The 286998-nt window shown below is 39.0% G+C and overlaps 20 protein-coding genes and 1 pseudogene across 34 annotated transcripts in view; 12 read left to right on the top strand and 9 right to left on the bottom strand.

Annotated features, from left to right (window-relative positions):
- The window catches only part of LOC115815305 (elastase-1-like), a 2168-nt pseudogene extending 1224 nt beyond the window's left edge, over nucleotides 1-944 (top strand).
- A 3371-nt stretch (nucleotides 945-4315) lies between these two features.
- On the top strand, nucleotides 4316-6777 carry LOC115815304 (elastase-1-like). Its single transcript, XM_030778262.1, has 7 exons — nucleotides 4316-4355; nucleotides 4578-4678; nucleotides 4857-4957; nucleotides 5251-5376; nucleotides 5613-5749; nucleotides 5835-5977; nucleotides 6541-6777. Exons 1-7 carry the CDS (start codon nucleotides 4316-4318, stop codon nucleotides 6775-6777), a joined length of 885 nt encoding a protein of 294 aa, XP_030634122.1.
- A 40034-nt stretch (nucleotides 6778-46811) lies between these two features.
- On the top strand, nucleotides 46812-49046 carry LOC115813783 (elastase-1). Its single transcript, XM_030776397.1, has 8 exons — nucleotides 46812-46858; nucleotides 47015-47115; nucleotides 47485-47585; nucleotides 47743-47868; nucleotides 48056-48192; nucleotides 48367-48509; nucleotides 48647-48796; nucleotides 48945-49046. Exons 1-8 carry the CDS (start codon nucleotides 46819-46821, stop codon nucleotides 48954-48956), a joined length of 810 nt encoding a protein of 269 aa, XP_030632257.1. The 5' UTR covers nucleotides 46812-46818; the 3' UTR covers nucleotides 48957-49046.
- A 1984-nt stretch (nucleotides 49047-51030) lies between these two features.
- On the top strand, nucleotides 51031-58352 carry LOC115815302 (elastase-1-like). Its single transcript, XM_030778261.1, has 9 exons — nucleotides 51031-51086; nucleotides 51752-51801; nucleotides 53302-53366; nucleotides 53532-53632; nucleotides 53926-54051; nucleotides 54288-54428; nucleotides 54510-54651; nucleotides 57786-58034; nucleotides 58254-58352. Exons 1-9 carry the CDS (start codon nucleotides 51031-51033, stop codon nucleotides 58350-58352), a joined length of 1029 nt encoding a protein of 342 aa, XP_030634121.1.
- A 7227-nt stretch (nucleotides 58353-65579) lies between these two features.
- On the bottom strand, nucleotides 65580-75986 carry gls2b (glutaminase 2b (liver, mitochondrial)). Its single transcript, XM_030776186.1, has 18 exons — nucleotides 75649-75986; nucleotides 75411-75519; nucleotides 74749-74870; nucleotides 73388-73517; nucleotides 73018-73097; nucleotides 72769-72932; nucleotides 71936-71994; nucleotides 70234-70266; nucleotides 70017-70075; nucleotides 69849-69915; nucleotides 69651-69701; nucleotides 67940-68116; nucleotides 67550-67681; nucleotides 67240-67332; nucleotides 67050-67111; nucleotides 66840-66916; nucleotides 66679-66742; nucleotides 65580-66572 (listed from the first exon to the last, which is right to left on the bottom strand). The coding sequence occupies exons 1-18, from the start codon at nucleotides 75858-75860 to the stop codon at nucleotides 66419-66421; spliced, it is 1845 nt and encodes a 614-aa protein (XP_030632046.1). The 5' UTR covers nucleotides 75861-75986; the 3' UTR covers nucleotides 65580-66418.
- Nucleotides 75987-77509: 1523 nt separating this feature from the next.
- rdh5 (retinol dehydrogenase 5 (11-cis/9-cis)) lies at nucleotides 77510-80322 on the bottom strand. Its single transcript, XM_030777644.1, has 5 exons — nucleotides 80291-80322; nucleotides 79687-80012; nucleotides 79067-79325; nucleotides 78704-78867; nucleotides 77510-77730 (listed from the first exon to the last, which is right to left on the bottom strand). Exons 1-5 carry the CDS (start codon nucleotides 80320-80322, stop codon nucleotides 77510-77512), a joined length of 1002 nt encoding a protein of 333 aa, XP_030633504.1.
- A 3305-nt stretch (nucleotides 80323-83627) lies between these two features.
- Nucleotides 83628-87332, bottom strand: bloc1s1 (biogenesis of lysosomal organelles complex-1, subunit 1). The gene is made up of 4 exons (XM_030777629.1): nucleotides 87211-87332; nucleotides 86537-86609; nucleotides 85756-85888; nucleotides 83628-84276 (listed from the first exon to the last, which is right to left on the bottom strand). Exons 1-4 carry the CDS (start codon nucleotides 87269-87271, stop codon nucleotides 84166-84168), a joined length of 378 nt encoding a protein of 125 aa, XP_030633489.1. The 5' UTR covers nucleotides 87272-87332; the 3' UTR covers nucleotides 83628-84165.
- Nucleotides 87333-87677: 345 nt separating this feature from the next.
- tbc1d20 (TBC1 domain family, member 20) lies at nucleotides 87678-92881 on the top strand. Of its 2 annotated transcripts, none has more exons than XM_030777319.1 (8): nucleotides 87678-88078; nucleotides 88918-89103; nucleotides 89305-89385; nucleotides 89732-89918; nucleotides 90091-90192; nucleotides 90506-90647; nucleotides 90915-91099; nucleotides 91368-92881. In XM_030777319.1, exons 1-8 carry the CDS (start codon nucleotides 88015-88017, stop codon nucleotides 91624-91626), a joined length of 1206 nt encoding a protein of 401 aa, XP_030633179.1. In that variant the 5' UTR covers nucleotides 87678-88014; the 3' UTR covers nucleotides 91627-92881. The 2 variants fall into 2 exon arrangements, with proteins under 2 accessions (XP_030633179.1, XP_030633180.1); XM_030777320.1 differs by having other exon boundaries at nucleotides 87678-88087.
- A 1091-nt stretch (nucleotides 92882-93972) lies between these two features.
- On the bottom strand, nucleotides 93973-97522 carry rbck1 (RanBP-type and C3HC4-type zinc finger containing 1). Its single transcript, XM_030777838.1, has 12 exons — nucleotides 97499-97522; nucleotides 97205-97349; nucleotides 96998-97094; nucleotides 96660-96858; nucleotides 96353-96477; nucleotides 95962-96132; nucleotides 95307-95467; nucleotides 95104-95215; nucleotides 94706-94885; nucleotides 94415-94513; nucleotides 94150-94293; nucleotides 93973-94053 (listed from the first exon to the last, which is right to left on the bottom strand). Exons 2-12 carry the CDS (start codon nucleotides 97330-97332, stop codon nucleotides 93973-93975), a joined length of 1497 nt encoding a protein of 498 aa, XP_030633698.1. The 5' UTR covers nucleotides 97333-97349; nucleotides 97499-97522.
- Nucleotides 97523-98848: 1326 nt separating this feature from the next.
- Nucleotides 98849-100967, top strand: rpp14 (ribonuclease P/MRP 14 subunit). Its single transcript, XM_030777248.1, has 6 exons — nucleotides 98849-98918; nucleotides 99385-99490; nucleotides 99706-99790; nucleotides 99999-100075; nucleotides 100408-100486; nucleotides 100898-100967. Exons 2-6 carry the CDS (start codon nucleotides 99417-99419, stop codon nucleotides 100952-100954), a joined length of 372 nt encoding a protein of 123 aa, XP_030633108.1. The 5' UTR covers nucleotides 98849-98918; nucleotides 99385-99416; the 3' UTR covers nucleotides 100955-100967.
- On the top strand, nucleotides 100675-101670 carry LOC115814411 (hydroxyacyl-thioester dehydratase type 2, mitochondrial-like). Its single transcript, XM_030777247.1, has one exon. It carries the CDS (start codon nucleotides 101009-101011, stop codon nucleotides 101519-101521), a length of 513 nt encoding a protein of 170 aa, XP_030633107.1. The 5' UTR covers nucleotides 100675-101008; the 3' UTR covers nucleotides 101522-101670.
- Nucleotides 101671-102554: 884 nt separating this feature from the next.
- On the top strand, nucleotides 102555-115741 carry pxk (PX domain containing serine/threonine kinase). 12 transcript variants are annotated; one of them, XM_030778664.1, is made up of 18 exons: nucleotides 102555-102816; nucleotides 104236-104286; nucleotides 104446-104493; nucleotides 104756-104942; nucleotides 105116-105193; nucleotides 105483-105556; nucleotides 105903-105977; nucleotides 107532-107636; nucleotides 108059-108160; nucleotides 108566-108727; nucleotides 108939-109056; nucleotides 109251-109329; nucleotides 109419-109467; nucleotides 109658-109735; nucleotides 110022-110108; nucleotides 110249-110312; nucleotides 110759-110818; nucleotides 113685-115741. In XM_030778664.1, the coding sequence occupies exons 1-18, from the start codon at nucleotides 102715-102717 to the stop codon at nucleotides 113882-113884; spliced, it is 1719 nt and encodes a 572-aa protein (XP_030634524.1). In that variant the 5' UTR covers nucleotides 102555-102714; the 3' UTR covers nucleotides 113885-115741. The 12 variants fall into 12 exon arrangements, with proteins under 12 accessions (XP_030634524.1, XP_030634532.1, XP_030634526.1 ...); XM_030778672.1 differs by having other exon boundaries at nucleotides 111355-113768; XM_030778666.1 differs by lacking the exon at nucleotides 104236-104286.
- Nucleotides 115742-117279: 1538 nt separating this feature from the next.
- pdhb (pyruvate dehydrogenase E1 subunit beta) lies at nucleotides 117280-122029 on the top strand. 2 transcript variants are annotated; one of them, XM_030777235.1, is made up of 12 exons: nucleotides 117280-117522; nucleotides 117782-117933; nucleotides 118029-118088; nucleotides 118613-118720; nucleotides 118849-118911; nucleotides 119012-119047; nucleotides 119710-119812; nucleotides 119864-119995; nucleotides 120481-120591; nucleotides 120978-121069; nucleotides 121243-121384; nucleotides 121520-122029. In XM_030777235.1, exons 2-12 carry the CDS (start codon nucleotides 117898-117900, stop codon nucleotides 121663-121665), a joined length of 1029 nt encoding a protein of 342 aa, XP_030633095.1. In that variant the 5' UTR covers nucleotides 117280-117522; nucleotides 117782-117897; the 3' UTR covers nucleotides 121666-122029. The 2 variants fall into 2 exon arrangements, with proteins under 2 accessions (XP_030633095.1, XP_030633094.1); XM_030777234.1 differs by having other exon boundaries at nucleotides 119710-119995.
- Nucleotides 122030-124095: 2066 nt separating this feature from the next.
- Nucleotides 124096-126535, top strand: kctd6a (potassium channel tetramerization domain containing 6a). 2 transcript variants are annotated; one of them, XM_030778500.1, is made up of 2 exons: nucleotides 124096-124148; nucleotides 125843-126535. In XM_030778500.1, the coding sequence occupies exons 1-2, from the start codon at nucleotides 124122-124124 to the stop codon at nucleotides 126533-126535; spliced, it is 720 nt and encodes a 239-aa protein (XP_030634360.1). In that variant the 5' UTR covers nucleotides 124096-124121. The 2 variants fall into 2 exon arrangements, with proteins under 2 accessions (XP_030634360.1, XP_030634359.1); XM_030778499.1 differs by having other exon boundaries at nucleotides 124125-124191.
- A 21543-nt stretch (nucleotides 126536-148078) lies between these two features.
- On the top strand, nucleotides 148079-174408 carry ccdc71 (coiled-coil domain containing 71). Its single transcript, XM_030778632.1, has 2 exons — nucleotides 148079-148131; nucleotides 173295-174408. Exon 2 carries the CDS (start codon nucleotides 173343-173345, stop codon nucleotides 174381-174383), a length of 1041 nt encoding a protein of 346 aa, XP_030634492.1. The 5' UTR covers nucleotides 148079-148131; nucleotides 173295-173342; the 3' UTR covers nucleotides 174384-174408.
- A 6418-nt stretch (nucleotides 174409-180826) lies between these two features.
- Nucleotides 180827-213166, bottom strand: stab1 (stabilin 1). Its single transcript, XM_030777005.1, has 69 exons — nucleotides 213076-213166; nucleotides 212528-212664; nucleotides 212325-212440; nucleotides 212162-212247; nucleotides 211649-211718; nucleotides 211315-211410; nucleotides 210955-211065; nucleotides 208491-208681; nucleotides 206540-206670; nucleotides 206278-206405; nucleotides 205610-205707; nucleotides 205293-205415; nucleotides 205060-205194; nucleotides 204828-204899; nucleotides 204444-204557; nucleotides 204106-204159; nucleotides 203026-203106; nucleotides 202773-202931; nucleotides 202510-202572; nucleotides 202248-202346; nucleotides 201343-201429; nucleotides 201091-201202; nucleotides 200653-200839; nucleotides 199756-199849; nucleotides 199422-199580; nucleotides 199143-199238; nucleotides 198772-198867; nucleotides 198234-198281; nucleotides 198002-198129; nucleotides 197708-197816; nucleotides 197502-197579; nucleotides 197010-197111; nucleotides 196580-196684; nucleotides 196353-196487; nucleotides 196089-196217; nucleotides 195910-195963; nucleotides 195504-195617; nucleotides 195223-195418; nucleotides 194992-195087; nucleotides 194811-194856; nucleotides 193735-193814; nucleotides 193364-193489; nucleotides 193044-193117; nucleotides 192873-192944; nucleotides 192636-192755; nucleotides 192474-192521; nucleotides 192253-192333; nucleotides 191657-191806; nucleotides 191351-191485; nucleotides 191205-191264; nucleotides 189972-190148; nucleotides 189445-189531; nucleotides 189077-189223; nucleotides 188921-188977; nucleotides 188547-188748; nucleotides 186600-186749; nucleotides 186399-186503; nucleotides 186203-186310; nucleotides 185424-185617; nucleotides 185188-185332; nucleotides 184788-184921; nucleotides 183916-184081; nucleotides 183716-183822; nucleotides 183495-183614; nucleotides 183206-183355; nucleotides 182580-182693; nucleotides 182182-182328; nucleotides 181603-181707; nucleotides 180827-181502 (listed from the first exon to the last, which is right to left on the bottom strand). Exons 1-69 carry the CDS (start codon nucleotides 213127-213129, stop codon nucleotides 181455-181457), a joined length of 7698 nt encoding a protein of 2565 aa, XP_030632865.1. The 5' UTR covers nucleotides 213130-213166; the 3' UTR covers nucleotides 180827-181454.
- A 4560-nt stretch (nucleotides 213167-217726) lies between these two features.
- Nucleotides 217727-230803, bottom strand: nisch (nischarin). Its single transcript, XM_030778260.1, has 21 exons — nucleotides 230694-230803; nucleotides 229667-229750; nucleotides 229319-229501; nucleotides 228912-228960; nucleotides 228565-228728; nucleotides 227926-228021; nucleotides 227749-227844; nucleotides 227201-227353; nucleotides 227019-227087; nucleotides 226655-226840; nucleotides 226417-226545; nucleotides 225779-225892; nucleotides 224467-224581; nucleotides 223168-223283; nucleotides 223004-223074; nucleotides 220615-221940; nucleotides 220285-220471; nucleotides 219656-219803; nucleotides 219353-219481; nucleotides 218634-218795; nucleotides 217727-218454 (listed from the first exon to the last, which is right to left on the bottom strand). Exons 1-21 carry the CDS (start codon nucleotides 230772-230774, stop codon nucleotides 217826-217828), a joined length of 4287 nt encoding a protein of 1428 aa, XP_030634120.1. The 5' UTR covers nucleotides 230775-230803; the 3' UTR covers nucleotides 217727-217825.
- A 1402-nt stretch (nucleotides 230804-232205) lies between these two features.
- Nucleotides 232206-233578, top strand: wu:fb55g09 (uncharacterized). The gene has a single exon (XM_030778598.1). The coding sequence runs from the start codon at nucleotides 232608-232610 to the stop codon at nucleotides 233238-233240; it is 633 nt and encodes a 210-aa protein (XP_030634458.1). The 5' UTR covers nucleotides 232206-232607; the 3' UTR covers nucleotides 233241-233578.
- Nucleotides 233579-238811: 5233 nt separating this feature from the next.
- On the bottom strand, nucleotides 238812-247626 carry nol8 (nucleolar protein 8). Its single transcript, XM_030776391.1, has 16 exons — nucleotides 247506-247626; nucleotides 247353-247415; nucleotides 247179-247257; nucleotides 246899-247049; nucleotides 246710-246778; nucleotides 244330-246342; nucleotides 243853-244032; nucleotides 243595-243708; nucleotides 243379-243469; nucleotides 242923-243064; nucleotides 241306-241389; nucleotides 240425-240729; nucleotides 240055-240211; nucleotides 239770-239831; nucleotides 239590-239672; nucleotides 238812-239058 (listed from the first exon to the last, which is right to left on the bottom strand). Exons 1-16 carry the CDS (start codon nucleotides 247624-247626, stop codon nucleotides 238999-239001), a joined length of 3774 nt encoding a protein of 1257 aa, XP_030632251.1. The 3' UTR covers nucleotides 238812-238998.
- Nucleotides 247627-263550: 15924 nt separating this feature from the next.
- On the bottom strand, nucleotides 263551-267075 carry ogna (osteoglycin, paralog a). The gene is made up of 6 exons (XM_030776395.1): nucleotides 266932-267075; nucleotides 265628-265724; nucleotides 265011-265175; nucleotides 264211-264413; nucleotides 263835-263927; nucleotides 263551-263721 (listed from the first exon to the last, which is right to left on the bottom strand). Exons 1-6 carry the CDS (start codon nucleotides 267073-267075, stop codon nucleotides 263551-263553), a joined length of 873 nt encoding a protein of 290 aa, XP_030632255.1.
- Nucleotides 267076-285087: 18012 nt separating this feature from the next.
- The window catches only part of aspn (asporin (LRR class 1)), a 3786-nt gene continuing 1875 nt past the window's right edge, over nucleotides 285088-286998 (bottom strand). The window contains exons 6-7 of the mRNA XM_030776394.1: nucleotides 286951-286998; nucleotides 285088-285288 (exon numbers count right to left, since the gene is read on the bottom strand). The exon at nucleotides 286951-286998 is cut by the window's right edge and continues 91 nt beyond it. Of these exons, the coding sequence (XP_030632254.1) occupies nucleotides 285088-285288; nucleotides 286951-286998 (249 nt within the window). The remainder of the gene's footprint in view (nucleotides 285289-286950) is intronic.

Genomic DNA, 286998 nt, shown 5'->3' with positions numbered 1-286998 from the left:
ACTGAGGTGAAGATGGTTTAATGGGCAGGAAAGGTTTCAGAAAGAGACTGTATTAAAGGCTCCAATGGGGTCCACTCCTCTGTCCACAGATATGACATTGCCCTGCTCCGTCTGTCCACTGATGCTGTTCTTAACTCCAATGTACAGCTGGCTACTCTGCCTCCATCTGGTCAGGTCCTGCCCAACAATAACGCCTGCTACATCACCGGCTGGGGCCATACCTCTAGTGAGTAGCACTTTTCATGCTGATGTGCAAATGTGATTTTTTTTTACATCTCACACCGATGAATTACATCTAACGTTATATTTGTATATTTTCCTTCAACACCCTTTCATGGGTAAAGCTCAAGCTCAGTGTCCTGTTTATATTACAGCTGGAGGTCCCCTGTCTGCCAAGCTGAAGCAGGCTTACCTGCCTGTGATGGACCACCAGACCTGCTCCAGCAGACCACCATGGTCTGCGCTGGTGGCAGCAGCGATTCTGGCTGCAATGTGAGGCACCTTTTGCATCCTTATAATTCTTATACATACATACATACATACAATGAGGACTTCACGTTTTGAAGAGTAGATATTGGTATCATGATAATAGTACTGTCGATCTGTATTTTAACTGTTGTCACTCTCATCATGAAAGGGTGACTCCAGTGGCCCCTTGACCTGTTTGGTGAGCGGCCGTTACGTTGTCCATGGAGTGACCAGTTTTGTGTCCTCTCTTGGCTGTAACACCTTGAGGAAGCCCACTGTCTTCACCCGTGTGTCTCCCTACATCAGCTGGTTGCAGGGAGTAAGTAGATATATGTTTAAAGCACTTGTTTTGTTTTTTCTTTTTCTTTTTCTTTTTCACTGTCAAAACCTCACTCAAGTTTAACATTGAGATATTTACAGATTTGTTAAATATATCTGAGCATTTACAGTATTTTCTTCTGCAGATCATGGGATAAACTGAATGGAGCACAAAGTGAAATCCAGACCATCCATTCTAGTTCCACATCCATACTAACTGAATAAAGAGAGCCCATTCAGCAAACACAGTACTTGTCTTAGAGTCAAAGCCTCAGTTAATGCATTCTGTGCTGAAGCAGCAGTTACATTACTATGACTTTTCAGCTTTTATTATGTATCCTGAGAACTGTGTCTTCAAGTGGGCGTTTTAAGAGTACTGATATCAGTTTTGAAAGGTAGTCCATAAAGGAAGATCTATTTTCTCTGCAGTTCACTCAGCTTCCAAATATTCTTTCCAAGAAAAAAACCAAGATTTGTGTGTTAGAGAGGTAACTTCAGGTTAACCCTGGGTTTTCAGTGTTACGAAGGTGGTTCACTTTTTACCAAGGTCCATTGCCATGGTAACTTAAGGCCAATTTATACTTCTGCATCGAATCGACGCCGTAGGCTCTGCGTAGCTGTATACCCGATGCCAACGCGCATCTCCCCAAAAATGTAACTACACATCACTGCAAAGCACAGACCGCAACAACTGTGATTGGTCGCATCGCCCTCCTTTTGCCTCAGTCGGTTCAGTGGTCATACACATCATCTCCTCCGACGTCTTCTGTCTTTTCTGCATTGCAGTAATTTCAGTAAAAGTAACTGTTGTTCAACATTTATTAGCTTCAGTGCCAACATGATCCGCTCAGTTTCAGTCGCCACTGAAAAATTTCCAGCAAAATGGTGAACTGAGCACACGTTATTTTGAGAGCTCTATTTGTTTAGAAGTTAGTCCTTCTTTTCAATGCAAAACTTGTCTCATAGACATTGCTGTGCAAAGACTGAATTAACCTGCTCCGGAGCAGGTTATGTTTGAGATAAGAGATCAAAACATATAAAAGCACCACCTACTGACCAATCAGTTCTCTTAGAAAATGGTGTCACCATTCCTGGAAGGACCTCGTGCGCAGATTACATGATCTTATCATTGCAATGGCCAAATTTCATATCTGTTAATGTAAATTTACAGGTAAGAGACCATACTTTATTGCATTTAGCAAAGCGTTCAAATAATACATTTATTCAATTCAACACTCTCCAAAATAAACAGCAATTAAAATGGTAACAGCTTGTACTACACTGAAATTTTTTTATAGATACTTACTCCCCTAGCATTTAACTATAAAAAAAATCTATAAATCAAATAAATAATGGATATAAATCTATAAATAATGTAGACCCTATGACGTGAACTGTTGTATCTTGAGTAAAATACGTGGCTCTAGATCTCTCCATGTTTGCAATTGGTAATCTGGTGCAAACACCGCCCCTTTTATGTGAACGCGTTCAAAGCAAGATTGAGAAAACCTGGGTTGACTTAACGACTTTATAACCACCGTCGTGACATCGCTTATCCAAGACTGCAGTTATTAGGCTTTGTCAAGCCAGCTAACAAAAACATACCCTGGATATGTTGCACTTGCTTCGTAGTACAGGCTCAGTTAAACATTTCATCCGGCTTAGGGTCACATGTAAAAATGGTGGGTATGGCCAGTTTCCATTTATTATGGTTACGAGACCTCAGTGATTTAGGGGTGATTATTAGGGAACATTTGGCTTCTTTTAGTGAGCATTATTCTGATGTTTTATGTGGAGCAGTGGCTAAGGAGGCGTTGACATGGATGTCTGATGAAAAAGATACCATGTCCTAGCCCAGCTATGGTTGAAACTCAGACAAACACAAACTCTAAATAAATGAATAAACAGGCAGAAATCTACTGAGTAATGGAAAAATCTGGTCAGATCAGTTGTCTTTGTGTTCTTAGCAAGCAGACCAGTATCCCGCTTGAGTTCCACATACTTGTAGAATCTGTGTTACTACAGCTGCTTTGGTCACTTATAGTTTGTCAGTGCCTTTTTATGGCTAACAGAGCACTGTTTGCTTGATTCTACTCATAACAACATGGGTACCTGGCTGCCCCCCCCCCCCCCACACTAACACACACACACACACACACACAAACACACTGAGCAAAACAGAGAGTGACCCTGGATAATTCAGAGCCTCAAGGGAAAATAACCACCTGTGTTCCCATGTACTCACAGCCATAATCAACTGTGAACCCCAGATGTAGAGTGCATGTCCACACTGTTAGACAGAGTATGTCACTCATGGGCCCTAGAACCCACAGGAGCTGTTGTTAATCTGAGATCGTCTTTTCTATGGAACTGATAGTTGGCTGGGAGAGGTTTGAAAAAACAAACCTTTTTCATAATCCCGGTCCAAAAAATGTGAAACATCAAATTTCTTTTTGCTCCAAAAAATAACTCGAGATTTAATAAGGTAAAATTTACAGATAGTGATTCAAGACTGCCATATGAATTTAGCTTTTGACCAAAATTGGACATTATGTTTTAACATTATTGTACATATATTGAGGCCTGAAGTCAAGAATATTATATAGTTGCCTGCTTTTCTGTGGAGCTTCCAGGTGTTCAAAGGACTGTACTCTGCAAGACGATAATAACACTGGTAATTGTGTCAAGCTCTTTGAAAGCCAAGTAAATGTAATTTTGTTTTGAAGTTCATAAATACAGTGTTACTAATTTGATCTCTTGTGGCATGCACACAGGTTGATTAAGCTTTGACTTGCCACACTAAAGCTTGTGGTTTCCAAAACACATCTACAATCATTAATAAGCTAGTGCAGACAAACACTATGCTCAAGAATTGACACTGTAGTCATATTTCCTTGTGTTGCAGTGTTGACTACATTACCTTAAGAGAGGCAAGGAGCAGCACATCCAGATTTGTGGAACAGGTCAAACTCAGCAGAAACGCTGAATAAAAATGCTTCTCTCAAGATTCAAGTCATGACCGGAGGACCAAATGTGTGGCAGACAAAATGTAAAAAGCCAAAAAAGAGAGAGAATGAACATCAGAGCAGTTATGTCATTCCTCACCTCCTTGATTCTGACTTTTAATTACAATAATTCACTATCAAACAATTATATAACAAATCATTCATCATTTATGATAACTTGTTAAGTGAAGCATTAAAACAATCTTCATCTTGACTATGATTCCTGAAAGGTTACCCTTGCTCAGTTGGATTATTTCTATCAGCGTTTAACCACCATTTCATACTTTTTCTATGTATTATTCCACATCCCCACAGAGTATTGCGTATGTTGGCTCAGTGCACTGCATATGTTAGCATATGTTAGTTCATACCTAATCTAATTGTTAGAGTACGGCCTTGGTCATATTCGATAACTGTGTGACAGAACACAGCTGCACTGAGGAAAGGTATACTGTATACGTCTAGTCAGACTGTATATAAACCCAGAACAGCTCCCAGCTACAGAATCCTGACACACTGTAGACATGTTACGACTCCTTCTGCTGACCGCTCTCACCGCTCTGGGTAAGATCAGGACTACATCTGTTAGGCCGTAATCAGCATGGACACTCACTCTGCCCTGTTCTAATTGCCTTTTAAGAGAGATGGATTAGGTTCAAAGGGAATATTCACATTTAATTATTATAATCACAGTTGACATCAGAATCTTCACAGCTTAATGAGTCTCTCTCTTTCTCTCTCTTGCTCTCTCCTTCCTTCTCTTTCTCTGTCTCTGTACCTCTGCAGTGCTTGCTGAGGAGGAAGAGCTTCAGCTTCGCTATGTGGAGACTGTGGAGGAGAGAGTAGTGGGTGGTGAAATAGCAAGACCAAATTCCTGGCCCTGGCAGGTAGGTATTACTGCCATTGCAGCTGACATCTCAAAGGACCTTAATACTGCTCTGCTACATTAACCCTGCCCTACATACAGAAATGGGGAAGTCACAGAATGAGGCGGAAAGAAGTGACAGCTCCTCTGATTTCTTCTTCTTCTCTCTCTCTCTCTCTCTCTCTCTCTCTCTCTCACAGATCTCCCTCCAGTATAAATCTGGCAGCAACTATTACCATACCTGTGGAGGCAGTCTGATTCGGAAACAATGGGTGATGACTGCTGCTCACTGTGTTGACAGGTAAAAAGAAGAGAATGAAGTAAAATGTAATATTCATTATGGGTTGTCTCAGGGCTTTTTCTCTCAGTTGATTACAGCAATTAGTACAACTCGTTCATGTGCTATGTACAGTAGGTGATTTGTAGAGAGATGAGGGAGGATGCCATCCCCCTTGTTAACAAAATGACCAAAATGCATCTCCCGTGTTAACCTGCCATCCTCCTATATACTCTATAGAGTAGTGTAAGTGACCATTGGGCCATCCCCCCTTTAAAAAATAACAAATCACCTACTGGTTACACGTATGCATGCAGTCGTAGGACATGGCGCGTTGTCCTTGGAGATCATAACATCTCTGCCCATGAGGGCAAGGAGCAGTACATTGGAGTGAGTCATGTCTACATCCACCCAAACTGGAACTCCAACAGGATCTCAAATGGGTAAGCACTAAAACAATAGAATCTTTCCCAGTATAACAGAACTGCCCGGCAAATGTGCTTAGATCTATGTTCAAACTACAATGAAAATTAATTGGCATGACTATGTTGGTTAATTTGCATAGCAATGTCAGAACGACAGTGCTAATTAACGTTACCTTAGCATATGTATGTTTGGATGTTTGGATTTCTCCATTTGTCATTTTTGTTTGTTGACAAGATCTTTTTGTCATCTATAGATATGACATTGCTCTGCTCCGTCTGTCCAACGAGGCCGTTCTGAACTCCAACGTACAGCTGGCTCTTCTGCCTCCGTCTGGTCAGGTCCTGCCCCACAATAACCCCTGTTACATCACTGGCTGGGGCCGTACCTCTAGTGAGTAATGTCCATTACGTTGATTCATGGAGATGTCTTAGTGGGCACCAGACTCACTCCCAAATTCTGTTGTCATTAATCATAGCTGGAGGTCAGCTCTCCTCTCAGCTGAAGCAGGCCTACCTGCCTGTGGTGGACCACAAGACCTGCTCCAGCGGTAGCTGGTGGGGAGGTTCTGTTAAAACTACCATGGTTTGTGCTGGAGGTGGAAGTCTCTCTGGTTGCCAGGTAAGGATGTTTACACCCTCCACGGCAAAATTACTTCTCAGTCTTTAAAATTTTAAAACCATTTCAGCTTGCATTGAGAAGAGACAAGGTAAGATTCTAGTGGGGACAAATGACTGAATATGTTACGTTAACTGAACAGCCTTGAAAAGAAGGCACTGAGGTTTTTTTTTTTAAATGTTTTGATTATCTTTTCAAAACTAAACTTTATGTAACCGATGACTATAGATTAGCCCACCCATGATCTATTGACAGCAAGAATAAGAAAAAGAATAAGAATAAGATTAAGAATAAGAATGAGAAGTTCAACTTATAAAAATAATCAACTCATCTCAATACTACCAGCAGTCATGATGAGCCAAGTTTTAGAAGATACAGGTATATGTAGAGATTTTAGTTTCTGCCTTGTTTCTTCTACGCCAAACAAGTCTAGAAGAGATTCAGTTTATATTGGCAGTTACTTTTTTTCAGTAAGCTGCAGTGGAGGCATTCGTAGAGGGTATAAGCTGAAGGTTTTGACTGTGCTTGCTTACAGGTGAACTCACGTTTTGTCTGCTCTCCTTTAGGGTGACTCTGGAGGCCCTCTGAACTGTCAGGTCAGTGGAAGATACTATGTCCATGGAGTTACCAGCTTTGTCTCTGCCCAAGGCTGCAACCAGCAAAGGAAACCAACCGTCTTCACTCGAGTGTCTGCCTACATCAGCTGGTTGGAAAATGTAAGCAACTCTATATTTTATCTATCAAATAATTACAATATGAACTTTCATTTATCAGTTGCACACAAATATCATTCTGAAAAATAACTGTTTCTTCCCACAGACCATGTGGTAAAAAAAAACAAACCACAGAAAATGAGGGATATCTTCTGATTGGAAGTTATCTGTCAGTCAATCCTGCCTCCAACACAATAATTCAGCTGTTTCCCGGAGTAATAAAGTTTATTCAAACAAAGCATCTGTCATTTAGCTCATTCAGAAAGTCAATGGTGTCTGAGTTCGATCTCATGCTTTCGATCTCGAGCTGTCCGAGCTTGAACTCGTGATTTCGAACTTGAGCTGTCTGAATTCGAACTCGAGCTTTCAAAGTCAGGCTTTCGAACTCAACCAGACCGAATTCAAACTCGTACTTTCAAAATGGAGCTTCCTGGCTAAGGAGCTGCAGAAGGCTGATGGTCAAGACACCAGAGCAGTTTAATTCAATTAACATCCTTTTGTTTGTAATACAAAGATTAAACATAATTGCTTCACTAGGGTAAATGTAAACACTTATCAGTTTAGTAAGATAATTAGTCTATTTTCTTAAGAGATGGATGTTACTGTGACCTACTTCTTTAGGCGCATTAGTCCACACTTTCTTGGCCTTTGTTGATTGGTATTAGCCCATTACTGTGCGCACTGTGTAGTGATACCAAAGGTTTCCGACTGATTGCATGCAGTTGACTGGGAGCAGCTGAATTGGAATAAAAAAGAACGACTTAGTTGTGCTGGTTAACTGGTGCGAACGGTCATTTGCAAACTGCACACCACTACTCTGCTCAGAACACATCCGTCAGCTCACGCTGTGAATTGTTAAGCCTCATTTTAGTTAGCATAAATTATAGGCCTGTCTCACCAGATTCACAAATGTAATTTCAATTTCTCAGAATGATGTTACAGACCTTTTTGTTGGTTTCTAGAAAGGAGGATGAATGATGATGGAAAGTCAGTTGTTGCATATGGCTCACTCCTCTCCCAGCGCAAAAAATAAATACTGCATTGTACCATCAAATTTTACAGTAGCCTGCTGTCAGCAGTCAATCTTGTTTTTGGCTCCAAGAAAGCATCAGGTTTTACAGTGTTTCATGGTATTTTGGAAAAGCAGTACATTACTGTTAGAATTTGACTATGTTTTTACTGCAACTTCTTAGAGTGTAGGTAAAACATCTCTCAGATCTGTGTCTATTTTTGTATGAAGGAAAAACAAAAGGACATTGGCACTTTGTACCCTTAATAACCATACATCAAGCAATTTCCATGTACATTTTTATGGTCCTACTAGCTACCCCACAAACCATTTTGGTCCTATGAAAATGACCAAAATATGCCACCAGGTCTTGTTTTATTCTTATTATCTTCATGACCATTGGTCATATTGGTGCAAAAATGTGGGTTTGTAGTACCCTCAGTGTCACTCTCATTTAGGAATTTTGCACTTTTTTCCAAGTCTAGGGCCTTATAAAAATAAAATGGCATGCAGTACAGGCCACAAAGTTTGGTGAGGCTAGGAACAATACATTTCAAGATATTAATGCCCAAACATGAAGTTTTGATGCTATAAAAATGAATAATATCAAGGGCTGAAAAAATATGTAAACATAGAATTTGAACAGAAATATTTTACAGGCCTTGGTTTTGGAACCCATTCATGATATAGACAAGGTTTGAACAAAATCTGTGAAGGTGCTGCAACAAGCTTATCTGATTTGATGTGGAATGACCCATATATATGTGTGTGTGTGTGTGTGTGTGTGCATATGAGGGTTTCCATTAGCCAGTAATTACTGGTTTTTGCCCAGTAAAATTTATTCAAAAAGATAAATTAAACACTTGCCGGTCAAAATGTCCGGTAATAATTCTCATACAAAACGTAGCTATAATGGAGGCTATCCCTAAACAGGACATTTGTGTTTTGACAGCGAAACAGCTTAACAGCCTACATTAACAGAAACGAGCACTCTCCTCCTCCTCGACTTCGCAGCAACGTCTTTTATGCGCTTATGCACATTGCAAGCTGCAAAGACACATTGGCCACGATTGATTCCAAGTCGGCAGCAGAGGACTTTGCCGCAGTGAGAAAAAGGAGAAAATAAAATGTTACCTGGTAGCCTATAAGCAACATTTGATGCTATGTAGGCCTAGCTTTTTTACAAAAAAAAAAAAAACAGGCTACAGATGTTACAGTTTACAGATGTTTTGTCATAGCCTACATTTCTGCAGCTAATGTTGAGGTTTTGTTGTGGGTCCAAAAGCTCCACAAAAAAGATGGCAAAAACCTGAGGCGCGTTCAATTAGCGAAGAAAGGCAAACATTCGCGAACATTTTTCCTTTGCTTTGAGTTCACTGTGAACATTTGTGAACACACAGTCTATGGAGACAGCTCTCGGCGAATAAACATGGACGCTGGACTAATGGAGATGTGTACCCAGATGGGAGTTATACCAGAAAATATACGTGTTCGATTTTATTTAATCTTTTAACAATAATCCAAGTGGTCTGTCTTCGTTCGTTTAGGCTAACTCGCATACATATACAGCTAAAGCGTTCGGTGTTTCAATTTTGGTTGTTGTTAGTACAGCCTTGGGGATTAATGTTGCTGAAGTATGCTGACCTAAAAAACATTCTAATTTAAAAGTGAAAAGAAAACCCATTCTCCTGGAACGTTCACCTCAGTGTGCCGAATTTGAAAGCACCTCTGTAACCGCTACCACAGCGATGGGCTAGTCATCCAAAGCGATTGATCCAATTACCCTCTCTTTCGGCCTGCGAGCACCCTTTGCTTGTGTTACCTGAGTGAACTCACTGTATTCCGTTGAGTGTTTATTTTTCAGGTGCCGTATCAAAGCGGTTGTAGCCTATTGGACGCAGCTCCTGCCGCCTCACGAAATGCTCGCATTACAAACAGTACAAATGGCTGCTGGACTGCTTTCGTTTCCCAATTTAAAATATTTCCACACTGCAGACAGTTTAGCCACCTCCTGCCACAAATTATGCTCTCCGTTTAGGACACCTGTCTGACAGCTGACGTAAAACAAAGGATTGGGCTTAGGGTTGTGCTCAATAAAGCTGATACCAATCAGTTAAAAAATGCCTCGATCGGCACCGATACCGATCTTTGATATATATAAACACACACACACACACGCACACACACACACACATATATATATATATATATGTAAACACCAAAGAGAAACATTTCTGCTATATTGAGAAATAACTGAAAACTGAACTAAAAGGCCTCGTAGCAGCAGAGTTTGCAGACGCTTTGAAGATGCTTTTATCCAAAGTGACTTCCAATACAGGTAGAGTACAAATCCAAGAAATCAGCCAGGAGGAGCTGATTGTTGCCTAAGTGCCACTGCTAAGACAAATCAGCAAAAATGTGTGACAGTAAATACTGTTCATACAAACATATATAAACATCAGAAATGACTGAAGATTAGCCATGCGCTAAATGAGGTTTGAGTAATCACAAACAAAAGCTGGAATAATATTCCTTTCAAATGATATTCAGCTCTACCAACTACAACAGATGTTCTTAGCAGTGTACATTGTACATATGCATTAAACAGTGTGCGATAAAAATGGGTGATAGCATTAAATTAACTTTATAATGAGCAGATATGTAAATGAATACATACGAGGATATGAAGTATGCAAAATACAAAATGCAAGGTAACAACAGACTGACAACAGCTAGAACAATCATGTAAAATTCAATTACATATACAAGAACATTATTTACATAAACACTACATTTACAAAAATGTCACATGAAACACATCAAAATTCCTGTCCTCAAAGTGTTTTACCATTTTAAAAGGTCATTTTTAACTGTACATCATCAAAGCTACATGTATGCTTCAGACATGATTACTTTAAAACTTGTTGCTTTTCAAGGAGTCAAAAGGCCTTCAGCTCAAAACAATTATGTAAGAGCTGGTCACATGCTACTCCTGAAAATGCATCCTAACAACACCATATTCTTGAATTTTCTACTCGCATTCTTACCAACAACGCAGTTAAAAAGAGGTTGATGTCTTCCTCAAACACAGTTTTAATCTGTTGTCTATTAGATTTGAGATACAAAGAGAAGAACAGTTTGAAGTAGGCACCTCTCTCAGGTCTAATTTAAGCATGTATGTATGCACACCATTGTTAAAGGACACTTGTTTAATACAGGGAAAAGAATTGCTTATCAGTTGTCACACAAGAAGTACAATGTTTCTGCCCATTTAACCAGCAACGTAACTTCAAGAAACTAACTGGATTTGGAGCGGGCAAATTGGTGCAGGCTCATGGCTATTACAGTATACTGAAGAGCATTAAAAATGCATCTACCCTCTGCTGAGGCTACATGGAGGGCTGTGCGGGAATCATAGTCCTTCACCTCCATGTCCATTGACGAGAGAGCAAACCTGAGAGAAAACAAGCATGTGTATCTCAGAGATGTCTACAGAAAACAATAAGTGAGTGTCCCACCAGTACAGCATGAAATACTAAACCAATGCTAGAACAAAACATATTTATAAAACATGATGACCGACCTGGAAGTAGAAGTCTAGTGCATCTATCATATCTGCACCTTCAGGAAAACACTGGAAAAGAAAATCAGACACAAGACAAAGGTGGACTTCTTATGCAATGCTTTCTTCAACACATCAGCATAGCTTGACTATTTATGTGGATCAGTTTGACTTAATTGCAAAAGACCATTTCGAAACTTACCTTTTTCTCTTTAAGATAGTAGCCTATAGCAAAATTTCTGTCCCCAGTTTTCTTCTCCAACTGAAACCTATGAATACGGCAGTTACCAAACACAGAATTGAAAGGTGACCAATCAGTGAGCAAAACAGCATTTCTCACTGGTGTGAATGAGCACAATGTCTGATTCACGTTGCATTGTTGAAATCCACATACTCTCTCGCTGACATTTCCTTCTCAAAGTCCATCATCCCGGAAATCAATAAAATCATTTTAGTTAGCAGAAAACCCATTACCTAATCATTTAATCATTGCACGATCAAGAATATAAAGTTTATTGGATGGAAAAAAATATATGGAGAGAAGAATGAGAGTATCTGTTCAAATGGCAATATCTGTTTTAATACTTACGTAGTGAAACCTCTCAGCTTTTCTTTGCTCCTGGCTAAGGGGAGAAAGGTAAGACAAACCATGCATGTTAAATAAATGAATAAATAATGATATAAAGACAAAACAATGAAAGGTATCATAAGAATGAAGCAAACAAAATGGGATGATAAGCCAAATTATCTAATACAGCATTAAAACATGTAATTAATTCAAAAGAGGACTCTAGATCTGTTGATTTCCACACGGCACTAATGTGGAAAAATAGCAGATGTAGATAAGCAATCAACTAGAAACACAGGGGCCCCTCCTGCCCAGATAGTACTAGAGCACTGTAATAAATATCACTGCCAATTTCATTAATGAAGATCACAGTTGTCTTATTAAGTCTCAGTAAAATTATGAGCTCTAACAAGACCAGCCAAAGAACATCATCCCTGTGACTGAACTCAAAGGTCACATAATGCATTTTAATCTTCCTCGAAGCCATAACCCATGCTGTTTCATGTATAGCCTAGCTTAGAGGGTCTGACATTATAGTTATATTATGCCTTCATTAGAGAGGCATATTAAGCTACAGCTGACTACTAATGCATGCAATCAGAAAAGGTTGGAAATTGCGACAAAAAGTTTACGAAGAGTTTTTGCAATTCCATGTCTTTGAGGACATACCTTTCTGTGTAAGCATGTGGCAGAACAGAGACACTTGTGTCAGATGCCATCAGACCATTTGTCCTTCTACAAGCACACAAAATATTAACACAGTGTTCTTAACTCCCATGATGAGGAGCCCTTGAGAGAGTATTTTTAATTGGAGTCCAGTACAGCATATCTGATTTGGCCACTGATCAACAGGCTGGTAATTGGTTACCATGTCCTGGATAATCAATAACCAGTAATTTGTGCATAAAATAAAGTGAGAATTTTTTAGCAAATCTCTCAGTCTTCACAGTAACAACACATTTTACTGTATATCACAGTGGTTGATTAATCAGCATCGACAGCTGTATGTCCACTGGTGACAGTGGTAACAGGAACTCACAGGCCAAATGGGTAAATGTAAATTTACATATAATATGCTTATAGTATATCTCAAACAAGTAGTATTAACAATACTAATTACTAATACTAATACTAAAATTCTTTGAAGAAAGCTTGTATTTTATTTAGCTGAGTAAGTGCAGTGTAAAGTAGATATACTGATGGATCACTCACTCACCATCCTCACTGAGAGACAGCTTGTTGAACTTAAGTCCACTGGGCTCCTTTCCCACATATTGGTGTACATGTTCTGACCCAGCCTCATGCACAGCAATGGCATATTCCATTGGCTTCACACATGACTGCAGGCAGAATGGCACCTTAGTGTCTCCCACTGAGTGCCTATTAAGAGATTTCTTTTTTCACTTAATGACTGATTTTTAAAGAGTTAACTGAATACATAACCCTTCATTTTATCTTCCCTTTACCTTTGTCCATCTACTGTGCAGAGTGAAACACCCCATAAATCAGGTCTAAACTTGGCAAGATGTGGAATGTAGTCTGCCACCTGAAACAAGATATGCATATATAGTCTATACGTGACCTCATTTCCGTATAAGTCAAAGGTGTTTGAGCTAAGAGTGACATAGCACGACAGGCACCAAAGCAGACAAGCCAAATTTCAATGAAGATTGTTTTTCTTCATCTGTCAGCATTAAAAAAAGAAATGCAGTTAAGGCCAGTGAACCTTTTCCAGTACCCACAGCATTGTGATTTTGATTCTTGATTATAATGGCTCTCTACCACTGTGCCTTCAAAAGTTGCAAAAACATCACAGTAAATGAGAAAAACTTATACCTGTCCATCATTCTGTTCTTTAGCATTGTTGTAGATTTGGTTGATGATGTTCACAAAGCTCCCAAATTCAGGTATGATAAATTTCTTTCGAAAGGCCTGGGTCAGTAAGACAATGTTTCCACCAGCACACCTATGACATAGGCAACACTATATATTAAAAACTGAATCGTGAAAAACACTGACTCAATTTTAATGAATCCCAATATTTTGCATTATATCAATTTAAATACTAGTAGACAAATAAAATATTCATTTTTTGAGTCGTTTGACATAATAGACACAGCTTTAGCACTACGTCTTAAATGTAAAGAAACTTCTTGTAAAACAGTCATCATATTCAGATCTGCTATCCATACATAGAGTGCTACAGAACTTGTGAAAAGTGCCTGATAACCAAACAGTGGATAATGCTATTGTGGCAGCTTTATCTTATTATTTTATAATCCATGTTTGGTACAGCTGCTAATGACACAGCTGTGTCCATGTGCTGTTTAGGAATTGGAGAGAAAGTATAATTAGAGGTGTTAGCATTCTCTCATAGCTGAAATATTTCTATGGTTATTACAGCCAATGGCCTGCATGATAAACGCACAGTTCTATGCCTGCATATTTGTCTTAAGTATTCTAAAATCATGTTAAATTGATTAGTTAAGTACTTAAAGTAGTTGCAATGTTTATTTGCAGAGGGTATTAAAGACATTAAAGTACTTCTTAATTCAGAACAAAAGTGATAAGATATTAAACTCAACCAGACTAAAGATATTTTAACATTGTTGTATACTAAGCTTTCCCTGGTGATAAAAACCTGGCAAAACTTCAACTTTCCAATAACAATCTCTGTTTGCCATTTCGAAACTCTGCACATGTCCTTCGGCGTGGCTCAAATTCCTTCAGTGATGTCCACAGTAGGCTAAGGCTTTGCTAGAAAGCCATTGGCCTTGGCTCTGCATACGTGTGTGTGTGTGTGTGTGAGTGAGAGTGAGAGAGAGAGAGAGCAAAACTGTGTATGTCTGAGAGAACCAAAGTAGCTGTCAGTGATCACTCTTTCCAGCATATCTGTGACAGTCTGTTCAGATGCACAAGAAATAGGAGCACAGCCACAGATACAAAGCCTCTTACACATGGTCACATTCACTATCACTTCCCACTAAAATAATTTACTGAGGCGAGCATTTTCAGCTAAGAAAAAAGAGACTGTGTAAGTTGTAAAGCTGAACTGATGTTTGCTGTCTGTGAAGTCCTCAAAAGGTCATGGCAAAAATAGCTCCTCTCTGTCAAGACTTGCTGTGTATGAAGAAAGACTGAGATACACTGAGTATGAGTGAACAAGAGGCACATCAATTTTATAGGTATAGGACTCACTTTCTGAAAAGTTCTCGGTCCATCATAACTTCGCCGACAGATTCCTGCACTGCCTGACGCAGTTTCCTCATGCAGTCCCGCAATCGTGGATCAGAAGTCAACAGACCGGTGCTTTTCAGGGCCTGAAAAGCAAAGAGTCAGTGCTCCTTCCACATCCTTAATTCTGCATACATGTGCATATCACAATGTCTTACAAGAGCAGAAATACTACAAGTTTGCATTCCTTTGAAATTCATCACAAGGATATACTGTGTCCACCCGCAGCTGAGTTGTGTTGCAGGCATCTATTTTGACAGGCTGAATTTAAACTTTGTGAGAAATGGAAATTATCATGATACATACCAACAGACCAAAGTGTCGAATGTCTGAAACAATATGAGTGTTTCAAGAAGCAAACAGAATTTGGACTGAATAGATTTGAAATTGCAGACACATAATCAAACGAATCCATTTCCTCAGTTTAAGAAACCAAACCCACCTACAACGCTGGTACTCTTGTGGGGCATATTGACCTATTTTGTCTTGTTGAACACAACAGCAACACTGGTCAACCGATAGCCTGTTAGATAGCATTGATGCACTGTTTGCTGATGTAATCTCTGCATGGTTTACAAGAGTCTGTGTGTGTTAAAATGGGAATATTTCGATGTGTTATCACTCACAGAAATAAAATAGGAGACTGGAACTTTCTCCTCTCCCTCAGTGATGGTGTAGAAAAGAACATCTTCCAATCCTGTGAATCCTTCAGCTCTTTTCAGTTCCTTCCTACATCTGTGAAATCATACTTTTATGTCGAGTGTAGCATAAAACCACTGTGGATTAAACTTTCTAATATTATGTACAGGTATGTAACAAGGTGCAAAATTATTGCTACTGTTGTGGGAGAACAATTGAACTCACAATTTTGATGAATGGTCAGCAACAGAAGATACCAACTCCTTATTGTGCCGTTCCGGGGTGGGTAAGCCTGTACTATACAACCTTCTGGGTTTTGATCGGTTCGATACGTCTATCTGATACCTTCCCAATACAGATTTTTTTGCCACGTCTTTTACAAGATATTCTGCTATCCAAAAGTTGGCGGTGGTTAAAGGTAGAGTTTTTAAACAGTGCATTATTGCACTATATACATGTGGATACAGAGGGTAAAAACAAGAACGCGATTTAGTTGTCGGAAATGGTCTCTCTTCTCTGATTCGAATCAACAGGCAGATGCCCGCCTCGTGCGAATAGTGATCAAGACTACTCGCCCGCAGCTGTTCCACCTAGGGCAGAGGGGACTTTAAAACTGTGATGTAGACTTGTGTTCTACAGTGATGAGTCACGGCATAGACACCATTGACCCGCGACAACTACAGGATAGAAGTTCAGTTACGCAAATTAATATAGGATACAAGTATTTAGCTGTAAGTACCCTGTCTAGTTTATGCACACCTTGGTCAGCTGAATCCAGGGAAATATAAAAATGGAATGCACATTTAAATATAGGTTAATTTTATTTAGTCGTTAATATACAGTGATTTGAATTTCACCTCAGAGAATGTCGGTAGAGGGTGCACAGTGGCACAGCAGGTAGCACTGTCACCTCACAGCAAAAAGATCCTGGGTTTGATTCCCACCTGGGTGGCTGTGTTGAGTTTGCATATTTGCTCTGTGTTGTTGTTGTGGGTTTTCTCCAGGAGCTCCAGTTTCCTCCCACAGTCCAAAGACATGCAGGTTAGGCTAACTGGAGTTACTAAATTGTCTGTTTGTCTGCCCTGTGATGGACTGGTGACATGTCCAGGGTGTTTCTTCACCTTTTGCTCAATGAGCGTTGAGATAGGCATGCTTAGAGAATGAATGAATGTCAGTAGAACCAATGAGAGTTTCAAAGCAAATTGAAAACAAGTATTTTGATACAGCTGTGATTTCTGCTTTGAGTAAATTTATTTCCCATTATGTTTTAAGTCATGTAAATAATCCCATTCATCCATTCAACTATTCACCCATTATTACCCTGGCTAGGGGAAGAGAGCTCTATGACTAAGGTCAACTGAGGTCAAAAGCTCATCATACTCATTGACCAATGAGGGCCATTCTCAATCAGTTCACAGAAAGCATCAATCAAGAGCAATGATTCTCAACTCCAGACCTGACTGCCCCCGTCCTGCATGTCTTTGTTCTAACTCCGGACTGACACACCTGATTCCACTGATCAGTTAATCATCAAGCCCTTGATTAGCTCAATTAACTGTGATAATGAGGGGTTAAAAGAAAGACATGCGGGACAGGGGGCCCTCAGGACTGGAGCTGAGAATCTCTGATCTAGAGTGTGATCATCAGACAGTTGCATCAAGAGAAATTCACCAAGAACTTCACAAAAAGGAATGATTTAATCAGGTTGCTGTCCAAAAAAACCCCCAACTTATTACACCAATAATGCACATTTGCAAATAAACTGATGAAAATAACACACATCATGGAATGCTCAGAATTTGGGGGGGGGGGGTGTTTGGTCTGATGACTCATCCTTCACTCTCTTCTCAACAGAGAAGTGCATTTGTTGCCTGGGTGCTTGTTTACCACTGTGAAGGGTTCTGGCAGCCTTCTTATAAGGCGCTTTCGCACCGAACAGTTCTAGGGTCTAATTCGATAGGAACTACCCCCTGTGGAGCTTCCCCTAGAACTACATTCGTTCTAGGGCCTTTTTTCTGTTTGCTTTCGCACCACCAGTAGGAACGCTGAAGTGACGTAAGCCGGCCGACGGTATAGCAGCTAAGAGCTGTTGTTTACGACTAACCAGGATAGCTGCACATTTTGAAGTACAAATTTAATGACTTTTAAGACCTTTTAAATACCTCCAAAAGGAAAAAAAGAACCATTTCTGCGGCAAAAGAAATCGACAAACTAGACTACAGTATACACAATGAGTTTTATTGAATTTGAATGACAGAAATATTGATTGCACTTTAGATAATAACTGCCTTCTCATTAACGAAAATAAAACTGTATGGCGATAGACCCAGTCCAATGGAAAAAATAATTTCCCAATGCATTTATGCATTTACCACCGCAGTAGCAGTGAATGACTTGATGGGCATAGTACTTTTCGCGCTTGTGCCTGACCCTTGCTCACGGCATCGTGGTTTTTTTTTTTTTTTTTTTCCTTTTCCCCGCCGCAGCCCTAAAATCGTAAGCTGGATAAACACATTCTTATTTTAGGTTAAAATGTGGATCACAGCCACACAAGCGGACACACAAGCACCTACCGAAGCGGAGTGTACGCTACCTCTTCAATGTACAAATATACATTGGACGTTGCAAAATGGTCATTGTTGGGGGATATAAAATACCGGTAAAATAAAACATAAAAACTATGTGCCCCCTCCTACAATTCCAGACATTTTTAGACATGAATATCAAAAGCTAAATGAAATACGTTCTAAGACTTTATATTTTGCACGGATCTTTAAAAATGGCGGTTGCAATCATCGTATACCTGCGTCTGGACCAATGGTTGTACACCTACGTCACAAGGTTCCTATTGCGCTGCGAAAGTACCTACCCTGAAGTAGGAGCTAAAAAAAGCCCCTCAAAACAGCGTTCTAAGAACTATGATCGTTCTAAGTTCCTGTGGTGCGAACACGCGAAAAAGGGGGTACTTTCTCCAACAGTTCTAAGAACTATGGAAAAGTTCTTCCGGTGCGAAAGCGCCTATAGTGTGGATTGTATTATTTGGTCATCTTTTACGTCCCCTGAACCACTGTAGAGGGTCATGTGAACACTGCTAAATGCAAAGTAATTCTGAGCGATCAACTCCATCTTTTGATAAAGCATTTCTATCCTGATGGGAGCAAGCTCTTCCAGGATGACAGTGTCCCCATGATCATGGCTGAGTGACCACTGAATGGACTGACAAGTGTGAAAAAATGTAAATGAACACTTACAGGAGATTCTGAAGTGGTGCCTGAAATAATGCTTATGAAGCAACAAACAAAGGTTTCAAAGTCAAAGTCAAAGCGTTCATTGTCATATGCACAGTTAGAAACAAGTTTCCCCGTACATTGAAATTCTTACTTTGCTTTCCACTCTCTGAACTCCGTTTATCAAATAACACAAGATATAAATAAAGATAAAGGAAGATAATAAAAATGTATAAAAAATATCTAAGGAAGCAGCAGTAAAGGAAAATAGTAAAAATATAGAATATATTTAAGGAACACTACGTACAATATACAGAGAAGTATTTGGTGACAGATGTCTGTGCAAGAGTCCAGTGCAAATGTCAGTGCAAAAATTCCTGTGCAAATTTCTGTGTGCGTATATTAAGAACCAAAGAACATTACGTACAGTCTACAGAGTAGTATTTGGTGATAGATGTCTGTGTGCAAGTCTAGTGCAAATGTCTGTGCAAAGTGCCTGTGTAAAAAAACAAATTCTGTGTGCAGACAGTGGGTAAATGTCTGTGAGTGTGCAGTATGGAGTGTTTGTGTGTGTGTGTGTGTGTTTGTTTGTGTGGCCCTGTTTACACCTTGCCTTGAGATCCAATTTTGGTGATCGGATCACAAGTGGACACCTCTAAAGTACCTAAAGTGACGTATTGAGGTCGCATCGAGATCCGATCGCTCAGACCACATTCGGAGGTGGTCTGGACCGCATATGACCACATTCTTTTAGCAGTGTAAATGCGAATGCGCTCTCGACCACATTGAACGACCGCCTGCTCAACTGACGTTGAGGTAAATAAATCATGTTACGAGTCTACAGGTGAAACGAAACACTTCTGAAATGAATATTTGACCCCTGAACAACACATGATACCAAATCGCTAGTACACCACACAACAAATTTACAACAATAATTCTGTTATTATAGAAATACAGAAATTTAATATACATCTCATATGATTGTGTCATCTACAATCAGCTTATTGAGCCGAGGTGTATGGGCAAGGCATTGTTTATCTCTTTTAGCAGGCTCGGTTAGCCAAACATATTGTAAAGGGACTAGATACACCACAAAACAGGAATTTCATTCTTTCATACCTTACTTTTTAAAAGTATGTTCTATCTTTAACAGTCGTTTCACAGTTTGGAGGCTTCGAACGTGATAGTTTACATTAGTAGCTTTGACATAATTTGACCCGTTTCCTTTGAAAATGTTTCAGATTTCACGCCGTTACATGTTTCATACGAAACCTGTCAAAAAAACCCTCATGTTTTTTAGCATATAGTGCAGGGAAGTGAGATCCGATCGCAAGGGGTCACTCAAGACGTGAAATTGGACACTAAAGCCAGGTGTAAACGGACATACATTAGAGCTGTCCACTTGTGATCGGATCACCAAAATCGGATGTAATACAAGGTGTAAATAGGGCCTGTGTGTGTGGTGTGGATGTGTTTGTGTGCATGTGTGTGGCCCTGTTTACACCTTGCATTAAGATCCGATTTTGGTGATCCGATCCCAAGTGGACAGCTCTAAGTACGTCCGTTTACACATGGCTTTAGAATACATGTCTCGAGTGACAACTTGAGATTAGATCTCACTTCCCCGCTCTATATGCAAACAAACACATAAATCATTTCCAACACGTCACCCCTTTCACTGAATTTCAGTTTTGCTTTTTTGACTGGAGATAGTGCTTATGACATGTGAGATGTCGGACTAATTTGGTGATCACAGATCACTGTTTTGGGACATTAAGGCACGTTAAGCTGTTTCGTTAAAATTGGCGTCCATGGAGAGGAAAACGCTTAACTTGAGGTAACAACCATACTCCTAGGATTTGTGCAGACCTGCAGAGATAGTGTCCTCAGCCGATCTGTTGGGGCGGTATGCATACCGCAGGGAGTCCAATGACTCGGGTGTTTTACTCTGGATGTGGGCCAGAACCACTTTCAACAAAGCACTTCATTATGATTGGAGTGAGTGCTACTGGCCTGTAGTCATTCAGACAAGTGACTGGGCTCCTTTTGGGGACTGGAATGATGGTGGTGGTTTTAAAGCATGTTGGGACTGTGGCTTGTCCAAGGGACAGGTTAAAGATGGAGGTGAAAACATCAGCCAGTTCTGTACCATATGTCTTGAGGGCCCGCCTAGGGATTTTATCTGGGCCTGCTGCCTTGCGGGGGTTAATTCTCCTCAGGACTTTGTGTACATCAGAGGATGAGACAGTCAGTGGGGGTCTTGCATGTTCTGAGTGTGTGAGAACCTCCTCTGTGCTCCACCTTCAGGGTTCTCAAAGCAGGAATAGAATTTGTTAAGCTGTTCAGGTAGTGAGATGGTGGTGATGGTTATTCCGTGGTGGTGCCCTTATAGTCCGTGATCTGTTGTAGGCCTTGCCACTTGTGCCTGCCATCAGCAGTAAACTAGTGGCCTTCCAGCTTCTGTTTGCATTGCCGTTTTGCTCCTGATTGTTTTCTGCAGTCTGTATTGTGTTGTTTTGTACTCCACCTCATTGCTTGATCTAAATGCAAGATAGCGAGCACGTAGCATGTGTTGTACTTGATTGTTCATCCAGGGATTTTGGTTTGGATATTTTCTGACCTGTATGGTGGGTACTATGGTGTCAGTGCAGGTACTGATGTAACCAGTCACACAATCGTCATATTCCTCTATGTTTATAGAAGAATCCTATTGTGTGGCGGCAGCTTTAAACACATCCCAGTCTGTATGTGCAAAGCAGTCCTGCATAATGCTCTCAGTGTCTGAGGATCAAAGTTTGACTTCTTTACACATGAAGGTAGTCTGCTTCAGTCTTTGTCTGTAGGCTGGGTACAGGAACAAAGAGATCTGGTCTGAGAGTCCAAAGTGGGGGTGGGGGCAGCTTTGTAGGCATCCTGGATGTTACTGTACACATGATCCAGGGTATTCCAGTCTCTTGTGGGGATATTCACATGCTGGTGATATTTTGGCTGCACAGCCCGTAGATTGCAGCGGTTGAAATCTCATGAAAACAGCATCAGGGTGTGCAGTTTCATGAGCGCTGATGACATCATGGAGTGAACTGAGTGCTGCTGATGAGTTAGTGCATGGTGGGATATAAAGAGCGGCTCAAAACACAGCATTAACTTCCCTTGGTAGGTAGAAGGGTTGGCATTTCAACAATAGCAGTTTCATGTCTGATGAACAATGATTATGTACAACTTGTACGTCTCCACACCACGCATTGTTCACGAAAATGCACACACCTCCCCCTTTAGCCTTAAGGCCAATTTATACTTCTGCATCGAATCGACGCTATAGGTACGGTGTAGGCTCTGCATAACTGCATACCTTACACCATAGCCTGACGCGCGCCTCCCTAGAAATGTAACTACATGTCACAGCGACACGCGTCGAAGCAGACCACAACAACTGTGATTGGTCCACTTGGTAGCCTCATCCTCCTTCTGCCTCAATCGGTTCAATGGTCATACACACCATCTCCCCCGATGTCTTCTCTCTTTTCTGCATTGCAGTAATTTCAGTAAAAGTAACCGTTGTTCAACATTTATTAGCTCCAACTCCAACATGATCCACTCAGTTTCAGTCGCCCTTGAAATTTTTCGGCAAAATGGCGAACTGAGCACTTGTTATTTTGAGTGCTCCGTTTGTTTGTCCCACTAAGTTTAGAAACTAGTCCCTCTTTTGAATGCAAAACTTGTTTTACACATATTGACGTGCAAAGACTAAATTCCGACTTTTTATTTAACATTACTCTTGCCATCGTTTGTAATGCATGAAAAAACTCAATACAGTGGCACAGAAACCCCACCGCAAACTAGCGTTTTAGCGATGTAATTACAGAGTGACGCAGTCATACCAACACACAAGTATAAATGCTCAGAATGCCCTAGGCCACTCGCGTTGACTACGCCGAAGGCCCCGCGTAGAGCCTACACTGAAGTTTAAATCAGCCTTTACAGTTGGCAGCAGTGCGGTCTCCGCAGTGAACAGAGTGGGTCTATGGTTGCACCGCTGAGTCCAACACACTGGCTGATAGCCATATCTCTGTGAATATTAGGGTGCAGCAGTCTCTAATTTCATGTTGTGTTGCTATCCTGGCTCTCAGCTTGTTAAGCTTATTGTCCAGTGACCACACATTAGCTAGCAGGAGGCTTGGTAGCGGTGGTCGACTAGCCTGGGCTTTTAGCCTAGCATGAAGGCCTCCTCTCTTGCCTCACTTGCACCTCAGAGGGGGTCTCTTCTGGTCACCCTCCTCGCTTGAGCGTGATGCTGGAGGGCCTCCTCAGAAGCTGCGGTGGCTTGGTGTGGAGAAGACAACGTATTCCAGGTCCAAAGGTATAAAACCAGTGAATGCTGTGTCATTTTTGGAGTTTAGCGATATCCAGCAGTGCCTGTCTGTCCCTGAGTCAGCATTGCGTGAGTCCTAAAAAATAAAAAAAATAAAAAATAAAAATGCAAGAAGAAAAACACAGTGTTCAAGAGCTGTGGGTGTCAAGAGCTCAATTCATCCTCTGTGGGAATTATTCTTGGAGGGAAATGTTGTGATGGACAATCTTGATAACCTGCCCCTGGCCATGTGCCTTTTGTTTGGATTGACATATGCACTGTACCTAAACTACACCAAGTGCATGGACAACACTTTCCATTTCATTCAGCAGGTCCTGTTGAGCTTGGGTAAGAAGGAGATAAAACGCAAGGTTCTAACTCTGACAAATCAGCTGGCCATGTAAGATGGAGGGGATGTTCTCATGTCAAGCAAAAAGGGGATATTTTATGGTCACACTACAGCAATCTCACATTGTTTGTTTTATTCATTTGATTTATTTTTGTTTTATGTGAAACAGAGGAACGGACAGTACATTCATTTATTCATTTACATGAATATTCATTTCCTTTGCAAAGTGCATTTTGAGCTCTGTTTAACTGATAGTTGTGTTGATTGTTCGGTGTGTTAGCAAAGTATTTTTCACAAAGCTTTTAATGCCAATGTTGTATAATATGCAGGCAATAACAATAGCTAAAATAATTTTATTGTTGGTCAGTTGGTCTGTATCTTGATACCCTGAAAAAAGGGAACATTTTATGGTCACATTACAGTGATCTAGTATTGTTTGTTTTATTTATTTGATTTATTTTAGTTTTATGTGAAACAGAGGAATAGAAAGCACATTCATGTATTAATTTACAGGATATGAAGGATGTTCTCAAGTCAAGCTGTGTAAATGGGGCATTTTATGGTCACATTACAGTGATTTGAAAGATTTAAAAGAAGAAATGGATAATACATTCATGTTAATATTCATTTGCTTTGCAAGGTGTATTTTAGTATAGCTTTCTAAGCTCTGTTTAATAAATAGCTTCTTGGTTGTTGTTGAGTAGTTTTGTTGCTTGTCAGGTGGTATGTCTGACAATTGTGGCATATTGTTCTAAAATTGAATAAGCGCTCAAAGAGACTGATGCTTTCTGTTTCTTTTACATTTATAGCTTAAGCACATTTAGCTATTAAAAATGTATGTAAAGTGCATTTGTAAAGTAATTTGATCAAAAACAGCTTCTAGGTTTGGCTAACTCAAAAAGTTCAGTTAAAACATCAAGAATTTGAGTTACATAAACATACATTTAAGTTATTCTAAGTTATTCTAACATGCAGAATTAGGTTATTGTATTTAAGTACACTCAACTTAAACTTGTTTGTTTGTTCAACAATGCTTAACTTATTTTTATTTATTTATTTATTTATTTTGGAGGGGGGGGGGGGGGTTATCTCAAACTTTTTTAAGTTCATTTGAACTTATCTGGGTGTATAGTGTACACTGAAAACACTGTTTAAATGAGAGAATGTACTGTGCTGCAGCACTTTACAGACATTTTTCATATTCAAAATAACATGGAATCACAATCACTCACTTAACTGCAAACGTGCTGATTTGATCTCGTGGGCAAAGCGGGTGACGTTGTGTAGTTCTCACTCTTGAACGCTTAATGTTTTGGTCTACGTTGAAGGGAACTTCTGAGTTGGTCAGTTGACCAAGTGATTCATGACGCGGTCGTAAGGAGGGGGTTGGGATCACACCTAGGCTGCTTGAACAGGCTGGGTAACAGCACCCCGACTCATAGGATACTCAATAGCTCGAAAAGTACTTTGTTATCTATTTATTTACTAAGTACATTTTTCACTGTATACACTATCTCGTGTATCTATCTTGTATAATGTAGGCCTATAATTCATTCCTTCTTAAGTATTTACTGTAAATAAACTACATAGCTGTCGATTTACCAAAAGAAGGGTTTTTTGGTGCTGTAATTTAGTTTCAATAAATGGTAAAAATTCGGCCATCTTGTGCTACGCTATTTACTCTAAAAGCCTACACACCCGACACAGCTTTGTTTGCGAAAATCCATTGCGAAATACATGTTTTGTAAAAACAACATACATGCATATTTATTCATTTCCAAGCTGTGCCTACATTTTCTATTACATGTGTGGAATTAGATTTAGTTGAGACTCATGATAGACGGTGGTAGGCTACTCGTGGTATGAACTAGTTTTGGCCAAATTATTCTAATGCGGGAGACTAACACTATGGCACTCTATTGGGAGGTGTTACTCGTAGGTAGGTTACTTGGCAGGTTAGGTGTTAGGTTACTCATAGCCCACTGAATGCCTTGAAAAGTCGTAGTGTTTGCTTCTATCATGGCATAGAATGATCTGTTAGTTGTGGTAGATAATTAATTTATTAAAATGCAAGTGTAAAGCTTGATATGCTCGGCTGGGCATATTATGTGGTATAAACGATAATTTCACGGAGACAGACGAGTTCGGAACTGAAACGCTTTAGTCTACTTCTCCAACGCCACCCAAAGCAGTCTCACACTCTAAACTTCCATAAGTTTTGATTTACACGCATTGTAATTCTCAACCAATTACTGCCTGTCTTGTCATTCCGATAGGTTGTTTTACTGAGTAAGCATAAAGTCCAGTTTATAGCTTATTCCTTCACCCGACATGTCGCCCAACAATTAGAATGTCCAAATCTGTAATCGTTCCCTACAATAGCCTAGTTAATTTACAGTTCACTGTTGTCTCTACAATCACAGTTGTCTCTAATTTTTGCACTACCTGGACCATGCCCTTACAATAAATTAATTACTAGGGACAACGACGTGATCATTGTCAGTCGACAATTGAATGTTGATAAAGTCGGGCTACGCATTTTACAGACCAACAGCAGTCTAACTCGCAACGTGTGTGACATCCCTTATAATAAACTAATTCTCCAAGGTGAAAGATTAAATATTAAAAAACATACTATGAAAAAGTTGTAGCCTACATCTGTTTTCGTTGCCAGGGACGTAGCCTAAATGTGTCAGCTGCGTAAGGAGCCGCTGAACTCATCTGCCATTTAAAAGCGCCAGGAGCTCTCCAGCATGATACAAGTCGTTACGAGTCACGCGGCTAAAACGGAATGAGTTGAGGTTGCAGAATGCGATGGCAGGGAAGGTCATTGGAGCCGAGATCTCATCAAGTTTGGGGGGTACTGACAGTAATACCTAACGCGGTCCACACACACACAAAGACGAGGAAAGTGAGCGAGCCCATGAACAATATAAACCATAGGCATCGCTTGAGATACATTTGCTCGTATGTGAACATGTGGGAGATGCCACGAAGAGTTGATCTGCTGGCAAAAACTTCGACTGGTACTGGCAGTCCAAGTTGTCTTCGGATTCAGATTTAAGGAGCGTTGGGTGGCGCAGTGGATAGCACCGTCGCCTCACAACAAGAAGGTCTCGGGTTCGATTAGGATAAGCGGCTTAGACAGACAGACAGTGAGTGAGTGGGTTGCAAGTGTTTTTTCCCCTCTAAAATCGGTAAACACAAGCGTGTTGCTGATTGATAGGCTTCGTTGAGACAACCAAATATTTTTAAAATCACATTCAAGACTCTGGTCCTGAAGTCTGTTCGGCTCTCTTCAGAATCAGTTGCAGGCTTCTGTAAGCTACAAGTCTTAAAAATGCGTAGTGCCTCCGTATATTTCCGCACTCTCTCATAGGTGTGTTTTGATCCAGCTGATTGAGATGCCAGTTCAGTGTAAATCGATAATCAATTAAGGAGTTATCAAACTAAGGTCTAAACAATGTCAAGACAAGTCCAAAACTACGAATGTCCACGCTAATGCCTCCACCTGAATCGCACAGTCCAGTGACGCTTCGCACACACACTCACTTGCTCTCAGCTGGTTCTGACTGCCGCTCGTCAAGAGCGCATCAAAACAGATGTTGTAATAACAGTACAGACACCGCAACTTGCAACTTCTTCAATAAGAAAAGAAATTACAGGTTACATTACAGGAAAGAGATGCGGGTTTCATCGATAAGAAAATAACAACGTGACTTCGTGGGTACATTCACATCCCAGATATTCCCTCTCCTGACGCAATGAAGATGCTCTGTGATTTGTTCAAAGCGTCACACAAAAAAGATGTGGCGGTGAATGACTCCGCACGGTGTGTTTCCCAAGTTCAACACTGCAGACGAAAAAAGCACGTTGTGTATCTGTGGCTGTCGACACGTCTGATGTCTCCTCCTTTTAATTAATTCTGTCAGAAGCCTACGAGTTGGGATTGGACGGCACGTGTTTTATTTGGACTTGGACGTACCATCCACTCCAAAAAAGAATCTCATGGAATTTCTCTACGAACGACTCTTTACGACTGCTGTCATATTTTACACAAAAAGATTGAAGGAGAATGCATAATGCGGCGGAGTTTATATCCATTCAAGCGCACCACTCGATTGATCTCTCTTGCTGTGAATTTTACCGAGCCCGTCCATTTTAAAAGAAATTTTCCACAGGGCTACAGATGAATGTTCCTCAGAGTGGGAGACAGGGAGAGGAATGGGGAGGTAGGATGCAGAGACAAGAGAGGAGAGAGGGGGAGACACTGGTCCTGAGAAAGATGCCGATTATATTTTGTGCTGACATGGCTCGAAATGACCGAAATGTGTGAGCATCAGAAACATGGCATATGCAGTCCTACCCTGGTTAAAAAGCCACGGTAGGACACACAAAAAAGAGACTTTTTTAATACATTTTACAGCTCATAATAACTGACTCACTTAATCACAGAGAGATAAGGCATAAATGCAGAAAGATGTCAGAGTGTAATTTGGCTGTGGTGCTGAGCAGAGAGGGAGGAAAAGCAGGCAGAGAGAGGGGCCATGAGTGAAAAATGGCTTGGTGCTGTAAGGCTGTTGGAGAAAACTACAGCCAGAGGGCGAGGGTAACCCACACATGAAATTGCACATAATACATCTTTAATCCCCATTTGTTACAGTATTGACCAAGGCCTGGTATTGCAGTCATTGATATAATCAATAGAAGATGCAATATTTTTAGAAGTTGAACTCAAGAAATGGCTGACTGAAGCTATTCCAAATAAAAATTATGTGCCAGGTCCAGGAAGACGAGCCTACCACAGGTGATCTGTCAGAATCACAAATTCAAGGGTCAGGTTTAATCCTTTAATTGGAAAACGGCCACTACCGCACAATTGAGTTTCTGTATTCCTACGCACAGGAGTGACTATAGGGGTAATTTCCTATAAAGCAAATAAACAAGAGAAAACTTTAGTAAACTAATCTGGGTTGAGTGACTATACAAAGGAGCTATATGATTATAAAGAAATGTAAATAGTCAAATTGACCACAGGGTGGATCTCTAACATCACAATATATGCAGCGTCATACTATTATGAGGGATGGAAGCAACAAAAATTAACTGATTAAAAATGGAGATGATGAAAATGCATGTGAATTGAAAAATACTGTGGTAAAAATGGATGTGAGTTGAAAAATGGAGTGATAAATTATCAAGTGATTTGATTAATTTAAAGCTGATTTGATGAAAACAGTCATGATATGATGAAAACAGAGCCATGTTTCACCATTTTCATTCATCATTCATCATTCACAACACAAAATTGCCATTTATCATTTAAGGAAAGTAGCCTCAAGGGTGGAAGTGACAAAACTTAAGTGATAAAAATGGAGGTGATGAAAATGCATGTTAATTGAAAAATAGACGGGTAAAAAAGTATATTAAAAATAGAGTGATAAAGAGTTAACTGATTGGATAAACTTGACTGATATTTATCGCGTGGGCATAGAATTTGGTTGGGACGGTAGGGACATGTCCATACCAATATCCAGCGACTACTGAATTGTCCCTAGCAATAATTTTAATCAAAAAATTAAAATATAACCACTCTTGTCCATCAGTGTCTATCTAGTCAGTGTATTTGGTACACACACGGTTAACAGATCTTGTTCTCTACCACAAATCCCGCCTCCCTAACCCAATATCGTTAATAGGAATGGCTTTGCTGTTTCTTGCTAACGTATGGAGGCTGTAGCTACATCTGCTTGTAAAAAGCGCCAAGCTCCGTCAACTAGTTGTGCATGTAGGCTAAGTGAGGAGGACACCATCCTTACACTAACAGTTCTGTGCACGAAAATACGGGGCAAATCGCATCTCGTATTGATTCAGAAAGGTAAGGGACAGTGCATTTTATTTTTCAATATGGGGCGATCCCGTATTATACGGAAAGGGTGGCTGCCCTAAACATTAGTGTTTTACATTAAAAAGTAATGTCCTAAAGTTTACTTTCTTTTACTTTTTGACCTGTTACTGTGTATAGAGTTTATTTAAATGCAAATATAGATCTTACATGTTAATAAACCATTTGGCTGTTTGCATTAAACAGTGCTTTTTTTCCCTTTGCAGTGACACCCTCCCTAATCAACCATGGGACAACCAAAGACACCTTGGTTACGGGGAAATGCTGCACATGCCAGGATGTCACTGACTCAGGTTGTCTTCTTAAATTAGAGAGGAACCATTTAGGGGTGTCCCCGATCAAGAATTTCCATAGTCGAATCAGATTCATCAAGTCTTGTCTATAGTCGACTAATCTTCGAATCATGGCTTTTTTTTTTTTTTTGCTTTTTTTTTTGGTCAATGATCCATATTCTCATTTGCGACACTGGCTTCCATTTTTTCCACACCTGAAAAAAGAGCTGAAACACCCAATTAAACAATTTGTCTTCTTGACTTGGCATATGAATCTATTTTAATAGGGTGTGTTCCATCCTTTTTCTCACTCATTATTTGAAACATCTGCATTATGGTGACCTTATAACAACAATAAATATACCCATTTAGAATTTAGAAGGTACATAGCTTACAGTAAAAAGAAGCCAGAGTAGGTAGGTACTGTCGGGCAGACACTGTGCGGCTTTCAGAAAGAAAAGGACATTTGTTAACCTTAAGTGTTCCTTGGTAATTAAAGTTGCAGTTGTGTAAACTCTCTCCCTCCTTTTCACCCTTCCTTATCTATTTCTATCACTCTCACTCTGCCTCTCTATCCCTATCCCCTTTGATCCCAGTTCTCTCTTTATGACCCCACTGCGATGCAGCCTTTCGAAGAAAGATCTGTGAGTCACCAAACATGGTCTTAAACAACTGTTTACTTGGCAATACACTATGAAAGCATCTGCTTGGAGTTGATGGAATCTCTGCCAGCCCTGGAGAAATGGACAGATGGACCATTAACTCTAATGAGGACCTGCTGGGTTCTTCAGGACAAGAAAGAGCAAGGAACAGAGGCAGGGAGGGACAACCAAGGACACCTTGGTTACAGGGAAATGCTGCACATGCCAGGATGTCACTGACTCAGGTTGTCTTCTTGACTTGGCATATGAATTTATTTTATAATAGGGTGTGTTCCATCCTTTTTCTCACTCATTATTTGAAACATCTGTATTATGGTTACCTTATAACAACAATAAATATACCCAGTTCTCTCTTTATGGCCCATGCCTCCCTGCGTTCAGGACCAATGCACACCAAAGCAGAAACCACTCGCTGTAACACCTAACAGACGCCAGGCTCGATGTTTTAGCGCAGCAACCCCCAGACCATTTGGTCAAATGCTGATAACATTTAATTGCGAGAGAAACTAGATCAGCTTGGGAGGTTAGTTTCCCTGTGAGAATGGAATTCAGACCATGTCATAGGCCCCATCTGCATTGCTCCACTCGGGCACAAACTATGTAGAACAAAAGAAAAATGAAACTAACCATACAATATTATCAATTAAATACGTATATCGAGTCATAACTGTTCGTAAAGTCATACATGCGCGGTAAAACTTAAAAATAGCCAGGAGCCAAGTCATGAGCAGCTAATTGTATGACCATCGGTGTAACTGTGCTGTTTTTAATGATAAAGAAACCATATTTGGTCTTGATCGGGAGCATAAAACGCGGCAGATACGAGTACGCGGATGTAATTTTACTATTCTTTAATGGGAAAAAGTTATGTAAAATTATTTCAACCGAGCTCAAATCAATACTTCCCAAATTCCCAGGTGTGTCTCCTCCTTTCAGGCAGAGACACCCCCAAAGGATAGCAGCACCCCCCCCCCCCCCCCATTAGATAAAATGCCTACAGTTCAGCTACGCTAAGGTTCAGCTCCGGTTGTATCAGCCGTTATGTAAGTCCGTCGGTTCTGACCTGCTCGTCCCCACAAAGAATCGGCCCAGGCTCACCGCTACGGAAGATCCGCGACGCTAAAAGACTTTCCCGGCACCGACACGAAGTATCGCTCACGGTCTCCAACTGCCAATCTCAATAACTCCGGTTTCTCCTACCTGAACGTGGCAGGGCCTGCTCTTTCTCATCCCCTTCCTCTCCCCTCCTCACAACGCCTCATTGTGTGTAAGTAACTCCACTAGAACATCAAGATAGTTCTTTTGGTTAAGCGTGCTTCTTCGTGAGTAATGCCTCATACTCGCGTAGTTGTTCATTCATACATACTTTAGGTAACGAGGATATTGTTATTGTCTACCGTCAGTTGTTTGTCTTCTTGTTAGTAGTTTAGATGTTGTGTTTTATATGTGTGTTTAGCGGATGTGCCTTAATTCCACCTGATTTCTAATTTATTCAACATTAGATTCATTCTGTACCATTTGAATTTGATCGTTGTAATAAACGTGTACGTTCGTATTCCTACTCTTTGAGTACGTGATAAATTATTTCCTAGTTACTGAATGTGGTGATCCAGGAACTTAGTTAGCTAGAAGTATTGAATTCGAATAGTATTATTGTACCTGCTACTTTAATGCTGTTGTTCATTATATGTACGGCTAACGAAGAGGTATTCGGAATCATTTCTAGGTTAAGTGTTCAGAGCGCTGAGCTATAAATAGAGCTTTTCAGAAGATCTGTCATTTCACTGGGTTCAGATTCCAAAATAAGGTTATGGTTACAGCTAAGTGATATTAATATCAAGTCTAATATTCACAGTGAACCATTAACCAGATTTTCCTCATACCATTGGCAGGACAGTACAAAACCTTTTTCTTCCACACACAGACACAACTTGATAATGAAACAACAAAAACTGAAACGAGGCCACTGTCAAGTGTCGGCATATCAAACACCAAACAAAGTGGCATATAAAAGTGACCATAACAAAATATAGGATTAAAAAACAAACGGGCTAACACATGCCTTGGATTTTTATTTCTTTAAATTGAATCCCTACACGCAATAAATTACAGGTAATATGGATTAAACATTTGTTAAACGATTCCTTAACATTAACATAAAACGAACATTTTAATGCCATGAAGTGCAGAACAAAGTCATGCAAAGTAGAATAAAATATACAACAACATTTACAACAACCTAATAAATAACAAATAAATAACTGCAGAGAGCTGAATATGCGAGCTTGCCGCCATGTCCAGGAGTTGGTTGGATGACTTCCACATCTGTCATTCGTTGCCACAGCTAACACTTGCCAATGTTCCTAAGGTATTTTAATAAGTTATCAGGAGTGCATGTTCTGGTCATTATTGTTAATTTCTGTTCATTTATTTATTTTTAATTAAATTAGAGTAGATTTCTTAGGCATAAAATGGAATTCTGCACTGTTCCCAGCCTGTATCTGACTTCCGATTTTATGTTCAAATAGTGCTTTTATGTTCAAATGTACCATGCTCCCTTGCAAGTCAGAAGAAAAACAAATGTAAGAAAGAGAGGGAGCCAGAGATGACAACATCAGCATTTCATCCCAGAGCATGTCATAATCCCGAGTCACCTTTATATTCAGCACCCCCATAAAGCTGAAATGGAATGATCCTTGTTTCATAATCACATTTTGCGATGATTCAACTATGAGATTGGAAGTCGAATCAGGCTCCTTAGATCGAATCGCTGAATATACGGGGTCACCCCTTGAACCATTTCAATGTCCAACAAAAGCACATCTTTGTAACCAACTGCAACAAAAACTTCTTTTCCCAAAAGGTGATTAATTATAAATTCTCCCTTTCATCATTCTGACCGTTGCCACAGTGGCCATGGCCAACCAAACTTTTCTCAGAACAGTCAACAGAGTGGATACAGTTCCAACTGAAAAGGAGCCCTTGAGCCTTTGTGCCGTGGTTTTCGCTTGTGTCACGGTTCATTCACACTAAAAACAGAGGTGGGCAGACTTTAGGACTCAAATTCTATATCTAAACAGGAGTACAGTTACCTTGTAAAATGCACACACGTAAGAAGTATCTGTCAAAAAATTATTTGAGTTCTTTTACAACAAGTTGCATAAAGTTACATAAATTTGATATTAGTCATGACAAACACTAAAATTTCATTACATGAGCCTATTAATACCACAGAGGGTGAACTTTTACAATTTACAATTTGACGTCTAGCAGATGCTTTTAAACCAAAGCGACTTACAATAAGTGTGCCAATCAGGTTTAACTACCTCATAAGGAAAAGATGTAAGGATGCAAATTAATTATACTCAGTACCATGCTCTTGTATATTCTGTGATGATAGAACAGAAAAACAATAAACGAGACCTGCGACATAGAGACAAGATTAGTACATAGGGTTTTTTAATATCATAATCCATAATATAGAAAAAGAGGGTATGCATTGGAGGACAGGTGGATTCTGAAAAGGTGGGCTTCAGTCTCCCGTGGAAGATTCCACAAGAGATTCCACAGTTCTGACTGACTGAGGAAGGTCATTCCACCACCGCGGAACAAGGGCAGAAAAAAGACGTGGCCCGAGAGGAACAGCTGCCAGTTTCCCGAAGTGAGGGGACCACCAGCTGACCAGAGGACGTTGAGCGGAGAGATCTGGCTGGGGTGTAAGGAGTGATCAGAGACTGAAGGTAGGATGGGGCAGAGCCTCTTGTGGCTTGGTAAGCCAGCACCAGTGTCTTGAACTGGATGCAGGCTGCTACGGGAAGCCAGTGAAGTGTAGTGAGTAGCGGAGTGACATGAGAGTGTTTTGAGAGGTTGAATACCAGGCATGCAGCAGCATTCAGAACTAGCTGAAGAGGCCTGATAGTGCAGGCCAGTAAGCCAGTTATTAAGGCATTGCAGTAGTTGAGGCGGGAGATGACGAGTCCTTGAACTAAGAGCTGGGTTGCTTGTTGCGTAAGGAAAGGGCGGGTCCTCCTGATGTTGAAGAGTGAGAATCTGCAGGACCGGGTGACCGCCTTGAGAAGTTCAGCTGGTCATCCAGGGTCACGCCGAGGTTATTGGCTGACCTGTAGGGGGACACTACGGAACCCTCAATGGTGATTGGAGCATCGATCGTTGGGGAGCTCTTTGATGGGAAAAAGAGAGGCTCAGTCTTCTCCAGAGCTCCTTAGCTTGAGACGGTTAGCAGACATCGAGCAAGCAATGTCGGCTATGCAGGCTGCAATGCATAACTGGACCAGAGAGTCGGAGGGGAAAAGAGAAGAACAGCTGTGTGTCATCAGCGTAGCAGTGGTAGGAAAGACCATGGGCAGAGATAAATTGTCCAAGTGATCTAGTGTAAAGGGAGAAAAGGAGTGGCCCAAGTATAGAACCTTGTGGGACCCTGGTCTGGAAAGGGCAGGGGGTAGAGACCGATTCCCTCCAAGAAACCTGGTAGGAATGGTCAGACAGGTAGGATTCGAACCATGTGAGTGCAGATCCTGGTAAGTCCATCCTAAAAAGGGATGAGAGAAGAATCTGGTGGTTCACAGTGTCGAATTCTGCGGAGAGGTCGAGAAGTATGATGACAGAGCTGAGTGACTTTGCTCTGGCCAAATGAAGCTCTTCTGCGACTGCGAGGAGGGTGTCTCAGTGGAGTAGCCAGCTTTGAATCCCAACTGGTTTGGGTCCAGGAGGTTATTCTGGAGAGGATAAGGAGAGAGCTAGTTATAGACTATGTTTTCGAGGGTTTTAGGGATACTGGATGGTAGCTTCTGACATCGGCTGGATTTAGAGTGGGTTTCTTTAGCAGTTGCATGACCCATTCCTTTATCAGAGCAGAGGGAACTGTACCAGTAGACAGAGAGCTGTGTTGATTAGGGAAGAAATGAGAGGAAAAGAAAGGGAGAATAGTGTCAGGGAAACTACCTATTCTACCAGAAAAGAGAAAAACAAAATAAAGACAAGCATTACACTGGCTCCCTATCTAACCACAAAACAGCAGAAAACCATAAAGCAAACAAAAATGGCAGCTCATCCCTACAGCTCCCAGGGTGGAAACAAAACAGATGTTAACAATGCACACACAACACTACAAACACTCTTATATACAAACTTTAGCAGAAACTAATACAACACTCACACAATCAACGACCGGTTTCTTTTGTAGACAGATTAGGAACACTTAACAAATACCATACAACACAACTAATCACTCATATACAACAAATCTCTCTCTCAGTCTGTTCCTCGTAGGTTAACTTTCATTTGTAATCTGTTGAAAACACCAGTGCTCTGTTGTATTATAGATGGTGCCATAGAACATACTTAAAGAATGTAAAAATTACGCATGATAATAATAATATTATATATTTTGCATATGAGTGAATCACTTCAGTCAAAACTAGGGTGACCCTGAATAGTCGACTATTCGACGATTTGATCTAAGGAGCCTGATTCGACTTCCGATCTCACAGTTGAATCATTGCAAAGTGTGGTTGTAAAACAAAGATCATTCCATTCTGGCTGTATGGGGGTGCTGAATGTCTGATTAAATCAATTCTTATGCCAAGTGTAGAATAAGGGACACGCTGTACAGAGAGAGTGGGGGGAGCTCATGGGAAGTGTGGACAAGTGTTAATATGGATGGGGGCGTCCATGTTGGGAAGGTCAAAGGGGAAGTAGCAGTTTAGTGGTGGGCAGTTCAATTCATTTAAGTGAACCAATCCTTTCGAACAGTTTGCGAAACTGAACCGGGTTTTTGAGGGTTTTCGAGTTTTGATACTTTTGCACTTCCTGTACCCTTCCTCACTCGTTTCTTCAGATTTGTACATGCAAAAGCCATGTATAAATCTAATGTTGATAAAATAATTACTCAAACTTCACCTAATTTCAATAAAGCTCTTTATTTCTTCTTTGCTAATTTTCCCTTTATATTTAAATTTCAAAATGGTAAAATAAGTCCATGTATCAGTAAACGTGCATAGCCTAAAACACTTCAGTTTAACATCATACAATTACATGCATGTCCTTTAAACTCTTTTTATTTACTTCTTTGAACAAACAATGCTATTGTGTTGGGGGGATAAAACAGTTTCTAATATCAAATTTTTAATCAGGTGACATAAACCAATATGTCGCATTCATTAGCTACACAAAAGTTTCTATTTTGGCACACAAAAGCGAGCCTGTGTGTCTTTCAGCCTCTTGCTTCCTTGTTTCTGAAGATCTGCTAGCTAGGCCTTATGGGATACTGGAATGGCGTATCCACTGAATCGACAGAATAACCCAGAACATGCGTTAAGTCCTTTGGTTGACTCTTCTACTGCATTGAACTGTCGAACTCAAGCTTTTGAACTGGGGCTTTTGAACTCGAGCTGTCCGAGTTTGAACTCGTGCTTTCCAACTTGAGCTGTCCAAGTTCGAACTGGAGCTTTCGAACTCAAGCTGTCCGAGTTCGAATGCAGGTTTTTGAACTCAAACTGTCCTAGTTCAAACTCGTGCTTTCGAACTCAGGTTTTCAAGTTGAGACACCCCAGCGGTTTAACGAAATGCAGATTTGTTTGTAATACAAAGATTAAAAATAATTACTTCACTGGGGTAAATGTAAACACGTGTCAATTTAGTAAGATAATTACTCTGTTTTCTTGAGGGAGACGTTACTATGACCTATTTTGTTGGGCGCATTAGTCCACACTTTCTTGTTCTTTGTTGATTGTTATAAGCCCATTTCTGTGTGCACTGTGTAGTGATAACAAAGATTTCCGACCGATTGCATGCAGTTGACTGGGAGCAGCTAAATTAGAAAAAAAAAGAACGACTACAAAAAACAACTAAACAAAAGTCTAGGATAGCGGAAACAACAACACTCATTTTCAAAATGTAGTGTAGCAGGGGAAGACTCATCAGTATTCATAAAAGAACCACTATCTGATTGGCCGATACAATGTTCCTGCTCTGACACGTCGCATGCACGCATAAAGCCTTTCAGAACCATGGCAACCCAAAACTGCTGTAATCACAGAACTTGCTCCTGAGGAGATTTACACTCCTTCTGCTCAATGACATGGGGATGTGCAAATTTAATGAAAATTGGCTATTCAACCACGGTCACACATGCACAATTCAAATTTAATTTTTATCCAGTAATGTTACCCCTACACCAGACTGATGACGTTATCAATGTCACCAGATAACAAAATCTAGCAAAATTTCATGTGCAAATAGTTTGTTTTGGTAATATTATGAACGCTTACTAGCTAAGGAAGGTGTGTCTCTGCTTCTCTCTCCCAGAAAGTTACACACACAGGTAACTTTACATGAGAAAGCTAAATTAATGTACAGCGGCAAAATAACAAGCTAAGTTACCTTGCTGAAGTCAGAGGCTGTAGAAAGTGTGGAATAGTGTGGAAGAAGTGTAGACATGTGGACAGATTATTGTTTCTCCTGCTGATGGAAAACAATCCCGCCCAAAATTACTGTATTGTAATTCACAGGAAAAATATATTTACTGTAGAATTCACCCAACAATGAATTTTGAACACGATGCTTTGCAGATCTACAGCAACATGCTGTATACAGGTTTTACAGTAGGAATTTGTTCATTATATAGAAATAATGCTGTGAAAACTACAGAAATTTGTTACAGTGTGGATTTAGCCACCAGCTCTGCAACTCAATAGCTAGTCTCTAAAACTTTTTCAGAAACGGTAGTACTTTTTATCATGAAACAATCTTGTTTGTCAGTTTGACTTCTCAAGCGAATGAAATAGTCAATGTTCTTGTTGGCTAGTAACACGTTTTCCCTGCAAACAAGGCACAATGGAGTCGGAGCAGAGGAATCTCCTGTGAACGTGAACCTGTATCTCAAGTATTGATCATTGTATTGTCTGTCACTCACTGCTTTAATTTTCTTTTTCTGTTCAGCACTACAAGAGGGGGATGGTCAGACATCAGGTTCATGGTCAGACATCCTTTTTAAGTATCTGTCCATTTTCTTTCTATGCCTTCCGGCTGTACAGCATGGCAGTTATTAGTGAACAACCGTAGGCTATATTTGCTACTTCTGAACGCAGCTATGTTGTTGTGCTGTGTGAGAGGTGTGATTGGTTGTTAGTTGTACGCAAGTGCAATATCCTAGGATTGTCCAGAGCCCATCCACGGAGAGCCTGTCCACTTCCTATTAATGCTATTGTACCGAAATTGGCTGCAATTCACCCAGAGGGCACTCGCAAGATAGTTCTCAATGAACAGGAGTGAATACAGCTAAATGGCTAAAATAATTATTTACACAAGCTTCTGACAAAAAGTCCAAATTTTATTTTAGTTTTTGCAAATATAGTATCGATTATGTGTCAGAACTGAAATGAAAAAATACTAATGTCCTTTCGTTTTTCTTCCAGGCAAGGCGATTTTGCCCATAAAACACTAGCATTTGGCTAATTTATGCTGATTGGTCGGACTGATTGCAACAGGACATCCTCCCTTCATGGCACCCGGAGTCTTCAGAAGTTTTTCAAATGAAGTGGAATGAAAATCTAAAGGAGGTCCAGGAGGATTTTCGTTTTTGACAGTTAAATATACATCTTGCTAATGTAACAGTATGCTAACCAGTCATGGTGGCGAATGCTGTAAAGTGGCTCATGGTGCGTGATATCACAAATACTTTCTGAAAGGTATTTTACTACAATTGAAAAACCATAAAAAATATAAAAATAGAACTATATCTCTTGTCTAGGCCCCTTTTTTTGAAAAAATTTTTTACCCCATGAACATTACATTTTTGGGGCCACAGTTCCATAGGCCCCCATTCATTCTGAACTATCTCACAAGAGCCCCCTATGAAACAGGAAGTTCTGAGAGTGGAAGTATTCTTCTATTCAGAAGTTCTCTGGAATGACCAATCAATTAATTACTTAATGAAATCTCAGTGATCGCTCACACACACACTGTAGGCAGTGAGCAGTGAATTTGACCTCTGCGTTTAACCCATCCCTACACGCCAGTAGTGAGCACACACACACACACACTAGACGCAGGAACAGTGGGCAGCACACCTGCGTCCAGGGAGCAGTTGGGGGTTAAGTGCCTTGCTCAAGGGCACTACAGCCATGGATGTTTCTCCTGCCGGTCCTGGGAATCAAACCGACAACCTTTCAGATGGATGAAAGTGCAAATGTGCAGTTTTTTAAAATTGGAATAGTCAGTTAAGTTTAGAAATAATGACATGAAATGTGATTCACATAGCCTACAATTTCAGCCATTTAAATTATTATTAAGCTTCACTCAAGCAGTTAGCAAGTGGTGGTCTGATGCTACATCTGCTCCCCTTTTTACTCTCACATCCTGTAGTGATCTTCTGAACTTCCTGCAATTACAGATGTGATCTATTGGGTTCTCCGTAATATGGTCTGGTGATATCCACGTTGCTTTGTGGATCTTCTTATGGGGGAAGATGCTGCCTCTGATGACAAGCTTGTTCAATGCACAAATATCTATGAACTTCTCTTCATTGTCACTCCTTTCTCGATGTCTGTGTGTTCCCATCACTTCTCATAGCCCATTTATCTTCTCCAATCTTTGCATAAAAGTCTCCCATAAGGATGGTGACATCTTTCTCTGAGTATTTGCCCAGAATGTTCTGATGTCTGTCATAGAACTCATCTTTCACTTCTTCTCCACTATCGTTTGTTGGTGCATAGCATTGGATCACGTTCATCTTGATCCTCTGCTTCTTTGCTCTGAATTATGCTGTGATGATTCTTGGTCCTTGGGTCTCCCATCCTATCAGTGCTCTCTGTACAGAGCTTGATAGCATAATTGCTACACCTTCTGTGTGTGGGGAATCATCCTCTTCATCACCCGAATAGAGCAACATTTCTCCACTCACCAGTGTTTTCTGTCCTGATTGTGTCCATCTTGCCTCGCTGATTCCCAGTAGCGTAACATTTGTAATATTTCATTTCTGCTGCTGCTTGGGTGGTTTTCCCCACTTTGTACATGCTCTTTACATTCCACATTCCGATGGTGATGTTGTTCCTAGTTGAAAGAAGTGTGGTCTGTCCTGAGGCTTCCATGAACTCCTGGCTTTCACCACAAGACATAATAAGTCTTCGAGCTGACAACTTTTCTCTCCCAGGACTAAGTTCTCTTGTTGTTCCCTTGTCTGCGTTTCTGTGGCAAGTGTATTTTTTTTTGCAGGGCAGGGTTGCTAACCCTATGCCCAACCCTCCTCCTTTCTCATCCAGGCTTGGGACTGGCCATGGCAGAGTTAGTGCTATCAGTACACGCCATTAACTTTGAAAACCCAATTTTCTGGCTCGTGTTAAACGCATTTATGGGAACCCAAATCCTGCCTTCATTAAGAGGCAACGCTCTATTGAGAACAAACATCTTTAATTAAAACATCCCCAATACTTTCTCTATTTGATCCACACTTTTGATTCATCCTGCTTCACAGAGCTGGGGGAGATACAGGGGAATCAGAGGGCCACCAAATCCACCAAATAATGTGAAAATAGGAACGCTGTTAGTCCTTCGACCTGCCGACCAGCCCTCTCTCTTTCCTCAACGCGGCACACTCAGTTACCAGTCAGGACATCTGTTGTTTTAATGAGGAAGATAAGAGTATAATCCAAAATGCAGACACTTTTAATGACTTTCTCTTTAATTACACGTGTGATATAAGGCTTTGTCACTGAAACCTTCCCACTGTTTTTGTGTCCATTGTTGGGATTATCATGAGCTATGCCTAACAAAAGTTTGGTGAATTAGCAGCAAGAGGACCTTTTTTGTGTCCTCGGATTGACTAAGTTTGGGAACAAACTAATTCATTTCAGTGCCAAAGTCAAATTCAAGTCATGCTTCTATTTTGTGACTAAAAATCAGGTCTGAATCTCAGGAAGCGAAAGTTCTCAAGCTGCTAAGTGGGCTTCCAGTAGTAATGAATCTGATTGTGGTGTTTTCCTTCCCTCATCTATTCAAGGTATACCAATTAATTTTCAAAAAATGACTCATATTAGACAAAGTATGGCACATGTACTGTATATACAGACGGACCTTACTCATGTTGTTGAATAAGGATTTTGTGCTTCTACAGACCACACAAAGGATGAATCATGTTTGATCCAGTTTCTTAATTCATATGTGCATAAATGTTGATAAAATTGTGAAATTAATTTTTATCCTTTTAAAGTACAGCATGCTAATAATTTATCAGTTAGCGTCAAGAGACCCATAACTAAACAACAGCCAACGTCATTCTACGTGCAGTGTGTGAATTTTTTGTGTCAGAGAATTATGTTCATAGTAGGCAATCCATAAAATCTGCAATATAAACAGTTCTTCAGAGTGTTAACCATTCTAAATCACCCTAAACTGGTCTAGACCGGTTTGACAGAGCACTGATTTGTCAAGCACATACAGTCTGAGGGCACTGTGTATTCAAAAGTCTAATAGAGTGTGCTTCCATCAAGCTTTACTATTCCATTTATCAAAAATGACCCGGCTTAGGTATGACCCAATCATCTCTCACAGTCAGGAAACTAGCCTCTTCCTGTGTGTTGTGGTTCCATTTAGTTCAGGGTATATTCAGCCCCTTACATAGCACAAATCAGGGAATGGGTCCCAAAGCTTGGCCAGGACTGTATCTAAAATAAAGTGTGCATGGTACCACCTGTGTAAATAAAGTTATCTCTACAAACCAGTTGACTCAGTAAGAAGTGAGATCATCAGAATGGCTGTGTTGTTAGTAAATATTAGTGGTTCTGGTTAGTATATGCAGTTCTGGTTTCTTAGTGGTGGCTGATCTTTTAGTTAGTTAGTTTAGTTAGTTAGTTAGAATTATTGTCCCTGGGGGGAAATTCTTTTCCACAGCACTGTACACAGGGAAAATCAACATCACACTGCCACCATCATAAAGTACATACATAGATAAACATGGACGCTTATACATACATTGTAACATAGACGCATAGATACAACATATAGCCAGGATTTCTTAGTTCCTTCTGGAAGTCATTCTGTTAAGGGCTGCTATGGTGTCGGGAAACAGGCTTTTTCCAAAGCAGGCCCTTTTGCACCTCAGGGACCTGTACCTGCGCCCAGAGGGCAGCAAGGTGAAGTGGCAGTTGAGTGGATGTGTTGTGTCCTGTGCTATTGTGATTGTGATGCGTGTGATGGCCTTACAGTTGAGCTTTGAGAGATTGGGTGTGGGGAGGCCTATTATCTTGGTAGCAGTATTGGTAATGCGTGTGAATTTGGCACAGTTTGTAACAGAGAGCATGTTAAAGAAACAGGTGGAACAGTAGAGCAGGATGGGTTAGACAATACTCTGGTACAGCAGTAGGAGGAGGCGAGGAGCGACGTAGAGTCCTTTGAGTTTACGAATAACTGATAGTCTTTGATGCCTCCTTTTTTGAATTTCCTTTGTGTGCTGTTCGAAACTGAGTTTATTGTCCAGAGTGAGTCTGAGATATTTGAAGCTGTCCACTATTTCAATCGTTTCTTTGTTGATTAGGATGGGGTCCTGGGGTGACGGAGTACCAATTACTATTTGTTTTGTTTTCTTGATGTTGAGATGTAGTTGGTTACATTCACACCACTGGGTGAAGTGTGCAACGGTGTTATGGTAGTTCAGAACAGAATGGTTATCTGTGAGTATAGCAAGAATGGTGTTGTCGTCAGACTATTTGAAGTAAGTGGTGGTGGGTGAGGGGCTGGTGCAGTCATTGGTGTATAGTGTGTAGAGAAATGGGCTCAGCACACAACCCTGTGGTGCTCCGGTGTTGGTGATGAGTGTAGGTGATGTTGTGCCTACCCGTACTGCTTGGCGTCTGTCACTGAGGAAGTTGTGGAGGAGGTGAATCAGATGTGAGGGAGTGTTGAGCTTGTGTAGCTTCTGGATCATCAGGATGGTATTAAAAGCAGAGCTGAAGTCCACGAAGAGGATCCTGGCAAAGGTGCCAGAAGTTAAGAGTGTTTTTCAAGTTTACTCTTAATAACGTTTGTTATTTTTCCCTCTAGTCTCTTGAGACGGCAAGAGATGCTCAGAATTTACCTGCAGTAACACTGTCTGTTTCAGAGATCCCGAAAAGTACTGAGAGCAGTGCAATGCCATTACCATATGCCAGGAGACTTTACACACAGTTATTTAACAACCAAAGGAAAATATTCAAGTTTTAATGTTTAACATCATCGAATGCTGTAACTCTAAAACAGTCTGACTGTGATGTTGAATATTTCACTCTTGGTGGTTTGGGTTTACAACGTAAAGACTTGATGTTTGATAGCGGAATCACAGCTTTGCCCAGACCTTATTAAAGGCCCAATTGGTCAGACTGATTGTAAGACCTGACTCATAGTTTAATACGTAAATTGCTTACTGAAATTTAATGAGGAAAGAAAAAAAATCAGATATTATTCAAGGACAGAAGAAATGTTACATGTCGCAAGTATGTGGGAATGAAGTAATGGCAAAAAGGATACAAACGTAATCTTGGGGACAAAAAATGAGAAAAATAAGAATAAAGCAGGTTTACAAGTTTAAGCAAATCAAAGTGATGTGTGGAATGCAAAGATGTGCTTTATTTCAGATTTCATTAAATGATCTGACATAAAAGATATAAAATATTAAATATGCCAGTAGCCTCAGTACTACTGTTTTAAAACTGTATGCCTAGATGTTTTAATTGCGTAACCCTCCTGTGAGATTCTATATCCGCTGACTGCAGAGTAGTATTAAGGCTGTATGAACAGCCAAACAACATTAGAATATACCTTTCTGGCTTCTGATCAGTCTTGCAAGTGTCTTGTGTGAAGTCTCCGCTCCTTATGGTCCACATAGCTTTCTAAGAGTAATTAATTCTATAATGATTTTCACCAGCTTCTTAAAGTTTTGGGAAACAACTCACAAGTGAATTTTTGTTTCTTAAAATTACTTTTGCAAATGTCTTAGGTTCAAGACACTTTTGCAAAATGAGGCCTGATCTGAATTACAAACAGAAGTCAGCACTTCTGAAAGTGTACCTCAAGTGTACCTCTGTGTGCATGTCTGTATGACTGTGTCTTTGTGTTTCATATTACTGACACCAAAATACAGAAAATACTCAGAACTGTGTAGATATTTAAAATGGTCTTTTGCAACTCCAGCCCCTGAGAAAAACACTGCTGCACATTTTTTTAGTGCAGGAGCAATATGTCAGAACCAGCTCTACAAATACAAGATCTACAGTAGATGATTTGAATCCATCCAAGTTTGTGCATAGCTGTACCAAAAATATGACGTTCAGTGTATTACTAGGACAGGAATCTAGAAAAACTATGTAAACCTCACCATCTAGTGTGAAAACATTAGAAATGTTTATAATTTGATCATCAGTGAGGTCTTTGAACTTCTTGTTAAGTGAGGTCTTTGTGTGTCTGTATGTGATATGCCAATAGCCTTAACACTGTGTGAGAGCCCTGGTTTGTTTCATTTCAACAATTCTCCTTGTGTGACCCCTTCATACTTTGTAATGTGGTAATGTAACCTTTGCTGCAGTGTTTTGAACCATTATTAAACGAAAATATTTCATTTCTTTTTGCTGCCTCTGAAAGGTCACATGAAAAGCATAGCCTTTTTGGCCAAAAAGATAGTTTTAGTTTTAAATGGTAAAGAAGAGTTTAGCTGCAAGCACTGCCACAGCTGCAAATTATTTTCTTAATTAAAATTAAAATAGTCTCCATCATTTTGTACAATTGTCTAGATCTTTTATTTCATTAATTGTAGAGGATGTGAAAATGAATGAGCACCAGGTTAGAAGGTGTGGTAAATCATACTCTTAGAAATTTCTAGAATAGAATGACCATTGACTGACTGTTAATGTGTCTTCTCTAGTTGTGTTATGTATTAGCTCCACCTAGTGTGTAGGAATAATTTTCTGCAAGCAACTCAAAATAATTTGTGACACTGAATGTTTTGAAACTTATTTACATTGTTTTGGAAATTCATTTTATGATTTCGAATTGTTTGTTTATGATAGAAGACCCATAAACAACAGTTAATAATGCATGTAAATACAAATGTTAAGACAGTGTTTAATACTGCTGATTGTTTGAATTAAATACAAAATACTGTCTACAAAAGACATTTATAAAGAGGTTTATACAGATTTGGGAAACATGTTCCATCTATTCTTATTTATTAAGAAAACCATTTCACTTCTTAATTTTCTTCTTATTTATTACAAAGTGATTACAGTGAAAAATATCACAACACAAAAACATGTTGGTATGTAACAAAATGATTATAATAGGAATGAGAAACAAAGATGACCCAACACTTCACATTTGTCTTAAAAACGTTGAATAAGCTATTACTGCAACTACTGTGTCAATGACAGAGCCTCAAACTCAGATTCAGTTAAAATGTGAATGATAGGAACCATTTACTTACCTCCAACGAAATGTCTCTGTTCACCCTACAGCAACCATTTTTACATACTGGCTTCACACGACATCTTGGAGCTAATACCACTCTAGGTCTATCTTACAAAATATACATGTACTCTCATTCAGACGCAAGATTTATGATATTTCTAAAAGGCGTTCAAGAATTATTTCTACACACCTGGTTTACTCGTATGTCTTTCTATTTAATTTCCTTGACCACAGATTCATTGAAATTATAGTGAAATTATATATTATAATTTTAGCATTGAATGACCTCAAATCACCCTGCACTCCACGACTAACTTCTTTTCCTTATCAGCTCTCCTGCGCCATACTAAATATTGCATTTCTAAACAAACCACTTGTTCAATTGTTTGGCTATATTTGTTTCCTATGTCAACCTCAGTTATTTGAATGTTTCTGTAAAATCATTTAAGTTTTAAGTTAACAGACTAACAGAAATGTGATTTAAAATGACAGACTTACAACATACACTCAAAAATTCACTTAAACAGTAGTTATAAGACTGTCTTGTCAAAACTGAGAAACTTGAATTTTTTAAGCTTATTTCACAATGCATCGTTTATCAAGAGAGTTCATCCCCTAGGTTAAATTTAAAAGTGCTGCAATGCACATGGTTATTGCTTGTGGACCATGTGCAAGGACAGATAAGGTGAGCTGTGGGCATTGAAAAATCATGAGGAAAATTCAATGGAATTTAGCAGGGCAAGCTTATCGCATGTCATATTTGCAGATAGTCCTTGGTAATGCTGATAACCGTGAGACCAAACACATCTGTGCACACCAAAAGAAGCCATAATGCATATACAGACTGTGTATAAAAGATGTGGGAGCTTCCTGGGTCACGTAGTCATTTCATACACTACAGACATGCTGAGATTCCTTTTGCTGACCAGCCTCGCCGCCCTGGGTAATAGCAAAATTACTTTTTTTAAATTTAAATACTTTTTCTTTTTGTTGACTTTTTGTCTTTCTGGTTTAATGGTCTTGACACTGTAATAAATTTCTCTTCTTTTGGCTGTTCAGATGTTGTATTAAACTTGAATGTGTTTTTGTCCGTCCTCAGTGCTGGCCGAGGATGCTGAGCCCATATACCTGGAGCACCAGACCATGGTGGAGAGAGTTGTTGGTGGTGAGATCGCAAGTGCTAATTCCTGGCCCTGGCAGGTAAGCCATGGAGCTAACAACAGACAGGCAGTTGGCAGCCTATGAATTCTTTGAGCTTGAAACAGTGACTCTGAGATTTTTCCAACAGTTTGACTTGGTGTTAGACAAAAAGGTTGCTTTTAGCTCTGCACTTCAAGCTGTTGTTCCGCCTCCCTATTGACTTTTCTCTCTCCTGTGGTTGTGACAACTGTTGTCTCCATCTCAGATCTTTCTCTAGGACCTATCACTATCGCAGCTCACTGTCATCTCAGAGGAACTAAATACTGCTGTGCTACATCGACCTTTCCTTGAATACAGACATGGAAAAGTCACAGAATGAGTTAAAACAAGTGACAGATCCTCTGATTTCTTTTCCTCCTTCTCTCTCAGATCTCTCTCCAGTATCTCTCTGGTGGCAGCTACTACCACACCTGTGGAGGCAGTCTGATCAGAACAGGATGGGTGATGACTGCAGCTCACTGTGTCGACACGTAAATGAAATTAATAAAATATTTCATATTACAGCAAGAGAAAGAAATTCAAGCATGGGTTACTGAGAAACCCATGTATTTGTGTAGTATTTCAACAAGCCCCAGCTTCACAGAAGATTCTACATTCTCATATGATTTGATTTCAACCTTTCTGCAGTTCAAGGACTTGGCGTGTTGTGGTTGGAGATCATGACATCTACACCCATGAGGGTACAGAGCAGTACCTTAGTGTTAGCGCAGTCTACGTTCACCCCAACTGGAACCGCAACAACGTGGCTGGAGGGTTTGTGCTTCACCATATTATTCATCAATCTACTCTTTATTCTTCTATTATTCTTTAACAAGAGTTTTTTTGCATCCCACATTTTGGATACTACAGATTTAGACAGGAACCCAGACACTGGTTTAATGGACAGGAAAGAAAGAGACTGTATTAAAGGCTCCAATGGGGTCCACTCCTCTGTCCACAGATATGACATTGCCCTGCTCCGTCTGTCCACTGCGGCTGTTCTTAACTCCAAAGTACAGCTGGCTACTCTGCCTCCATCTGGTCAGGTCCTGCCCAACAATAACGCCTGCTACATCACCGGCTGGGGCCGTACCTCTAGTGAGTAGCACTTTTCATGCTGATGTGCAAATGTGATGCATGAACGCTTGATTTTTTTTTTTTTTTTTTTTACATCTCACACTGATGAATTACACCTCACGTTATATTTGTATATTTTCCTTCAACACTCTTTCAAGGGTAGAGCTCAAGCTCAGTGTCCTGTTTATATTACAGCTGGAGGTCCCCTGTCTGCCAAGCTGAAGCAGGCTTACCTGCCTGTGGTGGACCACCAGACCTGCTCCAGCAGCAGCTGGTGGGGCAGCACCGTTAAGACCACCATGGTCTGCGCTGGTGGCGGCAGCGATTCTGGTTGCAATGTGAGGCACCTTTTGCATTCTTATAATTCTTATACATACATACACTGAGGACTTCACTTTTCGAAGAGTAGATATTGGTATTGTGATATTAGTATTGTTAATCTGTATTTTAACTGTTGTCACTCTCATCATGAAAGGGTGACTCCGGTGGCCCCTTGAACTGTTTGGTGAGCGGCCGTTACGTTGTCCATGGAGTGACCAGCTTTGTGTCCTCTCTTGGCTGTAACACCTTGAGGAAGCCCACTGTCTTCACCCGTGTGTCTGCCTACATCAGCTGGTTGCAGGGAGTAAGTAGATATATGTTTAAAGCACTTGTTTTGTTTTTTCTTTTTCTTTTTCACTGTCAAATGAAACTCTCACTCAAGTTTAACATTTGGGATATTTACAGATTTGTCAAATGTATCTGAGATCATTTACAGAATTTTTCTTCTGCAGATCATGGGATAAACTGAATGGAACACAAAATGGGATCCAGACCATCCACTCTAGTTCCACATCCATACTAACTGAATAAAGAGAACCCATTCAGCAAACACAGTCCTTGTCTTGGAGTTCATTTTGTGAGTCAAAGCCTCAGTTAATGCATTCTGTGCTGAAAGAGCAGTTACATTACTATAACTTTTCAGCTTTTATTATGTATCCTGAGAACTGTGTCTTCAAGTGGGCGTTTTAAGAGTACTGATATCAGTTTTGAAAGATAAAGGAAGTCCATACAGGAAGATGTGTATGGGATCTCTTTTCTCTGCAGTTCACTCAACCTCGAAATATTCTTTCCCAGAAAAAATTTTCACCTGGAAATTAAGCAATTAAACGTTACAACATGCTTAGGGTCGCATACAAATGCTGGGCATGCCCAGTTTCCCTTTATTATGGTTACTATGGTGAGGAGAGACCTCAGTGATTTAGGGGTGATTATTAGGGAACACCTGGCCGGTTTTAGTGACAAGCACTATTCTGATGTTTTATGTGGAGCAATGGCTAAGGAGGTGTTGAAGACACCATCTCCTAGCCCAGCTATGGTTGAAACTCAAACAAACACAAACTCTAAATAAACGAATAAACAGGCAGAGATCTACCGAGCAATGGAAAAATCTGGTCAGATCAGTTGTCTTTGTGTTCTCAGCAAGCAGACCAGTGCATGTGTGGTGCTTACCAGAAGAAACCTACTGATTTGAACGCTTGCGTGCTACAGTGAAGGGTCCTGGCTGCTCTGTTATGGCTAAGGCTTTTTCAGGGCATTTTCCTGGCATGGTTTTAGTTTACTCAGCTCCCCAGAGAGCAAGATAACACTTGCAAATACAAAGAAGTGTTGTGTGAGCACAATAGGCGCTTTCGCACCGGAGGAACTTTTCATAGTTCTTAGAACTGTTGGAGAAAGTACCCCCTTTTTGGCGTGTTCGCACCGCAGGAACTTAGAACGATTTTAGTTCTAAGAACGCCGTTTTGAGGGGCTTTTTTAGCCCCTACTCCAGGGTAGGTACTTTTGCAGCACAATAGGAACCTTGTGACGTAGGTGTACAGCCATTGGTCCAGACGCAGGTATACGATGATTGCAACCGCCATTTTTAAAGATCCGTGCAAAATATAAAGTCTTAGAATGTATTTCATTTAGCTTTTGATATTCATGTCTCAAAATGTCTGGAATTGTAGGAGGGGGCACATAGTTTTTATGTTTTATTTTACCGGTATTTTATATCCCCCAACAATGACCATTTTGCAACGTCCAATGTATATTTGTACATTGAAGAGGTAGCGTACACTCCGCTTCGGTAGGTGCTTGTATGTCCGCTTGTGTGGCTGTGATCCGCATTTTAACCTAAAATAAGAATGTGTTTATCCAGCTTACGATTTTAGGGCTGCGGCGGGGGAAAAGGGGGGGAAAAAAACACGATGCCGCGAGCAAGGGTCAGGCACAAGCGCTATGCTAGCACCCGAAAAGTACTATGCCCATCAAGTCATTCACTGCTACTGTGGTGGTAAATGCATAAATGCATTGGGAAATTATTTTCTCCATTGGACTGGGTCTATCGTCATACAGTTTTATTTTCGTTAATGAGAAGGCAGTTATAGGTTATCTAATGTGCAATCAATATTTCTGTCATTCAAATTCAATAAAACTCATTGCGTATACTGTAATCTAGTCTGTCGATTTCTTTTGCCGCAGTAATGGTTCTTTTTTTCCTTTTGGAAGTATTTGAAAGGTCTTAAAAGTCATTGTAATTTGTACTTCAAAATGGGCAGCTATCCTGGTTAGTCGTAAACAACAGCTCTTAGCTGCTATACCGTCGGCCGGCTTACGTCACTTCAGCGTTCCTACTGGCGGTGCGAAAGCAAACAGAAAAAAGGCCCTAGAACGAATGTAGTTCTAGGGGAAGCTCCACAGGGGGTAGTTCCTATCGAATTAGACCCTAGAACTGTTCGGTGCGAAAGCGCCTATTCATCCAATGGGGAACCATTTCTATCTTGGTGGAAGTGGTCTCTTCCATGATGAAAAAAACACTGCCACCCCCACAGGGTCCACATGGTCACCAAAAAACATGATGCCACAGTTGTCTCAGTCGCCAGATCTAAGCCAAGGTAAACGGTTATGGCAAGTTCTGGAGTAGTACCAAAGACAACAACGCTAAACCGCAATCAACTAACACCAGATCATGAAATTTTGCACTAAGGAAAGGTGTCGCATCCCACTTGAGTTCCATATACTTGTAAAATCTAAGTTACTACAGCTGCTGTGGTGGCTTATGGTGTGCCAGTGCCCGTTTATGGCTAACAGAGCACTGTTTGCTTGATTGTAATCATAACATGGGTACCCCCCCCCCCCCCATTTCCCCTGGTGAGTGACCCTGGCTAATTCAGAGCCTCAAGGGAAAATAACCACCTGTGTTCCCATGTACTCAGAAGCATAATCAACAAGTGTCACATTGGGCGCTACTGCTGTGAACCCCAGATGTAGGATACACTGTTAGAGTATGTCACTCATAGGCCCTAGAACCTGCAAGAGCTGTTAAGCAGAAATAGCCTTTTCTCTGGAACTGACAGTAGGCTGGGAAAGGTTTAAAAAAAAAAAAAAAACTCCTCTGTCATAATCCGGTCCAAAAAATGTGAAACAACAAATTTCCTTGCTCCAAAAAATTACTTGAAAATTAATAAGGTAAAATCTACAGATAGTGATTCGACACTGCCATATGAATTTAGCTTTTGACCAAAATCAGACATGTTTTAACATCATTGTACATTCTGAGGCCTGAAGTTACTGAAATTGTGGTGTCTGAGGACATGCAAATTGTGTACAGTGTGTAACAGTATGTAACAATCATTATACTGATATACGTAATAGCCTACAGAGTATTTTGGTTACATAGTACCCTAGAACTATTTTTCAGTAACTAGTGTGGACCAAACATCCCAGACTGTACTGTCTGAAAGGTTTTGGAACTTTTGTACCATTCTTAAAATTGCACTCTCCTCTGAGAAATACAGCAGAACTCTGGCTTTTAGCAGCTGTCAAGATTATATAGTTGCCTGCTTTTCTGTGGAGCTTCCAGGTGTTCAAAGGACTGTACTCCGCAAGACTATAATAACACTGGTAACTGTCTGAAGCTCTTTGAAAGCCAAGTAAACGCTGTAACAGCAGATCTGGGAATCAAACCTGGAACTCCAGCTTGGAAATCCAGAGCCTTACCCTTATGCCGCAAACTGTGTGTTAGACCTAAATGCAGAGATCAAGGCAGGAGGAGTTCAGTTTAAGTGTTTCTTTACTTTGAAAATCAAGGCAGAAGTGTTCAAAGAGAGTCAGGCGAAATCAGACATTAGTCCAGGCAAGGGGTCAAATAATCGAGTAGGCAGAGATCAAGTAACAACTCCAAAAAACAACAGGCAGAATTGTAATCCAAAAACAGGCAAAGAGGAGGTCAACAACAGGCAATAGCTTACAACAAGGCTTGGCCAGGAACTGCACACAGGTGGCAACTCGAGACTGAGCAAAGAACTAAAGAGAACAGAAGGCTCAACTAGACAAACAAGACACGGGTGAAATCAGTCAACTATGAGAACAAGGAAACTAGACATGTGACAGGCAAAAACAAAGACTGTGGACCCCACATGGCCAGAAAAAAGAACTACACTCCCCAAAGTCATGACAAAATGTAATGTTGTTTTGAAGTCCATAAATACAGTGTTATTAATTTGATCTCTTGTGGCATGCACAAACGTTGATTAAGCTTTGACTTGCCACACTAAAGCTTGCGGTTTCCAAATCACATCTACAATCATTAATAAGCTGGTGCAGACAAACACTATGCTCAATAATTGACAATGTAGTCATATTTCCCTGTGTTGCAGTGTTGACTACATTACCGTAAGAGAAGCAAGAAGCAGCACATCCAGATTAGTGGAACAGGTCAAACTCAGCAGAAACGCTGAATAAAAATGCTTCTCTCAAGATTCAAGTAATGATCGGAGGACAAAATGTGTGGCAGAGAAATGTAAAAAGCCAAAAAAGAGAGAGAATGAACATCAGAGCAGTTATGTCATTCCTCACCTCCTTGATTCTGACTTTTAATTACAATAATTCACTATTAAACAATTATATAACATATCATTCACCATTTATGATAAATTGTTAAATGAATCATTAAAACAATCTTCACGGATTTCAAAACTGAATCTTGACTATAATTCCTGACACAAAAGGTTACCTTTGCTCAGTTGATATCAGGATCTTTACAGCTTAATGAGAGGCTCTCTCTCTCTCCTTCTCTGTCTCTGTACCTCTGCAGTGCTTGTGGAGGAGTGGAGACTGTGGAGGAGAGAGTAGTGGGTGGTGAAATAGCAAGACCAAATTCCTGGCCCTGGCAGGTAGGTATTACTGCCATTGCAGCTGACATCTCAAAGGACCTTAATACTGCTCTGCTACATTAACCCTGCCCTACATACAGAAATGGGGAAGTCACTGAATGAGGCGGAAAGAAGTGACAGCTCCTCTGATTTCTTCTTCTTCTTCTCTCTCTCTCTCTCTCTCAGATCTCTCTCCAGTATAAATCTGGCAGCAACTATTACCATACCTGTGGAGGCAGTCTGATTCGGAAACAATGGGTGATGACTGCTGCTCACTGTGTTGACAGGTAAAAAGAAGAGAATGAAGTAAAATGTAATATTCATTATGGGTTGTCTCAGGGCTTTTTCTCTCAGTTGATTACAGCAATTAGTACAACTCGTTCATGTGCTATGTACAGTAGGTGATTTGTAGAGAGATGAGGGAGGATGCCATCCCCCTTGTTAACAAAATGACCAAAATGCATCTCCCGTGTTAACCTGCCATCCTCCTATATACTCTCTAGAGTAGTGTAAGTGACCATTGGGCCATCCCCCCTTTAAAAAATAACAAATCACCTATTGGTTACACATATGCATGCAGTCGTAGGACATGGCGCGTTGTCCTTGGAGACCATAACATCTCTGCCCATGAGGGCAAGGAGCAGTACACTAGAGTGAGTCATGTCTACATCCACCCAAACTGGAACTCCAACAGGATCTCAAGTGGGTAAGCACTAAAACAATAGAATCTTTCCCTGTATAACAGAACTGCCCTGCAAAAATGCTCAGATCTATGTTCAAACTACAGTGAAAATTAATTGGCATGATTATGTTGGTTAATTTGCATAACAATGTCAGAACGACAATGCTAATTAGTGTTACCTTAGCATATGTATGTTTGGATGTTTGGATTTCTCCATTTGTCATTTTTGTTTGTTGACAAGATCCTTTTGTCATCTATAGATACGACATTGCTCTGCTCCGTCTGTCCAACGAAGCCGTTCTGAACTCCAACGTACAGCTGGCTCTTCTGCCTCCGTCTGGTCAGGTCCTGCCCCACAATAACCCCTGTTACATCACTGGCTGGGGCCGTACCTCTAGTGAGTAATGTCCATTACGTTGATTCATGGAGATGTCTTAGTGGGCACCAGACTCACTCCCAAATTCTGTTGTCATTAATCATAGCTGGGGTCAGCTCTCCTCTCAGCTGAAACAGGCCTACCTGCCTGTGGTGGACCACAAGACCTGCTCCAGCGGTAGCTGGTGGGGAGGTTCTGTTAAAACTACCATGGTTTGTGCCGGAGCCAGAAGTCTCTTTGTTTTCCAGGTAAGTTAAGGATGTTTACACCCTCCACAGCAAAATTACCTCTCAGTCTTTGAAATTTTAAGACCATATCAGCTTGCATTGAGAAGAGATGAGGAAAAAATTCTAGGGGGAGAAATGACTGAATATGTTACGTTAACTCAAAGTTTGAACAGCCTTGAAAAGAGTTTTATTTGAAATTTTTTTTATTCTTTTCAAAACCAAATTTTATGTAATTGATATCTGTTGATCAGCCCACCCATGATCTATAAACAGCAAGAATAAGAATAAAAATAAATATAGCCACAAGCAGCCATGGCAGGCCCTTGCACCTCCGGCAATTCGAGACTGATTCCAGCAACGCACTCACATCTGATGTGTGTGCCAAATTACATGGTCATAGCAAATCATGCCAATTGTTCCTTGCGATAAATTAGCTTTAATGATCATCCAGTCTGAATTTGATTGTAACTGAACATCCATACATATCATGTTCATTTGCAACAGCGGTGTTTTGTACTGAAATATGCTGGGCTTATCAACACAATCATTTTTACATGAACTAAGCAATCTGCCAAAAGTAATACCACAAACAGGTGTGCTTTTTAGCTTAAACGTAACGCTTCCTTGTACACACCCAGGCGTAAACGCATAGGCTTAAATGCATAGTGAATAGCTTTGGCGGACCAAACTCCACGAATGGAAGCGGAATTTACCTACGCCATGTCCAAAATCTCCATATTGGAACAGTTGGTGAACCTTCATCCTTGACAATAACCAGAGTAACACAACACCAGAATTAACCGAAGTATTAAAATACGTCATCTGCTTCTCTCAAGGTGTGTTTTAACTGAACGCGACACGAAATGTTCAAGCGAAGCAAATACGAATTTAAGTCAATGGCAGGACGCGAATGGGCGGAGTTAATCGCGGCAGAACTGCGAGCGACGCGATAGGGGCTAAACGACCATTCGCTTGATTTAAAAAGTGTTCTACTCGAGCAAAGATTTCGCCTGGCAAAAGCCAATCACCTTCACGCCCCCTTTCCAAAAATCTCTTCAGACAAGATGGAAGACAAATTGATTGTGTCAGTCTGCTCTTTCCCCAAACTGTACAAGACCACATTAACAGCCTATGGGGACTGAAAAGGCGAAAGCATGGCGGAAGGTCAGTTTGAGAGCCTGGTAAGTGTTTTGTTAAGAGAAAAACGGCTGGTTAGCCAGCTCAATGAGTGGTTTCATGCTATTGCTATAGCTTAGCAAGCAGTATTGCGTAACATTAATCACATTAAATAAATTCATAAAATCATAATTACAATTCTTTTGTAGTCATGAAACACGCATGTAGTTAACCATTCTACCAGGTCATCATTTACTGCGCTATTATGCATCATGTTATTAATGCTATTAATGTCTCAAGGGCTAGCTTGCCAGCTTACTGCAACATGTTGTCAAGGCTTGGTTGCCATGAGCTACCGCAGATCGGTGTTTCTCAAACTTTTTGGTGTTACGGACGTCTTTTTAGCTTAGAATTTTTATAAGGCCCCCTGCATTATTGCGTAAAATTCTTCAGATATATTTTTGGCAGACCATTAGTTTGAGAAACACTTTCATAGACCATGAAAAACTAAATTTGGGAGCAAGTATGTGTGTAACTGTGTTTTTAACTGTATGTCTCTGTCTATTTATCAAACCTTGATAATCTTTTGCTGTGTTAGTTAGTACAACAGAAAAGTATGTAAGGTTTGCACCACAATGTTGCATTGAATTATGCCTTCTCTCTGGTATCAGTAGTTGCACTGGTATCACTTCCACTTCCTTTCTGCTTGTACTTGATACTGCTAAAAAAGAAAAAAACAAAGTACATTTTTAGGTCTTATTTAGTCCAATTGTCAGTTTAAGCTGTCATTTCCTTTTGGTCTTCTGAGAGGAAATCTGTCGCAAGCAGTGGATAGGGTTGAGGGACATCTTTCTCAAGGAGTGAATAAAGGAGCTGAGTGTTCGGAGTGACTCAGGTGCAGCCTCAGGGAAAAGATGGAGGTATGCTGGTGTCCTGTTCTTCCTTGACCCTTTTGTCCAGTCAAGGGAAACCAGCAGCAACATAGACAGATTGCGCCACATTTTGCATGTGAGCTTTATAATCGCGGTTTAATGATGACTACCTGTAGACACAGCTGTACATTTAAAAACCCCGACAGCGCCAACATGATACTTCTGGAAATTTTCCCCTGTTTTATTGGTGTTTTTTTTAACACCGTCCAACACAAGGCTCAGGCGTCTTCGAGCTACAAGAAAACTGGCACACAGAAGTCGCTTAATACTTTTTTTCTATCAGCTCAATGTATGTATGAACCAGTGCCATCCCTCAACCCATACCATTTGAATAGCATTGCTTTGAAAGTGTATTTATCTAATAACAGGTTAAAATATTAGACGAAACTAAAACAGTTTCAACAAAACAGTTTAAAATATATAAGGGATCATTTAAAATAAGTACGGGATAATGTACAGCAAGACAGGTACCCCAACGCGAACTGGTTGTCTTGAATCCGCTAAAAAAAAAAATCCCGTCAGCGTCCATAGCAATGGTCTGCTAGTCATAGCGGCGGTCTGCCCTTCAGAAATAACAGACCGTAGAATGTCGTAATTGACCTGTCAGTGTCGAGTACTCAACGAAGCCGTGTATTAACATATTAACTGTTTAAAACATTGAATTACGTACCCATAATATCCCCCAAAACGAACGTTTTAACATGTTTATGCTATGCATGTCATACTGCTTAGCTTAAGTGCAGGGACCTGCACACCTCGACTGGTGCAAATAACAAAGTAGCAAACAATTTTCCTTGTAACATATGGTCCAGGATAACAGTATTATAATTGGTATTTATGGCTTTTTCCAGCTTAACACAGTTTATCTCCAAGTGGATATGACACTGCATGATATATTACCTTAGAAGGATATAGGTGTATGCTATAGGCCAGGAAAATATGAAAAACATAATAAAAGCTGAACAAACCTTTTCATCTGTACATTTTGGTTCCAAGTTATGGGTGCAACCCTGCATAATTTTAAAGACAATAGAATGAAGAAGCGTTCATAAACAGCAGCCTTTATTGATTTACTTTCAGACTGAAACCCCCACCACATATTGCCAGCTCAGCAACAACATCCCAGTACTCCGCCACTATCTTGATGAGTCCTTTGACCTTCGAGCAGACCTGCGACTCTCCCGACAGTCAGCTACTGCTCTGTGTGTGGCACTGACACTCAACTCTGACCATGGCTGGCAGAAGGATATAGAGGTCTTGGTTTTTCTTTACTGGTTGGCACATGCAGCATCTTTTATGGTGGTGTCCAGGGCGTTTGACATCCCAAAGTCCTCTGTTCACCTTACTGTGCACAAAGTAAGCAAGGCACTCTGTCAAATTATAAAGAAAGTGATCCATTTCCCCAGTCCAGATGAAATAGAAGGGGTGGGTGCAGGATTTGCAAGGCTGGCTGGATCCCCTGCTTTTGCAATGGCAGTTGGGGCTGTTGACGGATGTCACATCCGAATAAAAGCCCCAAAAGCAAACGCACAGTGTTATTTCAATAGAAAATTGTTTACCTCAATAAACTTGCAGGCCATCTGTGATCACCGTGGGAGGTTCATTGACATTTTTGTGGGCTATCCGGGATCAGTGCACGATGCTCGTGTGTTGAAAACAGTCCAGTGTATCTGAATCGCCTGTACCCACCTGAAGGGAAATGTATTTTAGGCGATGGTGGATACCCATGCCTTATGGCACCCATCCAGATTATCACCCCATATCGTGAACCTGTTCAAAATCCAGTCCAGGCAAGGTTCAACAACAGGCTCTCTCGTGCAAGATCCATCATAGAAAGGACATTCGGCATGATGAAAACAAGCTGGAGATCCATCTTTTTTAAATGGCTTGAGGTTAGCCCCACATCTGCACCTGAGGTTGTGGCATGTTGTGCAATACTGCACATCCTCTGCATTGACAATGGAGATCTTGTCGAACCAGATGAGGTGGATTGTGGTGATGAGGGCAATCCAGAGGCTGCAGGCAGAGAGGAGGTTACAGCAGGGGACAACATAAGAAACATGCTTGCTGCAGCAGTGTCAGCACCAGAAGTTACTGTGCCTGCCCTTCATGACCATGATTACAACTAGAAGGCTTCATGACGCAGAATTTACTATATTAAATTGACTATACTTACACTTAAAATTAATCCCAATATCTCAACAATGATATTTAATTCTGTTAAGTAATGTGAATAGTTCTATGCCAATGACCTTGTTGTCGCAATACCTTCAAAATACTATTACCCAAACAATAAATCGAACAGGGCTTGAAGTGGGGTGCGGTTGATGACCTTACGTATGAAGTGTATGAGTAGTGTATTATTAGTTTATGAGGTGTATAATTGTACAACTGAAACCTTTATGTTCAAGGACCCCTAATGTTCCTTCAATGTTACCAATGTTCCTGCGAGTCTATAATTACACACATGCCAGTTTCAATGCATGTAAATAGTTATCTTTCATCATATATATAAAAACACAAAATTTCAGTTAAGTATTTATTTTATTGTTCAACATTCATGAAAACGTCTTCACCAACACCTCCATCAAACTTAAAAATCGTTCCTCTCTCTCTCTAGCTTCCCTGTCTCTTCTCCCCTCTTGCTCAAGGGCGGCTCTCTCCCTTCTTTCCTCTCACTCAAGGGCGGATTTCTCCCTTCTTTCCTCCCTTTCTCTCATCTCCCTCTCTCTCCTTTCTTCTCTCTCCTCCATTTCCTTTAACCTTTTATTTTCCCTTTCCTCAGCTTCCCTATCCTTCCCTAACCAGTTTGCCTTCCTTTTCCTTTCAGAAGTCTCACCCTTTTCAGTTGGTTCTTCCCTTGGTGAGGATGATGAGGGTTCAGCGGCACACTGACTTGCAGAGGCAATAAGGACAGGCGGAGTGACAGAGGGCCTGCCACCTATTGCCTCATCCATGATATTGTACCATTTCCAGGATGCCGCTGATCCCTCACCATCCTCAGTACCAACACCTGTTTTGGGGGATTTTAGGTCCTACAAAAACAAACAATAAAGGACTACAACACCAACAAGTACAACAAACCAATTCCCCCCTCAAGCTATTCAGCTCTCATCTATGCCAGCCACCATTACAGACACCATTCTTTTAACCTAAAATTACACTGCAGTACTGGGATATAAATTTGTGAAAATTTGCAAGTGCTTGCTCACTTTATATTTTCGCTTCAGGTTTTCCCATTTCTTTTTGACCCAGCCTGGAGAAACCTTCCCTGACAGACCCTGTTCAGCTACAAATGTTCTGACATACACACAAATGGCAAAATACAATAAGAAGAATTGCACACTACAAATACAGTAGACATCATAATAAAACCACACATCCATGTAGTCGTAACAGTCAATTTAGCATTTACAATTTACAGTTGTCAACCTAAAGATGTAAAATGTGCTGATATACCTTACGCTAGCCATGATACTCACTCAGATCCTTTCACCGCGGCATTTCTTTTCCCGGTAAAAAGGCACTCATTGCAGGACCGCCAGCTGATGAGGCTGGCAGTGTCATCGTCTGTCCCTACGGATATAAACACAACTACACTGGAACTAGTCAAAAAATAAATAAACGGTTCCTAATCAAATAAAGGAATAAACAGTATACGTTCCACATTTAAAAAGACAAAACACAATGAAAAGCGCTCAAATAAAACAACTCTATGATAGCTAGCTACTTAGGTCATAAGCTAAAACACGATTACGCCACTAACATCAACGTACAAAGACTTCTAACATTTAACTAACGTTTACATAGCGTTAAAAAGATTCCTGGCGACTATACATATATACACATAGACAAATATTTTTAGTAATTTTAACACAGCTTCTTACACTTGAAAATAGGATCGTCCGCCATCTTCTCAGCCACAACTGACTGCGTCAGAAACACCCCCTTTTCCCATGTGGCCTTATGGGATTGAAAAGTGTCCAGTGCTCGCATACTTCGTTTTTCCAACGGAAGTACTATGTTATCCGGGTACTATTCACATACTACTCTATGCATACTATGTATTTGGACGTACTACTAATGGTGGCGTACTGTTTTGACGTACTATTTAGTACGTTAGTATGCGGTTTTGGACACAGCAATAGACTGTAACATTAGCGTGCCAGCAACGATTAGCATTAGCGTAACATTAGCATGTAACTATTAGTTCTCCAGCCTACTTGACACTGGCACGTTACTGAACTACTTCATTATAAACATTCCCTCAATTCAACCATACTTCACACCGTGTATTACCAAACATACATCTCTCAACCATACTCTCTCCAACATACCACTCTGTTCAATCATTCAACTGACATTCGAGCGATCAGCGCCCGCCATTTTAAACATGGAAACTGGGCAAAACTCATGTCCAGCTACGATCAAATTCAGTGTCTCTGCATGTTACAGTTAAAAACTAAGGCTTTACTCTAATGTAGTACTATTGTCTGTTGTCAGGGTTCTGTTTATAGTCAGTTTAACCCTTGGGAATGTGAAAATACAAATTAGGTCATAAGCACTCTCTCTCTTGCGCACTCGCATGCACTCATCACGTACTGACTTCTTCTGCTGCTCTACTGGCATCAGCTCGTGATGCTCTAGTATGGTGCAAAGAGCAGCATCAGCTGGAATAAAATAATCACATATCCCAGTAAAAGGCATAATAATAGAATAATACAGGTAAGTGACAAAGCAATTGAATTGTGTTTTTTTAAGACCTTAGTTTAAAAACTCTGGGGATGGGTGGCTGGGGGTGGGCTACTAAAATCCCTTCAGAATATAAAATCAGGACACCCATGACCTCATGTACACAAAATCTGAAATGAATCCATTGAACCATCTAGGGGCACTACACCCGAGATGTGTGAAGAAGCCACTCTTTCTGTTCCCAGATGGTGGCGCTATACCAGGGTGTCACTCTGAGCATGTGGATATCATCGTAACCATCATAACCAATAACCTGTGAAGTTTGAGCTGTATCAAGCAACACATGGAGAATTTATGACATATTCCTGTTTGTGTGGCGAGACATATAAATTCATCATTTTGCCATTTCAACACCGTGCAAGATATCAAATAATAACTTTGCAATTTAAAATCTGCAACATCTTGACATCACATATAGCAAATCTGACATTAATCCGATGAACCGTCTAAGGAGGAGACAGTCAAAGTGTAACACATGTCAAAATGCACCAAATCCAAAATAACTCTTTTCTTGTTGCCCATGGTTAATACAATGTAATTGCAAATTTGTTCATCTTGAGGAGACACACATGCCTACAAAATTTGGTGCATGTAGGTGAAGCTACACGCCAGACACAAGACTCGATGTCATATGCGGGTGTTATGGAGTCCCTGGGCCACACCTTGGGCCAAACTTCTGTCCCTAAGTAACTGTCACAAGCGCTGATGTGTATGTCAAATTTTCATGAGTTTTTGCCCATGGGAACCACTTCAAAAATGGCCAAGGCCTGAAGAAAAAAATTATAATAATAAATATAGCAGCAAGCAGCGATGAGGAGGTCTAGCAGTCTAGTAGGACTTAGTCAACATGGCTACTTGATCTGATCATGTTAAAAGTGTGGCTGTAAGCACTGATAGCAAGTTTTATGTCAGTTTACCAAAAATTGGGTGTAACTGATATATTAGCTCACATCCTGTTTGGGTTGTTTGCCTTTGATTTGGCTGTATGGATGAACACTGCACTTACTTCATAGTGGGAGTAGCAAAATAACTGTTTCAGCAACATCTTATCCATGATAGTTTGGGATATATTGACTTTGAAATCACCTAACAATGTAAAACAAAACAATAACTGTTATAAGCTGAAAAGTTATAAGCAAAATTACATTTCCTCCGTGGTATAGCATTATTTAGTGGTCAAAAGATATCTAAATGCGTATTTGCTCACTGTGGTATCCCTATTCACCAAATGGCTCAAGATTGGACATCCTAAAGGGAACCGGGTACCAAATATCAACCAAGTTTAGTGTCAACACATCAAAGCGCTGCTGAAATACGACCTTACATCCTGTTTGGTGGATTCATAGCCGATTTTGATGCACTATAACAGATGAACGCTTTCGAAAATCAAAAATCCATCTGATAACTTTCATGAAGCTTGGTCCAAGGATCATCTATGGCAAATTTGATGATGGTTGGACAACATTTGTGGCCTGTGAAAATTTTCATAATTTTTCTCTGAAGAAAAAAAATAGTCACCATATCTATTAGGTAGACGTTACAATTTGTCATGTTTCATCTTGGGATCTCCCAAAATATCACCTGACACAACAATCGCTTTTGTTAAGAGAAACACAAACACTTCTTTTTGCTTATGCAGCACCCCCCAGTGGTCAAATGACACAAATTTTTTTACACATCCTCAGCTAGGTGTCTCGAGTCCATATACCAAGTTTGGTATCAATACATCAAAGCGTTGTGAGATATACCATTACCCCCTGTTTGGCGGCTTCGCTGCTGATTTTGATTGTCTGTAATGGGTGAATGCTTTTGTAAATCAAAACGATAACAAATACCTTTTTTGAGGCTTGGTCTGAAGATCATCTGTGCCAATTTTGGGGACAAAATTTGTGGCCTGTAAAAAATTTTTAAACTTTTTCATGAAATCCAGTATGACGGAAATTGACGTCATGGTGTGAGTTGAACCTGGCTTGATCCAAGAAACATAATGGTGCCTCATTTTGAAAATCAGGGTATATGGTTCAAAAGTTACTTATGTAAACGCACCTCCAACTTTGACCCATTGGTGGCGCTAGAGCGCTCAAGTCACAAACATGAAACTTGGTGAAAAGAATCAAGGGACTCTACCCAGTCAATGTGTCAAATTTCACAACTTTTTACCATAAGGTTCTAGAAGCTGCCATGGACACCCTAGCCAGAAGAAAAAGAAAAAGATGATGGAGAGTGATAATGGGGCATTTTTGAGGCTACATATATATATATATATATATATATGGGCTGAATCGGTGCCATTTGCATGTTGCAACTTTTCAAAATTAAACTTCATTCTTTATCTTTTTTCATCACTGTAACTAATAACACACGTTTAACTATTCAAAATGTGTAATGGTCCATCTCAGGCCATTTTATTTATTTTCTACATGGTTTCTAAATGGAAGATGGTTGCATTTTTCTCAGTCCTGTTACCAAAACTCTTCCAGCTGTTTAAATATCAGTTAAAAGTCATGCCAACTAGTTTCTTTGTTTTTCCCTCACTAAAGTGGGTATTTTAAATAAATAATTGGTTACATGTTCAAGAAAACATATGTCTGTGGTTAGAAAGTCACAGCATAAGCAGGTGGAATGTTTTGGGTTTTTTTTTATAAAACACAAAGACCCCAACCTCAACTGTTAAACAGTTGTTTAACAGTTGGAACAAACATAATTGAAAAATAAGTGGTTTAACTTATTTATAAAAATAAACAAAAAACAGTTAAGTCACAGGAATGAACTTTGGGCAACGGGAATGAGCACTGAGTAACAGGAATGAGTGCTTGTGTGTGTGAGAACAACTGGATGTCACAGAACTTTCTTCAGTTAAACAAAGATAAAACAGAGGTGACTATATTTGGAAAAAAAGACCTTAGTCTAAATAGCAACATAGAAGTAGTAACAACTGTGTGTGCATGCTTTTGTATGAGTGTGTGTGTGGAGAGAGAGAGAGAGAACATGTGAGTATCACTCTTCCCCCTGCAGCATGTGTGTCTGGCTCCTGCTTCTGCACAGTATGGGTTCTCCATATTCCTCTACAAAAGGCAAGAAAGACAACAAATACAAAAAGCTCACCATATTAAACATGTCTTCAGACCTCTACATTGACTAACAGTACTCTGCCTAGTGCTCTGAATGTCAAAGTGAAGAAATTCAAGCAAGTGTGGGTAAGCGATGGGAGTAACTATGACTCTCTTAAGGTAGCCAAATGCTTCGTCATCTAATTAGTGACACGCATGAATGGATTAATGAGATTCCCACTGTCCCTACCCACTATCCAGCTAAACCACAGGGAAACAGGACTGAAAGTAACAGGACTGAGTTTTTAGCATATCATTAGCAAGTACATGAAATGTAGTCGCATTGCATGAATTCTAATACCATGAGAACACCTTCAAGTGGTTTACCAAAACTATGTTTAAAAAAAAACATAACATCTAAGAAATAATTTAGGTAGCAGCACTGAACGTTGAGATTGATATTCTCAGTCATACTTACAATATGATCAAAAATACAGAAAATAGAGTGAACATACTTATTCTCTTCCCACAGTCTTCAGGACACTCAAATGATGCTATGTCCTGTTGATCATGTGACTTGTGGAATATCCCAAATTTTTAGAGGGGGAGTGTGTCACTGTAACAGGATGGTGAAAACCCGGGGACATGACTAAAATGTGTATTTTAACTAATGTTACGAATTTCCGAGGAGAAAATGTATTTTATGTTTAAATTGAAAATAGAGTCACACAGTAATACAAAAAAAATTTCATTCTGAAGGATTCTAATCATTATATTTCATGGTGAAGTGTAGTGTTACAGAGTGGGGCCGGGCTAAAATCCTGTTTTTTCAGTGTTCTAGATAGTTTTTGTTAAGGTATTATGTGATCTTTGTATCTTCAAATTGCAATTAGGACAAAGTGCAGGACACTTTGCTTGACAATATAATGTATTATACAGATACTTTTCATGCATATTTATGCATGTAATGTCCTGGGGATGGAAAAGGCACTGATTCGGCGGAATGGCCCATACACACACACACACACACATATATATATATAGAAACCAAAGAAAAAAACTTCTGGCATTTTGTTAAACAACTGATAACTGAACTAAAAGGCCTCATAGCAACAGAGTGACTGTAATGTAAAAAGCATTTACATTACATTTACATTTATTCACTTTGCAGACGCTTTTCTCCAAAGCGACTTCCAATACAGGTAGAGTACAAATCCAAGAAATCAGCCATTGAGGAGCTGATTGCTGCCTAAACACCACTGCTAAGACAAATCAGCATTATTATTATTATAATCAACATTATTTACATAGACACTACATTTACAAAAATGCTACATGAAACACATCAAAATTGTCCTCACAGTGTTTTACCATTTTAAAAGGTCATTTTTAACTGTACATCATCAAAGCTACGTGTATGCTTCACACACGATTACTTTAAAGCTTGTTACATTTCAAGGAGTCATAAGACAAAAGGCCCTCAGCACAAATTAAAGTTCAAAAAACAATTATTTAAGAGCTGGTCACATGCTACTCCTGAAAATGCATCTCAACACCATATTCTTGAATATTTCAACTCATCATTCCTACCAACAACATAGTTATGAGGTTTCAATATCTTCCTCAAACACTGAGCATTTTTAATCTGTTGTCTATTGGATTTGAGATACAAAGAGAAGAACAGTTTGAATTAGACACCTCTCTCAGGTCTAATTTAAGCATGTATCCCTTGTGCACCATTTTTAAAGGACACGTGCTTAACACAGGGAAAAGCATTGCTTATCAGTTGTCACACAAGAAGTACAACGTTTTTGCCCATTTAACCAGCAACGTAACTTCATAAAACTAACTGGATTACAAGCAGGCAAATTGGTAGCAGGCTCATGGCTATCACGTATTAGCTTTGGGTAGCTTCATAAGTGATTTTCCTTGGCCAGTTCAGACCATTCCCTCCAGAGAGCTGAGCTTGGTGTGGTCCTCAGCCTCAAACTGAGAGGCCTGGAGGCCACAGAGTTCCTGGTACTCCTGCAGAATCTTCACCACATCAGTGTGGCCAAACTGCATGGCATCATCCAGAGCTATGTTCCCCCACCTAGCATAACCAAAAGGCAGTATTACTAAACACAGGAAGATTCATATTCAAAGTGAAGAAGAGGTATCAATGGAAAAACCAGAGCTTAAAAATGTGGTTTTCCTACCTGTCCTTCACAAAAGGGTTCACTTTGCATGTCTGAGTCAAAAACAGCACTGTATCAACATGACCTAAGCACATAAAAATAATTACATTACCATGATGCTGTTGAGACCTTCTATAGAATTCACACTACAGTACACTGAAGAGCATTAAAAATGCATCTACCCTCTGCTGCGGCTACATGGAGGGCTGTGCGGGAATCATAGTCCTTCACCTCCATGTCCATTGACGAGAGAGCAAACCTGAGAGAAAACAAGCATGTGTATCTCAAAAAACAATAAGTGAGTGTCCCACCAGCACAGCATGCAATATCACTAGACCAATACTAGAACAAAGAACTTGAAAGCTATAGACCCACAAAAGATATTAAATTACCTCCTCAGGGCAGAGACATCTCCACTGTGTGCTGCAAAGATCAGGTTTACCACTGATTTGTTCTACACAGACAATTGAGAAACGAATTAGGTGAGGGGGAAAGAAAAGAACGATTTAGTGCACTGCTTTAGTGAATATCATCAAATAAATGGAACAAGAAATCTTACTGTTGTGTCAGGTATGGACTTACCCTGTCATCACCTGACTGTCTGCGAGGGTCCTTTTTCCTAACAAAGTGCCTCAGATTGTCGTAGTTGTGGAAGTTGAACGTAGACACCAGCTCCTGACAACAAAGCGCTGAGTAAGTCTGCATTGTAGGATAACTATTTGTGACCTAATACTTATGTTTTCAGGTCATTTAAAACTGAACTCAGTTCTGTGAATGGGTTGGTGTACTAACCTTTAGAATGATGAGTTTCAAATTGCCCCCACAATAAATCAAGTTCTGACATGCTACCTTCACTATAACAGCCAAAAACCCAATTTTTTTTTTTGCTTACTTGACAGAAGTGTATTCCCCTGATGCTGTTGCCGACCTTATCTAATGGTGGGGACCAACACATCACCCCCATCACATTGGGCACAACCAATAGCACTGCTCCTGATACACCTGACTTTGCCGGTAAGCCCACCTATGCACAGGAATAGGAAATGTTAAGTGAAACCTTAAATAAATATGACTTCAATAAATATGGCTTGTTCAACTGAAACAAGTTATTGAGACATTTACGACTCCTTGCGAAGTTCTTTGTTGAATGCAGTGGGTATTTTGTGAGTTGTATATAAATCACAGTCCGACTTCATTAACCTGCTGCATCTGAGTCCACTTTGCTATTTCCTGTAATCTGTGAGAGTGAATCATCTGCATCCATGATGCTGGCGACACTTACATGAAAAGCGAACTGGCCAGAGAAGTCATACATGCCACAGGAGTGCATGAGGCTCAGGGTGTTCCTCACTGCCTCTGCACTCAGGACTCTTTCCCCTGTGATGGGGCAGATCCCACCATTGGCCAGCGTGGCTGCTATGACACTGCCCGACTCACAAGTCACCTCTAAGGAGCAAAGCTTAAAGAGACCGGAAAAATCTAAATAAAATTTTTCAGATCACCAAAAATACAGAATATAATGTGAAAAAATATTAGATGTGAAAACTTGAAAAATAAAACTGCCTTAAACTATCACAAAGCATAATACAGATGTATGTATTGTAGTTGCTGAATTGATAGTGTGTAGAGGTCGACTGATTATTGGCCTGGCCAGTTATCGGAGCTGATATTCAGTATTTTTCCGATTATCAGTATTGGTACTTTTTTTGTTGTTTTATCCAATTGCCGATTAAATAAATTCATTTTAAAAAGCGTTACTTTGGCTCTGATGCAGCCGCCTCGCTCTGTCTGTTGTCACCACTCTGTGGTCTAGAGTAATGTCCTGCTTACAGCACTATCTGATTGATTATATGTCACGAGTAATAGCCTATCAACACTGAGGGCTACTGTGTCACACACAGGCACAGACGAACACATTTGCAGACTAGAGCTCAACTGAGCTGTGTTTCGAAGGCGAGACAGCAGATGTTGCCAAAGTTGCAATAAACATCACAACCCTCTATGCTGAAGTTGCAAAAACCCCAGTTTCCCAGTTACACAGAAAATGCGCGAATAATGCACTTTGTTACAGTGATATACGGTTAACCATAACGAGATAAGTTTATTTATGTAGCGATAGCTATACCTTTAAGTTACATTGGTGCCACTGCAACTGGAACATATTTTAGCGAACGCAACATTACTCACCCGTATGAGTTGGTGTTTTTACATGTTATAGGTAGCCAAAGGTCAAAATAACGTAAGCTATTGTTGAGTCTCGTAGAGTTAACTTGAATAAGATAGCAAACATCAACAAGTTCCTTTGTTGATCCATAATTTAGCCAGCTGACTGGTGGGAAAATTGACGTTATTTCTTGCACATCACTTACCAGGGCCAGTCATATTCTCAGTCTCAACCCATGACTACCAGTAACTTTACTGAAGTGTGTCCTGAAGCTGTCTCTGACCCTGCTTCCTGTTTCTTGTAGAGAGGTGCAGAGTATTGTTGTTAGAGATTTTAGACGTAATGGAACTGCATCGAAGGCCTGTGTTAATCCATGCATGGACTGCATGGCTGGTGTAGAGTTGTCAGAGTTGAAAAGTCACTTCTATTTATTTATTCATTTATTTAAATTTTCAGTCAACTTTATAAGAAATGCTGCTGGGAGCTCCCTGCACTTTTTGTTTTCAGATAATGTTGAAAAGTTCTCTTTTAATTAAACATATGTTTAAAGGCATTTCAACGAAGTTTGAGTTGGAGTTTGTGTTATTCTAAATTTTGACACCAAGATTTTCATTTTTACTGCAAATGTATATTGGTTCCAAATATTGGTTATAGGTCTCCATGATTGCTAATAATCGGTATAGGTATTGGCCCTGAAAAAAAATGTCAGTTGACCCCTAATAGAGCGTATAATTTGTGTTTTATGAAAGGATAAATATATCACACATGCAACGATTTATAAGATGTTTATGAAACATAATGTTTATGTTTATAAAACATAATGACCAACCTGGAAGTAGAAGTCTAGTGCATCTATCATATCTGCACCTTCAGGAAAACACTGGAAAAGAAAATCAGACAAAAGTCAAAAGTAAGCAGAATGTTTAGGCAATGCTTTCTTCAACACATCAGCACAGCTTGACTATTTATGAGGATCAGTTTGACTTAGTGAAAGCCCTGGCTTGCAAAAGACCATTTTGAAACTTACCTTTTTCTCTTTAAGATAGTAGCCTATAGCAAAATTTCTGTCCCCAGTTTCCTTCTCCGACTGGAACCTATGAACACGGCAGTTACAAAACACAGAATTAAAAGGTGACCAATCAGTGAGCAAAACAGCATTTTTCAACAGTGTGAATGAGCACCATGTCTGACTCACGTTGCATTGCTGAAACCCACATACTCTCTCCCTGACATTTCCTTCACAAAGTCCATCATCTGGGAAACCAATAAAGTCATTTTGTTTAGCAGAAAACCCATTATCTAATCATTTAATCATTGCATAATCAAGAATATAAAGTTTATCGGATGGAAAAATATATGGAGAGAAGAATGAGAGTATCTGTTCAAATGGCAATATCTGTTTTAATACTTACGTAGTCAAACCTCTCAGCTTTGTTTGATCCTGGCTAAGGGGAAAAAGGTAAGACTTTATTTTAAAATAAAAGCATTTATTTTAAATAAGTGAATAAATAATGAAATAAAGACAAAACAATGAAAGGTAATATAATAATGAAGCAAACAAAAGGACATGCAAAGAGATAAGCCAAATTATCTAATACGGTATTAAGACATGTAATTAATTCAAAAGAGGACTCTAGATCTGTTGATTTCCACACAGCGCTAATGTGGAAAAAGAGCAGATGTAGATAAGCAATCAGCTAGAAACACAGGGGCCCCTCCTGCCCAGATAGTACTAGAGCACTGTAATAAATATCACTGCCAACTTCATTAATGAAGATCCCAGTTGTCTTATTAAGTCTCAGTAAAATTATGAGCTCTAACAAGACCAGCCAAAGAGTATCATCCCTGTGACTGAACTCAAAGGTCACATAATGCATTTTAATCTTCCTCGAAGCCATAGCCAATGCTGTTTCATGTATAGCCTAGCTTAGAGGGTCTGAAATTATAGTTATATTATGCCTTCATTAGAAAGGCATATTAAGCTACAGCTGACTACTAATGCATGCTATCAGAAAAGGTTGGAAATTTGCTGAAAAAGTTTTTGTAATTCCATGCCCTTAAGGACATATATTTTTATTTGTCCCTCTACAAGCACACAAAATATTATCACAAACTCTTGTCATGAGGAGCCCTTGAGAGAGTATTTTTAATTGGAGTCCAGTACAGCATGTCTGATTTGGCCACTGATCAACAGGCTCTTGGTTAATTTAATTAGTGGTATCTGTTCTCAGCTGGACTGCAGATTGTCAGGTGGGTGCCCAACACCGAAGTTGGGAAATATGGCTCTAGTCCTCTGAGTCAACCTTCTATGTTTAGCTTGCAACCAATTTGTTTTGGAATAACCCTCCCAACTCAGCCCGTTCTAATATTTTTTCATTCTTGCTGTATTTTTATACTATCCCCCTATGAGCTAAAACCATGCATACTTTAAAAAAAAAAGAAGTAATTGGTCAGTAATTGGTCATATAGACGCATTTCTACACAAACCCCTTGATTAACACCGCCCATCCCACTCACTACAAACACACCCACATATTAACACATCCATGCAATCACACACAGTCACAACGCAGGACCAAAGTCAAGCAAAACTAAAGCACATGTGATATACAATGGCTTTGCCAGCATCTTTTTTCCGGTTCAAAGGCCCTTAGATGACCTGAATTCTACTTTAACCTAAGACTACGTCAGCATGCGTATATTTGCTTATGACTAAGTTTGCTTTGGTCTTTTGAGTGTTTACAGAGATTCTGTTTAACTCTGCCAAAATCATAGAGCACCCTAAATATTTTCAACAGATATAATTAAATATTAAAATATTCAACTCCAATACATTTAGCACACTGCACTACTCATGCATGTACTGGACAATCAAACACCGGTAATTTGTGCACAAAATAAAATGAGATTTTTTTAACAAATCTCTCACTGTAAACAGTCTTCGTAGTAACAACACATTTTACTATACATCACAGTGGTTGCTTAATTGACAGACAGTTCTATCTCCACTAATGCTGACAGCTGTAACAGGGACTCACAGGGAGACATACAGTAGGAAGACACATGTTTAATGTTTAGATTTGACGTCACTCAAACTCAGGGGTGTCTGTTTACCTTGATAAGAGAGCTGATGACAATTGCTCCAGCATTGACCATTGGATTGTGAGGTTTATCTAAGCATTGAAAACATGTCAAATACGCACAAGAAAGACAAAGTAAATACATTCAGAGGCACAGGGAAATAAATAATTAAACAGGGAAATGTGTAGCTGCCCTGTGATGGACTGGCGACCTGTCCAGGGTGTTTCCCTGCCTTTTGCCCAATGAGCACTGGGACAGGCTCCAGCACCCCCCGCAACCCTAATTAGGATAAGCTGCTTTGAAAATGAGTAAGTGAGTGAGAGAAATGTGTAGCATGCATGTCAGCACATAATTAACCATTACAGAGTTACCTAATCTTTATCAAGACACCCTTTATTTAGTCTGATTCAATAGGTTATCTGGCTTCTTGAAATTCAAAGACAATTCAGCAGAAGAAAGATATTCCTTTCCATTAAACTGTGCACTTGTTAATTTTCACTTCAGATAGTTGCAGTTATGGTGTAATGGTAACAGAAACCAAAGGATATGTTTTGGCTGTGAAACCCTCTTCCCAGTGACCAGAGAGCTACGAGTTTGACTCCTAAGCATGATGTCTCTCTACCAATGTTCTTTTGAGTGACTAAGGCAAACTAAGGGTTGCTACAGTGGTGCCTTACCTCTAAATTGCTCTGGTTCAGAGCATCAGCTAAATGGGTAAATGTAAATTTACATATAGTATGCTTATAGTATATCTCAAACAAATAGTATTGAAAGTAAACTGCATGGATTCTTCGCAAAAAGCTTGTATTTTATTGAGCTTTGTAAGTGCAGTGTAAAGTAGATATACTGATGGATCACTCACTCACCATCCTCATTGAGAGACAGCTTGTTGAACTTAAGTCCACTGGGCTCCTTTCCCACATATTGGTGTACATGTTCTGACCCAGCCTCATGCACAGCAATGGCATATTCCATTGGCTTCACACATGACTGCAGGCAGAATGGCACCTTAGTGTCTCCCACTGAGTGCCTATTAAGAGATTTCTTTTTTCACTTAATGACTATTTTTAAAGAGTTAACTGAATACATAATCCTTCATTTTATCTTCCCTTTACCTTTGTCCATCTACTGTGCAGAGTGAAACACCCCATAAGTCAGGTCTAAACTTGGCAAGATGTGGAATGTAGTCTGCCACCTGAAACAAGATATGCATATATAGTCTATACGTGACCTCATTTCCGTATAAGTCAAAGGTGTTTGAGCTAAGAGTGACATTGCACGACAGGCACCAAAGCAGACAAGCCAAATTTCAATGAAGATTGTTTTTCTTTATCTGTCAGCATTAAAAAAAGAAATGCAGTTCAGGCCAGTGAACCTTTTCCAGTACCCACAGCATTGTGATTTTGATTCTTGATTATAATGGCTCTCTACCACTGTGCCTTCAAAAGTTGCAAAAACATCACAGTAAATGAGAAAAACTTATACCTGTCCATCATTCTGTTCTTTAGCATTGTTGTAGATTTGGTTGATGATGTTCACAAAGCTCCCAAATTCAGGTATAATAAATTTCTTTCGAAAGGCCTGGGTCAGTAAGACAATGTTTCCACCAGCACACCTATGACACAGGCAACACTATATATTAAAAACTGAATCGTGAAAAACACTGACTCAATTTTAATGAATCCCAATATTTTGCATTATATCAATTTAAATACTAGTAGACAAATAAAATATTCATTTTTTGAGTCGTTTGACATAATAGACACAGCTTTAGCACTACGTCTTAAATGTAAAGAAACTTCTTGTAAAACAGTCATCATATTCAGATCTGCTATCCATACATAGAGTGCTACAGAACTTGTGAAAAGTGCCTGATAACCAAACAGTGGATAATGCTATTGTGGCAGCTTTATCTTATTATTTTATAATCCATGTTTGGTACAGCTCCTAATGACACAGCTGTGTCCATGTGCTGTTTAGGAATTGGAGAGAAAGTATAATTAGAGGTGTTAGCATTCTCTCATAGCTGAAATATTTCTATGGTTATTACAGCCAATGGCCTGCATGATAAACGCACAGTTCTATGCCTGCATATTTTCTAAAATCATGTTAAATTGAGGAGTTAAGTACTTAAAGTAGTTACAGTGTTTATTTCCAAAGGGTATTAAAGATATTAAAGTACATCTTTATTCAGAACAAAAGTGATAAGATATTAAACTCAACCAGACTAAAGATATTTTAACATTGTTGTATACTAAGCTTTCCCTGGTGATAAAAACCTGGCAAAACTTCAACTTTCCGATAACAATCTCTGTTTGCCATTTCGAAACTCTGCACATGTCCTTCGGCGTGGCTCAAATTCCTTCAGTGATGTCCACAATAGGCTAAGGCCTTGCTAGAAAGCCATTGGCCTTGGCTCTGCATGTGTGTGTGTGTGTGTGTGTGTGTGTGTGTGTGTGTGAGAGAGAGAGAGAGAGAGGGAAACTGTGTATGTCTGAGAGAACCAAAGCAGCTGTCAGTGATCACTCTTTCCAGCATATCTGTGACACTCTGCTCAGATGCACAAGAAATATGAGCACAGCCACAGATACAAAGCCTCTTACACATAGTCACATTCACTATCACTTCTCACTAAAATAATTTACTGAGGCGAGCGTTTTCAGCTAAGAAAAAAGAGACTGTGTAAGTTGTAAAGCTGAACTGATGTTCGCTGTCTGTGAAGTCCTCAAAAGGTCATGGCAAAAATAGCTCCTCTCTGTCAAGACTTGCTGTGTATGAAGAAAGACTGAGATACACTGAGTATGAGTGAACAAGAGGCACATCAATTTTATAGGTATAGGACTCACTTTCTGAAAAGTTCTCGGTCCATCATAACTTCGCCGACAGATTCCTGCACTGCCTGACGCAGTTTCCTCATGCAGTCCCGCAATCGTGGATCAGAAGTCAACAGACCGGTGCTTTTCAGGGCCTGAAAAGCAAAGAGTCAGTGCTCCTTCCACATCCTTAATTCTGCATACATGTGCATATCACAATGTCTTACAAGAGCAGAAATACTACAAGTTTGCATTCCTTTGAAATTCATCACAAGGATATACTGTGTCCACCCGCAGCTGAGTTGTGTTGCAGGCATCTATTTTGACAGGCTGAATTTAAACTTTGTGAGAAATGGAAATTATCATGATACATACCAACAGACCAAAGTGTCGAATGTCTGAAACAATATGAGTGTTTCAAGAAGCAAACAGAATTTGGACTGAATAGATTTGAAATTGCAGACACATAATCAAACAAATCCATTTCCTCAGTTTAAGAAACCAAACACAACTGCAATGCTGGTACTCTTGTGGGGCATATTGACCTATTTGGTCTTGTTGAACACGACAGCAACACTGGTGAACCGATTGCCTGTTAGATAGCATTGATGCACTGTTTGCTGATGTAATCTCTGCATAGTTTACATGAGTCTGTGTGTGTTACAATGAGAATATTTTGATGTGTTATCACTCACAGAAATAAAATAGGAGACTGGAACTTTCTCCTCTCCCTCAGTGATGGTGTAGAAAAGAACATCTTCCAATCCTGTGAATCCTTCAGCTCTTTTCAGTTCCTTCCTACATCTGTGAAATCATACTTTTACGTCGAGTGTAGCATAAAACCGCTATGGATTAAACTTTCTAATATTATGTACAGGTATGTAACAAGGTGCAAAATTATTGCTACTGTTGTGGGAGAACAGTTGAACTCACAATTTTGATGAATGGTCAACAGAAGATACCAACTCCTTGTTGTGCCGTTCCGGGGTGGGTAAACCTGTACTATACGACCTTCTGGGTTTTGATCGGTTCGATACGTCTATCTGATACCTTCCCAATACAGATTTTTTTGCCACGTCTTTTACAAGATATTCTGCTATCCAAAAGTTGGCTGTGGTTAAACGTAAAGTTTTTAAACAGTGCATTATTGCACTATACACATGTGGATACAGAGGGTAAAAACAAGAACGCGATTTGGTTGTCGGAAATGGTCTCTCTTCTCTGACTGGAATCAACAGGCAGATGCCCGCCTCGTGCGACTAGTGATCAAGACTATTCACCCGCAGCTGTTCCACCTAAGGGCAGAAGGGACTTTAAAACCGTGACGTACACTTGTTTTCTGCAGTGACGAGTCACGGCACAGACACCGTTGACGAGAAGTCATGACAACTACAGGATCAGCTGCGCAAATTTATATACAAGTATTTGGCTGTGACTACTATGTCTAGTCTATGCACACCTTGGTCAGCTGAATCCAGGAAAATATCATAAAAATGGAATACACATTTAAATATAGTTTAATTTTATTTAGTCATTTATATACAGTGATTTGACTAAGGTCAGCTGAGGTCAAAAACTCATCATACTCATCGACCAATGATGACCATGCTTTGAGATGCAGGGGAAAACAAATGAGTAACTCTCAACCAGTTCACAGCAAGCATCAATCTAGAGTGTGATCATTAGACAGTTGCATCAAGAGAAATTCATCAAGAACTTCACAAAGAGGAATGATTTCATCAGGTTGCTGTCCAAAAAAAAAACAAACAAAAAAAAAACCTTATTACACCAATTAATGCACATTTGCAAGTAAACTGGTGAAAATAACACACACCACAGTCTGCTCAGAATCTAAAAAAAAAAAAAGTTGTTTGGTATGATGTCATCCTTCACTCTCTTCTCAACAAACAGAGAAGTGCATTTGTTGCCTGGGTGCTTGTTTACCACTGTGAAGGGTTCTGGCAGCCTTCTTATAGTGTGGAGTGTATTATTCTGTCATCTTTTAGGTCCACTGAACCACTGCAGAGGGTCATGTGAACACTGCTAAATGCAAAGGAATTCTGAGCGATCAGCTCCACCTTTTAATAAAGTAGTTCTGTCCAGATGGGAGCGAGTTCTTCCAGGATGGCAGTGTCCCTATGATCATAGATGAGTGACCACTGAATGGATTAACAAGTGTGAAAAAATGTAAATGAACACTTACAGGAGATTCTGAAGTGGTGCCTGAAATAATGCTTATGAAAGAAAAAGTCAACATATCACCAAATCATGGAAATTTCATGGAAGAAAGGTGAATTCAAGTTGCATGTGGAATCTATTCCAAGGCAAAGTAAAATCCAACAACCTCTGTTTTTGGCAATTACTTGATCTGCACACCCAATAATTCTAAAACATTTTTCCTCTGAGAATTCAAATACGGGTTAATATAGCAAAATCTCAAAATTCACAACTATTCAGTCAAGAGAGCAAGAAGGCACAAGTAGATGGCAGAATTTATCAATATCAGATCAATGTGCATTTGGATGCTCTACCTTAAGAACACAGAATGTGTTACTCCTGCAGGTTTCGTCTAGAAAGTGGCTCATGAAAGTCTTTTATTCTGTAAACTAAGAACGTGACATGCTGAGATGCTACAAGGAACATCTCAGCAGTATCAAACAGCAAGACAAGACAACAAAGCATCTTTGTGTCACTTTTAAATAATAATTTACAGGCACTTTGTTCTTTCAGCTGGTGCTAAACTCAATCCGTTTTCACTGGCGCACAGTGCTCCAATATCTACTCTAGTTCGAACCTACACACTTTTGGCTGGCCTGGGCATGATCACTTTTAGAGCAATGTCAACCACACAAGCAGGCATGTAAGAGAGGGGGATCCAAGCGAACTTGGCATCCCAGCCGGCACTGTATCGGGTCCGTGGGTAGGCAGCTACCAAGGCATGTTCCATGCAGTTGGTCACTTTGTTGAGGTCTGAGTCACAGACAGCATTCATGATCAACCTCTGAATCTTGATATCTGTGTGGACAGTGAATATATGTCAGTGAAGAGAAAAGAGAAAAGCAAAGACAGACTGCATGGCTATTTTGTTTAAAATGGTGTCAAGCAGCTCCCAGGTGGTGCAGCTAGTAAGAATGTTGTCAAACATTGCAGAGAGTCCTGCATCCAAGACTCATGGTTTCAGCTCTAACTGTGCCACACCTGTTAACCATGGCCAGGAATACACAAGAACTAGGGACGGGACAATATAGTTATCTCACGATTCAGTTCCATATATGATATGAGTTTCATGATTTGATCACCATGATTCGATAGAGCCTAATAACAGTTCAGTGACAAAGTATGAATATTCTGAATTGATATTTAATTTTTAGTCATGTAAAATACAAAATAAATTCTCATTTGAATAAAGTTCTCTATGAAACAACAAATAAAGAGATCAAAGTAACAACAGAAAATCTCATAAAGATCAAAATTACAACAAAAGTGTCATAAATAGAACAAATAAATGAATAAATAAAACAAAAATTTCAAGGTAAACATTCAATAATAGTTGTCTACATTTAAGCTGATCCAGTGGATGGAAACCAGTATCTCTCAATTATCCACAAAGATAAAATTGTCCTGAAAAATATAAGCTTGCAGAGACCTCTGCTATAACACACTTGGCAGCTTTGGTTGTTACATAATGTGTAAACAATATGGAAACATGACAAAATACAGAAAACAGCAGAGATAAGGCAACAGCCAGGAGAGGAGATGCAAGAGCAGAAGAAGCCTAAATACCAGGGTACAGTACAAAGAAACAAATATCATGATATCATTTTCTGACTTACAAAATGGATTGTAATATTTTTGGATCGCGATATACCAGTTTCAATTTACTGTCCCATCCCTAACAAGAATTCAATATCCCATGTTCCTTAGCTTATTTTATAAACATATAAAATATTTATTTTCATTTGTAAATATAACGTTATAATGTTCTTACACTTATCGAGGTATTTCTCTCCATAGCTGGCCTTGACCTCAGGAGTAAGCTGGTTCCACAGGCGATGTAGCTCTCTCTCAATTGGCTCAAGACTAGTCACCTGTGTCTTAAAGAATCCTGGTTCAATTATGCACACTTTAATCCCAAAATAATGGATGTCTCTCCTGAGGGAAGGAACAAATTACAGAGACATTTATTTTCAAAACACGACCACATCTTACTTTGCTAAACTACCTTGAGAAACGAAAATGGCTGATCTGTGAAAATAAAAATGGAATACAAATGGGATGTCCTGGGTGATGTAATAAATTAATGAAATTCATGAAAAGACAATATACCAAATTTCAGTTAGTGTGATGGTACCTAAGGCAGTCAGAGAAAGACTCCACTGCAAACTTGGAGATACAATATCCACCACCATTGGCTGCCACCCTGCCCAGCACAGAAGCCACGTTGACCACACGACCACGGGCCTGTTTAATGAGTGGCAGAAAGTTCATGGTCATTTCAATCACTCCAAACATGTTGACCTTCAGTGTGCTGTTGAAATCTTCGATTTTCATCCACTCTGAAGGTCCCATGGGTAGGGAACGACCAGCATTATTCACCAGCCCCCAGAGACCTGAGATGGGCAGCAGACAGAAGATTGAAACTGCTGTTATAACTTCAAAATATAAAGAAATGTAGTAAACTGTAATAATCTATGGTATATGGGAACTGATCATATTGAAACATCAACGTTATATTGAATCTTTTGTATCATGGCAATTTTCAGTTTTTGTTAGGGCCTCTGGCAAACACTTTCATCATAATTTTTTAAATCTAAAAATCCAAACAAAATACATCTGAGATCTTCTTTGGGATTCACAGATGCCTAGTTGTTTTGCATCTAGCTTCCCCCCCCCCCCCCCCCCCCCCCCCCCCCCCCCCACAAATAATATACATATTAACACATGTACAAGGTACACAGCATACAAACTAACCCTTTTCACCAACTTCTTTCTTGGTCCACTCCACAGCTTTCTGAATGCTTTCAGTGTTTGTCACATCCAGCAGGACGGTTTTTAGGTAAGGCCCAGTAGCTCTCTTCAAGTCATCTGCTCCCTTCTCAGTGAGACAACCAGCCAGTACACGGAAACCTCGCCGATCTAGCTGTCTGCACAGCAGGTTACCAAAGCCAGAGTCACAGCCGGTCACAAAGACATATTTCTGGTTGACATGTTCAATCTCCAGACTGTCTCTGTAAAGCCACACCAGGATCCAAAGCAACACAAAGGCCCCAGTTCCATATATCCACAAGTTCTCATTACTGTGGGAGCACAAGACATATTAAGTTAATGAGCTTATGCTTATGTTCATCTACACATTACACTGAAGGTCATTTTAACTATGATTCCTTTTAAATCTGAGAATATTTAGTATCCTAACCCCAACATTTAAGTTTTGTTGCAGTCCAAATTATCATTTGGAGTTATGTAAAGGGTTTATCTCTAGCTCTCAGGAAGTAATGATCAGTAGCAACTCACAAAGCTATGTGTGCTGTAAAATTGTTTTTATCCCCTGCAATCCGTATTAATACATTCTTACCTTATTAATTCATATGTATTTTCCGTATCCATGATTTCACTTGCAATGGGGTTTTGTTTATACACAAATAATGGTATGGATGACTGAAAGAAAGGAAAAGAAATCTGAAAAACAATGAGAGTATAGTTACAACGGCTGACAAAACGTTGAGCTGTGTCACTGTATATTACCACATAAACACAATTAATTAGTGATTAACTTAATAGGAATTATCGCTGCTGAAATGATGCTACTGTAAGTTACTATTTCAAATAAACTTATCCAAAATAAATAACGTCTTTGTCTCCGCATGGCTTAAATGTAAAACAAACTAACTGGAACTAAAGTGAGCAAATATAAGTGGATAATTCAGAGAACTCTTCTGGTAATGCCTGGGAAAATATTGTATAGTCTGACTGTCAGTACGTCTGAAAACATCTATTCTTTTGCTCTTGGATTATTCTGTCAGAGCACAGAAAACATGTGTAAGGCAGCCCCTCTCAGAGCACATGAGAAATCTTGAGCTAAGGATCTTACAAAACAAAGAGAGGCATTGGTATTAGCTAGGAGGTTTAGGGAAAGCCTTGATTGTTATTTCACAAAACTCTCAATGCTGCTCTCCAAATTATGTACCGTTAAGCTTCTCACTGCTCAAACCCTATTAGATTCCAGGCTTGTTAATGAGAAGAATAGTATGGAATTGATGCAAATGTACACATGGATACAGAGGTTTTGTTTTTAAAAATATGTATAAGAGCTGTGTAGCACTTTACTCAGTAAGTAATTAAAGGAGTTATTAAATGAAGAGATAATGGTAGCATTAAACTTATATTGGTTGGAAACCATGACAACACGTGATTCTCCGTCCCCACACAGTCATACATTTAGGATAAACATGCCATCATCATACCAAACATACCGCTGTGTTTTAAGACTTCAGGATTAATTCAATGTGTACAACAGAGGTTGCTTCAGGGTAATTTAATAAATCATATAGGAAAGACCTCCAAAGCCCAGCATTAGCAGCGAGCTACGGTTCCATGTTCTACTGCCAACCTTCACATTAATATTTTCACTGTAGGTTTTTCAAACGTCAAATTTCGTCTCATTATCACTCATATGTAAATGTACAACAACATCTGTCTGTTAAGATGGTGAACAAATTAACCTATATAAGCAAAAACAAACAAACAAAAAACATATATCAAAACTATATCAAAAATTCAATATATCAGCATGCATACATGAGACTTCACAAATTCAACTTATTCAAGGAAGAAAAAGCTTGAGATTAAGTATAAATGCAGGTAAAAAGAATAATTACAAGCAAAAGTAAATAAGTCAACCTTTGGCTTTCAGTTGATACTTTTCTTTACACTTATGTTACACTTATGACCCTGAGCCAAGTTTAATGAACAGCATAGAATTTTTTTCCTGTTTTTTTTCTCATTCGTAAAAAGAAATGAAACCATGATGGATGAATGTACAATTTACTATAAAGCAAACTGTACCTGTTCCCTTCTTGATGAAAGCTCTGCAGGTCCTCACTGTGTCACCTTCGTCTGAGTCTGTGTGACAGTTTGGCCCCTGCTGCCTCTGAGTGTGACTGCCTGAAAGAGAGAGAGAGAGCTTTATCCCTTCGGTTTATCCTTTAAGACAGGTCTGTATTTTGTAATCTGCAATCCATGTGTATGTGTGCGTGCGTGTGATTTTGTGTGTGTATATGTGTGTGTGTGTGTGTGTGAATGACTATTTTTGAGGACAAATTATGGAAGAGGGGAGTACCATGAAAGATGAAAACTGCAGTTGGTTTATGTGAAAGTAGATACAATTTTGTGTATCACATGTATTCTTTTTATTCTTTTTACTTGAAAAAAACAATACCCCCCCCCAGCCTAAATTTTGACATGGAAAAAAATGAACAAATGCACCTCCACACTTTCACAAATCCCACACAGACATAAGTCTTTCATGAAACTGATTTTAAGAAAAAAGGTTGGACCATGGGACACATGCTGGACTTTGATATGTTGCTTTAGTCACATTCCATATTAGCCTTGTTTGAAGTTCACTTGTTTTTCTTCAAGGAGGTTAAAGAGCGATAATCCTGTGGAGGTAAAAGTATCACTTGTTGAAAAACATGTGTGGATTATTAAGATCCACACTGAACAAACACATGTGGCCTTTACATAAATCAGCCCCAACAGAAAAATAAGTAGAGAAAAAATCTTACTACTGCGCAAGGCTAAAGTCTAGTCCCTGATGTCATAGAACAAATCACATCTCCAAAAGTTAACTCAACAAAGAGGAATTATTTCATCATAATGCTGCATTATCGTAATTAACAAAGAAACAATGTGAATGTGTACTAAGCCAGTTACAAACAATAGCAGTCACTGCCTTGATTACCAAATAAGGATAACCATTTATGGACTTCTTTTGGAGTTACAGATGAGGTGAACAGCCATGTGCTGTCTGACGTAACTAATGCGATAGCTGGAAAACTTGATAGTGGATATACCATGTTCTCTGGCCTGAAATCAAAACTGTAATAAAGTCTTTGCTTGTCACCGCTTTACCACATAAGTACCATCATGTAAGACTTATCACACACCAAAGAAATATGTATACTCACAGAGAGCCATTGAGTAATTATGTTAATTAACATATTGCTGTTAGTGTTACAGAGTAAAATGTAGTCACATGTGCAAAGCATAAACTTTGAGCTGTCTTGTGCATTGCGTCTGCAGGAGTGATCCCACAGAGAGGAACTGGACAAGTTTGGCATGATACCACATAGGGAACACAAGGGCCAAAACAGTGCTATTACACATAAACTGAAGGCATTTATTCAGTAACCCCAAACATAGGATTGGCTAACTAATAACAAGGCAGGAAATCCAACTCCTCTGTGCAAGCCCCTTTTGTTCAGAAACAGGGAGACTGCAAAGAGAGAATGGGCTAATCCAAATTTCAAAGTCAATCTCATCCTTAAAGGCATAGCATTTGCATAACTTTTCGTCTGTGCAGAGAACTTTGAAGGGTGAATTTTAAAGAGGACTGCTCAAGTCCCCTAAACGTTGTGTAATCACCATGAGAGGAAAAAACTGCACCTCATCTGAGATTTTGAAACCACATGGAAAAGTCTCTTTCTTGCCAAGTGAATTTCAAGGTTATTCTCACGTTTGGCCATAATAAACCAAGGACTTGGTGATTTGTTGAGTGTTTCTATAAGATAGCTTAAAGAAGCATAAAGTTTAAACTGACTACAATTAAAATTCAACTCCCACTGTTCAGCAGTATTTTAAACCTCTCAATATTCTTATTTTTTAACATGAAAGATAATGACACATGTATGTGAAGAGCAGATTTATTTATATGCCAATAAATACACAATTGTACCATCATTATATATTAACGTTAAGAAGAAAAAGAAGTTACAGATGTATAAAACAAACATGAATGAATATATTAATGATAATAGTTTATCAGGTCTCTTGCATCAGAGTCTGATCTCCTAAGACATGATGTGTTATTTTGTCACTCATTTAATTAACAATGTTTTTAGTAAGGTGAATAAAAAAATTACAATTACATACTAGTCTGGGTGCTGTAAGAAAAATGTGCCTGGAGACCAAAAGATTCTCCAGAATAAGAACACAATAAAAACGTAAGCTTTCAACAGTTACAGCCTGCAAGACAGAAACAGCGCCACATAGTTAGCTGGTACTCAGCTATGCTGGAAGGGAGGTCCGTAGGCTGTGCTGACAACACCTCAGAAAACAGTTTGGCTTTGCAAAGCTGAGGTCGTCCATGCAATGGCCTGCAGTCTCTTGTCCTTGCATTGCTTTGGAGTATCGGTCAAACTCAGAGTCCCTAAGACGACTGACATTATTTCAAGAGGAGGCAGCCTGTAGCTGACCTTTGTGCACGTACTCCAGAGCTGTTGCAATGGTTCTCATGTCCATCTCAATGCTCCGAGCCCAGTTCTCCACATCCCCAATTTCCTGTTGGAAACACAGATTGTGAAATAGGTGTATGGCTCTACCACTGTAGAAACATTTTAATGTTTTGGTTTTAGTAGGAATTCAACACTGGTATTTTACAACAGATTGCAACAAAGAACTGTGAGGTATACCGAAAATCTACCGTGGCTAACCTTATGGATTTCTCTCTCTCTCTTTGATGCACCGTTCCTTGTATTGGCCAAATAAGTGATTAAACACCTCAATCTAAAAAAAACTAAGCACTTTTTACTTTGGGGTCCAAGTATGTGTGCTGTATTTACTTAAGACAAAGGAAATCCTACATTTTTTTTTTAAACTTATGTGACCACATTAAGTTCCCAGCAGCCAATGACTTTAACTAGGAAAAAGAAAAAATAGACAGAAAAGGTCTTGTTTACAGGATTATCGAGTTAAATGGACTCATTTGTCATGGTATGGATTTTTGGCTACTTTCCTAAGCTGTGTGACAGAGCCATTACATTTGTAATTATATTTAGATGAATCATATTATTTGATTCAGCTCCATTTCATACAAAGGCTCGTTTCTTAGACTTGATCTAGATTTTCACAGTTTACAGCACAAACACTAAGTAAATCATTTAATTAAAAAACCTCTGTGGTTCTTAAATTATTTTCCCGGTGTACTGGGTGCATATTCCAGTGAAATGGAAGAGCAGAAATGTTTTGGGTTTCTTTTCCTTTTTCAATGGCCGGGCAAAGCCCTGACAAAAATATCAGTCACTCTCTGATAAAGTAGGCCAAAGTTACTGACATAACAAAATGTTAATCTGACAGTGACTAATGAAACCTGTCGGTCTGAAATGTATTTCTCTGTATTCTCCCTGTTCTGAGTGCCCTAAGGGGAGTGGCGGTTTTGCTTTTCATAGAGTATTCTCAGTAGGAGCCTGGCAGGTCCTACTGGGAGATAAATATCTTCAGAGGGAAAATTTTTCATCCATGCTAATACAACTGGGAATATACAAACATTTCTACAAAGCACAAAATTCTTGTTTGATGTAGAGCGCTGTCATCATCCATGCTATTCTATTTCATGCAGTTGTAAAGTACATTGACAGTTACAGATATCTCTGAAGACTTTTAAATACAACATGAATTGTCAGAGTGGATTCATGATAAACTTTTTCTTCTGCTCTTATGCACTGGCTCCTGTAAGAAGTGTCTGATAAAGAGAAAGAACAAACTATCAAATATGTGCCATTCCCAGTCTACATACGTTACAGTCTCATTTTACACACCCAGTGCTCAGACTCTGTGCCTGAGAACAAAATGATTAAGGCAAAGGTAGGAAATCAAACAAGATAACTCTGGTCACAACTCTGTTCTCTCTCACAAAAAGAGAACTATTACAATTGCCTACACATCTGCTTTGACCTCACCAACTTTGTTTGAACTGTGGCTACAAAGTGAATCAAAGTGAATTTAATACTGTAGTTGATGAAAGTTTAATGGACTTTGTACCTTTAAGGCCTGGTTGAACCCCTCTACCATGCTGATCCACTGAGCTGTCTGCTTGGCAAACTGGCTGGCCTGCACCTGCAACGTCTTCACCTCATGATCTAGCTTACGCTGATTGACATAGGCCTGAGCCACTCTGTAACAAGACAGAGAGTGATGGTCAGGTTATGGGCAGTTACATATCATGACATTGGGACACAGCCAGACAGTACCTTATTGAGGACACTCAAAGTGAAAATGAAACACAGAATGGCTTAAACATTGAGTCATCTAAAAGAGGATGAAGAAGTGGAGAGACCCTTGATGAGCAAAAGCCTGTTTCATGCCAGTCAAATCATATTTACACCATTAACCCTTCATTATGACGAGAGATTTTACAAATCCAACAACTTACTCATTAAAGTTTTACTGGATTCACCTGTTATTCACATGCTATCAGCCACCCCCTGCTCTCATCATTATGTTATTTTACATATACCCCAGATTATAAGTGATTAAGTCCTGTCTAAGGTGTACTATTCATTTTAGTAACTTGCACTGATGTGACATGGAGCAATCCTTTGGTTTGTAGTCTCATTATATTTAATGATATAGTAAACTAAATATTGGTCAAAGCATACAAAATAAATATGTACAACACTGATGGTCCTATGACCAACTTTTTGTACAGTCACATTCACATTACTTACATATTTTCATTTTAAGATTAAAATATTATCTAGGCAAGTGTGTTTCTTCATTAAAATGATACTGACAGAGGTAGCTTGCACAGGTTAAAACTTACCCCACATTAAGGTGATCCACTAACGCCTCTGTCAAGCAGGTGGCAGCAGCAATAGCTTCACGTCTACGTCTCTCTGCACCAGAGAAATAATAGGTTTGTCTACTTCAACTGTTCTAAACTCCAATCCTGGGGAGTCACTGTCCTGCACGTCTTTGTTGTAACTCACGGTCACGGTCATTATCACGGTTAATTGAGCTGATCAAGGGCTAATTGATCAGTGGAATCAGGTGTGTCAGCCCTGAGGCTCAGGAGAGTTAAAACAAAGACGCGCAGGACAGTGGCCCCACAGCACTGGAGTTGAGAGCCATCGGTCTACTTCAAGGTCTTAAAAAAATGAACTGTCTCTACGCCGAAGGTCTTGGTGTTACTTATTGCTAGACCGCTTTACTAAAAGTCCAGCACTGGCAACCCGCTTATCTCAACATACTATGAAACTGAATTAAGTTAATGGCTGGCTTCAATATGAACAACAAACACCATAATAACGTAGCTCGCCATAGCTGTATCTTTCGCTGCTGAATTAACATAGACTGTATTTTGGATTCGCCAAAGGCAGTGAATATTGTCTACTTCTGCATAGCTAACATTCTGTTTGAGATTTGCCGTCGGCTATGCCACCAAGCCAGACAGCTAACGCAACGAAAACAGAGTACCATACCTATTTATAGACATACCTTGTAACTCCTTCCTTTCATTTTGTTTAGCTTGATGTTCTTTCAGCAAACGAGACAGCATTATGACGATTTGTTGAGGTATCAGTTTATGATCAGTTCACAATATTGAGACTTGAGACGCAAAACAATCAAGTCATCGAGCACTCCGATCATGTGATGCATCGAGTCTATGGTAAACGAGAAGGGTCAAACAATGCGACACTCAAAGATTGTTCTACCAAAATGTGAGGACGCGACAGTAACAGATTGAGATGACTCATCTTCATCTTACAGTTACTACGGTAAAGAGTACACATAAGTGAGTTTACTAAAGACTTTTGCGACCTTTAATTAGATATTTGCCTTTGTGGCGAGTAACCGTCTCAAATAATCATGTCCTAAAGTGCCATGGCAGAAAGTACAACAAATCCCATAAGCCTCTTTTGTAAGCGTCAACATCACTGTACGCCACTGTACTCGGCTTCAGAGCAGACGTAGGCTAGCAATCATGTAGCGAAAAAAAACTGCATACGTGGTTTAATGCATGGGTTGCTCTATCAAGTGTTCGTTAGAATTCAAGCGATGAAGCTGGGTAGGCTTTAGAGTATTTTTTCTCAGGTTGAGTGAAGTAGGGAGTCGAAAACTTGTCATCAGTCCTCCCTGTGATGTGGCCTATTTGATGTTGTTGTGTCGTTAGCCTTTTAGCTAGGTTGCCAGCTGTTGTTAGAGAAATATGATGGCCAATATTATACGAAGGACGTAACGTGATGTTTTGCGATATCGCTCAATTAAATTAGCCAAGCAGCCTGCAATGACGACAGCAGTATGAATCTGAAAAAGTCTCGAAGTGCCGGTGCCTCATCCCCTCTGAATGGAATTGGGAAACAAGGTGGGTACTGTTATGTTTTGTTTTGCTTGATTAGTAATTAACAGTTGTCTTGACCGAAGTGAACTTATTCATTTGTTATGTATTTAGTGGCGGCCAAAAGATGTGTCCAAACCGAGAAGAGTGTAGCTGTAGTACCAACATCACCTTATTATATATCATCACAGAACGCAATTAGCTCGACATTACAAGTTAGCAAACTGTCACTAAGTACCGGTCGGCTGGCGGCTATGTTATAAAAAAGGGAAAAAAACGTACAGTTGTAACTGCGACCTAGCAGTACCCCAGAAATTCTACGAATGTGCTTTACAGCCTGCCGCCAGATTTTTTTTTAAATACTTTGCACTAAGAGAAGTTCGAGTTTTTGTTTGATTTCATATCAGAATATAAGATCGAGCAGGGAATTTCCTGCATTTACCCACATGTTTTGAATTTCTCCAGATTGTGATAGTGCCATATTGAATCACAAACATGGATGGGCTAATTTTATCGTTTTGTGAGCATGGAATAGTTTTCTGTGCATTAACACTGCCACCATCTCAGCATACATTTCTACAGATTCAGTTTGATATTTTTCTGATATCACAGCAATAATTTCTGAAGTTTGCATTCCTGTATATGAGAGATTATGTGTAGTGCCAGTTCTAGAACGGAGCTGAACTATGTTCTCATGGGATTCAGTGAACAGTACATGTTTAGAAATTGTTCCATGAATCAAGGAAAAAGGTTAAGGATTTCTTAAGGGCTGTTGATTACTCAAGTGAGTGTGTCAGAGGCTGACTTCTTTTAAAAATGTGGCAGCTGAGGTGCTTTCTTGGCTGATATTGTGATCATGTGGACAGACGCTGACTCCAAGAGGAAGAGAAAGATCGCTGAGATCAACCAAGCATTAAATGCTGTTCCCGTGGACGTTGCCGCCCTGAGGAGGATGGCCATCAGTGAAGGGGGACTGCTCACTGATGAGATCCGCTGTAAAGTTTGGCCCAGGCTCCTAAACGTGCCCGTAGAAAGCATACCAGAAAAACTAGGTAAGAAATGAGAAAGTTTAGAGCTGAAAATGCTTACTACAACTGAATGTACTTACACTGAATCATACCTGTGTTCAGTTCTGTTGTGTGTATATATATATACACACAACATATGTATATGTATATGTATTTGTATTGTAAGTGCCACGGTTTTGTAGATTATACAGACTCATGCTGTTTCTTGTTTTTTCTTTTCATCAGAGGAGGTGCAGAGAGAAAATAACAAAGACTATAACCAGGTGCTACTGGATGTACAAAGATCTCTCAGACGGTTTCCACCAGGTCAGTACCACACACAAATTCGATAGGCCCTTTGGCCGCCCTACACAGAATTTATTCGACCAAGAAGTTCGTATCGTCTGATTAATAGAAGGTGTATTTCTGTTTCTGTAAGTGAGTATCTATCTGGTTTATTTCAACCATCACTGGGATCTAAATTTTTCCTTTCGTTATACGGAAAAAATACATTGTTTAAAGGCAAGAGAAGGATTTACATATATCATATTAGTACCAATATATATTACATGAGCAACGTATTATACCTTCACAATAAAGCATCCTTGCTTTAGCCTTAGATTAGTGATATTCCATAATAATTTTGATATTTAACGGCCTTTACTCTGCATAGGGATGCCAGACGAGCAGAGGGAGGGCCTTCAGGAGGAGTTAATTGACATAATTCTGCGGGTGCTCCACAAAAATCCCCAGCTGCACTATTACCAAGGTTACCATGATATCGTCGTCACCTTTTTACTGGTCCTTGGGGAGCGCCTTGCCACTGCCCTGGTGGAGAAACTCTCCACGCACCATCTCAGGTGGGCAGAAACAAAACACTGCATTTAGCAGCTCGTTGCAACAGTACCTGTGTGACTGTGACTAGTCTGTTATTTTGCATGGATATGAATATTTCAAATAAAGTGCTTGCTATCAATGAATCTCTAGTCATAACCTGAATGTTCTTTTTTTTTCTTACTCTTGGCATCACAGGGATTTTATGGACCCCACAATGGATAACACAAAACACATATTAAACTACCTGATGCCAATTATAGAGAGAGTGAACCCTGAGGTTCACGATTTCATGCAACAGTAAGTGGGCAGCATAATGATGATGTTCTAATGATTAGTTCTGTGTATGGCTTATGCCTGTGTAGCCATGCACTGATTCAGAATAAGGAGTCAATTGTAATTATTCGGGCAGAAGGCACAGATGGCACTGGTTTCATATGTTAATATGTTCTGAATGAAGCATCACTGTCTTGTGTTCACAGTGTATTTATTTGTTTTGTAATAACACATGCACAACTCATTACAATATTTACTGAATAAGATTGAAACTGTTTTTAAATGTCCTGTTGAACTCATCTACCTGTGTTATCTAATCTAGACCTTGTTTCCATAGGGCAGAAGTGGGCACCATCTTTGCCCTGAGTTGGCTTATTACCTGGTTTGGTCATGTCTTATCAGATTTCCGCCATGTTGTGCGGTTGTATGATTTCTTCCTAGCTTGCCATCCTTTGATGCCAATATATTTTGCTGCTGTGGTGAGTTACCTTGTAATTTCAGGCACTGTTCTCTACATCAAAAGATCTTCCTTTCCTTTTCCTTTTTTTTTTTTTTACAGTTTCAATCCATTTCACTCTCAAAATAGATTACTGTGCATAAGTATATCTCTCTTATTCAGTCAGTGTGTGTACTCTGTCTTCTTTACTGTGTATTGTGTATTGTGCCGGCTCATTTTGGAAGGTGAGTTGGTGTGATGATGATTGCAGCTTTAATGCTGATCCTGTCTGTTTTTTTCTTTGTCTCAGATTGTGCTGTACAGAGAGGATGAGGTGCTGGAATGTGAGTGTGACATGGCCTCAATGCACCACTTACTGTCTCAGATACCTCAGGACCTGCCCTACGAGATGCTCATCAGCCGTGCCGGAGACCTTTTCGTCCAGTTTCCGCCCTCCGAGCTGGCCAGGGAGGCCACTCAGCAGCGCAGTCAACAGTATGATCCTCTGCCTCTATCTTACTCCTGTCCTTTTATCTCTCTTTATTTACCATTTTCTCCACTCCACCTTTCTTTCTCTCTTTCTCACTCCTTATTTCTGTCACCTCTATTTGTCTGTCTTCCCATCTTGTGACCTGTTACATTCTTTGCGTTACACAACATTTTTATAGGATATTTTATCTCCATTCAGATCTTCTCTCTGACTCAATGCTTGCATTGTACTGGCTCACTTCATGCATTCTCTCTCTGTCTCTATGCCTTTCAGGACAGCAGCATCCACTTTTAAAGACTTTGAGTTGGCCTCGGCCCAGCAGCGGCCAGACACAGTGCTGAGGAGGAGAAAGAGGGAGCAAGCTCCTCTGGAGGCCCAGCCAGGGACCATGGCGGTGGTTCAGCCCACTGCGCGACGCTTTGTAAGGCTGGCCGTCATGGGCCTGACGGTAGCCCTGGGCGCGGCGGCCCTGGCCGTGGTCAACTCGGCATTGGAGTGGGCCCCCAAACTTGACCTGCAGTTCTTCCCCTGATGCTCACATGAGAGAGGATGAAATCGTCTGTGAAGAAACAGCGCTGTCATTGTGAGGACTCTTCCCATGTCGCTTGATCAGAGCCTCAAACACTTCTGTGTTTGTCTTATATTTATTTATATTTGTAAATAAAAATCAACGAAACAAATTAATGTAAAACTCAGAGAGATTAAGCAGTTTATATACTGGAGGCAGTGACACTTTGATTAGAAATGTCTGGAAAGAGTCAATTACAGTTGAGAGGAAGGGATATGGAAAAAGTGAGAGAGAGAGATAAATGTGTTAGTTCCAGGAGAGAGCTAAAAGGCACCCAGATCTTTATTACTGGGATGTATTGGTTAGCGGTTTGAGATCAGGCCTTCCTTTTACATGAATATGTAGCCTTGTTCATCGAAGTCCCTCAAACTCTACCCTTAGGACAGAAAATGCCCCAACCTCCTACTATTATTGTGAGACCAAAATGTTTGTTAAAGGATCCCGTCTGTGTACAGTTCACGCTAAATTTGGTTTTATTCATAAGTTATACTTTCAGATGGATAGTACTCTGTGTCCCTTTTTATATGTAGGCTTCAAATAATCAAGCAGATGTCAAACAAAATTAAGGAATAGCCTTTTTTTTCCGTCTGGATTTTTGGACAAGATATCTGTTATTCAAGCATCCAGTACGATGCTAGATTTGCGTTAGAATAAAACCGAGAGTGAATTATGGTAAAAGCTTTTTTTTTTTTTTTTTTTAAGTATTGCACAAGTCGATCCACTTCAGTCTTCGTGGACATTAGTCCTACATTGCACAACAATATGCTCTTGATATGCTTTTTTTCCAATCTGTATCTATCCTCCACCACAGGATTCAGTGCACTGAAAAAAAGGTAATCAGAAAGTAGAAACACATTTATACTGATGGAGCTTACAAGGTTATTTTTTAACTTTCTGAAACTTAAACAGTATTTTGTTGAACACATCCACTTAGCACATCTTCAGTCACAGTGATTGCTCATGGAATATCATGCAATTAATAAATATATTTTGAAGTACTATTGGCAACATGTTGATTCAATTGCACTAGAACATGCTTCATGTTTGCTCAATGCACTTTGTAACTTTTTTTTCCTGATATTGCCTTTAATATTCATTTGACAGTTTTCTGTTATCTGTGGATTATGTTCAAATATGTAATTATTATGTTGTTATTTAGGATCTTCTACAGAAACAAAAGTAATTATGTTTATGTTTGATACTACTGCAGATAGTCAGACTTGTGAAAGGGCTGAAATAAACAAAGTCACTACTTTAGTCATTTGAGAAATTGCGAGGGTTACCAGCTCTAGATGTATTAGAATGAGCTTTAGTTATGCATATGATACTATAAAACTACTTCAGTTCTCCACCAAAAAAAGCCAGCCTTTTCAACAAAGTATCAATAATAAACACTTTTGAAAATCGGAACACAATATGTTATTGTCTCAGGTGTCACATGATTCATTCTCACAGATATTTTGTGGAAGAAACTTTAATGATACATATTTTGTTGGAAATGTGTACAAGAAACAAAACATTTTCCAAATATTGTATATTCTTCATGGAAAAAAAGATGCAGAATTTTAAGTTCAAAAGTTAACATTTGGCAAATGACAGTGAAACTAGAACCACAGATTAAGTAAACCCAGGTAGGCATTACTTCCCTCTGCTCATTATCTACTTCCCATGGTTTCTTCCCTTTCTTAATAGATTGTTGATCTTCTGAGTCTTCCCATTGTTTAAAGCAAATATAAATTTCAAGCGAGGTCAACATTTTGCATTTGCTACATGCTTGCTCTCTCTCTCTCTCTCTCTCTCTCTTCCCCCATTCTATCTGTCTTCGATTTATAGACTGATACAGATTGATTTACTTACTTATTCAGATTCCCCATAAAAACATATTTGTTCTGTTGCAGTACATTTTTACAGTATATATCTTCAATATCCATGAAAGCAACATTAAATGCACCTTGCATATGTTGATTATTGTTCAAATCTAAAGAGATCATAATGTGCAAATGCAATACGAGAACAAACATCACAGTCAATAATTTTACTTTGAACATTCAAAAACTTCTTATTTTTATTCAGCTTCACCTAATCACAGACAACAGTGGGAATCAATGATTACAATTACTGTTTCATCACATCAATAACTTACTTCCACGCAGTGTCAGAGAGAAATGGATGAAACGCGGCTTTGCTCCCCTGGAGCTCTACAGAACACCTATCCTGACTCACCATAATGTGTCGTTATTCGAATCAGAAATAGCTTTAACACACGCTTTAACCACGAGGCTTCAGAGCTTATGGTTGGAGGAAGAGAGATCAGTGACAGTTCTGGCAGTTCGGATGACATGGAACCCCATTAACCCTACATCTGCAGCCTCCTGACGTGTCTCCAGCACCCTGCAGATGGACCGCATGCACCATATGATCATCTTGGTCTTATTAAAGGAGATGTTACTGAGTAAAAACTAAAAGTAAAACTTTTTATATGATTACCTGGGGGCCCCAGCGTGCCTGTTTAGTCACCCAACAGATCTCAGTTTTGCACATCAAGCAGCAGATCCAATCACAGCCATCCTTCTTCTGCACAATAACCTTACACTTAGGACAATGCATGGCCTCCCCATTCTGCAGCATGGCCTGGAATCATCAGAGCAATTCACAAAGAGGCACAGGACATTTTTTTAACACAGCATAATAACATCATTCTATCTTGCACTCAAATGAATGTGATCATTAAGAAAGAGAGGTCTGCACTTACCTGCAGCATGTCTGCTGTCTGTTTGGCAGCAAGGTCATTCTCAGCTCTGGTACGGATGTCATCCTGGTACTCTTTGCAATTCATTCCTTTGTGAATAGCCTGAAAGACCAATGCAGTTAAAGGACAAATTTCTCTTTGACAAAAGCTACTGACACCCTTTTTAATGGCAGTGCGATTTTTAGCTGTCGCAGACTGGAGAAAAAAACTCTTATATGACAAAGAGGTAATAACAGTCTTAAGGGATTTAGCTTCTTATTGGTGAGAAATGAAAAAAGTTTTATGTATGTGCACCTTACAGAGGAGGCAGTTTGTCTCATTACAGATGTCACATGTAAACTCATTCACATCATCCTCAAAGATGCACCAGCCTACACAGTCGGGGGTTTTGCAGTGATAACTATTCTCACTGCGAGATTCAGCAATGCTTAGCCTCATCTCCAAAAATTTCTCATACTCCTCCTGAGACAGAAGCTGCAGGGAACAGAGCAAAAATATGCCTCAGAAAGCTTATAAAGACAATAGTTACAACATACAAAATTTTGATAACTGTGTCTATAATATATTCTACAACAGACACATGGCACACATATGTGCAGTGGACGTAGTGATATCAGTGGTGAACAAGCTTACAGTAGCAATCACTTTTTTTCTACATACAATGCACAAATAAAAGGGCACATAGAGCTTACTGATCGTATTTCTCTGTCTTGAAGCTTGGAGTTACAAGAGTATGTCGCATCAGCATATGGACATGTCACTTCTGCATCCACACAGTTCACAATGGTTCCTTTCAGGCAATCTCTGTTTGGGAGGGAAACAGTACTGTAAGTTGATTGTGTGATGGCGAATCACGAACTCAAATTGTTTGGAGCTGAAAGTGATTTGACAAGACCTGCAGAAGCTATGTAAGCACTCTCTGAGTGTGGCACCCTCTCCTGGCACAACTGGGCAGTAGCAGATTGTGCAATCAATTTCCTCAGAGTTCTTTACCAGACTCTCAGAGTCAGTCTCCATGAGCATGTTGAAATTCCTTCGCCGCTCTTCCTCCAAAGCCTATATGATTCCACATCATTCCAGTGAAAAAGAACAGCTAAGACTCCATAGAGAATAAATGAGTATTTATTAATTATTTAACTACATTTACATAGGAGCAAGAAATATATAATGTTTGTGTTGGCACTACTGTTTATCAATTTGATTGATATTTTATTTTTTAATCTTTATTTGCATGATTTACATCTATTTATTTATAGTTTATTTGGAATTTAAACAAGTGCCACATGACATTATTAGTTCTATCATAGATTTTTTTCCTCATAAAATATTAGCAGCATAGGCTCACAAAGAATTTAACATGTAAGTAATACTTCATAACCATGTGTTGGGCTAGTTATCAATGCAAAATAAATTGTAGATGTTTGCATTTTTCATTGTCATTATCATCAACAACACTGTAGAGTACAATTAGGGTCAAAAATTGTCCTCACAGATGGTTTTTTTTTTTCATATCAAGGTAAACAAACAGAGTCAAGATTTCTCTAGTTGACCTGTTGGTACTGCATGTGGGCCAACTCCTCCTGCTGCAGACGATGGATCTCCTGTTCATCAGGCTGGTATGTCTCTGGTACCTTGTAATGTCCTGGTCTCCCCTCTCCACAGATCTCACAGCCAGGACGGGTAGGCTTATTTACAAAGGTGCACTGTGGACATGGCCACCCCTCCTAAAACAACCAGACACAGAAAATGTCTTGATGTTACACAAATGGAAAAAAAAAAAAAAAAGGACTACAGCTTTCACTGATCCCTTACCAGGCCGGGTTAGTAGCAAGATGTAATATTATCAGTAGAGAACTAAATCAAACAAATATATATATTTTTTTCTATTGAGCCTTTTTTTCCTGTTTCTTTTCCTATTTTGTTCTACTGATATGACTTTACCTGAGTCTTTGGTGGAATAGGTGGTGGAAGTACTGTGACATCGGGCCTGACCTGCTTCCTTTGTGCTTCCAAATTTCCTGCACCTCTGCCTTGTAATGAATACACCTCTATGTTCTCTATAATTCCTGTAAGAATAATGGGCAGTGGTGTCAAGAATGTTGCTTCAGTTAATATGAAACACCTTAGCTTTAAATTATAGTGTAAAACAATACTATGATGCATTGGAAGCATACCACCCATTATACAAAAACAAAAAAAAGATAAGCAGTGCAATACTTAAGCCGTCAAAACAGAGAGCTTCCTGTACCTTCTATTCTCCGGTTCTCCTTTTCCACTCTCTGTTGCTCTCGGCTGAAGTTTGCTGCCTTGGCTGATTTGATGTAGAGGAAAGCGTGGTCACCATTTTTACTTATCCCATGCCCAAACAGAGTGTCTATGTCCTGAGCCAGACGCTTCCCTATCACCCATTTCTGCAACACTGGATGGAAGCCGTAGTCATTATTGACCTGCAGAGTAAACCAGAAACACATTTAGACAATAATGATCAATCTTTTCCTTAGTGTGGCAGTATTGCATTTGTGCTTCATATCATAATGCTTAAATGCCTCTGACTTAAAAAATTTACCTCATATTTGCTTGACTTACTTTTTCTTTCAGTTCAGATATGGTCATGTCAACAGTTACCATTATGGTGATGGGAATGTAAGTGTCTGATTGTGCATCCCCTACGCCAACTTTCAACCTGTATAACAGAAACAGGCCAAGATTATTTTGAACCTTAAATGGTCGTCAGTATGAAATGACAAACAAAACCTGAAACACTTGAACATCACACCGGTTTGTACAACATACTGAATGGAATCTTGAGAGTAGGCATTCGGACAAAGCTTCACAGATACAGGCAAATTCAATCCAGCCAGTTTCTCCGCACATCTCATGGCCTCTGCTTTGTCCCCACCACTGATGGCCTCTGTTAACATCTGAGCAAGGTATTCCGCTGGTTTAAAAAAAAGAAAAGAAAAGAAAGAAGGGGGAACCTGTTTCAGCCACACCTGAACACGTACACATTATGTTAAGCATTAATGTCGGTGAAAACACCACATCCTGACTTTGTCTAAATTTGGGAACACAGCTTTCTTTTCTTACCTTCTTTTATGTTGTCTGGGACATCATGGGCAGCCATGTCATATGCTATAATGTAAAGCCATTGTTGTGATTGTTGTTATTCTTATTGTTTTTATTATTATTATTATTATTATTATTATTGTAGTAGTAGTAGTATGCTATTACTGGTGTTAACATGTTTTCCTTCAATACCTGCAAAGTCTACTAAAAAACTGGTGACATATATATCCACTGACACATGTAAGTGTCCATGTAATTTAGCTGATTCGCAACACTGAAAAATCTGGAATAAATAATGTGCAAACCAAACATTTCTCTATATTGCATATCTGCAAAAATGCAAAAAACATTCGTGTTCTATGGCAAGCAGTAGCCAGTTGTTCGGGTTGGCATGGGTGCGCATTGTGGGCTATGGACTGTCAGGTATCTAAAACTATACAAACTATTGAAAACACAAGTTTAAATATAGATACGAGCAAAAGCCGAATAAACTTACCAGCAAATTAATCGAGATTTTAATGTTAGTAGTGTTCAGTTAAGTTGTCCCCTCTTTTGTTCTCTTGATTCGACAGAAACTCAAGCCTGAAGTAAAAGCGAAAGACATATTCCTTTCAGGAAGTGCTTCAGATGGAATTGACGTTTCGGTATCATCGTTGCGTAACGAAACGCCTTTCTTGAAAGACGGGTTGTGTTTTCAACAGCCTACTACGGACTTCTGTGGAAACGAAAACTTTAGATACTTTAGATTTATATAGGTTTTAGGGAAGAGTTCGTAGCGTGTTCGAATTTCAGATATCGAAATCACACATATGACACGAATGTGGGCATCTGACTTGGATGCAATATATGATTTTCAGCCTGCGACTTTCTTTACCCTTTGCGCCGCAGTACCTTTGTACCTTGTCATATCCACGAATTTTACAGTCCCTGGGGCCTAGAAACTCCTAGACATGCCCAAAACTTTGCACTGTGTTTTCTATGTCACTGATTTGATGGCGATGCAAGCCAGTTTGTAATAAGAACACAACTGCATTCCCAGTCTTCTGTAGCCTATTGGACTGATGCCAGTGGATGGTAGGGATGGAGCAAACTTGCGTGTGTTTTTAATTTTTTAATTTATTAACTTCACTCAGTCTACAAATGAAAAAAAAAGTCTACATACAAGTGAATGTGAGAGATGGCATATAATCACCACATAGGTGCTAAATACTGGTGTTGGCAGTTCGCAGAGAATTTTGAAGGGTGTAACTTCACTACACTGTAATTCCCGCTGCGTGATCCATAAGGAAGTTTAAGCACCGGGCACGCAAGCTCGCGAGTACTGCCGGAAATAAGCGCGGATTACGTGCTGATCACGTGTTGCAGTGCGTGAGCGTATTCAACGTCCATAAGGTATCGACCCTCTGATACTACTCTAAGGACGCATTCGATCTTCAGAGTTGTAAGTCTTGGAATTGGTTGAATGTAGCAGCAATTAACTGTAACGTGTTTAGAGGTGTTTCAAATTAGTTACGCAAGAAACATAAAACTCTGTATGCACGTCTTTCCCACTATGCTGAGACTGGTCGAGTTCTGACCTGGTTGCCAGCTACATAGCGGAGCTAGCTAGCTGATGAACTTAATCTTGGAACATATTGTTGGTTTTATTGAAAGGCAGGAGCATAGGCTGATTTTACGGGTGTGCTGAAATCACCGACATCGTCAAATAAAATTATATTTCTGTAGCTCGGCACGACACTGTCACTTTGTGTTGCCTCTGCCTAACCATGAACTAGACATTGGTCTTATGGCTGTTCAAAAAAATCCCTCATGTTGAACTCTCGTACTCATAATGCGGCCCTGATAAATATTTAATTTCCCATCCCTGTGCAAACTTTACATTTAACTAGCCCGATGTTTGTTTAAAGGGACTAATGTAACAAAGTAATGCACCGACATTATGGAGGAACCCGCGACTTTTGAACGACATGTGTACAAAAACGCTTCAGTGTACCACTATATGAAGATGTCCCTGTAAGTGTAAACTCGGCCATACTCATTTGATCTTAGCATGATTTCCTGTTTTGTTTTGCTTTGTTTCCCACATTTTGATCTGTTTAAGCTACTTCTCTCTGTAATATACAATGTCATCTTTAACTGGGCTTATGAACTTTTATATACAGTGCTCATTCCCAGTTACAATTCCATGGATTTCTCTTCTTACCTCTTTGTTTTCTACCTTTGGCCAGGATTTTAGAGGATGAAAGCAAAAGACTTATTGCAGCAGAGTTTAAGCAGCTGATTGTCTCTGGGCTCAGAGACCTATATGGTGAGGTAAGAATGGAGATAATTTAATCAACCTCAGGGTTTCCCATTTAAAGTCCCATTCTGAACCACTTTTCAACATTCCCACTCTGCTCAATTAGGCTACACTGTATCAGTGACTGTTGATATATATAAAACAATGGGAGGCTTCATTAAAAGAGGGTGAAGTTCTTAAATGCTCTTAAATTCATTGTCATCACATCGATGTGTATTTTAGATTGGAGCAGCGATTCCTTTTGATTTGCTGACATTTGATGAAAGTACTAAGACAGCTATACTTCGTGTATACAACAGGTAATAACCTCTTTGATTCTGGGATGTTTATCAGAAGCTTTTTGATGCATACTCTTACTACCCACACTTATCACTCATCTGGCCCCTCTTAAATAAAAAGTAATTTTAGCTTAGTGTCTGTGCAGTCAATAATGTTGGAATGTCTAAAGTAATACAGAAAGAGTCATACATCAAGATGTCCCTCTTATGTCATTTGTATTAACACTACTCTTGATCTAAAATCCATTCAGAATGTAGAGTAGTTAGATGAGGATTAGCACTTCATTCCTGCCTGAGAAACTGGCCCATTGTGTTCCTGCCTTGTTTTGTTTTCTTTTTTCCCCCACTCACAGTGGCCTGGTGAAGTTGTGGAGTGCTATAACATTAATAGGATCATGCCAAAATGAGCTGTGTGCTGTCAGAGTTACTCAGGTAAATTAATTATTTGTGGAGCAAACATTTGTCGCTGAGTCTGTGATTATTTCAGGGAAATGGATATTAATAATGTGTAGCATTTTTAACTTGTGGGATAACAGCAGTTCATTACTTCAGCAGAGGATGGCAGTAATGAGTAAGTGTCATGAATTGACTCTGCCAAGAATGACTCAACAAAAAATATTCCAGTAAACAAGTCAAAAAAGATAAACTCATGTATGGAGAGGGAATATGTAATTCGGTTGTTACTTTGGTTCCATCTCAGCTTATCTTTTGAAGGGAAATGATTAGGGATGTCCTTAATTACGTCGACTTTTACATCAAGATTCTTTGGGAGGGGTGTTGTTGCTGTTTTTTGGGAGGGGGGTTTTTGTATTTTAAGTATGTTCTTGTTTTGTTTTTCTCCAGGTCTCACCTTTTCTCTTAGCTCTATGTGGAAACAGCCGTGAAACAGAGCTTGACTAAACTTTGGATTCCAGTAAAGCGCTACACTGAACTTCCCAACACATACCAGTGAGGATGTCTCTAATTTTGAGGAAGAATGTCCTCTGCAAGCGTATGTGCCATATCGTCAGTTCAGCAGTTTTGGGAACAGCAAAACTTCCTGTGTTGTATTCACTCAATTGTAGGCAGCTTTATGTTGGCGAGAGAGCTTCGCTGACAAAGACCTTTAGTGCCAGAGATGTTGCTCTTTTTTCTGAGCTTACAGGAGACACAAATCCGCTCCACCTTGACCCCGATTATGCTAGAACTACCTCTTTTGAAACTCCAATTGTTCACGGCGTGCTGATTAATGGACTTATCTCAGCTGTCTTGGGGACTAAAATGCCTGGTAAAGGGTGCGTGTTCCTTTACCAGGAAATTCGTTTTCCAGCACCTCTCTACATTGGGGAAGAAGTGGTAGCAGAAGCAGAGGTCAAGAAGATCAAAATGTCTTTTGCTTTCATTGGTGTGTCCTGTTCTGTCAAAGACAAGGTTGTTATGGAGGGTGAAGTCATGGTGATGATGCCAGAGCATGCCCAAGGACGTTGACAGCCACAGCCTTTTTTTTGTTTGTTTTTGTTCCTTGTAAACATGGAATAAGTATGTTGTGTGTTATTCTTTATTTTTGATTGAAATATTGTGATGAGTGGCTCTTATATAATTTATGTAGATTTGTGTTTTATTATTCTGAAGGGCAATGCCCAATAAACCTACATGTCACATGTTTGCTTTCTGTGACTTTTCTGTGCTTTCCCAAGAGATAACAGGGTCTCTTTCCCTTTTGTCTGTAATGTATATTCTTGTCATAGTACCACATTTAGAAAGGAACCAAAACTTAAGGGTTTTTCTGGCTTAAAGATATGTGTGGCTCTTGACGTGGGAAGAGGCAATGATACATTGCATTCATCCGTAGTCTTTGACTTTTCAGATGAGAATAAGATCTTAAGAATAACACCTTGATGAACAGGGAAAGTTTGTAAGAAAAAAAGAGAAGCTCAGTGTTGAATTGTTTTAAAAGGTTGGCTGTTTTCACTTGCTTTGACAAATGCTGAGAGATGTCTTGACAATTTGCCAACATGTGATGCCACCAAAAAATATAACAAAAAGACAACCCCAAATATCATACCAGTACTGTCAGCATTTTAAGTTTTCAGCTGCTCGAAATTTATACACAAGCCTAAAGCGATTTTAAAGAAGTTTAATGTACAATATCATTCGTTTGAAGTTGAAATATACGATATGTGGACAAGACGTTTTCACTACGTTCAACATTTTGAGACCTCAGCTGCGGACTTGTTTTTTATGAGAGGCGCCTCAAAGCGTATATATAAAAATCATACTGTTATAATTATTATTGTATAATTGGTTATAACTTTCGAATAATACGCAACGACACGTCGAGAGATTTTAAATATTGTGAGCAACTGTAAATATTATGTACGAGTACGCTAAGTGTAAAGACACCAATGGATTACTACCTGGGTTTAGTAGCAACTGCTGTGCGCATTTCCGTTGTTGTCTAGTGAAATGCGCAACCGGGAAACATCACGTCGGCATGACTGTCTTTCCTGGCTGGGGCGGGCTTAGTTTAACATTCCCGATGAACTGGTCTGCAATCAGGCGAGGTGTCTGATCAGTTTAACATAGCTAGCTCTCATGACCACTATGACAAAACAATCTTTTTAGGACTGATAACGGTAGTTTAGGTGTAGCTGTGAGTTAACTACCGTGTATGGGTCAGAATGGCGTTCTTGGATAAACCTTCAGCGGGGAAGCAGGTCCTAGATGACACCGTTGCGCTGACAGCAGTGATAGAAGCCAGTCAGAGCCTGCAGTCCCACACGGTAAGTGACTTGAAGTGGAATAACCCAAGCCAAGATCACGGGGATGAACCAGGGCTACAGTGATGACTGGCTGCACTGAAAAAAACAGCGCTGCCAGTGAAAAGCACTGCTTAACCAGGGATACTATAATAGTCATGCTAGCCAGACCTCTAACCTAGCTCTGTGTAGATATTTAAATTAGCTCAACAACCAGGCTAGCTAATGTTAGGACCATTAGGGCAGACTGACAGAAGCAGTAAATAGGTTAACCTGGGTTAGCTAGCTATGAAGCAGCAAAGCTACGCATTGAAGATATCCATCCTGCTATCGTGCTAACAGCTACGCTAACAAACTAGAGTAATGACATTAGTTTGTGAGCCCTTCGACGTCTACCCTCTTCACATGAGATTGCTTTAATTCTGAAAGGACACTACAGCTAATATACTCAAATCTAAGCAGCCCCTCAGTCCTATCGCAGTATACACAAGCTAGCTGGCTGTCAGCTACGTCTTATTTTGGGGTCAAATAAGTTAACATTGACTGGAAGAGTAGCAATGGCTCTACTGCATTCTGTCCAACGAGCTGGCGAAATTACTGGTGTTTTTGCTAGAGCACAGCCCTTTTCGAGGGTCCGTATAGTAACGTTAATCAAATGTTAATTCAGCTTCGACACAACTGACAGCGAGAAAACGGGCCCTTATTTTTTCCACAAACTGACAATGATAGTACCAACACATTAATTTCATTTTAAAATGTGCATTAATAAGTCAAATTATTATGATAACTTTCTTGAGGCAGCGAAAATAATTTTTCATTGGAGCATTCTTAACGTCAGCTAAGTTTTCTTTTGATATGTAAAATTAGAGACATTAATTGTGTGACTTCATGTGAGTGACCTTAGATGGTTACATTCATTTCTTCTCACTTTCCCGTTGGTCTACAATTTAACCACACAGTGACAGTTACTGTATATAACCTGGAGGAACACAAGGATTATAACGTTAGCAAACACCATGTATTGCCCTCACAGCTCTGTAAAAATGCCACCCCCTATTTCCTGTCGTGTCCTGTTATTTATTTGTTTTTTTCTGCCCTATATAACTTTGAACATAGATTAATCATTGACGGTTAGGTAAAAGTTGACAAATTCAGCGTTGCCAGTGGTGAGGCAGAAGTAAGCAACTGTTTGCGTTAAGGGAGCATACAACGTGAAAATGTCATTGTAGATGTATATGATATTAAGTCTGAACTGTTTTGTAGTGTGTATAACCTATTCTTGATTGTCATAAATTGCTTATAATAGACCAGAGCTTGCATGACCATGTTATACTTAACATGCTTTATTTACATCAGAGATTTACAGATTTATTTATTTAGAGATTTATTTGTACTTTTAACGCTCTTTTCGATACTATTTTTTATTTGCTGTTTTTATAACAGGAGTACATTATCAGGGTGCAGAGGGGTGTCTCAACAGAAAACAGCTGGCAGGTAAAAAGCTGTTATTCAAATGGTCAGCTGTATCCAAAATTGCGAACAACTGAATATTTGTTAATATTTGTTTTCGAAACCATAACATTAAATGTGTGGAAACTTAACAAACCACAAACAACGATTTTGGTAATTTCACATGACATATTGATGTTACAGGTCATCAGGAGATACAGTGATTTTGATATGCTGAACAACAGTTTACTGGTAAGTGTTATATGTGACTTCACGACACAGACACTGACACATTATTAGCCAAAAAAGAGGATGTCTCCACATTTTCTGCTGAGTTTTCACAAACTTGCTTGCATTATCCATGCCTGGTTTACAGTTTCCCAAAGTTTAGTCTCTTTCTCTATCTTCCATTTTCTCTTTCTCTCTCTTATTCTCCCTATGCTCTCTTTCTGTGTCTAATTCCCCTTTACCACCTTTTGTCCTCCCTCTCTCTTCTTTCCATACCCGTGAGCAGATTTCTGGCCTCAATCTTCCCCTTCCACCTAAAAAACTGATAGGGAACATGGACAGAGAGTTCATTGCAGAGCGACAGAAGGGGCTTCAGGCGTACCTGAACTTTATTACTGGTCACCACATCCTTTCCAGTTGTGAACTGGTCAAAAAGTTCCTTGACACTACCAATTACTCAGCAAACTACACAGGTCTGTACAGGGATAAAGATATATTTATTAATTATGATTTCATTTTCATAGATTTGGGCAATTTTGACAGATTAATAATAGAACAGTTACATAGTAGTACTTTCTAATTTGTTATTCCTTTAGTGTTTCTACTCTTGTGCTCTCTAATTCTTTTAACTTCTTTTATCCTTTAGAGATAGCCTTGCAGCAGGTTTCCATGTTCTTCAGATCAGATCCAAAGTGGGAAGTTGTCGAACCATTAAAGGATATTGGTAGGTTGCATCAGTGTGGTTTTTGGCTCATTGCCCTTGCTCTTCTTAAAATTTATTTGCCCATTTGTAGTAACACAACTTCATTATTTTTTCAAAGGAAATCATTTGAAAATATACCATAATATAACCCAATAAGCCTCATGTTTGGTTTTATTTTTGGTATTTGCCTCTGTGTTACTGTTAAAACATCAACACTTTAAAGATAAAAACCTTTGATGATAGAACAATCCTTTTAACTGGTTGGTAAATGCTGGCAAATTCTCAGTCATAAAATGTCTGCTCTGTCTAGGCTGGAGGATACGAAAGAAATACTTCTTAATCAAAAACAAAGATCAACCCAAGGAGCGACAAGTGTTAAGTTGGGTAAGTCTTGTTTGTGCTTCACGCTTCTGAATGCTTCTACGGTCCTATAGATTACATAGCTCTACGACTGTGCTTTAGGTTCTGTGGAGCAAAAGCAGTTCTGTTCACTTGCCTTATGTAACTGTGATTCAGCTGTAATCTGCCCTGGATGTTTGTAAACAACATAATGCTCTTTTGCTGGTTGCCATTCACTGCTCTGAATAGCTTAATGCTCTTTTTGCTAGTTGCTGTTCACTGAACAAGCCCGTATTTCATTTGTCAAGAGAACACACTTGCACATGCGTGGCCCTCTACTTTACAAGTCAGTGGTCATAGGATCTGTTTTGTTTTTCCTTTTGTTGTACAGGTTGATTTGGGTCCTGACAAGTTCCTGTCAGACAAAGACCTGCAGTCTGTAATGAAGCTGCTACCAACGTTTTCTGTGAGTGTCACATTTTAAATATTATAATGACATTTGTTCACTGGATGACGTTTCTCATAAGTCACAAATGAGAATGCCTATTTCCCTCAGCTATTTTATGTCTGAAGATGAATTTTTTTAGTTTGTCTGAAGTTGTGTGCATAATGACAGACTTTTATATTGTCCATTATTATGTCCTTTGGATTTTGACATAAAATTCAAAACTCACAGTCAGTGGATGAAAGCAAATAAATGTATCGTAATTATGAAAGCTACTCAGGGTTCTTCTCCATATCCACTGCCACATTTAGTACAGAAAGCTTTATAATAACTGATAACGATTCTGAAATATCCTCAAACCCATGGACTCTTCTAGATTCAAAAACACATGCTTTAGGATGAATCACCATCGGCCTCTGTCTCCTTAAGGGTCGCTACACAGCTGTTAATTATGTGGAAGAAATTGGGTAAAGAAAACAAGACCTCATGACTGTGCTATGGTAATCATATTGTTAAGAAGCCGTCTGAACATGCTAGTCTGCGCACAAAGGCAAGGCTTATGTGAAGCGTCTTTCATTTAGAGCAACAGCGTTTAGAAGAGGCATGCAGTTTTTATGGCTGGAAGTGAACTCCTTTAAAATGACTGGTTAAAGTGGAAGTTCGTTCCATTTGTCATATAAACCTATCATAGCCCTTGATTATCTGAGAATTTTTTATCTGACAGCTAGAATTTTAGGGTTTTTCTTTATGTGTGTGTTTTAACCGAAACACTCATTTTCTATTGTGACTTAAAGCTGCATGGATTTATGGTGCAATTACCAGTTTTCAAACTGTCAAATGGGTAAAAAAAAAGTTAAGATTTTGGCATGCAGGGTTTTCAGAGAAATGCGTGATTGTAATATGTAACGAAGCGTAATTCCGTTGATGCTGTTGTGACTGGTTTTTAGAGGAGGCAGAAGGAACCAGCATCTAAAGACAGCTGGTCTTAAAGAAAGGGATGCAAAGCTAGTTATGCTCTGTCAGCCAAGCATTGATGTACCAATAAAATATGAAAAAAAAAAAAAAAAAAATTTGAAAACACAGATGAATAATAGTCTCCTGAAACATGAGGAAATCAGAAAAATTACGAAGACTGTTTGAATGTCAAGGATGTCATGTATCTGTATGAGCCCATATAAGCATCACCTTTAAGTTAAAAATGCTTCTGTTGTCCACTGAGACTACAGTCTGGTTACTATAACAACCTGCTGTCGCGGCTAGGTGCTCCGTCAGAAATATTAGTTACAATAGCAGTTGTCCAAGTGAATGGCCATTATGATAAAAATGATGCTTCCTTAATCTAACGTGCAGTTTCATGTAATAGAAAAAGAGTTCAAGACAGATATTTCACAGTTACAACTGCAGTCTGGTGACAGTTTGATTAAAATTAGGGGCAGTGTTCTGAATATGCTATTACCGCTGTCTCTAGAATAACACCATAATAAAATGGTACCATTAAGTGTAAAAAAAAAAAAAAAATTACATCTAAAATGGCATTATGATTTTTTTTTCTTTCTCATCTTTTTAATCTTCTAGAGTCCATACATCTACCCAGTGACATTTGCCACTACAAATGAATCCTCTGCTCTAGTGATAAGGATGTTCAGTGAGAAAGGCACTCTTAGAGATCATATCTGCAAGGTATGGAGTATCATCTTGGTTACAATGTGTTGCTTTGCTGTGTGACTCTATGTGCTTGTGTTCGTGCATGAGTGCGTGCGTGCGTGCAGGCGAGCGAGCACGTGCGTGCATGTGTCTGTGTGCATGTGTATGCGTGTGTGTTTTTCTATCAAATTCAAAATGCCCTGTGGCCATTCTTACTGCCTCACATAGCAAAATGGCCCACACCCTACATTAAGGACACCAGTGTGTGTCAACAAATCTTGAACATCCTCGTATCTCATAGAAAATTACAATTGAAGTAATCTAATCTAACAGGCAGACCAACTCTTTTTTCAGAGTTTTTTCCATCGATGTTGATGTACTCCATCCATTCAAACTACTTCTTGTGCTTTTGTACAGTGACGCCCCCTTAATGTTTTTAACCCATACTGGTTCTATAGGTGAAACCCAAAGAGCCTTTCTTGAAGAAATACTGCAACCCCAAGAAGATCCAGGGCCTGGAGCCCCAGCAGATCAGGACATATGGACGGCAGATTCTGGAGGTACGTTACAGCACAAGCCTTTGTCTTAGCACTCTCTCTGCACTCACGTAATACAAGAAATTGTTTAGGAACCCCTTAAAATTTGACATTTTTGACATGCTCCTAGCTTTGAGAAGTCTCGTTGTATCTGCACCATATTTATCTCATGTGTTATGGTGAGATTTTTAACAATGTGTGTCACGCATTTTTATCATATCGTTGCCATTAAAACTGCAGAACATTACATATCATCCGTAACAGTTAGAGGGGTATTTCTGAATTGATAGAAGGTTGAGCAAGAAGAAAGACTTTCATTGAAGCAGACTGCGTTTGTTTTTTACTCAGAGGTTTGATTTGAGCCTTTGTTAAAACAACACGTTTAAAATGGTTCCTAACCGAATGCCTTCCTCTCTGTGTTTAATAAAGGCACTGAAGTTTCTCCATGACAAGGGATTCCCTTATGGGCATCTCCATGCCTCCAACATTTTGGTGGAAGACAACACATGCAAGCTGCTGGATATAGAGAACTCCTTATTAGGACTGCCCTCATATTACCGGCCCTACCTAACACAGTTCAGGAAAATTAATGTAAGTCTCTGAAGTGTCCTGTTAACCCAAAGCTATTGTTACATGGCACGTAAGGACAGAGAAAGCCAACACACTGCAGTAACATGTTGCATTAGTGATTCACTTACCAAACTGTTTCTAAAATGGTTATTCTGTGCTATCAAATTTAGTCTCTAGCCATTGTAAATGCACAGCTCTAGAGAAATCTAACTTTTTTTTCTTTTACTTTCAGACAACAGAGAGCATTGATGTGTACTCTTTTGGTCATTTGTTGTATGAAATGACGTACGGCAGGCCACCAGACTCAGTACCTGTAGACCACTACCCACCAGCTCCCTTCACATCTGTGGGTCAGTGGAACAATTCAGTTCACTCTCTCTGTTCTTTTCTCCCTCAGTAACGAGTCACATTAACTAAGAAACCTGCTGTGACTTCTGCCAAATTACACATAATTATTTGTTTGGCTTTGTTGTACAGTGTGCATATTTTCAGGAATAAGTTTTATCACAAAGAAATCTGAGAAGTGTCATCTGGTTTTCCCCAGTTTCAGTGCTACAGTCGATATTGTCCACAGAGGCCTGCAAAACAGGAATGCCCACTGTTTCACAACTCTTACAAACACCGTAAGTAATACTCGCTGGCCTTTGATGTCTTACTTTCTGTACAGGGAAACAAATCCTGATTCCCCTTCTCTTCTCTTTTTCCTTCACAGACTGTTTAGTGACACGCTGTTGTTTAATTCTGAGAAGTCCCAGTTCAAGGTAAACAAAAATCCATTCTAATATTTTTGAGAACAGGAAAAAAAAAACATTCACTGAATTGGTTTTTGTTGTTAAAAAATGTTAAGTATCCGTGTTACACTCGCCATTAATCATTTTAATATCCCCTTGGACATTTTGTCTTCATTAAAATGCTGTTGTTGTGTTTATTGTTTTCCCTTTTAACGTACAGATCCCAACCAAATTAAAGGACGCCATGAAATCTTCCAAAGAGTGTTTGGAAAAGCGTCTTCAAGAAGAACAAAGAACGGTCAGTGCACTTCGACTTTACTTTTACTCATCCTGTCCATTACATAAACACTGTTTTGTGTTTAAGGTCATAACTGAAAAACTGATGATGTGTCAGTATCCCAGTACAAAATGGACAGCGTCTGCTCAAAATACCAGTCGCAGTTTTGTGTTCCTGCAATGTACTGAGAAATGTATTATAGCAGCATATATCAGCAGCTCTGTAGAAATGCAGTGCTGAATGAAACCAGCTTCATCCTTTATCATCGTTGTTGGCGTCATCAGTGACCTGTGTTTCCTCTTTTCAGATTCACCAGCACAGGAGACTGACCAGAGCTCAGTCCCACCATGGATCTGAGGAGGAGAAGAAGAGAAGAAAGATCCTGGCAAGAAAGGTATTGACTGAACTGATACATGAAGACAGTTGTCTTTCTTGTGAGAAGTAATATTAATGCTTTTGTTGTTTTGTTTTTGTTCTTGCTTTTTTGTCATTTGTTTTATTCTGTTTTTGTTTTTGTTTCTTTTTTTTTTACAGAAATCTAGACAGTCAGCTTATGAGAATGATGAGGATCTGTCTGTCAAATACAACAATAACTCTGGTATGTTCCATGTTACATTAATGGGGTCTTGCCTATGGCTTACTTTTTTTGGGGGGGGGCGGGGTTTAGTAATAATTGTAGCCTATTCTGCCTTTGGTTTGACCGTTTGACATTGCTACCATTTGATTCTACACATCAACACTGGGCCCAATGAACCATTGCACAGACAGTATTTCCCCACCTTACAGCCTGTTTGTTGTTGCATTATACATTCACACTACATGCCTTGGTTTTGCTTCACTCACTCCCCCCCACCTTAACACCTCCCATTTCATCATAAAACATCAGGAAAGCTGCTAGCACAACTAAGAAAATGTTGCCTGGGCCCAGTGTCACAAGGCCACTGGCAGTCACCAATGTTACACTGAATCTGAATTTGAGTACTGGTAAAGGAATGTGCTGACTGTAATCTAGTGTCTTAACAAAGGGCTCTGCTTTCTTGCCAGGTTCAGGAGCCAGCTCCCCACCCACCTGCCCGTCATCCCCTACTCCTCTGCCCACATCAGGTATGTGCAACTGTCTCTGTTTTCTCACTTAAATGACATTAGTAGATACATTAGAAGATTAGACAGTAGTGACCCGTGTTGTCTGGTGATCAGTTGTCTGCCATTACGACATAATAGTTTTTCTATCTACATTTAGTTCTCCCCAGTAAAAGTAGGTCAGTTTAACCTTGTGGAGGTCATGTACGCTATATTAACTGGTTGAATATAGCGCTTTCACCTGTCATGCTTCACAGTTGTGATAGATTATGCTTTAACTCTTACATGTTTAAATGCTCCAAAGTCTAAACCTCATTTGTTGGAGTGTCGATCTTGGATTCACACCACACGTGGCTCAAGTACTACTGATGCTCTGTAATTGCTTAAACACATCATTTAATGATGAACATCTTATTCTCTCTTATCATTTGTGAACTCTTTTAAATGAACCACATCATGATCATAACTTCAAATAGATCCTGTGTTTTTTAAATCTACTCGTTCTTAATCAAACAGTAATGTTTATCTGCCTCTTTTTTCCTCCTGTGCTGTCTTCAAAGTAGAGCATGCACCATTTTGAACATGTGTGGGGTAAAGTAACTCAATACTAATTTCTCACCAGTTTAAAGTTGCACCATACCCTGCCTCAGAAGCAACTCTCTGTTACACAACATCACATCTCCAGTTTGGCTGATTCACACAGGAACACTTGTTTTAGACTGAATTGAAAACATTCAAGGCCTTTCTCTTACTTATCAGGATAATTGTATACGTGTTATTTAACAAACATTCCACCATACTTTTCTGCTGAGAAGGGTTAATGCAACTTTAAGACTTCACAATCTGCAATGGGCTTGCTTTAGGTACACCATTAAACAAGGTCACCTTTCCCCTCTATTTTACGTCACAATAGTCGTTGGCGTAAAATAAAATCTTCTCTGAAGTCCATGAATTGACACTTTGTGTTGTGGATTGTGAGCCCATTAGCTGTGCTTGTTTTTAAGCATTTTGAAAAACTGATGTCTTTTTTTCACGAGTATTGATATTGTGTAAGTGGTTAACTGCCACCATGTCATCTGTGCAAATGCGATACGAGGTACCTAATGTCGACAGGGAATAGTTTGGGGAAGCATTCTTTCATTTGCAAACAGTGAGATCATTGTGGGTGACATTTAAACATTTCGACTCATTCATTTAAAATTCTAATTTCTTCAAATGCTGTGGTTATACTGGTGTTTTGAGACAGCTGTTACATTTGTGAGAAAACACTGAATTTGCAGAGAGCAGTGCATACTCACAGTCTGCTCCTGAGGAGGAATTTATGGGGAGATGGGCAAAGGTCCAACAATATTATGGCCATCCACAGAACTAGCCTTTATGGCTACATAGCAAGAAAAATGGGATCGCAAAGATATGAATTTTCAAAACCAGCCCAGACCTGCAGCATACTGGCTAATGTTGATATCCATATTGTATAAAGTATGGAATTCTTTGAAAGATATTTCCCCAACTGCTAATTTGGTATCTCATGGTTTCCTTCTGACTCCAGCATTGAAAGGTTTTGTTTTTCTTATTGAGGTAAGGCAGGTGGGGATATTTTTCAAAGATTACTGCCATTAAATGTGAATACTTCTGTTTGTTTCTGATTTTTTCAGAAACTTCTACAATATTTAGTGTCAGATGATGTACCTGAGATGATTGTTTGAATTTTAGTTTACTGATGGCAAGGATCCTGGACAAGGATGAAGACTATTCCTGGACAAATTTGCAGTTTGAATGAATAATATCTTTTCAAAATGCAATTAAGTTCAGTACAAGGATACTCCTTGACCAAATAGCACTAAATCTTAAATCTCTGATTTTGTGCTGGCATAGAAAATGTGAGAAATCATTGCTCTGTGTAGCTGTCTTGCCTCTTGAAACTCTATAATTCATTTTGGAACTTTTTGACCCCACTGGCCATTTTGGAAATAGCCTGGTTTTTGGCCAATGGTAAGGAAGTAGTAGTTCAAATTGCCACATCTCACTTACATCTTGTGACATACAGCTCACCTCACTGGCTTTGAAAATTCAGCTTCTTTTCTGTCCTAAAAGATACCAAGCACCATTCACCACCACGACAAAAAAAATCTCTTGCCCATGCATGTCCCAGGGAAGTACTTTGTGCCATAGAGAAAAGTTTTCTGGATGACTAATATGATCTCAGTCATGCATCTGCAAGTTAAGTTTTGGCACGTTTACATACTGTGGCTGTGGGTTCAAGGGAACGCAGTTGGCTGTGTCCTCTTGAGGGTATGTTGGCCAGGGTCACTCTCCCTTAAGCTACACAGTAGTAGTCACTTATAGTTAGGAATTTGTGTAATTGTGGGCATAGTTAAGCGTATGGTATTCTTGTCAAAGCATGTCGGGCTGCTTGACAATACCACAAAATTCATATTGTGAAAAAGTGTACTGGCTGGCCTTACACATATATCGGAGGATATGTGTGCTGGTCTCTCACTGCTGCTGAGATAACTGCAATGCAAGAGTGAGAGCTAGAAGGTTATTGGTAATCGGTAGAAAAGAGAGGAAATCGTTACAAAACGATTCCCATATTCATCCATCTTAAATATTTTGCCTCTAAGCCAATTAACAATACATTTCAGTTGATAATATTTTTTACTTATGATTGTAGTTACAATTTTCTGTGGGTTATTGTCAGGGTTATTTACACATCAGTTAAGTTACCCTCTTAGTTATATCCATTACCTCGCTTTGTTTATTATGTTGATGCACTGCATTTACCTCACATGCTTTACTATGACTGCTTATTTGTGCAAAATGTGCGCATATATGTGTATCTTGATAAATTGTCCCAGTTATGCTAATTTTTGTTTCTTTGTTATAATAGGAGTCCCAACAGCACCTCCTCCTCCTGCTCCTCCTCCACCCCCTCCTCCTCCTCCAGGAAGTGATCCAGGACCCCCATCTCTCACGCCTCCATCTGTCAATGGCGTGAACAGAGGGGCTTTGCTCAGTTCCATTCAGACTTTTAGCAAAGGAAAGCTAAAAAAAGCAGAGACCAACGATCGCAGTAAACCACTCGTCTAAGACCGCTCCTTTCTCCTCTGACAGTTTCTCTTATCCCATGTCATTAGTACTATACTGACTTAATGAAATGTTCAAACTCCAATACCAGGCATTGTATTTATCCTCTTTGAGACTGAAGACTGGATAAGTTGATTGCTAATTATTAATGCGCAGATCTGCCACTGATTGCAAATGTTTGGGAGTTTTTATTAAAGAATGTTGCGTTCAGCAACTAAAACTTTAGGCCCCTAGACCTGTTTTGTTGTTGCCATCTTACTCTGGCAGCAGTTCTCAGATGCAAGTTTTTTTGTTGTTATTTTGCCTTCATTTTTTCTTATGTATTGATTTGACTGATTTTCATAGAGGGCACCAGCAACTGCGTTGAAGAGGAAAATTGCTCTCACAATGCAAATTATAAACAAGCAGTAAGTCATTTTATCTTGTAGTTTTTACTGAAACATAGTGCTATGGTGTTGCTTTTTAACAAAATGTATTTCATTATTTAATTGACCCTTAATTGAGTCCCCTTCAAACCCCACTTGTTTTTTGTTTTTGTTTTTTCTGAGCATGTGCCACATTAACCATTGTGCCTATATATAAGGAGAAGTGTTTTTTTTCCAGGGAGACATTTTCAAATGACATGCTATTTGTTCCACAGCAACAAAATGGCTTTCTATCACATAAGTGCAAGTTTACAATCACAATTAGACCAGAATTAAGAGAGCTGTGTATCTGAATAGTAATATCAATAGCCTTACCTTGGCTTCCCTTCTGTCAATTTTTTAAAGCAATACCAAGGCAGCCCCGTTTAGATATCAAATAGAGTCTTAATAATAATAATAATAATAATAATAATAATTTTGCCTTAATTGTTCATTCAATTTTACTGTCAAGTAGAGAAATACAGGAGGAAATGATCATACTGATCATTCAGATACATTGAATAAAAATTTGACACAGGCTATGTAAGTGTAATTTAAAGAAATTTCATGCCAATTCCTCAACAACCAGCTTTAGAATATTATGGAGAAACATGACAGGGTTTGTGTATGAGCCAGACTTAATTGCCTGATTAATCATAAATCACTTTTTCCTGTTACAGTTATCCTGATTGTATATGCATTGATACACTTTTTGACAGCAGTAAGTAAACAATGAGTGGATCCTACTTAAATGCAAATCAGATTATATTCTCAGATTTGAGATTTATGTTAAGTCTTCAGCACTTTACCACTGTATTTTACAAGGTGGTCCTGAAAAGAAGTAACGCTATAAAGTTTACATTGAATTGAACTTTTGTTATGAACTGTATTGTGTAGAGTAGTTATTATCAGTTCTAGACCTCAGAGTACTGTTTGAGAGGCCTGCCGTTGCTGATCTCCTCTGTGCATATGCCACAACCACTGTTTTAAGCACTTGAGGTGTGCATGCTTGCGCTGTTTTTTTGTTTGTTTTGTTTTGTTTTTTTCTTTGAAAACCAGACCATTGTTTTTCCTTTCAACATTTGCCCGATTCTGATCCAAAGAAATTACACCCTTATGCACGTCCTTCCCCCTTATGCTCAGGAAAATGTATTATGCTTGGGTATATTACTGGAATTTTCAAGAATGGGAGCGTCTATTGGTGACTTATTTTTCTAGGTGATTAATTTTGATACGTGACACTCGGTATGGAAACCATTAGGTGCTCCTTACTTGCGTATGCAGCCTCTGGCTATGTTTAATTTTTTGAGTTGAGGCGGGGAGGGGATGTGTAAGAAAGGGCAGAATTTTTTTGAATAGGAATTGGAATTAATTTCTTGTGGTGTTTTTAATGTTTTAATTGAATTGTGATGTTGTTTTAATCATTATATTGGAAGTAAAGATAATGAAAATGGTCTTTGTGTTGACCCTCTCTTATATGTTTAATAGTTATGTTTCAGCATTTGCTTTTCTTAAGCCTTGACTGGCGCTAAACTAGTCACTCAGATCAATATTGTTAATTATTTATTGTAAATCGAAGTTAGTGAGTTATACAGAATGTGCCAGTGATCAGAATATCTCTGAATGGAATTATATAGAACTGAAAATTGAATAACTTCAGTTTGAATGATTTCAATAAATATAAATAAATAAATAAATACTGTGTTAGTATTCAACATGGTGACCAGGCCTGGGTTAGAGTGAGGATGAGGTATTTTCACAAAAATAGGCACATTATTTAGAGTATAAAAATGAAACTTAAAATGTTTCACACTACAGTTCTTTTCCTCATTAAATTAATGTACATGACACAGTGTTTTCATCTAGTGGTACATATTTCTCTCTGTTTTTGTCTGGCTTTATAGCATTGTGAGAATAATTTCAAGGTCTGAAGGTCTTTTCAAGGTCTTTTCATAATCTGAATGAAATAAAAAAATTCTCAATGAATTAAAAGGTTGGACATTGATTGTCCGTGGTGTAAACTGTTTATCAGCCACTCAACAATTATTTATATTTTCTGTTATCATTGAATTATGTAATATACCAGCAGGCCTTGTTCATTAGAGTGGGGCAGCTGTGTAAAATCATTCTAGTCTTGCATATCACTCTTTTCCCAGTCTTCCACTACATTCACACTGCTCATCTGGGGCTTTGTAGAAAATAGTGGACTCAAACTGGGGATTTCTATAAAGTGTCATAATTGTATAATTGTTTCTTTCCAAATTTTAACACCACACTTCAAACAAAATTTTCTATGATTTCATTTATCTGCTTTCTTGAATCAAAAATAGTTGTATAATTCAGTTTGCAATTTGGTTGAGCAATAGTAGTATAACTGCTTTGACCACAGTGTTGTAAAAATGATAAATGGCCATGTTTTCCACTCTGATAATTCATCAAAGATTGTATGGAAGTGAGGCTTGTACCATTTTATTTGTTCATCTAAATAAAAATGCTGAATCAGTAATGTGTAGCTGAATTTTACTGATGCTGATATATTTTGTCTTACTTTGTTTATGCAAGTCTTTATTTATATACATATCGATGTGTAGTCCTCCCACAGACGTGTTTGTCCAAACAATTGACAAAGAGTATACCAAATAACAAACAGCCTGTACTAAAATGTGAGTATCTGTGGAAGGGAGGCATAAGTAGAGACTCCTCAGCATAGCAGTGATAAGTAAAGCCATGTGATTTTATAACGGGAAAAAGAGAGGGTGTTTAGAGTGAGAAGAGGAGTGGACCAAGGACTGAACCTTTTTAGGCACCTGTTGAATCTAGCCGTGGTTTAGATACTTGCCCTCCATGAAACCTGGTATGATCGTCCATTTAGGTAGGATGTTGGCAGTTGCGTGCAGATCCTTACATGCCAAGGCGCTCAAAGTTCACCAGCAAGATGAGGTAGTTTAACATATCAAACGCTACAGTCAGATCGAGCAGAGTGAGGACAGAAGACCTACCCTCCGGTCTTGCAGATCATAGGGGCCATTCGAGGGCTGTCTCAATTTGGCCATAATTCCTTTTATTCTGTATTCAAACAAAAAAGAATACGTAACCCGTGGTAGTTTTAGTCTGTTTGTTTGTCTCTCAGTCAGACTTAAAATAAACATCATTATTAGGGTTTTTGCCTCCCAATACAGAAAATTATGAGGGGACCTCAAGGCAGTCGATAAGAAGACAACAGTCAGCAGTAAAACGGTAACATTTTAACAATAAATCCTAATAGCGACTTGACCTATTTATAAAAAATGGTGGGGGGTGAGCCTGAAAACCAGTTATGCTCGAGTTGGAGCCATTATATTAATGTAGTTATTCGTTCGTTAGTTTATTCATTTCTGTTTAAATATATGTGCATTAAGTATTTATCCTACGACCAACTTCTCCAAGTACATACGATCAACCTTGCCCTTGGACAACCTAAACGCTTGGTGATGTACTTCCGCTCGTCTCACGTCAGGTTTCCTTTGATTGGCTACTCAAATTGTTGTCCCTCTACCGATCAAACAACATCCTCTCCTATTGGACGAGTCCGTGAACAGGGCAAGCGTTCTCCTAACAGAGGACAGGGGAAAGATGGCGTCGCTGAGGTGCTTTCTTCGCTCAGGGAGGGTATGTCTTGAATAAGTTGCGAGTCTTTCAACTGACTCCCGGTGTTAATACTATGTACCACCGATGATTTGTTATTGTCTTTTGTCTTATTACAGAATGCTGTTTCTGTCATTCTGCGTAGAGAGTTCCACAAGACATCGCCCGCAGCTTTGCAGGTTGGCAAATGTGATGCTCTGTCTAACCTTCACTGCAGCTGTCAACGTAATGCATGGCAAAATAGTTGGTGGTATCGTTGAACAATATGCACAGCGATAGATTGTTTCAAGCGACCAGTCATCAGTCTCTTGTGTAAAGTAATACTCATTTTAACGAGTTTTAACTTGTTTCTGAACAGCTCGTAGCCAGACTCATTCTTATTCACTTGGCTAGCTGCCTGTAGGATCCTGTCGCCCGCTAGCTAACCGCATTTGCTAACTTACTGTTACTTACAGTCAAACTAGTTTGACTGATGCAGAGTTTATCAGTTCTTGAACTGGTTTTTGTTGAGGTCATGTATGAGTTAAAGACAAAACTAGGGTAGATGTTTCGCTGCTCAACATGATATGTCCCTACTGATTTGCCAGTGTTCCGTATGTGGGGTTACGTGTTTTGAAAAATTTTAAGTGCCTTAGTTTGCATGACAGTTTTTGCAAGAGAGTTGCCGGACTCAAGCATGAAGTAAGCGGTGTGGTAATTGCAGGTAACAGTCAGAGATGCCCTCAATCAGGCAATGGACGAGGAATTGGAGCGGGATGAACGGGTATTTCTCCTTGGTGAAGAAGTTGCACAGTACGATGGTGCCTACAAGGTTAGTCCGCCCCCCGCATTAAAACTTACAAATAAAAATGATGTGGATCTCATGGAACTTCTTAGCATTGTTGTGAGAAAAGGGTTGATTGTATCACACATAGTTATGATTTATTTTTCCTGTTGCAGGTGAGTAGAGGGCTGTGGAAGAAGTATGGAGACAAACGTATCATTGACACACCCATTACTGAAGTGAGTAAGAGTCACTTTTTATGTAGACCACATTGATCATAAACTTTACACACTGTGCACTGAATTACACTAAAATAAATCCAATATTTTTTCACTGCAGATGGGTTTCGCAGGTATTGCTGTTGGTGCTGCAATGGTGAGTCAACAAATATTAACTGATTTAAAAAAAAATTGTGGCCTTCTCTTCTTTTGACCACTTTTTGTAGCATGAGTTCATTTGAATCTCTGTAAGGCACTCATGTAAATTTGGTTGTGTATTGCTACATGTTAAATGCATATTTAAAAGGGCTCAATTCAGGCAAGACCATGTTGATAAGAGAGCACATGTGATAATAAATATGATTTTTGATGGCCAGTTTGATGTTTGTCATAGCATTTCCCACCCCAAAATTTCACCCTAGTGATGAAAATGCCTATTATTTACATGGCACATCTCCGAATTTAACCTCCACAAACATTGCTTCAGACTAGGTTACCTGTTAAACTCAAGTTGTGTATCAATCATTAATCTTGCCTCTAATCACTATTAATCGTGCCACTGTGCAGTCACTGACCATGTGAGAATTTCATCATGGGAAAAAACAAATATATTACCACATGGGTGTGTCACCAGTTAACTCTTCACTAGCACAGATCTATCTATAGCCATTGTCACACCACTCTCTATTCTTTGTGCTGTTTTTCTACTGTATAAAAGTAATAACTGGTCAGTCATGTTTATGGAATGAGAATAATACATGTTTTGCAGATTTGTTTTCTGTAGCCTAATCCCATTTAATTCATTTCTTTAAATTACAGGCAGGTCTGAGGCCCATCTGTGAGTTCATGACCTTCAACTTCTCCATGCAAGCCATCGATCAGGTCATCAACTCAGCTGCCAAGACCTACTACATGTCTGCCGGTCTGCAGCCTGTCCCTATAGTGTTTCGTGGGCCCAATGGTGCCTCTGCAGGTGTTGCAGCACAGCACTCTCAGTGCTTTGCAGCCTGGTATGGACATTGTCCTGGGCTTAAAGTAATCAGTCCATGGAGTGCGGAGGATGCCAAAGGGCTCCTGAAATCAGCAATCAGAGATGACAACCCGGGTAAGCTGTCACACGCAGAGAAGTGTACCTGTGTTGCGTGGTATGGAATAAGGGAATATTTGACTTGGAATCATGTTGAATTAGGGACATTTGATGTGGATTTGTATTGAATTGGTGTATTTGGCATGGAATCATATTGAATTGGGAGGATTTGAAGTGGCATCATATGGAATTAAGGGTATTTGATAGGGAATCATATTGAATTGTGGGTCTGTTGCATGGAATCATACTGAATTAGGGGCATTTGACTTAGAATGACGCTGCCAGCTTTATGACGTCCATTTGAAAACCTGTTTAACGCTCTGTAGAGGTACGAACCAGTTCAACAAAACATCAAACGCAGGAAATACTTTGATGACCCTGGGAAACAGTCACTATGACATGTCAAACTTGTTTGACTACTCCACTGTGCTGTCTGAAATAATGGTGAGGTAGCTTATTTGTTGTGGCATTATAAATGATTTGTGAATTCCTTTCCTGCACAGTGGTTGTTTTGGAGAATGAGCTTATGTATGGTGTGCCTTTTGAGATGTCAGAGGAGGCACAGTCAAAGGACTTCACCATACCCATTGGAAAGGCAAAAGTTGAAAGACAAGGTGAGTACAAATAATGAAACCAGGTAGGCAGTTACACAGCACATCTTGTGGCACATCTAAGTGAGGATTCTGCAGAATCAGTCTGCTCATAAAAACGGAGTTTTGGAATGGTGTTTTATTTGTTTTGATCTATTTTGTTAATAATGAGGTGTTATTTTTTTGTATGTGTGTGTGTGTGTGTGTCTAACCATGCTAGAGGATTAAGTTAGCTGAAAGGGATTACAAAATCTACATTAGATCAGGCTTTTCATTAGGCTTTTCACCAGCTGATTTATACCATTAAATAAGAACAAAGAAATGATGTCTTAACATGCTCAGTTTATGATTACATATAAAACTTTTAAACAGTACTGATTTGATCTCTTATGATCTTTGGTGTCACACAGGAAGTCACATCACTCTTGTCTCACATTCCCGAATGGTTGGACATTGTCTTGATGCAGCTGCTGTCCTGGCAAAAGAGGGCATTGAATGTGAGGTACGTGATGGTAAATGAACTCTGGAGTAAAAATGAGTACATTCAGTGGTCCCACTTTCCATTCATAAATTTTAATTATGTATAATTTCAGTCGACAGTTAAGTCAGCAGTTTGAACCAATGTATGGTTTCTTCTCCTCTGCTTGTTCCCTGTCTCACTGATAAAATTTGCAGGTTATTAACTTGCGTACCATCAGGCCAATGGATATAGACACCATTGAGGCAAGTGTGATGAAAACCAACCATCTTATTACTGTAGAGGGGGGCTGGCCACAGTTTGGCGTAGGAGCTGAGATATGCGCCAGAATCATGGAAGGTAAAGACATTTTGTTTGTGTTTTTTTTCTGCTCTCTGAATGTACAGCCTATGCCAGCATGTATGGTAATATAATGGAAGTTGGTATAAAATACAGAAGTTATATGTATATATGTTCATCTCTGTTACATTTTAGGCCAGGCATTCAACTATTTGGATGCTCCTGCCATCCGGGTGACTGGTGTGGATATCCCCATGCCATACGCAAAGATACTGGAAGATCACAGTACACCCCAGATCAAGGATATCATTTTCTCTGTCAAAAAGACTCTAAATGTCTAGCATCAGATCCATCTCACTTCCCACTTTTCACAATTTTTTCCCTTCACAACAATTTCTAGAACTGGTCCCCATGTGATACTGTCTCCCTGTATACCAAAATGTATTTGTAAGAACAGACTAAGATTAAGTCTTAGAGACAGTCCAAGGCATTTCTGTTCTGTTAAATCTCTGGTATTAAATGTTGCATCCATTGTATCACTACAATTAGTATAGGGATTATCCCTTCTCATTTGGCCCAAAATAGTTTTCTGTTTTTTAAGAGGGAATATTTATTATGGATGTCAAGATATCAGCTTATGTGTATTATTTAGCAATACATGACTCTGTAAACTAAAATAAACTCCATGTTATCAATGTCCAGACATATTAGGGGTGGTGTTGCTGTGTGATGTGTAGTATTAAATTTAATAGTTTGAAAGCCAATAGCATGTCATCTCAAATCTACTGATGCCCAAACAGTGACACAGTGGAATCCAGAGGCCAAGAAAAAACACAAACCTGTGAGCAGTACAAAACAGACAATTTTCAGACTGTAATTAACATGGAAAAGACATTTGAAATGCCCAGTAGCTAGCTACTCATGAGTAATGTGTTGATAGAAAAGAAGTTAACTTGGGAAATAACTTTCTCAAATGTGTTTGTTCCTGATAATGAAAATATTAACATAGGGGGCAAGTTTCCTGCAAGCTATGGAGAAGATGGGTGTGTTTTCCAGACTTGGTTTAGATCCACTGAAACCTATACAGGGCAAAGTAAACACCAATAAATAGAAAGTCATTTTCAACTGTTATTTACATTGATGAGAGATCACTTCTCTCCTGATAAATGACAGTCTGGAGTGGTATCTAAGCCAGTGTTTTCCAATAACATTAACAACAACAACAAAAATCAAAGCCAAAATGATGGAATTAATACTGGAACAATGTTGTCACATCCTTCCAGCTGTGTTTTTTCTTAAAATCTAAGGCAAGCCACACTGAAGCTTTTCTGGTGGTTTGTGGTGGCCCAAAATTTAATTGCACTTTTGCTTCATGCTGATGTTTCCTTTATTTTGGTAGTTACCTGAACATGACTTCAGTAAATTTTTTAAGTAGGCACATAATCTCATTCAGGGATATCACAGTGTTTTGAGTAAATGAATGGAAAGAGAGGCAAGTATTAATGCAGACAAATACAGTCACAAATAGTCACTTCACATTGCATATATTTTACATATAATAATATGCCCATCCTATTTCTGATGGATGAGTGGTTTATCCAGTGATTAAAATAGAGGCTATGGCGTAGGATTCTACCTCATAATGTCATATCTTGAGGTTAAGAGCTATAACTAACACAGCACTGCCTCCTACTGGGGAAACTAATCTAATTTCTCAGCCCTCAACAAAAATGAAATCGTTTCTGATGTTTTATATAATGCCATTATACATACTTGATTTCTGTATTGAATATTGAGGCAATTGCTCGACTATCATAATAAGGAATGTTAATACCAAAACGGCAACAGAATAGGTCAGAGCACTACACATGACACTGTTTATATTACTAACGTAATATGTCCTCTTGTTTCAACAATGGACAGTGCATGGTGCTTTAACTGAATTAACTTACTGAAAACAAATCAACCCTGCAAAAGTCATTGGTCGCCCGTGTGTTGATGAATCAGAAGAGGCGGAGCTTATTTTTGCAGTACAGCTGACTATCGACTCTCCGAAAACAGTCTGCAGAGGACAGTCGTAACGGAACAAATTACAGGTTAGCCATTTCTGTACATGGTTTTATATTCTACGCCAAATTATTGTTAGATAGTTTAAATAAATGAAGCAAAAGCCTTTGGTCACAGTTCTACAACGTTATGTTAATACTGGAAATACAACATCATGAATCGCGTTCATGGCACTGTAGCGGTAGATTGCACAGGGAAACAGATCTCTTCACAGCATTGCAAAATAGGAAGGATATGGATTCCTCTGCGGACTTCCAGCTTGCATGACCATGTGATGCACTCCTCATATGTCATACTGGTAGAAATAATGGCCTTACCTTTTGCTATACGCTACTAGGTGTGGTTGTATAGGTCGATGACTACGTCATATAGCCATCAGGAAGATGTTTGGGAGATTGCACTGTCGGCAAATAAATCTGTAGGATGAGATGGTTATGAATACAGAGAGAGTAATGCGTATTCAGGTAGAGTTACATCTTGCCGTTTTAGTGTTTATAATTAGCGTGTACTATTGTATACTTGCGTTACTGCACCCCATATTGCATGTTAAACTTGATTAGGTTGTACCCCTCGCACAGAAACAGATTTAGCATTTGGCTGCAAAAATGTTGCTCGAATAGAGTACTAATCAATTACATTTTATTACAGGTGAAGAATACAACACAAGGAAAAACTGACTTTTCAGATAGTCAGCTTGTCCTGTCACTTGAGCATCCAAGCAGATGTGCAAATGGAGAATGGTGACTGGGGATACATGGTCAGTTGCAATACACTTACAGACTAAAATGCCAAAACCTAAGGTAAATCCAAACATCACACAGGGAGACAAGTGTTTACAGCTTAAGGGACCCACTTGCATTGAAGAGCCAAATGAATCACAATTTTGGAAGGAATTTTTTCTCATTTGCCAAAATATATATATTTTAGGGGTGTAACAGTACACAGAAGTACAGAAGTCACGGTTCAGTTCACACCACGGTTTGGACATCACAGTTTGGTACGAGTTCGGTACAACGGGAAAAAAGCAGCAAAGTCCCCAAACGCTTAAAGGCTAGGGTTCTTCCATTTATTTTGAACAGACAGTAGTGCACGTTACAGTTTGTTCCACCTAGTGTGGTATAGTCTACCCTGAGGTAGTTTGTACAGCCATAAAGGTGCCATAGAATGGAAATCACGATTTTCCATGCCCCTTTGAATGCACTGAGATGAATGTACAATGTAAACATTGTCAAAGTATGAAAACATGCATTCTCCTCCTACTGCCATACGATCTATGTGAAGAGTACTAGCCTTTCTACTGCCCGTTCTGAATTCGCGTGTTTGTGACGTCACAACTGCACATGGCCGCCTACAGCAACGTCTAGCCAGTCGTTCGGCTATTGACAGCCAGTATTGCCATCTATTACTCATTAAGAAATTAGGTTTGCTTCTTACCACAATATACCGGTAAACAAGGACTTAAGGTCCTTGAAAACCTATGTCGTAATATGTTTACACCACGATCGGATCCCAAATCGGGGAGAGAAGAGAACGAACCAACTATTATAGAGTGAAATGAGAGACTCGCGCTTGTGAAATTTTGTTCCACATTACGTTCATCAGTCTTCGCACATAGACTAGGGCGTACTCTCCGTGCGACTAGATGCACCGAGCCGTAACGTCCGTAGCGTGACGGTTCGGGACGAATACACTTACCGTTCCGTTACACTCCTAACATATATATATATATATATATAGCCAGAGTGAAACTTGTTTTGACTTTGTTCCTTATTCAGAAATTATGCAGAAGTTCTGTAATGCATTTTAAAATATCAAAGAGGCAGCTGAAGAAAACCAGCAAGTAATAATGTGTGCAAACAAATGAGCACACATTCTGGTTTAGCATTATGAAAACATAATATTCCCCAAGGCTATTTGTGTCTGTTGTTGAACAATAATTTGTGCTCATACACAGTAAAACTATATTTTTACAATAATACAACTGCTCAGAGAAAAATAGGCCACAATTACTCATCAACCAATCTACAAAACCATAAGGAAAAAAATTGAAAATACAGTTTTCTTCATTCATTAAGTATAAAACTAACGTAATGGTGTAACAGTGGTCTAATAGAGGATTACCCAAACTACTAAAAATGTGACCAAAAACCAACAGCTTCATTGTTGTTTTGCAACAACTATCTCAATCTCTAGTTTTGAATCAAAATAAAAATGTGAATGGAAAAGGGCAGTCCAGGAGCACAGACTGAATAATCTGAAGAATTGACAATAATTGTAAAAGCGAATGTCTTTCTGTGTTTATGTGTTTGTGTCTTTATATATTTGAATGATTATAATGGATGTTTTCCATATGTACAGAGTTAACATTGACATTCAGGGACACATTTTTGAACTGCTTCTTCAACTTCTGTCAAAGCTTAGTGTCTTTTGTTCTTCTTTGACCTTTTACAGATGACCCGTCCAGTTACTCTAAATGTAGGTGGCCATTTGTACACCACTTCTTTGTCCACACTTCAGCGTTACCCAGACTCACTGTTGAGTGCCATGTTCAGTGGAGATTTTCCCATAGCTCGAGATTCCCAGGGCAACTATTTCATTGACCGGGATGGGACTTTGTTCCGTTATGTCTTAAATTTTCTGAGAACGTCAGAATTGACTCTGCCATACAACTTCAAGGAGATAGAGCTCCTGCGTAAGGAAGCTGATTTTTATCAGATTGAGCCACTGGTCCAATGCCTAAATGACACTAAACCGGACTCACCCTACCCTTTGGACACGTTTGAGCAGGTGGTGGAACTCTCTAGCACTCGTAAGCTTTCCAAATACTCTAACCCTGTGGCTGTCATCATCACACAGCTCACCATCACCACCAAGGTTCACGCTTTGCTTGAAGGCATCTCCAATAGCTTCACAAGGTGGAACAAACACATGATGGACACAAGAGACTTTCAAATCTCGTTCACATTTGGACCTTGTGACCACCACCAGGAAGTGTCTCTGAGGGTTCACCTTGTAGAATATATATCTAAGCAAGGTTTCACCATCAGGAACACACGAGTACTTCATATCAGTGAGAGAGCCAATGAGACCACAGTAGAACACCACTGGACTTTTTGCCGACTGGCACAGAAGGCTGAGGACTGATTCACATATCAACAGTCTTGTACTGTCACTTATAATTAAAAGTACAAGTCATGGCCTTGTGGGTTCACTGCTAGTCATGATGTATGGAGCCCCATAGATCCATCACTATGTCTGATGAAGGGTACATTTGCTGTTTACACAATGACGTGCATTTTTACTTGATTAAACTGCATTTTTTATGATGTAAGGTAAACATGGCAAATTACAGTCATTATTTAATAAATCTTTGTACAGTTGTCAAATAAATACAGATTTAAAAAATCAGAGACACCAACATCAAGTGTCTTAATAGGGTGCTGGGTTACCAGAATAGCTTGAGTTCACTTTGGGATTGATTTCTCTATATGAAATACAGTTGGAGGACTGTGACACCATTCTTCCTGAAGAAATTCCATCATTTAGTGTTTTGTTTATATGCTGTCTCAGGCACTGCTCCAGAATCTCCCTGAAGTATTCTACTGGACTAAGTTCTGGAGACTGGGATAGCCATGGAATATGGTTTATATAATTTTCAACCTTTCATCTCAGAATGCACCACATATAACTATACTCAGCCATTCATTTCAAGCAGAGGGAACGATTTGGCTGTAACTGTATTTCTATAGGTATTCTTTGCACCACTTTTAGTAATAAGGAGTTCATACTCTTCAGTCTAATCATACTTTCCTGCCCCAGGTGGATATTTTCAGTCAACTAATATGGATTTGTTTATCTGTTCTGCCTTGAATGTAGAATCAATGCAGATACTTCAGTCTAACATACATTTTTGACCATAGTTGACCCTGAATGATGATGTCATTCCTTTACGTTCCCATGCCAATTTCGGTTTAGCTGCTGTTCCTCACGAAACATCAGCAGGTTCAACAGTTCTTGCCACTGAAGCTGTAGCCTAGTAGCCCTATCAATCATCCCTCTTTCATGGTCACTTATACCTCCCTGCCCTGTCATAGTAGAAAAAACATGGACCACTAGACCTTTCCTAAGCATAATGAGATCTAAACTGTTTAATTATCTCAGCCACCACACCTGTTTGGAAACATCTGCTTAATATAATTAGCATTCCTCATTCACTCAAGTTACCTTAATTTTGGCAGTTACTTGTATGTGTGTATATGTGATGTCTTTACATTTGTAATGTATGAACAGATGCTTAGCCTGATGTGCATGTAAAATAAAGTATATGGGAATATTTTTTGTTTGATTGTAATGTCATATGCACATCCACACAACATGCATCAAATCAGATTTTTCCTATTCCTTGGACTTACACAAGAGGAAATTTACAAAGCCAAGATTCATTTAATGTTATTTAACCTTACAAATGACTTCATATGGCTGCCGTAATGACAGCCTTTGGTTGAACTGCATCTGTTTTACCAGTGTAACAAAAGGTAGCTAAAGTTTACATTCATTAGATTAGCAGACATTACTGTGCAAAATGACTCAAACAAATGAAGTCTGATGGAAAATGTCGTTTCACATAAGAGGCATTGGTTGTTGCACACACATTATATGAAGCACTAGGATCATTTCACTGCTTATTATAGACTAATATGACACAAAGCCACACTGGGAGGAAAAGACAGTTGATAGAGAATACACAGCCCTCCCAGCAATTACTCCCTCTCCTATTCCTTGTCACTTGCTTTATATACATTCATCCAATTTGATCTTTCTTTTCCCAAAATTGACTTGATTAAATACAGTAGATGGCCGAAAGTAGGAGGAAGCGGACATCCATTCTAATGCCACTCCGAGTCACAATCATTGCTGCCTAGTGTGTAAAATCAAGCAGACAGCCATGCAATCTCCATAAACAAATACCAACGGTAGAATGGGTTATACAGAAAGCTGGTACCATCATAAGATGCCTCCTTCCCAAAAAGTCAGTTTGTCAAATTTCTGCCTTGCTAGAGTTAGCCTGGTCTGCTGTAAGTGCTGATATTGTGAGGTGGAAATGTCCAATAGCAACAACAGGTCGGCTATGAGGTATTAGGCCACACAAGTTCAAGCACTGAAGCATGTAGAAAGCAAAACTGTCCGTCCTCAGTTACAACACTTCTCACCATGTTACAAATGCCGATACAAGAATTGTTAATCAAGAGCTTCATGAAACAGGCTTCCATGGCTAAGCAATTGCATACAACCTTAAGATTACCATGCACAATGCCAAGTGTTGGCTGGAATGATCACCTCTGGACTCTGGAGCAGTAGAAATACATACTTTGGAGTGATGAACACGCTTTACCATCTGGCAGTCTGATGGACGGATTTGTGTTTGGCAGATGCCACAAGAATGCTTCCTGTCCAAATGCATAGTGCCAACTGGAAAGATTGGTGGAGAAGGAATACTAGTCTGAGGCTGTTTTTCAGGTTTTGGCCTCAGCCCCTTAGCTCCTTTGAATGAAAATCTTAAAAGTAAAGCAGACAATGCCATTTTGGGTGATTCTGTCCTTTTAAGTTTGTGGCAACAGTTTCAGGAGGGTCCTTTCTTGTTTCAGGATAACAATGTCCCATGCACACAGCAAAATCTGTACAAAAACAGTTTGTGAAGACTTGGTGAGGAAGAACTTCAATGGCCTGCACAGACCCCTGACCTCAACCCCATCAAACACCTTTGGGGTGAATTGGAATGCTGGATGCAGCCAGGCCTAATTGGCAAACATCAGTGCCTGACCACACAAATGTTCTTGTGACGGATTGGCAGCAAATCCTCTCATCAATTTTGCAACATCTAGAAGAAAGATGGAGTGGAGGTTGTTATAGCACCAGAGGGAGGACCAACTCCACATTAATGCCTATGTTTTTAAATGAGATGTTTAATAAGCAGGTGTCCACATACTTTTGGCCACACAGTGGATATTGCTACATGGATAGGATTGGCTACAGAGCAACATATTACTGAAACAGGCTGTTGCCATGGACATAAAAGGTCATGCTAAAAAAAAAAATACAGTCATTTTCTACCACTAATGGAAGCTCTTCGTTGGGGCTGCTGTACTATTTGTGGGCGTAACATTTTTCAAGCCTATTATAAGTGAATTGTCTAGTTTAACACTCAAAACATACTGTGAATCCATCATTTTCAGGAGCTACAGCCACACAGGAGTGACTGTTGGAGATCTCAAAGCTATCCGGTTGGCCTTGTGACCATTCTGACAACAGACAAAATGAAAGAGGTAGTGTCTGGTCCTACAAAACAGATTACACAAAAAACAAAAGGGAGAGGAGGATAAAAATACCCAGAATAAGATATATCACATAACATGAAACACCAACATAAATCTTACTGGCCCCCCAGCCCATCATGACCACTCAGGTGTTAATTGGTACAAGCTTAACTCTGTAAATTGCAGGGTTATATTAAATGTAATGAATTGTCACATAATGATTATTGTAATTATTTGGCATTTGATAGGCTTTTCCAGTATATGTTTTAATTTTAAAAAATGTATGATAATGTCCTGCTGATAGATGCACTTTCACCATGGTTGTCTCCACAGGAACTTGTGCTTTGACTCTGCCTGGAAGCAAGAGTTCAGCACTCATGATCACAATAAGATGTCTCATATGATTACCTGTAGGTTCTCTTGGAATTTTTCCTTGACTTCTAACAAGGTGATCTAACGAAAATGACCTCTAGACAGTTCTGACCTCTAGAGGTTGTGAAAAGCAGAACAGGGTTTATTCACAATTGCTAAAAACTGAAACTAATAACTTCAAGTCACAGATGTCAAAGGCTCAACTCAAAGTATTTGTTCCTTCCATCTCTGCATCTGCAGTCACATGATCGCTCCTCTTTCCAATTTTTCTTGACTTATCCTTCCTCACTGACACCAAGAACTTAAACTTGGAGTCAGCGACACCAGAAAATGTAACAAAACTAAAAGAACATTACCATTAATAAGAATTGCAAATTTCATGACATTAAATCTTGTTGCCGTTGACATTAACAAATATAAATGGCTTAACCAATACAGACAATTAGTTACACTTAATTATAAAGGAGATATCAGATTAATTGAAAGGGATTATCAAATACTCATACCGTTACAGTCCAGAATCTAATCCCTCACATGCTGACAAAACTGACAGGACCATCTCAGTTTGGTGGTAGTGGTAATGATTAAAGATAACAACAAAGTCAGCTTTATGTTTTTTCAGTTGTTAAAGCCTTTTCTTTACCAGTAGAATGCGTACATGTAATTTTGAAGCATAAGAAAGAAGAACTCACAGTCCAGTCATGCTGTCAGGTGTAGTGCAGGGGTTAAAATGTATGCCACAATAACACAACATTTATCAGAGAGGGAAGAGGTATACATTTAAGAAAACTGGATCAAGGATTGACCCCTGAGGGACACCCTAGGTAACTCATCTGGACCATTGATAGCTGGACAAACTATTGCCTCCCAGTGAGATAAAAAGTCAGTCCGGCCAACGACACCAGGGAATCCAGGAGCTGTAGTTGGGTAATCATAAGTTAGCTCTGGGGTCAAGGAGGATGAGTCCAACGTCCCCAGCATGAGGGAAATCATAAGTGATATTAATGGAGGCAGTCTCTGTGCTTTGTTCTGGTCATAATCCAAAATCAAAGTTCTCAAGAAACTTACTAGTGTCCAGGTATTCATGGGTTTGCCGAACATTTTAAAGTATTTTGGAGAGGAATGTGAGGAAAGAACAGCAGCAGCTAAGTACTGGTTAGTTACATGATTGAGCAGTATTAGAGAAGCACAGAATAATCCAGAGAAATTTGGATTATTTATTCCATATGCTTTATTCCACATGATGACCTCAGGCAAATGCAGACCGTGGCATAAGAGCAGAGGTGTAAAGGGTACTAAATTATTTTACTCAAGTAAAAGTACTGTTATTATACTGAAATTGTACTGTACAAAATCCACTCAAATAAAAGTAAAAAAGTAACCTATTTAAAATTTACTTGGAGTAAAGTTACTTTGTCACTTTTTTTTTTTACTGTGTGGTTGGCGACGTGCAGATAGATTGTCCTCTAGGACCTTTCACAGGCAATGCAGACAGGGCAAGAGCATGAATATAACATCTTATTTTTAATTTCAGATCACCTTTATAAAATAAAGTGTACTAACAAATGAAATTAAAACATGAAATGAACATTGCATAAATATGTTAAATAGAATAAAAAATAAAAATGATATAAAATAGTCCATTCATGAAAAGTTAAATGAATTAAATAAACACTAAATAAAGACAATTAAAAACTGAAATAAAAAGTAAACATGATAAAAAAAAGAAAGTAAAGTTTTTACAAGCACTAGTGATGAAAAGCTTGGAAAAAAGGGGAATTTGAATCAGAAACAATTTAAACATTTTTATTCATCATTACAGTAATGAGAGAAATTGTAATTCATTACTTCCAACCCTGCATAAGAGTGATGGTAGACTAACACAATTATCAAATTAATGCTCAGTGTCATTACTTTAAGGTTTGTTGTTAAAGTGTCTGAATATTTTTTTAATTTCAAAAGACTTGTCTAGCTATAAAGAGATCTATCTCTATCTATGCCTATGGCCCCACTTTGAGTATAGGCCACCAACAAAGGCTCTCAAGGCATCCCGGTCCTGGGCCAATTTCTCCAGCTGTCCCTATGTATGGCCAGTCCTCCTTGCATCTGCCTCCACATGTTCCTTGGTCTGCCTCTTTTTCCTTTTCCCTTGTGGATTCCAAAAGAGGGCATGTCTTGTGGTGCTGGATGCAGGCTTGCAAAGAGGGTGACCAGTCCATCTCTAGCATCTTCAGAGGATTTCTTCCTCTGCAGGCTGCTGTTTTGTTCACTGCCACAGTTCCTGGTTGCTGATAATATCTGGCCAGCGAATTCGTGGGATTCTTCTGAGGCAGGTATTGATAAATGTCTGGATTCTCTTTGTGGCGATGGTAGTAGGTAGTTGGTATGTTCTCCACGTCTCTGCTCCATACAGCAAAACAGGCTTCACCATGGTATTGAAGGTCCTGATCTTGGTGTTGGTGGTCAGATCTGAGGTTCCCCAGACATTTTTCAGATGGAAAGCTACTCTTGCTTCACCAATCCAGGCTTTTATGTCAGCCTCTGTCCCACCCAGTTTATCAACAATGCTGCCAAGGTAAGTGAAGCTCTCCCCCTCTTCTAGTGCTTCACCTTCCAGCATGATGGGGATAACGTTGGCTGTGTTGACCTTGAGGATCTTGCTCTTCCCTTTGTGGATACTGAGGCCAAGGTGTGCTGAGTCCACTGCAACCATGTTGGTCTTCTCCCGCATCTGTTGTTGGGTGTGGGAAAGAATGGCCAGGTCATCAGCAAAGTCAAGGTCATCCAATTGTGTCCAGAGTGTCCACTAGATGCCCTTCCTCTTTTCCCCTGTAGATGTGTTCATGACCCAGTCTATGGCCAACAGAAACAGGAAAGGTGACGATAAGCATCCTTGCCTCACTCCTGTCCGCACTTTGAAAGAGTTGGTGAGTTGCTGGCCATGTATCACTCTGCAGGTCATCCCTTCATAGGCGTTCCTGATGATGTTAGTGATTTTCTCCGGGACCCCATAGAGTCGCAGCAGTGTCTAGAGGGTCAGCCTGTCTATACTGTGGAACGCCTTCTCATAGTTAATAAAGTTGACAGAGAGGTGTGTTCCACTCCAGTGACTGTTCCAGAATGATGCACAGCATTATGATCTGGTCAGTGTAGGATCTGTTATTGTGAAAACTAGCTTGTTGGTCACGGAGCTGGGGATCAATGGCGTCTTTTATTCTGATCAGGTGGACTCTGTTGAATATCTTGCCTGGGATGGACAGCAGTGTTATCCCTCTGTATTTAGAACAGGAACTAAGGTCACCTTTCTTCAGGAGCTTAATGAGGGAGCCCTTCTTCCACTCTGATGGGACTTGTTCCTCATCCCAGATGTTTCTGAATAGTGGGTAGAGCATTGCGACACTGGTGTTGACATCAGCTTTTAGCGCTTCTGCCAGTGTGTTATCTGGCCGTGCAAACTTCCCGTTCCTCAGTTGTTTGATGGCCTTGCGGATCTCCTCCTTAGAAGCTACATCACAATCAATCAACTGATCACTACCAGCTGGCTTGATATTGTTGGATTTTCTTGTGATTTTACAAGTAAACGAAGCAGACCAAAAGCGCGCTTGGAGAAAAGCTTTATTTGGTGGTGGTGGAATCCGGCAGCACGTCTGCTTGCGCCGAAGCTTAACTCAGAGAACTGTTACCATGATCAGCCTTTTATACCATGAAGCAAACAGACAATAGGTATACAATGTTGCTTGATGCAAATCAGAATCTAGGTGTTAATGCTAAATTCCCCTTTTGTCTGTGATGGCTGCCATTTGCCCATTACCGGTTGTATTTTGCCTTAATCAATTGCTCTTGGCTCCAACAGTAACGCGGTGCCAAAGGTGTGAAGCTTTCTTTGTATCTATGGTAATAAGACCATCAGGTTAAACAGTTCTCCTATCATGAACCATGTCTGTTCAGACGTCACTATAATCAATATCCACATTACAATATCCATTGGGTTCTGTGGGGCTGCTCTGTTCTATAGTTCCTCAAAATGCTCTACCCATCTGTGTTTCTGTTCTTCCACATGTGGAATTGTGTTCCCGTCCTTGTACCTCACTGGCCTCTCTGGTTGGCTGTACTTTCCAGAAAGCTTCTTGATGGTCGCATACAGGTCCCTCATGTTGCCACGGTGAGCTGCTTCTTCTGCCCCTGCTGCCAGCGACTCCATGTAGTTCCTCTTGTCTGCCCTAATGTTCCTCTTGACAGTTCTGTTTGCTTCCGTGTAGTCTTCTTGGGCTTTGGCTTTTCCGGCTCGTGTGCGACTGTTGTTTGTTGCTGCATTCTCCTTTTTCCTCTCTTCATTCATTCTCAAGGTCTCTGCTGAAATCCATTCCTTGTGGCTGTGCTTTTTGGTGCCTAGCACTTCCTGGCAAGTTGATGTCACTGCCTCTTTTATACCTTGCCACTTCTCATCAATGGTCTCTTCCTCTGGCAGACCTTGCAGGGCCTGGAACTTGTTGGAGAGCGTTATCTTAAACTCTTCTTGTCTGCCTGCCTCTTTTAAAAGTGTGGTATTGGCTGGTCCGCGTAGTCCAATTTCTCCTCAGGTTCAGCTTTATGCGAGCGACCAGGAGACGGTGATCCGAAGCAACATCGGCTCCTTGTTTGATGTGCACATTTTCTTTCTGTTTTCTTTACTTGGAAGCAGGCAGCGAGGGTCCGTGGGTCATGTGCTTCCCATCCAATGAGAACTCTCTGGGCAATCTTGGTCAATATCAGGGCCACTCCCTGGCTGTGGGGCGTGTTGTCTTCTTTTTGGCCTGAGAACAGCAGCAATTCTCATGTGGCTAACCTCTTCTGGCCGGAACCAGTCCACTTTGACTCACTAATTCCTAGCATGTCAAGACTGTAGCATCTAACCTCCACTGCCACTTGTGCTGTCTTGCCAATTTCAAACATGGTTCTGACATTCAGTGTTTCCGATGGTGATGGTGGTCCTGGTTGAGATGATGGTCATTGGCCTAGTAGCTTCCAGATGAATCTGGCTTTCACTAGTCGGCGTCATACCTCCTCCAGCTGAAGATCCATCCTCTCCCAGGGCCATAGTTTCTTTTGCTTCACCTTCTGTGGTTACCTTGCCGCGGTGGGGTTTGTGTGCCTCCATGACTCTGAAGGTTATGCCAGTGGGGGTCATACCCACAGCAGTTCCAACAAAGCTGGGCAGGTTTCAGATTAGAGGCCAGACGAAAAGCAGTATCTGGCTCTCCAGTTCGGGGGTTGGGCGTGGGGCTAACAACTCCACCCCATAAAATCTTGTTACAGTAACGCCTACAAAAGACTCAAAAGAAACTATAGAGAGATAGCTCACTGCTATTGGTAACTGTTCAATGCAAAAATCATGTCTGAAAATAGATAAATGTATGACAACGCATAGATCAGCTAGCCATGACAGTTATATGACAACTTGCAAGCTAGCCTAAGAGTGCTAGCTAGATTTTTGCACAAAAGGATAAACGAGACAGGTGATAATCAAAGATTACTTCAGGTACATGCATGTAGGCATATGTACCTATACATATATATATTGTGCATGTCCATGTTGGGTTTTCTTTACGTTTGAATATTAGTTCAAATATTTTAATGATATGAATCTACTATCAATCTATTGTCATTTTTTACTGTAATTACAGCTTTACCTAAGATTGCTTTCATGTCAGTTTAATACATACTTTATGTGGTCTAAAGGTTAGAGAACTGAGCTTGTGACCGCAGGGTTGCCGGTTCAATTCCCAGGCCCAACATCCATGGCTGTGTGCCCTTGAGCAAGGCACTTTACCCTAATGCTCCCTGGGCGCAGAGGAATGCTGCCCACTGCTCCTGCGTCTGTTGTGTGTTCACTACTGGTGTGTTGGATGGCTTAAATGCAGAGACAAATTCACTGCTTGCTGTTCAGTGTGTGTGTGCAATCACAGAGACTTAACTTATTTTCAACATGTCTTGACAATCCAAACATAGTTGTATTCTGGAAAAAAAAAATGAAACAAGATTGAAAAACATCATCATTTCCTTATCTTGCCACAAATGTTCAGATCCCTGCAACTGATTCTTCTCATTCCACAGAATGGAGCAATTTTCAAAAGAATTTAGTAAGAAAACTTAAAAATAAAACAAAAACAAACAAACTCACTTTATTTGTCACACACACATTGAGCAGTGAGCAGTGAAATGGAGCCTCTGCAATTAACCTATTCCAACACCAGTAAGCACACACACACACTATGAGCTAGGGGTAGTGGGCAGTCACCGTCACCGGCGCCTGGGGACCAACTCCAGGTCTTTTTGCCAGGGCCTTGGTCAAGGTCACTGATAGGAGTCTTACGAGTACTAATCCTAGCATGCATGTGGTGGGAGGAACCCGGAGCACCTGGAGGAAAACAAGCAGTGCAAACACGGAGAGACTATGCAAACTCCACACAGAAAGGACCTGGGACAGCCGGGATTCGGACCCAGGACCTTCTTGCTGTGAGGCAACAGTGCTAACCACCGAGCCACAATGAAGCAAAAATAGGTCTTGTAGAACACACAAACATCTCAGGGCACTAAAAGACCATGTAGAATCCAATATATGTTTATATATTATGGAGCTTTGTATCTAGTATTTAGTGCTAACAAGTTAACTGACATTGTAAATGTCAATAAACCAGATGATAAAATAATTGATCAAGCGAGATTTTTGAGTAGAAACCAAATAAAGACCAGACAAGACAATATCATAAAACCATATATCAAAAGTTTCAAAAATATGGAAATGTTAACAATATTAGGCTATCTCTGTTGTGGGCCATGTTTTTACTTTTAAGTTCAGAAAACAAAATTTCTATTTCTTTTAGGTCACTTATAACATCCTATTTTCTTTGTTGTGGGCATGTAACCCCTTTGAGACTTTAAATAGTTATACTGGGCTCTAAATAAACTTGAAATAAATAAATAAATAACAGATGAATATAGACACTAAATGAACAGTGTAGGCCAGCGCTACATATATAGGGCCTTCACCTCATGGGTGTGGCATCCATGTACACTACACCAACTCCTTTAGTCCTTTAGTTTTCCCTATTAAAACATCCACATATGACAGTCTACATGTTGATCCTGAACTCACTCTCACTGAGAGGTTGCTTCTTATGTTGTCCACGCTATGTTGACTCAGGATGACTTGAGTGTTGACTTCAACGACTGTGAAGCGTATCGAGAAGACAGAAACTAGCAAGTAGAGATAGCCACATGTCATACTGATGCACAGTGTTCTGTCATTCCTGGGTAGCTCCAATATTTAGCCAGCTTGTGCAGTACATACCGATAGACACTGCAATTGCGTGTGTCAACCTGTCCTCAGTTTATCCTTTTGGCCCCAAGTCATTGCGCAATTGTTTCTCTATTCAAGAGTTGGACTGTGTTGCACAATCTCACAAAGAAAAGAACAAAGACATAAGGTCAATTTCCAGTCAACCACTTGCAGATGAAGATCCATCAGCTCAAGCCTCATGGCCAAAGTTACCAAAGCTCTGCAACTCAAATCACAAGTTTGAGTGACTCAAATTACCAGTGGTCTGATGAAGACTGAGTGGTTTAAATCATCTCATTCTTAATAAGGAAAGCAAGGGCTGCCTACATGGCAATGGATGATGAGTATTCCCTGGTTATTGGGAAAGAGAGGGAATGAGGACAATCCCAAGAGACAAAAGATGATGTCTATCTTCATTAGTTCCACAGTGCCACAATATGGGAGGGGGAGACACCCCAAGATTGTGACGTTCGACTTCTTTCATGCAAACTGACAGCACCTGAGGGGTGTGGATGTGAATGACATAAGTGAGGCACCTGTCTTGGGGCAACACTGAATGCCTGACCCTAAGATCCAAGAATGGATTATTAATCAGTCACCAAAAAGAGACCAGCAGATGCAAACTATGGTTCAGCATGAGGGGGTCAAAGGGCATGCTGTGCTGATACTGGAGCAAGACTTCAAGGCCAAGCCTCTGGAAGGTGTAGTCTAAATTTTGTCACAGGGACAGGGAAAGGCCAAAGAAAAGACCAAAATAAAGAGCTAACTTTGCAAATTCTTTCAACTCTACATCTGGTGCAAGTTGTACACTGCTAACTGCTAAAGGACTTCTTTCCTGAACCTCTCTCATACATCTTTATCACATTCAGACATCATGGTTGCCAGATGTCCTATTCTTGAGTCACCCTATTTCCTTTTTGGACTTATTCCATGCATCTAATCCGTGTCCCTGTACCTATAAGCTTTGAGAAATACAGTGACCTCATGCCAGTACTTGAAACTAGAAACAGTAAAATCTGGCTTTACCTGGAATCCATGTTGATTCCCACTTTGGAAATATCAGCAACAAAACAAAAAGTTGATATGTTTACTGATTTAAGGCTGTGTTCACACATAGTGTCTATTTTGATGAAAAACGCTGGCCAAACCGTTTTTGCAGGACGGAAAAAAGAGCTGGCAATGCTTGTTCCAAAAAGCAGTTAAGAGCATCTTTTGTTGTCATAACAACGTCAGCTAACATAAGCTAACAGGCTAGTTCTGCTAATGACAAGCAGTAAACAGAAACACTCTCCAGAAACTCCTAGGATCCATCTAATTTGACTCCAAATGGCCTCTTTATGATGAATATTTTGATTGAATTTCACTGTCATGTTGTACAGTTCACTGTGCTCGAAAACTAGAACAATTAATTTTTCCACCACGACCTCTATTTTTGTGGAAACGACAGGTCCCACTACTCCACTTGTGATTGGTCAGTTGTCCAAAAAAAGGGCTTGATGAAGGGCGTTTTTTTCAGAGAAGTTGAACTTTTTTTCAACTGAAAAAAATTCCCTGAGCTGCAGAAAAAAAACACCAGCAACGCCGTTCAAAAAAACGCTTACTGTACGTTCACACTGAGAGCGGCGAGAGCATCAACGCGACCAGAAGTCATTAATTTTCTATTATCCCTTTTCCACTGCCGCGGTGCCGGTGCCAGTGCCTAATCGAGCACCGGGGCCACGCTTTTCCACTGACAAAATACTGGTACGGTACCACAGAATTGCTGGTCCTAAAAGTTGGAACCGCTGATGTTAGAGACTATGCAAATAAAAACCATGCGAGAACCAATCAGTTCAGCGTTTGGTGTGTTTGCTATGTGACATTCTCTAGAGAGGCGGGAGTAACAAAAAAAGTCTAACCAAGATAGCGGTAGGCTAAAGGCTATATGTAGCATGAAAATATGTATACGATTAAAAGATGTATGGGCAATAATTTGTGTCTACATCAACACGGGCTGATGATTACATGTTACATGAACGTAGTCGGACCCAGAATGGTAGAAAAAACACTCACTCTCTCGGCTCTGGCTGGTGCAAATAGACCACTGCAGACCATCATTTGAACACTCTTTTAAACTTTTGAGCTAAGTGACAGGCTTACTACTTTCATGAATTTCGCCCCAGAGCGAAAAGTTTTTGGGCAAAATTCGTGAGGCGTTTCGCTGTGTGGAAGCCTAGCATAAAAGTAAAAAGCAAGCAGATGCGTTCTGTCCGACATTTCATTTTCCCCATGGAATTTACCCAAACTTTCGCTATAGCGTTTGGTTCCTACACCTGTGGAAATGCGGGTCGGTTCTAGGCACCACGGCAGCACCGGCACTTGCACAGGCACCAGCACCGTCCTATACCCCTTTTCCACTGCCGCGGTGCCGGTGCCGGTGCCCGATCGAGCACCGGGGCCGTGCTTTTCCACTGACAAAATACTGGTGCCGGAGCCGAAAAGCTGGCACCGGCACGGCACCACAGAAGTGCTGGTCCAGCAGTGGGAACCGCTGGCGTCAATGGCTGTGGGCGGAGCTACACGAGATACTCACAAGATATTCGGGAGATAGCCGCTGCCATTTTTGATACACCGCGAACAAGCGAGGAGGAAACAAGTAAGAAAGAAGAAGAAAACATGGCTGAAAGTTGTGAAAAATCCAACCAGCAGTGGTCTGTTGAGGAGACTAACGCTTTGCTTGCAATCTGGGCCTCAACAGAGATGCAAGAAAAACTTTCGGGGACGGTGAGGAAGAACAAGTTGTACGAAGAGATACGCGTCGAGCTCGAGATTGCAGGCTACCGGAGAACAACGGAGCAGATAACCAACAAACTGAAGAAGGTTAAGAAGGAATACAGGGACCACAAACGAGAAATGTCGAGAAGCGGTGCGGGAAGAAAGAAGTTAAAAACCGGGCTGAATATTGATTTGCTGGAAAACACGCTTGGTCACAGACCGGCCTACCAGCTGACCGGCGCATTAAATTCAGATACCGCGACCGCATTGCTAGAGGAGATGTGCGAAACAGACGCTACACCCTCTTTTGACCCTGGTAAGTTTTCCTTCTTTTATATCTGTGATATAACTGTGAGGTGCATTTTTTGTTGTACATAGACGCTAATTTTTCCGGCCTGTTCTGTGTTTTAAGACGTCTCTTATAAGGAAGAAAGCTCGACGCCGTCCGCCTCCGACAGCCCAGCGCCATCTGCAACCTCTTTGCCCTCAATATCGTCACCATCGACAAGCAGCAGAAGGGGTAATTACAGTTCAATAAATGCAACAGTGGCACTGTAGTCACGGATACACATTATTTCATGTAACTATGTACATATACTCGGTTGCTGACGACAGTACACTTGACTTACAAGTAGCCATTGTCCTACGGATGCGCCCAAACAGACTTGTGCACAGCAATTAGATGCATCCAAACAGACTTGTGCACAGCAATGTTGTGTCCCAGCCTATGAAACTAATCAAAACTGCATTTTTACTGAACTTGTTTCTCTTTAACATTATTCTTTTCCACAGGGAAAAGGAAGCTACACCAGCAGGACCTGCAGGAGTACATGGACAGGTCAGACGAAAAGTTCCTGGACAAGTTCTTTGAGCACAGCCAGAGGATGACTGAATCATTCTTGAACAGGATGGAAAGCCAAACCAGTGCTGTGCTTGGCCTAATGGAACGACTGGTATCTGCTATGGAAAAGCAGTAACAGAAATATCAGACTGCTCCAAATTGTTTGTGTGTGTGTGTGTGTGTTTGTGTGCGTATGTGTTAGTTATCTGTAGTCAACTTTTTTGTGTAGTACTTTTAAAAGCTGTGTAAGTCAGAAAGGTTGACAAAATGTTCCAGCTGTTATTTGTTTAATATTTTTATTGAAACACTTCAGTTCGCGTAGCCTTTTTTCATGCTCTTTGCACAACTTCTGTACAGCTCTTAAAAACATGCAAGTATTGAAAATTGTTACACTTACAATACAATATGCACAAAATAAAAAATTGTTCTCCGCATCATTTGTGTTTTGCACAATCACGCATCCTGGGTATTGAAATACCCCATTAGAGCAGCTCAAACATCAGCTCCCTCTTGCTGCCCATGCTCTGGCAGAGTGTGTGCGGGGGGCTGCACGTAAACATGCATTTCATGGGGGTCTTCAGAAAAGCGATCACCATTTTCTTCGCAAATGTTATGCAGCACACAGCATGTCAGAACCATTTTCTTTATCATGTCCACCTTGCAGTCATTCCTTTTTAACAAACACCTCCATCTACCTTTAAGCCTCCCAAACGCTGTTTCCACAACCGATCGTGCACTACTTATTCTGTAGTTATATCTGCGTTGCTCTGGTGTCAGTCTCCCAGTATCAGCAAATGGTTTCATCAGCCATTTCTGCAGAGGATAAGCTGGATCTCCAATCAAGAAGTGTCCAATGTCACGTCCGGCAATGTTCACTTTGTTTTGATCCAGTATTTGGATCAAACTGGCATATTCTTCTGGTGCTATTATAGGAATGTGACTTCCATCGATTGCTCCCACACATTGTGGCACTCCCCAACGAACATTAAAATAACTCGCCATTTCCAGAAACATTCCTTCGTCGGGAACGGGGATATGCACAGGAAGAAGTACAGTAATTACAGCGTTACAAAAATCGTTCAAAGTGTTGCATACTGTGCTTATGCCCACTCCAAAAAGGTGACTCACTGTCCGGTATTCGCCGTTGGTAGCCAGCTTCCAAAGCGCCATAGCAACTCGCTTTCTCACTGGCACACACAATCGATACGTGGTGTTTCTCCTCCCGATCATGTGTCCAAGGCTGCGGCATATGTAACTGAATGACTCCGGCGAAACTCTGAAGTTTTGGATGAACTGCGCGCGAATAAATCCAGGAACTATCGTGTCCCACCAATGGCTCGTTCGTGGATATGTCCAAACAACATGAGACGCTCTTCTTCTGAGATGCCGCATAATCTAAAGAGAAAGGGACAGCATGTGTTTCAAACAATTAGCCAAAAAGTTAGCAGTTGTAATGCATCTGTAATGCATTGAAGCTATTGTTCGGCCAACAAACTATAAAACGATGCCTACCTGTCGTCTGTTACGCAATCGTCGTCTGGTAAGAATGATGTTTGCAGTCAATGCAGTCAAGAAACCTTCAAACGCACGATGTAATGACTCTAAAAGTAAAAGCACGTTCATAAACACCGTAACTTGAAGAAGATGCTTTCTGTCCGCCATGACTGTTGCTGTTTCTTCACCGAAATGACGCCCACTTCCGCTACGCAACCAGAGAACGGGCTATGACGTCACATTCGGTTCCCAAACCTGTGGAAATGCGGGCCGGTGCTCAGTGGGCACCAAGGCAGCACCGGCACCGGCTCCGGCACCAGCACCTCGCTAGTGAAAAAGAGGCACTAGTGGAAAAGAGCTACTAGTGGAAAAGCGCTATATTATGTGAGCGTCTTAAGTAGCGAAGAGCGGCACGGCGAGGACGGTATAAGCGTAAGAATAAAGTTGATGTACGGTTAACTTTATGGTAATGAGCTGTGAAGCGGTTCGGCGGCAACCAGTCGGAATTTAGAAGTGCTACCCACTAGAGAATTCTGGCGAACAAAATCGTGTAAACTTTTGTTCCCACCAAACATGTAATTTAGTTCCCAGCACAATGGAGGACAGTTTGATCATAGCCGTTGCGGGTTGAAATGCTGAAATTTGACTTAGCATTGTTAGCTCTTAGCATCACCGCAAAAGGCACACCACACATGGCTTATAATTAGTTTATTTGTTACCAAACTTGTCATTGTAATTGTTGATTTTTTTCCTTAATCGATCAATTTCTCAGCTTCACACTTAAAAGACTTAACTTATACCTTACTTGTGGTCAGTCTGCATATATTGGTCTACACGTTTGTTTGCCTTTCAGCCCCTACAAGTTTGCATGACCAAGCATTCCGAACAAAATTGTGCCTGCCTATTTCAGATGTAAGTGTGCCTTGATTGCAACCGCCATTTTTAAAAATCCGTGTCAAATATGAAGTCTTAAAACTTCTTAAATTTAATTTTTGATATTCAAGGTCTAAAAATGTCTTAAAATCTTAGAATTGTAATGTCTGGAATTGAGGTGAGGCATTAAATTTGATCTGGTGCAGAATGAACAAGCGAAATTATTTTTGGTTTAGGTTTTATGTTTTATTTTACCGGTATTTTATATCCCACAACAATGAACATTTCCGCAACATCCAATACATTACCTTTTTGTTTGTTTGTTAAATAGGTAGCGTACACTACGCTTCAGTAGGTGCTTGTGTGTCTGCTTGTGTTGCTGTGATCCACATTTTAACCTAGAAGAAGAACATGTTTATCCAGCTTACGATCTGAAAGCTACAGCGGGGGAAAAGGAAAAACCAAGAACATGACGCTGCTAGCAAGCAATGCAGGCTCAGCCATGGGTAAATGCAAATTCAATGAGAAGTGGCTGGAGGACGACAAATATCGTGGCTAGTTGAAACCATTCAGCGATTCGTATGAGGCACAATGTGAGCTTTGTCGCAAAACATTCAAACTTTAGACAATGGGTTATAAAGCACTGGATTCTCACATGAAATCTGAAAAGCACAAGCACTATGCTAGCACCCGAAAAAGTACTATGCCCATCCAGTCGTTCACTGTTACTGCTATGGTAAATGCAGGGGGACATTGTTCTCAATTGGACTGGGTCTACCGCCATACAATTTTATTTTCGTTAATGAGAAGGCAGGTATGTTATCTAATGTGCACTGAATATTTGTGTCATTCAAATTCAATAAAACTCAGTAATCAGTGTATACTGTGGTCTAGTTTGTCAATTTCTTTTGCTGCTGCAATGGTATTTTTTTTTCTTTTAGAGGTATTAAAAAGGTCTTAAAAGTCATTAAATTTGTACTTAAAAAATTTGCAGATACCTTGGTTAGCCGTGCAAACAATAGCTCTTAGCGTGACGTTGCTATACCAACCGTAGGCCGACTTAATTCACTTCAGCGTTCCTACTGGCGGTGCGAATGCAAACAGAAAAAAAGCCCTTGAAGGTATGTAGCTGTAGGGGGAGCTCCCCAGTGGAGAGTTCCTCTCAATGAGTTTGGTCTGAAAGCGCCCATATGCTTGAGTATGAATGCCTAGTGTGAATGTTGCTGTCTTCCTCCCAGTTGTGTCCCACCCCCCTCCATAATGAAGAAGCAGCGTCTTCCCTTATTATCTCTACTTATGTGTGTCCCAGCCTCTGAAATTTTGACTGAAGAAATACATGTTTTCTGTAGGTGCATCTTACTATACATGATTAATGCAAGCTATATCTTCTTTATTATCAGGGCTTCATTATAGAAAAAGCCATTAACTCTGTTAGATGCTATAATCAATGGAATGGTTAAATTCTATATCCCATACTTAAAAAAGAATAAGATACCTAATAAAAAATTCAATAACTTTATTGAAAATTATGTTCAATGTAGCAAATACATTCACTCATTCATTCATTCATTTTCTAAGCCGCTATCCAAATTAGGGTCACGGGCTTTGCTGGAGCCTATCCCAGCTCTCATTGGGAGGAAGGCGGGGACACACCCTGGACAGGTCGCCAGTCCATCACAGATGAAGCACATCATGTACTAGAAATTAGATGAGATGAAAACTATTATCCTTTAACCATATAACTTGAACAACAGGGCTGAATTGGGTACATGCTTGGTGTTTTCTTAACAAGTGGAATCCCTATGTTCCATTATTCACTGATTGGTGGCTAGGAAGTGCTCAAAGGCCACTGCAGTATGTTGACATGCGAGGGCCATTTAGGATACCACTTATTCTTCCCTATACCAGAGGTTTTTATCAAAATATTTCACTTTTTTCAATATCCAAGACCTTAGCAGAGACACAATTCCCATCTCAAATGCCCTCTGTTCCAAAGAACATACTGAAAACATGTTTATCGTTTATTTCTTACAATTCCTATGACACAGGAATTCAACATTCATGGGGGTACTGAGGCAAAAAAAATGTAATACTGAAATGGATGTTTTTCTGCCATAGGTAGAACATCTCTCAAATATGTGTTTATTTTTGTATGAAGGAAAAACGAAATGACATTGGCACTTTGCACCCTTAATAACCATACATCAAGTAATTTCCATGTACATTTTTATGTTCCTACTTGCTACCCCACAAGCCATCTTGGTCCTATAAAAATGACCAAAATATACTAGCACGTCTTGTTTTATTCTTAATATCTTCATGTCCATTGGCGGTAGAGACCTCAAGTGTTGGCACAAAATTGATAAAAGATTGTATTTGCAGAAAAAAATAATGATTGAGATCATATTGGTGCAAAAATGTGGGTTTTTAGTACCCTCAGTATCACTCTCTTTTAAGAATTTTGCACTTTTTTCCAAATCTAGGGCAGTATAAAAATAAATTGGCATACTGTACAGGCTTTTATTGGTTTCAGCATACAGAAAACACATTTGTCTTCCATCCCACAAAGTTTGGCGAGGGTAGGAACAAGACTTATCTAGATATTAATGCCCGAACATGGCCTCCCAGATAAGGTGTTTTTGAGGCTATAAAAAATGAAATAATACCAAGGGCTGAAAAAATATGAAAACGTAGAATTTGAACAGAAATATTCTACACGCCTTGGTTTTGAGACCCATTCATGATATAGACAAGGTTTGAACAAAATCTGAGATGGAGCTGCAACAGCCTTATCTGATTTGACACAGAGCGACCCATATATCAAATAGTATCCAAATGGTTTGTCCATTAGAATAAATGCCAAGTGAACACAGTTCACATCCACATAACAGCATCTCTCTGTTTATTTATTCATTTATTTTTAAGTTTACAGCAGACTACTTAAAATATACATAATGACATATCATGTAGGACTCTAAGACTGTAATCTATACCTTGGTAAAATTAGCAGCCCAGCTAGCTAGGTAAATTTGGCACATCTCTCTTGAGAAATAAACATGATTAATTTGCTGGACCCTGCAAGTAGAACAATACTGTGCTGCAAATGAAATGGACTGTATGTATCTATGCTGGGATAAAACAACAACAACAACAACAAAACTGGTAGTAGCTAACACTAGCTAGCAGCTAAACATTAAGGCTAGTCTAACATTGGTTCATATACCAGTACACTGAAACCTCAGTGTGGTGCTATTAGATACAAGGCAAGTGCCTTACTGTATGCTAAAAACAAATGATAAAAATCTTGGTAAATATTATGGTCTTATAAGTGCAGTTGGTTAAAATATACTTTCATATACTTCTACTGACTTCCAAGCTGATTATGAATTGTGGATAAAACATGGAAATAAAAACAACACACCTAAGTCTTGTTACACTTGTCTTGAGTTTTGAGGTTAAGGTGGTCTCTTTGGGAAATGATGAGCTATCTGAGCTATCTATCTCTGTGATGAGCATATGATGCTCAGTGCAGAGGTAGAGAGGACACATCAACAGAGGATATAACAGCCCTACTCATTTCAGTGTGTACATTCAGCAGTGGAGGCACAGAGCAGGGGCTTGGCTAAAAATCCAGGTTCTACTTTATACCTAACATCTGTGTGAATTATGAGTATTGAACATTTAAGAACTGGAGATGCAAGTATCCCTACCATTGGGGGTTTCTCATAGCAAGGCACAAGTAGCATAGTTGCACAGTTCTGCACCCTGACGTTTATGACACTGCTGAGCCTGGACCACAAATAGCCTGGCAGATTTATGCAAATACTCAGTCTGTGCTCACAGACCACAAGTAAGTCATGCTTTGCACAATTTGTCATGCTATCAAGAGTGCAGTAGCTGTTCACCACTATGGGCAGTTGCCACGCTCCTTCCATGACAACATAGAGGCATCCTGAGTTTGAACACGAAATTTTATTTGAACTTTGACTTTATACAGAAATTTTTAAAATGTAATTTCAAAATACAATTTTGATTTACCTTCGAAATTCAATTCAGCTTTACTCCAGAAATTTCGAGTTTAATCTCGATATTGCAAAATTTCGAGTTACATCTTTTTTCTCTCTTTAAGCGGCACTGGTATTCTTCCGTAATCAGCTAAAATCCTCCGAAATGAGTTTTTCATCTTGAAGCCGTCGAGACTGGGGAGTTCAAATTTGACGACGATCAACGCCTCCCTTCACAGCCTGTCACTTGCAAACTCCCCCCACTAAGGAAGTGTGGCCATTTTTGCTAGATCTAGGCGTTAACATACTCGCGATGCTGCTTGCTGTACTTTAGCATCTTTATTTTCCTTAATTTCTACCTAATACACGAATGTTTACTAATAAAAGTATAAAATGCCTTGTTGATTTAATTGAGGTTACACATAGCTACTTGTGCATCCCACTTGGTGATGTATAAATTATATTTTCAAAATTAAGAGTTGAGTAAATGTTTCTCAAGATATACAATTTTCATTTGAACAGTTTGGGGATGTGAAATTTTCCGTTTCACCCAGGAAAGAAATGATGGATCGAATTCCACGAAATGATCAATTTTCGCTTAAGGACCCGATATGACCGACGAGTTGAAATTCGAACGATCAACCCCGCCTCCTTTCACAGTCTGTCACTTGAAAACTCCCCCCACTAAGAAAGCGTAGCCATTTTTGTTTGGTCTCGGGGAGCTGGACCTAGTGGTTCGTTGCTACACAAACCAAACTACCAAATTGGAGGTAAGGTTCATAATGGCTGTAGTGTCTGCGATTTGTGTTTAGTAAAGTATTTTAAATGCCAAATGTAAAGATGATCAGGGCAGATTAAGGAAAGATTAAGCCTTCGTATGTACTCCTTCATCCTAAGCATGATAAGAAGCAAACGCGTTAGTTTTTCAAGTAGCCACCAAAGTAATGGCTGGTATTGTTAGCTTGCTTATCATCCTGTTTCGTGGTCTGTTGATAGACGAATTTCATAATGGCTAGCTTTGTATAAACGTTCACAAATAACGTCGGAATATTTGTTCCACACCCGCTTATTTAAAAATACTGCTTGCTACTCCCCTTCCATTCTTTTGTGTTGCATCCTTAGCTGAGGGCTAATGGAAGGGACTTGTTACCCAAATATTCAAAATCTGATTTTGTTACCATTACGATAACGGTTCTTCTTTAGTCGCTTGACAACTCTTAGCAGCAGTGGTCATAGTTTGCGGGATTGTTACGCGGAAGAGCTTTGCGTTCGTCTCTTCTTGGTTACCAATTTTGTCTTCCAGGTTAGCTCAATCAATTGCTGCTATGCTGCTACGCAAAAGTTTGTTGGATGCTTAAATTTAGAAGCTGTTAACATCGGTTCCGTATATTTCTGAATGGACTGCTAAACTGGCAACTAGTTACGTGACACCATGAGCTAAATGTTTCGTTTGTTTAATTAGCTATTTTAGGTGGCTGTTCAGCTGGGTTACAACTGGTAGCTAGCTAGCTAAATTTAGTCAACGAAAAACTAATTCAATAGACGATGGTGACAACTTCAATTCAGCGGAAGACAGTGACCCTGTGAATTATACCCTTACCTTAAAGACTTTGTCTGAAATGGCATTCCTTCAGACCGGTCAACATAGGAAGTGAATGTTTTATAGTATTTGTAAAAAGCCAGCATACACTTATCTCCCGAAAATCGCTGTGTGTGCGATGAACACTTGCCGCGAAATTTCTCAACAGTTATTATCTAGGAATTCATTGCCATTGACAAGGGTAGCATACCGAACAAATAAAAAATTAAAAAACAACACACAGTATTATGAGATGAGAGAACTATGTAATGTGTTTCTCTTTGTAGAAAAATATATGTTGTAAACATATATTTTTATGAACATATTTTGTGACTTTAACACAACTGGACCAGTTAGGCGCCTCATCAACGCTGTTATGCAAAGGCGCTGTTATACTGGACGCATTGGTCGCACAGCACGTGAGCTGTGACATCAACACAGCGCCATAACCGTTTATACTCGCGCTTGGGGTTCACTTGAGTGGCTGCAGTCATCTCCTAAATGATAGGTGTCGCTGCTGAGAAAAATTCAATCCATACAGCTGAAATGGCAGTAAGAGGACGTAAAAGAACGCAAAAGAAGTGGGCAAACAAGTTGTGCACAGAAATAGGCCTACCTGATAAAATCACAACAAACCCCTTGTTGATGCAACTAAAACCTGTTTCCATCAGCCAGTAGCCTATCATTTTACCATATACTGATCACTTCTTTCCAGTGAGTAAATTTCTTATGCGACTTAAAAGATTTGATGTGAAGTTTAAGCGTTAATTTGCATTGAATGGTTGGATGGAAACCCAGCTAGTGTTGTGACAGCATTTTATTGTGCGTTTGTTATGAGAGGGCATGCGTTTTACGCTACCTCTAGTTAAAGTGTGCTTGATGAATAGAAATGCAGCTATGGTGTATTGTGGTTTATTACATATCCTGTTGCAATGCAAACAAAGAACGGAGGATTGGACTGGCTTGGTTATTGAGTATGCTACAGTTGCGATAAGAGGGGTCTGTCATTCAGTTCAGCAGTAGGTTATAAAGAATGTGTAGGCTAGTTATGGACTGTGAAAGTCATGCCCGTTCACTTTTGCCGAGGTCCTTCCAAAAATGCAAAGATGGACCTGCTCACAGACTCCTGCCTCCAGCTCGCCCATTTTGCTATGCGCAACGTGCGGCAGGTTACAACAATTGAGAGGTGCATGACCAGCCAAAACGACACCAAAGCGCACCGCCTTGATGTCATTTTGACATCACTTTTGGCACGTCCCATCGTGTGCAAGGGTGGCAGCAGCGAGTATAAACTAGGCTTAATTCGGTGTGGTCCTCAGTTTGGCACACCATAGGCGCTTTCGGACCGAACAGTTCTGGGGTCTAATTCGATAGGAACTACCCCCTGTAGAGCTTCCCCTAGAACTACATTCGTTCTAGGGCCTTTTTTCTGTTTGCTTTCGCACCGCCAGTGGGAACGCTGAAGTGACGTAAGCCGGCCGAGGGTATAGCAGCTAAGAGCTGTTGTTTACGACTAACCAGGATAGCTGCACATTTTGAAGTACAAATTTAATGACTTTTAAGACCTTTTAAATACCTCCAAAAGGAAAAAAAGAACCATTACTGCGGCAAAAGAAATCGACAAACTAGACTACAGTATACGCAATGAGTTTTATTGAGTTTGAATGACAGAAATATTGATTGCACATGAGAGAACCTATAACTGCCTTCTAATTAACGAAAATAAAACTGTATGGCGATAGACCCAGTCCAATGGAAAAAATAATTTCCGAATGCATTTATGCATTTACCACCGCAGTAGCAGTGAATGACTTGATAGGCATAGTACATTTCGGGTGCTAGCATAGCGCTAGTGCCTGACCCTTGCTCGCGGCATCGTGGTTTTTTTTTTTTCCTTTTTCCCCGCGCAGCCCTAAAATTGTAAGCTGGATAAACACATTCTTATTTTAAGTTAAAATGCGGATCACAGCCACACAAGCGGACACACAAGCACCTACCGAAGCGGAGTGTACGCTACCTCTTCAATGCACAAATATACATTGGACGTTGCAAAATGGTCATTGTGGGGCGACATAAAATACTGGTAAAATAAAACATAAAACTATGTGCCCCCTCCTACAATTCCAGACATTTTGAGACATGAATATCAAAAGCTAAATGAAATACGTTCTAAGACTTTATATTTTGCACGGATCTTTAAAAATGGCGGTTGCAATCATCGTATACCTGCGTCTGGACCAATGGCTGTACACCTACGTCACAAGGTTCCTATTGCGCTGAGAAAGTACCTACCCTGAAGTAGGAGCTAAAAAAGCCCCTCAAAACAGCGTTCTAAGAACTATAATCGTTCTAAGTTCCTGTGGTGCGAACACGCGAAAAAGGGGGTACTTTCTCCAACAGTTCTAAGAACTATGGAAAAGTTCCTCCGGTGCGAAAGCGCCTCATGACGTATTCTGCTTTAATACGCGGAGTCACCAGAGCTAGAGTCACATGTGTGCATAATGTAGTACTACGTTAGCTCTATGTGAGTTCTGTGACATGCCCAGCTAATGAACTGCTCTTTACAGAAGCATAGGCTAGAGCATCCTTTATTAGCCCACAAGAAATGTTAGAAAATGTTTTCTTTTTTTGTTCCTGGTTTTGATGTCAACTAAATTATAAAATTCCTTGACACTTTCTTCTTTAAATGAATGAAACACAGACTTCACCTCAAACTATTTTCTCCTCATTGCAACAGTGCACCAATAGTGGGCAAACAAGAATAAGCTGCGCAGCTGTCTGTGATGATTGAAGTGCGTAATTAGTTTACTTATGTTAGGCTAGCTAATGGTAACTACAACAAGCAAGGCTCTTTTCTTTCTTTTTTTTTGTCATGCAAACATGTTCAGTAGGACTTCCTGCTGATGAAGTGTTGTGTACTTCCTCCTCTTTGTCCTAGATGTCAAGTTTTGAGAGTACCCATGCCACCAGACATTTTACCCCTCGGATTTCTGCATGAAATTAAATGCATAGTATTTGAAGTTGTCCATGTAATCAGTCCCCTGTGTATTTGGTGTGTACTGTTTTTGCGGTCTTTGCATTTTTTATGTGTGTCTTTTAAGTGTTGAAGAAATAGATTTTGTGAGCATTTAAGTACCTGATGGCCTAAGATCTTTTCTCTATCCCCCACTCAGGAACCCTCTCAGTGAGGAAGCTAGCTGACCTGTTGTACGCATAGGTATAGGCTAGATTACTACTACTTTAGTTTTTTTTTTTGTTTGTTTTTTTTAACTGTCACAGCAGGTTAGCTTGAGTGATGACTTTGGAGACAGTTTTTGCCCAAATTTGGCTAATCCAGTTACAATTTGCTAGCCTGAATGTACCTAAGCTGTTAAACATTAATTTGTCTTCTGCTGAACACACTACAAACGCTTTTACAGAAGTAAAAATAATGATTTACTAAATAAACTTGATTAATATTCAAGCCCTGTTAGTCAGTTTTTGTCATGGTTTGAACATGCACTTTGTGATACAAGTTTTGGCTCTAATATGTGGAGTATGGACGAAATAATGGAAACACTAAACAGTAAACAAATATCTAACAAGTGATTAGGAGTTTGGTCACTGTTTGCCCTTAGAACATCTTCAGACCCTCTTGGAATGCTGTTATACAGGTTTTGCACTTTGCTGAGTGGAATATTGTATCATTCTTTCAGAAGGAACTGTGTTTTGGGCTGTGAAGGTAGAAATTCCATGTTCCAAATCTTCATGGGAAGCTTCCATGATGTTGTGATTGTGTTATCATTTCAGAATATGGAAAGATTTTGAGGACATGGTTTGGAAGATAAGGTCTAGGCCTAAGTGATCAGATCAAATCTTTTCATACTCGTCAGTTATTCAACCATTCTGAGTAGTTCCTTGCCTTAGTGACTTCCATGAGATGGTCCACCACCATCTTTGACAGTGGTAACAGGTTGAAGGCCTTTTGCTTTCTGCAACAGTAAATCTATCTGGTTGTTGGAAAGATACTAAAAGATGCCTCATCACACATTGAGACTTTTCATCTCTCAAGGATGCTGGATTTGTGCTTCGTCAGATTTTGTACTTAACAGAGTTATGCATTTTTGTGTACTGACTTAACTGTGGTTAAAAGTGGACTCTGAGTAGCAGCTTTACCATACAACCTAATTTTGTGATTCATAACATGCCACTGTCTGGTATAGATAGGTTAAAGTTAATGGTTCACCGCGAATATTAGGATGAATATTAATGTAATTTAGCTGTAGCCTAATCAAAACTTTGCTTGAGAATCTGAAGCCAGTTAAAATGCAGTTACTCTAGACGACTTCTGGAACTTAGAAGGTTTCTACGTTCCTTCTATCGCATTAACATACATTAAACAACAACATTTAATGTTACCAGTTCAATAACACTCTTCAGATTCTAGTATCTTGTAGATAACTCAGTTCCTGGATGACCACTGTAACAGATCTAATCTCCATCACGTATGGACTGTTTGTGCGCATGAACTCTTTATACAAAAGGACTGGTTTACACGCACTAGCATACACATTCACATTCACAGTATAACATGGACTGAATGCAAACTCTTATTGGATTGTAAGCAAAAACTTTATTGATCATTGTCATTGGACTCTATCGATTAAGTTGGCCAATGATTCAATTTGTCATTACACTATCTCCATGTTACTGTTAAACTGCTATGTTAGGCTATGTTGTATTGTCTTTATATAGGTGTTGAATCTAAGTTGTGTGATTGTAAGATCTGTTGCTTAGGCTACCTGTTTGATATTTCCCGGGTGTGAGAATTGCGTCAGTGACGTAAAGGAAACCCGTATGTCACAGACTTAGGCATTTTAAAGTAAAAGTCCTGTGAATTGCACAGGTAGTCCACCTGCATCATATCCTGTTTTAAACCATAAAAGTCTTCCACTTTGGTTTAGACAGGGGTTGTTTTGAGTAGGTGTGCAAATTCTGTGCTAGAGTGATACAATAATTGGAAAAGCTATCGCAGGCTTTGTCTTGTTTTCTCCCTGCAAGAATTCTGGAAATAGTGTATATTCTTTATTTTGGTTTGGTTTTCCTTTTTCTTTATTTTTACTTGTGTGTTTGGCACATAAATAAATTCACTGGGTGATCATCCCCTAACCACCAGCTTGACTCCTGCTGCCTCTTCGCCTAAGATGGCTCTGCCACAACCACATTCAGTAAACCAGGGAATGATAACATCTACTCAGAGTACAGAAACGTGAATATCAGCATCTATAAAAACAATCAAATTCAAATAGCATAGAATGAATTTATTGTTGAATGGAATGGACGTAGGATGGAGCTACGGTACATTTGTTACGTACACACTAGAGCTGGGTGATATGGCCAGAAATGTTATCACGATTAAAAATTTCATAACAGTCGATATCGATAATTATCGCGACAAATGTCAAATCAAGTTAAGGCAGATTTTTGCTCCTGAGTGAAAGTTGAAGAAACGAGATGGTTAACAGTGTTTCCGCTGGTAACATTTCTCCGTGGCAGCCCGCCATACCAAAATCTTTGCCACCACGACAATAAAAAATCAATCCAACCAATCATCTAATCCAACACCTTGGTTACTCATCCAGGAAGCCTGAATCCCGCATCCATCCCCGTGTATGCATTATGGAATTCTGTTGGTAAACGGCACTAATAGGCCATGTTACATTGTCATTTAGCGGACAGTCTTATAAATCTGTAATAAAGTGAGCTTACTTAGGTAGGCCATTTTCCCAGGAAAAGAAAAACAGACGGTGTAGGTAAACAGAGCAGGCATTTAGTTAGATGGGGTCGACGACGCATCTCTCTCATCGCTCTCTTAGGTCCAAGCTGGGTTAGTTTAACTCTTATCCTGGCTCTCTTCCAGGAAGTCTGGAGAGGACCCAGATTGGCCTAATACTCCAAGGTTCAAGCCTTGGTTTTACCATACTTCACATGTTAGCCTAAGTTTCTAATACGAAATTACTGGGTAAAATATGTAAATAAAAATATTTGTAAGGAATGATTTTCATAGTAATGGTCTGATGTCTGCATTTTTCAGTAGTAGTACACCCTCCCCCAGTCACACTGCCCCCATGCCAAACCTCTTGAGCCACAGGAAACACTGGGTAATTTGTGGTGTTAAACTACTCTTTACGGTCAGAACATGACAAACACTTGCCAAACAGCGGAACGTTTTACAAATCTGAGCTAGAACATCCAAAACAATTATAATGCTAAAATCTTTTTCCAGCATGAAAATGTTTTTCAGTTGCTTTCCCTCAACAAAATAAATATCTTAATAGAAAAATTAAGGACTGCAGTGTGATTATAGCACACATGTAAGGTGGCTCAGGCTGCAAAGTTTTAAAGGGTAATGTCAGTAAATAAAACAATAAATAGACAAAGGTAGCTTGTACAAAGGTAGCTTGTATCTGGGGCCAAGGACTCTTGATAAGCTTCTTGAATCCCTCATTTTTGACAGTGCTAATGCGAACAATGTCTTTTGCAATGCAATTGCATTTGTGATGTTTCTATGTTTTCGTTTTTTTGTCATAAGGTATGGTGCTGGAAAATGCTGATATGATTATTTGCTGCGGGGCCATTGCATTGGGTACTGGCCTGGTACTTGTCAAGGGTCCACTAATTTAACAACACTCGTTTGTGACTGTAATTTCTTTTTGTGCGATCTAACGGATGATATTGTTTCAAATGATGTAACAGGTTTGTGGTGTTGCCTGTCTTTGATGGCATGTGTCTTCGGCACAGTTTGCAGTGCACGCTGCTCTGTTTTTTGTCGGATTGTAAATAGCCAAAATATCTCCAAACCACTGAAGTTGAGTGACCTTTCTTTTCAACGATGTCTTTGTCCTTCGAACTGGTGATGGGCACTGCTTTTTCTTCAGTGTCGCTCATTTCGCTTATTTTGCTTATTCCGCTCCAGCTACAAGCCTGTCAGCCACTATGTCTATAAACAATACTACATGCTGGCCTGAATTTATACCTCTCACGTGCAGCCTAAGTTGCACATTGCATACCTCTATTCCTGCAACATGACTGGCAGTTTGTGATTCATTTCTGTACAAGCTATCTAAGCATGGAAACTAATTATATCAAACATTTGTTATATTTCTATTGAGGAAAATTATATTGCAATAATTGTTATCATTTTATCGCTCAGCCCTGCGACACACAAACTTTTAGGCTAAACAGATGAACTAACTAGTAACAGACTGTAAGTGACTTATCCTCACCACATTTAGAATACAGCTGCATACTGTATGAAATATGGAACAGTGGCTACTCTGTACACAGGCATGTTTAACTATAAAGAGGCTGTACAGTGTTTCCTGCAAGTCTAGAATATGCTTGTTGTGGTAGCCGGTGGAAAGGGCCAGCATTATCTGCTGGCACAGAAATGGTCTAATACATGTGACAAACAACATGTATGACCTTTAACACAATATTGTGATTTGTTGAATATTTCTATTAATTTCTCATAATATATTTCACAATATATTTTTGACCTGAAAACCAGACCCTTGATTTTAAATTAACTATACAGAAATTAGATGCAGAATATATTTAGCCTAGTGCTGAAAGAAAGATAAAATTGACATATCCTGTTCATGGTTGAAAAATCTCTGTCAGTTTATACTGGCGACGGGGATGACCAGACCTGCTGCAGCTAGAAGGTAGAGGTTTGGGTCAGTTTCTGCCCATTCGTCATTTTCACTTGCCAATAGCTGCATGATCTGAATTTGTGTCTTATCCTTCAGAGGTTAGCCAAGGTACAGCAAAAGACCAAACAGTGTAATTGAAACATTTACAGATATCAAAACAAGGAATTCTGACAGACGAGACAAATCAATTCAGATCATGTTAATTTAGATAATTTACCAACCTTAAATGATCCTGATAGTACATGCTGCTTGTAAGAGGTCCACTCGTGCAAAACTGTGGTCTTCTGTCCTGGGAGGAATTTCTTTGTCAGCACTCTCACTACTTGTGCTAGCAGCTTCACTGACAAACTGGAATTGAGAACAACCAGTAGTCCACATTGATGGAAGCATTCTGAGTCATAGTTGTGGCAAGTGTAAAAGTCACTTGCATCTGTGCAGTCTTTGTGTGCCCAGGTTTTACAGGACCAGCACTGGAGCCAGACCTCCCTTGACCTGGAGTAGGTGTCCAGGCACACGGTGCAGAATTTATCCTCATCAGATGAGTCCTGAAATTCTTTTTTCTCTCAGCTTTAGACCTGCTTTTCTCAGCCTCCAATTATTTTTTTTCATGGGAGCGTCTGTAAGGACAGTGGTTTCTCTTCTTTTCCTCCCCTTTGTGGTCTGCTTTCTTGGTCCAGCTTTTGGATGTGGATGGATGGACCTGGGTGAAAAGGTCGTATCCATAGCAGAGGATGATGGCTCAGGCTTAGGCTCAGGCTCAGGCTCAGGCTCAGGCTCAGGCTCAGGCTCCACACATGGTGTGACAGGGGAGGATGCTGCAAGTGACATAGAAGATGCCACCAGTGCCACAGTGGGTTAAACAATGAACTCTTAACTCCCTGCACTCCCAAGCAGTTTCCCCAGCCATGTTTTCACCTCATGTGAAGTAGCCTGACTGCTAGTTTGAAACATGTAGTTATTTCTGTTTTCAGCTTACAAAGCAGTGATTCTAATAATACTTGTTTGGATTCCTAGATGTTTGATCTCAGGACAGTATGCAAAAAATAGTTGTGTTTTTACCTTTCTGGTAACTTTCTCTGGGAGTTTCAGATGTGACTCCTTTTTTGTAAGCAAGAAGACAATCTAACTGAGCATGTGCAGGGTGAGTGTAATCATTCTAGCTTGTTTCTGGTTGGAGGAATTCAAGCTGTTACAACCATCCCATGTTACAGCTGTCCCTGGTCTCCATTACGGGTCAGTTAAGTGTTCTTTTGTTACATACGGATTGCAAACAAGAGAAGGAATGTAACCTCAAGTGGGGGGAATGCAAATGGCACCTGTGGCACTGTCTGAGCTTAGTTCACTACAGGGTGCTGTCTTATAAGGTTATCTGGTCTTCATAGCACTTAGGCTAACACTCAACATGTGATCAAATGGACTGGATGAAGTTGCAACAACTTGTCGAACCTGGTGTTTGATAGGTGTTATGGGAAACTGCTGTACCTTTGGTGTGTGCTGGTCCCGAACCCAGTGAGGCCTGAGGCAATAAGACAGAAATAAGCATCAAAGGAAAAGGGACATTGAAAGAGATGGGGGGGGGGGGGGGGGTTTAAAGAAGGGTACAAAGAAGGGGTGAGTTTACACAGCTGCAACATGGTAATTACTTGAGAAGCAATAAAATGTTAATAAATGTCTCTCTACCGATGATGGTTTTGTGGTAATTTTTTAGGCAGCTGAATGACAGTTTTTAGCAGCTGTTTTGTCGAATGTCCGAAATCCGTAATGGTGAGCTTAGTCTACTGTTCCTCTTTTCTAAAGCAGTTTTTCAGTTTTGTTTTCCACAAATGCTGTCATGATTTCTGAATCTTTCCACTGTCATATTAAGTAGTTTTGCAGATTTTGTGACAAGTTTAGGCAAATTCCATTCCAAATTTTATACAGGATGTCTCACAAACATCAGTCAGTCACCTAAACAAAACTCTTATGTTCACCATACCTTTTGCGAAATTCAGAAATCACATTGGAAATTTATTGCATCTGAACAGCTGCTCAGTAAATGGAAGTCTGAAAGAATATTGTGCTCTATCAAATTTTGGCACAGGCGCAATCTGTTTATAATTCCTCAACATTTTGATAATTGGAAGACACACTGAACATTTTTTGTTGAACAGCTATAAATCATCTGGATGAACTGTTGAGTTTGAGTAAAATCTAGTAATGTTTCCAGTGTCACTCACATAACCAATATGTCAAATTGCTTGTTTTTGTCCTGGAACTGCATCCCATTGTACTCGATGTGAATTTACCTAGTCTAATTGAAGGCTACATTCCTAGAGGGTGCTGACTTCAAGTGAGCAAAGATGTTGGTTACAGACAGTAATTTTTTTGTAACGTTGCAGCCATAAATGTGCAGTCTCTATCTTTATTAGTAAGCTAGACAGCAGTGTAAGCAGCTTAAATATGTGGTCTCTCAGTAATTTTTTCTAGTGAAACCATCAAAACCATCACCACAAATCAGTTTAGCCACAATACTCCAGTTGCGCACTGCAGTGTCAGCCATTTATATACTGTTTAGTTAGAATTCGTCCATCAATCAGTTAGGCTAACTGGTTGGCCTGAAGTATGAGTGGGCAGAAGGTGGCCTGTTTGATATTCCATATGGCAAAGTGCGTTACATACAGGAATATAGGCTACGTGAGGTGCATATAAATATTTATTCAAAAAAGAGCTCTGAATTAATGTGAATAAGAGATGCCATAGCGAACCTTTTTTCAGTTAACCTTTGAGGATATTAAGGGCTGTGAGTTCATAAGGGCCTGGTTTGTTACAATATTGGAGTATTGCACAGATCTTTGATTGGAATGATAGTGGAGCTACTTTGTCTAATCTTCAAATCTGGAACAGATGATGTTCAGACTAAGCCTCACAAAAGTTATCAGATGCATTATTGATTATTGAAAGCATTCGTCTGTTACAGCTAGGGCTGAACGATTTGGATAAAATATCTAATTGCGATTTTCCTCAGAGATATTCCAATTGTGATTTGGGTGGCCCATGGCCTAATGGTTAGAAGCAGGCTTGTGACCAAAAGGTGACTGGTTTGATTCCTAGGACTGGCAAGAAAAATATCCACAGCTGAAGTGCCCTTGGGCAAGGCACTTGGCGCAAGGCACTTGGCTCCCAACTGCCCCCCGGACGCAGGTGTGCTGCCCACTGCTCCTGCACCTAGTGGTTGTGTGCGCTTGCTACTGGTGTGTACGGATGGGTTGAATGCAGAGGTCAAATTCACTGCTCACAGTGTATGTGTGCGATCTCTGAGATGTACATCTGAGATGTACATTTGCAATATAAGTTAAGGTCAAGCTTCAGTTCAGTATTCTCTGTGTAATAGATTTAAAACATAAGATGGAGCATTACCACATGAGCCACCATAAAAATATTAACTGCTCTATATTCTAATGCAAGGATGAGAACTTATAGATATGAATTGCTTCCAACATATATTCATTACATTTTTTTAAACTGGCATAGAACATAGAACAAGCAAACATAGAACCATTATCACAAAAGCTGTGACTGTTAAGTTAAATCAGTAAAGTAATAATAATAAAAAAATAAAACAATTCCAATAAGAAAATAATAGGACCTTTCTGTAAGCAATCACTGACACTGAAATAGATAGGTCATTCACTTATGGTTCAGGAGCAGCATCTAAATATTGCAGAATCTGTAATCAAAAGAATGTTATTTACCGATATCCAGCACTGAGTTGACTTGTGATGTTGTGACTGTTCCACAACAGGCCTTGCACAATACCTTCTTTTGTTGCACATCTGCCGTCTCAAAACCAAAATACTCCCATACTACCGATGTGCTGCTTTTCTTCTTCTGGCTCAACGGAGGCCATTTTTCTGCACCATGAATGTAACTTTTTCTTTGGGTTTCATGTGTTTGATGTTGGTGGGTGTATATGCAGTCTCCTTGGGTCACCTCTGATTGGTGAGCAGGACTGGTACATGAGGAGCACGGCACTTCTGATTGGTGAGCATGACTGTCACACAAGGAGGACACGACAGTTTAAACCCTGGGTCAGATGCGCTGCATAATGTATATCCTAAATCACAGCCATGGCAATTTGCTAATCGCAGTATTTCAAATTTTGATTTGAAATCAATTAATCGTTCAGCCCAAGTCACAACCAATCGGTGGCGAAGTTCCCGTATGACTCTTTTGAGCCATTTGAGGGAAATTCAAAAATGAGGTAATGCTGGTTTCCTTGGGTCAAGCTGAGTTCATTGCATTCAATGACGTCAACTTCCGCCATATTGGATTTTCTGCAATTTTGGATTTTATAAAAAAAAGTGTTTTTTCACTGCTCCATGGACAAACTTTGTCCAGTCTTCATCAAATTTGTCACAGATGATCTTCAGACTTACCAAAGTTAGCACATGGATGTTTGATTTTCCAAAGTATTCGACCATAACAGCCAATCGAAACTGGCAGCAAAACTGCCAAACAGGAGGTGAGCCCATGTCTCAGCAACGCTATGATGTTTGTACACCAAACTTGGTCGACTGACTCAAGATCCTGCCTAAAGGGAGTCCAGTCAAATTTGCCCTATTGTACCTTTTAGGTGCACTATAATAAGAAAAAACATGTTTTTGCTCATTACTCTTCGTATATTTGGTCTTAAGTCATGATTGTTATTTGTAGTCATGCCTCTTTTATATATGTAATTATATTTAATGCAAATATGCAAAGTACAAAATATGCAAATCCAGAGCATATGAATGAGAGTCCCAATGAATATTCCACACCTCTGACACATGGAAGAAACCCCAATGTTAAGCTTGTTTAGTCTATGAGAAGTGTAATATGTTTTGTGTAAGATGCTATATTGAATTTGTCTGTTTGGTGGATATCAATACAGACTGTGTTCTCTCTGAAAGTACACCAGTCCTCATCTTCATAAGAACACTCCAGGTCAGATTCCCATTTTTGTTTTATCAAAGATTTATTGTATGCTGGGAGGTTATTATTAAGAGTACTGTATATGGAAGATGTTAAACCCTTGGTATCAAGCAACTGTGCTTAAAATGGGGACTCCTCAGGTATGTTAGGGAATGATCCCGATGACTGACTTCTAATCCAATGTCTGATTTGTAGGTACTTGCAATAAATATGTCTTGTTAAGTCAAATAATTCAGATAATTGGAGGAAACAAGCAAATATACCATTAATATACAAATCTCCAATTGTTTTGATACCTTTCCTAATCCAACTTTGAAAAACACTGTCAACAATAGGACTTGGGATGTTAGGATCGTCCTTAAAAGGAGTGTTCACAAGTAACCTAACGATGTATTTAGACCCAGAAATGCATGAGATTCCCGCCATGCACCAAAGGTACCCAAAAGAAACAGATTTTTTTGTTATCACAGAAAGCTTCTTTCTTGAACCCAGGAAAGGGATAATTGTTAGTGGGGTAGTTTTCATTTTGTGTTGTTCTATTGAGACCCATCTCACATCACTGTTCTTTTAATGCAACCAGATCCACAACAAACAGAACTGAGAAGCTAGGTAGTAACATATGAAATTTGGGAGATATAATCCACCTTTAGCATAAGGTGCCTTAAGTGTGGTGAACTTGACTCTTGGGGTATTGTTATGTCATAAAAATGTAGATATTGCTTTTTTGAGGTCTTTAAAAAATGCATAGGAATCTTCAAAGGGATACAATGAAATAAATAGACGAATTTGGGAGATATATTCATTTTAATTGTGTTGATTCTACCAATGAATGACAGTGGTAAGTCCATCCACCACTGAAGCTCCATTTTAGTTTGGTCCTGCAGCTTCACATAGCTTTCTTGATAGATTTTACCAAAGGAACCACCAACATTAATACCCAGGTATTTAAAGCCACCGGGGCACAAGGATTCGAAGGGATTTCTGATATCGTTGTCCAGTACGTTGATTGGAAAGGCCTCACTTTTTGAATAATTTATCTTATAACCTGAGACTGCACTGTATTCCTTAAGAAGCTGAAATGATGGGGAAGAGAATTAGTTGGAAATAATAAGAGATTGTCTGCATAGAGAGAGAGGTTGTGCTCATACGCCAAATGTTATGCCAGTGATGGATGGGTTTGAATGGATAGCAATGGCTAGTGGTTCAATGGCAAGGGAGAATAATCCAGGTGAGCGCGGACATCCCTGCCTACATTCCCTAGAGAGTGTGAAGGCATCCGACACAACTCCATTTGTCAAAATTTGAGCCTTAGGGACATTAGAGTGTCTTGATATATTGAGTAAATGTGTCCCCAAAATTCTTAGCTTCAAAGGTCTGCCAAAGGAATCTTGGTTCTATTCTATCGCCTTCTCTGTGTCCATTGATAGTCACCATGGGATGTTCTAATTTTTGTGCGGCATCTATTATATGAAACAGTTGGTGCATGTTATCTGCTCCCTGCCTATTTTTGACAAATCCGGTTTGTCAAAATCGTAAAGCAATTATTTTGGGTAAAACCTTATAGTCAGAGTTCAGCAAACTAAGGGACCTATAGGAGTGGGGTAGGGGCGGCACGGTGGCGCAGTGGGTAGCGCTGTCACCTCACAGCAAGAAGGTCTCGGGTTCAATTCCCGGCCAGGCAGCCAGGATTCTTTCTGTGTAGAGTTTGCATGTTCTCCCCGTGGCAAGAAGGTCTCAGGTTTGACTCCCGGCCCGGCGGCCAGGGTCCTTTCTGTGTGAACTGCGAGGGTTTTCTCCGGAAGCTCCGGTTTCCTCCCACAGTCCAAAGACATGCAGGTTAGGTGAACTGGAGACTAAATTGCCGTTAGGTAGGTATGTGTGTGTGTGAGAGTGTGTTTGTCTGTGTGTCTGCCCTGTGATGGACTGGCGACCTGTCCAGGGTGTTTCCCCGCCTTTCGCCCTATGAGCTGGGATAGGCTCCAACACCCCCCACGACCTTAATCAGGATAAGCGGCTTAGATAATGAGTGAGTGGTTTGGGTACCAATGTTATTGTCGCAACCTCTAATGAATACAGCAATGCTTGATTTTCTAATGCTTCCTTAATCATGTTGGTGAGAGGAGTCAGTAATTTTTTTGGAAAATGTTTTGAAGAATTCAATCAGGAATCTGTCTGGTCCCGGCGCCATATTATTCGATAATGAGTTGATGACAAGAAGCACCTCTCCCTCAGATATTTCAACATCAAGGAGGTCTTTATCTGTTGTATTAATCTTGGGGAGAGGTAATCAATCCAAAAACTTTTCAGTATTTTCAGTGTCATGCTCAGTTTCATACAGTTTAGTAATATTTTCTGAATTCCAAATTAATATCTTCTGGCTCTTCCACGCATCTACCATTCTCTGTTTTAATGGAGTGGATATATTTTTCAGAATCTTCCTTTTTAAGCTGTCATGCAAGAAGATTGTTTGTTTTGTTGCCAAATTCGTAACAGTGATATTTTGTCCTTGCCATAGCTGCTTCAGCTTTACTGGTGCATAAGTTGTCGTATGAGACCCATTTTTGAGTTAAAGTATTAAGAAATTCAGGGGTTTTTGTCATGGCATGGTCATGTTCCAATATTCTAATATCATTTTCTAATGAGGGTAATGTTTCCCTCCTTACTTTATTTTTATATGCCCCATATGACATGATGGTGCCCTCTCATGTATGCCTTAACATTGGAGCGAGAAGAGGAATTCAAGTTGGTTTCCAGGTATAAATTAATATGAGTATTCATAAAAGTAGTAAATTCTGGATCTTTCAGCAAGTAACCCCTGAATCTCTATCTATGAGAGGCAGACTTAGGTGGACCCAACTCTGTCTTCAACTTTATCGTCTAAGTAGGAGCAAGTTTTAATTCTGGATGAAATAGTCTGAGGTCAAAAACATCAATTCTTGAATAGGTGTTGTGAATGCTAGAATAAATTGAATAATCTTTTTGGTTGGGATGGCGTGATCGCCATATCACTTAATCCCAATTCTTTCATTTCTTGATTTAGGGCTACTGCTGATTTAGGCTAGATAGTGAGAGTGATTTTAGGTGAAGTCCATGGGTTTAAAACCAGGTTAAAGTCCCCTCCAACTATGCAATGACCTAATTCTGGACATAAACTTTAGTATTACGATTACTGGATGTGATGAAACAAATATAAATTGGAGACCATACACAACCCCAGAAAGAACCCACCCTGTAAGAAATCCCCAAACAAAAAATATAGGGTAGGCTACCATACTTCAAAACTGGTTGGGTAGCCTCAACAGTTGCTAGTAAATAGAATTATTATCAAACCCTATAAGAGAACAATTTTACAACATGATGTAAAAAAAAAGAATCAGGTAAGTTGTATATTGACCAGTAACAGAACATTAAGGCCAAATACTAAGGTCAGCCTATCAAATAACTAAATAATGATGGCTTTGAGTATATCAATTTAGAGATCCTTAATGACTATGTATGCCTTTGACTGTTAGATCACTGCCTCCAAACAATGAATAGTGAAAACACCCTCTGCAAATTTGAATAGTCAGATATGAATGTTCCATTTTTATTAGCCATAGGTGACATGGCGAGTCCTTGTCAAAAGACCCCACTATTCCCTCTTCATCTCGGTGAGGAAAGTTTCAACTTCGGATGCTGTCGAGAGGTGTTTGAATCCTCCTTTATGTCTGTTCTGCAGTTTAGCCGAATCACGGTTAGCATATTCAATGTTTTTCTCCTGGAGTTTCCTCTTAACTTTGAATCTCAATGCTATAGTCTGTAAAAGAAAATTCGCTTTTTATCAAGGTACACTTCCCCCTTCTCTCTGACTAATGTGAGTACCTTGTCTTTTTCCCTGTAGTTAAGAATTTTGCGATGATGGGTCTAATCCAGTGTGAGGGTTTTCCCAAGCAGTGCACTCTCTCCAGGGTAATCAGGAATGCGAAATTGTCGTTACCTAGCAGTTGTGGGATGAGACATACCAAAGGCATATTTGCCTTTTTATACCACACAAATTTAACTTGCACGTAAAGTTGCAACAGTATAGGATTTTCACAGTATGATGACCGTCTCAGAAAATATCACGGTATCGTGGTATACGGTATTTCACAGTTATCAGTTACAATGATGCTTAAAGGAATGAAAACAGAAGGTTTTTTTTTTTCTTGTTGAACAAACACTTTATTATAGTTGAAACTTGAAACAAATTTTTAATGCAAGTATGTGTAAAAAATCTCCCGTTTGAAACTAAATAAATAAATGAAAGTTGTACATCTCTCGTTTGAACAAAAGAAATTGGAAGAAACAAGGTGCAGGATGTTTTAAAAAAAGAAATCTCTTAGAAATAAATAAATCAAACTGAATTTCCTTTTGAACAACATAAATGGGAGAGAAAAAAGTGCCTTTTTGTTACTGTTTTCCTGAGATCAGATCATCATAGCAGCATGTATTTCTTGATTTCCTTTCATGCCAGATTATGATCAAGAAATGGAAGCATGGTGACAATGTCTCCGCTTGTACTGAACATCCTCTCTGAAGGCACACTTGTGGCAGTGATACAGAGATACCTCCTGGACACATTTGCCAAGAGAGGCATTGCTTCAGCATGCATTTTCCCACCAAGCCAGAGGGTCAGTGTTAGTGCAATGGTAGGAAGAGACGTGTACATCTTCACCTCAGACAGTACCTTTTCATGGAAGCTGTCATTTCCTGAGGTTGCATTGTTCTGCCTGGATGAAATGGCACCACAGACAGATTTTCCTCTTTCCTCTTAGTGGTGGTGGTGGTGCTGCTGTTTCCCTCTCCTGCCTCATTTTCTTTCCGTTCTGCTTGAGGCTGTTCTCTGCATGGAGACACTGCTGTTGCAAGATTCATGGCTTTTTCCATGCATCCCTCAACTGTATTATCCAGGTTTTTACAGAAGCTTCCCTTAAATTGGGCTTCCACAAAGCAGGAGATTTGTAGCACTCGTTCCACCCGCTCTGTGTATCTCACTTCTAGCAAGTCCTCCCCCAATACTTGCTACATCTGTCTGGTGAATAGAAGAGAGCAGCAGCGTCACTGTCTTTTGGCATTGGCTGCCATGTACTCCTCTTGCCAGCCAGTACTGCGCAGACAGCCTTTTGCTGCTCCAGGAACCTGGAGAGCATCTCAAAAGTTAATCTCCACCTTGTTATCACATCATGAATTAGGGCATGCTCAGGGAGTTCCAGGTCTGCCTTTTTTTTCTTCTTTTTCCAACACCAAGAAAATCCCTGAATCAAGTGTCAGGCATGATCTGACTGCAGATTCTACCCTTTGGATCTTCAAGACTTTGTTAAAGGCCAAATTTGAATTGTGGCCAAAACAAGTGAGTCAAACATAAGGGAACTCTAAAAAGGCCTTCATATTTTTGTCTGTGGTAACTCCACACAGACTTTCCTTTGGAATTTTCCAATCCTGGAGCATGTTTTCAAACATTTGAGATGTTTTCTGAGGTGTGGTCTTCCAGGGGAAAATGGCACTTACGCTGCCAGTCTGAGGAGAGGTAGTAGACTATAAAACTTATCAGTGATTCCCCTCCTACACTACTGCTGGTCCACAGGTCTGTGGTGGCTGAATACCACACAGCTTCCTTCAGCTGTTCTTCAGCACTGGCTGTCACCTCTTTCATTAGTGGCAAAGTATGTTCACCTTGATGGCACCTTGTACATTGGGACTGCCTTCTTCATCAGGTGAGAAAGCCAGGTTATTCCACTACTCTTAAGGGTGTGTCCTTGGCAATAAAATACTCTACAGCATGACTCAGTTCTTTGGCTTGTTTCGATGTGGTATCTAACTTAATTCCCTTTGCAAGTGACTGTGTGACAGATGGTTGAGTTGGACCAGGGGGTGAAAAATAGCATGTAACTAACATGTTATAAAACTGAAGCATGTTAGTCTACATATTAGCACCCGCTTGAGGAAATATTCACATCCTTTAAGTAAAAGTGCTAGTACCACACTAAAAGTACTCTGTTACTCTGTTTCAATGCAAGTCCTGCATTGAAAATGTTAAGTACGTAAGTATTATTGTGAAAACGTACTTAAAAGTACTCAATGCAGAAAAATGTCCTCTGTGACTGTTACAATATGTAATAGTATATCATTAGATTATTATTATTATTACTCCTGCATTAATGTAAAAGCAGGATTTTACTGTTGTAGTTGATTGAGGTGGTGCTCTTTTGAACTATTTTGTATCCAGCTGCAATTAATGATTATTTTCATTATGGATTAATTTTCTGATTAATTTCTCCATTTAGAGATTGATTGATTGGTTTGTAAAAATTCTGAAAATAGTGAGAAATGCCGTTACAAGTGCTCTAAATAATTATCAGAATAGTTGCCAATTTATTGTAGGTGCGCGACAGCGCATCCAGACTGATCCTGTATGTACCTTTAACTCACACACGCACTCACTTATGTCAGCCAGCTGAGCCAGGAAAGTCTGTGTTTCTTTATAGGGTTAGGTCAGGGTCGGGGTCAGTGTGTGTCTGTTTGTAAGTCAGAGGTTGGCGAACAGACAGACAGTGCAGATGTAGCCGGGAGTCGGGATGTGGAAAATTGTTTCGACCGCGCATTTTATTAGTGGTGTTTAAACGTTCACACGTTTTTTCATTAAGGATTGACGTTATGAACGGGACACATACTTTGATTTGCACGGAAGGATGGTGTTCTTGAAGATGGGTGAACATGTTTGTGTTTCTTCTTTAGCAGCCACTTTGCGTCCACATTTTTTGCAAACTGGATATCCGTTCTCAAGGACAACCCCACATTCATTTTTGGAATATCCAAAGTAATCCCATGCCGCTGATTTTAATTTCTTTTTCGGGGGATGGAGATGGTGATATCAGTCTCGCTTCTCTCTCTGAAACTGATGCACTGCTGTGACCCTACTTGCACGGGAGCTGCTGAAGTAACTGACAAGTAAGAATACAACCATCAAGACACAGCTAGCCAGCACAGTAACAGAATAATGCAAATGTGTTTTGATGCAGGTCTTGACTATTTGATAGAAATGTGTGATGGATATCAAATCCAAGTATAAAGTCATAGAAGATGCATTTAAGCCTCCAAATAGGAAGTGTCTGAAGTCAACCATGTAGCTGTAGAATATCAGAGGCAAATGTGCCAAAGAGGAATGAGTCATGTCTGCATAACACATTTAACACTACTGGTGAAACTCTACATTGGGTTTTTTTTATCCAATTGATTATAACTATACAGATGCGCTTCCCCCCTCTCTAAGGCCAACCACAGACCTCATGCTTCAAACTGTAAACTTGCCTCGATCATTTGGTCACATGTGGTTTGCATTCCAAAAATGACACTGTATATTTCAGGGTGACATGGGAGTGGATTTTCACTCCTGTCCCATCCCACTCCCACAAAAATACTCCTGTCTCGTCCCAACAGAATAAAAAAAAAAATCCTGTCCCGTCCTAATCCCTGGAACAATGGCAGACCAGTTAGACATTTTTGTGAGGAACTTTTCAACTTCCCAGAAAAAAAAAATTAAAATAAGAGCAGAAAGACTGTACCCTCAACATACCCCAGAGGGTGGGCTTGACAGGTATAGAGGGTTTTGCACTATTTTCTACTTTACACATCTTACAGTGTACAGAGTTTTAACATCACTCTCGACTCTTAGGAACTTTTTTGAAACTTTAGCCTTGCCCAAAAGCTCTGTCAGTGTGATACATGGATCTTTGTCCTTTACTCTGCGTTGCAACACTGTCTTCCCCCAATCTCCATTGTTGGTAATGGCATTTTTTTGGTGGCTGCACCATGCATCGTCAATCCACACACAACATGGACTGGTCAGGTGGCTGCCTGCAACCAGCCACCAGAGCAGACAGAAGAGAATAAAAAAGACAACAGAACAACTGGCATTATGTTCAAAATGAAGATACCATATTTATTTTATTTATATTACTGCATATTTATGTGTAAAAATTGACCTATTACTATTGTGAATCCCGTCCAACCGATAGAATTTTTTACTGTCCCGTCCCAGTCACCTGATGAATAGTGAAACTGACTCCCATCCCGTGGGAATTCCCCGGAATCCTGTGACCCACAGGATTCCTGAAAAAATCTTAGCATTTATCATCTGATTTTTGGATATATCTGCCAATACACATTACTGTTTGATGTTTCAGTTTGCACTTCAAGATCTAGGAAAGTGAAGAAATTAGTTACTTGTTTGTTAGTATCTTTTATCCTGCTCATTGCAGTGTGATCCTGTAAAATGTCAGCACACTGCTTACTGCCATAGAAGTCGTATGTGCTTTGTGCTTCCTATTACATTTATGAAGACACAGATGCTTATTCTTACACCCAAGGTTAAACTTCTGAAAAGGAATTGATGCTGCAGAGGATTAGAGAAAGGGTTATGCAGGCATTCTGACTGTTGTACACTTTTTCTCCATGCTGGAAGAACAAAGAATGACCAATGACTTGTCCTAAACTGAGTGAAGATCAGATGAGCGGAGGAGTTGTAAGAGATTTTCTCATTGGGTCATCCAAGGCCATTTGTTGTGCATGTTTCTAGAAAGAGTCTGAGCATACAATCAGACTGCACCACTGAACCCAGGATACCCAGTGTGTGTTTACCGACCTGTGCCCATGAATCCTATCAAAATATTTGAAAGACTGAAGCTCAGAATTTGTGGTGTGGTCTGAATATACCTTCTCTAGGAATGTACAGTTGAAGTCATCTGTAGATACAAAAGCAGCCATTGCAGGGGAGTCTTACTGTTTTAATGTGACAAGGAAAATATAGGATGGATGTGTGATCCAGGGCTCAAATCATATTCAGTTTTTTCATGCAATACCAATGATATTTGAAGAACAAAATGGACCAATTACTGATGAATGTATTGGTGTGTCTGCATAACAGATTTGTCACTGAAAATGTATGAAAAACATACACCTGGTGAATTATGTTTACAGTTCAAGAAGGTTTTAAACAGAAAAATATTTAACAGATTATAACACTTGCTCTACCAAATTCAGTAAAACAACATTTCTTCAACTACCTCTGTGTAATTTTGCCACAGTCCTGTCATTGCATAATCCTCTATTCCTGAGCTTATATGATCACTGCAAACACCAGTGCTAACAGTGCAAAAAAATAAAAAAAGATGTAAAGTATACACCTGCCACTGGTCAGTATCCTCACTTGTGACTCACTTGTGTCAAGTGAGCGGGTTGCTGGTAATTAACATTACAGTCAATGACATGTTTCAGACTGGGTTGCTTTAAAATACTAAGTTGTGCAAACTTGTATAAAACTTGCAGTTTTATAGAGGTTTCTGTTTCATAGAGGGACACTCTAGCTAACTAACTGAAACTCAACTCCTGAGTTGTGGTCTGTGTCACGGTGCCTATTTTCAGTCATAGCCCTTTTAAAATGCATTTCTGCTAACAGTCACAGTTTCCTGCACTGCATGAAGAAGCACACAGTTGAGCCAGGAAATGCATTGTTTGTTTGAAGGCATAACACAGCAGGAACGTCATTGCGACGCCACATTCAAACCATGTGATGGTTCGTGTATGTGGAACACAGTATTGAGCTATTAGTATAACTGAAAACCAGTATGTGGAAGCCCTGTTAGTTGTTTCATGTGGACATTTTACCCGATCCAGGTGTATCTTCACTGCTAACACAAGCATAAGAAGACTTAACTGAGTCTCCCTATAATTTTTGCTAATATTAAGTAAGAACAGTGACATTGCTTCCATTCATATTTGATAGGGAAAGAATATGACCCAGCCAGTTATTTATCAACTACCATGATGTTTTATTTAGCAAACAAACAAGTTGTTTACTATGTTGACAGTAGATTCAAGTGGCAGTGTTAAATGCACCCACAGTCACCCCAGTGTTTACAGATAAACACCTGGAGATCAGGAGGCTGAAAGTGTTGATGAATTTTATAATCACAGGCATCTATCCCTGTGGCATACTTTTTTTTTTTTTTTAAGTTTTATATGCACAGTTTCCATCGATAGCAGTCAATAAATTCAGCACATCCCAGTATATCAGTCAGGTTCCTGTGTAATGAGGCTTGTTACCATGACAACAGTGTCAGTATAATTTTTGCAATCCTCAGCTGACCAGAAGCATATACAAACCAAATTGAGCAGACTGAATGGACTAAATAGTTCTGGTTGAGGGGAATGTCAGGACTTTTCAGTCCGTCTCTCTGGTCCCTTCTGTGATACACCCGTCACCTCTCTCTATTGGTCAGTCCAAACTAATGTGTGATATGTCAGTCACAGAGTGTGAAACTGACATTATTTTATGACTTCCTCATTCTCAGGATGAATGTTTCAGCATGGAAGGGATGATGGGTTAATGCAGTGTCTGGCCTGAAGTGACATCTTTGGTCACCCTCTAGAGAGGGCACTTATCACCCATTCAACCATTCAATTCAAAAGTTTACAGGTACCTGTATACCTGTGGGTGTGTGTTTGTGTTAGGGCTAGGTGACACCCAAAAATCAGTGTAATCTAATGTTTGGATGTTAACATTATTTGTGGTGTAAATCAGAACCTGGTGTTTTTTGTTTTGTTTGTTTTTTTAATTCAGTAAGAGATGCATTAGTAGTCCATCAGTTGTTCTTTTTATTTGACACTGGTGCCATTTGTGGAGAGCTTGGTTGTCAAAGACACACATTTTAATCATCATCATGCATATGACTCATTTAGAGTTGGATTGTATTGCTTGTACTTTGGCTCAGCTAACATAAGTTGTTTCTTGAAGTAATGCTTCTTCTGTCCAGTCAGACATTTTAAATCTAAACCTTGTCCACAAGTTAGAGGCATTTCTGTTCTGAAGTAAATGTGTGTCCTTGCATTAATGTGGACTGAGTGTTCCCACCTCGCTCTCACTGCCCTTCCACTGTTTCAGGCTCAGGAAGTTTCAGTTTATTTACGTGAAGTTTGTTATTGTCAGATTTTCTTCTATTATTCTTTTGCAGTGTTTCTCATTTCTGCTCCTGGGAATGACTGTTTTGTACATTATTGGACTTTCTAAGCTTTCACACTCCACTGACAGGCTGGGCTGCTGGTTCTTTAGTAAATTTATATTCATGTATATGTCACTGCAAGCTAGGGGGTTCTTCTTTTTGGAAAATAAGTTTTAGTAGTTCATTTCTTAAAAAAAAAAAACTATTTACAATGTTCTGCATTGTGATTTTTTTCCTTTAAATCATAATCAAAGTCTTAGTTATAGTCTTATCAAGTTATAGTTGGAAAAAGAAAATCTTCAAAAATAATGCCCAATTTGTGGATCAAGGAACTTTCTGATGCTCTGAAACACTGGGGTAAGGCTTATGTCAAATTGTCCACAACATCTGTAACTGAAGCTGCTGTAAATGGTACGCTGTTCAATCGACTGGATTTGTTAAATTAAGTAGTACAGGATATCCAGGCTGTCTGGCTGGTTGAACAGTTAGTTTTGGATTACATAATGACATTGTACTTACATCAGGTCAGTAGTATACTGCTACCACCCAGGATTTTGATGTAGACAGTATTATTTCTACTGTAAGGTGTGTTCTGATTAGTGTTATTGCACTCTTCACCCCTGATCAGAGCAGCAAAGCAAACAGGAACAATTGCCCATGATGGCCCTGTTTTAATATTCTCTTCAATCTCACAGGACTTTTGATGAATCAGCTGAAGCCTTCATCACACCTGAGGGCTTGCCATGAGTTGTGAAGAACAAGCTGGGGAGAGGGCTGTTCTCTCCTGGTCCAGGTTTGCCACAGCTGGACAGACTGCTCTTGAGGAGGCCCTGAGAGTGTTTAACCCTTTATCAAAGGACCTTCTGGACACCGAGAGGCAAATGGTGTCCTTCCTTCAGGAACTTAGAGAGGAAGGCCACAGGCCCACTGTCCTTAGGAGCAAAGACGTATACGGATACAAATCCTGCACAGCACACCCCCTCAAAGTCCCAAAGGTACAGAAAGCTTTTAAGAAGCGAGGGAAGAAACCTCTAATCAAGAAAAAGGACATCAATTACACTCTGCTTAATTCAACAGCTGAAGTCATCTTAAAAAATCAACCTAAGATCCTCCTGACCAATCTATCTGTAGACTCTATTAAACAGACTGTCATGGCTGCGAAATCGACAGTAACACCTGAAGAATCTAGTCAGGCACAGCAGTGCTTGAAATTAACAAGCATAAAGGGACTTTCTGGGGGCCACACAGCAAGACTGCAGATTCACTGTGTGAACTCTGAGGGGACAGCCAAGTCCAATTCACCGCGCCCCCCTTCTTTGTCGGGGATACCTCACCCGCATTCGGAAAGTGCCAGTCAGACATCGAGAGTAGTCGCTTTAGATAACAAAAGCGCTGTGTCTTGTCCAGCCAAAGTGGATGTTACCCTTATTGGTGACTCTGCACCTGCTATTTGTCAAAATGACATTGGTATGAAAGAGAGTAGCAATTACAAAAAGGTCCAGATGATGCTGGGAGAATTGGGGGAAATGAGTAGTGGTGTGGATTGGAGGGACAGCGACTCAATTAGAAGGCTGAAATGCCAAGGCTTAGGTGGATCTCAGTCCATGTTATTAATGAACAGTCAAGGGGTATCTCGACTAAATGGAAACGGCTTACACTTGAAAGTAATCAAAGTGGACGAGTCCTTCAGTATGGAAGAAGTGAGGAGGAAGGCACAAAAGATCTTACAAGTGAATTTGTCCCCTGTGATAAAGATTCAGCCGCTCACTGCTCACTCTGTATAGACTCTTGCATGAGATCTACAGTGATTTAACAAAAAGCATCTGTTTTTTTTTTGTTTTGTTTTTGTTTTTTGTAGTACCGCACTGCTGGGGGCTGTCCCATTATTTGTATTTATGCGGATGAGAATACTGTAATGACATACTCTTCTTATCCCATGTTAAGCACCGCTGAACAATGACTGTCCAGCCCATGTCCCAAAAAAAGGGATCTTTGCGATGTTTGAAGTTTGTCTGTTTTCTTTTTTTTTCTCTCTTGAGAGGGAAGAGGATGGGCACTACCCTTTTCAGTGCCTTTTTTTCCTTTCCTTTTTTCATTTTTTGTTTCTTGCATCTGAGGAAAGTTACTCTGCAGTGTGTTTCATTACTATGCAGTGTTCACAGAATCTGTATGAATAGAACATGAATTGGCTGCCTCATAACATAAATTCCAAGGCATAAGCCTTTATTTGTTCTTGTTAAGTACATACTGCTGTTGAGTTGTTAGGCACTACCTTATTTATAAGTTGTAATTTTAAAGAGGTTTCTCTATCCTTGGATGCCTGTAAAATAAAAATATATTTGAGTTTTGGACTTCCTTGTTTTGTAATATGTGAGTCTTAAAGCATAGACTTCTCAACATTTTATTTGTACTTGTATGTGTTTGCAGATCGGCACTTTTATGGATTCCTTTTGAGAGCAAAATAAAAAGGCCTTAGTTTTCTGGACTGAATAAATAGTAGGGGCTCATGCCCTACCTCACCTGACCCTGTTTATTGTCTGTTGTCAAACTGTGAGCCATTTTCAGTTGGGATCATTTTTTTCTCAACAATGTGAACCGTTCATGTTTATCACCTGATTGACAGCTTTGATTTGGCAGGATTTACTGATTTGCATAAATAGTTTCTCTTTTTCACATAATTTTGCCATGCTTTGTCCTGTCTGCTATTATGGGGCTCTCATAAATCCTCTATATCCAAGCTGTTGAAGTTTTTAGAAAATACTGTAACAGGAAATGGGTAATACTGTCATTTCAGCATATGAAATTCTTCATTTGAACTGTGAGGCAAAAACATTTCGAGGACAAAAATGGTTCAATGGAGAATTTGATTTATTTTTTCAATAGATTAAAAAAATAATTTCTCATTCAAATTTAATCAGTTTGTTTAAAATATAAATTAAAGCCATGTTGACTTTCCAAGTTTTTACTCTGTTTTGCACAGTCTAATTGTTATCCCGACAGTGAAGTGTTCCTTCACAGCCATGCATCGAGGCATTTGTTAACCATGAAGTGCAATTTGCATGTCTGAGCTTTCATTCCCGAGTCACTGTATTGATCTATCCCTCTAAACAAGTGATCAAGAATTGTACAATTTGTAGGCAGCTGTCAAGCCTGTTATATGTATGATAACATATTCTCTTCTTTGGAATCAGATGACCACTCAAAAGTCCTCTAAATTAGCACAGACATCCAAGTTTGGGAGGGACTTGAGGGAGTATTTCATAAGCTCTGCATAATCTTTCAAATGTATGAATTCTTTGCAACACCCTTATTTTATTTCCATGTGAACAGTGTGCACTATCAGAGAATGTGATGTCAGATATCTCTGACCTTGCCTTGCAATCCAAACAGGAATACATATAAAAGCGAGAGGGAGTGTTAGTACTTAATGACTGCTAACCATGACGCATACAGGCAGTGCAATAACAGACACACCTACACTGCAACCATGTGTAATCCTTTAAAAACATCAACAGTCATGATTGCCCAATTTGAAATTTGGTAAGAAAAAAAAACACTAAATGGTCTGATTAATGTATCCTGCTTATGTATACAACATGTCATGTTTTGTTAAGGCAAGTTTTCTGTTTGTCATGATGCACAACTTCATTCCTTCCCAGTGATTCACTTTCAAAAGACAGAAGCGTTGGCTTTCTCTTGACTGTGACTAATTGAAATCCACGTGTATATTTTTCCTCCTTACTTTTTTTTTCAGATTATCTGTTATGGAGAGAGAAATGTTCTTCATACTTTCAGTCCTAATTGAGAGTATTTATTTGATGAAGCATGCTGTTACCCCATGTTAGAGTAACCGTGCTCTTTGGAATCACAGACTGAAGAATGATGCGTTTTGTACTGATGCGGATGTCCCTGGAAAGTCAGTTACAGAAGTATGAAATATAACCAAACTGTCACTATACACAGACATTTCAAATAAGTCTCTTGTGAACTTTGTTCACTTTTCTTGCAGTTTAATCTTTGACATCAAAGAGTGGCAAGACTGTTTTGTCATTGCAATATACTTGTAAGACTGCTTCAAAGCTTGTGAATTAGACTTTTCATTTGCAATTGTGAATTAATTCCAAAGTGTGACAGTGCTGTTAGAAATGAAATATCACTGAAATATTACAAGTCTCTGACAGTACGTGTGAATTTGTTTTCATTCAGAAATGTTTGTCCTCTGTGCTTGCCAGTACATAGACAAGTGTATCTGTAGATGTTATCATGTCAGACTCTTGAAATCCATCATCTTTGGTAGAAACATTTTGACAAAGAGCATATGAGAGAAAAGAAGACCATACAGAACCTGCAAATGGTAGTTATTAGATTTCCTTTATGCAAGTGTACCTACACAAAATATTTGTTTATACAAAAGTAATAACACAGTTTCCTTTGTCCGAAGTTTCCTCATGGTCAGTTAAAAAAAGTCAAGTGTTTTTGGCTGATTTTCCGTTCTTTTCAGCTTAAAAGGTTTGAAAAGATATATAAAAATATTCTTTACGCTAATCCAGTTACTGCAGTGTAAATGCTGAACAATGATGAATCAACTTACCCTGCTTCCTTTTGTTTTGTTTCTTTTGGTTGCACAGTGTGGAGGTCTCTTTGTAAAACCAGTACAGGGATGTAATGATCAGGAGGTTATCAAAAGTTATAAGTAATTTGTATTTGTGTGTATGAAACTACATATTTATTATTTTCACTGCAAACAAAATGAGTTGAGAAAGTCTGTCCCCATTCACAAGAGTGCCTGACTTTTATATATCTCTTTTGATCCACTTCAGCTTGAGTATCTAAACATATCAGAGTAGCACAGGTAGTCCATGTGGTACTGCATTCTTTGGTACTGCATTCCGAAAATTTTGCTGTACACATTTCAAAGATTTTTGGGAAGTCTTGTCTTTTTTGAGTAAAATTTGCTATGTTTCTCCTAGCCATACAGATACAGTGCCTATGGAAAATCTACACTCAAACCTAGCTGCATGCTGTAACGGGGGCAAGTTAGCCTTTACACAAACATTTGATATAATGAACAATAATTGACTGAATAATTACAGTAGACTGAACAACCAATTATGTACTCTGCACACAGGACAAGACAACGTTTTATTGAAAGGAAGCAATCAAAATAAGAGTCTGCTTGACACAACAAACATGTAGTTTAGAAATATTTTGTCCACAAAGGTGTGCCAAACCTGACGCATGAGCCAGTGACCAAATCACTACTAATAGCATGTTGGTCATATAAAAGGTTAAGGAGGAGGCGTCTGTTTTCAGTGTGTGAAAAGGGTGGGGTGTCATCTGTACAAAACAGAAAATGATTTCATAGATCTGCACACTTAATTTTAGACATGTGTCTGATGTGTAATGAGATGTGCATGTTGTAAAAACTAGGCCAACGCCTGATAATGGCGAGCAAGTCGGAAGAGAGCAAGTCCGTTGGACACTGAAGCAGCTGCTAGCAGTATTTTTGTGAGTGCGCAAACTTCTGAAAAAAAATTTGTTGGTTGCCATGCAGACAATGGATTGCAAAGATAGGCATTAATTTCCTGTTTGGCAACAGTTTCCCCTTATTTAATTGGAATGGAAATCAGGTGGGGGTTTTTTGTTGTTTTTTCCCTGAAACATTTAGCTTCTCAAATTACTCTCAGACTGCTCTTAAGTTTCTTTTAAAAACTGCACGTTCATCAGAATTGTGGTTTATAAAAACATTTCTGAGCAGTGTAAACTTGCTTCAAAGACTTCGTGAGACCTTGTGGCTGACAGAGACACATTGAATGATGTACATTTCATAGTTATAGATTAAAATGCAGGGTGAATGGTAGCACAGTGGGTAGTGCTGTCACCTCTCAGCAAGAAAGTCCTGGGTTCGACAGTCCAAAGACATGCATGTCAGGCGAATTGGAGATACTAAATTGCCCCTAGGTGTGAATGTGTGTGTCTGCCCTGTGATGGACTTGTGACCTGTCCAGGGTGTTTCCCTGCCTTTTGCCCAATGAATGCTGGGATAGGCTCCAGCACCCCCCATGACCTTAACTGGGATAAGCGGCTTAGATAATGAGTGAGTGATTAAAATGCCACAGGATATGGGTCAACTTCATGTGAAATTTGGCCTAATTTAGGCACTAGAATATTGTCCTAATAGACTGCAAAAGTAGTTACTGGCATTAAAAAGATCCTTCAAATGTGTGTGGAATTCATTAACTAAATTGCATAGTGGTTCTTTAAACTGCCAGAAATTACCATTATGGAATAAAAAGAAGAAAGTAAAAAAAAACAAAAAAAAACCCTATAGTTAGCTTACAGTTGCATAGTAGTTGATAAGTGCTTTTATAACCGAAACTGCATACCTGTATCCGTCAGTACCGATTACATTTTTTAAAAGGGTTCAGCACAATGGAGGACTCGTTAATAATGCCAGATTATTAAATATACAGTAATGAATGAACACATACAGACATCGATAATGGAAAAGTCAATGACAGAATTATAAGACAAGTAAAATTAGAATTCTATGGTGTGTATGGATGGTGCATATTTATTTATTTCCATCTACTCTAAGAATCACGGTAAAAAAAAAAACGTGAAAATGAATATAGATTTTGATCAGTTTTGTAAGACTTATTCAGGAAAAAAAGGACCAAGTGGCCACGGTTCTTTCTAGTTTGCATGTTCTCCCCTTGTCTGCACGGGTTTTCTCCGTGAACTCCGGTTTCCTCTCACAGTCCAAAGACATGCAAGTCAGATGAATTGAAGATACTAAATTGCCCTATGTGTGAATGTGTTTGTGTGTGTGTCTGCCCTGTGATGGACTGGCAACCTGTCTAGGGTGTTACCCTGCCTTTTGCCCAATGAATGCTGGGATATGCTCCGGTACCCCCTGCGACCCTAATTAGAATAAGCACCTTGGAGAACGAATGAGTGAGTGAGTAATTCAGACTGTGAAGATTCAGATGTTTTTGTATTTTATGCAAAATTCTACCTAGACTCGATCAAACTGCATTCATTTGTTCATTTTCAGTCTGGAGTGTTTGGCTGTTTTTTATTTTTCATTGTCTGATTCATAAGGTCTGTATTACAGCACTTGGAAAATGGTTATTTATTATATAGAGGTATATCAATAATTTAAACATTTAACATTCAAAATACCTTAAAGCCACTGCTTTCCTCTGAATTTTGCTGTTTGGATGAATTTATACTCGACATGTCCTATTCCATCTGCAGAGGGGTGTTGGAGAAATAAAGATAGTTTGCTGCAATAGCAGGAGAAAGGCGCAAAGTCATGATGATCAGGACGCACAGTATCAGCCTAGCACAAACTGGCTCTATTTGTTTAGATTAAACTGTGTTTCATGTATGAGTCATCTGAGGTAAGCTAAGGCCAGGGCCAAGTTATTTTTTATAATTCAGAAGGGTGAAACCTGAGAAATAATAGTGTATAAAATAGCAGGTTCTGGGAAGTTTGGAAAAGTTCTGGAAATAATGGTGACTGACAAGACAGGTAAAGAATGTAACAGGTGTGACTTATAATTGACTTGTATGTTCATTGGATGTCTATTTTTAGTGCTCTGATAAGATTTCGAATGTAAGCAAGTGATTCTTGAGGGTTGATTCAGTCACTCCCGGGACCTGACTCAGTTTGTTGCACTCTGTTCACCGCTGGATGCAATAAACTTGCACTGCATCAGACTCATCGAGACTTTGGCTGTTTTTGAGACTTAGAATTTTATTGAAGATGTAGCATTGGAGTGAGGAACAAAGCGTGGTGTTGGAACTCAGTCACATCTGGCCTGGACTTGCAGTCTCTCCCCCAGGGGTCAAGTTACCCTATAAATTTGTGTTACTTAAAACATGACATTTATGAGATCATGGAATCGCCTGTCCTTTCCCTGCTATTTTTTTTCCATTTGTTTTATAACAACAATAACACAAGGGTTTTTTTTTCCTTCTTGTATTGTACGCATTTTGTTGGGAGTTGGGTGTGAATAGTGGGGGAAGGGCACTGGCAATGAATGTTGTTTATTGAGCCTGAAGAAATGGAAGTTGGAAACAACCAGAAACCTGTAGTGGGACTATGAAAAGCCGTCTACTCTTCCTTAGGGACATAAAGCCCTGAAAGCGATGTGCAACCACAGTTTCCTAGTGTAAAAAGAACTGGTTTATTATATCAGGGCAACAAAATATCAAACTGATTCACTATGAAGCACAGCTGACTATCAGTACATACATACAGTGTTGCTTTGTCCAGTCATCAACATTATTGATTCTTTTATTGATTTATGAATATGCAATTGTTAATTTGATGACACATTATTATTGATGACTATCAGTATGATTCAAATTAACTCTGTTTAGAATGTTTGGTCAAGTAGTCATTAATAAATTGAGTTCAAACTGTCAGTGTGTTAGGGTACAAAACAGTAGAATCAGCCTTACAATTATAATTATCAGTTTTCATTAGACTGTTGGAAACACTTTTTTTTCTCCCCCAAAAAAAGAATCTACTTTGTATTTCAGCACAAATGTCTGTTGCTTGTCTTGTTCTTTTTGTGATTGTACTGATATTATATTGGTTGACATACATTTAATGTTTTATTTTGGGATTCCTGAATGCAATTCATTTTTTCATCCAAGACCTCACCTGTATATGGTAACACAGCATGAACATTTGTGTTTGTAGTGCAAAGTTCGAAAGCTTCAGGATGCTCTCCCATTCAGTGTCCACTGTGCTCAGTGATATTCCTTTGGTATATCAGATCTTTCTGTGCTTCAGTATCTTAAACAGCAACATTTTCATAACAGTGATTCCATTTTTTATGCTACTCTAGGAGGTTAGGTATGATAGGTGAGTCCGCCTCTGGTGAATCCTGAAACCAAAAGAATTTAGTTCTTACTAAGTAAAAGTTCCCAGCAAAGGGAAAAACATTATTCACACACATACTCTCAAAATGCTTATTTGACTCTCACCCCAAAAGGCTCAGCAAATGCTTTATAGCCACTGTACAAAGGGTTAGGTATGGATACTAAAGCAGGATTGCCACCCTCCCTTGTAGAAGTCCCATCATCTTCGTTCTGCAAGACATACATGTTCACCCATCAGTCAAAATATGCAACATACGTGTTCACTCATCAGTCAAAATATAACCTTGATTAAACACATACCAGATCTCATACTGTCTAGTTACAACCATATTGGTTCTGTGGGATTTGGAGATCCTTTGCTTTACATGGGCAGTTACTGAGAATTGTCAGTTACTGGTCTTGGTTGTACACCTCCAAACAAATCTAAGTATCTGCTTCTCTAGAGCAAGTGTACTGGACAATGGGTACCAACCATGTATGTCTAACACTACTGACCAGTGAACAAGGTGAACCAGACATGGCCACTAGCTAAACATGTTAAACATATTGGTTTTTTCTAATGTTCTCATAGAGTGTTGTATGCAGGATCATGGAAAATATACAAAGAATGTTCTGGTGCAGATGATGTAAAACATTCAGTTGGAAGTTGAACATTTCTAAGGTGTATTGGTGGTGCCCATTTACCCTGAAGTACTGGAACCGAAATGCATCGTTCTTATACTTGAGGACGTAGTATGCAAACCCAGCAACAATACCAATCACGAGAATTGTGATTAAGATGGAAGTCACAGTAGTGCTGCTGGAGTGTGACCCAAGGGGTGCAGGTTTTACCTGTATTATAATGAAAGAAATGGTCTTATTAATGTATTTTGCATTAACAGTTTGGCCTTAGCATTTCCAAATGACTAAGAATTCAGCACAAACACAAGCCATTTTTAATGTCTTGTACAGGCAGTTCAGCTTAATTGTTCAAAATCTGACTCTTCAAATGTTGAATTGCTAACCTTAACATAGGAACAAAACTGTAATGCTACCTCTTACTACATTAGTAAATAGCAACGAAGCATCAAAGAGTCACTCACAGTTACCAGGGGAGCCCTCAGTGGGCCCTGAATGACATGGATTATTCCATTGATGGCTGGGATGTTCCAGGCTAAAATCACTCTCTTGTTCACAAGCTTTTGAGATTGGGCATCCTGTAGGACGACAATATAACTTCACAATAGCTGAAACTGAATTATGCAGGGAATACGTAGTCAGGTGGTCTGAGGTCCATTGTCACCATAGCGGTCAGTAAATCCACTGTACATACCTATCAATGTGTCCTTTTCCTACAGGACAGCTGTATCTAAATGGTGTATGCAAGCAAGTACAGTGGGAACAGTTGCAGGTGTTGGATTAAACAGTGTTTTTGACTGAAACAGGGCTGGGAAAGCAGAAAGAAGAAGTAAAACTAAATTCTTCAGCTGTTTTAGTTTCACAGAGTCTGCAGTTGCTGGATGCACACCTGCAGGTTCAGATAATGCTCCCTGTCTTCCCTGTGGTGTGTGTTTCCGTGGGCTTTCCTTTTCATTTGTTAAACTAGACTAAAACTAGACTGCAAAGGGATGTTGGACCTTTGTTTAAATGCCTTCAACAGTGAGTCTGCTTCTCTGGTACAGCACACTGTTGTCATATAATCTACAGTAACACAGATGGCTCCACTTACGTCAGTCTGAGTTTTGTTGATGGTGAGTATCATTACTGACAGGTCATATCCTAATCGAGATGGAATGGCTGTGTCATGCTTTAGGTCTTCATAAAAGTGAATGCTGTTATTAGTGGATATGTGGTACTCCACATCCCTCCATGACAAAGTCTGAAAATGGGACATGGAATGGAAGGTCATACAGTTGAATGCAAATATATAGTTAAAGGTTAGATGCTTGTAGTAAAAATCTCTTGATCAATTACACCATGTCTCTGCTCTGGAATGGAATGTGTTACACATATCAGACCTCATTTGTAGAGAATCCATCATTGTGAGGCACAAACATTGTGATATTGGATGTCTTGGTTGACAGAAAATTCAACAAATTGTGTCCTTCGACGGTAGCTTCAGCATATTTTAGTAACGTCTGAGGCAGAAGGAGAATAAAATGAATCATAAGAATGAATTGATGGTTTCTAAGAAGTTTTTTTTTTCTTCTACTTTATAAGTGAAAGAGGAACTTCTTACTCTGTAAAATATTGAAAAATTTGAATTTGTGGCAACTACACTCTCCAGGTGTCCATTACAGAATTCTCCATTGCCAACATAATCCTCCCCACATTCACAAGAAACCTCTACAAAAAAGAAAACAGACATAGCTACTCACAGGTTCATACTAGAGTTTAGTTGTTATACAGCTTTCACAACATGAGTGTTTTGTTGAATACCTCTCATTCTATAGCAGTATGCATCATAGGTGCCGCTAACATCAACAGGATCTTTGTACAACACAACACCGACATGGTTGTCACCACATTTTGCAGAGGGAAACCTGATTGGATAACCCACTTTCATTCCAGCCATCCATCCCGCAGAACATAAGTGCATTCCCAACTGAAATAAGAGAAAGAGTCGTACAGTATACTAGATATCCCGCATTCAAATCAATGTTCACCAGTTTTTCAATGTAACATGTTCAGTCTCACCTTGAGTATGTTTCTTACTGATCCATATCAAAATCATTTGTCAAGATGCACTGTCTGCCACGATAGAATTAGCTTCTAAAATGCACTCATAACTGGTCACAAAGCTAGTTAAATCCCTGCTATTTCACTGAACAACACTCATAGGTCATAGCAGATGTCGATACCTGAGGCTTAAATGCTAAATGCATCTTAAATACCTGCTTTTCCTCAGTTATACTCACTGATGTAAACCAATACTGATGACACAGAATGCATCACAAAAAAGTACAAGTAAGGGCATATTTGATTATAAAAGTCACATATCTACAAAATATACAAAGTCAGCAATCAAGTTAAGCAAGAAAAAGAAAAGAAAATGTCTGCATGAATAATTATATGTGCCTAACTAAGCATGTTAAGTCATTACTGTGATCATGTCATTATGTATGTAAGATATTTTTTAGTGTCGATATGCAGAAATGCTGCTTAAACAGTCCCATGCAGTTCTTATAACTAAGTGAAGTCTGGCAAAGAAATAAAAACATTTTACTAATGAAAAATTCGGATCACGTGGATGTGAGAGATCAATCAAATGATCAGTCAGTTTATATGAATCTCTTCTGTGCTTTAGTCACCTGCTGGGCATCAGATAACTGAGAAAAGGTAGCAAGAGTTGCATCCTCAGCATCGCAGGCTGCCTCAGCAACAGTGAAATTCATCTTATATTTTCCCAGTGGAGACCTCAAGTGAAAAACGCCAGCTGTCTTAGCTGAAACCATTTAACAGAAATGTTTTAGATTATGATTTTGTAATATAACTTTACTACCATAAACGTATGGTAGTTAAGGTCACACTGACATGGCACCCTGAAAATATTAGCAGAAAACGAAATAATAATAATAATGATAATAATAATAATAATGGCACCACCACCAACAAAAACAACAACAACAATAACAACAACAACAATAACAACAACAACAACAATAATAATAATAATAATAATAATAATACATGAGAGCTGTAAACACTCACTATGAAAATGCAAATCCTTGCAGATGGCTCTTGGGTCACAACCTCCATTGTCCTCGAGACAGCGGTCGACCGGTGGCACCACTTTCTCTAAGCATTGGATTCCATTTCCCACATATCCCAAGAGACACTCGCATGTCCTCTCATTCTGAAATGAAATACTCATCATGTTAATGTGAGATTCATTTCTCTAGATAAACTGGGGCTCAGATACAAATGAGAGTCACCATACGACTTACAGGTCCAGTGAATGTGCATGTGGCAAAATCACTACAGCCACCATTAGGCTCCTCCTTGCATTTGTTTATTGGAGAGCAGTCATAGCCGTCACCACTGTATCCAGACTGGCATGAGCAAGTGACATTAATATCAGTCTGCAAACAGTCAGCCATCAGGTGACACCCTCCATTGTACTCGCTGCACAGGTCTGGAGCTGTCAGAGCCAGAGGAAATCATGAGTGTTGTTTTGCTGTCAGGCTGAAGCCTAAATACACTTGGCATTTAAGAGGCATGAACGTAGAAGTTCAACTTGTTTTCACAGAGAATTTGTCCGACATGTATTATGTTGTACATGTTGTAGCTTCTTTGAATGAATAGATTGTAAATGCCTACAAAATCATTTTTTTAGCTGAATGATTGCTAGTGGTTAGGTTAGAAATTCAAAATGTTCAAAGTGGGGAAAAATGACAGATGTTGAAGAGAGAATTGTTTGAGATATGATGTCAGAAACTTGCATTTTAAGCAAGGCTCAATTCAATTGAAATCAGTTTTTTTTTCTACAAAAAAGTCACAGTTACTCCCAATGACCAAACCTAATGCAATAGTTAGGAAGAAATCTTTTAGAGGAACACAAGGCTCAAAAGTGGGAAATCATCCTCTTCTTACTGGAACTGATTTGTTATATACATATACATATATACATACATACAAAAGCTCAAAAATTCCTCAAAATTCAGGGATGGCACAGCAAACTGTCAAGGAAAGGAACCTTACTCTAATCAACCCCCCTAATACTCACCAGTACAATTGTAGCCATTTCCTTCATAGGGAGACTGGCATTCACACTGGTTGCCGGGGAGACACACAGCATTATGATGGCACTCAGGAGAACAAACCGGTTTAACTTCTGTTAAAAAGGCAAGAGAACATTACTGGTTAAATGTTGTACCAGTGGCATTACATTCTTTGGTAATATGAATGGGTTTTACTTTTACCAATCTTGGACTCGCACTGGCTTCCTGTCCAGCCTTCCTCACAGGCACAGCTGCCATCACCCTCTGAGCCGTCATCACACTTGCCATGTACAGTGCAATTGCATGCTAAAAACAAAGGCAATTTATTAACCATTCACTCAAATACACACAGAATTTGAAATTGTCTTGATTTTGATCTTGGAGCTGAATTTTATTGCGCACCTGTGCAGTTAGAGCCATAGTAGTGAGGCTTACACAATTCACAGGCTGTACCCTTGAAACCAGGGTTACAGATGCAGCCCCCTGTACCAGTTTTGCCATCATCACATTTACCATGCTCACCACAAGGTGCCTCAAGGCCCCCAGGACACACTGAAACACAAAATGCTAAGGTCAAAACACACGTGTAAGAAAATCAAACATACACGAAGGATATTGTTACATTTTTAGCATTCTTTGTAATTTTCTGCATTTCATACATGGCTGTTCACACTGCAATGGAGTGGTGATAAGGAATCCAGATCAGTCATGGAACATGAGTTCAGTTCCTCCCCCAGAAGGAAAATTAACCTTGTACTGGACAGTAGTAAAGACTTCTTATACAGCCAGTGTGTCTCAGCTAGACATTTAACCCTATATCGCCCCAAGTCTCCACACTGATGCAGACATTGACTGTTGGCAAGAGGTTAAATCAGAGATCAGAGTGTACATATTCTCCTCATGAGACACCTCAATCTGATGCTCTCATCTATTTTGTGGGAGTTTTTGTCTTAGATGACATCCATTGATATGATATTGTATAAAAATATTGTATTACAAAAAAAGTCCTACTCTAAATTTGGTAACTCAGACTCTAAATAAAGGGTTGTGAACAAAGACTATGCATACAGGACTTACACAGTTTAAATGTGTCAATGTTTTATGGTGTTATTTTCAAAGAAATGTTTTTCTATTTTTGCTGAGTTATATGGTTCCATGCCACTATTTCATTCACCTCGTAGTTGTGGCAAATCTTGCAGTTACAAAGCCTCTTGAACCCAGACTTTAGGGAGAAGAATTCACAGTTAGCTGGGGCTATCAAGAGGAGAACTTAATGCAGTCTCAAAACTGGGTCAACCATGTCAAACTTTATTAGCTATCTATTACACACCTGGGAAGTGAGTCAACAGGGTGATAGCTAGTTGACATTACATCAAGTTGCTACCTGCCTATTTTACTATTGCTATCTTTACAGGTTCTCATCTCTGGTGAGATTGTATAACACTGGCTAATCATTTCTTATAGTTTTCTTGCTGCGTGCAGATCACAGACTTGCACAATGGCTGTTAAAAAAAAAAAAACAGTTACCCTACTCCACGTTCTTCGCTCAGCATCGCCCACTGCTGTTTGACAAACTAGCCATACATCCGTCAGATCATATGTGATTACTGAAGTTGGCTAGGCTGGCATGTAGCCACTGGTAGCAATTCATTTACAGTAGATGAAATAAGCAGTCACCTCTCGTTGGAGAGTGTATCTACTAATTTTGGTGATCAGACCTTTTATTAAGCTTCCCTGATCATATTTTAATAGTTCAATTATGAACATTGTTTCTAGATAAGAGGCCACAGCTGTCAATCTTGCTGTCTTTTTTCATTATACACTACAGAATGTTGTATGGAACCAAGCTCCTTTAAAGTTAAGTTTTTATTGAATTTTTTCATATATGCAACAGTGTATTGTGTCTAAGTGTCAGATCTACTGGTTGTTCCTGCCTCTTCAATTAAGTTAGAATCTTCTTTAAACCATTGCTGATATGTGACCTAGCACTGAAGAAAAGATAGTCAATGGATTCTCTAGAGATGAGCACAATGGAATTTATCAGCACTCATTTATTAACACTCAAGTGATTGAATGTTCATAGCTAAAATAGACTTGAGACCTGACTTACTCAGGACTTTACACTGGAGTCAGATTTGTCCTTCTGGAACCTGAAATTTGATCTTGACTACAGCTTGGAGATTGATTTAGATGTCCATAAATGCCATTTGCATGTTTTGGTGAATTTTGCGTCTTTTCATGGTTTTCCAATCTTAACGTGGGGCAAAAGCTCTTTTGAGTTCTGTCACTCTTGCCTTTCAAGGTGTCACTTGTGCAGTAAACAGGTTTTTGGGCTTTACATAATCTCACCTTGACAGTCTCTCCCATAATGGTTTTTGCAACAGCGTGGAAGCCATGTCATTTTTGTACACACTCTCTGACACATAGGTCTGTTGTATCCAAAGTCATGGAAATCATATCCAAATCCATGTCCATAACTGAATCCAAATGGGCGGTGAAATCTGTGACGTCTGGGTGAGAAGAACAGTGGCGTGCACACTTTAGTCTTGCCCTGAAAACAAAGTAATGTATATTAACACAAATACTGAGGTATGGTTCATGCATCTACAGAAACACACTAATTATGACTCCTTGTGGTTTTTATACAGATAAAACACATGGTAAGCTTTTATTTTGTAATGAACAACACTTCAGAGGTTTGAATGTACTGTATGAAAGCTTACTGTGTCTTTAGAGTTAGTTTGACAATGGGGTGGAAAGAGACAAAGTCCACATCGACCCTAAAAAGAAAACCAGAAAAAATACACCTGTATATCACATTTAACTTGATTAAAAATAGCAATTTCTATAAATTCTGAAAGCATTACAAAATGTCCTACTGTGATTTCTGTCTCCTCAAAACCATCACAGCGAGCCCCTATATTAGGTGGCTCAAGAAGTTGATCAATTCCATAGGCAATGCCTGAGTCAAAGACCATGTGCCTTTCAACGATCTTGGCATTGTTTCCATCTATTAAAATGTTTCCCTGAAAGACAGAATCAAGAGAGCTCCAAATCACTGATATTTACTTGATCAGTGACACATTTCTGTTTTTTGGGGTTTTTTTTAAGGATTTTACTTAAAGAATTCTAGCATATTTGGAGAATGAATCACATTGTATACCAGTTTGGGGTGGGGGGGGGGGGGGCACATTTTAGTGTGCATACTGCATACCTCATTTAAAGAGAGAAAAAAGCAGGAACTCACAACAAGGTTTTTGTCACAGCTGAAGGTGAGAGGTGTCCCGTAAATTGTGCGTACAAATTTTTCATGTGGAAGACCTAAAGCCACAATCTGTAACAAGAGCTTAATTAATTTGATTTAAAACAGAAATAAATGTATTTTTCAGTAATATTGAGCTATTTAAATTAGCATCTTATCAATTAAATCTCACTCATTTGGTTGATTGTCTGATTAATACACATCCAAAGCTACCTGACACTTTGAGTTTGTTCCTTGAATTGACTAGATTCCTAAATCAGGGTGCAGTGTTTAAGTCTGTCTACATAGTTACTATCATCAGAAATAACTGTTACATGATGTCTAGATGTCTAAGGTCATCTGTCACTCCTGAAAGATGTGTTTAGGCTTTTAGATACAAGAGGAAAATCTTGTAGACCAGTCCATGCCATGACATTTATATGATTGTGTCAAAAGAAGTGTTACTAAATTCTGCTGACATCCAAAGCTTACAGGACAATAACAAATTATAACAGCAGGATGTGCAAGCTCACTCTTTGGTCCCGGATGATATGACCTTTGAGGTATGCCTCCAGTTTGTCTCGATGGTCCTCACTATATAGCCACCTTTTCCTTTCCTCGGAAAAAGAGTTGAACACAGCATCAGTGGGCCAAAACATGGTCAGAGGATGGAAGAAGGGGTTCTGAAGCAGACTTAGCAGACTGGTTTCCTAGAGTGAAACAAATTGTGTCGGGGGAAAAAGGCAATTGAAGCATAATTTTGAGTGTGGAGACAGCACTTAAATACCACAAAAAAACTAAAAACCACTAAGGATATTTCAGTACATTACTGCAGAATATGTAACTTGTCTTAATACAACATAGCAAGCATCACAAAGGACAGTGAGGTACTAATTTGAAAAATGGAAATTTACTACAAATATATTTCAACATGGGATATACCACTAAGGATCCTAAAGAAGGACTGGGCAACATTCATATTTAACCTTGGTAATGATAATTTTTTTTCTTTTGAAAACCCATTGCACAAATATGGCATGGTTGGAAAATACAGTCAGAGAAAAGTATTACCACCTCTATACTGCTTAGAGTGCAAAAAGCCAAGAATGATCACATACCCACACACCTGCTTAGCATTTAATCCTTTTATTATGTAAAACACACACACAAATTTTAACACAACCAAGTATTTATTCACTTGCATCTAAATCATGAATCTCTTACTCACTGGCAATCCTCATAAATTCGCCTCTTAATTACCATGGAACTTCTCTGTATTTGAACAGGGACATAATCAACTATGCACTGCTATATCTTGTGCTGTTTTTAGAACTTCTGCTCTACTTTCATTAATTTAGAAAAAATAACACTTATCAAATTTCAAGTGGCACAATTTAAGAGTGCAAATGCAGCTTGCTTCCTCTTCTTTCATTCAAGCAGCCGTTGTTGACATGGTACATGAGTTGGTAAAAAGCTAGGTTATTACGTTCAATTCCCTAAGTAATTAATGGCGCTACAGTACAGATAAAATTACTTATTGATGCAAAGCCCCATTTTGTATGTGGCAAAGAAACGTAAGGGAAAAAATATGTTGAATATTCTGAAAGAATGGTTTTTGGTATATTATTTAAATCTTACTCTGTGCACTTGAAAACTAAACTGATTGAGTAGAATAGGAACCAAGAGCCTGAGTCAACATGCAGGTGATTATACAAAAATTGCAATTACTCAAACATTGTGTCACAGTATAAGCACAAGGATCTTACCTGCAGTAGTTTGCTGACCATGCTGTATCCATATGCCTCAGCTGCAGCCGTAATGTTCAGCTGAAACATACATTAAATATCAATAAGATATGTAGAAATTTGATTCAACATGACCAACCATGATAGGCAAATCAAGTGTTACACACAGTTGATGTTTTCTTTGTGCTCTTGCTCTCCAGGTCATATGGGCTGAGGACTTGGTCTATGAAATGGATGACTCCATTAGTACTCTGGTAGTCACTGGTAATTATTTTTGCCTTTTCATTGATGTACAGAACATCCTAAGAAAACAGAGAAAAAGAGATAGTGTCATAGTAGGGAATTTCTTTGGTGTAGAGAAGTTCTTTTCTAAGAAACAAAATAATCTATCATCAGAAAAGATGATGGTTAATCATCTAGTCCTATCCACTACCATCAGGGCATACCATCCAGTATGATCTTTAATAACACACCTCCCTAACACTGAAGTTCAGCAGATGTCCAGATGCAGCAACCACCGAATTAATAGATTTGAGGTCTGATAGAAACAGCTCTTCACACCCAACTATATGGTACCTGATTACATCTTCAGCATGACTTGCATTTTGCCACGATGCCATCTGCTGAAACAAAGCTCTGTTAATCTCTGGTCAACCAAAATACAAATATAGCCAAAAAAAAGGCATATAGATCAACTACTTAGTAGTTTTTATACCTCAACACATGTGTTAGAACAGTTTAATTAAATGGAAAGCTTGCTCTTTAAGATAAATTACATATACAAATAGGCCCAAAAAAGTCACTGAGTGTTGTATTGTGTATGTACATCAATCAATGGTCTGGAACATCAGTCAAAGGTCTGTCCACTGTAAAATCTATATGGGTCATTTTACTTTACTTTAAATGTTTCAGTCAATAATATTTAAGAATGCATCTGTTTTGCACGGAAAGCTTGAATAGCTAATCAAAGCTGACTGCTTATGCTATGAGTAGTGATCCATGCCTTTCCTGGCATAAATGGTAGAATAAATGGAGTGCAATGACACATTTACACATATGGATACCATACCGTGAAGTTGTTAATATAGTCAGCATGTGGGACAAACACTGTAAATGGGCCTTTGTTGTACATATCTCTGACTCCTGACATCTGCCAAAAAAAACCAAACAGCCTGAAATTACATCTGGTGTATTTATCGGAAGTTTAGATATTCAAATATTCAATTGACAGCTCGTATTTATTTTTGAAAAGGCATTGATAAACTGCCTTAGAATTTTGTTTTCACTTACAAGGGACCACCTTCGAAACCACTGAGCCTCTGGTTTGCGAAGAAGTTCCTGAAATAACCAGCAAGGAACCTCATTAGTCACTGATACAAATTTAAGAAGTTAACCCATGATCTCACTCATACCTTTGTAAGATACAAGTTGAGTTTATATTACTGTACTCACTCGACTTATAGTCCCTCTGCAATCAAACCCATCTCCAATGTAACCAATGCGGCATGTGCAGTTCCGTTCCCCTGGTTCAGTTGACCTACACAGAGCCTCAGGACTGCATCCTCCATTATTCTAGAAAGGAGAACAATAACAGAATAATAACAATCATAATATACATCAAATAAAACTGCAGTTTTTGTTTATTTTTACAACTATGCCTGGTAGTGTTTTTTGTCTGAAAAATCTTACCTTCCTGCATGGATTTACTGGAAAGCAGTACTCTCCATTCCCACTGAAGCCAGGTTTGCAAACACATGCAGCCTGAATCAAATGTAATAATTTAAATAAATCTTCATAGAGATGGAATATAATTTATTGATCAGTATCGTAAGAGCTGTTAGAAAAATAACATTGACCCACTTTGTTTGGTCCAGTTCTTATACAGTAAGAATTCCTGTGACATCCACCATTGTCCTCTAAACAGAGGTCTATTTCTGTCAAAAAAAAAAAAAAAAGCTAAATAGCAATGTAATGTAATAATAATTTATTTTCGAACAACTCTGTGTTATTTTCAGATATACTGCTTTAAAACTGTTGAAATATCATGAAATATGACTTTCTTTAATGCAAATAAATGCTACAAGGCCTAGGTGAAAACTGTTCTTTTTTCTTTTATTAATGATATGCTATATAATTATAGTTGATTAAAGCTTACATTTCAACCTTCTTTTCACACCTACCTAGACACATAACTCCATCTCCTGTGTAACCCTCACGACAGGTACAGCTCCTCTCCCCAGGTGAGATTTTGGTGCAGTTTGCATGCTTAGAGCAACCACCATTATCAGCATCACACAGATTAATTTCTGTGAAAAAAGGGGACAGTTTCTCAAACACTAAACTTTTCAGGCACAAAAAAATTATGGTCTTTCTCATTTTTTTTTTAACGCAGTCACTTCTGTCTGAAAGAATTTGGCACCCACTGCCAGGGACCTATCCAATAAACATTTACATCACATTTAAATATATTTCAGCTTTCAGCTTGCCTAGTGAAAAGCAGGTCCCTTCACATACATGAAAATTAGATTATTAAAAGAGAAGCCATGGACACCTTTGCAGACTGTGCCATTCCCTTGGTAACCAGCAATACATGAACAGGTTGGTGGTACTCCTAAATCTCCTGCGATGCAACTGAAAAACAAAAATCACCAAGCAAGATTTTTTTTTTAAACACCATTACATGCATAGCCATTTTCTTGTTCGATTATAATGGTCTGACCCTAATGAAAAATGTTCCTGAATCTATAGGATGACTGAATTATAAATATTGAGTCAAATGACAAATATGCAAATACGGTGCTAAAGCTGTGATTATTCAGATGATCTTCATACATTAAATGCTCTTCATTGAAACTTTAGTATTTTACACAATATACAGTACATTTCCAGTATATGCAAGTAAAAATTTTTCTTCGTTTCACTGACATAATGAAATACTAGTGAGCTGTGGTCATATCTTGATTTAATATTGGACTAATAGTGACGATGCTAGTGCCAACTGAACATATTTGAAACATTCTTTACACCAGAATGTTGCATCTTTCCTTACACTAACTTTTAAATCCATTGATCCAGTTATTTCAGTTTCAATTCTGTTAACAAAGTAGTTATTCTGTTACAAAATAAAGTATTAGAATTACTTAGCATAAGTCTGAAATACGCTAATAGGCTTAAAGGTCTGATAACTACAAATCCTAAATAAGAAAATAGATGGACAAGTGTTTTCTGTAACTATGTAGCTATATCAGGTTTGTGGAGTGAAACAATCTATGAAAACTGGCAGGCTACAGACAGCTGATAATCATCTCCAAATTATATGTTTTTGCTAGGTCCTTGGCAATGTACTTTACAGCGTATGCATAATGCATACGCAACGTTTGCACTTGATCTTTAGTACGAAACTCAGTTTGAAAGAGAGGCAAAAAATTAAGAGGGACAATATATCTGTTTCTCAACATTAGTAAAGGCCAGATCAGTTATAAAGGAGCAGCGTTAGCCAGGAAATTGGAACCAAACAGCTCTCTGATGTCCCTGGACATAGAAGTCATCAACTAATGAGATGTAAAAGGTCTGAGGTTTTTGAATCTATTCTATTACTTCAGACATTGACTTTTTAATTTAACTTACTTAGCATTTTCATCACACACACCCCCGCAAGCATCAGCCACAATTTCTGTTAAACAAAGATGACAATTAGAGAGCTTGTATATTCTGCAAATATGTGAATATAATAATGGTTTATCTAATACAAAAATAACTTAAATATCATTGAGCTATTCCACTGTATGTTATAACATTCAGAACTGACCCACAGAGCAGTTTACTCCTTTCCAGCCCTTATAACAGAGACATTGTCCGTTTCCTTCAATGCCATCCAGACATTTCCCATGCTGGCAGTGGCACTCTTTAGAACAACAAAATGTCAGATGTCACAAAATTTTGACTTCATTGAAATGGTAAAAATATTTTACAAAAATAATAAGTATTTGTTATGGTATTATGAATTGTGTTGAAGAACGTGTACATAGTAGAGCGTTACCTGATTTGCAGTCCTTCCCATATCTTCCAGGCTCGCATGTCTCGCATGCTGTGCCATGAAAACCCTCATTGCACAGACACTCTCCATTGCCAAAAAGACCATCCATGCACTTGCCATTATTAGAACACCAGTTATCCACCTTTCCTGGGCATTTAAAGCAATCATGCCCATAGTATCCTGGACAGCAGGCATGGTCCTACAAAAGACATGGTGATTTGCTGAGAGACTGTCAATAAGAGAAGTTAAAATACAAAGTCAAATGAAGAATATCAAGTAATTACCTTGGTCTGTTTTAAACAATCCATGAGGCAACCTGTCACAGTTTTCCTTTTCCTTCCAACCCTTGTCCTGTACTTGCAGTTTGACTTCATATTTGGAGGAAACTTATCCTTCATCTTAGCCATTAAAATTAAAATGAATAAGACAATTGTAAGAAAACTGTTTGCACTTTAAAACTTCTCAAAGGATCCTGTGGATAAAACAGCAAACAAGCCATCACATTTCTGTTTGATGAGGTCTCTCAGTGCTCTACCTCAACATGGAACAAGTAGCCCGAACTATAGACCTCAAAACTGAAAATTCATTCCGGTGTGGTTGATGAACAGCAGCATTTTGCTAACATAGCCACAATACTTATACTCAGCTGTGGTGCAGTTTGTCATGGGAGCAGTTTGTCAGGTATCTTACAGGTTTGGTGCCGTAGGAACATCTAGGAGCTCCATCACAGGGACCACACCTGCCCTGTAGGCAACAGATAACAGCCATTTTTACAGAAAACTCTTTACCAAGGGTCAGTGGAAAATTCATTAAATGTTTTCTGTTAAAATAAAAACAAGTGATCTAAATATATGATATGAAAGACTTACTGAGACTCTTAAAACCACATCTTTGCTACAGTGGTTTTTGTGGATGTCTAAAACCCGGGGGATGCCCATTACCACTCCATGGTAAGTTTCAGTGAAGTTTCCATCAAGGAGTACATCATTCACCATTGTCTAGATTTGAGAGATGCTTAATAAGAACTCAGGTTCAGGTTTAATTTGTTCTCCTGATTAGTAAAAGTTCTCTTCACTTGGAATCCTCTGATCAATGTGAAAACTTTGTAACATGTTTCCTACTTGAATACATACCTCGTTTTTACTGTTCGTGTGAAACATGACTTGATAGGCATCCCCTAATAACGTGGTTTTTAATAAGCCATCAAACAAGTGATCAGGAAAAAGTTGGTCTTTTATGATCACGTGATACTTTAATACATCTTCACCCTGTTGAGATAAAATCAATAAGCATATCAGTCACATACAATGGTGCTTCAGAAAAAAAAAACACTTAAAGTGTGTCATGTGAGACAAACTACCAGCTGTGTAGAATTTGTTTCTTTCAGGTATTCCTCAATTGCAGTATCATATGGAATAAGGACAGTGTAGTCTCTTGTTGGGATGTTTTCTGACAAGTTGTAGAGCTACAGAAAAGAGAAAAAACAGTAGTGTTTCTTCACTGATCAGATGACATAGTGTTTACAGTAGATTTAATTCAGAGCAAAACCAGTTAGTTATGATAGGGGAAATGTTCATGTATAAACAGATACAAAACTGGTACTTTAATTTGACACAATTTAATAGACTGCTAACTTAGAACACTTTTGAGAGAACATTTCAATTAAATGATTAAAGTACTGTTGTGGTCTTTTCATATTTGCCTTTAAAGTGCAAACTCTCTCCCAGGGATAGCTCAGTACAAAAACTGATTGTGTTAACAATGCACAATCCTTTGTCTCTACCACTTACCAGTGCTGCCTGCCTGAATAGACTGAATTTTGGAGTCTTGTTGAGGACCTCCATGAGTTCAGGAGGCAAAGGAGGAACATCTGAAATGGGAGGTTTGAGCACCTGCAACACATAACACAGATCTATAGATACATAGACAAAGCTACATGAACCCAATCTCTTCAGTCCATGTTAACCCTTTTGTTTCTTGTGGCAGTCCACAAAGATACACAACTCATATATGTGAAATGGGAGCACACCAAGGGCATTTGACTCTTAAGAACATGTTCAAGTAAGAACATGTTTTTGAACCATTGCGTGGAACTTCACACAAAATATTTGTGCACCATATAAAATCAGAAAACATAATCCATAGCAGCTGAGCCAGTTGATGTGTTTATTATTGCATATTTGGAGATGATACATAACTGACATATAGTACATATAATATAACTGGCTGATATGGCTATTGAAGAGATAAAGAGAATATTAGGCAGCATTCTGAGCCATTACCTTGTCGATCACATGAATATATCCATCTATCACCTCTATGTTTGGAATAGAAATGGTGGCATCATGAATCATAATTTCCTGGAACATTGGAGTGGGGCAAGAAACCATACACATTAGTGTCAGACTTGCACAAAGAATAAAGATCCAAGACCCGCAAAACATGAATACACAATTAAGGCACAAACAATGGTTTGTGAGAGGTTTACCTGGCCTTTTGCTTTGACCTTCCATTGTGTTTTGGTCTTAGATGGGACTGTCCCATTTACTTGCTGTTGCAAGTCCTCAAAGGAGTATATTCCATCTAAAAAATGAGTTCTGGAGGAAAACATACATGTCAGATTAAGTCTCTTTATATGCAGTTCAGATCGCCCTTGACTGTTCTGCTTCAGTGTTTTTGTGTGTGTGCGTGTGTGTGTGTGTGTGTGTGTGTGTGTGTGTGTGTGTGTGTGTGAAATGTGTGGATGGAGGTCAGTTTTTGGTTAAATCCAAAGAAGACTTACTTTAGAAGGTAGGGCAGCCTATAAGAATCAAACCAAAAATTCTCCTCAGAAGCAGACAAATTTCTGAAGGCCTGTCTGGAAGGCACCACAGCAGTAACATTGCCACTAAAGTAGATGTCACGGTGTCTCTGAAACAAATACACAAATACAAGACAATTAAAACAACAAACAGAAGAATGTACAGATCTGACGCTTTAACTTGGGGGGGAAAAAAAATCCTAAAACTACATACCTGCATCATGCGATTAAAACTATAGAATTCTGAGCTTTCATCAAGTGCCTAAAAAAGACAGAATACGCAGTTTGGTTGAGTGGTAGCTTTTTAATGACTTTTTTATGTCTTTGTGAACATCCAAGACTTAGAGGAGGTGGTACAAAGCACAGATGGTAATCTCTCTGAGCACTGAAAAATTAAATAATGAAAACATCCTTCAAAATGATTAGTCATTATCAAAATGTCAAACTATTGGTGAATGTTTGATGTCCTGATATAAAAACAATTGTTTTACCAAGACATTAAATTCATTATTGTATTCACTATACACAAACAGGCCTTGGATTACTTTACAAACTTAATGAAACAGACAGAACACCACAAAAGTATCATACAGTATATTTAGTTGATGTATTTTCAATCTGTGCTTTGTACAAATGTGTTGATGAGGAAATCATTGAAGCTTTTATCGCAAGAGCAAATTACAATGTATCCGCTTTGTACTTCAAACAGACACCACATTTGTTATGTCTTGGAATAATAACTCAGACCTTACCGCCATTATGCTCCCATAGCATATGGTTCCATTTCCCCTATATCCTTCAGGACATTTACACATGTGAGATCCTCCAACTTTGAACTCACAATTAGCCTTATGACAAAACAGTTCTGTTAGTGCACATCACAAGTTTTGGGACATTTATACTCATCACATGCATCCGTGTTACATTTGGCCATATGTTTATCGAATATAGACCAACATAAATAAATAAATAAATAAACAAAGCAACAAGATCCTGCAATTTGTGTAAAAAAGCCAATGGCACATATAAATATAAATAATTACCATACATAACTTAATTTACATATTTCACCATACCACATAATTATTACTGTCTTTTCTAAATGTTTCAAATGTGTACAAACCAGTGCATGGCAACCTCCATTGTTTTTTAAACAGGGATTAACAATATCACAGACAGTACCATCTCCTGTGTAACCTTTCTTGCAGGTGCATTCGCTCTGCAAAACAAAAGTGGAAACAGAGAGCATGGGTAGTCTGGTCATAGAAATACCAATGGTAGGATATGGTCCATTAGTTTAATGCTTGTGTGTTGTGCTTCAGCAGACTCACTCTAAATCAGTACTGCAATGGCAAAATCTGTTTTGAATTTGTTTGGTTTGGGCAGTATTCAAAGCTTGTACCTGTCCTGGCCCTATGTGTCTGCACTCTGCATTAGCATGGCAGCCACCACGGTTTTTCAGTAGGCAGTTGTTAATTTCAACGCAAGCTTGTCCATCACCAGTCCAACCCTCATTGCACACACAAGATACATTGCCCGGGCCTGCATATACACACTGCGCCTGTAAATAACAATTTGAGCAATTCACAATTGTAATTTAAGTCTCATGAAGTTCTTTTTAAAAGTTCTTATGTGATGACCCAGTGTTGCGATGTTAACAGTCACTGAAGTGAGCATGTGCAGTAGATGAGCCAATAATCAGCAGACTAAAGCGGGATTATTAAATGTAGCCTCACGTTGGAGTCACATCCTCCTCTACCAGGCTTAAGGCAGAGGTTTACTGGATTGCAGGAATGACCATCGCCTTCATAACCTGCTTGGCAAACACACCTGCAATAGACCAGAAAGACACATCATTGAACAACTGAGCAGATACTGTATATGATATGTTAGAATTATCAGTGTCATTTACTTGAATGGGACAGGGTCAAAAAACTGACTGGCATGGTTTAAGAAGTATTGTATTCACATATGAAAGAATTTTGGGATCAGACTGAGTGCCTGCACCAAAAACAAAAACATATCTTCTTTTGGAATATTGTACTCTATTCTCTGGTGAAAGCATTTTTTCAGGGTGTCAGTCAGCCCACTAGATGAGCTGATTTGAATGTGCATTTCTTCAGCCTGTCTGTCAGGGGCTTATTCTACTGTACATAGCACTGGTCAGAATATCCAACACAAGAGCCTTACACAGCTTAAGACTTGAAGAAAGAAAAAGGCTTTTCTATGACTATGACAGCAAAATGCATACACATGTACTGCCTTCTGTGGAAAACCTTTGTGGTTAATATATATATCCTTATTAATGTCCAATAATGACTGGTCCTCTGTAGGTGATTGTTACCATCTCTGTGTAAATCAGTGGCTTGACTACCTTGTTTTGCAGATTTCACACCAGCTATGTGTTTAAAGGTTATTTGATCTCCCCTGTCGACCTCCTGACTCTGTCTGGCCAACTGACACTCTCCCTGGCTGCATACAGTGGAGCAGATTCTGTCTTGATCAACGCCAATACACAATGAAAAGTGGCAGCTGACTCAGAACTGACTCAGCCTAGCTCTTTTTTTGTTCCTTTTTTAGAAAAGAAAATCAGGAAACGCGTCTGAAATCCCAAAGTTTAGAAGAGAGCTTACGTTGTGTGGCTGTCGATGTAAGTACAGTAGGCATGGATATGGCAGTGCTCATAAGCCCCATCTGAATTGCAGGGCGTGACTGTTTTGTCGCATAAATCCCCTGAGTATCCTGCTTGACAAGACCCTCTCCTGCAAGCCCCCATGCTGCCAGGTCGGTTGTCACAAATACCATGCACACAGCGACAGTCTGGAGAACCACAAGGAGAAAAAAAAGTCAGGACGGGGGACGGGGGGTGGGGGGAACAGAGCAACACTGCAGAGAGAAAACCTGATATTTTTTTAATGTTGCAATAAGTATTTGTGGTGTAAAATAAGAGTATGTATTTTTGAAAACTAATATATGAAGGGAAAATGTGCTATTACACTAAGGCAAAGCCAGCTGATAAACCCTGTGGGTAAATGCCTTTGACTTTGATTAATATGGCAATTCAAACTCACCTTCATCGCAGTTCTCTCCATGTTTATTTGGATCTGAACAGAGGTGACAGGCTATGCCCGTGAAAGCTGGAAAACACTTGCATGTGCCATTGCCATCTATGCCATCAAAACACTATTTGCAACCAGAGTACAAACACACAGCATGAAAAAAAAGGATTTACAGATTTATTATGAATTTATGTACAGGTAGCATGGCAAAAATGCATTTTGTGTTCCTGTGGATGTGTATAAAGAAGACAAACTTTTACTTACAGTGCCTTTGTCATAACATGGGTGTTGGAAACCTCCAAGGCAAGGTTTACAGTCAGGGCCAAAAAACCCACTACAGCATTCTGCTCTCTGTGGGATAAACAAGGTCTTTAATCAAGGGACTTCATTAAAATGTAAACCATGCACAGCAGCTTTTAAGCTGCAATAAAAAACATGGAATACATTCTACTATACAACACCTGAGCTGCCAAGACCTTAACAAGTAGAAAAAGTTTATTTAATTAACAAGTCCTCTTTAATGTTGATATAATGGGCCTTGTTATCATTTTTGCATGACTGTATTTTGTGTCATGTACATTGCTGTGTAAGAAATTGACGCAACACTTCTGACATGAAAAGTCTACTAGCACTAAAGATATTCAAGCAGAAACCGCATGGCACATATTGCGCAGTTGGAACAAATGGTAAATACTACCTTCAACATGCATTCAGAGCACAGAGCCTGTAACCTCTCTCCAGGCTTACCTGTTGCCAGTTCCTTGTCAGCAGAGACACAAATGCTAAAGTATTTGGATAACATACATCTTTTTTTTTTACATGCACAGGCATCAAGCTTGCATGAATTCCAGATTTGCCTCAGGAGAATAATTTTTGGCTTCCTATTCTCATTGTAATACTTTTTTTCCCCAAATATATGGAAAGTATGTTTTTATGGTATTAGGGGATATGGTTTTATTGCACGGTGCATGCACTCATGTCTGACTCAAATATAACTGGGATTCATGAATTTTTGAGAATAGATACCATAAGCTTTGATTTCTTCCTTTGTATTATGAAGTGCTGTCTAAAACGATATTTAAGGAATATTTGAAAAATAAGGTTCAGTGAGATGATTTAATGTTGATTTTGTGAGAGAAACAGGAAACAGAAACTGGAGGGCATCCTACCACTTGTGTTACGTTGCAGTATTTAGCACAACCCTTAAATGCCAGAGATGAACTCCAGGGTTGATCAAGACTGGCCTCACAGTTTTTGAGATGACTGTCCTGAGAGTACAAGAAAAAAGGAATAGAAATTTACCTGAATAAATAAACAATGCAATCCTCCCATAAATGATCATTTCAATAAAAAAATTAATTCGTAAATCAGTTCCTCCGATGCGACTGGGCAATATATATACATGTTGAACAGAGTATAGTGGGAGAATACCAGTTCTGTACTTCCAGGTGGGCAGTGAGTCTCATAGAGATAGCTGCATTTCACACATGGACCCTGTAAACCAGACATGTATTATCTTTACTAGAAACTCTCATCTCTAATTTCAAGTTCAGTACCAACCATTAACACCTTACAATTCAGCTCATTAAACGAGTACAGTGTCAGCCTAAAAAAAATAAATGTATATTATGACAATACAGTTAAAGTAATGTATTAAAATCTTTTTGTATCAGTTTCACATATTATGAACCTACCACAATGATCTTGCTCTCATTGACATCACACCTATGAGGCAGGATTGGCAAAATAGAGGGTGGGACAAGGACACCATCAATCAAGTGAATAATACCATTGGATGCCACAATATCTGCTGTCTCAATCCGTATTCCTTTGTCACTCAGAGCCACTCTTCCCTGCATAAAAAAGATGAATGAATAACCTTGCCTTACTCTTACAGTTAGAAAATGTAAGAGCAATGCAATATGGATAGTTTCATAAACAACTTACGTCTCCAGTGACATTGATTGTAACAACCTGATTTGCCATGGTTTCAATTGCAGGCATGCTAGCCAACTGTTCCATCGTAACCTAGAAGAAAAAGACAGCGTGAGCCTTATAAATATGGTGAGGTAACATGATACATCAGTTACCGTAGCAAAGGTCATTCTGCAGAATTTCCTACATATTTTAATGTGCTCTGTTTTCTCTTTTGTGTCATGACAATGTTTGACAGCAGTGTTGTAATGAATAACACAGCTGCATCTGTGTACACAGAAGTTGCACAAATATGAAATCCCAAATTAAACCTTAAATCCCATCCACAGATGGACTTGTCTCATCTGCACTTTTCAAATTGTTTTTAAGTTAGGGTTTACTTTTTTGGACATTAGCAGATTAACTTGTCCCAAAGTAAGGCAAAGGTTATTCAGAAAGGAAAGAGGCTGTCTCCTCTTTGCACAACAAAAACCTCAATCTGCCAGAAACTAGCGTTAACTTCCTCTGACTCAAAGGAAGGCCATCTCTGCAGTTTTGTACTCTCCAAGTTACATGGTATGGGCAAATGACAGTACTTAAAGAAGAGAATGATATTCACTTGATTCCACTGACATATGTTTTGGGGACTGATTGACTATGACTTCAGAAAATGTGGCACAGATGGATTAAAACCGTGGATTCAAGACACAGAATGCATATTGGCATTACAAGACAATGCGTTAAGGAAGTAAACCCTTTGTGAGCACCTCACATAGACTTTTTAATTAAAAACATCGATCTTGGTAACACAGGAATTCAGCTGGTAAACAAAAGCCCCACAGAACAGGCCTGGTTAGCACATTGCATCTGAGCTGTCTTAGTGGCACGCGTTGTTTTTATATTTCCAGAGCTCAAATTAAAAATGCTCAATATTCTGTCCAGCATTTGACAGCTGGTGCATCTTTCAGCTAAATAATTCAATATTTCAATCATGAAGCACTGTTTATTTTCGATATTCGTTCCTGTGTTGAAAATATGAAATACGTCAAATTAAGAATACACACTCTGGATATTTTTCATGTTAGCATTGTAAGAGGAAAAACAGAACTTTACCGCTGCTGTGGAGAACATGTGATGTCTCAGAAATTCTTGGAGCTTGTGTTTGGCCTATAGACAAATTTGTCACATGTCATTTTGGATTATATCTGAAATATTAAACACTTTAAGACCACATTTGCATTGCAGTTGCTTTATTCCACAGTTATAACATATAGCATTACTCCTCTACACATAGCATTACTCCTCTACACAAATATTCAAAAACCCTAAACAATCCAAGAACACATATGTTAAGGAAGGCACACTAGTCTCCACAAACAGGTACTCAGCAAACAGTGTTGTTCTGTATATACACACTAATGAGTACAAATATGATGAATGGGGAAACTTACATCATTTATCATATATATGACACTTCCGTCTCTGAACCTGTCAATGGCATCATTGGTTGGAACGAAGACTGTCAGAGGCCCTGGACCCCTGAGGGGCATTGGAGCTCCACAGTTCTACCAGGAAGATTGATCAGATTCCATAAATGTGCTGAATCAGTTGTTTCATATAACACACACACATACTCACACTCACTCACACACACACACACGCACGCACACACACACACACACACACACACACACACACACACACACACACACACACACTAACTATATTTGTAGATCCTCTGTATCTATGAAATGGAGAACCAAATGTTTTAATTGTAATAGAATGCTAAACTGCTTTGTACAATGCTATAGTAAATAAAACAAAAGACAACTCACATCAACCAATGACAGAAATCTATTGAATCTTCCATCTTTTGCAAAAATGTCGTGGATAGTCAAGGATGAAAACTTAGAGAGAAAATTAGAACATGTTCAAAATTAGAGCATGTTCCAACAAGAGTAGGTACATCAGTTTAAAATCAGTCTCATTTTGAAAACATACTCTTAAAGTTTTTCATTGAAAGTTGTAACATGTAATGTCACACTATTTGATTTTTTTTTGTCTCACCTCTGGATTGGCAGAGGTATGAGAAGGTACATTTGTTATTGGCTTGTCAATAATGTGAATAATCCCATTAGATGCAGGAATATCACTTTGGATTATGGTAAACAATGTATCTGGATCCCTCATTAAGATAAATTGCTGCAGATAGAAAGACAAAAATGTTGAAGTTTGTAAAGAGCATATTTATATTTACAAGTAGATATTTCATGTATTCACATTTCAGAACACTCTCATACCTTGTTCATTTTGAACCTGATTTTTGCTCCTCCATATGTCCATAAATCATTGCTCTCCAAATCTCTGTAAAGCCGTTGGCCGAGGATAAGGTGATGTTTACATAGAAAGTTCCCTGATGCTCCCTAAAGACAAGGAGTGTGACTGTGAAATTTGTATCAGATGTACTCTATAGGCAAACATATCATAATGTCATCAGTGGTCATGAAGAGACATGAAGGGATTAATTACACCGTCTTTGACACCATTTGGTCAGGTCCAATTAAATGTCTGATAGATTATTTTAAGTACAATTGTTACATTTCATGGCAGGACAAACACATTTCTCTATTGTACTTACTGCCAGTGGGGACTGCAGAAGTGGAACGAAAGCTGTAAAGGGTCCATGCATATTCAAAGAGAGCTCACACCCTCCCTCTGCAACAAAAATGAGAAATGATTACATGTGTAGTAGGAGTGGTTGTCTTAAATAGGCTTTTTGGGAATAGAGATTTTTTCTGTCTAATGAATCTCAGCAGGTACCCTAATGAAATAATGTCCAACAGAGTAAAATCAAATATAATTTGAAGCATTCTGTTGTGAACTGGAGGTGAGACTGGATGCATTCACAGATAAACTCAGAATATATTTAAACAGGGTTAAATCAGGGAATACAACTGATCAAGAACCGAACAGTCACAGAATACACAGCAAATTCGGGATACGAGTTTCAGAACGGACATCACAACGATTTTCTTAAATTTACAGAACTCAGGATTATCACAGATGTCAGGTAAGGACAAACTGAAAGGCAGACTAGATTAACAGAACCAGGTGCAAGAGCTGTCTGAATTATTAACTGATCAAGGCAAACAAGGCAGTGACAATGAAAACAGAGCGTGAAACTGCCAGCAGAGGGTGGAATGAGAACCAGAGCTGTTACACATTCAGTGTAATGTAAACATTTTTACACTTTTAAACATTAAGCAGAAAAAGCAAAAAAGCTACCTAATAGACTGATGGCTCCAGTCAGTTTTCCTTTATGGCTGCCTTCTGTGTCAAGCTCCAAAACCCTCTCAATTATGTTGCCATAACAACGTCTGCCATCACCAATCTTGTCAGCATCACAAAAGCATCTGAAGGGGGAGGAAGCTTACATTTACCCCATGTGTAATCTCACTCCAAGTGAGGGAATTTCAACACACAGATTGATTAAAAAGAAAAAAAAACTTTTAAGATACAGCCTTGTTTCTTGAAGGGTCAAACAGACCTGGGTATTCCATCTTGGCCTGTCTCACAGTATGCATTCCTGTGACATGTGCTTGCTGTGCAAACCGACTTCAGAGTGCAGCCAGCAGATGGGTCAGAACCCTCCATTCCACTCATACACACACATTTTGACTGAGGATGAAACACATACCATTAACAGGAGGGAGGATCCACATATACAGTGCACTTAACTAACTGCTCTCTACATACCAGACAGTCAAGTGCTGGAATTCTCAATAACATTACAACATTTCAAAACGTTGACTGGTAACTTTCATTGTAGAATGCCAGCACTAAACTACACTAAACATACAAATCTAGAGTCAAAATGCGCCAAAGTTATCACAATAAAAAGGCAAATGAGCATTTTTGCACATATGGTCATTTTATCACAGCTGTTCTTTGGAGAAAATGAATCAATCAAAGCAAAAAATCCTTAAAAATTAAACCCACTCCTATAGAGGTGCAGTTACAAAATCTTTACTTTCAGTACTTACTAGTTTTCAGAAGGGTACCTTACAGTCAAAGTGTCATGTTTAAGTAATTTGGGTAAGGGTTAGATGACTCATAAATTAAAGACATTGAAAGTATGGTATGAAGAATTTTGGTATACTACTCAATATAGCGTAAAAGCTGGAAGTACCTAAGTGTTGGTCTAATTGTAAGCCTTTTTTTATGGTGTGGAATTCACTTTTGTACATGTTACATGACCTGGACATTGGCCCATATCTCTCATCATTCTCTGCAAGGAGATAGAGAGAGACTGTGATGTCTTTTGCTGAGGCTATACACTTGCTGGTATTAGACAGCTGAGAAGTTGATGGATGTTTTTTGGCAAAATGTCATGGCAAACCACACCACAAATCTTAGAGGGAAAATATCAGCTGTCTCTACTAGCTAGACTTAAATCTCACCCTTACTATAGATACAACTAATAAAATCACCTGAAAAAAATCTCTTTTATGACATTACCAGCTGATCTAAATCTGTTATAACTGTGAAACTACACAAATAATGAAGGTTATATTAGTTCATGGGTAATTGTTGATATTGCAATAGCATGAAGCTGAAATACTGTAAAAACCAGAGAATTATGACATGTTTAGAATCAGTTCATACAAAGCATTTCGTTGGACTAAAAGGAAGGTCTAAATGTGCTCTATTTATTCAAGATGTGTGCCTGTCCTTAAAGTAAAGGATGAAGTAAAAATGAACAGCTTTATCTCTGGGGTCTGTTTTTGAAAAAGAAAAAAACATTCTGACCCTCCAACACAGTTGTTTCTACTTACTGCCTGCCTTGGTGAGAAAAATGTGATTATGTAATATTTCAGTGGGGTTGTTTTTCAAGAAAATGAACTTTTTAGTATCCCAAAAAGCTTATTTGCGTAACTTAAGCAGGATTAAATTTTGTGACGCATTAAATTACTTAAAAATTGCCGCATGAGTGAGTTCCCTTTTTCAAATGACGCGTTCAAGCGATACTTTGTACCTGATTAGCTTTGTTACAGTTGCTACAGTCAAACCATAGGTTAGATTACTGTTTGTAACATATAGTTCCTGTATGGTGTACATTCTTATGACTGTGCCATAAAAGGTGATTTTTGAAGAGAATATAAATGCACCATTTAAGTTTTGGACACATTCAAAGAAAGATCTATAAAGCACAAAAGCTTTTTATCAAACCAAATAGGTTCATGAGTCATTACCAATATACAATTCATACTTTGTCGTGAAGAGTTAAAATGATCTGATGTGTACTTCTGTGTATAAACTGTAGTCAAACATTCGGTCCTTTAAACCATGCCCATTGCTAAGGCACTGATTTCATTAAGTACAAAAGCATAGGGAGAAAATGATATCAGGTTACTGTGGAATCTCATACAATTAAAATGCATTTGATAATGCACCAGACAAGCTCTTTTTTTTATAATGTATAGTGTAACCTGACTCACCTTCCCTGGGCCTGTGTATTCACATACGGTGGAGTTAACAGGGCAGCCTCCATTGTTTTTGGCACAGGGGTTCACGGGGGTGCAGTGTTTTCCATCCCCTTCATACCCCTCTTTACATTTGCACTGAAACAATCCTCCACCCTTGTACGAACAGTCAGCATTCACGTCACAAACATTTGATGAGCAGACACCTGCCATTGGATGAGACAAAAATGTTTTGTTTCTGTTTTGTTTTTTTGTTTGTTTGTTTTTGTTTATTTTTGTGAAATCAAGTTCTGTAGTTAACTACATCTGAACGGGAAACAAGGTTGGGGATAATGTTTGTGTTGAGACTTTGAAACACCGTTGTACTACCATGCAATTACCGTCGAATAAGGATAAACATAGATATTTCCATATATATTTTCCAAAATAGTTTCCCTTAAGAATGTATTAAATTTTGCATACTTTTGTAATTAAAAATATTTAAAACATAAGTGATATGTATGTAGGGAAAAGGAAAAGGTTTCACACACAAGGATTCAAGAAACCAAAAGAAACAGAGCATGATGTGAATTCAGATATATGAATAAAATACAATAAGAATATGAAGCATTAAAAAAATGTGCATTATGTGTTATGTTTGTACTGTTTCCTTCTGAGTTTTTCATTTTAATGGTTTATTATGCCATACTTTAAAATATGTTTCTACTGCTCCCTGAAGCCATCTTCATATCACAGCATACAGGGGACTGCAGGGAGGAGGACATTAGTCCAGTGTCAAACTAAGACTCTTGTCATTCTCAGTACTCAATTTATTTAAAAGAAAAAAAATCAGTTCACCTGGTTTATTCCTCCACCAAATAATTACAAGAGCTGTGTTTCTATGCACTACATTAATATTTTTTTTGTATGAGAAAAATATTAAAGCTGCTTGTGGATTTCCATGGAGACCTGGCATTGTATACAACTATTTTTGTTGTGGATTAGATATGATTGCTGAGGGTTTTTTTTTAACTGGAATTGACAATTATAATAGGGAAGAAACTTGTGACCCTTAATCAAAGGGAATGTTTTCCTGTGAACGAGCTCCACCAATGGAGTTTTCCAGTGCTTGCAAAAAAAATGCATGAATCAACAAAACTGGAAGTCATTAACCAAAGATTGTTTTTAACAGTGGAACTCTCAAACATGCCTTTGTTAAATAGTGCTCTTTAGTAAATATGGAACCTAAATTCAGAAGACATAATCTTATTTATGGTTCACATACACACAAGGTTAAACAACATGCTAAACTAAACACTAATGAGTTGATGCACTCTCTGCTTTAAGAACAGTTTCAGTCCTTTGAATGCTGATGTGAACTGTGTTTAATGAGATGTTGAATCATTCTTCAAGCAGGAAAGCCTCCAAATCTTTGAGGGATAAAGAAGTTGGAGAGATACTTTGCAGTCCAGAACTGCCAAAGGTTCAATACTGTTTAGATTTGGTGGAGAGATCATAGGGGGTATTTGACTTTACCCTTTAAACCTTGAGTCTGTATAGCTGTGGGTACAGAAACATTATCACCTTGCGGTACGGGAACATCTTGGGGAAACAGTGCTTGTGCCATGGGATGCGTTTGATTGCATAAAATCGTTTCATATTCCTTATAGACGGTGACTTTCCAAGATAGCCGTCCATATCATACCGGAAGAAATCAACTGTCTGTTTTACTGCTGAGATTTTTTTTTCAAATACAGCAGCTGGATTTTCTCATCCTTTTGAAAGCAACACCCTTCTTCAGATGTTGAAAAAATTGAAAATTGCCCTGTGTAATCTAATTATTTGTTTCAATAGCTAAAATTATTGAGAGCAAAGGGAGGCTTTGGCCTCACGTGCACTATGAAAGACTTTATACACACCGAGGATATGGGATTAATGTGGGTGTAATTGTAGCAATGGCAGATTCTGACAGAAAGGAGTGGTGTAGTGACACCATAGTGAATCACAATGCTATGCAGTGAAGACACTGACTTGTTCAGAATTTGATACAGCATCCAATGAGAAAAGAGAGATAATGAGTTGAGCCTGTGCAGAATGCTAACTGACAGCGACTATCAGTGGAATTTCATGCAAGACGAGCAGTGGATATTTGGCCATGTGAACAATGTTTTGAGTTTGAGCGTGATGATGTCATTCTAGAGCAGAGGGATCTAATAATGTCTGAACTGACCTTTTCTTTGCTTACTAATGTTAGGATTTTAGTCAATTTAGTCAACAGTAAGCAGAGTTACTGACATGGACTGATGTAAACAGTTAATTAGGAATCATTTGTGAAGCTAATGTGATTCCCAGGCAAAAAAGCATATGAATCCAGAATAATAGAACTACAGTACATCTCAGAGGAGATTGTTATTTTGTGTTTTTGTTAAGGTTCTTGGTTATAACACGTTGTGGTTTTTCCTGCCCCATTTCTTTGAGATAAAACTAAAATTTTTTTTACCTGTACAGATGTGTCCAACCTTCTTGTAACCTGGAAGGCACTCACATACAGCACTCCTTGGATCTCCTTTACAGTAAGAGTATGCAGTGCAGTTTGAGCAGGATGAAGACACTGCATCAAAAGGGAATATATGTGAGAAAACAAGTGATCTCCACTGAGGTATCTCTCAGTTCCCCCAGTGCGCTTGCTTCTGCAATCTTAGGAAAGATAGTTATGTCTTTATTGCTAAGCATAATCTTTAAAAAGTGCATTTCTATCAAATATATTCAGTAATATTTTAATTTTAGTAGCCTCAAAAGCAAACTAAGTTCCAATCAAACATGAGCCACAACCTTCAAGTAGCGATGCATAACACATTACCTTTATCACACTTTGGTCCTGAGAATGGTGGCTGACAGTAGCATTCTCCATTACCATCAGGACCAGAGTTACATTTTCCGTTGACACAGCTGCACCCTGTATGAGAGAGGCCACTTTAAAATATGCTCAGTTAATTACCAACTCAAGAATCATTTATTTAATGGTTATTTAATTGAATAACTGGTTTTATTCATACAACATACTATAAAATGCTTGAATAAGGATAGATTCTTACATATATCCCAAAGTGCTCTCTTGTCATGTACTAACAAAATCTATCTGAAAAAGAGTTGTCATTTACCCTGATGTGCACTTGCGATTGAGAGTTACGTACTTGAACTACAGTGATCCCCATAAGAATTCTCATTTGTGCACTTCTGGCAGGCAAAACCTGTGTATCCCTCCTAAAATGTTTCGAACATGACCACACATCACTGGAGAATTTCAATGAAGCTTTTAATTACATACTGTGTCCTCAGACAATTTACAGGAACTTATTTTTGGAAAGATATTACGTAATGCCATATATAAAATTCAATAGTAATTTAAAAAAAAAAAAACCCAACAACTAATTTTCAATGTATACTTGCAATGCTTGCAATGTTAAACAAACACACGGTCGAGTGTGAAGTAACAGTGTAGATAAATAAAGTGGATTGACAAAGGGTTGTCCTTAGTGTTTTATAACACATCAACACATAATGATTCATGGTGAACAAATTAATAGTCGTGTGTTGTTTATGATGGTTTCCTAATCATTTCATTTAGATTTATGAATTTGCTATTACAGGTAAAGTGAGTTTTGCAGAATATTATGGCTCAAAGTGAGTCAAGCAAAAATACTCACCTGACAAACACAAGTTCCATTGCCCAAATTTCCATCTACACATGTCCCATGCCAGTTACATACTTTATCAGACCAACGAGGGCAAGCTGTGGAAATGTCACATATTAGCATTGTTCACTCTGGACAAACAAGAACGTAAAATTTACACTGGAAATGTACTCACGCAAACACAGCGGTCCCCAGAAAGACGGACAACACCTACGCTCCGTAACGACCTTAACACAGGTGTGTGTGCAACCAAGCAGGTTTAACTGCCGTTCTCCAGTGTCTACCACATAGCTGAAATATCAAAGACAGTTACGTGAAAAAGAGGAAACAACTTGTTGAGAGAAAGTCTACATGAGAATGAAGGCTCCACACTTCTACCTGCAGTTAGCATTGCCAATGTCTTTGGTGATCTTCTGGAAGCCCCTGGGGCAGATGACAGAAGTTGCTGCAGCACAAGATGTGCATGGAGTGGAGATTTGAATGGTGCGTGGTACATCACAGCGATTTGAAGCACTCTTAAACAAAGCCACCGAAGTTAGGGTGAAGTTAGAGGCATACAAAAGTGTTAAATCAGTGACTGTATTTGCATGTAAACATGCTCTGAAAACTATGAGAATGCAGATTATAAGGTTAAAATCATGGAAAGCATAAAACAAAACTAAGTTAAAGTTAAAAGCACTTAATTCATTCGTTTAATACAAAAATAAGTAAACTGTTCATCTAAAAAACAATATAAGGATATAAGTATACTTGTTAAGAAATTAAATTAGAAATTCGCCTGAGAAACTGATGTACAATAGAATAACTTCAAACATTGTGTAAAAATAAACTTTTAAACTAAGCTTACTCCAAACTTAAACAAATTTAAAACTGTCAAAAAATAAACATTACAAGGAAACGAGTGACTGAAAATCTCTGTAACTTACCTCTAGCTCTAAACTACATGGTACCAAGAGTACTAGAATGAGTAGGTGATGCATATCTGCTTCCCTTCAGTGCAGACAGGAATGCTCTCCCAGAACACACAGAGATAAACATGAAACGCTAAAAGCCCCTCTCAAGACCAGCTGCAATCTTGTTACCTAAGTAATGCCAAATTTTCTAAACTTTTTAAGTTTCCTACACACATCTACTTTCTTTTGTTTTACTAGCTTTCGGGGAACTGCATAGTGACTTGTTCAGGTAGGATGAGGGAAGTTCTGTAGCTGAATTAACAAGCACACGCACACACCAGTTTCAAGAGAGGAGTGTGAGAAAAATATCTTTTCCTGACAGGAAGATCGGCGGATTTCCTGCACTGAATCGCCTCCATTACCGTTCAGACATCCTTGCTTGTCAGCTGAATGAATTGCAAGATTCAGCATAATTTTGGAAAAAACAAACTTCTAAATGACAATTAGCACAGGCTTATTGTTCAGATGTGTCCAAATGAAAATTCTGTAAGTATTTGGGACTGAACTGGCAAACTCTCAAAGTTATCTAAGCTGTTAGTGTAGCCAGTTTGCCTTAGTTGATTAGTGAACTGATTTGTTCATTGTATAGCATTGTATATTTCAGACACTCTCAAGTTTTGTAACGTTTGATGATCTCCAAGTTTGATACTGAAGATAACAAAAATAACTTTGCTAGGAATAAAATGAAAGTGTATTGTTTGCACCAAGGTATTTGCTCTAAGTGTATAAAATATTGCTTCTGATGGAACTCTCACCAGAAAAAAAAGAGTTGCACTCTGACCCTCTTGTAGGTCTTTTACACTGCTGTCTCATCAGTATTTTAGTGTGTCATTTCCTTGCATTATATTTTCTTTGTAATGAAGTTTCAAACCTAGAATATGTGTTAAAAGGTGGTCACAGCTTGTAAACTGCTGATGTGTCAATGTACTTTTTGTAGAAAGCCAGGCATTCACAATGCAGCCAGTTCTGAGAAAGCCAAACGTACAATAACAATGATAATACACAAATTTGAATATTAAAAATTATCAGTACTTTGAAGCCATGCTCTGACTTAACCTATCCGCTTGTGCATTATACCCTTTGAAGATATAATGAATGAATATTCCACATGAATATGTTTCTTTAATTGATTCAAAGGCTTTGCACATTATAACATTTAACTAGTTTTATGTTTGAATATTTTCCAGAACCAAGGCAGATGGCAGTGGTTCAGTGTCAAATTCCACCAACCTTCAAATAGACCATACTGCCAGCACATGAATAACAGGAAGTGATGAGGTCAAAACTAACAATGCCTAACCTTCCAATTCCACAGCAAGCACATGAGCTTCCCAGTTTTTTCCCTCTCTTGTAACCACATTCCATTTTATAATTTTATGGGAATGCATGTGTATATACAGTATACATAAGCATACATAACTTCATAAAGATGTATCTGATATATGTGAGACAGGCAGTTGTATCAGCAAGGATACTGTGGTTAGATGGAAAAAAAACACGTAACTATTACTTTTGCTATTTCGCAACAGTGTGGCTTAAATCAGGATCTAATACTGCTGACTGTCTTAGGCAGCGGCTATCATGTGATTGGAGGAACATTGTGGTTTGGCATCTATGTCTGATTGTCACACAAAGCATATAGGCTAAAATCAAAGTGAATTTCTAGCTTTAACACAGATTTTACTTGTTGTGAATTTTTTCTTGTACTGTGGTCAGTGTCCTCCTGAAGGCAAAATTTCCCTCTTGCCAGTCTTTCCTTGCCAAATTGCAGGTATTCATTCTAACCTTAACAAGCTCTGCAGTCCTTGCTAAAGAAAATCATCCTCACCATCAGAGTTACTGCCTGATCAAACTACCCCTTAGAGAGGCAAAGATTTTCACTTCACCAGCTCTTTCAATCTTTCTCTTGAATGAATCCATAGGTGCGGATCCAAAGCAAATGAGTACAAATTGGACATCTGCATCCAAAGTTTGGTTTGACAGTGAGGTTCAAAACTATGTTGGTTTCATAGAAAGTTTTATGGCATGTTATTTGATACATCACTTTTTTGGGTGCTGTGACATAAAAATTCAAACAAAAAAGAACTGTTATGTGGTGATAGTTTATGGGAACGGTATCACATACAAAACAGTACACTACTCCAACATTACTGGAACACGCATTTACAACCTGAAGGATTCAATGCAATCAACCACAATTACATACTTCTCAGATTATACATTTGTTTCCAAAAACTGTCCATTTCTGGCATGCTTGTTATCAGTCCTATTTGCAAGGATAACAACACAGATCCTTATTCTATAATGTATTATGATACTGGAAAATCATGGGACCCTATCAACCATAGTTTCAGACAAAATCTCTCCACACCCTAAATATCTGTGTCTGGACTTAGGAACATCTTTCTTCAATTTATTTTTATAATTTGTTAATTCATTCTTAATAGATTTTGCTAGGGTGTGAGGTAAATTTAAATGAATTTCTTAAGAATTTGTGATGTTGTCAAGCTAAACGAAAAACAGGACCATTGGAAATGAAATAACCCAGTAACCAAAAGATTTACCATCATATTACACAATAGAGATAAAATTGTGCACATGCATCATTTTTTCAGTGCCAAACGCAATACCAGTGTGTTAAGCAAAACAGATATATTTCAACTCCTGGGAATTTTTTTCCCCTCTGTGTGAACTGTCTCTGACACAGTAAACAGTATGTAACTGTAAATTTGGAGATTCGCTGTCCCCAGGATGTAACCTCATTCTGTAGCTCTTCAGTTTTTGACTTGGGTTCGATCTTTGTTTTTAAAATCTAGCTCATTGCATAAGGGATACACAATATTTACATATTTTTTGTACCCTCTGACTGATTTATTAAGGTCAGCAGCTATGTGTCACTTTTTATTTGTGAGATCTTTGCCTCACCCCATGATGACGAATGACAAAAGGATTTTATATGGATGCTACCCTATTCTTACGGCCCTTTGAAACATGAAGGCATGGAAGTACAGCTGAAGATGCACTTAAATAGCAAAATGAAGATATTTCCCCCTAATTTATTAAAATCTTATTTCATGGGATGTTTTTTATTTCTCCACTAACATTATCTTGTGTTCACAGTATAAAAGAGGGGAGATACCTTTTTTTTCTTTCTTCGAGCCTGTTATAGGTCCAGTTGATTTTCTGATCGTGAAAGCTTTAAGGCTCCTTACACTGGCCTTTGTGTTTAATGCATGACAGGAAAAAAGCCAGAAAGAGTAAAATCAATACATCTCACTTTATCCTGATGGTTCATAGTATGTGCAGTAATTCAAAAAATAAAACAATTCTAAGGATCATTTCTGCCGTTCTGTTTGTGAAGTCTCGTATGAGAGGATATAGGGTAGATATTTCTTTTTCAAATTCAAAAATTCAGAAAAAAAGGGCACACATGACGTTTTACATAGCGAATGTCACCTTAATCATGAAAAATAATCAGCCTCAGAAACACAACCTTAAAATTTGGGTTATGTTTCTGTGTTTTTGTAGAGGTATTCATAAATTTCATATCATAATTCTACAGTATGGTCAATTTTATGAAAAGTAATCTGTTTCACATTCTTAAGGACAACAGAACAGAAACTGTGTATGACATCCTGTGATACATGTATGTGGTATTACCTCCAGGACTTTACACTGTTGGTGGATGTAGGGAACTTCAGGATTGTTGTTGATCTTAAAGCAAAAGGTGTAATACAAAACACAATAAAACTGCTGCTCAAGGATATTTGTTTGCATTGGTCACTTTTATTTCCACAAAATTTTAAAGTGCATGTTCAATTCCTAATTTCCTATTTGAATAATCTCGTTATGAGAAAACAACCTGAAACATGTCAAGCCACATAACATCATGTAAACAACTGCAAGGTGGTTTTTCCCATTGTTACATTAATTAACTTAACAAATCAGCCCGTACAAATGAACCAGCAAACTTCAGATTTCAGTCAATACAAATTCAAAATTAAAATAACACTTTAAAAATAACACAGTTCCATTAAAAAGGTTTTTTTAATTGATAAAATCAAGGGTCTGAGAGAGCCAGTCAACCCTTTGTCCAAAATGAACATTTTAAGCTCTTTTCTCACTGCACTTCATTTGACTTAGCCTCGGGCTAAAAGGTCCCTCGACCCTGAGCTAAGCAATCACGTTCTTGGAACATCAGTCTGATTCTGGAGCCAATTTAACCTAGCTCCAGGAAAGGGTTAGCACTGACCTTTCCAATGTAACAGACAGAGTTATGAAAGGCCAATGTCAAACAAATGGAATCTAAACCATGGGCTAACAAACCCCAGTGTGAGAAACCCGTTTGGTCAGTTAAAGAGTAAAATGCGGTAATACTGTTTAATAGTAATGTAACACTTATATGTTCGCATCACATGGTATCTTCGTTCATTTACATATTGCAGATTGTACACAGCAGCATTTAAATAGGTCACAAGCAGCAGTGAAAGACAAGCGAAGCGAGAAGGCCAAGACAACAAAAAAATATACTCACGTGGACTCTACATACAAATCCCAGGATGCTTTGTGTAGAAACTATACAAAAAAATGTAAAAGACTGTGTGTGCATGTGTGTGTGTGTGTGTGCGTGCGTGCGGACTTGTGTGTGTGTCAGGAAAAAGGGAACTGGTCCTACTCTCTTTTGTGACTTTTTGTAAAGGGTGAATGTGGGTTTTTTTGTCCTTCAGCCAGTCAGTTCTACGGGTAGCTCCCTGCTACACAGCGCCTCCCACTGCCGGGCCAGGAGTGAGATCAGCCTCTCCCTGCTGTCTGCCCCGGGCACAAATATACACCACTGCACCTCGCTCTCAGCCCCACTTGTTCCCTGCATCTTCTCCCCGCCGCTCTGCTCCTCTGCAAAATGGTCCATGGTCAGGTGACACAATAAGTCTGGGCCTGGAACGTCATCAAAGACCAGCGTGAGAGCCTGGGGGTACGGCTGGTATCCCATGAGCACTCTGTCCAGGTCGCGGATGCGACGCGCGTCTGTGAGGCAGTACTTGTCCCTCGGAGGTGGCTCTTTGGCAAAGTCTGGAAGCGGATAGCTGATGTAGTCCTCGTCCAACAGGAAGATGTCAGTGCTGGTGAGGATGAGGGTTTTGGGTTGAAGGAGACACGAGTTATCAGTGGACTGGCCCCCAGCACTCTGCACTTGGAACACCAGCACATAGAGCAGAATATTGAAAGACCGCGGCGCCCCTTGTGGTCCTTTCCTCTCCGCTACAATGAACGTCAAGTCCCCTATCTCCTCCTCACTCGGATACACAAACTTCACCTTGCTGGAGTGGACCAATTCATAGTTCTCCATTTTACCTGAACCAAGTTAAAAACAAATTTAATCTCCAGAGATGTACATAGATGCTTTACACTTGTTCCACCACCTTCTGTGAAATCATAACTTTTTACTGTAATATTCTGATATGATAAAAGCATTATATGAGAACTTCAGAACGTAACCTGGGCACAGTATTGTTTAAAAATGCTGCCTCTACCTGTGCTCTTATTCCCAAACTGCGAGTAAAAATCTTGCTCGGAAGGCTCTGGAGAGGGCATTTTTTCCAGTAAGGACAGAACAGTCATCAGCTGCTGGAGAAAGTCATGTGTGTTGTAGCTGTCTCGGCTTAGGCATGAAATAATGTGGTCTGCTGACAAACCTGCACAAAGGTTAAAGATTAAAAAAAAAGAAAGAAAGAAAGAAAGGAAGAAAGAAAGAAAGCAAAAAGAAATGCTACAGCCTGACTTCCTGTTTTCTACTGCAACCATTTTCCCACATTATAAAAAACAGCATTCATTCCTTGCTGTGATATTCAACTGTCATTTTGTTTAGATTTAACAGCTGGAAAAGACTATTTAATTACCAAAAAAAGAATGTGAATCCTCTGATTTTGCAATAAACTCCATCTTGATGAGGAGGGTCAGCTCAAAGATGTGTGATCCCTAAGTATATTTAACTATGACAACACTTCAAAACCTCTTCTGAAATGTTTCAACTACACAAAAAACAGTACACCCCTTCATCCTAGCATTTTTCAACATCTGAATGACAATATTACATTTTTTTCAATCATTAAACTCTACTTTGGTCACAGATTCTGTTTTACCCGCAAAAAATATAGGTTCATGAATAAGTTTTCCATTTAAACATTATAAAAAGAACATTTATTCGCTGAATAACTGCTGAACATCAAAGGTTCTGGAAATGATCACTCACCAACAACCCTGAAGTACTGGTCAAACAGCCCTACGTTAACACTCTGCAGGTCACTGAGCTTGATGGTTAAACAGAATGAGATGGTAAAGTCTGCCTCCTTTTGCTCTGATGGATGCCAATTCCACATCACTAGACAGAGAAAGGAAAAAATAACCCCTATTTCCAAGATATGAGGAACTGTGTAGCCATTCCTATAAAATGAACCATTAGCAATTAGCTAATTCCAGTCCTATACGGTGGAAATCACTTGATGGAACAGAAATTGCTGGTGAAACTAGGACAAGATATTGTTCACTACAGTACCTTGATTACTTAGAGTGGCGGCCACATCATCCAAGATGAAGTAGACTGCCTGGGTGGAGAGCATGATGCACGAGGCCATTTCTACGTCAGGGGACTTGTAGAACAACACAGACGACCACAGGATGTGCTTCAGCTCCTCATTCTCCACCTACATTACCACACAACAGATCATTACCAACTCCATCAGAGGAGAGGAGAACCACACACTGACCTTGGCTCACAGGGCCAGTTCTCACATTTTCAAAACACAGTGAGTACCCAGCTACAGGGATAACTATCTATTCTTGGCATTTAAAGTTTTAGAAATACTGGCTTCAACTTAGGTCTAAAATGGCTGCTAAGAGCAACTGAAGTCAGTTCAAATACTGATTTCTCAGGACTTAATCAAGATGAAAATCCTCTCACGGGGAAACTGCCCCCCCCCACCCCCCTCAGCATAATAACTTCACAATGCCTGCCTTAACACACTATTGCCCATAATTTCTATGCCTCAACTTTAATGACAGCAATAAAATCATTTAACAACATATTTGTGGTCGAGCACAGCGAAGCAGTACAGAGCCTTGAAATACTCACAATTAAATGTTCAGGGCAAAGGCACAAAAATTCAAGACAAAAAAGTCCATTACCTCAGCAATGTTGTTATGGAAGAACTGGACAATCTCCTTTCCTCTCAGTGAAGACAGGTAGTGGAGAGAGGGAGAGAGGGAGAGGTGGGATGGACACTGATTCTCCTCGGAGAGTTTTAGGATGAGGGATTCAGTCGGGTACAGCAGAGAGAGCGTTAAATGGGGCCTGTGCACTCCCTGAGGAACACTTGGGGGGGGGGGGGTGTAATTGATCACAAACATCATTAGCAGGCCTTGGATACACAGCATCTCTGCATTATTCAAAAACAGTGAAATTGTATTTTTATTCAGCTAGCAGTAATTTAGTTCACTGAAGAGTTTTATGTGTACCTGGACATCTGCAACATTTGGATGTTTTTGCTTGGTGTGGAAAACTGGTTGACTTTGCATTGACAGTGTTTTGTCTGTAGTAGAGCGATGGTCTTAACGTCTCTGAGGCTGGCGCGGGACTGACTGAACTCTCGCAAGAAGATGAATTTGTCGTGAGGTCGGGTAAACACTGCCGTGATGCGTTCGTGACCAGCCATCAGTTCTAGGACATGGCCGCTATGGAACTGCTGCGTGGGCTTGTCAGAACGACCAAGGCAGCACTGCCTTGGGTCAAGGAGCACAGAACCCAGGGGGATGCGAGTAAGCTTGGAGGAGAGGCGTACTCGCTGGACTTCGGACAAGTCTCTGGCTGTCAGAGCCACGAAATCCACCTTCAAGATACACAGGTGGCGCCCGGAGAGGAAAAGGAGACAGGGCACCGAGGTGAAGCTTTGGTCGCTCTCACAGGGGCACAGCTGAGATAGCGTGTCAGGGGGGACAGAGCTACTTTGAGCCTGTGAGGTATTTGAGACCTCCTCGTTAAGGCAGGACAAAGAGGCGAGGTGAAGGAGGTGAGCTGAATGACCTCCTCTCACCATGCTGTCATTCTCCTCCATCTCCCAGGAGTTCAGGAACTGCCGTAGGAGCTGCTGAGGTGAGGCTGGCCCTCCGGTCTGCTCGTGGGCAGCACCATTTACCAGTGACCCCACTGCGGAATGAATCTCTTTTAAGCTTTCACCATCTGAGAGGAAGTACCACCGTGTCGGGCAGGACTTCACTCTCAGAGAGATGCAGGTCTCTGGAATGTCAAACTGAAAAGCCTCGATGTCCGTGTATGGCACAATCAAGTCAACCTTGAGGCTCTCCATAAGTTTTTGCAGGTTCTCGGGCAGCTCTGTGGACTGGGCTCTTAGGATCGCTACCAAGCTGTCTGTCAACGTGAAGCAACACGGCCACTGGTTCACACCCACACCATCAGCCACCCGCACGCAGTGAGACCACATCACTTTACTGACGTGAACGGCCTCCCTTTTCACCTCATCTGTCTCTTTTCCCTGTTCTACAGAGGAAGACGAGCAGCCCAAGATCTCTTCACCTTTATCCAGGCCCATCTCAAAGTACCCGTCCCCTGAGTCTGGACTGCCCTGCTCAGTCACCTCCGAGGTCTGAGGTTCTTCCTGATTGGAGGGCATAAGTCCGCTCTCCCAGTGTGCCTGGCTGATGAGGGCAGACAGTCGGGCGGTGAAGTCTAGGTTGGCAGTGCTGTATGATAGCAAGTAGACAGGGAGTACTGGTGTGGTGTTGCTGGTAATCCATGGGTCTTGGTGTTCTGAACAAGAGCAGCAACTGAAGCAAAAAATAAAAAAATAAATAAACTATCACACAGCCGCTCCAGTGCCAGGTAACTCATAAGACAAGCCAAAGAAGAAATACACTGCAATACAGGACTGTACTAGCAATAAATAATATCAGATGATGCCAAGCCTGTACACTTTACATATAGTCTCTACAGGTTAAAATCTGCATTGATTGTACAGCCAAGCAAATCTCTAAGGCAATGTTTTTAAAAACTATGTAAACCTGTTAAGTTAGTACATGAACTAAAACAAGACGGACTAAAAATGCTACTAAGAAAGCAAGCCAGGTTTATTCCCATTTCCAAGGAGCTGACAAATGTGTACATCAAAGGCACTTCATGTTTTGCGCAAGCTTTTCCTCTGTATCTTAACGCTCTTTTAAAAACAAACACACAGGGCAGTGTCAGGTCAGTGGGAAATGTCAAAGTAAGGTCGGAACGGTCAGAACAGTCAGAAATGATTCAATGAGGAAGTGAGAATGCTGCATGGAGAGCGATAATGTTAAAAACAACATTAAAGAGGTTGGTGCTCAATCTGAAAGTACAGGCCTTTGTCACACATCAATGTTTAAAAAATACAAACTGTGGAGTTATGTGAGATTTGTATTCCACAGAAAGACATATCAGTGAACATTTTTAACTACTGTGAGCCGTTTCCCTCTCTGTTTTATTCAGTTTCCTTGTAAGTAAGAATTAAATATACAACCAAAGACTGATTCAGTTTCCCAAGGATTAAAACCATAAATCACGTATCTGCACCCTTAAATGTCATTTGGCCATTAATTAGAAGATAAGCACAGTACAGAGCAGGTTTTAAAACATCCTCTTCATGTGAGGGAGGTGAACAAAAGCTGGCCACCTCCATCTTGTTGACCAAAAAAAAAAAAAAAAGGTGTTGACTGCAAACAAAAGGCTGTCACTGAACGCATCAATATCCACGACTTACACACATAGTTCATGTTTCTCTTAGGTGTCAATGACGAGTGAAATTTACCATAAAACAAGATCACAAAGGCTTCAACAAGATCAGCAGAGAAATACAATGAAACTGACCTGACGTTCCCACATTCAACTTCTTGATCACTGGGGTTCTCAGAGGACAAATCAAGGTGTTCAGTTTTAACCTGAGAAAAAATAAATGAAACTAAGATTAACTGAAAATGGAACAGGATATCAAGTGATCTTGTTGGTGGTTTGATTAAATATATAAAAATCACCTGAGGAGTCATCTCGTTTGATGTGCTGTGTGTATTATTGCATCGCTGGGTAGGTGTAGAATCCACGGGAGTCAGTATTTCTTTGGTTGTAATGGCTTCATCTTTACATACTATTTCTGAAATTAAAATGTGTTTATTAGACATGTATTTGTAAATTTCTACTGTTAACATGCCCTGTTAGGAAAAAGAGCCAAATGAATAAGAGAGTAAGACTCTGGCTCATGACACAAATGAAGCAAAACAAAACATCAGTAAACATGTTTAAAACTGACATGTTAGTACACATCTGATAGCGGGTAAAAACTGAGGTTTATACTCAGGTTAATATAACGAGTACAAAATCCAGTCCCCAGCCGGAGAAAATGTATTTGCAGATATTCTCAGTTGTTACAGGAATCATCGTTAAAAGTCAGTCACTCGCTGGAATTACATATACTAATAATTATTAATGCCAGTCATGTGTAGTATGACTGAGAAGGGGTAGTTTTTTGCTTACACTTCAGTTTTTTACTAGACCTAACCCCCCCCCAACTATTCTTGACATTCTTTTTCAATTCGCTCACAACATATTCTCTCTATTCCCTCAATTCTGCCTTCTTCATTCTGTAAAACCTGCCTTCATGTGTCGAGATAACAAGAAGACAAAGGGCTCTATAGCATCTCGCTAACCAGACTGCAAGTTGAGATTCAAGTCCTGAAAGCCAAATGGATGTAGCTCTTTCCATTTTAGGTCACAGGCATAAAATGGATGTGAAAACATTTGATAAAAGCTCATCGAATTTTATGCATCTAATACAAGCTGGAACACTGAGTGACCTCTGCTTGAGGTTCTATGAGTGCATATCCTGGTATTTCTGCGTTAAGCAAACACACATGCAAGCAGAATGAATATTTAAGATCCCTGTGTACCCCCTTCAACAACAAGGACAACTGCTACACGGCCAGCTGGCAAGCAAAGGCATTGCTGTGGGCAAACGTGCTGCTAAACAAATGCAGTGCCCATTATAATCTGGCGCTGGAGGTGGAGCAAGAGCTTTTGCAGCACTGTTAACATTATGGTCCACGCTAGAGTGTTTTAGACTTCGGCTCTGTCTCTAAGGCAGACTTGGGTGGTAATAAGTACAGACAGTAAAATGCTCTTGCTGAGGGAAGCTGCCTCTGAAGCAAAGATCAGTGATAGAAACAGACACACGCCCCCCCACCCCCACCCCCTGGAATGGGACCCTGCAGAGAAAGACTAATGTGTGAGAAACCCAGCCCCCCACCCCCAAGCAAGCAGCCTGATACATACATGATTACCTTGGCTGGAGCTGGCTGACTGAGAAAGAGATGGAGAGAGGGCATGTGGCACAGCAAGAGAAGAAGAAGAGGATGCGAGTGGCCCACTTGCTGACTGTCTGGGTGCATCACTGATCTAAACAAAAGCAGCAGACACCTCTTTTTAGGGTATAGGGCAACATCATGGTCCAAATACAGCACAAAGACATGCTATCTGATGTCTTGGACATTTACTAATTGCTGCAGACATTTCAAATGACATGCATTTGCCATCCATAATGGCAACTGGCTATATTCATTTTAAAAATGACTTCTCTGCCAGTTGCTAAAAGTACTCCACCAGGAAGAAAACACAGAGGCATCTCTTTCGTGTATGGGAATGTGTAAGAAGATAAAGATGCAGGAAAGAAAATAAAGCTGGGAAAGCATTGGCATAACAGCCTGTGAAGTGCTCCTCCCTACCACCACACGGATAACCATATCTACAGTCCCTGTTTTGCAAAATACCACATGCGGCCACAAGGGGGACCACTCCTGAATAAGTTTGACGAGCTCTGCAAACAAACTGCCTATCCACGACTAAATGCTGAGCTCAGTAACACAGACACAACGGAGCTCTGATCAACCTTTCTAATCTATCTGCTTCTCTGCCAAAGGTTATTCAACATTTATTTGTCTTCCTGCAGAGGAAGAGGAAACACAGTCGCCTGTACAGCCTAAGCAGCACACTAAGATTGAGTTTTATTTACAGAAGGAACATTTGTCTCCTGCAAGATGTGTGTAACACCTTTTAACCATTTTTCATTTTCTTCAATGCCACTCCCAAGTACAGTCATCCTCATATACTTCACGTGGATCAAGTTATTTTTGAATGCCTTTTACATTATGTTTGGTTTATTGCCTTTATCGATCCTTCAACCAAAATCAACTATGACGTGAAATAAATTAAGAGAAACAAGGAGAAATAGCGAAAGATAGCAAGAAAGCCACGTAAAGCATGCTGTGTTGAGTTATACAAAGATCAAAAAGAGGAACCATTTTCATTTTGTGAGTGTCAGTCTCAATTTTGACAGCCACAAATACAAAAGGACCAAAACTCAGCTCACACATACAACAAGTTGTTAGTGAAAAGTGAATTCTGAAACAGGCATGTTATGATGCAAATAATGTTAACTTACAAGCTGTTTGCTGTCAGCATGAGTATTGCAAGATGTTTATAAATTAAAGATAAGAAAATATGTTTAAGAAAATATAACTGAATACAACTCTATTCTGATCACAGCGTAAATCACACAAGAGTGGTAAATGTTGGTCTTTGTAATCATAAGAATACCTTTTTTTCATTGTTTGCCATTCTGTCTTTGACTTCTTTGGCTTTCTGAATGGCTTTCAGTACCTCCACAGTGTCAAGCTCCTTCTCTGTAGTTGCAGTGCAATCCAAGCAAACCTTCAGTTTGAAATAAAAGACAAGCATTGTTTTAGTGAACCGTTCTTTTCAATGGCATAAATATACTGTATATCCAGTGAATTCTATCGCTTGATCCCTGAAGAGTAAAATTTCAGACAAAATCCTGTCAAACTGATTTTCAGTTTCAGATTTAAGAACAGGTGTTTGTACAAAAAGAACAGTTCCTCAATTTTTGCATGTGTTTCAGTACCCCAAAACACATGTTTAGGAGGCTTTCCTCCAAATTACTATCTTCAAAGTATCAAAACTTTATATTAAAACATTGCAAAATATTAACTTCAAAACTGCTGTCTAATGGTACCTATGTTTTCACAATCAGTAATTTTATGTCAGTATTGTCTACTTGCATACATTCATTTTAAGACTTGGTTTGTAATGTTTTTGATGGCTGCTATTTTATAATCATATTCTACAGAACAAATGTCATCATCAAATCTCAATCCAAACGTCATATAGTATGTCAAACAGATATCAATATCTGAATAAATCTGAGGGTACCATACCTCAGAAGCCCTGTCCCAGAACTGAGCCAAAACTTTTGTTCGGTAGTCTGGAATGATACACATGGGGTTGTTGGTGAGGCAGAGTTTTTCCAAACACGGGAGCGTTCCAATGTGCTTTATTTCATCCAACTGAGGAAAGAAAAGAGAATGTTTTCTACAATATATCTGGATAGGAATATCAAGTATCATTCTCTGTTAATATGTAAAACATGTAAAATGAAAATAACAAAAATAATACCTGAGCTAGTTTGTTGTTGCTTAAATCCAAGTTGACAAGAGAGTAAAGTTTACTAAGACCAGAGAGGGTTTCAAGCTGATTCCCGGTCAGATTCAGAGTTTTAATGTTCCCGAGCTTGGTATGAACTCCTTCAAGTACTGTGAGCTTGTTGTAAGACAGGTCCAAGTGCACCAAGTTGTACAAATGCTAAAGCAGAATCAATAACATTTTACCTGTTGCCAAAAGCATTAATTATTCCATTCCAAATTGTTTAAGTTATATGTACACATATTTCAGCTGAATCTCTATAGAACTAATACAACCTTCAGTCAACAATAAAATTTCAATTAACGCATATATTAATAAACTACTTTGAGAAACCTACCTGAAGGTTTTCCACAAGTGAAAGCTCATTATAACTTAGATCAAGGAATTCAACTTGAGGAATTAATTTCTGAAAAAGACAAGAAAAAATGTTTTCTACTCAGTATTCTGATCCAAAATATGCACTTTCAGAGAAAAAAAAAAATAGGGGAAAAAAAAAAAACCCAAAGCTGTATCACTCACAACAGACTCATCAATGCAGCTGATGTGATTGTGACTCATGTCCAAAGTTGTCAACATCTTCCATGTTGGAATGACTGCTGTCACAGGGCAGTCTGTGTCCACTCCTTCAGGCTCCCACTGAGCAAACTCAGAGGCTTCTGGAACTAAAATCTCCTAACAAAGGCCATTCATATACATGACATAATGCTGGTAAGCCAGTGTCCATGAAGTACAACATTTTTGTGACACCTCTGAATGTCACTTCAAATTGAATCCATGCATTAAGTCAGTAAAATCAACCAATCTTTTTGAGCTATCTGAGGGGTAAATATTTGAGGGGAAATTCCTATTCTGTAAGCACTGTATGGAAATAACCATGAATGAACTGTTGCTAATACTTAGGAAACAGATTTTTCAAGTCCTCAGCTTTAGACTTTATTACTGTAAAAGGATATCATTAACAAAAAGGCACTGCAGTAAATAAAATATGAAGTATGGTTTGTGGCCGGGTAGATAAACCGATAAAAGCTTTCAGCCAATTATGAAACAACAGAAAACATTCAAAGTACCTTCATTGTTGTTGCTGACTGATGAATGCTCAGTGTTGCCAGAGTGGGTTTCAATGAAGGCAAGCCTTTTATCTGTGCTGCATCACAATCGCTGATCTGCAATGGAATATCACTAAGCTCTTTCCTTCAAAAACTCTCTGCTCTGAAGCAATTATACATATAAGTTTTTTTTCTCACCTCAATCTGATGGAGTGATTTGAAAAAAGACAGGTCAAATGGAAGTGTGTGCTCTTGAATACTGCTAGTCCCCACTACTCCCTTCGTTCCAGGGATCTTGGAGACAAAATACCACCAATACCATTTCAGGATATTTTAACACTAATCAAACAACATGACAATGGGTAAGAGAACACAACACATGACATGGTATGCATCATGTTATTAAAGCCACGCTGTGCTATACAATGCATGCCGTTGGTGAATTAGTTACCAGTGGGACTAATATTTAAACTGTTTGGTCCAAAACTGTTGCTTCTTTTATCCAAAACACAAAAAGAGAGACTAAGTAATTTCCTGTAGTTTATAACCACACTTTAACAAGCAGATATGCAAACTGATATGATCAAAACCCTCAGCTGCCCCTCCTTAAAATCACTGTGTGGGGACTCAGAGATGTTGACTGGTAAGATCTTAAAAATGCAAGAAATAGCACAGAAAGTATTCTACACTCTGCTAAAGAGCCCCTCTGCCCCTTTCTTATTGCAAATTTCAGTTCAGAACAAAGCCTGCAGACTGTAACTTTGGAGACAATAATATATATGAGGAATTCTCTCTAGAAGGAATCAAATGTAAATTACCTTGAAAAGGAATTCTCACCTTGAGATATTTGAGTCGACAGGCAAAATCCAGAATGTGCCCTAGGTCTGCCCTGGCATCTCCATTGGCACAGGTTGGTTTGGCATGTTTCAGTTGTTGAGTGATAGCATAAAGCTGCAGGGGTCTCAATAAAAATACCTCACCAGCCACCAACAACTGCTCACCTAAGAGAAGAACAATTAAAAAAGAAAACACTCACACACAAGTGAAAAAAAGCAAGTACAAAACAAAAACAGTGCATATGTTCAATTCCCTTTGGTTCTGTTCTGGCAAAAGTCCATAGTGTGCTTCCATACAATTAATGTTTAATAACTGTCCCAGGCTAAGAAACCAAAATACTCATTTACCTTTATGAAACAGTTCCTCTGCAAGGGCAGCAGCTATTCCATTAATTTCCTAAAATCATAATTATAAAAGCAATACAAGTTTAGTCAATGAACACTTGAAGCTTTCACTGATAAGGCAAAAAATGAAGAAATATTTTCAGCCTCATCAGTAGAACCAATAACACTGAGATCATTGATTTCCAAAGACACAAGGAGCAAACAACAGAGTAGCAGAATTTTAAAATGCTGAGTCTAGCTAATCTTTAACAAGGTTGTTATCTCAAGGTTTGTGGATAATTCAAAACTTCAGATGAAAGCTTAGAATGTACAAAAGACAAAAAAAAGGACAATACACCACAGAAGTATTTTGACAGAAGACTTTGAATTCAGAGATACATGTCTGCTTTGGAACAAGAGCGTCCACTTACATACAAATGAAAATGTAGGAAGTAGGATAAGACTTTAGGTGCAGCCACAGGGAATCTGCTTAGCAGTGTCTGAAGGTACACCTCCAGCTCCTTCTGTCTCTTTTCAACCAGGCTTTTGGAGTTCTTACCAATGATTTTCTTAGGTGGCAACAGATTTTTGTCGATTTTCTTCTCTGAAGTGAGCTGATGGGGGGAAAAAACATTATTCTAAATATCCAGCCAAAGCTGTAATGTATAAATGCCACCACGTCAAATTTTATTCCACCAATCATGTTTATTACTCTCTGAACTCATTTTAAAATGCAGACACATTTTTTATCACTTTGGAGATGTCTCTGTTTCACCCACTTTCTCATGTAAATCATGGAAGTCACTGTATCGGTGCTTAACAGTCCATTTATGTGCTCCCACAGTCACTTCAATGATGTAAACCTGAAGAAAATGAAGGAAAAAATGCTATACATGACTCTGTAAGAAACATCAAACACAGGATCACAAACCACTCATCAGCTGAAAGCATGACAATTTTATGACCACCGAGAGGTACTGACGTCATGTAACTTGAGATGCCCCGAACAGAAGAAACACTGTTCAAAGTCCTTTGCAGCAGAGAGAGTGCAAAGATACAAGTATGGTAGGCCTGTTTGGAATTGCTTTTCTTTTTCGTATCACAAAGTCACACAAGAAGAAATTCTGTTCAGTTCAACTGTACAATTTAAGAGCAATAGCTGCGGGGAACGGTACATTTCCCTTTAGAAACCCAAACATTTACAATGGGGGGAAAACGTTTCACAAGGAAAAGCACGTAACGGCCATGTACTATCGCGCTACACAGTATCTTCAGCAGACGTTGAAGACTTAACAAAACATTGACATTACATTACAAACATAAGCCCTCACTCGCATAGCTACATCGCTAATAGCCTTGTGTAACAGCCACATATGACTGATTTGGAGTGTTGACAGTATGTTCACAGCAAATACATTTTGTTAGTAAACAAAACCACTTGATAAATAAAATAAACATTGACTTTTCATTCATATCCGTCCTCTTATTGCTATGAATCAATTTATCCAACATCACTTGTAACAGCAACCGTGGAAACTGTGAATATTTCCAACAGTTATCTCGATTTTACATGAATTTTTCTAGCGAAAAACAACGAAGATAAACGTGACAACTGGTTATAGTTTGAGTGAGTGCACTTAAATGCTGTATATATAATAAAAAAGAATCCTTACTTCTAAATATTCGTTGTATGTCTGCTGTACTGGGTGGCTACTCCAACGGCATCGCTAGCTGGTTAATTAATTGTTATCCTTGCTACATTGCTAACGTTAGCTGATGTGAGAAGCACAAGAAAAATGAACTCACGGTGTAGTTTTCCACAAGTTCAGATCCCACAATGCAGACCTTCTTCTCTGTATTTTGCTCTGCGAATTCTGCATAATCCATTATAAAATTCCGTGATGAAAATACCTCTGGGGAGAGCAAATTAATGACTAGTTGACATTTCAGCTAAAGCGCTCTTGCGTCTCCATCTTTGTTTTGATCACCAGCTGCAACCAAATTCAATTCTGAATGCTTTATTTAAAGCAGTCTTGGGACAAAACGGTTCCTGTGGCGGGGGCGGAGGTCCAATGTGTTGTAGCTCATTTTACGTCAAGATCATCAACAGTATAACAATACGAAAGGTGATGCACTGATACGATGAACAAGATACGCTTCCATCTGTTCATTACGATGAGTGTGAATAGTTGTCTACACCTGTAATTCCTGAAAGCTGCCTTCTAGGTGTCTGTCGTGAAAAGGGAACTTCTGAAACTACATTGAAAATCATGGCTCATAGTGTAACCTGTGTGATATAATGAGCATTAAGAAACATATCAAATCCTTAAGAGGTCATTCTCTCAAGTATTTTATAATAAATGTAAAATGATAATGATACGGTCGGGCAGGCTACCTGTTGTTCATTGATTTGTGTTTGTTTAATACAGGCACTCGTGTTCTCATGTAATTTTTTTTCATAAAATGCCTCGGAGAGTGCCCTCTTAAAGATTTGATAAGGGTTTATGCTGAGTGTATTTCATCATATCACACGTTTTTTTTCTTTTCCAACATTTGTTGGTGAAAGACGAGCATAGAGACCCATATGAGGCAATATTCAGAAACTTGCCCATAAAATTGTGTGTGTTGCTAGTAATCAGTTGACCAATCGAGTTTCTTATCTGTACATGTTATTTGAATGCATATAATCAATATTTACTTCCGAGAGAGATGCACTGTCCAGACGTGGACCTAGATAGATACGTTTCTTACCTAAAATATTTGAAACCGTCGTGTGATAACAAAACAAAACTTCAGTGATAACAAAACTGTCATTCTGTAAAACATGAGTTGTCCTGTTAAAAACACACGTGCAAGACATGTAGCCTCTCTATGTTCTTTTTATAGTTACATATTAAATCACAGGAGCTTCGTTTGTATTCAAACAACTTCATACAAATCGTCAAGCAAGTCCCAACGTTCAGAATGTTTATTGGTTTACGTACGTACATTGGTGGTCACGTATCTGGCGTATTACCACAGCGTCCAAAAATGAACAGACGAGTCGAATATTGTAACGGGTTGCTTACTTTTTTCTTTTATTTTATATAGAGAATTTTACCGTTATTGTTACAATTTATTGGTTTCTGTATTTTTAAATCTGTAGTTAAATATGTTTTATTTTCTTACTGACAACGTCTTTCAGGTTTTTTAATCGTTATTCCCCTAAAAATCTAACGTACACCCCCATTCTTCAAACAAGGATACAAACGCTCCAGTGTTATATAAAGCTCAATGCAGGCTGCTTGAGGGAATTGTAAACTGTCATTTGAAAGCAGATGTCTGCTTGTGTCAGTTGAACAGCCTTAATTTGTTGATATATTTGCAAATCAGAGCCAAGTCGAAACACCCTTTCACTTCTCACGATTCCAGGCATCGTCTTATTTATCAAGTCTAAAAAAGATTGGTTTAAGCGAACGAAAAGGGGTGTGACTGTTGGCTTAGTATTCAGCGACGAGCAGGTAAAGCTGCCTGTACAGAAGGCACTCCACCAGGCTATGTACATTCAAAAGCCAGTGGTAAAGAAAAAAACGGAAAAGATTGTGAAAAGGTAGACTACTAAAGTAACTGCCTGGAGAACCACGTGAAGCGAATCTCAAACAGAGAAATCAATTCTTTGTTTCACCGACGCTGTCCGCAGCCGAGAAGATTATGTGAGGTAGCTTGGATCAAGCTAACTCAATGCTTTTCGAAGAAACAATGTGTGGAAAGGGCATGATGTGCCAATGGAAGGTCTACAGTGACAGACCTGCCATTAAAGACAAGGTCAAGGATGAGCCAAGGAAGGGGAGCAGCAAACATAGCTGGTACAAATGTGGAAGGAGACAAGGGAAAAGGGGGAGAGTGAATGGACATCACCTCACAATCCGTCAACAAAATCAGACAAGACAACGACTATCGGGTGCGGCTTCATTGCGCCCCGTCAACATCCAAGGCATCAGAGCTCCAGGTATGAGAGCTCCAAAGAACACAAATCAATTTCTCATGCATGAGAAATACCAGATGATGCATATGCGGTCAGACTCCATTGGCACTGACAGTGGCTCTGACTGCGAAATGGACTTTGCGGATATGGACTCTTATCTTGGTGTGCTGGAGAACGCTAGAGGCGCACTACTGGACAGTCCCGATCTTGGTCCTCGACAAATGGGCGACTGTCAAACGTTTACCTTCTTCAGCTTTGGTGAGATCGACCAAGAGGAAAGTATGCAGTATTTTCCATCTGAAGACGATGTGATGCAAAGTGAAGATTTTATGCAGAAAGACTTCAACGAATTCTGTGATACAGTGGCTCCTGTGGCGCCATGCCTTTAGTTATATGGCTATCAATCTGATACACTTAATATATTTACGCTAATGTTTGGCCAAATTGAAGATTTCTCTTTTTTTAAACAAACTGTTGTTTATATTGTTTATAAACATATTACGAACATCTGTCAATGTCATTGTCATTGTTAAGTAAATCGACAAAATTCTTTTGAAATGTTTTGATATGGTGAAAGAAGGGCGTAGAGGTAGGAGTGAAACCGTACAGCCAATCACATTCAAGATCATGCCGTAGGCACACAGCGATTGCTTGATACAGCTAAAGCAAATAATGTATATGTTTCCCACAAACAAACGAATAAAATGTGATATGATTCTTATGTAAATAGTTGTCATGGTTTTCTTTGTGTGTCGTTCACGAATAGGTCACAAAATGGGGAGTTTGTCAGGTTAAAGAGAGACATGAATCGCCGACTACTTAGTATGATATTTTCAGGAAAAAAAGAAAGAATGAGGCCTAAAGCGATTAAAAATCATTCATAATCTCTTGCTGTACTAAGCAAAAGAATATGTTGACCATGTTAATGAAATAAAATGCCTCAGTAAACTGAATAAACGCATTTACGCAGCACCGTAACTTTCTCTTGGAGTCTGAGAACAGTGTCTTATCGAGATTTACTAAGACGTTCCTGTGAGTTTCTTACGAAGTGGTCAGGCAATTTTAGTAAAGTTAGGGAATCCACGCTGACAATGTGACGCATGAGGAAATATAGTTTGAGCTTCATCATTATGGCAACAGAATACAAAAATATATATTTAAAATTTTGTTTAAAAAAAAAAAAAGGTTAAGCAAAACTTTTGCAAAATGGCAGAAGACAGTGGCCTTAAAAAGAAATACCCAAAAGTAAACTGCAGGGAAATCCAAGGCATACCATATTTTTAAAAAAGCTTTTCACATTAGCCATTAGTTGAGCCACCAAGTTTGTGACAACTGATCAGTGCTTTTAGCTTCTGTCTTAAGTTTGATCAAATCCTTACAACTGTTCTGTTCTTATGAAGTGCAATTTGTTCTGTATTAAAATCACTCTATTTAGCCCAATATCTGTTAGCCAGTTGGAAAAAAAGTGGTGCTGGGTGGAAGCATTAGAGAAAGAGTGAAGTATTCAACAGTTTTAGTCCTACTGGATGTTTCTCCCCAGATATGAGGGGCTGTCAAATCGGTAAGCAGAAACATGGAACACATTGGCCCAGCTGTCACGCTCAGTCTGATAAAATCATGTTCCTCTCAAGCTGTAGGTTTTGTCTTCAAATGCCTGTTAGTTTCTAAATAAATCTGATATTTCCCTAAATCATGTGAGGGAGATGAAAGAAAGGAAGGGGGAGGAACAGATAGGAGGGTGGTTTGTCTTCTTGAGTAAACAAACCTGAATGGACTTAGTTAAAAGTTGTCCTAGTGGGACATGTTAGTGTGACAGATTTATGTATGATTTTCTATAAAAGTGCACAGATATGAAAGGCGTAAAACTGAACTTACTGCATAGTTAAACATCTATAAAAGTATAAAGGCATAAAGTTTCAGTACAGTAGAACTAGAGTTATAGTTAGCTGGTGATGAAAATGATGTGGCTGAGTTAACATTCAAGTATTTCTTTGTTCGTTTATTTATTTTTTATTATGTGCAACCACTTATGTCATCTTTTGTCATAATGTTAACAAATATATTTGTGGCCATACAAGTTGAATAGGACACAAAAGTACTAGGCCTACATAACAAAATGATTTTATTTACCGCCAACGTACCATTAAACTGTTTAAAAAAGAACTGATTAGCAAATAAATTAGACTGGTGCTTCTTTTTATTTGGAAGACTGTAACCAAAATTTCTGTAGAACAATATAAAAGACTCATTAAAATAGGACAATGAGGGGTAAGAAAAATGAGCACTTCACCTTTAATTGTTAGCAGCTCTCATGAGTGGTGTTGGTAGAGAGAGAGGGAGAGCAATAAGACAGAGCACTGTGGGGGATGGGTGTCACTCAAAGCTTTGATAGTACCACAGAGCTCCATAGCCTCCTATTAGAACAAACCAACTGTGAACTTTGGCAAGAGCAGTAAACGGTAAACAATGTGGTATTTGAGAAAGCCGTCCTTGACATGTCAAGACAGGTCGGCCTGAGCTGTCATTTCGACGGCATACTTGCTCAGTGCAGAATTGATGATCAGCATTTTAAAATGTTAAGTGTGGCTAATGTTTGAAACAAGTAGCAAATGCAATGAGTGACACAGGGGATCTGAGCAAAAGTGAGAACAACCTCAGATACAGACAAATATAGTCCACAGGTCTCAGGATTACCCCAGAGGCTCCCAGCTATCCACTGAGTGTGTTATATCACCCCCTCCCCCGTCTTGGCTAAAGAAACTGCAAGCGGGATTATTCCCTGTGATAATGGTATAAAGGGAATGCTCAATCCCAACGGTCTCTCTCTCTCTCTCTCTCTAATCTCTTTCAATAGGCGAACACAGTGTTCCATTTTCACCACCACCACCCCCCTCTCTATGTCTCCCCTGTCTAATTTAAACAATGAAGCGTCTCTTTCAATGAATAGGTAACCAGTTGGGGGAAAGAAATGAGATGTTTAGAGGAGCCTTGTGTGCTCTTCTAGCCATATTCTTGATCAGGATACAGTCATAGAGAAGCATTCAAGTTGCTCTTTTAACCCTGTGGAATTTAGGAAGGTACACAATATATGTTTTTGTCTCCCCTTCCTACAAGAGCACCTAGGGCACAGAGAATAGGCTCTGTTGTTCAGTTTAGAATAAAGTGTTTCTTATATCATTTTTTTGCATCACTGCTACATAAATATGTTGTGGATATTATTTCACAGGCATATGATCTGTGTGACTATCATTATTACTACTAGCATTAACCACTGCTCTTGATGTGTATAATAGCTTTACATATATCTCCAGCTAAATACACTGTACCATATATATATATTCTCTAATCACGTTTCTGGCAGTTGAATGTCATGTAAAAACTCAACAGTACTCAGTACTCAGCCAGGCTTTCAGAATTCAGGAGGACGTGCGCATATTTTCTTTCACACACAAACCTACAGTTAGATACCGCCTTTGTGAACTCACCAACCAATCAGATGGCAAAAGACTAAAGAGGGTCTGTTGATGACAGGTTTCATAGTTGCATCGCCCTATCAAGCTGACCTTGGTGTTATTTGAGCCCTCGGTTGAATACATACTGCTATGGATACTACAGCACAAACAAGTGGTAATGCTGACCAGTGAGCAAAAAGGGGAGGAGAGATGTTTAGAGAAGAGAAACCTGAAAGGCAATGAAAATGGAAAAGTACAACCATCAGAAAGTTTCATTCATCATAGGGAGACTGTGAACATTGGATAAGCATCGCAAATTCCTTGGAATTTTGACCAATGCTATCGGCAGTGCTCTGGCAATATTGACAGCAATGCATTCGACATTAGGCTGATACAATTATGGTTAAAATTCCTGGAATGTCCTTAGTTAATTTTGAAGGGAAAATGGGGCAAGTATGAACATAGCTGTGCATTAAGAAATTGTTGTGGGAAAGTATTAATACAAATGCAAGTGTTTTCTGCTCTGTGTCCCATCTCAGTGGCTTGCAGTGAACCCCTGTGTATCTGGTTGAGGCATTTGTACCGTTTATGACAAGCGTTTGTGTGTGTCTGTGTGTCTGTGTGTCAGAGGGGGGATGGGATGTTATTCTGGTAGGATATGGGCCTGCCCCTTGGCATCATGTGACTCCTTCTCAAGCTCTGGCCTTAGTAGCAGATACTAACTCTGCACACTCTTGGCACTCAGAGAAACTGTTCAAACAGTTTGCAAATCTTTCAAGCCTGCACAGATCCTAGTGCCTCCCACTTCAAAATTCTCTCTCCTCAAAACACACTGTAATGATTCATAAGATCAGCTCTAAAATGGTTCGCCAAGAATTCGGAGAAAATTAACAGTTTAAATAAAACTAATATAAAATTTCCGTGAAGATTAAAAAAAAAAAAGCTAAGTGAGAAACTTTGAGTACCATGTTCAAAGTGCAAAGCTTGGAAAGCTCTCTACCCAAATTTCTCATTCACATAAAATACGTTTTGATAGAAATCTTTTGATTATAAATCACCTTGAGTTTAAATAGATAGGTCATTATAAGGAGAAAATACGTCATGACACTGATATGACAGGATACATAATGATATACATATAAAATACAGAGTCACTCGAATCAGAAAGTGTTTTCGATGTGTGTAGTGACTTAGACCCTTTAACACAACTCTTCCATACTGTGAAAGGACACTGCGCGCAGGACATTTGCTGGTTTCTCTATTTGTCTAGCACAAAATGGCAGTTGAGTCTTTTGTGGTGCGTTATGTCACTGCTACAAGCAGCTGTACCTTCCTCCTCCTCCTTCACAGACACTTGACACTCTGGGCGGTCGGCAGTGATGTCAGTGCGGCGAGTGAAATAGGAAACCTCAGTGTCCTGTTTATGCACAGGGTGAAAAGGAAAGGCTGGGTGCAGGAACAGCCTGTACAGGCCTCTTATGTGTGCACATTCAGACTGTTACTACTGAGTTAACACGTAGCTGTTACGCCCACTAGGCACACAACATATCTCATTGTATTATGGGGTGGCACTTTACTTTTTATTGATTTTCAATTGACTGTAAAGACCCCAAGCAGACTCATTCTCAGAAAAGTTCTACTGAAAAAAAAACAGTTCATGAAAGTGGCATTAAACAGTGTTCAAACATACTGAACGCTCTGAGTCCGTTCTGCAGGAGTTCATAAAGACTTGAGAGTGACAGTGCCTACATATTTCACAGGTCTGCTCTAGAACCATCGTCTCAAAATAAAAAATATTTCGTTAATCTCATTCATCTAACATGACAACCTGTATGAAGTCAATGAAAAGTCCAAACTGCATTCCTGTTTGAGTGCTTATACTCACACCTCCCCGACAGCTTCTATCATCATTCATAATCGATCCAGCCCAGTTTGTTCAGAGAGATATTCTCTTAAGGTACACAATGGAAACTGCTGTAGTGCATTGATAACAGTGTCAGAGAGCAAATACTACAAGCGTTATATAGCTAAGCACTCTGTCAAAGAGATTTTCCATACTGGTGTTAACTAGGACAAGGCCAGAGTCCTCCCAGTCTTATTAACAAACTGGTTTTGCACAAACACTTTTTTTTCTCACACAGAAAGTGCTGGGACAGCACTTCATACATATACCATACAAGTACAGTATTTTTTTTTTCAAATGAGAGCACATTGTTTGCAATTCCATCTATTCTGTGATTAAGAACTGGATTAGTTTTAATGACGTATCCTAACAATCAAAACGACAGTTGCTATCTGTTCCACCAATCTAAGAAGGGATCTGTTTTTATGGTGATGTATTTTAACATACATTGCATTTCAGACATGTGAATTAATGGGCCGTATGAAAAAAGAGAACAAAGCACACAAAACAAAAGACTCTTACAGATGTATATTTGCTTTTGCTCAGTAATAAAGAATATCTTTATTGCTTACTCATAATTACTATTCAAAGATAATGGAGGAAATTTGAAAATATATACAGAAAACCAAAATTTGGAAATGATCCATACTGCTCAGTGGCAGTGCACACACCATTTCAAAACATTTATGCCCTCTAGTGGTGGACATGGGGAGCTTGTTCATTTACATGGTAAACTCATGACTTTTCACACATAAGAATGCGCTAATATGGCACCATAAGTGACATATGTATTCAGCTGCGGTGAGATGCCTTCAGCCTTTTTTTTGCGTCTTTGTGCTTCTTCCGATACTCCTATGAAAGAAAACAGCGACAACAGTGTGTACTGTTAAAGAAGTAGCTCATTGTGTTACATTTACTCTGTTCTAAACAATATTATACATCTTAATTCTCAGTGAGATTTAGTATAGATAAAAAAAATGTTACAACTGGAAACAAGAGCAAATTAAACTAAACGTACAAGCCTGTGAGAGCATTTTTGGCTGGAACTTTAGTCATCTCATCCACCAATGATTAACGAGCAATTCTGTCTAATGAAATGTCAGCATGACTAAAATGCATCATCCCCAAAGGACAATGGAGAGCTGATGTCCACATTTCTTTTTTATCGTGTGATGTTCCTACACTGGCTTCAAATGTAAAGCAAATCAGGAAAGAAATCACCCCACATTAAAGGACTAAAAATTTTAATGTGGAGAGAGAGTAAGAAATGAGAAAAAAATGTGTGGGTACTCAACACCCTGTTTGTTAAAAACACAACTGACATTATTCATTGTGTTTGTTTACTATATGACACATGTTCAACATGTCTTTTCAACATTTTACCTCAATGAGTGATGTTCTCTTTCCTTCCCACTCTTCCCTCTGGTCCTCCAATTTTGTAGATCTACAGAACATTTTAGGCCCCTCTGTGTAGACAGAAAAGACAAGGAGAAAATTGTATCTGTGACAGGATTAGAGAAAGAATGAAATAAAATCAGGACATTACAGTCATTTCAGTCGTACCTTTTAACCGCTCATCGTCTTGGTAGAAAAAGAAGAGCTTCTTCTTTGTCGATTCTGGTTCACTGTGGTTTGTAAGACAGAATAATTAATCATTCACTTTTGGAGCTGATCATCATTCAAATTTTTGAGGGGAAAAAGAATTGGAATATAATAGATCAAACTGGAAACATCCATTACTCAAGAAACATCTGCATTACATTTTCTGCATTACATTACATTTACATAGTCACTACATTGACCAGATGCTGCATAATAGGAAACCAAAGCTGTCAAACTGCATCTTACACAGTAGAATTAGTGGAAGCTGTCTGGTTGTTGGCTTCCACCTCCATCTCCTCCTCCTCCTCCTCCTCCTCCTCCTCTTCTGAACTACTGTCCTGGAAACGTGGATCCACCTGCCAAGATATTTTGGCTCCTCGCAGAGTCTCAATCTTGTATTCGTCTGGAGGGGTATGGTAACATTTAATTTATGGTAACACCTTGTGATGTATTATAAAATAATGACTGTCGAAAGATGTTCATTTTGATGTTGATATAATAAAAAAAAAGGCAAAGTAGAAAGGGAGACATTCAGATGCACTAATCTGATAGTTAAAACAGGAAATGAGAAGGAAAAAAAAAGAGAAAGAAATGGAACTTAGAGGAAAAGTAGTACCTGTCTTGGGGGTGCTCTCTCCCACTGTGTCATCAGTCAAAAAAGAGAACGTGAATCCTGTTGACTCTTGTTTTTCTGTGTTAACGGAAGATGAGAAAGACAACTGGATGTCTTTGTTTTCATCTGTTGTTTCGACCTCATCCTCTTTTTCCTCCTCTTTATCCCAGTTAATGACCGTCTCTTCTTTGTTTTCTTTTGCTGTTCCAAACACCTCTTTCAGGTTCACAGCCACATCATAGTAAATGTCCTTAGACACCTCAGGGAGTTTTTCTGCTTCTTCTCGTTTCTTTCGCCTTGCAGCTTTGCTGTGGAGGGTGTGCAGAGAGAAACATTTTTAATACCTTTCTTTGAGATGGGTGCAGAGCAATGAGTAAGGACTAGACCTATACACCATAGACAGTGCATGTAGCAACATGAGTTAACCTGTGGCAACTGCTTAAGCGCTGGTATCTGAACGGAGCTCAGTTTACTGAAATGTACAAACAGTTACACACATTGGTTCAGTTTTTATTTGAGTTAAATAACACGTTGATAGCTGAAAACAACCCTGTCACAGCAGAGTATGCCGTAAAAAGACACTGTGGTAGACATGTCCATGATGACCGTTATCTCATGAGGATTTTGAAATCTTTCATTTGATTCTTTTAGTACTGTCAAATAATAAGACAGTTTGTAAGTTTATTATGAGAGACTTAGAGTAGCATTATTCGACACTACTGTTTGTTTTCACTGGCATACTGAACTGCAAAATTACAAGTGTAAGTTTATTAATCTGAGGCGCCTAGATACATAGCTGCATGTAATTTTCCTTTTTTTCTATAGAGGTCAGACGGTTATAGCTAAGTGATGGCTCAAATATACTTTTTAAAAAGTTGAATTACCTTTCCTTCTTTGGCTCTTCTTTCTTTGTTTCAAAAGCTGCATGCTCTTCACGAGTTGGGTCATAGTGCAAGGCTGAAATATCTCTGTGATGAGAAAAATAGCAAAACTTGATACGGTTTAAGTTAATGCATTCATTCAAATTCAACTGTATTCATAATATACAACCAAGTCAGCACATAGCCAAGGGCCATTACATAACATTAGCAGGACATGCAGTGCTCCCCTCTGAAGGTGACCCGAACACCATGAAGCTCTGTTTATAAAACATTATGCAACTTGTGACATTATACAAAGCACTCCTGAACACTGGCCAGTGTCACAGAAAGGCAAAAAGGAAGTTTATACAACAAAGCCCACCCAGTGAATCTGACATTTGCAAAACAAACAAACAAAGAAAAAGTACAGTTGAACTTTTTAGTCTTAATCTGAAGTGTTTAATTTGGCAGCTAAAGATAATCTGCCCTTACATGAATAGTGGAAGTGGGGAGAATATTATGGGATGTTTTCATCAGCAAGGACTGAGGAATTTCTCAGGGGACAAGAAAATAGAGGAATAATGCAGTGAAAAAAATCAGTGAAAATCTGAAGCACTCTGCAAACACAACATGACAGTGACCAAATGCTCCTACAAAGTGGCTGAAGTATAAAAAAAACTACCAGAGAGAATCTGCCCTGACTTAAATCAAACTGAAAATGTTTAACATGTCTTTAAGCTTACTTTCTACAAATTCACCCCAGAAACTAAAAAGAAACTGGGCAGATTTGTCAAATCTACAGTCACCTAAAAAATGACTGACTTAAGCTAAAGGCTTTAAGAAACACTACACACAAATAGCTGTAAGTTTCACTCCAACATACGGGGAAAAACCCTCATTTTTTTTAAAGAACTTGAATCAATTTGTTCAACTGTATGTATTTGATTAAAATGATGAGGCTGAAACAATTAGTCTTCATTAAATCTTCAATAAAAATTGACCTTCAGCCAAATTCACCCCAGAAACTAAAAAGAAACTGGGCAGATTTGTCAAATCTACAGTCACCTAAAAAATGACTGACTTAAGCTAAAGGCTTTAAGAAACACTACACACAAATAGCTGTAAGTTTCACTCCAACATACGGGGAAAAACCCTCATTTTTTTTAAAGAACTTGAATCAATTTGTTCAACTGTATGTATTTGATTAAAATGATGAGGCTGAAACAATTAGTCTTCATTAAATCTTCAATAAAAATTGACCTTCAGCCAAAAACACAGTTGTTCCTGCACAGGAACTGATACTTGGCTCCTATGTGCACAAGAATACATCAGAATCCATAAAGAGATGGTAACTTAGGGATGTCTCGAGACTCAAAACTGAGTTCTCAGATCATTTTTGAAAGATTTGCTTTGTTTTTCTTAACACATATCCTTCCATGTGATCTTGTGGAGTCTGCTATAGACATGAAAAAAAATAAAAGAAAACCTTTAAAATCCACGCAAGTTGCAGAACAGTGACCCGGAAAGTGGAAAATGATCCAGAGACTGTAAAGTATTTCGGAATTGCACACTACTACTCTTGTGCCACCTGTACAGGGCTTCCAAGGCTCTGAAATGAGGACTGAAGATCGTGAATCTTACCTGAACATCTTGTTTTTTGCGGATCCTTTACTGCCGTCACTTGGTTGTATATCGATGTTTAGAACACTCTGTAAGATATCTAGATTTTTCCTTTTCTCTTCTATGAGCTCTTCCTCTGCAGTTCTTTCTGAGGGCTTGTCATCTGAAACAGGAAATTAAACTGAAAGACTGATTCAAAAATGTAAAACTCCAGGCAAAAATGAAAAAGTATTTATACGTATTGAGATGAAATATTCAGTGGAGAAGTTAAAAACCCAAATCAAAAATCTAAAGTCTGAGCACAGAGCAACACAATGAAAAAAAATGGAAGTGAGAGTAAACATGTCTCTTCATTCGAAATTTCATGTACTGATTATAACACTATTAACAACTATAGGAAAGCCTGATTACGCCTGTAAAAGATTAAAGTCGCCCACGGTAACTGGCGTCAACTAGCATTTGGAGCAATTTACTGACCTTGCACTTCACACTCATTGTCACTGTCAAGAAATCTGGAGTCCATCTGGAATCTCTCATCCGTTCCAAATCGTGACTGCAGTTCCATTAGCTGAAAACAACATCACAGCTGAAAAAAAGCTCACTCACGCTGCTCTAAAATGTTTCAATCAAGAGACTTCTCATAGTAAGAATGAAAAAAATGGATCACAGAAATGTGTATTATTTCATTTTTACCTTCTGTCCAGCTTTTCCTTCAAACTGAGGCTTTATCTGGAACCGTTCTTCATCATCATTATCATCATCTTCTTCTTCTTCATCGCTGCTATCAAACAGTTTGTTTCCCCTAGTCTACAGAATGTTACCATGCAAGTAAAAGAGTTGAAGACCTTTAAAAAGACTGAATTATGAAAACACACAAACTTGCATGCTTTCATCAGCATATCACAATATAAGTTGCCATCCCATTAAACTCAACTATTGCTACAAGTTTACCTTTTCTTTGAGTTCTTGTCTTTCCGTGTTTTCTGTTTCCATTTCCCTATCAGACTCCGGATCTTCTTGAAAAAGGTCTTTTTTCTGGGTAGCGAGAATGGCAGAATCCTCTTCTTTGTCGTCACTTTCATCATCAGAATCAAACACGATATGTTTGCTTTTACTCGAACTTGGTGTATCCTTAAAAAAATAAGACGACATTCATTACTAACACAAATGTAAAAACCATTCAAGTTGAAACCACTGAGAGTCCACTTATGGGTTTTATATCAACACATACGCAAATGTCTTCTTCCTCACATAAAATCTGTTGAGCAAAGTCCACAAGGCACAAGAACAGACAACATACTAGAAAAATAAATGCAGTGATGAATATCTGCTGAACTTCTTCCATCACTCCAATCTTATGTAGATTACAAAAATGACAAGAGCACATGTCATAGGAAGGGAGAGAACAGGTGCAGTATGACCACTTACCACACCAGCAAGGGCCCCCTGAATAAGCTTCTTCTGCTGTTCAGCCTCCTTCTGTCTCTGCTCCAGGGCAGCCAGGCGTCTCTGGTTGTCCTGCTGTTGCTTCTGTGCATCTGAGACAGCAGTCCGTTGAGGAGGCCGTCGCACTAACGCCGTATTCTCACTTATCTGACTGTCGTCGGACCCCTCGGATGCAGCTTTTACATTGCTTTCCACCACACTCTCTTCAGTGACAACTGAATCTTTAGTGGCTGAGCTACTACTACACAAAGAATCAGCTGTAGGGCCACATTTTGGAATTTTATGTGCTTGCTCGGTGTGTCCAGAGTCTTTAGGCGTGGCTGCCTTGTCGTTTTCCTTCGTCTCGATCACCTCATTGTTACACGATAATGAATCAGCTTTGGAAACATTTATGATCTTTCCCTGTGTGCTTTTCTCAGACACAGCACCTTCTCTGGACATGGCCCTGGCTTTCTGTTTCACCTCATCCTCACTGCTCCCTGAATCATCACTTGATGTATCACTTTTCTGCGAGGAATCAGTTTTTGGTACACTGTTCTCTGATTTTTCTACAGTGGATGATAACTGTTTTAGATCATCTGTTGACTCCCCATCATTGCATAAAACATTATCACATTCTTCATCCATCTCTTCATCTCCTCTGTCAACTGGTAATAGTGAAGAGCTCGAGTCCTTCAGCTGTGGGTCACAGGATTGTGTATCTTTACCCTCATCTTTTACTTCTCTGTGGGTTAATATTTTTGAGTCTTGTTTTTGGCTCTTGGCATCGTCTGTAGATTGACAATTTTCTCTTTCATCCTGCCTTTTTAGAGAAAAATCTGACTCAGCAGAATGCCGAGTTTTAAAAAGGTCCTTAGTGCCCACAAAAGCAGGCAGAGATGAGGTTTTACCCTTCTTCAGCCTTTCTTTCTTCTTTCCTTTTTTTCCACCATCATTCTCTTCATCGCTGCTGTCACCTAAAAGAGAAGCTAAAATGTCATCTGGGTTATTGCCACTTTTTTGTGGCGCTTTGCAAGGGGTCTTCATTTTTGACTCAGATGATGAGTTAGACACTCTACTTGGTCCAGTTTGTGGGTCAGAATCCACAATGTCACTATTTTCATCATCTGAGGAAGCAACACAATTTTTGGCAAGCTGCTCAAGATCTGTCAAAGAAAGTTCTATTCTATAGCAGTTTGTCATAATGTCTTCATAATCAGACTCCACACTGCTGCTAGACTCCTCATCAATACTCTCAGAATCTGAGGGAACAGGGAGAGGCTTTGATGTACTCTTGTCAGCCGTCTTGCCTTCAACGTTCACTTTGTTTTCGTCAGATTTTATGATGGAGTTTTGATTTTTTGTGTCCGGTTCAGTCATATGTGGGTCCTTTGGTCCATTTGTTGTTTTGCTCTGTGTAAGGATTTCATCGGTGTCTGCAGAGTCGTACTCCTCATCATCCTTTGAAGTTCTAAGAGTAAATCCACCCATCCCACTGCCACTGTCTCTCTGACCCCAGGTTATGTTAGATTTCACAGTAAAGTCATTCCCGACCACTTCCAATGTGTCATCTTCCTCTGCAGGTAAACCTGTTGTGTTTTGCACTGATTCAGTTGCGACTAACATCCTAATTTCATCATCTGAGTCAGCATCGCTGTCGAAAACACACACAGCTTTTTGTGACATGCGAACAACAGAGCTTTGTTTATCGTTAAGTATGAGTCCACTTTCTGTCCTGTTTTTGCTTACTATGGCATTCTCAATGTTTACAGAACTTCTGACATCTTCAATGTGGTCAGAGAGATGGGTTGGGAGCACATTAGATGAATCCTTCTTGAACTTTTTGGGGCAAACTTTCCTTTGTGGGAATTCTCCTCTTCTCTTTTTACTGATTTCATCATCACCACCCAAAATTTCCCATGTAAGTTTGGAGACTGGGGTGAAGTCTGTGCTGTCCTCTGCATTCTCAAGTTTCTTAATATTGTGACAATGCTTTGATGGATCATACTTAAAAATGTGTGAGGAGTTAAGGCAAAACCTTTTATCCTGGATATAAAATTAAGCAATTGAAATGCTTTGTGTTCATTCAATAAGAACTGGACTTAACTTTTCTCAAAAAAAAAAGACTACTGTATTTAATAATCAACATAGAATAGCATAGTAGCTGATGGCTAAAGTAGTTTTGGAGAACATACTAACATCTTACAAAAGTTATAACATGATGTGTACAGTGCAACTACACTTCTCAGAAACTAACAAGTACCACAATGTGTTTAATGATTAAGTATTTAAAGTTGTAGTACATGTGATTTGCTCCCACAATAACACGATTATAATGCTAACATGACAACAGCAGCATTGGAGGTGATTTGTGAAAGGATATTTTGTTCTTGCCTTGACATTTCAGTTGAAGGACTGGGAGAACACGCCCAAATTTACTCACAACCCAATCCTGAGGATAAATTAATAAACAAAAGAAAAAAAAAATCACAGAAACTTTTCTTGAGTGACCAGCAACATGCTACAGGTAAATTCTTAACGAAAAAAAAAAAAAAAAAAAAATCATCCAAACCTTATGGCCCGGAACCTCTGTCCCCGGGACAGCAGCCTTCATATGGAAATTCTCCACACCAGCTTTCTTAAATGACTCTACAATCTCCTCTTTGGGGTCAACTCTTGGGGCCTGAGACTTCTCACATACTTGCTGTCGTTCTTCAGCAAGTCTAAAAAAGAGGTTGTTTACAGACACCTGAGGACTCCAAATATAAAAAATTGAAGAACAATGACAGTACTGAAAATGTAGAGCCAAAATGCTGACTAGAAGAAAAAAATGAATGAATGAAAGTTCATACCTATGCAAAAAGCTCTCCTTAGCAAGCTCGATTTGTAATGTTCCACCCTTCCATTTGGATTTATTCAAAACAGACAAACCTGTATCAGGATATTCAAATATGTCAAATATTTATCTATGGACTGAAAAACTTCGTCCGTTCTGAAACTATTAGAATTATAATAAGCATACTTACATCTTTTGTAATCCCCATCGGAAATGTCTATGTTGATGTAACCAAACGTTTTAACAGGTACGCCTGCAAAAAAAAGGAGAACACATTTAGTAAGAGCAGTAGCTAATATGACTAAATATCATACAGATAAACTCACACCTTAAAGAAACTTACCATCTCCGTCCTTCCTTGTTACAATCTCCACATCTGACACTTGACCAAATTTCCCAAACCTATCCTTGAGGTCCTTCTGGGAAATATTGTGGCTCAGACCACCAATGTACAGACGTCTCATGATCCAACTTTTCAGACTCAGTCACTAGACATCCACATTAAGCATAACAAACCTGGAAAAATAAAATTTTAAAAAATAAGTACAGGTAAAAACACGAGGAACTTAATGCATACGGTGTAACTCATGAACATGTACACACAGTAACCACGACAGTTCAGTTAAATTTCTGTTTTTACATTGCTTAGAGTAAACGACACCTTCACCAAATTCGTCCAAAAACAACCCTAAAGCATTAGAATATAACATCACAAATATTAAGTATCACAAACCCCCAAAACACTGGACTTTAAATACACGTTTACCTTCTTCTGTACGATCCTCACATGTACACGACGGTGCTACGCATTATTATTCCTACTGTAACTTCGAAACATTTGTTTCGTTCCCTCTTCGAAGGTTCCGCGTTGTAATCAGAATTGTAAAATACCACTACGCAGTCAACATCATATTATCTCTGTGGCATGTGAACTGTTTAGTGCTTATTGAAAGAAAAGTTGTTTTCTTAATGTTTTAAGCTCGCATGAGACAAAATGCATTCATTACTGTCACAGTTATTATAATTACAGTTCATAGCGTTATGGTAACCCCCCAGAATTTTTAAGAGTTGGTGTACTCCATTTTTAGCGCGACGTTTGTAGGACTGAATCCATAAAGAAGGTGAGGCTGAGCGTTAGCTATTTTAGACGGAGGAAAATATAAGAATATCACCTAATGTATGAAGGTAAGTATTGTGTTGTTTATAGACAGACCTATGAAGTAGGTTATTTGGTGCCTAAGTCATATTTGATTTCGGTTTTCATGTTGTTAACGTCGGTTGATGCATATAACAACACTATGTTGCTTTCAATGTAGCTAAGGCTGGGAGCCTTGAGTTCAGCGTTAGAAACACACCAATTGACTGATTGCTACCTAGGCTAGAAAGCGGTTGCTTTAACAGTTTTTCTAGTTCTAATTCCTGCTTTTTTCATAAGGATTTGCTTAGCAATCTTGTCAGCGTGACTTGTAGGGTTAAACAACATGTCGTATGTCATATGCCGTAATTTCACATATACACTCTCTTGTCATCACCGCTGTCAGTTCTGAACTATAACGATAACCTAAATTAGCTCAATGAAGCAAGCCAGCAGAACTTTCACTTTTAAGTCAGGGTTAACAGACAGAGTCAAATTACAAAGTAGTCGCTAAAACTGGCTTTTTGGGCTGTGTAGATAAGGAATAAGATGACACTGTAACTGCATAGTGACATCTTCAGCCGCCACTGATGTTTCAGAATTAAAGTTACCAAGCAAAGCAACAGTATAATTGGTGAGGAAGGGTGTAAATTGCATTTTGAACAGTTCTGTAGACTGTGCTTGGTTTGCGTGTCAAAAAACAGGGACATCCTGAATATGGAATATGAAAAGGAGATACAACTGCTGCGTCAAGAAATTGCTGAGTTACGAGCACAACAAGAGAACGGCGTGCGAGCAATTGCCGTAGATCATGGTGACTTCATACAACATGCTTTGTAAGTTAAACTAAATGGTTTTGACCAAAATATGCTAGTGGCCCTAATGTATCATGCCATATATGCATTTTTTGTCATAAAATAATTGCTAACTGGATACTGAATAACATCTTGACTGTTTGGTTATCTGCTGTATACACAGTTATGGTGTTTCTATTTTCAGTGAGACCATCGCTAGCAGACAGGAAAGAGAAGGAAGTAAAAAAGATTCAGTTTCAAAGATGTTGTCAGAAATTAAGGACATACAGGAGGATCTCAGAAAACAGGCAAATATCAATGGAATTTCTCTCAGAGAGTGCTATGTCAAAACTTTGGAGAAAAGTAAGTTTTGTGATGCTTTCAAAGCATGATATGTTCTTAGTAAATCTCCTGAAATAGGCTATTTTGTGGGTGTTCATTTAAGGTTAATAATTTGTTTTTCTGCAGTTAAAGTCATAGTTATGATAAAGCTGTTGTACCAGCTGTTTTGAACATAATTCACAATCTCTGTTTAAATGTTCTGGTCAAATGTTAGCTGCATGAAAGTTGTGCAGTTGGTGTACAAACATTAACACTTTGTCGCCACATCTTTTTTGTACTATAATTTTTTAAAATTAATTTTCTCATGCAATTAATGGTTTGTATATTTAAATGTCATATCAGTGTTAATTAATTTTTGTGTTTTTCTGTTTTTTCTTGCTATCATTCTGTTATAACTGTGTTTAGGTGAAAGCAAAACTGTACAGCAACACAGATTGACTGGAAAATGCTCCTACCTTGTGTTTCAAGTTGAGTTTTCACTTGTTGAGGTTCAGGTAATAATACCTTGTTATAATTAACAACAGAGTGGCCTTTCTTATTTTGAGTGTTCAGAACACACCTGACAGCACATTTCTGTTGATTTTTGTCACCCACATCTCTGCTTGTACTTCTTTATGGTCAGGATAGTTATGAAGTCTCTCGGTGTGCTCAAGGTGCTGCGCAAATGCAAGGCTAATCCAAAAATGTGCTGTCCAGTGACTCAGGACTTCAGACACAGAACAGTCTTTTACCTATGCAGTCATATCTTTGGTTTGATTGTATGTCAGTCCATATTAATACAGATATTTGGTCTCAACACTAGAGGGCAGTTTATATCCATTTGCTGAGCTTAATGTTGGTTGTCCCATGTAGTGTGAGGGAGCCTACACTGTATGGTTGTGTTGTGCACAAACTGGAAACATGTAACCTCATGAATGATTTCATATGCATGGTTCCCCAAGTTCATTTTAATCTGATAAGCCCCACTAACAGCAACAGAAGAAAATTTAATGGAACTTTAATGGAAGATGTATGGAGATCTCCAGAAAAGTTGTAAAAGAATGGAAAGTTTTCAACATTTTCATGTGGCTTTGATAAGGCTGTGATGGAACACAGTGTGTGACCATATGCGATCATTTAAAATGTCAAGCACTCTTAATGAATTTATTTGTGGTACTTTCAGAATTATCCTGATTTTTTAGGAGTACTTCACTTGTACAGTTATTCTTGACTACACTCATTCACTTGGTATTCATGAATACTCTCCCTCATCATCTTTTGTCTAAAAGTCTGAATTGCTGAAAGGTTTGAATGTTCCAGTTATATCCAAACTTTGCCCAGTCTTGATCATAAAATCTTGTAGCTATTCTAAGTGTACACTGGCCTCTCTGACACCTCTTTGGAGAACTCTCCTGCTTACTTGGTCATGGAATTTAATGTCACACCCAGATCTAGGCAGTAGCTAGTTGCTGCCACACATCTTCATAATAATTCCCTTAACTTTCTGAATGGGATTCTCAAAATCTTCAAAATTTTTATGCCAAATCTTTTCTCCTCTTTTTCCATTATGAGGGTCTGGGGCGAGCCCATAGCATTTGTTTGTACCTCTATAAGAACTGACACTTTGATAAGGGAATTAGACCTGCCCTCTGGCACGGCTACCAGTTCAAAGTTGCGATTTTCAGAGTAACCTAATTAAATACAAAGTAATAACAGCACCTAACAAAAACAATTTTATTCATTTCTTTTTTTCCATGATGAACTGACACATTTTGGCTCAATCTGGTACAGTGAGGGGAGGGACACCAACTATTGAAATAATGGATATGAATATTTATAACTGAAACATTTTCAGTTTAATACCTTTATTAAAGTTTTTTTTGTTGTGTCCGATGATCATTAGAAACAATCATAATGTTTCATTTACAGGAAGATGGTGCACTTTTAAGGAGGGTGACTGATCTCAACATTGTGATGGATGGGAGTGAGTTCAAAGACTTCAGCAAATTTGTGTCTGGGTAAGACTATTAAATGTTATGCACTTACACTGTTTTATTGCATGAATGTTTTCTGTGTTGTAATAATGGACTGGCTGTCAAAGACCGACTGATTGTATGTGTGAAGTTTGCATGTAAGATGGATGAAATTGTTCAGAACTTAGGTTGCACTGTCTAAAAATACATTTGTCTTTCTGATTAAAACATACTGTGCTTTAGAGGTGGTTGTAGTGAAATACTGCGTGTTACCTGTTGTATTGCTGTTCAACTGATCATGAGTCACGGCAGCTGTATTACAATGAAACATGTCCTCAACAAGCATTGTTAAGAAGAAATGACTACAAAGACAAGGAATTAACAGCAGTACTGCATTTAATTCAATTTCCGCATAAGTACTCCTTATTGAGATGCAGTGACTAGTTGTATCAATGAAGTGAATGAATGTTATGTTGTATGTGCTCTGAAATTCAAGTATCCCTATTTTCCTTGTGTTTGGGGAAGAAATACACATTTATATTTGACAATGAGTTTGTCCTAGACTGCTGTCTATGTACTTTTCTTTACATGGCTTGAAGTCATAAGTAAACTTTGTGAACACTTTGCTCATGAACTCCTTGGGTGTCCAGAGTTTCATAGGCAAAATGCATCCATGTGGCCAATGAATGAACTTGATAACAGACAGCTTTATGTAATGTTGAGAAAATTATTGGAGTACAAAAATGGATGATGACGCATCCTACTGCATCATCTTTGGGATTGTCCACCAGCAAGTGGCTGCCATGGAAATACTGCCAGCTCACTGAGCCTCATTCAGATTTACCCCTCCTTTTTTTTGTACTGTTACCATTGAAAACTAAAATTAACAGCATCTTGCGTGCAAACTTTTGCATTTAAAATAGATGAAATTTTTAAGCACCTAGTCTGCACTCTTTAAAAGTTGTGTTCAGTTTATTAGGTTTAAATGTTTGTGTGGAAATTCACCTCTTTCAGAATAGTCCACATTATGGCACCTACCTGGGTTTGCATAAGAACCTGCAGGGGTTTTTTTTCCCCCACAGAAAGTATGTTTTCTGTCGTAACTATAAATGTAAGCAAGGCAAACAAAACTGCAACAATTTAACATGACTTTAACATACGAAATCATCAAACAAGTGTGTATGTGATTGTGTGTTTTAAATTATCCAAGAGGTTCAGATAAATAGCCCTATTTCTATCGCAGGCTCTTCCATATCCTATGGACTATGACTTATTAATTCATAAATCTTTATATAATCTTAAAATTGTGTCTTTGAGTGCTTCAAACTTTCTAGTAGTATTTAGATTTTCCTTTTTTTTTAAACATTTTTGAGTATTTATGTTTATTGACCTACTAGAATATCATTGGTTGTTGTTCCTAATTATGGCAACTAACCACAGAGCAATGCTGGACATGCTGTAGGGCCACTGGCAGGTTTTTGTGGCCTACCCATTGTGTCTTCATTAGAAAACAATAGGAATTCTTGTTGGATTTTGTATATCCGTATATTTGTTTTTTGGCATAGTCACAACCAATGCATTTGATGATTTTATGGTATGGTCCTATGTTAGAGAAAGTTGTCAAATGCAAAATAGGTCCATACAGAAGTTACAGAACTTTATTGTTTCCTCACATAATTCATTGAAAACATGCATTGCAAAAAGAAGCCTTTTTGTTTTTTGTTTTTTTTATATATCTATCATGTGGATGCCATTTGTCTCAAAATACTTGAAAGATGAGTTTATCTTAATTTACAAGTGGAGTTAAATATTTCAGTGTGCTTCTGGAATCATATGAAATAGTTGTCACTCAGTGGTTTTGGGTTGACTGTTATTGCTACTAGAGCCCAACCAATATAGGATTTTTAAGACCGATACCAATTTTGATATTTGAGGATTAAAAATTCCGATAATGATATATTGGCCGATATTCCTTTTTCTTTTTTTTCCCAGAAACACATAACAAATACAAGGAAAAATCTTTACACATAACATAAACAATGAGCCCTCACCAAGATAACATGACACAATGCAGTTTAAAAGTAAACTTGTTTTATTGTCAAACAATACTTTGAGCAAAAGTACAACAAAATATAAAGTTTTGATAAATAAGAGTCAAATGTATAAAAATACAAAAGAGTTAAAAAAAACAAAACAAAAATCAGATCCGTTATAAACTGTAGAGTACTACTACTAATGCACATTAAAGGAAATAGTGTATGTGTGTGTGTATTGTGTGGACCTGCCATATGAACATCAAAGAGAAACTATTAAAAAAATATCAAGCGCAAATATATAATCCTTGAGAAAAATACAGGTGAAAAGACCATTGTTTGTTCACTCGCTAGAACTGCCACACTGTTTCATAAATAAACCTACAGTTAAGGGCGTAACTGTACTTTCAATATTGGGAGGGACAATTGTTAGTCTGACGATTATTCCTTGTTCCTTGTACCCCTTGTGAATTTCAAAAAAGCAAAAAAAAAAAATTAGTCCCTAATTTAGTCAAGAACGCAGGCTCTTCCACACATGGAATAGACTAGTCTGCATCAGCCTGATTGTTCTACCCTTCCTTTTATTCATGACGGAAAACTTGCACACGGAAACATGTCACCAGAGAATTTCTAAATAGGAGAGAACGTCCACTCTCAGAGCTTCCTGTATCATAGGGTGGGCTTGCGAGAGAGTCCAGAATGAATGGGGGCCTATGGAGCTGTACCCCCAAAAATGTAAATGCCATGGGGCAAATTATTTTTCCGACAATTTTCATAATGTTTTCGATATACGGGGTCGAGACAATAGATATGGTTCCATTTTTAGTTTTTTTTTATGGTTCTTAATTGTAGTAAAATACCTTTCTGATAGTATTTGTGACATCACGCACCACAAGCCACTTTATAGTATTATGGCTTTACAGCATTTACGGCCATATGTGGAATGCAGAATAACAACAACAAAATATACCCTAAACTGGGCTTTATTTTAACTTCATTTCCCAATTCACACATCGTGCACATATGCAAAGAACACGACACTCAAACCATGGCACTCAAACCATTTTAATAACTGCATAGAATAATTATTAATGCGACCATGACTAGTTAGCATACCATTACATTCACAATCAGTTGTAAATCCTTAACTGACCAATCAGTATACATTAGCAGAATGCTAGCATTTTATGGGCAAAATCGCCCCCCTGTAAGAAAGACAAAAAGACATTAGTATTTTTTCATTTCAATTTTGATATATAATCGATACTATATTTGCAAAACTAAAATAAATTTGGGCTTTTTCATCTGGAAGCAAGTGTAAATAATTATTTTAGCCATTTAGCTCTATTCACTCCCATTCATGGAGGACTCTCTTGCAATTGCCCTCTAGGTGAATTGCAGCCAACTTCGGTACAACGACATTAATGAGAAGTAGACGGGTCCTATGTAGATGGACTCTGATGTCACTATCCCCACAATCCCTATCAATGCCGCTTGCTCTGGGTCATTGATAAATGTTACCATAACGACGGAGATGTTTATGCTTATGCAACTGAATTCGTCGGCTAAAAGTTTTTTGTCCCCTCAGTCAGTAAGTTAGATGAGAACCGAATTCTCCTGACCAATTTATTCTTATTTTTAAAGGCCGAAAAAAGTGGAAAATATTGGGTGGGACAAACACCGCTGTTTTGAATATTTGGTGCACCACCGCCCCCAAGCCCCTCCCAAGTGCCCCATGAGTTACGCCTATGCCTACAATCAACTGTAATCAAATGTAACGTTATACCTAAACCCCACACAACTACTGTAACGTTAAACGGAAACATAATTGGTCAGGCTCTAATTGCTGCTCTTTGTCTATCTATCTATTTGTCACTCAGTGAATCAGCTAGAGATAGTAGTTTTTTGGATGATTATTGCTCTGAACAGTACAGCACTGGAAGCTGTCCAAGTCAGTTTGATCCCTGACTTTCCATCTCCTATATTCTGAATTAGCTTTTGTTTCAGGGTATAAAAAATTTGGAAAAAAAAGTATGAATAAAATTTGTAAACAAGGGTTCAGCTTCTTTCCAATGTAATATAACACCTGGTATTTCAATCCAGTCTCATTCAGTCAGTCTATAAGAAATAGTAAAGAATGGACTGTCTGGGTCTCAAGGAGCCCTGTTCTAGTACAATTTGGTGAGAGAGTAAGCAGGCTTCCCTTGCAGCTCCCAGCAAACTCCTATAATGAAAGCTATTGTTAAGACTTTTCCCTTAGTTGGCTGAAACACACTCGCAGTTTCGGATTATGGCCTTGTGTTTTCATAGAGTGAAGTCTAGTTCTCAGGTCCTGTGGTCCTATTGAGCAACATCTTGTGGCATTTTGGCACTTCATGCTCTTGCGCCATCCCGGAGCAGAGACGTGAGTGATGACTAAGGCTTTTTCGTAGGTCAGCATATTTATGCATGTTGTTAGTAATCTGTCTAGGCTGTCTACTTCACAAATGTAATAGATCCTGTGAAGTCCTGACCTTCTCATTAACCTTATGTAGTCTTTTGTAGCTTTCATTAATTTTTAGCTGTGTTATTTGTTTCAGCTTTAACAGCTTTAGACTGCACAGAAAGTAATCATTTATCTGTCAGCTATCAGTATTTTTTCAAATATTTCCTCAAGTAATCTGCTTCAAATCTGTTTACGTTACACAAATGATTATCTCCCTTTTTCGGCTCAGCTAACACATTTATCCTCACTGGTCATAAGTGGGTAAAAAATAAAGCATTTGGCTGAGAAGGACAGCCACAGTTGGAAATATTTGTCACCCCACAACTTCTTGGGATTGATTAGACAAACCTCCTTTCTTCAGTTCAACCAAGTTCCTGGTTCTTGAATGCACATCTGGATTGTATTGTCTGGTCTGAGATTCTGTCCTGGCACACGGGAGGTGGAAAAATACTGGAGATAATGATTCTTACAAAAGTCAGAAGAGTCGTCTGTGGGTTTTTTTTTTTTTTTTAGGTCCTCCAAAAAGACATTTTATTATCTTTACACTCCTTGTAAACCTCTGTAGAAACATTTTGAAATGTCTTTTGGTCTGGGTAGCCACTAGAGATTTTAGAGCATGTCTGCTGACACTGTCAGTATCAACTGCTAACCATTGTGCAGTTCACTTAATAGAGTCAACATCAGGATTAATCAGATAATACTGAATCAGATATTGTGTGGCATTTTGAAATTACATTTTACAGGGATTAACTCATCCTTTTTTCTTGACTAGTCCAGTTGGCAAATGAAATTTAGGCTAATACGTCAATGGGTCATGGAGTAATTCATGTATTTATATAGGAATTATAACCTGTTTCTGTGTTCATTAAGAGCTATTCGTATTAGGCTATATGCACTGTTATTTTTGTATAGTTTCTCTCACAATGTGTGCCATTGCCTATGTGAGGTTGTTTGATGCTTTTATAGTTGCAGTGCTGTTAGGAATGCATTCTAGACTCATGTTTATTTTTTTTATTTAGCCTGGATTTTTCATGTACATGAATACAATCTACGCTACAAACATCCAAGTGCTGTGGTGAACCATGCAATTATGTGCATGTCTCTAATTGCCTTCCAACTCACGCTACTTTAACAGGTGCTGAAATGCACAAGAAAATACTACACTACAAGAAATCCACACAACTCTGAGATGGCTCAGTTAATATGGAAGCCTGTTTCCACCACTTAAAAGACCAAAAAAAAAAAAAAAAAACAGATCACAATTGTAGATATCATCTCATTATTTGCACATAGTATGTCATTATTTAGAGATTATATGTCGTTATTTAGAGACAGAATCTCGTTATTTTGAGCTAGCATGTCATTATTTACAGATAATATCTCATTATGTTGAGTTAGTGTATGGAGATCGTATCTGATTTTTTAGAGATATTATCTCATTATTTAGAGATATTATCTAGTTATTTTGAAATATCATCTCATTGTTTTGATATAGTATGTCGTTATTTAGAGATACTATCTCGAAATTTTAGAGGATCTTTCAAAATAATGAGACACTATCCCCTTATTTTAGATACTATGTCATTGTTTGGAGTTAGGCTACACACAACAGAGTTTAGTGTGAATGCTGGGCCCATACTGTTTCTGTAGACCTTCCTATACATGATTCCATTGAAACCGAATGACTTGCTGAGTACATTGGCATGTAGAATGAACCTGTGCCTCAATGCCCTTGTATACCATGTACATATTAATGTCTCTGTGTGTACAGTAGTGCCCTAATTATCCATGTATTCTTTTGATATTGGACACGCTAAGGGAACTTGTCAAAGGGCTTTACGATAGTCTGACTGTGTTAAGTTATGATGATAATCATTATGGTGACATTATTGGTCACCGAATTTAGCCGACTATAATTAACTGAGGCAGCTAAAGTAGTGAACTCAGTCTGTGCGCCGTGACGACTGACTGCCAGAGATCAGAAACATATCAATTTTGAATTAGTCTGCTATCTCGAAATAATGAGATAATATCTCAAAAAATGAGATGCTATCTCGAAGTAATGAGGTAATATAAATTCACTGCTCACTGTTCACAGTGTGTGTGTGCAATCACGGAGACTTTAAAATACCTGGAAGTAATGAGATATTATCTCTAAATAACGACATACTATCTCAATATTTCGAGATTATTTAAAGATACTCATTATTTAGAGATACTCTCTGTAAATAACAAGATGATATCTCTAAATAACAAATTGTGATCTGTTTATTTTTTCTTTTAAGTGGCGGAAACGGGCTTCCATAAATTAAAGATGGCTTTAGCTAAGATGAAGCTCAGAAAAACTAGCACATGGCTGCCATGATGTCAGAGGATTCATTACTGTAAAAGGATGGAACGGTTTAGTAAGAAGTTATGCACAAGATTTGTAGGCCTATACATTTTTTTTTTAATTTCTTGCTCAAATGTTTGTGACATACAAGCTTTGCAGATTTTTGGTTGTTTTACAATATTAAGATATTACCTAAAGCATAATAATATGGCTTATTATTAGGGCTGGACCTGAGTATTCAACTAATCGGATATGCGTTCGGTATTCGGTTTCCAATTTTGGGATTCAGATATTTGTCCTTTTTTTTTTTTAATAATTAACTTTATCTTTGCGCTAAATGTCAGCTATCAGTAAAAGCGAACTGCAAAATACATTTTGTCAGCACGTTCTTGTACTATATTTATACTATACTATTATACTATACTATTTGTACTATATTTATTTAACCTGTAACGTTACACATGCGGTGACCAGATGTCCCGGTTTGTCCAGGATTGTCCCGGTTTCAAGCTGGATGTCCGAGTCCCGGCAAATATCTGTAAAAAACTAAAATGTTTCAACATTCACTACCAAATTGTCCCGGTTTCACCACAATAATAATAATAATAATAATAATAATAATGATAATAATAATAATAATAGTTTTCAGCGCTTACATAGATGTTTATCTTGTTCCGTCCCACTCATTATTACCTAAACCAATCAAAAAACATGAACAAAGCACCACACTTCTGAATTCAGCACTCATTTGTTTGTTTCTGTGTCAAACAATCAATGTGGCGTTGTCATGGCTTTTGCTAAGGCGCGTGTTTCTTTGTTAGTACGCTAACTGTTAGCATTATGGTGAAGAGAAAGTCAGTCCTGACTAAAGAGCTCCAGAGAGCTTACCTGTTTCTTCATGAAGTAGCCGGCAACAAAAAAGCTGCGTTTCACACACACTGCTGGAGTGAATTTTCGGTTGCCTATGGTGGAAATGCTGACATAAAAGGTCACATTAATGAAAACGCCTGTGGTGTGTACATAAGCGCATACATGTGCGCGTGCATGAACGTGACGTGCACTTACTTTGCTTGGAAAATAGTTGTAACTGATCCGAATAGTTAAAACAAAACATAAGGATTAATGCGGGAACATCCATCTTTTCGGAGAAATGTCTGGCTGAGTCCTTCCCAAGTCATGTGAAGTCATTAAAGTAATTTTGGAACTCAATATGGAAGTTCTACTTAGATGTAAGATAAATGGAAAAATTAACCCCTTGAAAAGTACTTACAAGATCAATTTGAAAGTTCATGAAAGTAGCAATGGGTCATTTCTTTACATATTTTTGACTGACATTCTGTTTTGGTAATTAACACAAGAAATCTTTCATTTTTCAGTCACTCCGTGAAACTGCAGTCATTGTTTGTACAGTGTGGATCACCTTTAGTTTATGTTTGCTGGTCTTGGAACCAGTGCTGTGGGCTCATGGAGTCACAGGAGGAGTTGGAGTCATGGAGTCGGAGTCAGAAGCAATTAATGGCGCACTGGAGTCGGAGTTGGAGTCGAAGGTTTTGTGTACCTGCTCCTCAGCCCTGCTGATGATTCACATTGGCAGTGATGGGATGCCTTGTATGTTGTGTGCTTTCAGTCAATATAGGAAATATTACTAGTCTAATTACAAATAGAGGAGTACCATAAGTTGAGGAGTCGGAGTCGGTGGTGCTATAAATTGAGGAGTTGGAGTCAGAGTCGGAGCTGAAGGTTTTCTGTACTGACTCCACAGCCCTGCTTGGAACGACAATTGTAAATGGTCTATTACAAGTATATTCACTCTGTTGGGTATTGGTAGCACTTATGTTCTCATCTGACCCTTTTGTAAGCTAGAGATGCAATGTGTGACAAGTTCATCGACATATTTTAGCTATGTTAAATGTTAAAACTAATGCTGTTCACGTGTAAAGACTTACTGGTCAGTGATGATGCTGCGTATTGTCCGCAAACTTGAGACCTTGAGGTAGGCAACACATACTTCTTCCAGTGGTCCTTAAAATTTTACAGATTGGATCTGGAAAGGCCATGAAAATGTTATTAAAAATTAAAGTAATTAGTTGGATGGAAAAGAGTGGGAAACCTGGAAACAGTTCTTTGGCAAAGTTTAGGTTTTGCTCTGTGATAGCCTTCAAAATGTATTGTCCCACTGCAGCTCTTAATATTGCCTTTTTTTCCTTTTTTGAGCCATGGAAAGATGAGATGTTTTAACAGTGCAGACTAACGTCTGCAATTTGTAGAATCTAGCCAAAACATTCTTACAGTAAAACAGTCAGGTGTGGCATCAATTTAGTATAATCCTCAACACAAACATTTCCAGTAGTTATAGTTATGAGGAAAGTATTATTTATAGAACAAGATCAAAACTGCAGTGAAGCAGATGAACTAGTGAGTATTTTCTCCTCTAAACTTGCTGTTAAACTGCCGTGTCTCCCACTGTCCTGGACACTGTCCATTATTTTGGAGGGACTCAACGTTTTTCCATCAGTGCTTTACAGCATGGCTTTGCTCAGACTGGTGGCTCCACTTTTGATTTGTGGAAAGTTCTGTCTTGTGCCACACGGCCCTAGGCCCCAGTGAAAATCTATGGAAAGTCTCAAAGTAACTAAAGCATTTTCCAACAATGGATGCAATGGAGCAATGGATGGAGCACAAACACATGATCAGCATATTAGTACTTGTTTTCTGTCACTCCACATTTAAGTTTAAGTAAATCTTTGCCATTTTACATAAATATTTTAAAAAGCATGAAAATTTGGTTGCATTAGGTTGAAGAACTAGGTTGCATGTATGCAGGTAGTTGAGACTGCGGTTTAGACCTGATGAGATCTGAATGAAGCATTTGCATAACAATGTTTTTGCAACTGAACTGTCTGGAGAATGGATTGAGTTTGAATGGGTCCATTAAGAGAGAACAAAATGCTTAATTGTATCTAGTTTGTGCATGCTGTATGCATTCGCGTGGCCCACTAAGACTTCATTACAATTTTCACATTGCATGAGTCAGTCATTTGTCTTCTAATTTCAGAGTGGAGGAATCAAACAGCCTGCTCCTGTTCTTCAGAACACTTAGGGATTTCTCTGAGAAATGTGATCACAGAAGCAGAACATACCAGCACTTCAAGGTAAGGCATCGCCTGCTTGATTGTACATTGTCTCTTCATTTTTCACAAATGTTTTGTACATGGAAATGAAACGTGATATTACCATTCAGAATGTCAGAATTTATAGGCACTATCATAAATTTTAGGGTCTCAGCAATGGTAACAATATTTTTGCTCTTTCTATTCATGTCCTTTAGCTAAATATTTCGTGAAACCCATAGTCTCCTATTTCTTATGCAGAAGTGTGAGGTTGAATTTGTTGAGCAGGTTGAGTTGTTCGATATTATTGTTTATGTTCAGGTGAGTAATTTTTTTTAATTTGTGTGACTGCTAACTCTGTTGCTCAAACGCCTGATTGTCTTTTTTATAATTTAAAGAGGACGCATCGACATTTTTGTTTCCCTGTGAAGAGATTAATAAACTTTGTCTATTTTCAGTAATGAATCTTGCATGTATCTAGAATGTATAGGTTTCTTGTGATTATGGTAGTAATAAATAAATTCACTCCCTTTTGAAGATTACAGAAGTATTACAAAACATGGCTTTAAATTGGTTAAATTGCATTTAAAACCTTTTAGACCAAATAACTGGACTAAACCTGTTTTGGGCACACGCTTTGAGATATTCTATATAGTATATATTCTATATAGTGAGCTGAAGAAATCAGTGTGGGAGTTTCTAGTAAACCACTTTGACAGACAACAGAGGCTGCACACCTGCTAGTAATTCAGGGTGTGATTCAACTTAAAGTGTTAACATATCTTGGGCACATTGTCCGAGAGTTGAAACTAGCCATTTGACCGTATTGAGTAATCACTGATGTCAGATTTGTTCCAGACCACCTCTTTCAAACTACTTGAGGGGCCTGGAGATTTAGGAATGGAGGTTGGCCTGTGTGTTGTTAAACAACTAATGAAATCTTAACACCATGCTTTTAAAACAGCCCAGCCCAGACATTCATTATATTGGTGTTATATCAGTCAGTTCAACATTTCTGTCAGAAATGATTAATCATATACTACCATTTTTTAAGTGGAGTCAGTGGATTATTCTAACTAGATATGGAATAGTTTATCAATTTCATGTTTAATGTAAACTACAGATTTTCACATATTATATTCTCAGGAAATAATATAGTGAGAAATTATTGCACAGTGTTTAAATGCTCTTTCGCCTTTACGAGGATGGAAGAGATTGCTGAAGAGTTGCTTTATGTCAAAATAAGAACAGATTCCATCACATGATGGCAATGAAAATTTGGAAATCAAACTGCAGAAGCAATATGGAAACCATTCCATTATTTACTTGGACTGAAGGGCTGTGATGCCTGCCAATTTGGCCTGCAGAATGGAATATTATTAACCCACATTTTCCAGATGTTTCTGTGTGAAGAACATTAACATTTAATTTCTTTGCAGTGAATTGAAAATTGTCTCCGTGAAAGAATTAAATTGTTTGAAAACTATGTTATTTCTCTTTTTTCCCCCGTTTGTAATGTGTAAGCTATAAATGAAGTTGCACGCAAATCTTATAAAATAAATAAATTAGGCTTGATAAAAAAAAGTTCTACTTTATTAAAATAATTAAAAAAGACGTTTCATACAGTGTCATACTGTACAGTCTACATAATGAAGATTCACACAGGTAGTAATCACTAATGTTAGATGCATAAATAGTGTTCAGAAAATTGAGACCAATTTTGGAAAAGGATTAAAGAGCACATCTGGATTGACTCGTTATCTAGTTATTTTTAAGAATTCCTTAACTTCTATCAGAATGAGATTGAAAATGGAGCACTTCAAGTGAAAGCATTTCACAGAATTCAAAGTGAAGCCAGAAGCTTAACTCAAGTTCTATGTGAAGTCGTGTTTTGAGGAAACAGCAGCTTTCAATGTATTGGGTAGGGTTATTTACACTGGATATGAAAACAGTTTGTTTGAAGAATCCTTGTTTAAGGCCCATTTACAAAATCAGAAATAATGAAAATAACATTACTCAAAAGGCATTTTTGCAATGTAATGATGCCAGATGTGCTGTAGCACACAACTTCAGTCGATGTTCCCCTTAACTGGCTTGCATGTATCTCTCTTGAGGGTCTTTGACAATCAGCCCTCATATGTTCCTTATCATGGTCTATTATCACAATTTTATTTTATTTTTTTTCCTGATCTTCACAACACATTCTCAATGATATTTTCCAACTGGCAATGACTGCAGACAGGTGAAACTGTTGGGGTACTGTGCCAGGATTACTGGGTTCCCATCCATTCTTATCTCATTCAGGTTAGGTCGTATGTAGTATGTGTCATTTCCTTTGCAGAACGTATCGGTGCTGACCGTTGAAATGTTGTTGTTCTGTGCAAGAGAAGCGAAAACATTCACGATTCAGTCATGTCCTACTCATTCATCAGGACAGATACAGATGTGCTATATATACTATATATATGTATACTATAATTTCCATTTACGTGAAGATGGAGTATGCGCACACTCTCCGGAACTATTGGGACTGCCTCCAACTCATTGTGAGCAAGGAAAAGGCTTTTCAGTCTTGTCAGTTTCTGGAGTTGATATGATAACAGAAAAAAAATTATGTTCGGATAATGATTATTGAAGCAGCTTCAAAGATTTAAGCTGGTTAAAAAGCTCCTTTGAGTCATTTTTCTGGCTCTGCTTTTCTAGTGTAATTTTACAAATAATAGTAGTAATATTTATAATTAATTTATTTTGAAAGAGCACAAAGTTGTGTTCTCTGACTGTGTGTGTTATTTTTTAGTTATTTAAATTAATAATTTTTAAATTGTATATTAGAGTTGTAGCATTTTGAAGTTTATTGTGCAGTACCTTGAAAGCAGTTGCCTTGACACCTTTGGTCCTGAGCCGGTTATGATTGGCATTGAAAGAGGTTAGTTTGGGTGGCAGCATTGGAAGCCTCACCAGCTGATTCTCAGCAAGAGAAAGCTCCTCAAGCAACTCAAGTTTTAAGAAAGCCCCATCCTCAATCTCCGAAATGAGATTCCCAGTCAGATCGATTCTTTTTAGAGTTACTGCAATACACACAGTTAAACATGAATTATATGTTCCCATAACTATCAAAACATGACCAGAAATGTGTGTGAAACATTGAAATAGATCCTTAATGGGAAAACTCCCAGTTCTGCCAAGAGGAAGTTCTCTTTGCTACCCTGTTATACTGCAAAAATAATGGTAAATATCAGTATGAAACAAATCTGTAGTAATGGACACATTATTAATTGTGTTCTTTGGAACTCTTTAGCTCTGGGGGAACTGATGACCCTGAAGTAAGCACTCCATAACAAGCCCTTTTCTTGTTTGCCCAACTGAGAAGTGTGCAGATGTATAGAACTACAAATTTTCTTTCAGGCACTTGTTGTGAACTTATTCAAAGGCATTTGTCCTCTCTGCTAGGCTTTTCTTTAAAATATAACGCTCTCTGGGTCTCACTTGATCTCAGAGGGGTTTTTTTTATGTGCTCTCTGTCCTAAGCTGATTAATTTTACTCATCCTCTGTCATGCCTATCACCATATCATATTACTTAGGGCTCTCATAAAGATGGACTGTTCTGGCAACAAAACAAGAAAGTGACACAGCAGCATATTGTGTTCACTCATGCAAAACTCACCAATATCTGAGAAGTCTCTGGCTGTGATTTTTGTAATCTTGTTGTACCGGGCATAGAGATAAGCTGTTTCCTTAGGCAGAGCAGGGACCGATGTCATATCAGGAGAGACTTCCTCACAATACACAGATCCAGTGAGACATACACACAGCAGACAGGTAGGGAGGTCTGGAATCAGACAAATCAATATGTTTGCACTATGATGTGACGGTAGATATCTTTAGCGCCAGTTATATTACTGTGAAATGTATGATGTTACTATGGCAATTCATTCTTTGCCACACCAGTTTAACGAGAAATGATGCTAGGTGTTTGCTGTATTATTTTTGAATGGTTGGAACAAAAAAAAAAATCCTGGATTATTTTTTAAAATTTTGTCCTCAACCAATGTGAGACGTGAATGTGCATACATTTCTTGGATTTATCAGGACCCAAGATGACTAAACACACATTCATAGAGTTTCATTTTGACTATTTACTTTGTTATTTTGACAGAGTGTTCTATTTATTTTGATAAGGGCTCCTGTCACAGCAAAATGTGGCCACAAAACAAAGGGCATCCCACACTGAAATCATAATTCAGGGCTCTCAGACGTGGTGAGAGGTTAATACTACTTTACCAGAGCCATCTCCCTCAGCTGGGCTGGGGCCAGAATCATCTGGAGTATCAGCAGGCAATAGAGCAGTGTTGGAGTTGTAGTCGGCAGCTACGTCCCTCTGTCAAATGATGGTATATTTGGAGAGAATGTACAGACATTAGGTAAGCATCATATTCTACTTCATACCATAGCATTTATCTTCTAAAAGTGATAATGCTGGAATAAATATTTAAGTGGTTTAGGATTTCAGTAGAATGAAATCATTTTAAAAGTCTCATTTGAACCCTCATTTCACATGCACAATTTTGTCTCTTATTTAGTTTTTCACTACTGGTTTGTAATAGCTTATAAGAAACATTTCAGTTATTTTTAGTTTTCCTCAGACCTCCCTTTCAGAAGCCTTGCTGGTACATGAGAAATTTCCTGGGATCCTAAATTATGTATCAAAGTTGTTCTCCTCTTTTCAATATAGTGCAAAAGTTGTCTTGAGTAATTTGCTGGAACTTGCTGGTCTCATGGTGTCTATTAAATTAGCCTCTCTGTGTCAGTGTTGTAAGCTCTGACCCTTAAGTTAGAATAAACTTTCTCTGTGGGTGGGAAGGGGATTTAGCCGGAGGAAACTCCTTTGGACCTTAGTACACTACTGCTGACTAATCAGTTTAAATGCACGCAATACAGAAATCATTTGCTCCATTTGGATGTGTCTGTATTTGGATTAGAATCTTAGAATTTAATCTCAATCAGAGGAGTTTACATTACCAAAACACTGTTTCTATATATATATATATATATATATATATATATATATATATATATATATATATATAAAAATCTTCATTAGAAAGTGAACTATAGCACTCTAGATTACAAACTGCAGTATACATAATGAAAGATATTTCCCCTTAAAATGCCAAGTAGTATTTTTTTATTCTTAAACAAAATAGTGGAATGAAAGTCTCATTATGTCATATAATCTGTTAACGTAAACCTGTTTCTTCATGTGATTCTATAGTCAAGTAATAATGTTGTCAAACTGTCATGTATTTTGCCCCTTAATTGTTATAGGAATTCATCTTATTCATTGCCATCCACTAACTGGTCAGATTTTTGTCTTATAGTCTTTTAATATACACCCATCTCTTCATGTGATTCTACAGTCAAGGAATATTGTTCTTAAATTATCATGAATTCTACTAACTACACTGTAGGAATTGATCTCAGATTGCTGTTTGCACTGCCATGCACTAATAGCTCAGATATTTCACTTCATCAACAGTCACAGGAGAGATTAAAGAAAAAAATCACAAAGTAAATACAAAGCTTACCTTTGACATCTTGGTTTTGAAATTTACATTTTCATTGAACAGTACATCCTCTTGTCTGTGTTGAGAACCTTGTCTCCCTGATGCTAAGAGGACCGATGCTGTAAGTATAAAAGTGAAAACCAGCATTCTCAGTCTGGTCTCCATTGTGTCCAGAAGCTCTGGGATGTGTTCACTGCTATGTTAAAGCGTAAGACAGCAGCGAAAGCTGCGGTGGGCTATTTTCTTAGTGCCTGTGAGTAAAATGTGATCTGTCAAATCAGTATTTAAAGCCTGCATGAGTAGCTGCCAGGGGATTCTTAAGCAAGCGTTTATGGAACAGTCTTTAACCCTTTCTGTGCAAGCTGGTCAGATTTAACCACTTTGTTCCTGGTGTAGTTTTTGGCAGAAATTCTGCCCTGAAGAGAGATATGCTCCATTAAAACAGTCAGAGGAACAAGTGAAATGAAGAGTTTAGTCTCTTTTGCTCAAGGTCTGGAGCTTTGGCTAATAACTGCATATATAATATACTTTGAAATATCTGTCATGTATTTGGCTTTATCAGCTGCAAGTCTTGGTCCATCATTTTCTACTTTTCACAAAATTTTTTAGTGGTGCACCCTGTTTCAGTATATAGTAATTAATAAGTGAAACCATTTGAATCTAATGGGTTAATCAAATGTGCAAGAATTAGTGAATAGAGGGGGCCTATGTCAGTGTGTTTAGGTGTGGCTTGTTTAGGGGAGGGGTGAATGTCAAAAAATGACATTGTCTCTGTCAGCATGACTGCATGTCCATTTGTGTCTCAAGCAAATTCCTGTCTAAATTCTACAAAATGTTTTCAGCTTTGGTACCCTGTTATAGTAATAACTTTATTCATAAGGGTAATGAATTAACTCACTGGAATTGGCAGTAAATAAGCTCTAAATATGCCACATGGACGTATCTGTGTCGTGTATGGTGGTGGCCGTCAAATTGTATAAACAAAAATTTTGTTAGGGTGGATGTAAAGGGAAATATCTTTAATAGAAAACATCTGTCTGCATTTTGCCCCTTTCCTTGTACCTCAAGACAAGATGAAAGAGGCCCCTAGAAGTAAACATCTGAGGAATGAAAATAAGTGAAGTGAAACCGAGTAAGTACTATTACAGGTGTGCTAGCAATTATAAGAACTAGTAAAAATGTACTATACTGGGAAGGAAGCCAAACAAACCCTTGTGTTAATTTTCTGTGGTACATTTATCTGTCAGGGTGGTATTTCACTGCATGACAAGGTTCACAGGCTGTAAAACATCTTAAATTGAACCATATACCTTATAAATCTGGTAAGGATTCCTGTACTCACTCCTATAGAAAAGCAGTAGATAGATCATAACAAAGTTACTTTTGAAACAGAATACAAAAATTCAAAGATTTCTTTCAGAATTGTATTTTACCAACTCATATTGTCTGTAACCCTTGCAAGTACTTGTTTTTTCCCTTCTAGTTTTGTTTTGTTTGAGAATTGTTTTATATGTTTGTGTACCAGCTCAGTCATAATTAAGATACTGCTGCTTTTATATCAACAAAACATAGAAATTTGTCTTTTCAGACTGCAGTGGTATGGCTCGACAGCCAAGAATATTAATTGTAGCCGGATTTCATTTCTCATGTCATTTATTTTCTGATTGCTAATAGGGGTTATTTCATCTTGCAAATACGATATTTTATAACTATGCACATGTGCACGGTTAACTTTGGACAGGCACATTGGTCCTGATTAGTCCAGCTGAAAGGCAGATGCTTTAAAATTAGCAAATAACATGGTTATTAAAGACATTTCTATTCTAGTTGTGTGTTCATATAACTTTCTTAGCGAAAGGCATGGTGCCCAAGTTATTTCAAATGACTTAAACAGTTAACCCAGTTTTCAAAAGAATGAGTGCCCAAATTTTGTTTTAGAACACCAGGGCTGTCCAAAATGATTGTTAAAGGGTCAGTGCGCATGCAGATATTTGGGTTTGAGTTAATATTTGGGTTATTGTCAGGGTCTAAGTAGTGATAGCGAAACTAGGAGAGATTACTCTCAAGCCAGTCAATGAATTACCAATCAGTTGCTCTCAAGCCAATCAATGGGTTTGAACAATATATAATCTAGGGACAACTCAGAGCAACCATGTAGTAGGGAATGTCTCCAGATCTAGTATTTCCTTCCCTGTGGGATATTGACCGTCTGTGACCAAGTCATTGTCCCGCAAGACAGACTTGTAAAAATGCCAAAAGTCCACTGAAACCTGCAGCATATGGGGTTTGATATTACAACTTCACAACTTGATAATACAGCACTACTTATTTTGTTTGGAATTTAAAGAACTGCTTTTTAAACCTGATTTTGTTTGTGGATACATTGCTTCTATGGAGGACTTCCATGGTAGCAACAGTGACTTACTGATGGACAAATTGCAAGGGATTGTGCAGTGTTCTGAAGAAACAAATCTGTGTTTCAATTGTAATTTGAGTATCCATCTTTATGAATTTGGAAGTATTCCATATCTGAACAGTATGTGTGCTGTTCTTTTCTGAGACATTTTGGTACCTTACAGAACAACACCAGTAACTAGAGTGGCTGTAGCCAGCTTCTGGCAAAATGTTCACACAATAGACTCACCCAAAGTGACTTCTCTTCTTCCATCTCCTCTTTAATTATAATGAAACTCAAAGATCTGAAAAATGTGACAGTTATTATAGTACATAGTTATTAAATGATAGAACCTTTTTAAACATTGAAGCAAGTTTACTTTTTCTAATGTCCTCAGGGATTTTGTAAGGTACCAGCTTAGTTTTTACTATTCATGTAATTCATGCCGAGATTTTGATACATTAACTACCAAGAAGCATTTGTAAACTACTAAATGCTGTCCACAAAGGTAAGAAAAAAACTGTCAAAAAACAAATGTCAGCTTTAATAGGTGGATTTCTAGGTAGATAAAATCAAAACTATGCTGAGCTCTTTCATATTTGCAGTTATGAAACACCGTAGACAGGGAAATGATTGAACTTCAAAATGAAAACATTAGTTTTAATTACTGAGCAAAAAATTTTTTTAGTTGACTTGTAGATATGTTATTCGGGCCTGCTCTTCGGAGGCCCTTAAGTTTTCTGAAAACAGTTAGTCTTAGCTGTCTGTTACAGCCTGTTAAATGAAAATAGGGTAATGATGGATTAAATAATTTCCGCCAAATACCTTCATAGGCCAGTACATTATAAGTGAACTTTCGGTGAGGCACTTTTCAAGTGAGATTTTTATACTGAATGGTCACAGAAGGACACCACTGGGATGAAGTACAGGTAAAGGCCTGAGGAACCAACCAATAGCTGATTGCTATAAGGAGATGCTCCAGCTCAAAGAAGAGAAACTAGAGCTCTAGATCATAAAGAATAGGGGAGAATATTTCACCAAGATTGAAGTGTTCTGAAAAAATGGGGAAAAAGTGTCCTAATTAGACATCATGGCTAGACAGAATTGTGCAAAATTTTGTGATCAATAATATTCTGGAACTTGTCAGCAATCACCCTCTGTTATAGTTGTTTTCATTTACTTTTTATTATTCTGTCAAAATGCAGTTCCAGTAATTGGAACAATTGACGTGACATGGCCTACATTTTGGAAAATGTTGTGTCTTTTTGACTAAATATGTAACAATAAATGACTTGGCAGAATAGCACTATTGTCATCAAAAAACAAAGATAAATAAATTATGATGAGAAAGCTTTCATATGAAAACGCTTGTAATGATGCCCTGTTTTGCTTCCACATGTGCCAGATGACGCTCTCTCTCCGCTGCTCTCGTGGTTTGAGGGATAGGGATTCTCTTCATACTCTTCTACAGTATTCCATATCTGGATTGATTTAAGCTTTCAGTGAAAAGAAATATGGTGTCAAATAGACATCATGTGAAGTGCACTGTCATGGAAACACACCGGCATATTGTCATTGATACTAATTGGGAGGGCAGTAATTGCTTAAAGGGCCCCAGTGCGGGTGGACACCTGTGTTCATAAAAATTAAACATTGACTGAGATCATATTTTCTTTAAAGCTTGTAGCACTATTATGACTTGAGAGAAAAAAAATATCACGCAAGTGAAGTTTGTATGATGTTTTAATGTGATGTTCAAAAACAGTTGTGGAAGGAATGGAAATGGTAATGGCACATAACAGACCTTATGTTAGACAGGCAGTCAAACTAGGACAATCAAGTTAAGTTGCTATTTAAAAAAAGAAGAAGAAGAATTTCTGTTAACCTATCTCTTGTTTCTTCTTACATCAGTATGAACTCTGAGGTTGCTTTTGGCTGGCAAGACAGTCAAGGTTCCATTTTTGCACTACCAGTCATAACTGAAAATATTTATCAGTGAGTCTGGATGTGGTTGGAGATTTGAGGTGTTTCAGTCTTAAAAATGTTTCCTCAAGATATAGGTGTTGCCAAAAATAGTTGCTATTTTGAGTGCATGCTTTTTTCATTTTTAGATTGGGATAGGTCTCTGTAAGGAGAGAGGGATAGAAATTAGCCAGTGCTTGACTTTAATGCGTCGTTCAGGTTGTGACAACTTTGTAATTCAACCAATTCACACTGATAAATTGGCTTGACACCATTAATATAGGCTGTGAAAAGGCTCTGAAAAGTCAGATGTCTTTCTGTGTGGTCATGAAGCTTTTGAAATCTCGTTTGAAACTCACTTTTCAATACTGCCAGGGCCTCCACACACTTTTCGGTTGGGAATGCAACTGGAGGTGACTCAGATGATAGCTTCTGTGTAGTGTGGAGATGGCAGAGGTTTTTCTCCTTGTTTAAGAGTTAACTAAAATGTTTTTACATGTGAATGCATATCCCAGATGAGTTTTCCCTTGCCTTGAAGCTGCTTGAGACCCTTAAGTAGTTCTGTTACATCAGTTAAGAAAGCGAGGAGCCATTTCCATTTTGCATCGGTAAGCTCTGGCACAAATTTGCTTTTCAACAGCATAAACACATTCATCTTGGGGAGCAGGTCATAAAAACTTTTCAGAGCTTGCCCCCAGCTTAGACAATGGATGTCAGTATGGTAGAGCCCATCTCTGCAAACAGCCTTCAGCCCCCACAAAAATTCTTCAAACTGGCTGTGGATAAGAGCATTAGCTCTGATGTAATCGACACAGGACTCCACATCTTTCATGACATAGTCCCACTTAACTGTTTCACAACAACACTTGCTGGTGAATGAGGCAGAGCATGGCCGTGCTCAACCATCTCTGGGTTGATGGCATCCAACCACTCCTCTTACAGCACCCACCATACTTAGAGCCCCATGGTTTGGTGAACTTCTCCATAAATGTACTTTCCCATCGTGGCTCCCTTCATGCTCTGTAATACAGCAAGCCTCTCAGTGATTTTCAACTCTTTATTAATCCCAAGGATGAAAATCTGAAGTTGCAGCATTGCCCCCCATTTCTTCAGTCCTTTGTGCAACTGTGCATACAGATAGACTCATGGAATTGAACAAGTCTATCTTCTCTTGACACGTCTCCCTTGTGACAGTAGTCAGGCATTGTTTCACAAACTCTCCCTCGGTGAATGGTCTTCCATTACCAAGTATTAGTTTGACCACTTAAAAAGTAGCTTGAACTGATGATGTGTTTAGCTCTGACTGCTTTAACCAAGCATTTTGCTGAGTTTTCAGTCCATTTTGTCTCTCTCGCGTGCCCTGTCAGGACATTTCTTTTCTTTGTCATAACTTCACCGAGCTAGGTAAGTGTAAAACAAATGATGATAAGGATGATGATGATATAGTCTAGCATAGATGAGTATAGTAGATTGGCTAGCAGTCAGAAAGGTTAATTAAATGTTGCTCCAAGTTATGGCTAAATTTTTTCCTCAACATTTCCTATGAGGTTATTTGGAGCCAACTTTTCCATTGGATGTTGTGTCTTCTGTAAGGTAAGCCTATTTATAGTAAGATGAAGGGTTCAGCAGGCTGGAGTACATGCATTGCTGCTGTTGTTGAAGGAGCTGGTCAAATCAAAGGAGCAGGCCATATTTTTAGGAGACCTGCTTTCATGACTCGTCCCTTCAGGCCATTTGGTTGTGATGTCTTTTTCAATTTAAGCAACACTTGTGACAGCAGAGTTTTCAAATATCATTATAGGAACATACTCATAAGTAGTCTTGCATGCTGTTTCACATCCGGCCTTTAAAAGTGTCTTCACACCTAGTTTGTTTAGAGTAGTCGCTTTGAATCCTGCTTTCCTCTTTATTTTACTTCGTATAGGTAGATATGAACTGAACACACCAGTTGCACTCAACATCTAGACCAAGATCCTGCTGAGACGGTGGTTTTGGTCTTGTTGCAAACAAAACCTGGGCCAATTTGTTTGGAGTATGAATGTGATCCAACACAGGTCCAACCCAGCTATAGGCAATACTGTGTTATGATAGTCACACTACACTATTGCTTGGGAGTAATTAGTCTAGTTCAAGGAAATTTACTGTCACAATGTGGAAAGGAGACATGAGCCAGGCAACCAATTCAGCCCTGGAAAGGATGCTTTATTTTACAAAACCATGTTATAAACATATGTGGCCAAGGTGCTGGAGCAGTGGGAACAGTGCTTGGGGTCTGCAGGTATGGTGGCTTTCCATGCAATGGCAATCTAGAGAGGACCCAGAAGCTTGGTGTGATTGCTAATGAGACACTTGAGCCTGGATCCGAACCTGAATGTCCAGCTCAGCTGGTCAGTATTTCTCCTCTGATTTACCCAGCTGACAGCAGTCACTTCCAGTGGCAGCTTGGCAACAGGCTGTGGAACCAGGCCCTCCGTGCTGGCCTCCGCACTCCGCACTCTGTTCTGGTCCACTTGGCTCGTGGCGGTTATCTTCGGTGGCAGCTCAGCAGAGCCTAAGGAAGAGGAAAGAGATATATTCCCATCACTGCCACAGCACTCTCTCCTTCTTTCCCTACATTCTATGGCCATTTTCACTATACTGTTATGTTCAGATGTTTAGGGGCAATTGGAATGTAGGAAAGTTTTGAGAAGTGTTATGAACTTTAGTGGGCTCCATCAGGTTTGACAGGTAAATGATGCCATAAGGAACTGCCTTTGTTTGTCATGTGATGTTTGAAGTGACACAAGACGAGATGTTTTCATAAAGTAGCCCTCATGTACGGTATGAAAGTGATGGAGTAGCCTATGGACAGCTGTAGCACAGATTTTGACAATTCTAAGGGAATGGATTTATTTTTGTCGTTACAGGTGTTAATTTACATGCCTTAACCCTAACATCTGTTAATCTGTTGTTGCATAAGTTTCATACTCTTCTAATATTTCTTGGGTTTTGTTGCAGTCTGTATCAGTATTTCCCAATTGTGCTTCTGGAGTCCCACAGTATTTTTGCAGTCTGCTTGTTGTAACACACGTGATTCAACTCATCAGATAGTCATCAAGATCCTCATTATTGTTAGAGCAGGGAGAAACCCAAAAAGTACAGAATTGTGGGCAGAATCCAGGAGCCAGACTGGGAAACACTGATCTAGATTAAACTCTGGGCATTCTTAGTTGTTGTCGATGAATACAAGAGAAGTGCAAGAAAGTACTTTAAATTGCTGTGGCTGTATAGGTGGCAGATATGTTGGGAATATCAGGGATGACTTTCAGACTGTGCTGGTGAGAGTATCTAACAGCGGGGTGAGAAGAGCTCCCTGGCTCATTCATGTAAGGATCACAGTCCAGGAGTTGAAAGGTAATATATGGAGAAATCTCTGGTGGATCCTCTATATCTGTAGGATATTTTGGGGTCTTTAATTTTTGTCATTGAAATTGTGATGCAAAACCCTTGTGCTAACAAGAAAAGAACAGGATGGGCCATTTCTGAAAGTTTCGTTTGGCCTTTCTTCTCTGTTGGACAGAATGGCACAAAAGTCAAATGTTAAAGTAATTATGGTCTTACCTTCTGTCACAACTACAGTAACAACAAGCGTACATTGGGGTTTATTGATAATACACAGCAAATTTGGTGTATTTGACATCTGTTTAGACATGTTAATATTGTGTATTTGGCTGTTACCTTCACTCAAAGGCCTGGGATCAATTATCACAGCTGGGTTTTTACTTTAAGGTGAGGCCCCTGACTTAGGGCAGACTAATTATGATCCATATGGTAGAGCTATCTGTGAGATGTTTTCAAACTGTAAAGAAGTTGCATTACTTTTGATGGCATATTTTTAAAATAAAATGTTGCTGTACAGAATTCCTATTTCTTACCTTCCTGTTTTTATGTTTTTATGCCCCAAATCTGTTTACATGGTATGATTTCCCGTTGAAAGATGAGTTCAGCAGCATGGCTGTTGTCTTGGATTGACTTTTATATTTTGTTCAAGTCTGGTGCAGCAGTTTCTCTTGATTGTTTGTGTTCTCTAACACATAAGTTCTCAATCTTTTTCAATATATGGACTGATTTTCTGGTGGCAATTTTATCACAGACCCCTTGTCATAAAAATGCCACTCTACTGAATAAGTGAAAAACAGGCCACACACACAAAAAGCATGCATCAGTGTTTTGTTTTATGTTCAGTTCAGTTTCCGTCCTTGTTTCACAGTGATTTATAATAAGTCACATTAAAGGCTTGCCTTTAGAACTCATTACTGCACTCAACAGCACTACTTGCACACCAATTTATATTTAATATTTCTTTATCTACAGTAAAGCCATTGAGCATACTTGCCTTTATCAAGGATAACAGGCAGAGTAGAGGGATTAGGCAAGAAAGTAGTGACACGTTGTTGTGTTACTTGATTTAAGAACCTTGTTCAAGACAGTGTGCAGCAGCAGAAAGAAAGCCAAAGACCTTGCATCCAACAGCTCTCTACCTATGACTCAGACCAGCAACTTTCTCGTTTAGGTTGTGGAGCACTCCTCCTCACCCCCAAGGATTATCTCTGTTATTACTGTGGGCTGTGTTGTCCCATTCACCTGTCAATGCTGTGCTAGGTGACTTTGAAGGTGCTGTATGGTGAGCATCAAGGTGCTGTCCCTGCAGCTGTCATGGGGCCATTCTCCGCCCTGTGCTTCCTTACCCACGTCCACATGTCAAAGCATCATCAACAGCTGCTCTGAGATGTTTGCCTCCCCTTCTTCTTTCTTTCTGTCCTTTTCTAAGCTCCAGCATTAGTAAAAGATTTCTTTTGGAAAGTCTTCTGCTGGTATTGTTGTCCATCATTAGCCATCTCTGTGATATGTTAAATTTGGTGAAAAGAGCTTCTCAGCTTACTGTACATGTTCCTCTCAGCTCTCCAAAGTTGTTTGATACCAGTTTGTCCACAGTTGGGTAGGTTTTTGATGCCTTTACCCTTAGTAGAGACTGGAGTCCACGGGCCCAGTCTTAGTCTGACTATCCCCATGTACTTGTGATGAGCTCAGATCACAACAACAAATTCCCAACCTCCTCTCTCTGCTGATGTGGATGAAACCACAGATGAGTCTGATGTGGTTAAGGTCAGCCCAAAACAACTGAGTGGAACTGTAGGGCTCTGCCGCAAGATGGTCATAATGTCATTGTAGTCCTTAATCTTATGAAACCTTTCAGCTGATCTTTCTTTGCTTTACTGAACTCTTTAAACAGTGACACTGACTCTGACTGTCTCTTCTTTAGTCTGAGTAGATGGCGCCTGGACATCTTTGTCCACCCTCAGAGCCCTGTATCTATCTGTTCAGCAGATGTGTCCTAGCCAGTGAATATGCAACGTCTAGACTTTTGTCAGCTCCATCTGCTTCTTTGTGATCACAGTGCCATTCATGCATTCTTCAGGTGCAGTTCTGAGCTTCCACAAAATGCTACATTCTCTTGGGACTGCTTGGATTCAGACATAAGAGTTACAGTGCACATAAGTAACAAAATTCCTACAATATGCTACACATTTTCAAAGGCATACACGCTCAACAGTCACTATCACAAGATATAGAATATTTACATTTGTGTTTCATATGCGTATTCAGCTGGATCCTAGCACCATACAGCGTTGCTATAAACAGATGTCTAATTTGTTTTGGGAGCCAGGAAGTGTGGTATGTGATGGATGTGACTTATCTTATGGCTGTAAATGATTATTGTTTGAACTTATTTTTGCAGTTCTTGAACTATAGTGATGAAATACAATACCAAATATCCAGTGTGCCAACAGCTGAGAAACTGTGTGCTTCCTTGGTAGCTGATTGACAAACATAGAACCGTGATTAAATTTCGTTTTTCCACTGCATGGTACCAGCTCTATTTGAATCGGCTGTACTCGCCTTTTTCGGTTTTCCATTAGGCAAATCTAGCACCTAGTACTTGGTACCCGGTACTATTTTTTGTACCTACTCTGTTGTGGTTCCAGATGAGCTGAGTAGGTACCAAAACGTGACATGAAAACACTGCAGGCTATTGATTTGGTCAGAGAGAATTGTCACTATTATGCGACACATGACATGGGATATCCTCAGACATGATGCACAAATCCGCCATTTTTAAAAACACCAAGCTACTATAGCAACTGCAAATTTTGCAGCAAGATTCAAGAACACCATACCTTCAGTATTCTCCATTGCTACTGTGTTTGTCGCGTTGAATATAACATCATGGCAGTTTCTTGCAGCGTCACGAGCTACATCAAGGGGTATTAATTGCAGCGGAAAACGAATGAGGTGCCAGGTACCAAAAAGCAAGTAGAATCAAGTCGAGCCAGTACCATGTAGTGGAAAAGCAACAAAATGATAGTGGAGCAGTAATGCAAACACATTGTCGGTGAAACTCCAATTTGAAAATACTGATTAGACATTTAGCAGGATCAGGATTTCTATGTAAATTTCTGCAGAGGTCTTCTGTTCCTAATAGCTCATGTGTTAACAAAAAGTAAGTTGCCACACAGTTTGGATGGCTGCGCTCAAAAGTGACAAAGCACCAAGGGAGGCCAAGTTTTTTTTTTTTATCATCTCTTTACCTCCCACTGTTCATGTTTTACTGGCAGTAAAGATTGTGCTAGCATCTTTTCCACTAACACAATCTTTTTCTTGAGCACCCCATGATATGCTATTTCTGGCTAAGAGAATAAATGTATAAAGTAGAAAATGGCTATCCATGTGAAACTAATAGAATGTGAAGTTGTTTAAATTCAGGATCAACAAATTAATCCTGAACGCTACAAATTTAGGTTGTAACATTTTACAAAAACAAATCCAGCCGTATCGAGTGAAACCGTTGTCATCAAAATGCTCCAAAAGTTTCTAATACTCTTTAATGTAATATATTGTAAAACTGTATCTTATTCCCTTTTTCATGTTGAAACGAAAAGTCTCAGTTAAATACCATACCTGCAAGTAAATTACTCTCTCTGGCAGAACCACTGTTGAGTGTCCTGTGGTTCTTGATAGAAGCCAGACACAGAGGCAGTAGGGGGTCCCCTCAGGTTAAGTGATACATGAGTCATGATAAATATGTCACACCTGGGACAAATATGAAACATTGCTTTTGTGGTTGGCTTCACATCAGACAAGGTTAACATCTTCCTCGTAGCTGTGGAAATGATATTAAAAGTTTTTGGATCCATATGTTTGATCCGTATCTTTTGTTCTTCTTGAATTCAGGTAAGGCTAGAGTTCCAGACAGGAGATAAGGGTTCAACTGACTTTCTGTCTTTTTAAATATATAAACAACACAACAGGAACTAACTTAGAGATTGGACATTTTGTTATCTGTTTTTGCTGTGTTTAACATTTAGTCATAGCTATAGTTTGTGAATAAATGCTCATTAATTTGATCGAAGAATGGTCTTAAATTTCAGGGGAGGAAAATGGCATTTCATTTCATAATTTCTTAATAATAAATTATTAAGGACCTTTACAGTGTTGTATACCATGAAACAGGAGGTTCTGGCTGTAGCAGCGATTTTCTCATAGAAATGCAACTGGACATCAAGAAGTTTGTGAACAAATGGGATGCATGGAAAATTGGACATCAGTGTAGATCGAGAATCTTTTGCAGGAGAATCTGGCAGACAGATCAGTTCTGTTTTGTACAAGATCGATTTAGGATGATGCTTGACTGTTAAAGCCATTGCTTGCCATCCTACTGTTCCAAAGCCCCCTGTGGGTCTTTGACTAGCTGGCAGTGGCTCCAAAGTGAAATAGGGAATTATCAATTCATTAAAGTTTTGCATCAATAAATTTATTATAAAGAAAATTCCGACATCCTTGAAGCTGTTTTAACTATTAAAATTGAAAACATTCAACAAACGATGGCAAATATGCATATTTTTTATATCAGTGTATTGTAAATACATTTCCAATCAGGTTTTCTACATATGTGCTTTGATTAGGTTTATGTGAGAATCTGTGTTTCACATACAATGCGTTGAGATCCTAGCTGATTTCAGTTTGCTGGCAGTGGTTTGAAATAATTTTAGAGTTTTAACTGAAATGGTGGTTTAGTCAGTTGACATTTTTAATCACTACATCTCTGGAGAACGTCATTTAAAACAAGAAGTTGTTAAAAAAGATCATGCCATCTTTCTGTGAATTTGGTCACTTTTTAGTTTTACAAACTTTTCTTGTGGGACTAGAACCAATAAAAACCAAAGGGAAGATAATAATGTGACAGTGGGCTGAAAAAATGCTTACATGAAGTTAAATTATGTCAGTGATCAAATATACAAAGAAAATATGTTTCCTCTGTTTTGGTGAAACTTTTGAAAAAATATGTCTCTATGTCTCATTTGTGTCACAAATACCTAATTCAGCTAGACAAATAGGTACACATTTCCTCCTGATCCTGAAAGGTGGGAAGCAGAGTAAGAAAATCATGCGATGTGACAACATAATCCAGTGACACTATATATAGAGAATAGCAGCGGGCCAAGTACTGATCCCTGTGGAACAGCAGCGGAGAGGCTGTGTGCTACAGATACAGATCCTCTCCAGACTTTGTAGGACACTATGTCCAAATATGATTAAAACCAGGAGCTGTAAGCCCAATACTCGTCTCCATTTCTATGCTTCTGTTGCAGTCATCATCTGCTGGTTCACAGTATTCAGAGGCCACAGACAGATTTTGAAGGATCAAAACAGAGGATGAGGAGAAGAAAAAGGTGATCCTGGCTTCCAAAAAAGCTAAAAGACTAAAAGAGGAATGAATTATGTCAGAGTAGTAGATGAGTTGTTCCTTGTGAAATATTAGTGAGTGCACCTAAGCTCATCACTAAGGATTTGGTCAAACTTTTCTCAGCAATCCAAAAGCAATGAGGTCTTGTTGTCTAGATGTCCTAGGTATAATTACAGGCAGCTGGGACAGACCACCTTTTTTTTTTTTTTTTTAAACATTATCCTGACCATACTGGTATGCGATTTACATAGTAAACCCAGAACACAGACTAGAGTCGTAGCAGTTGCCTGTAGCTTATTTTGTGTCCACCTTTTTGGCCAATTTCAAGATCAGTTTTAGCCAGTGCTGTGGTCTGTTCAGAGCAGGTGCCAACCACATCCAGGCACTTTGCTAGATACGGTTTAACAAACTACAGTAATAACTCTATTGTGGGTGCACCCATTGCATGAAAACATATTTGACATCACAAACTGTGGTTGCACAAAGAAATCTAAACAAGAAAATGAACAACAGATGGCCCGGAATACTGCAAGATACTGCACATGGTGGTGCTAGTGTTCATTAAGAAGGCAGAAAAAATTACTGCTGCAGTGACTTGTTTAATGGGTATTTTTCTCAGACATTCTTGTTTATGTATTAAATGCTACAATCCTTTAAGTATTTAGGTCAGAATGTTGCTCGTATAGATTGCAGTATTGGTTAGGCATGCATTCCATTCAGAATCTAAAATCATCATACAGGTAGATGGGATTTATTGAATCAGGTGGATTTTGGGTTTGAAGATGCATTCTCATTCCAGAACTGATTCAGTGTAGCAGTGATAGTGCTGAAGTTAACCACTGAAGAGTCAGTCACTTTTCTGTTGTGCTACAGTAGTTGTAAGCAGTTGTGCTTTGAAATATGTTGATATTATGATTTAGTCACTAATCTAGAATCTTTTGTGAGATATGTGTGTCTCTCAGATGTGCATTCAGAATACAAGGAGCATTATGCTGATGAAACACAATGTTGCTGGACTTGCATTGGTGCACTTGTTCTCAGTTCATTACTGCTTCGGTACCAATTAACTTTAAAACTGATTTTTGGACATTTTCCCTAAAACATTTTTCTTGTTTTTGATTGTGGCAAACCAGTGTATAGAAACTCAAAGAGAATTGTGCCTTTTCTACTTGTATGGTTCAGAAAAGTACAGACAATTTGATTACATTTCTCCCAGCTGCTGTCTTTTCCATCACCAACCAAAACTCAAAACAGTAGATATGGTGAAATTGACGCATTGACGCAAGTCAATGTTGTCATGGCCCTTTGTTGAGTGGATATAGGGATGTTCTTGTGATTAATTGTAGAGCAGCTCTCTAACTAAGCAACTCAATGATTTAGAAATGTTTCATTAAACTGCCATGATTACATGTGGCAGAACTGGGTCATATAAGAATGATGACTGAGACTGAAATCCTTGAATTAAAGTGTTGCTTTTATAGGTTTGGCTTGTGTTGTGTGAGCTGGTTAGATGTGGTTGGTGGGGGATTGTTTTTGGAATGTTGGAAATGTCTTTTGTTTCCTTGAAAATAAAGCTACATTGTAATACAATAAATTGTAATCTCTTTAGCATGCGCATTCCACATTTTCCTTTTCTTTCCACATTAAAGGCTCATTGTAATTAGTGCACAACTTTTATATTACAAAATATTCATGTCACCTGTCAGCGGTATCAAACAACTCTCTCTGCTGTATTTACACATTTCTGATTGCAGTATATCTCCAGTTAGAAGATGGGATACATATTTCTCACCATACTCTGTGTAGACATTGAATTGATTAAAATTTTGAACCATATTTTGTAAAACAGTGTTCTGAGACTTCTCACAAAAGTTGGTTAAAGTGTGGTCGCAGCGCTTTGAGAAATACCTTTCTTGATAGAAACAAGAATATCAAGAATGCATGAAAACATTAACATTATTTTATCCAGTCTGAACACCAAATACAAAATCTCTTTAATGAACTCTCAGCTAAGTAGAAGCCTCAATTAAAAAATCAGTCTCCATAGATGAGTATTTTAAAGATAGAAATTCAGATCTGAAAACAACCATATAGTCACTTGCTTGTGAATTGTGTGTATTTGTCAGTGCGTTGAGAATATTACTGCAAAACATTCCGAAGTGTGGATTAAAGGGTTTCAAATGGCACACTTGAAATGGGATAATTGAAACAAGCTGGGAGGCTGATGCTTCAGGTTTATTTGGGGGTTTATAGTTGGTTTGTATTTTATTGTGTGCTCTCCTTTTGACTGAAAATTGAGTAAAAATAATAGTTCAAAGACCTCTAAGTTCTAAATGAATGAATGGTGTTTTTCATCTCCCCCGACTTTTGCAGAAGGGAATCATTTGCTTTGTAAAACTTAGTGATGTACATTGTATTGGATTTTGTGTTTTCAGGTTAACATGTCCCATGTTACATCATTTACAGGATTTGTTTGTGTCTACTGAGTAACCCAGTCAATTAAAATAAATACACTAGATCTAGTTCTTAAAAACTAACAAACAAATTAAAAAAAAAAAACCCCAGAAAAACACACCCTTTAGTTTACCAGGGAAGCTCGTGACTTTGAGGCTTGCATATAGGTTGTTTTCCCCCCAGGTGCTCGCCTAGGCTGAAAGGACGTAAATGATCCAAACCTGTTGTGAGTTTCAGGAGACGTCGGTATGTGAGACGTGGCAGAGGCAGCCCTGGCCAACCTGCAGATTTGTTCCATATGTTTCCTGCACACAGCCTCTCTCTCTCTCTCTCTCTCTCTCTCTCTCTCTCTCTCTCTGAACCTCCCTTACTCTCCCTCCCACTCTGTTTCCCTCTAGCACCTAGACTTGCCAAATTGTAAATAAAAGGAGAACACAAAGAGATTGCAACCTTTTTTCTTCAAAAATCAAAACAATCACTGTACAATCCAGTATAATGGGGGAAAAGGTGCTTTCACTGAGCCCCTCGTGTAATGAGTGTATGGAAAGATTGAAAGATGGACATATTGCCATTCAAAATACCAATTGTTTATTGTGTTGTTTAATACAAGGAATGCTTCACTTATTTCATTTTTGAAAACTGAAGTATGCACATGTGTCAGGTGAAAGACTGTGAAATAACAAGTACAAGGAGTAATTGTAATCTTTCACACAGAGGAACACCTGGGTTGTGTCACCATCTTGTTATCATATCTCTACCATGATGAATCATACTTCTAGTACCATATCTCCTCCTCTAGTATGAATTTTAAACCACATTGAATATATCTGTTCTCCTATTTGAATGGTAAACCTGTCACAGCAACAGCTTTGGGAGGATTGGTTTCTAAACTGAACTGCTGTCTATCAACAGTTTTAGTTGGCCAGACAAATAACGAGCTATGTAGTCAATGTAGTAATGCTGTATTAAATACTTTATGTGTGAGGATACAGATAGTGCAAATGTTGCATGGCCATTAGATAGGCTACTGTTTCTGAGAAATAACCATGTTGCTATGTTTCATGAGAGTTTTTTTGTTGTTTGTTTTATTTTATTTTATTTTTTTTAGGATTGGCTCGTGGGAGGTAATAATATGTGTTCCAGTTTTACAAAAATAAATAAACGATATGCATTGTTTCATTTGCATTGTCAGCCTCCTCGCATAATGACAGTGCAAATGTCTGGATCAAATTGGACTTTTGATAATGAGGATTGTAAAGTGACTCCTTTTTATTGTAGTGATGTATTTTTGTATTTGTTCATCCTGGTGGCTAGGGAGATCCCAATGCTTTCCTGGGAGTAAAAACAAAGTCCTACAGCTCCATCTACTGGTAAATGACACTGGGGATAAACATGACAGCCGTCTGGCAAAGATAATTTTATTAAGCCCAAAAGAAACATCCGACATCTGTTTTACAGACAATATAAAATCCACTTGTAGCACGTCTTAGCACCGTTTCAGGTAATCCTGTTTGAATGCAGATTTATTGGGATGTCTTGTCAAAGATGTTGAATTTACACAAAGTAAATCACAGATATCCCTGATACAGACTAGAGAGCATACCTGCTTGGTTTGTATAAATTAATGGATTTCAACCCTTACTGAGCAGTGTCTTGAACTCTCGTTGTTTTATGACGCTGTCACAACACTTTAACAGTGCTTACCAATACTTGGTTATAAGTATACCATAACAGCATGCAACATCTGAAAAAGTTTTACTTGACATTTTATCTCATGAGCGTTAGATTTATGACTTTTGGGGGCTGATTGTGACCATGCTTGTTCATGTAACTTAGTTTACAGTGAGTAAGATGGGTTGTCAAACTGAATGTTTCTGCTTAAGCAGAGTCTTCTTATGTTCTTTGTCAAGCGTAAGTAGGAAGTTTTATGGTTGGCGTTAGATACTTGAAGGTAAATATAAAATTAATCAACACATTTTTGGCTAGCCATGGGGTTCAAATCTGAACTGAAATTGAAGTATTGTTATTTAAACATGCATTTCATGAGTGTTACTTAACTGCAGGAAATAGTGAATTTATGAGAATTATCAATAGTATGCTCTGTGAGGGATAGATATAAACTTTGTAATTCATTAGCAATGAAGATTCTTCTCCCAGTACTAAGATTAAATTAAGTTTGAACATGACAACACTATTGATCTGAACCACATAGCTGCAGCCACAAAGTACAGATTTTGTTCATTAATAATATCAAAGAATGATGTAAACAGTGCTTTTTCAGTTTCTTGATTGCACACAGTGTACCTGATCCACTGAACAGCACTATATGGTCCCCTCAACATTCCCTGCAGATTATCTTGAGAAATACGTAACATGCTACTCTGTCTATCTACTGACTTTACATATTCAAGTTATGATTTTTACCCCCCTCTGTCAGTCACTTGTAATGCACTGGGCTTTTTATATCAACTTCTGATCAACCACAGTGCACTGACTTAACTAGCTTGTTTAGATCAGATGAAACTATAATGACATTTAAGACAAACTAAAACTGTGTGTCTGAAATGCTGCCCTCTGGAGCTCACTTCCTTCCAAAGTTGCCCAGTTGCACCCCCCTGCGGCCAGATACACAACGGAAAGTTGCTGGCTGGATCTCCCAGTATTTCACAGGGTTGGCATAAAGGCTGATTCCTGAATAGAGGGTCTTCTTCACCCTGCTTCTTATGGGGCAGAAGTCATTCACCCCCACACTGTTAATGCTATTAGCATGAAGGTACACAACCTAGAAACAGGTAATTAATTTTGTTAATGACAATGTAATGTTTGACAAGACTTCTTTATGACCAAATAGTTTCTGGGTGAATACAATGCCTCTAAAACCGTTTGTTGACTTGTGGCCTGAAAAAAAAACACACAAAATTGATTCCTCATTTATCTTAAAAATGTATTTATCTTTGATCATGTATTTCAAATATTTGAATGTGTGGATGTAGAGGATGAAGTAGGGGGCACCATTTCTCCCACTGTAATTTTCAGCATAGGGTACCACAAAGCGGGGTTTTCTCTACAAAGGGTTTTCTCCAAAGCCTATCTGCCTGTTGCCAGATATTTTAAATACTCAATGCTGCCATCGTTGCTTCGTAACCACAATTCACAGTAACTTCACACAGTGTTCTGATCACAAATTCCTAAACTCACAGATGTGGCAGAGAACTGTTCCTGTTTTTTCCCAAGCTAAGGAATCACTATGGAGTCCCCTGGACTCAGGTGGAACTCCCAATAACTCTAACTGCTATAACAGTAGAGTGAGTCAAAAATGGTAATGCTTTGCAATCAGTGTCCTTTGACAATACCTTAGATGATCATTCTCTGCAAAAAGAGCATATTTGATCTATTCTAAACATCATCTCCTCCTATACCATCGGAATATTAAACCACTTCTGCTGTATAGGTCACTCTACTGTAATACCTGACAAATTCCAACTCTCAGAGCACATTTTATTTTTCTTTATAATAAAATATTTCAGAGGCCTTCAGTATCTCTTAAGGAATGTTCAAGGTGATCATTAAAAAGTGGAAAAATAAGTGGCACTGCCAAGACCCTCTCTAATTTAGGCCATTTTTGCAGGCTAGAGGACTGGCAAGTGTCCTTGTGATGAACAGGCCAAACTCTCCATATCTCCATATCTGTATCACAGGGTGAAAAAGCTAATTCAGTTCCATTTACATTATTCAAAAATATTTACATTTGTCACAAAGCCAATTAGCATATTACTACACAGAGCACACCATTCTGTGAAGTATCTAAGTAACTCACTACAAATACAGAACTACCCTTGAGGAAACCCAGCTGCACTATACAAGAGAGCTGAAAGTAGGACAGAATGGAAATATCTGTAATCACACAATCAAAACCCCAGTGGGATGGTACAAAATGCTAATACCTTGACATTACCTTGATCAATTCTTTGATCCTTGAGAGGATCAGTCAAAGCTCAACCCAAAAATCCCAGTGAAAATTGTGATACAGTGTAAACATTGCTACCTATCAGTGCCTCCTGAGTTTGAGGAGTGTGAAGATGGGCAGTGATATATTCATGTCTTTGTGTGCATGGATGGTGGAGAAACTCATGGTTTTAATTGCTGTCAAAGTTGCTTCCGACAAGTTTTGCTTTCGTAGGACTTGCAGACGTCAAGTTTTGAATTTTGAATGTATGCTTTTTTTGCAGTAAAATACTCTCTTTAGTCTGTGAACAGGGCATTGTATCTGTGGTATCTGGATTTTAATTCTTCATTGAAAGCTTGAAATAATAAATAATAAATTGATGCATAGGTGAAGTTTCTTTTAGTAGTGTTTAAGTGAATGAGTGTCAGATTATAGTACATTCATTCATTCAGTGCATTTGTTTTGCTCAGTTCATTCTGTAAATAGACATAAGCTCACCTGTAAGTACTTCAGTGTATTCAAGCCTGGTGGGACCTTTTTCAGTTT

This window comes from Chanos chanos, chromosome 6 (genome assembly GCF_902362185.1).
Source record: "Chanos chanos chromosome 6, fChaCha1.1, whole genome shotgun sequence".
Taxonomy (NCBI): Eukaryota; Metazoa; Chordata; class Actinopteri; order Gonorynchiformes; family Chanidae; genus Chanos; species Chanos chanos.
Note: the sequence above shows the minus strand (reverse complement) of the source record. Positions and strands in the feature narration are given on the sequence as shown.

Excerpts from the sequence above, each read along its gene's own strand:
- LOC115815304 (XM_030778262.1), top strand. The coding sequence starts at position 4,316 with ATGTTACGACTCCTTCTGCTGACCGCTCTCACCGCTCTGG. Across the intron at positions 4,958-5,250 it reads GCTGCTCACTGTGTTGACAG|TCGTAGGACATGGCGCGTTG; the intron begins GTAAAAAGAAGA and ends GTATGCATGCAG. Across the intron at positions 5,750-5,834 it reads TGGCTGGGGCCGTACCTCTA|CTGGAGGTCAGCTCTCCTCT; the intron begins GTGAGTAATGTC and ends CATTAATCATAG.
- LOC115813783 (XM_030776397.1), top strand. The coding sequence starts at position 46,819 with ATGCTGAGATTCCTTTTGCTGACCAGCCTCGCCGCCCTGG. Across the intron at positions 47,586-47,742 it reads GCAGCTCACTGTGTCGACAC|TTCAAGGACTTGGCGTGTTG; the intron begins GTAAATGAAATT and ends ACCTTTCTGCAG. Across the intron at positions 47,869-48,055 it reads CGCAACAACGTGGCTGGAGG|ATATGACATTGCCCTGCTCC; the intron begins GTTTGTGCTTCA and ends CTCTGTCCACAG.
- LOC115815302 (XM_030778261.1), top strand. The coding sequence starts at position 51,031 with ATGGTCACCAAAAAACATGATGCCACAGTTGTCTCAGTCGCCAGATCT. Across the intron at positions 53,633-53,925 it reads GCTGCTCACTGTGTTGACAG|TCGTAGGACATGGCGCGTTG; the intron begins GTAAAAAGAAGA and ends ATATGCATGCAG. Across the intron at positions 54,652-57,785 it reads GAAGTCTCTTTGTTTTCCAG|CTCAGCAACAACATCCCAGT; the intron begins GTAAGTTAAGGA and ends ACATATTGCCAG.
- gls2b (XM_030776186.1), bottom strand. The coding sequence starts at position 75,860 with ATGCACTGTTTAAAAACTTTACGTTTAACCACAGCCAACTTTTGGATA. Across the intron at positions 70,267-71,935 it reads TCATCAGCTCTCTTATCAAG|CCAGGATCAAACAAAGCTGA; the intron begins GTAAACAGACAC and ends TTTTCCCCTTAG. Across the intron at positions 69,916-70,016 it reads GTGGGTTTCAGCAATGCAAC|GTTCCAGTCGGAGAAGGAAA; the intron begins GTGAGTCAGACA and ends CCGTGTTCATAG.
- rdh5 (XM_030777644.1), bottom strand. The coding sequence starts at position 80,322 with ATGGATACGGAAAATACATATGAATTAATAAG. Across the intron at positions 79,326-79,686 it reads GAAAGAAGTTGGTGAAAAGG|GTCTCTGGGGGCTGGTGAAT; the intron begins GTTAGTTTGTAT and ends TGCCCATCTCAG. Across the intron at positions 77,731-78,703 it reads AGAGAAATACCTCGATAAGT|ATATCAAGATTCAGAGGTTG; the intron begins GTAAGAACATTA and ends CTGTCCACACAG.
- bloc1s1 (XM_030777629.1), bottom strand. The coding sequence starts at position 87,271 with ATGCTGTCTCGTTTGCTGAAAGAACATCAAGCTAAACAAAATGAAAGG. Across the intron at positions 85,889-86,536 it reads GTGGATCACCTTAATGTGGG|AGTGGCTCAGGCCTATGTCA; the intron begins GTAAGTTTTAAC and ends GTCTTGTTACAG. Across the intron at positions 84,277-85,755 it reads GGTTCAACCAGGCCTTAAAG|GAAATTGGGGATGTGGAGAA; the intron begins GTACAAAGTCCA and ends TGTTTCCAACAG.
- tbc1d20 (XM_030777320.1), top strand. The coding sequence starts at position 88,015 with ATGAATCTGAAAAAGTCTCGAAGTGCCGGTGCCTCATCCCCTCTGAAT. Across the intron at positions 88,088-88,917 it reads TGGGAAACAAGGTGGGTACT|ACGCTGACTCCAAGAGGAAG; the intron begins GTTATGTTTTGT and ends TCATGTGGACAG. Across the intron at positions 90,648-90,914 it reads CAATATATTTTGCTGCTGTG|ATTGTGCTGTACAGAGAGGA; the intron begins GTGAGTTACCTT and ends TCTTTGTCTCAG.
- rbck1 (XM_030777838.1), bottom strand. The coding sequence starts at position 97,332 with ATGTTAACAGAGGCCATCAGTGGTGGGGACAAAGCAGAGGCCATGAGA. Across the intron at positions 96,859-96,997 it reads TATCTGAACTGAAAGAAAAA|GTCAATAATGACTACGGCTT; the intron begins GTAAGTCAAGCA and ends TTTACTCTGCAG. Across the intron at positions 94,054-94,149 it reads AGGCACGCTGGGGCCCCCAG|GGTGCTGGAGACACGTCAGG; the intron begins GTAATCATATAA and ends GTCCATCTGCAG.
- rpp14 (XM_030777248.1), top strand. The coding sequence starts at position 99,417 with ATGGAGGAACCCGCGACTTTTGAACGACATGTGTACAAAAACGCTTCA. Across the intron at positions 99,491-99,705 it reads CACTATATGAAGATGTCCCT|GATTTTAGAGGATGAAAGCA; the intron begins GTAAGTGTAAAC and ends ACCTTTGGCCAG. Across the intron at positions 99,791-99,998 it reads TCAGAGACCTATATGGTGAG|ATTGGAGCAGCGATTCCTTT; the intron begins GTAAGAATGGAG and ends TGTGTATTTTAG.
- LOC115814411 (XM_030777247.1), top strand. The coding sequence starts at position 101,009 with ATGTCTCTAATTTTGAGGAAGAATGTCCTCTGCAAGCGTATGTGCCAT.
- pxk (XM_030778664.1), top strand. The coding sequence starts at position 102,715 with ATGGCGTTCTTGGATAAACCTTCAGCGGGGAAGCAGGTCCTAGATGAC. Across the intron at positions 104,943-105,115 it reads TTACTCAGCAAACTACACAG|AGATAGCCTTGCAGCAGGTT; the intron begins GTCTGTACAGGG and ends TTTATCCTTTAG. Across the intron at positions 109,057-109,250 it reads AGCTCCCTTCACATCTGTGG|TTTCAGTGCTACAGTCGATA; the intron begins GTCAGTGGAACA and ends GGTTTTCCCCAG.
- pdhb (XM_030777234.1), top strand. The coding sequence starts at position 117,898 with ATGGCGTCGCTGAGGTGCTTTCTTCGCTCAGGGAGG. Across the intron at positions 118,089-118,612 it reads CATCGCCCGCAGCTTTGCAG|GTAACAGTCAGAGATGCCCT; the intron begins GTTGGCAAATGT and ends TGGTAATTGCAG. Across the intron at positions 120,592-120,977 it reads GGCAAAAGTTGAAAGACAAG|GAAGTCACATCACTCTTGTC; the intron begins GTGAGTACAAAT and ends GGTGTCACACAG.
- kctd6a (XM_030778499.1), top strand. The coding sequence starts at position 124,129 with ATGGTGACTGGGGATACATGGTCAGTTGCAATACACTTACAGACTAAA. Across the intron at positions 124,192-125,842 it reads CTAAAATGCCAAAACCTAAG|ATGACCCGTCCAGTTACTCT; the intron begins GTAAATCCAAAC and ends GACCTTTTACAG.
- ccdc71 (XM_030778632.1), top strand. The coding sequence starts at position 173,343 with ATGAGTTGTGAAGAACAAGCTGGGGAGAGGGCTGTTCTCTCCTGGTCC.
- stab1 (XM_030777005.1), bottom strand. The coding sequence starts at position 213,129 with ATGCATCACCTACTCATTCTAGTACTCTTGGTACCATGTAGTTTAGAG. Across the intron at positions 204,558-204,827 it reads GATTTCTGTCATTGGTTGAT|AACTGTGGAGCTCCAATGCC; the intron begins GTGAGTTGTCTT and ends TCTTCCTGGTAG. Across the intron at positions 196,685-197,009 it reads TATTCAGGCAGGCAGCACTG|CTCTACAACTTGTCAGAAAA; the intron begins GTAAGTGGTAGA and ends TCTTTTCTGTAG.
- nisch (XM_030778260.1), bottom strand. The coding sequence starts at position 230,774 with ATGGATTATGCAGAATTCGCAGAGCAAAATACAGAGAAGAAGGTCTGC. Across the intron at positions 227,845-227,925 it reads AATCACTCCATCAGATTGAG|ATCAGCGATTGTGATGCAGC; the intron begins GTGAGAAAAAAA and ends ATTCCATTGCAG. Across the intron at positions 223,284-224,466 it reads GTCAGCCAGCTCCAGCCAAG|AAATAGTATGTAAAGATGAA; the intron begins GTAATCATGTAT and ends TTTTAATTTCAG.
- wu:fb55g09 (XM_030778598.1), top strand. The coding sequence starts at position 232,608 with ATGCTTTTCGAAGAAACAATGTGTGGAAAGGGCATGATGTGCCAATGG.
- nol8 (XM_030776391.1), bottom strand. The coding sequence starts at position 247,626 with ATGAGACGTCTGTACATTGGTGGTCTGAGCCACAATATTTCCCAGAAG. Across the intron at positions 239,832-240,054 it reads GCTTCCACTAATTCTACTGT|TGAACCAGAATCGACAAAGA; the intron begins GTAAGATGCAGT and ends TACAAACCACAG. Across the intron at positions 239,059-239,589 it reads AGAGAACATCACTCATTGAG|GAGTATCGGAAGAAGCACAA; the intron begins GTAAAATGTTGA and ends TTTCTTTCATAG.
- ogna (XM_030776395.1), bottom strand. The coding sequence starts at position 267,075 with ATGGAGACCAGACTGAGAATGCTGGTTTTCACTTTTATACTTACAGCA. Across the intron at positions 265,725-266,931 it reads TCAAAACCAAGATGTCAAAG|AGGGACGTAGCTGCCGACTA; the intron begins GTAAGCTTTGTA and ends ATCATTTGACAG. Across the intron at positions 263,928-264,210 it reads TCAAGGCAACTGCTTTCAAG|AAACTGACAAGACTGAAAAG; the intron begins GTACTGCACAAT and ends TATCAACTCCAG.